The sequence below is a fragment of the Erythrolamprus reginae genome, chromosome Z (genome assembly GCF_031021105.1).
Source record: "Erythrolamprus reginae isolate rEryReg1 chromosome Z, rEryReg1.hap1, whole genome shotgun sequence".
Classification (NCBI taxonomy): Eukaryota; Metazoa; Chordata; class Lepidosauria; order Squamata; family Dipsadidae; genus Erythrolamprus; species Erythrolamprus reginae.
Genome location: NC_091963.1, coordinates 117,202,122 through 117,410,474, shown reverse-complemented (window position 1 = coordinate 117,410,474; position 208,353 = coordinate 117,202,122). Strand labels below are relative to the sequence as shown.

General features: G+C 40.7%; 3 protein-coding genes across 13 annotated transcripts; 2 read left to right on the top strand and 1 right to left on the bottom strand.

The window, feature by feature from the left end:
- Positions 1–729: 729 nt before the first annotated feature.
- HDAC5 (histone deacetylase 5) lies at positions 730–149,471 on the top strand. Of its 10 annotated transcripts, none has more exons than XM_070727695.1 (28): positions 863–1,174; positions 9,037–9,104; positions 9,569–9,778; positions 42,700–42,771; positions 95,112–95,371; positions 102,280–102,421; positions 103,536–103,653; positions 105,422–105,552; positions 107,548–107,679; positions 110,596–110,708; positions 114,550–114,681; positions 119,646–119,868; positions 122,915–123,126; positions 123,562–123,867; positions 128,437–128,602; positions 130,137–130,270; positions 134,317–134,437; positions 135,685–135,734; positions 137,766–137,873; positions 137,981–138,036; positions 138,688–138,775; positions 140,073–140,192; positions 142,450–142,547; positions 143,478–143,596; positions 144,303–144,436; positions 146,488–146,572; positions 148,017–148,170; positions 149,304–149,471. In XM_070727695.1, exons 3-28 carry the CDS (start codon positions 9,757–9,759, stop codon positions 149,341–149,343), a joined length of 3,336 nt encoding a protein of 1,111 aa, XP_070583796.1. In that variant the 5' UTR covers positions 863–1,174; positions 9,037–9,104; positions 9,569–9,756; the 3' UTR covers positions 149,344–149,471. The 10 variants fall into 10 exon arrangements, with proteins under 10 accessions (XP_070583795.1, XP_070583796.1, XP_070583794.1 ...); XM_070727693.1 differs by having other exon boundaries at positions 899–1,174; positions 102,277–102,421; XM_070727694.1 differs by lacking the exon at positions 9,037–9,104 and having other exon boundaries at positions 730–1,174; positions 102,277–102,421.
- Positions 149,472–161,953: 12,482 nt separating this feature from the next.
- G6PC3 (glucose-6-phosphatase catalytic subunit 3) lies at positions 161,954–186,440 on the bottom strand. Of its 2 annotated transcripts, none has more exons than XM_070727701.1 (7): positions 186,398–186,440; positions 178,698–178,928; positions 174,798–174,904; positions 169,683–169,773; positions 167,850–167,968; positions 164,677–164,818; positions 161,954–163,711 (listed from the first exon to the last, which is right to left on the bottom strand). In XM_070727701.1, exons 1-7 carry the CDS (start codon positions 186,412–186,414, stop codon positions 163,351–163,353), a joined length of 1,068 nt encoding a protein of 355 aa, XP_070583802.1. In that variant the 5' UTR covers positions 186,415–186,440; the 3' UTR covers positions 161,954–163,350. The 2 variants fall into 2 exon arrangements, with proteins under 2 accessions (XP_070583802.1, XP_070583803.1); XM_070727702.1 differs by lacking the exon at positions 186,398–186,440 and adding an exon at positions 184,730–184,791.
- Positions 186,441–188,932: 2,492 nt separating this feature from the next.
- On the top strand, positions 188,933–196,612 carry LSM12 (LSM12 homolog). Its single transcript, XM_070767319.1, has 5 exons — positions 188,933–189,190; positions 190,695–190,828; positions 192,718–192,827; positions 194,327–194,453; positions 196,084–196,612. Exons 1-5 carry the CDS (start codon positions 189,070–189,072, stop codon positions 196,174–196,176), a joined length of 585 nt encoding a protein of 194 aa, XP_070623420.1. The 5' UTR covers positions 188,933–189,069; the 3' UTR covers positions 196,177–196,612.
- Positions 196,613–208,353: the final 11,741 nt, after the last annotated feature.

Here is a 208,353-nt window from a genome sequence, read left to right as displayed (position 1 = left end):
TAATAATAGTGCTGTTTTAGTATTCAATTGTCCTCGGCTTGCAACCACAGCGACATTTCTGTTGGTTAAAAAAAGCAGTTGTGAATTTATGATGTTTCTCGCCACAGTTTTTAAGTGAATAAGTAACAACTGCAGTGAATCACTGCAGTAACATAGGTATATGAATCTGACTTGCCCATTAATTTTGCTTCTTGAAGGGTCACAAAAGATGATCATATGACCCTGGGATATGGCAACCATATCAAATACAGGGCAGTTGCAAAGTGCCTCAATTTTGATCGTGTCTCCAAGGGGATGCTGCCACAATCTTATTAAAAGCAAAGTATTAAGTCACTTTTCAGTGCTAATGTAACTTCGAATGGTTTTAAAGTTGAGAACTAGCTGTGCTCAAAACTGAGCTCATATGTTGCAGAACAGTGTTATTCAAACCTTTACATCAGTTTTGCAACCTTAAATGGCAAGATTGACCCGACAGACTAAAGCAAAAGGGAAACAAACCCCATTAAGGGTTTTAATCTGATGCTAATGGTGCACAGTCCACTTTCTGTTGCCTTGAAGCAGCTGTTTCTCTTTTATATGGTTAGAGATCCACCCTGGTCATTCCTGCTATGAAAAGCAGAGATATTCAGACCGTCCTAGTTTTTATCTGAGACCAATCAAATGATATGTTTGGAGACAGCCCTTTTTTTTTTTTGGAGGACAAAAGGGATGGGGGAAACCCACTGTTTCGAGAACTGCTTCTCAGCGGACCCTTTAACTGCAGGCAGACAAGCAGGTACAGATACACCGCCCCTCCCTAAAGCTCGCTCGCTCACGGAGTAAGCAGCAAAACTATTTTTAGAGCAATGGGCGGTCACGTGGTCCCAAATGACGTCACTAAATGTTGTTGTTAGTGTTTGGCGGCGGTAGCGGCGGGGCGAGCAAAGCCAGCTGCAAAGATGGAGGAGAAGAGGAAAAGGAGGAGGCGGTTGTGGTTATGAAGGGTTGCCGCGGCAGGACAGCCGGTTATAGTTTTCTTGCTGGAGAGGGGAGGGGGAGGTCAGGGAGAAATCGATCTAGGGTAGGCCGGGCCCAGTAATTGCAGCTTCCCATCCTGCACGCACATCTGCAAGGAAAAGCAGCCGCAGCAGCAGCAGCAGGAACGCGCCATTTTTTCCTCCCGATCTTCTTCCAGGTAAAGAAAGAGAGCGGGGTGGCTGGAGCGTGTCGGCGGAGAGCTTGGGGTTGGTGCTCCCCATTGCGCGGGATTGCTTGCTTGCTTTCTGTTGCTGCTGCTGTTGTCGCTGCCGCCCCGGCCCGCCGGGTGGCTTGAATGCTGGAGGTTCCGCAGCTGCTCGCCTAAGAAAGGATCTGAAACTGCAGAGCGGCACACGGGGTGGGGGTGGGGGGTGGGGGAGGGGGTGGCGGGATCCGATCCGGGCTGGGTGGGGGTGGGGGGTTCTCCGGTGGGCCTGAGGTTTTTCCTTAAAGACGTGGCTGTCCGATCCAGGTGGAAAGAAAGGGTGCAAACGGAGAGGCTTGAAGCGCGCCCGTCGGAAAACTAACGGGCCGCTTGCGGGGCGATCGTGTTGCCCAACGCGTAGAGCGCCCGGTCCAGGGTGGAGTTGGGGTGTTGCTTCACAAGGACACTCCGCCTTCCGCCCTGTCATTGAAGACGGCGGCTCGCTTCTCTTTGGTGGGGCAGCCCAAAAGGGACCTTTTCTACACCCCCACCCCCTTTCCACAGTGCCGTGGATAAACTCCTGGACTACAACTTCCACCCTTGGGCGAAGGATTTAGCGGAGACTGACTGAGAATGTTGGGCTTTGTAGTCTGGCAAATCAGTCTGAATCCCAGGGTCGGAGAAGAGTAGGAAAAGCCTCGGATGTGGGGGCTGCGCCTATAACAATGGAAGACTTCTAAAGGCTCTAGTGCCATAAATGAGTGAGTTACAAGACAGACAAAAAGATTGGTTTTGAATCTTTTTCGAAACACAGAAACAGCCCTTGTTACTTGCTGTGTTCAGTTCAGTGTTATTCTTCTGAAGAGGTGGATGTTTTTTACTCTATCTCTTCCCATCGTTTTTGTGCATTCTTCCACTAGCTCTTTCTCTCTCTCTCAGTGGTTTTTATTTCCATATTTCAACATTCTTAACTTGGTTCTGGGAATTCTTTTCCAAATCTGTCTTGTGCAGTTTGTATGAGATTGCTAATGCAAGAATTAAAAAAAAAAGACTTTAAGCATCACCTTTTTTTCAAATCTTGTGGCAAACTTATTCTATGCCCCTTCTGTACTTCCCTTGGGGTTTCCTTGTGCAATTTTTCTGACCTTTGAGGCAGTAATATGGACATATAATTCAAAGGTTGATTGTGCAAAGAATAATGTTCCTGCTGATGCCAACATCACATTATATGTTTGTATCATGTAGAAAAACAAAGTAAAGGTAAGAGAAGAAAATAAATTTGGGCAAAAGAACGCTCTAGGTTCCCTGCCATTTTATTTGCATTTTTGTATTTTTTTTTAAACTTCTTTGTACCTTGACAAAGCTTTTCTGCAATCTGGGAACTGTTCCTTCCTATAGCATGCCTTGGAATGTAAATGAGTAAGACTTAATGAATACCATGTTGATAAATTGTGGGAGTATGATTCTGCTGCAGGGCAAAAGCAGGAGTTTTGTGGTATTTTAAAACTAAGATATATTATGACATAAGTTTTGATGACCTAACAGTCATTTGATTAGATATAATATCAAGTTAGTAGAAACAAAATGGGACAAAGGGCAAAACCAAAAAAGGTAAAAAAACAAAATGTTGACAGTGTTAATTAGTAATGTTGAGACATGTGAATGCAAATAGGTTACTGTACATCTTTCCCTCTTGGGATAGAATATTGCAACATTTTATTTGAGCAGTTCAGCTGGCAGTTAATTTATTTTCATGAAATTATGAATACTTTCTCATTGGATAGATGCATGTCACGTTTATGACGGCTACATTTTAAAATTTGTAGGCAAAAACTAAATGCATATTTCACAGAAAACTTGTTTGCCTCTTGAATAAGATATAACAGCTTCTTGTTCTCTCATGCTATGTTCAGAAGAAATAGAAAAGACAGCAATACAAGGGCAATCAATTATATGGACTGCTGAGTTTGCAGGTCTTAGCCCTAAGAACATCTTCCCTAAGACATTTTAAGAACTAAGTCAAATATCCTTGCTCTGCCCATTTTCCTTATAACTGAAAAACATCTTAAAATGGTTCTGAAGTATTAATATGCATAATTGCCTGTAAAAGCAGCCACACTGTCTCTAATCTTCCAAAAATAATATTTGTAAGCTTCATCACCTGATTTTTGAGATCCATGTGATTAAAAATTATCAAATCCTTTTGGGTTTCTTTTTGTTATAGCTATTTATCATTGTGCCTTGTTAGCACAATTGTTTCATATTCTTCTGTATTCCCATCACCTTGCAAGAATTGATTCCAAGGCAATGTGTGCATATGTATGGTTGAATGAAAGAGTTTATATGGGAAATAAGCAGAATTTAATTGCTGAGGCTGAATTTGTATTTGGGCTTGGGAGGGAAAAACCACGGAATTTATTTCCTTCCCTTTTGGGATCTTCATCCCCAGTGGGAAGAATGATGACAAAAACCAACAGTAAAGGGTACAATAGTTGCAGTGGTTTTTAAAGTCGAAGTTTAACCATAGCTGTTCTTTTAATCCATCTCTCAGTTCTAGAGCAACTAATTGGAGCTACACATTGCTGAACAACGTGATTTCACAATTAATGAAAGCAGAGGGGAGATTTAAATGAACAGTCCACATAGTTAACCAAAAGTTGTCTTGTAGCTCCTGGATTCCAGAAAGTTCTCTGTTGAAAAGGTAACAAGAGAAGTAACAGACCAAAAAAAAAAAAAAAAAGCCCACAACAACACTAAACAACCTATGACCTGTTGGGTCAATCTTTTCAGAGATATTTACTTAAAGAGAAAAACAGAATGAACACAGGCAGGCAAAAAAGCAGTGGAGTAGAAGTAGCTTCTGACTTCCTGCTGACTTCCCCATTGCCATGGCTTGTTGGAACCTGGTAGGGAATGCCAGAAGTCATTCCTCCTCCTCCTTAGCTGATCCATGAAACTACTTGATACTTTGCTGGGGGAGGTAGAACAAGAGAGACGTTGATGCCTCCCAGGGTATCTCCAATTGGAGAGTGGCTGAGGTGCAGCATAGGTCAGGAAGGGTGCATGAGTATGCACAAGAGGTGCTACGAGGTGAGGAATGGTCTGTGGAGCTGCGCAAGTGGCCTGTGCAATGCCAGTGCAGAAGGACTGGGAAGGGCTATGGTGGTGATGGAGTTTACACTTCCTGCTGGCTTATCCATTGACTTGTGGGAAGCTGACAAGGAACATTGTAATGACAACCACATAAGTCTGGTTGATCACAGCTGCACTATGGTGCTGAAGGACCCACAACTTTCCTAAATTTAATTCCCAAGAAGTAATAAGTCTCAGCATTCTGAAAGTCAGACCCTTTAAGGTATATTGGTTCAGTTATTGTTGTCCTCCAATGCAATTGGAGGTTACAGACTAGTAAACAGGAGAATTTTAGTGGTATATAGATAGAATGGATAAACTCTTAACACACTTATATGCCCAAATGCCACAAATGCCTTTTGTGTTTCATACAGAGCTTCTTTTTGTCTCCCTGTTTTATAACATAAAAGTGTTGGACACTGACCTCACTTGTTTTCATCAATTTGTCACAAAATACTTTTAACAATTTAGAGGACATTTTGGGGACAAATATAATTGTTCTCTTGGCAGTTTTTGATCATAGAAACTATGTCCTGACTTTTGGTACTTTTAAACATTAGTCATACTTGGATTTTCTCATAGTCTCTGGCATATCATTGTTTTAGTCCACCCTAGCATGATGTTACACTTCTGTTTAGCTGTGCTTTTCAGTGGACTATATGTACTTCATTAGTCTTAAGTATTCATTCAGTAGGTTGTTACGGTTATTGGGCATCATGATTACTAGAATGGGTAATTTGCTAGCCAAGCCTGCAAACAGATTATATTTTACTCAAACATGGATTCGGTACAGTTTTGTTTTGGAATGGGCTGGTGGGTATTAGTTGCCTACAGAATAAATTGGAGAATGTGTGGAAATTGCCTCTGGACTGCTTTTTGGAATCTGGTTTTGGTAGTTTTCTTATATCTACATTGTCAAGTTATGAAGAAACTTCACCTAGGTCAGGGGTCGGCAACCTTAAAAAACTCAAAGACCCATTTGGACTTGTTTCCCAGAGAAAGCAATACACTGGAGCCAGGTTTTGTGGTTCTGTTTTATTTTCTATGAGAAAAATATATATCTTTTTTTCCCTTCTCTCTCTACATCTCTCTCCCTGTCATCTTTATTTCTCTCTTTCCCTCTCCCCATCTCTATCTTTCTCTCTCTCTTCCCCATCTCTCCCTCCCTCTCCCTCCTTCATCTCTCTCCCATCTCTCTTTCTCTCTCCCTCTCCCTCCCTATCTCCCATCTCTCTCTTTCTCCCTCTCTCTCCCTCCCTCTCTTTCCCTGTGTCCTGAGGAATGATTGCCATCCCTGGTGAAGGCTCTCTTCAGGTGACCTTCCTACCTTTCTCACAAATCTCTGTCTGGCTGTGGAGCTCGTGGGGAGACCCTCCTCATGCAAGCACCAAAGCGCAGCAAAGGCCCATGCAGAGCATGGGCAGCTGCTTGATTAAGGAGGGTCTTTGGTTGTGGCTTCTTGTCCTGCCCTAAGGATCTGACCATTGCCTTGCTGTGTCCCATCCTGCCCTCTCTCCCCACAGCTCTTTGGCTGAGTGGAGAGGGCGTGAGCTCCAGCCTGAAGCAGCAGGAAGCGAAGGCTGCGTTACACTCAAATATGGTGTGAGGGCAGCTACATGGCCACTTCTCTCCTGTCCTAAGGATCCGGCCATCATCTTGCCATGGCTCCCCACCCATATGTTAGAGGAGAAGGAGGGGGGAGGAAGGTCACTGGAACAAAGGCAGCCTTCACTTCCTGCCATTTTGAGATGAATCTTACTCCAACCCAGCTTGACCAAAGAACTGTGGGGATGGGACCGGACTATATCCTATGGGCAGGAGAAAATCTGCTTCCAAAGACCATCCTTAAGCGAGCAAACACCCGCCCTCCAAGTGCGCCTTTGCTGCTCACCTGAGGGTCTCCCTGTGCTTGTGCACCCTCCTGGCCCTGCCACAGCCAGACAGGGAGAGAGAGGGAGGGGAGGGTTGCCCGCAGGGAAGCCACCACTGAAGGTGGCTATGTTCCTCAACCAGCACTAGAGAATCAGCCCCATATGCTTCTCCATTCCCGCCATCATCTTTACCTTCTTGGGCCAGGTCAGGGAGGGGAAGATGAGCCCAGCCAGTGATTGGACAAGGAGCCACAGCAGGGGCCCAAAAAAGCTGCATGTGACTCTGGAACCACAGGTGGCAAACCCCTAATCTAGGTGAACTGAGTGATAAATACTTGAGGGTAACGGGTCTCTATGCTTTTATCTAGTAGGTGACTATTAGTAGGTGCATACAAATCCAATTAAACAAACAAATAAATAAATAAATAAATAAATAAATAAATATCTGAAGCACCTGCTGAGAAGGCACTTTGAGCACATTTGTATTCTACTGCCCTTAAAGAGCTAAATAGCATGAGTGTTATGTTTCTGATTGACATATGTAACTTGCCATGCTTTGGGACTTCACAGGACATTTAAGAATATGACTTGTTGGACAGGAAATACCTGGTTCACAATGATGAATGACCATAGGCAAATCTCTGTTACTTTAACCTCTCCCACCCTCCACTGCCATGTGTAATGCAAAGAAAACAGTATTGACTGTTACAAAGCCGCTGAACAGGATTACCAAAAATATCATGTTCTGGAATCGCGAACATATCACGTGAGAAGGAAGTTTTAAGTTTTCAACAAGATGACATTATTTTCCCCCCTAACGTTTAGAATTTAATCCCCAAATTTCTACTTTGATTCCGTTCTTTTTTCAATAAGAAAAAAAGGCCAATTCCTTATAGCAGAAGTCATTGGAAGTTGCTTGAATACTATAAATCAGGTGTCCCCAACCTTTTGGACCTCAGGGACCACTAAATTTATAATTTTATTTGTTTGTTTGTTTGTTTGCTTATTCAATTTTTATGCCGCCCTTCTCCTTAGACTTAGGGCGGCTTACAACATGTTAGCAATAGCACTTTTTAACAGAGCCAGTATATTGCCCCAACAATCCAGGTCCTCATTTTACCCACCTCGGAAGGATGGAAGGCTGATTTTAAATCCCGCAGACCACTAATATGATCTGCCTAATGACTGGCTGGGTGGCCATGGCTAAGTGGCCATGTGACTGGGTGGGTGTGGCCAACTTGATGTTATTCACATCGAGGAGCGCCTTGCTGGACTCTATTTGCCCCTCCCCTCCCAGCCACTCCTCGCCGCCCACTTGGGCTCCTTATGGCTCCAATAGGAAACAGTTGTTGGAGCTAAGCAGCCACTAAGAGAAAAAGTTGGCAAAATAGCTGGCTCTGTTCAAATTGGATCTGCCCAAGAAGGAAGCTCAGCAAAAATACCTCACTGAGGGCTACAGGCATAGGCTTTCCAAGCAGAGGGGAGACCTGCAGAAGTGCAAGGCCAGGGAGCGGCACCTGGAAGTTCAGCAGGCTGAGATGGTCAGCCAGTTCCAGGCCATGATACAGTCCCACTGGAACAAGACCCTCCGGCGCTTTGCCGCCAGCCTTCGGCCAAAGCCCTACATCAGGAGGTTGAAGCAGATTCAAGTTGAAATTTCTGCCCCCGCCCCCGACCTACACAGAAAACACCCAGAGGAGGGAGACTCTGTGCAGCAACACAAGTACAATAAATAAATAAATGAACAAGTGTTAATTGCATGTACCTGTTCCATGGAGGCTCCCTGATTTAGTGCAATATAAAAAATCTGAATAATTTTTCTGCCACCAGTTGATGACTGCTGCTATAAATCAAACTGCCTCCAATAAGTATTAGAAGTAGTGAAGTATAGTACTGCCATTTGTAGCCTTAAGATTTTTTCCAAGCATTCTTAGAAATGGGTAGCACAATTACATTTAAATTTATGTTGCTAAGCAATACAATTGTTAAGTGAGTTTTGCACCATTTTACAACCTTTCTTGCCATAGCTGTTAACTGGAGTTACATCAGTAACATAGTTGATAAGTGAATTTGGGATGGGGGGAAACTCACTTAACTGTCTTAGTAACAGAAATTTGGGCTTAATTGGGGTTCTAAATTGATTGATAGTCTACAATTTGAACCTGAAGTCGGTGCCGGAATATGGCATTTGACACTTTCGCGGAGCCATTTCCATGCCTTTATGTATTAATGTTACATATTACAACAAATTGAATGTTTAATTGGAAAAGTAAGTGAAAGGCTTTGATTTTTCATTTTTCTTGCCACCAATCTTGAAACTGCTACCGTGCTGCCTAAGAGCCTGAAAGGTTGATGACTTGATACGGTTGTAAACTGTACAGAAGAGCACGTAGTTTATTGTAAATAAGCTTAATAGCCAAAACCTTGAGTAATAACATTGGCACGCAGGAATTAAAAGCTCTGTGGTTTAGCCTATCAGGGTAACAGTAGCCTTGATCGTGTCTGCTGCACATGCTGTGCTGTGGGTATCAGTTCATTCATAACTTGAGTTATTTATTGTATACTCCTTGTGTTTATGTATGAGGGAGTAAAGCGGTTTTATCAGTTATTTTGTCTCTGTGGCACGTGTAGGTTTGTCTTTGCAGGCAGTGTCTAAAATACACTTGTAGGAGAAGAGTATAAATTCATACTGCCAGTTTTTTCCCTCTAGGTGTCTGAACCCCATTGTGCTGTGTAAATGGGTAAACGTTCTCTCTGTATTTAATTTATTGAGTCTACAGCTCAGTGTAGAGCTATAACCTGACTTGGGCTCATTATCTTGAGCTGTCTGCTCTGCATTTAATAAAAACAGTTTTTTCTCTTTTGCCTTAGATTCCCTGATTTTATCAAGGACTGTTTTCAGCCGATCAGTGAATCCATGAGAGAAAATTCAAACCGAGGTAAAATAGTCAGATACATAAACATCATCCCTAAAAAATGAACAGACTTGTTGCTACTTAGCCAAAAGTGTTATGATAGAAAAGTGCTGACTGGCAGTGTTGTGTTCATGTTGAAAGGAGCATTTGATAACATGCTATCACTGTTTGTCTGCAAAGATGATGGCGAGCAAGATTATATAAACTATTTTGAAATGGGCTCATTCTATATTGTCTTTGTTAACTTCTTTTGCAGTACAGGTTGATCCTGGCTGGTTGGTCTTTTTCTGCTAAGAAACGGGATATTCATAGAAACATAGAGACATAGAAGATTCACAGCAGAAAAAGACCTCATGGTCCATCTAGTTTGCCCTTATACTATTTCCTTATTTTATCTTAGGATAGATATATGTTTATCCCAGGCATATTTAAATTCAGTTACTGTGGATTTCTTTTAATATTTCTTTCCCCCTTTTTTTTCCTCCAAGGGCTCCCAAGAAAGATTTCATTTTCTCTTCAAGGGATGTCCCCAAGGAATTGGCTAAACAGCATTTGACCTTTCTGACTACCAATCCCCATCTGTAAGTGAAGGCTACCATAGGTCCAGCTCTGAAAACCAAAGCCTTCGCCTCCTTCCTGATTTGTCATCGATCAGCCACTTACTAAGAAGGAAAGCATGAGTTCCAAGAATGAATCAGGTAAGTAAAAAAAAAAACAGGCAAAAATGCTGAAAAATTGGGTAGTTTTCTTGGGTTTTGTCAGGTTGGAACAAATAGATGTAGGGTTATGGGCTGGTGAAGATATGGCTACTTCTGATTCTGTTAATGAATGTCAAAGTTTCACTTGGGAATTTGCATCTCTTTACACTTTGCAGGAATTTAACTGATAATGTATTTAAAATTACCTGTGCTTGTACAGTTGCTACAAACTACCCGTGATAACTTCTGCAATCTCTCCTTGGTTTGTTGTAATTATTAAGGGAAGTTCAAAGTTTTTATCTTTCCAGTGCCATGCTAAGCAGGCTTTTTACTTACTTACACACAGACACAGACACACACACACACACAGAGACACACACACAGAGACACACACACACACACACACACACACACACACACACACACAGACAAGCATTCCAGAAGCAAAGCACAACCCCAATGATTATTTTTTTGGGAATAATTCAAAGCAATCTCTTGTAGTTAAGTCTGAATGATACATATGTGCTAGAAATAAATAAATTAATGGTGAACCAGTAGTAAAGGGTTGATGTGGAGACAGACTCAATGATACTGGAGTATAAGCAGTCCTTGACTTATGACTGCAGCAGGGATCAGACTTTCTGCTGCTAAACAAGATAGTTATTAAGTAAGTCCCTTCTACCTTATGAGTGTTTTTGTCATGTTGTTAAGCAAATCACTATAGTTAAATGAATTACATGGTCTTTAAATTAATGGCTTCCCTCAATGTTTTTGCTTGTTGGAAGCCAGTTGTGAAGGTCACAAACAGTAATCATATGAAACCTGCCCCCCAACCTGCTGATTGCCATGTGATTATGGGTCATGTGATGGTTGTTAGCATGAGTGCCCATCATAAGTAACTTTTTTCAGTGCAGTTTTAATTTCAAATAGTAGATAAATGAATAGTTCTAAGTTGAGGACTACTTGTATGGTGAAGTGTAAAGAAAAGTGTGACTTGTCTGTCTGCCTGACTCCTACTACATTGGTACAGTAAATAGAACAGCGCTACAATTGCATTGCTTTTCATAAAACTCATTGTTAATTTAGTGTCCCCTGGAGATGATGTGGTGACCCATGGCTGGTTGGGAAGTTGTGTTCCTAATAAAGTTGATTGGGGAAGGCTGCCCAACTTCCATGTGCATTTTTAATTTCCTTATCCCTTTTCAATTTTAGATAAAACTGTCCTTTCCCATATTCATTCTTTATACTTTGCTGTTATTATTTATGGAAGAGAATTGGGTCTGATGGTAGAGTGAATTTCTCAAGCTTACACCACTTGTGCATTTGAACATTTTTTGAAATTGTTGGGATGTGTGTAAAACCTCTTTTTCAGAATTGTATGGACAGATTGATATGTAATAAATTGCTCTTTAGGCATCCCATCCTCAGACTGTTTTCTCTTACCAGCACTTTAAACTTAATCTAAAAAAATATTAGTGATCAATCTTCCTGTCCTTTATGAAAAAATATGGTACTTGCTCATTTGGACATACATCTTGATCCCATGTTCTGGGATTTCCAACTATGAAAGTACATTTTGCTACTTTTATATTGATTTTTAAATTAGTTTTGCCTTGCATGTAAATGATTTGAATATTTTAGGAGTGGACATGGACATGTAAAACATTTGATTGACTTATAACTTGTTGAATCTTTCCCAAGAACATTAAAAGTCCTTCCTTCCTTCCTTCCTTCCTTCCTTCCTTCCTTCCTTCCTTCCTTCCTCTTTTTCTCTCTTTTTTCCTCCCTCCCTCCTCCTCCTCTTCTTTCTTTCTTTCTTTCTTTCTTTCTTCTCTCTTTCTTTCTTTCCTTCCCCTACTTTATTATTGTTATAAACAATCTGACGCGACAAATGCGCCTAATATTCCTTCCTCCTCCTATTTTTCCCACCACAACAATCATGTGAAGTGAATGACTGGCCCAAAATTACTCAACCGCTTAAGGTGAGATTTGAGCTCGCGAGGTTTTCTGTTTTCTAGACTAGTGCTTCACTGAGATAGTCTATCCCTTCATGCTTTCTTAGCTCAGTGTGCTCCATTCCAGATGTCCTCTGGAAGTGACAGAGGATAATTTCACAGGACAAGCTAATATTACCTAGCTGTTGATGGCTTTTCTAATTGGAGAAATCAGTCATAATGCATAACAAAGCTTGCTATTTGCTTTTAGTTTCTAGTTCTTGGTTAAACATAAATTGCAATTTATGCCTGTTTAGGAAGAATGAGGAACACTTTTGGACACTGCTTGGAAAGAATTTTGTAGGGTGAGGAATCTACTTAAATTTCATACATTATTCGCAAGTAATTAATATAATGTTCCTGTGGAAAAGGAACAAAAAGGAAGAAGTGTTCTCTCAAAATTTTTATTCAGAAGGGAAGAAAATAGTGCTATTCCTAAAGACTGTATTGTGTTCAAAATCCATTGTGTGAGAATAAAGGAATGCAGCTTTTCTAATAAAATTGCTTTAGTATTTTTTTATGTTCATGCATAATTTTAAATATCCACAAGATTGTTTCCAAATTCAGAAAGCAAGACCAAAAGGTGAGTTTAAATTTTATTACAAAAGTTGCTGTGAGCATTAAGTTATACCCTATTAAGCATGGTTAAATGAAGAATTAGTAGAGAAACATTTGAAAAAAACATAGCAATCATATTTAGAATTCTGCATGCTGTATTTTGAAAAGAATATAAAAGTAAAGATAGTCCAATGATATGTGCTGTAATTAGGGGGATATATCTGTCTCTTTGATGGAGTACCTGGGTTGAATTCTATATAAATGTAATAAGTCATTTAAATATTGCTAACATATTGTAAGCTGCCCTGAGTCTAAGGAGAAGGGCGGCATTAAAAAATTGAATAAATAAAATAAATTTCATTGACTTTCAGGAAAACTGATTTTTATTTCATTGGCATTTTTATTTCAAAATGTCAATGATCATGCTAGTTAGAGATTATTCGAATCAAATACAACTGAAGAAATTTGGCTGAAATTGCTCATCTATTGTCAACCTGATAAGAGGTGTTGTTTTTTTTAACTTGGCAAAATTGCAGAGCAGTTCCTGCTCCTAGATCTTAAATCTTAAGGTATAAAATGTAAATATGATATAAAATATCAAAGCCATAATGGTGTGACCAGAGCTTTGCAGCTTGACCACCTCTGATACAGACTAATATATTAAGCTTTCTTTTGAAAGATAGGGTGCAATATTTGTGTAAGTGGCTGGACAGATTAACATAAGAAATTCAAGTCCCCTTGGCTAGCAAGAAAATGAAGAAAATAAATGAATTCTGGATGATTACAGAATTATCCAGCTTCAAAATACAGTGGTACCTCTATTTAAGAATGCCTCTATTTAAGAACTTTTCTAGATAAGAACTGGGTGGTCAAATTTTTTTTGCCTCTACTTAAGAACCATTTTCTACTTAAGAACTCAAGCCCAGAAAAATTTTCCCAGGAAATTTGAGAGCGGCACGAAGGCCCGGCCAGTTTCCTGCCATTCCCCCTTTAATCCCGGCCATCTGGGCTGCCAGAGGAGCCTTTTGGTGGTGCTTAAGGAGGCTTTGGCAGTCCAGAGCGAACGAAGCATTTTCCTTTCTCTGGGCGCTTGACAGGGAATAAACCTTTGCCAGTGCCCAGAGAAAAGAAATGCTCCCTTCGCTCTGGGCAGCCGAGGAGTCACCACACTGAAGGAAAGGCGCCGGCTACAAAGCGAGTGAGAGGAGAGGGGAGCCCTTCAGCATGGGAAGGAAGAGGCAGCAGGTAGCAACAGCAGCAGACAGTGTATAGGAGGCAGTCTATGGGAGGCAGCCTCGCACCAGGTGTATTGAAGGCGCAAGCTCCTCCTTGCTGCCTCAGAATCACTCTTTTTTTTTTAAGCCTTAAAGTTTTGGATTTTTTTGATTCCCCTCAACTCACCTTCTTCCTTCAGCAGTGACTCTCCTCTTCCTCCCCAAATTCCGAGCTTTTATTTCTTTCCTAATGGGTTTGCACACATTATTTGCTTTTACATTGATTCCTATGGGAAAAATTGCTTCTGCTTAAGAACGTTTCTACTTAAGAACCTGGTCATGGAACGAATTAAGTTCTTAAGTAGAGGTACCACTGTACCTGCTTCATAAGATTGAGGGTTAAGGGCTAAGGCTGAGAAAATGCTTTGTCTGGGGAGAAAGAATATGGAGTTGTCTGTTAGGATAACCCAACATGGGTTAGTAGAACAATTGAAATTAATATAATGAAATTGAACAGTTTCCTAACAGCATCATCCTTGTATAGATTAAGCTAGGGCAGTGATGGCGAACCTATGGCACGGGTACCACAGGTAGCACGCAGAGCCATCTCTTCTGGCACGCGAACTGTTGCCCTAACTTAGCTCCAACGTGTGTGTGTGCCGGCCAGTTAATTTTTGGCTCACACAGAGGCTTTGAGAGGGCGTTTTTGGCTTCCAGAGAGCCTCTGGACAGATGGGGAGAGGGCATTTTTACCCTCCACCGGCTCCAGGGAAGACTTTGGAGCTTGGGGAGGGTGAAACACAAGTCTACTGGGCTCATCAAAAATTGGGAAATGTGCCATTTCTGGCCTCCAGAGGGGCACGGGGGGGGGAGCTGTTTCCGCCCTCCCGAAGCATTGAATTATGGGTGTAGGAACTCGCGCATGTGCGATACTGCATGCACACACTCTTTTGGCACATGAGGGGAAAAATGTCCGCCATTACTTAGCTAGGGTATGATAGAAATGTTCTCCTTATACTACAGTTGGAAAAATACAGAATGAAGTACTGGTAGTGCTAAAATAGGGAAAGAGCTAATTGGGATCTCTGTAGAACATTTAAACTTTACAGAGTAAGGAGAATTTCTGAAAGTTGCTTCTGAATTTAATTATTTTATTTCAATCATGGTTTGAAACATGTTAAGAGCCTGCTCTCCGTTCCCTGGTTACTTTTCTTTTCAACTGTTTTTTCTTCTCTACAATTATTGATTTAATTAATAAAATGTTCCATATAGTTTGCACGTTTACTACATATATCTACCTGTATTTAATATATATTATTACAGAAGTTTTGGACCTCTTTAGAGGCAACTCCTGAAAACTCACTGTTGGGTATAGAGCGTCGCTTATAACTGGGGATAGCTTTAGCTTATTACTGCATTCCAAAATTCAGTTCAAAAGATCCACATTTGGACCATGTGACTTTTGAGACAAGGAGGTTAATGGTAGAAGAGGAGGAATTTCCTAAAATTCTTTACTTCCATTTCCACTCTTATTTCTTGAGAGGAGAGAGGGAGTGTAATGCTAAAAATTGACCATTACTGCTGATTTTCAGCAGTTTGATCTTAATTGCTGGTAACCTACAAGTGATTGCCAGTCCTTTCTTTAAATAACAAGATTTTTTTTGCTGGAAATTATATAGAATACTTTCTGGATTATTTCAGCTTTAGTCACAGATTGCCCTGGACTGTTTTCAGCCCAGTTGTAGATGCCCCTGTTAATTTTACTGTTGATTTCCACATTAACTGCAGAAGACAGTCTTGTATCTTAGTTAAGAATATAAAATATTAAAAACTGTCAGAAACAACAACATATTATGTTGCATTCATGTTTAATTCCTTCAAATGGTGTCCCACAAATTATTTCTTATCATTTTCTTTCTTTTCTCCTCAAAAAATCCCTTCACAAGTTTAATACATGCCAGAAATAGCAACATCTATATTTGGTGGTGGCACAGTGGTTAGAATGCAATATTGCAGGCTAACTCAGCCCATAGCCAGGAGCTCGATCCTGATCATTTCAAGATTGACTCAACCTCCCATCCTTCTGAAGTTGGTAAAATGAAGAACCAGATTGTTGGGGGCAACATGCTGGCATTTGCACTCTGAGAATGCTGTAAAATACAATTGAGTAGTGAATAAATGCTATTGCTATTTATATTTAAACTTAAACCCCCCCCCCAACTTTATTCTTTCCTTTTAATATATCATAGCCTATCACTTCCCTCTGAAAATAAAACAAAAAATCTATTTCATTGATTGCTCACATACCTTTTGTAGATCTCCAGAGCTCAAACTAGGGAATGAGAACAGACCACTCAACCCCTTGGCATCCCTGCAGGCAATGTAGGAATGGTCCCAGAAATGGGTCCTATTTTTAGAGTAGCCACAATTCATTGCAGCTTCTTCAAAAACGGAACCTGCTACTAGGACAGAGAACCTTTTTTTCCTTGGGTGCCAAAAGAGTGTGTCCGCATGCTATCGCACATGCATGAGTGCCCACACCATAATTCAATGCTTAGGGAGAGCGAAAACAGCTTCCCCTGCCCCCTGGAGGCCTTCTGGAGGCCGGAAATGGCCTGTTTCCCAACTTCTAGTGGGCCCAATAAGTTCGTGTTTTGCCCTCCCCAGGCTCCAAAGGCTTCCCTGAAGCCTGGGGAGAGTAAAAATGCCCTCCCCATTCCCCTGGTGGCTCTCTGGAAGCCAAAAACGCTTTCCCAGAACCTCTGTGCAAGCCAAAAATGAGCTGGCTGGCACATACATGCATGTTGGAACTGAACGACGGCAACAGCTTGCGTTCCAGTAGATATGGCTCCGTGTGCCACCTGTGGTACCCGTGTCATAGGTTCACCATCACTGTACTAGGACATTATCATGAACCTAGACAAGCCAAACAATGGAGTGGTCTCTTCCTTTTCCTAAACATGAGCTCCAGAGAGCTACAAAGATAGCGTTGTGAAGACCCAGCAGCTGTGGTCCCCGTCCCCCCGGCCTCATCCCCAAAGCCTGCAGGGAGCCAGTGAGAAGGGTGGGGGGATATGTAGCATCATCCCTACAATCAGTCGTACAGGTGAATGCATCTAAATTTTGTGCATGTAACCATGTGGAAGCTGCAGCAGTTATAATTTTGAAACGAGTCCATAAATAGCTTTGGAGGGAGGGAAGGTCTGTCTTAACTTCATTAGTTGTTAAATATGCTACAAGTCGTCCTTGACTTACAACCATTCATTTAGCAACCATTTGAAGTTTCAACGTCATGGACAAAAATGACTTATGACTGTTTTTCACACAATCATTGCAGCATTCCATGATCATGTGATCAAAATTTGGATGCTTGGCGACTAGTTTATATTTATGATGATTTATTTATTTATTTGTTTGTTTATTAAATTTGTATGCCGCCCCTCTCCGCAGACTAGGGGCGGCTCACAACAGCAACAGAAAAACAGTGTAAGATACAAATTCAATAATTAGAAAGCTAAAAACCCATAACTTAAAAACATTCACAAAACATACCATACATAAACAGTATAGGCCTGGGGAAGATATTTCAATTCCCCCATGCCTGACGACAGAGGTGGGTCTTAAGGAGTTTGCGAAAGGCAAGGAGGGTGGGGACTGTTCTAATCTCCGGGGGGAGCTGGTTCCAGAGGGTCGGGGCCACCACAGAGAAGGCTCTTCCCCTGGGACCCGCCAAACGACATTGTTTGGTCGACGGGACCCGGAGAAGGCCAACTCTGTGGGACCTAATCGGTCGCTCGGATTCATGGGGCAGAAGGCGGTCCCGGAGATATTCTGGTCCGATGCCATGAAGGGCTTTATAGGTCAAGACGAACACTTTGAATTGTGACCGGAAATTGATTGGCAACCAATGCAGACTGCGGAATGTTGGTGTAACATGGGCATACTTTGGGAAGCCCATGATTGCTCTCGCAGCTGCATTCTTAGATTGTTAGGTCCTGGCAGTGTGATGTTCATGTGATCACTTTCTGATAAGCAAGATCAATCAAGTGAAGCTAGATTCACTTAACAACTGTGTTACTCACTTAAGAATTGCAATGATTCACTTAACAACTGTGGCAAGAATTCACTTAACAACTATCTTACTTAGAACAACATAAATTTTGGACTCAGTTATGGTCATAAGTCAAGTCAGTATCAGACTTGCAAGATTCAGTGAAAGAAGTCTTGCCATAAAATAGAATTGGCTCATTTGAGTCCTTCAAGATTGGGCGGCATAGAAGTCAAATAAATAAATTTGGTTTTATCTCCTATCCAATCTATCTGGGAAGGCTGATATCGGCTGTGCTGAAAGTGAAGCTATCTCCAGTCCACCATTGCTTCTCCAGAAGTCCATTTTCAAACAAAATCTTAATTTAAACAATGCATTTATGTTTTCATAAATTGGTGGATAATTTAATTTAGTTAAAGACGAAAGCTCTGCGCAGCTTTTCATGTTAAGGACTAACAGATCTTTGTGGGGACTTCTTTAAAGCTGAACATCTTGATGAGTTGTACTTCAAAAGGTTTCGTGGAAGTCATGCCTACTCCAAAATGTGAGGAAATTGATTGTGGTTCCACCAGAAGCATATGGTTGCGAAAATGCCTGATTAGAAGATGAGATCCAAGTCACAGCATTTCACATTGCTGTCCAACCACAAGCTCATTGATTGATCTGGTGCCAGTCACCCCCCCCACCCACCCCAGTTAATTTCACAAGATTATTGTATAACTAAAATTGGCAAGGACTGTGCTTGACCCTTTCCTTACATTGTAAATATGAAGTTGTAGAGCAAAAGCACTTTGCACATGTTCAGTAGCTCTTTTTTTTTGGTTCTAGTGGTTCTGAGGGCAATCTTCCTGATTAGTTGTAAGTTTTCAGGCTTCAACCTAAGATGAATAATTCAGATTTCTATTTCCCCCCTGTTAATTTTGTATGTTAGGAAAGATGGTAAATGCTGGTTTTTCCTTTGAATCAGTTCTTGATACCCACATTAAAAACCTATCAACAAATATCAAGAAGTGCAAGATGGCAGTTGAATGGTTTCCATAGCAACACCACATTTCTGTCTAGTTCATTCCCAGTCACAAGCAAGCCCTTTTCCCTCTTTACGAAAGCTAGATCAACTGGAATACAGCCTCTTTTGTTGCCGCTGAGCCCTGTGGATTTAACTGGCATGTCTAGATACGTTCAGGTGAAGTGAGGACTTTCTGTCTGCTTGTTTGGGGGTTTTTCTCCCCCTTTCAGTCCTTTTTTTCCTACTACAGTTTTGTATTACACATGGTGGAGGGGAAAAGCTTCCTATTTTCTTGGGGCTTTTTCCTCCTGTGCTTGGAATTTTTTTGCATCCGCTTTCATTGATCCTTGCAATAATGCAAAAATTAAATCTATTGTTGTTATTGTCTGCATTTTAAAAGGCACAAGGGTGTGTGTGTGTGATCCTTATGCTGTGTTGAGTAATACTAACAAGGCCACACTTTTTTCTTAAATACTAAATAATAATAAATAATAAATAATAATAAATAATAAATAATAATAAATAATAAATAATGCTCCAGAGCAGGGGTCCCCAAACTTTTTACACAGGGGGCCAGTTCACTGTCCCTCAGACTGTTGGAGGGCCGGACTATTAAAAAAACGTGTGAACAAATCCCTATGCACACTGCACATACATTATTTAAAGTAAAAAACAAAATGGGAACAAATACAATATTTAATATTTATTCTTCCTCTTTCTCTCTCTCTCCCTTTCTCTCTGTCCTTCTGTCTTTCTAGTTCTCTCTCTTTCTTTCTGTCCTCTCTCTTTCTTTCTCTTCTCTCTTTCTCTCACTCACTCTCTTTATATCTCTCCCTCTTTCTCTCTCCCTCTCTCTGTCTCCTCCTTTCTCTCTCTCTCCCTTTCTATCTCTCCTCTTCCTTTCTCTCTCCCTCTCTATCTTTCCCTCTTTCTCTCCCCCTCTCTCTTTCTTTCTCTCTCTGTTCTCTTTCTCTCACTCACTCTCTTTCTCTCTCCCTCTTTCTCTCTACCTTTCTTTCTCTCTCTCCCTTTCTCTGTCCCTCTTTCTTTCTCTCTGTTTCTCTCTTTCTTTTTCTGTCCCTCTCTTTCTTTTTCTCTGTCCCTCTCTTTCTTTCTCTCTGTCCCTCTTTCTTTCTCTCTGTCCCTCTTTCTTTCTCTCTGTCCCTCTCTTTCTTACTCTCTGTCCCTCTTTCTTTCTCTCTGTCCCTCTCTTTCTTTCTCTCTGTCCCTCTCTTTCTTTCTCTCTGTCCCTCTCTTTCTTTCTCTCTGTCCCTCTCTTTCTTTCTCTCTGTCCCTCTCTTTCTTTCTCTCTGTCCCTCTCTTTCTTACTCTCTGTCCCTCTCTTTCTTTCTCTCTGTCTCTTTCTTTCTCTCTGTCCCTCTCTTTCTTTCTCTCTGTCCCTCTCTTTCTTTCTCTCTGTCCCTCTCTTTCTTTCTCTCTGTCCCTCTTTCTTTCTTTCTGTCCCTCTCTTTCTTTCTCTCTCTTATCTCTGTGTGGGGGGGAGGCGGCTGCTTGAAAACCCCTGACCTCCATCGCCTCCCCCCCACGGCACAAGGCGAGCACACCTCGCCGCTGACACAGGCGGCGGGGACTGCCCTGTCCCCCCTGCGCAAAACTACGCAGCCCCAGATCGCTCGCTTCTCCAGCCAGCAAAGCCGACTGCCCGGCTTTGCTGGCTGATGCAGGAAAGGAAAGCATCACATTTAAAAAGCACGCCACTTTCTGGGACTGCGGCGCCGTGGTGGCCTTCAAGCGCGGCCCTTCGCGGCGCCCCACCACCCGTTCCTGCAGGAAGAGATTGGGCACTTTACCGGGAGGTGGAGGCGGCGTGGGGCCGGACGCTGGGTGCCGGGGAGGGTGAAGGAGTGGACGCGCCTCTCAGCTGCAGAGCGGAACAGGGGTGGAGATCAGCGGCGGAGTCCGGCGTTGGGGGCCTGGGGCCATGCAGGACCGCTCATCCAGGCTTGCCGGTCCACGCGCGCCTGGATGAGCGGTCCCGCATGGCCCCAGCGCCGGACTCCGCCGCTGATCTCCACCCCCGTTCCGCTCTGCAGCTGAGAGGCGCGTCCACTCCTTCGCCCTCCCCGGCACCCAGCCACCTCCACCTCCCGGTAAAGTGCCCGATCTCTTCCTGCAGGAACGGGTGGTGGGGCGCCGCGAAGGGCCGTGCTTGAAGGCCACCACGGCGCCGCAGTCCCAGAAAGTGGCGTGATTTTTAAATGTGACGCTTTCCTTTCCTGCATCAGCCAGCAAAGCCGGGCAGTCGGCTTTGCTGGCTGGAGAAGCGAGCGATCTGGGGCTGCGTAGTTTTGCGCAGGGGGGACAGGGGGACAGGGCAGTCCCCGCCGCCTGTGTCAGCGGCGAGGTGTGCTTGCCTTGTGCCGTGGGGGGGAGGCGATGGAGGTCAGGGGTTTTCAAGCAGCCGCCTCCCCCCCCCACACAAACTTAGCCATGGTGCACTTAGCTGTGACTTTCAGTGGACAGTTTTTCAATTGCCAATCGCCTTTTCATGAATTTCGCGTCCACTCACCGCGGAGGAGGAGGGGAGGAGGAGGTGGAGAGGCAAGGGGGCGGGGAGGAAAGCGGGCCTGCAATTGGCCAATTTCTTTCTCGCCTTTAGGGAGAGGAACTGTTGCTGCTCTGCCATAGGGCAGCAACAGTTTCTCTCCCTAAAGGCGACAAAGGAAGGGGCCAATTGCAGGCCCGCTTTCCTCCCCACCCCCTTGCCTCTCCACCTTCTCCTCGCTGAGCAGCCGACCGCGGTGAGTTGACAGGAGATTCGGGAGCTTATTTTATCGACCAGTAAAATCTCGTGAGCTTGCCACGGGCCGGTTAAAAGGCCTCGTTGGGCCGCATCCGGCCCGCGGGCCGTAGTTTGGGGACCGCTGCTCCAGAGTATGGCGATAGTACATGTTTCTCATCACTACATTGGAAGCTGTTTGGTGACAGGCTTTGCGTACAAGGAGGCCTATTGTCCATGAGGTTTTCAGATAAAAGGGTCATGGAAACAGGAATTGAAAAGTCTGTGCTTAAAATTGTGGAACTTGATGGCAAAATGAATGAACAAAATAATGCAATTTGGCAAGAGCATTGTTATAGGTATTCCTAAGGCAAGAATATTTGAATATTACTGAACTACAACTTGTAGCATCATTCACTAAAGCTTCTGGGAATTGTAGTGCATATACCTGGAATACCTTAGTTACTCTGCTGGAAAGCATAGCTCAAGGCCACAGAATTGTGCCTAGGGAGAAGAACTTGCAAAGAACCTCCCAATGTGTTTGTATATGGAACTTAATTTTTATCATTTTTTTCAGCAGTTCAACCTGTTCCTTTTATTAATGAGTATTGTATTAATGAATATAGGTGGGAGTGGCCTAAGACATATAATAACGTTGTAAAGTATCATTTGATAATTACATTTCAACTTTTTTGTGAATGTTTTAAGACCTTTTGCTGTGAATTGTTTTCAGTGCGTATGTAGGTGGGTGGAAAAGTACTATTAGCATGAATTAAATCCGTACGTTTCTCCCATTGTGGAATAATAAAATTGCTTGTTAAATGTTTTACATTTTTATTTGGTTTCATTTTGCAAAGCAAAATTCCTACCTGTCTTGCCAAAAGCAACATAAGAAATTTATTCTGTACTCAGCATGCCACATATTGTGGATTAGAGTAAGGGACAGATGATGAAAAATGTGGTCCAACAATTAGAGACCTAAACTTTGGAATATTACCTTTTATACTAAAATTCAGCAGTAGAATTTGTAAGCCAGAGCTTATGTCTTCAGTACACTTAGTGTTGACATTTTCCTGTGTAAATAAATTAACAAGATAGCACCAAATTTTCCCCACTCAATTTGATCCAGAATTCAAACTCACTCAGAGGAGTAGAACATACCAGTTAAGAAATATATGGGCAATTTGTGCTTCTTAGCAAAACTCAATATAGTTTAGCACTTCTAAGAGCCACTTTTTCCTTGCTATGTAGATGATCATTTAGGAGAAAAAGAAATGGCTCTCTGAAATAGAAAAACAATTTATTTCAGAATTGCTGGTCAAAATATGAAATATCCACTTCCATTACCAAGGCATCTTGACATGGTAAAATATTTTGGGATGGGAGCAGTAGGACTGTGGTAACTGTGTCTGTTATTTAATTTCTGGTTAATCCCCAGGCTAAATAATTTATATCATTTTTCCTTTTCTTCCTTCAGTAGCATCTCTGTGCAATACAGTGTGGAGCACTTTTCTCAACTCCAAATTTATTGGAGCATTCAAGCAGAGGCCTGAAAAAAGGGCAATTTTTATTCTCTTTCCCCTTCTTGGCTAACTTTGTCTTCCATCTCTTAGGCTACAAAAATATTCTGTAATATTTTTTTTTAAAAATGATGTTTATGAGAAAGAGGAAAAAATTCCCATCAAATTTCATTGTCATCCAATGCTTTTTAAAGGACCAACTATTTTGTCATTTTCTTTGTTCTAGATGAAAATACTCTTATTTCATATTTGAATATCAAAATTCCTTACCAGGCAGAAATAAAAACATTTGAATTTTATTTTGATCATCTGAGTTTGTTTCATATGATTTAATGAAGAATCAGTGGTCCTGAAGGAGGTAGGCTATAATTTTAGGACTCCTGCAGAATAACAAAAAAAATTGTTGCCTAAGTCAATTTCTAACTAATTCTTCCCAATTCTTGGAGATCAAGAACAAACAAAAGTAATATTAAGCTTCCTTAACAGAACTGTGTATAAATTTAAAAAAAGAGCACTTCACAGCATCAGGGGGGTATAAACAAAGCATGTTGTTTGAATTGTTAAGGTAACCATGTTGCTACCAAGGCTGCTTTAGAAGCTTTCCTGGTTGTTACTATGCATGAGTGTGTACGCATGTACAACCAATTCATGCACATTGCTTTAATGATAAAAAAGAGGCACTTCACATGTACTACCCTGCCTGCAAAGTACCTCTTGCATTGATTGTGCACAGCCTTCCCTACTAATTTGTAGAGGAAGAAATGGGGAAAATATTAATATTCTATGGGGCTGATCACTTAATGGGAAGTACTGTACAACTTTGTAGATGGCTTCAAACACCACTAGGTGGTGCTGCTCAAATCTGGATGGCAAGGGCAAGTTACTAGGAGGTTTGGGGAGATTTCTCTATGGGGTATTTTTTTGCCTTTCGTTTCCCCAGACATTTTCATGATTCACCTATTTTTCTTACTGTTTTCTGCACATTCAACTACAGTGTGAGGCAAAAAAAAAACATCTAGTGAAAGGGAGAACAATAATCAGGCTCCTCTACGCTCAAATCATGTCTTTTACTGTGTGCTGCAGATCTTGTGTTACATAAGAAAGGGAGTGCTCCTGGGAGAGACCAGAAAACCCATCTCTTCTAGCATTCTGTCAGATGTGTTGTCCTAACAGATGCTGCTTTAAAGCCTATAGCAGGACTTTATCATTATTCATAGGCAATAATAGGTCTATGTTTCTTTGCTACAATAGTGTTTCTCAACCTGGCTGTTGAATTCTTTAAATTGACACACATCTTAAGGTTGCTTATGTTGAGAAACACTGTTCTAATGTGTTTTCTGCATACTGAAAGGCGGTTTGTATAATATTATTCTCTAGCACTGCCCCCTTTTGATTTTAATCTTTCTTCCCTTATTTGTGGTGTACCTGTTTGGGCAACTTATATCCAAGCTTAAAATTTGCCTTTAAGATTATTTACATGCCTCTAAATTTTGTATGAAACTAAGCTAAAGTTATTTATTGTTGTTAGCCGCCCCGAGTCTACGGAGAGGGGGGGCATACAAATCCAATAAATTATTTATTATTATTATTATTATTATTATTATTATTATTATTATTATTATTATGAATACTGTAACAAAAAAAGCTTTAATCTTCTCAGACAACAAGGTACAAGCATCCACATCATGGAATCTTATAAGACTAAAAGAAAGGCAACCTAACATTGGTCTCAGAGTTTTCATAATTTCTCATCTTAAAGAAAAATAACAATCAAAACATTGGCAGCATGTTTTCTAAAGAATTATGGCAATAGATACTGCATATTGTTTGAAGGAGAAGTAAGAATCAGATGCTTCTTCTTGTTATTTTTGGGGATCTTTTCCCTTCCCCCTTTCTTTTCTTTTTCCTCTCCTCTCCCCATCCCATCCTATATTTATGAAAAATGATATAGGGGTATCTTTACTACTAAGCTCAAAAATTCATTTCATTTTTTCCTTCATTATATTATGTACAGTATAGCTACACTTTACTTGGGGACTTCTATTAATGCTGTATTACTATACAGCTATTACTAATGTGCATCTATAAATCAGGTATGTGGAAAATATATTTGGGAAATATAGGGACAGACTTAACTGCCTAGACCTCCCAAGGCGTTCCCACATCATCTTGTGTTCTGCTTCCTGTTCCTTAGGGTCCTTGGACCTGTTCCGTAACCACCAAGTCCCTGCAGGCCTTTCACCCCACTCCCTTCTCCCGGTCCTCACAGGGCTTGGGCCTCCTTCCCACCCTCTATCACAACCTTACACTTACCTCTTTAATCTCTTCAGAGCTCAGGAGGTCAGGGGAAGGAAGGGGAACAGGCTGTTCCTTTTTCTAGGCCATATTTTGCAATTCCAGAATCCATCTGTTAAGAGTTCCAAGTAACACCTCCAACGAAAGAAAATTCCAAAGCATGAGTTTCCTCAAAGTTCCATTTTATTAGAGATGTCAAATTGGCACATTTGCGAAAACCCGAATCTGAAAGCTTCAATGTTTTCCCCACCCAAAGGAAAGTTCAAGCCTTGCCCAACACCCACAAATCCATCACATGGTCCAATCAATGCAGCATCCCAACTGGAGATGTTTCCTAAACACTCCCCTCCAGGTACTAACTTCAAACAGTCGCTTACTGACCTGTCATATGTTGAGGACTACCTGTAAATGTTTAAATGAAAAAAGAGAAAAGTAGCAATCAAACTGAGATTACCTATACAGATTGCACAGATAAACAAATAGAAAGAACAGGCAATTGAAACTATGCACTCACCTCTTTGCTAAATTTAGGAGATATGGTGAAGTCCTTCTCCCAGAGTACAATAAATGAATGGCAGCTGATCATTCCTCTTATTCATCAGCCAATCGAAATGGAAATAGAAACTCCCATATACCACCTTATTCCAGATGGACAATATAGTGATTGGCATGGTTCTCTATGACAAAGGTTGGCAGTATTTTTCTACAGGGCAGTTTTCCTTCAGGGATTAAATATTGTGAATAATGAGAGTAAATGAAACAAGGTATAATCTCCCCCCCCCCAACACCCAATTATGTTCTCTCCCTCCTATTTTTTTCATAATACCCAAGTTTCTGTTATTGTTATTGTTTGTTTCTTTGGAAAGAGGAAAGGAACATCTTACTAGAGAGAGGAAGCTGTTCTAAGGATCTGTATTTTCCAGAAATCAGTGGTAAATGTGAATTTCTGCCTAACAGTTTCATGTAGGACTCAGTTTCTGAGTCCTTTGTAGAAGTATAAATATAGTTTCTGAATGCCAAACCTCTGTGTAAAACAGCTGCTTTACCACTAAGCTCCATTCCCATCCCATGTAGAAGACCTGTATCCTCAACTATAACAAATATCTTGCCAGTCATTCCAGAACATGCAAATATGCCATCAGTTGGCTGAACTGCGTGGGCAGTTGTTGTTTTTGGAGAGGTACAGCCAAAAAATACTGCAATTGAATAGAAGCCCGTATGAAAATGCATGAGGTTGGAAATCCGATAGAATACCAGAAGAAGGGATGGTAAGCAAAAAGGTGATGGATTGCACAGAGATGGATATACTGTCAAAAAAGATAGAAGGGAAAAAATATTCAGAATATTATAAGATACGGAATTTTTTTTATAATTGGCTAGAGGAAAGAAAGGATAAAAGAAAAGAAATTACATAGAAAGATAATCCAATAAATTAATAAATAAAATTCAAAGATAAATATGCAGATATGTAAAAATGCAAAGCATTACGTTAACAAAAAATAAGGTAAAAATAGAAAATTCTCTGATTAAAATTCTGAAAGAGCAAGGAATGTAAATTCCCAAAATTTATGTTTTATGTTTTTTCCTTTGTTTTGTTTGTCATTGTTATGTTTGTGTATGTATAAAAAGAATAATAAGAAAAATTAAAAAAAAAAAGAAAATGAATGAGGGTTCCCTATTGCTGCCATCTCTAACATATTAATTTACAATTTTGAAATGTATAGATAAATTAGCAAAAGTATAATTAACTTCCCCATTTTAGGTACCCTAGGATTATTGTCCTAGAATTCCCCAGGCAAATTATTGTTGAGAATTCTGGAAGTTTGTCCATTTGTTTAAAGAGCATTTTAGATTGTAACATTAGAGAAATGTTGAAAAATGTGTCTTTGGCGGGATGCTCATCAACTGACTCATTCTTATCTTTTTTCTCAAAACTATTTAGATTTAATTATCTAAGCGGTAAAAGGTGAGTGGAAATTCCTAACATAGTAGAGCAGACAGTATTACTTTAGACTCCTGGTGAAGAAATAATAGTTCTGAATAGTTCTGTGTTCACTTTTTGTAAATAGAAACTTAGCTTACGAGAGAGAGGGAAATTCCTTTCTGAGTCTTTAGAATGCGTGTTGGCTTTACGGGTAGTTTCTAATGCAGTTAAATATTATTAAATATAATCCCTACTGCCATATGGTGTGGTAGACAGGTCCATTCTAGCATTTTATTTTGCTACATGCATAAATTATGCTGTACAGTGATCCCCCGGTTATTGTGTCCCCGACCATTGCGAACAGGGTAATTTGCGATTTTTCAACCCGGAAGTCAAAACACCATCTGCGCATGTGTGCCCTTTTTTTCTATGGGCACGCATGCGTAGATGGGGCCCGGCAGATCAGCTGCTGGGCGGCTTCCCTGGGTCTTCCCCCTCTTGCTGGCGGGAGGGCGAGCAGCGGGCATCAGCAAGGAGTTTCCCCACCGCCCACGCAAACTCCTCGCTGCCGCCCGCCCTTCGCCCGCCCACGCCGTTCATTCTCGCCGCTTTCGAGCTGAGTCCTGAAGCGAATTCGCTCCGGGACTCAGCTCGAAAGCGGCGACAGCCAGCGCGGAGAAGCCGTTCGCTGGCGCTGGCTGTCGGCGCTTTTGAGCTGAGTCCCGGAGCGAATTCGCTCCGGGGCTCAGCTCGAAAGCGGCGACAGCCAGCGCGGAGAAGCCGTTCGCTGGCGTTGGCTGTCGGCGCTTTTGAGCTGAGTCCCGGAGCGAATTCGCTCCGGGACTCAGCTCGAAAGCGCCGACAGCCAGCGCGGCGCGGCTGTTTTAAAATGTCGCCGCCGGCATGGGGGGCTTGCCAGCACCCCCCGGACCCCCAACCCGGGTTTGGGGGGCTGCTAGGAAGCCCCCCATGCCGGCGGCGACATTTTAAAACAGCCGCGCCGCCCCCAATCTTCGGCTCCTTGCTAGCGCTGCGGGAGTAAAAACACCATCTGCACATGCGCAGATGGTGTTTTTACTTCCGCAGCGCTACTTCGCGAAAACCCGCTCATTGCGGGGGGTCCTGGAACGGAACCCTCGCAACGAGCGGGGGATCACTGTATAATATTTCAGATTGCAGAGTTCTTCTTTACATTGACCTCTTTGGTAACTCATACACTTAAACAGTAACATTGTAATTACTTCCTTGTGATTTGGCTGCCATTTATTCAAGATTTGATAAAAATTGTACTGTCCAGATTGCTTTCTTCCTAAAACGATATACTACGGAACACTTGCTTCTCTTTGCCCCAGAATTGCTGAATATAGGAGTTTACTCATGAGCTTATGGTGAGAGACTGAATGATTTCATGGATGCAGTATCGATTCCCATAATTAGCCCTAGTAAAGAAGCCTAACATCATCACCATCTCAATCTGAAGTTGCTCCTTTTTATTCCCATAAGCTTGATTACCTTCTAGTGATTTAGATTGAGAAATCAAAGCAAACCCTGATGAAATTTTGTGACTGTAGCAGCTTATTTTCATCTCTGCCCAACAACATACCGTAGGAAAAAATAGAGTCCCAATAGACGTTGCGTCCAACGACCCTGGCAAAACCTTGGCTCTGTTAGTGTTTGGCTATATGTTACAGGGTGTTGCACATTAATTGTAGTAATTCTGGGATAAAACTCTGGACCATAGAACTAACTTCTATGCTTAGTTAATGGTTCAGTGGACCTTATAAATCCCCAAAGCTAAATTAATTAAGTGAAGTGTTGCTGAGTTAAGAAAGGTTAAGTGTGTTATGGAAATAATCCATTATGTTTACTACACTGCAAAAGGAAGAATAGCCACACTTTTCAATAAATAGATATAAAAAAAGAATATCCAGTTGCCATGCAAAGTTATCTATACATATGTTGAATTGATCCTTCTTTCTCAGGATATAAAAGTAATGTAAACCAACATTCTGGGATTTGTTTGAATGTCAGATTTCTAGTAGGCCATGATATACCTTTTCTCTTTCCTTTGGGATCAAGTGGCCAGTATTATCCTGAACTATTACCTTTATCAGAACAATTTCCTTAAGTTTTTTTAAACTTGATATGCTTCACTACTGTACCTACCATCCCTGTCCTATTGTCTTCTTTTGTTACTTTTTATCATTACTTATCTAATGTTTTATTTGTACAAATTATCACCCTATAATTGTTTGACAAAATAAATAAATATGCATAGAAAGAAAGAAAGAAAGAAAGAAAGAAAGAAAGAAAGAAAGAAAGAAAGAAAGAAATTTATTAACAAACATGAAGGAGTGAAAATAATATTTTTTTGGGAAAGTGCCGCACAATTCAAAGTATGTGTTTTTTTATTGTAGGGCCCCTAGCTGCTTGGTTCCTGTAGTAGGATCTCACCTCTGAATCCTGTTAATCTTAGTTAGGTGGTGATTGATCTTTTTCCATTTATCATCATACTAAAAGATGGATAGGTGGGTAGGATATTGTACAATGAATGGAAGAGTAGGCGTTCTGAAAAAAAAAGCACAATTGCAAATGGAATTTATGAAAGAATGTGCTATTTTTGAACTTGAACCTGATATACAACAAACACATTGAAATTGTTAGCTAAGGGGAATTATTATAACTCAAATAATTTGGGACATAGGTTTATTCATCCAATCAGATTCAGGCTTTAATCATGCTTTGCTAAGATATGGTTTAGGGCACAATTGCTCACAGTTACTATTCTTTCTGTTTTCTGACTTCCCTTATTTCAGGGAAAAAACAGTGAGTTAAGCAACAAAGCATGACCTAATATGTTCTTAGTGTATACATTGTAAAGAAAGTTATTCATTGTGAATCTTTCTACTATGTCCTTTTAGAATTATTGCTTCATGTTAACAATGGAATTATATCTTTCCCCACTCCCCAAATATAATGATGGCCAACTAACTTATAATACAGATCTCAATCAGCACTATTAATTATAGTTGCTAAATGAAGCTTCATTTCCAGGGATAATTTATTTATTTATTTATTATTCAATTGGATTTCCAAGCTGCCATTCTCCTGCCGACTCAGGGCATAATAAAGTCAATACAATACAAAATCTGAGAAATCCAATATAAACCCTAAAAAACAATTTAAAACCTAATTAAAATCCCACATACTATAAAACATTTAACTAACATTCATTCATAATCATTCTTTCATACTATTGGCCGGAGTAAACAAATAGTATTTGTTTAATTTCTACAAAACTATTACTAAACCATTTGTTTAGTTGTTCTTATGAAGAAACATCGTAAGAGCATTTTCCTCTTGCTTTTGAGCTTCTCAATCCTTCTGGTTGGCTAATTTTAGAATACCAAACTAATCAGACATTTGGTATAATTTGGTTTCTTAAATCTTATAATGTGAGATAACTGGGTTTTTGGTATCAATGCAATCAATGATCCTCTTGTTGGATTCTCAGATTAGACCACACAATTCTGTGGAATGATGCCATACCAGAATACATGACAAGGTAGCTAAGAGTTTAATTAGGTATTTATAACAGCAACTCTATACAGCCCAGCTTAGCTTTATAAATATAAACCAGTGGCAGATAATGTTACAAAGCAACTACTGGTCCATCTAGACAAAATAAGAAATAACATCACCAAATACGCAGCTGTTTGGAAAAACGATGTCAGCTAAATTTCTGAATTTTTTGAAGAATGTAAAAACCATAGTGCTTTATAGTTTGCATAAATAAAATTCCAGCCACAAATCTTTGAATATGCAGTGATTTTACATTTATTTTTTCATCTACTCTTTTCATTTTTCTTTGTAAATTGAATATGTTACAGTATAGGTTATCTGAAAAAGAAATAACCCCCTTTATTCCTGAGTGTAACAGGGAAACATCACCAAATACTGTACCTTCTAAAGCAGTGTTTCCCAACCTTGGCAACTTGAAGATATCTGGACTTCAACTCCCAGAATTCCCCAGCCAGCAAATGCTGGCTGGGGAATTCTGGGAGTTGAAGTCCAAATATCTTCAATTTGCCAAGGTTGGGAAACACTGTTCTAAAGAATAAGGTTTATAGAAGCAGATGTGAAGAATTACACAAAACAATGAAGTAGAAAATGAAAATTCCATCCTGAGAGAGCTATTTGTTAGGTGATTGCATTCAGTCTTACTTGCTGGCTTCCTAGAGACTTCTGGCTTGGCAATGAAAGGAAAAAAAAGATTAAAAAATGATCACAATAATATGTATTCATCACAGGGAAAATGTTGCTTGTGCTGGGACAACTATTCTCTTACATCACTCTGTTTTTCTTCTTTTATAAACAATGGGAAGAAATCCTCAATCTTTCTTAAATAAGGTATTAAAGGGAGGGGTGAGCTCTGCTGGTGATATAAACATGCCGACTTACACACATGAGTAAGGAAGGAGAACAAATAGTCCTAGGATAAAAAAGAAATAGGACAAAAACATAAGAAACAAGTTTAGAACAGTGCTGCATTTAATAAAGACAAACAACGCATATTTAAGCTGTATCACACTTTTTTATATTAATTATTTTAAAGTTTTTTTCTGCATATCTGTTTCATTCTTTTGTTTGCTATATTTGGGGACTTTTTGTTTTTCCTTATTTCTGCAATACTTGATGCACTTTTCTTTTTTGAGTGTTGTTGGCATTCGAGCAATTGTTTACTGCATGATAGTTGCAATACATTCATTATGGAAAAACATTGCATCTTCAGTTAGATTTTTTTTAATACGATTGATGGGTAGGAAAATGTAATATTGTACTAACAAAATCTCTCTCTGTGTATGTTAGTGATTTCTAGTTCCCCAAGATAGAGGAATAACAACTAAGATCTGCCTATGTGGTGGTCGGTTGGTTGGTCGGTCTATCTTCCTCGAATACTTGTTTAGATTTTGAAAATAAAGTGCTTAATGAAGATCTGCACACGCATTTATATTTTATTGCATTATCCAGGGCTGACAGGGATTGGTTTGGTAAAAGATGAAAAGCCTTGTGGTGTGTGACTGTCTATCTAAAACTAAAACCAAGGCAGAGTGGGATGAGAGGGATATGTAGTATCTGCTTTCCTTGTATTGTGACACTCTTCTTTGACTTGATCCAAAAGGCGAGATGGGCAAGAAGAAGTGTGTGGATGGATGAAAGGGCTCCAATGGTTTCCCATCCACTCATGTCTACATAAATAACTTCTCTGACGTTGTCTAAAGGACATGAGGTGGAGTGTAGACAGAGGGACCGAGTAGGCTTAAAGTCTATAAATAACACAGGGCTATTTTAAAACTCTGGCTTTTAAATAACATGCTGGTAAATACAGGCCTTGCTCTTGACCTGCCTAGAAATATCCAAATGGCTGCAGGGATAAGCATGCTCTGATCTATTCCTGTAATACGTGGGATAGGGGGTACGAGGAAAGTAATCTAGGGTACATAGGGAAAAGTTATAAACAGATGGTCCTCGACTTAAAACCGTTCATTTAGCAATCGTTCGAAATTACAACAGAAACACTAAAAACATGACTTACAATTAATCTTCCTTCTACCACCGTCACAGCATCCCCAAAGTCATATGATCAAAATTTGAGTGGTTGGCATACATGTATTTATGATGTTTGCAGCATCCCAGGCTCATGTAATCATCATTTGATTTTTCCAGCTGTCTTTTAACAATTAAATGGGGGGAAATCAATTGGAGAAGCTGCAATCATGAACAACTGCAGGATTCACTTAACAATCAGATAAAGCGGATCATAAAATCACCCTCCTTGCTTAGCAATAGAAATTGTGGTTGTAAATTGAGAACTACCTATATACCAAGTCAGGCTATTAATAATACAGGTAGTTTTTGATGTAAAACCACATTTGAACCTCTAAAGTTGTTAAACAAGACAGTTGTTAAGTTAATTTTGTCCCATTTACAGCCTTTCTTGCTACAGTTATTAAGTGAATTACTGCAGTTGCTAAATTAGCATAGTTGCTAAGTGAATCTGGTTTTATTGACTTTGCTTGTCAGTAGTTCACAAATCACAGCCATTATAAATACACGCTAGCTGCCAAGCGCCCCACATTTTGACCAAGGGGATATTATAATGATTATGTGAATAATGGACATAGGTTTCGGTGTCATTATAATTTTGAATAGTCACTAAACAAATAGTTATAAGTTGAGGTTGACCAACCTATATGCATCCTTCTTTTCATTTACTTAATACCCTGTTTCCATCAAATAATAAGCCCAATTGGGCTTTTCAGAGTATGGCAGTACGGCCAAGTGCTTATTTCAGTGTTCAAAAAAGTATAAGACAGGGTCTTATTTTCAGGGAAGCATGGTAGTGGTTCTCCAGTATTTTATAGAGTACTTCCTAGGCCTATCCTTGTGATATAGCGAATTGAATTTAAATCTTTAAGCATCAAAAAGTATGTTTTGTCTCTGAATTGTGATATGTGTCTAGTTTTCTGGGTCATATTAGAAACATAGAAGACTGACGGCAGAAAAAGACCTCACGGTCCATCTAGTCTGCCCTTTTACTATTTCCTGTATTTTATCTTACAATGGATATATGTTTATCCCAGGCATGTTTAAATTCAGTTACTGTGGATTTACCAACCACGTCTGCTGGAAGTTTGTTCCAAGGATCTACTACTCTTTCAGTAAAATAATATTTTCTCATGTTGCCTTTGATCTTTCCCCCAACTAACTTCAGATTGTGTCCCCTTGTTCTTGTGTTCACTTTCCTGTTAAAAACACTTCCCTCCTGAACCCTATTTAACCCTTTAACATATTTAAATGTTTCGATCATGTCCCCCCTTTTCCTTCTGTCTTCCAGACTATACAGATTGAGTTCATTCAGTCTTTCCTGATACGTTTTATACTTAAGACCTTCCACCATTCTTGTAGCCCGTCTTTGGACCCGTTCAATTTTGTCAATATCTTTTTGTAGGTGAGGTCTCCAGAACTGAACACAGTATTCCAAATGTGGTCTCACCAGCGCTCTATATAAGGGGATCACAATCTCCCTCTTCCTGCTTGTTATACCTCTAGCTATGCAGCCAAGCATCCTACTTGCCTTTCCTACCGCCCGACCACACTGCTCACCCATTTTGAGACTGTCAGAAATTGGTTGTATTGGGACCAGAAGAAGTTAGACGTTTCTCTGTCTTGAATTATGCTGTCTCCCCTCATTTTAATTCTCCATCTGGAAAATGGAATTGCAGTGACCTATTTTGCAAAGCCACTTTGCATCTGAAAATGATCCAGCAATCCACTACTACGCATTTAGGCGGTTCTACTGTTCTGCCCTAATGATGGTATGGAGGAACTTAATGTAAAATCTTGTGCATGAACAGGGATAGATTCTTGTACTCCATACTTTGCAGTGAGGGAACCAAAGAAGGAGAAGAATACAGGTAGCTCAGTATATTTAATTGTACTCATAATGGGTGACAGGAGAGTTTGTTTGCTTGTCTTTTTGTTTAGCTGCCCTTAAGCGACTCTAGGCAGTGTACAAAGATTAAAAGACAAAACCACAACATACAGCTCCGGCACCAAAGGATAAAAAATTAATTCCATTCCCCAAAATGCATGCTAATTTACCCTCCTGTAGCAAAGCTAATCTACCCTCCTGTCATCCCCGCTAAGTAAACCAGACCAGAAAATCAATTTCAAAGGAAGACCTGGAACTACTTTTATTGAAATTAGCCATAATAAAAACATCTTACAATTCTGATTGTGCTGTAGCTCTTTCCCAGTGCATCAGAGGTGGTATCCGCCTGAGCAGCTTCTGAATATTGTAATATTGCAAGTGGCTTAAAATTGTTTCTGGGCTCTTTGCCTAGGTAACAATTCTTGCATATTTCTATCAAGATAATTTTCCTTATTCCGATCCAAATATCTGGGAAAACAACCAGGTCTCAGTGCCTTGCAAAAGACTTACAGGGTTGGGGGTCATTTGCATCTCAGGCAGGGGGAAGTTGTTTCATGAGCAAGCTTTGCCTCTTAGAAGGCCCAACTCCAAAGTACAATAAGAGGACATTGTTTGATAAAAGGGCTGCGTAGGAAGTCCTTTTTGCTAGATCTGGTGGGGCAAACAGAGACAATGGAAGAAAAGCAATTCTGCAAATAGACTGGCCCTATGCCATGTAGGCTTTATAGATTTAAATTCAAGGAGAAAAAATTCTACCAAGTTTAGAATACCAACTTTACCCAAAAAAGTCTATGTGAAGAGAAGCAGATGTTGGCTTTAGTCGGGCAACACATCGGCTTGGCTCTGGTCTATGCTTCTACCTCTCAGCTCTTCAGTGTCCCTCTCTATTCTATACTGTAGGATAGGCAAGTCCAGAAAGTAGGTGAAGCTTGAGGAAGAGCTATTTTTAAAAGAGACCTAGGAAAAGATCAACTTGAACCTGTTGATTTAAACTGCAAATCTCAGATCTATTGCCATGTGATCAGATTATAAGGATAACTTTATTTCTTTTTATAATATATGATTTCAATGTCACAAGGAAGTATGTAGATAAATAATATTATTTTATCAGCAACATTAGGTTAGCCCTGCAGCTAATTCAGCATTGTTGGTGCTAAATCACTTACTTTTTTCCTGCCTTTATTACTTTTATAAATAACTGGCTGATAACCTGGCATTGCCCGGGTATTTATTTATCCAATCCTGTACAGTATTAGACAAAATACTATGGGGGAAAGACATTTCTAGCACTCCTAAAGCGTGTGTGTGTGTGTCTGGAACACCTGAAGCAATTTCAAGCAAATTTGGTACACAGATGACTTATTTCCGGAAACAAATATTGTGGGGGTAAGAGAACCTTAGCACCCCTAGGTGTGTGTGTGAGTGAGTGTTTGTGTGTGTGTGTTTGATTGCAATTGCTCACTGTGTCACAGCTGTTACATACACATTCCTAGGGATGGTGTTTGTTTCCAGGTAGTAAGTCATCTGTGTACCAAGTTTGCTTGAAATTGGTTGAGGTATTCCAGTGTTATACTGGAATACACACACACACACACACACACACACACACTTTTAAAATATATATAGAAGATTCTAGGCAGCAAGCATATCTGATACTTCTTCTGCCCTCCTACTTTTCCCCACAACAATAATCCTGTGGGATGGGTTGAACTGAGAGAGAGTGATTAATCCCAGATCACTTAACTAGCTGGGACCAGAACTCACATTCTCCTATTTTCTAACCTGATGTCTTAACTACTAGACCAAACTGGCTTATTGTTTATTGGAGCCCATAAGTCAGATGCATCCCCTTAGTATAGTAAGGGGAAGACTATATGCAGATCTACATAATTATGAAGTTCAGGAATATTGCATTTACTTGTGTGGAAATATTATTTTAAATTAGTATTTTGCTGTAAAAGTTTGTTCATTGCCATTCCTTTATTCTAAGTACAGTGGTACCTCAAGATACGAACTTAATTGGTTCCAGGGGGAGGTTCGTAAGACGAAAGGTTCGTAAGACGAAACATTGTTTCCCATAGGAAACAATGTAAAGTCAATTAATCCGTGCAACAAAAAAAAACCCTGCAAAAAAACGCTGCCGCCCGGCTGTCACCTTTTAAAACAGCCGGACGGCTTCCCTCTCTCTCTCTCCCCTTTCTCCCTCCTCCTCCTCTTCCTCCTCCTCCCGTATTCCGCCTCCCTCCCAGCCTGCTAGGCAGGCCAGTGGTCCTCGTCACGGAGCACAGCCATGTGGGCTCCGCTCTGTTCCCTGCCGGCCCGATTGAGGGGCCGGTGGTCTCCGCCAGGGAGAGCTTCCTGGCTTTCGTTCTTGTTGGATTCGCGAACTTTCATGCCCAGGAAGCTCTCCGAGCTCGGGAAGGAGCCCACGGTCAGTCGGCTGCGGGCGGGAGGAAAGCGAATGCCACGGGGCTGGGCTCGACTTCCCTCTTACCAGCCCAGCAGGCAGCCGCCGCGGAAGGCTCCGTTTTGTTCCCTGGCAGCCACGGAGCCCGGCCCCGTGGGCTTGGTTACATCTTCCGCTGCCAGCCAGGCAGCGCAACAAAGAGAGGCATTCGCTTTCCTCCCGCCGGCCCCTCAATCGGGCCGGCAGGGAACAGAATGGAGCCTTCCGCGGCGGCTGCCTGCTCGGCTAGTAAGGGGGGGAGCCGAGCCCAGCCCCGTGGCATTCGCTTTCCTCCCGCCCGCAGCCGACTGATCGTGGGCGGCTTCCCGATCTCGGAGAGCTTCCTGGGCATGAAAGCTCGCGAATGCAACAAGGACGAAAGCCAGGAAGCTCTCCGAGATCGGGAAGGAGCCCACGGTCAGACGGCTGCGTGCGGGAGGAAAGCGAATGCCTCTCTTTGTTGCGCTTCCGCCAGCATGGCCTGGCTGGCAGCGGAAGATGTAACCGAGCCCACGGGACTGGGCTCGGCTCCCCCTCTTACCAGCCCAGTAGGTAGCCGCCGTGGAAGGCTCCGTTCTGTTCCCTGCCGGCCACAGAGCTCGGCCCCGTGGGCTCAGTTACATCTTCAGCTGCCAGCCAGGCAGCGCAACAAAGAGAGGCATTCGCTTTCCTCCCGCCGGCCCCTCAATCGGGCCGGCAGGGAACAGAATGGAGCCTTCCGCAGCGGCTGCCTGCTGGGCTGGTAAGGGGGTGAGCCGAGCCCAGCCCCGTGGCATTCGCTTTCCTCCCGCCCGCAGCCGACTGATCGTGGGCGGCTTCCCGAGCTCGGAGAGCTTCCTGGGCATGAAAGCTCGCGAATCCAACAAGGACGGAAACCAGGAAGCTCCTTCCCGAGCTCGGAGAGCTTCCTGGTTTTCGTCCTTGTTGGATTTGCAAGCTTTCATGCCCAGGAAGCTCTCCGACAGGCGCGTAGCTCCTCCCATCCATCCAGAAGCCGAAAGTTCTGCCCTTTGTTCACCAGCCTCCACGTTTTTCTTTCGGCTTCGGGCTGGACAGGAGAAGCTAAGCAGCCGGAGACGTTGCCAGCCCAGAAGCAAGAGACGCAGGATCGGGCCGGCGGCAGGCGCAGGGCGAGGCAGCAGGTCTGCATCCTGGGCAGGCGGGCGGGCGGCGGGCGAGGAGGCGCGGCCGAGCGGCGACAGCGGCGGTTCTCCTCACTTCGCCCGGTCCTCTCCTGCCTCCTGCACTGATGTTCCCCGCTGCGTCAGGCGCCGCCAGCCCCAAGTTGGATGCACCCTCGCTGGCCCGCTCGGCCGCGGCTCCTCACCCGCCGCCCGCCCGCCCAGGATGCAGACCTGCTGCCTCGCCCCACGCCCGCCGATCCTGCGCCTCCTGCTTCCCCCCCCCAGCCAAAAATACAAAGGTGGTCTGCCGCCGCCCGCGGAGCAATGGGAAGCTGAAGCCGGCGGCAGTTTCAGACTCCCTTTGCTCCAGGCTGCTCCGCCCTGCCTGTCATGCGGCGGCAGACCGTCTTTGTGTTTTTCGTTGGGGGGAGAGCAGGAGGACCTTCCTGACTCCCTCCCCCAGCGCCGGACCTCCTGCCCTCCCTCCCAGACAAAACCCCAAAGTGGCCTCCCGAACCCGGAAAGAAGCCCCGCCGCCGGCTGTCACCTTTTAAAACAGCCGGGGGGCTTCCCAGCAGCCTCCCGAAGCCGAACGCCAAACCCGAACATCCGGGTTCGGCTTCGGGAGGCTGCTAGGAAGCCCCCCCGGCTGTTTTAAAAGGTGACCGCCGGGCTGGGGGGCTTCCCAGCAACACCCCGAACCCGGAAGTTCGGCAAAAGTTCGGGGTTTGGGAGGTTGCTGGGAAGCCCCCCAGCCCGGCTGTCACCTTTTAAAACAGCCGGGCGGCTTTCCAGGAGCCTCCCGAAGCCGAACGCGGAAGTTCGGGTTTGGCGTTCGGCTTCGGTAGGCTCCTGGAAAGCCGGGCGGCTGTTTTAAAAGGTGACAGCCGGGCTGGGGGGCTTCCCAGCAACCTCCCGAACCCCGAACTTTTGCCGAACTTCCGGGTTCGGGGTTGGGGGGTGCTGGGAAGCCCCCCAGCCCGGCGGTCACCTTTTAAAACAGCCGGGCGGCTTCCCAGGAGCCTCCGAACGCCAAACCCGGAAGTTCGGGTTTGGCGTTCGTAACACGAAAAAAGTTCATAAGAGGCAAATTTTTTCTGAACCCCGGGTTCGTATCACGAGTTGTTCGTAAGACGAGGGGTTCGTATCTTGAGGTACCACTGTACAGTGATACCTCGTCTTACAAACGCCTCATCATACAAACTTTTCAAGATACAAACCTGGGGTTTAAGATTTTTTTGCCTCTTCTTACAAATTATTTTCACCTTACAAACCCATCACCGCTGCTGGGATGCCCCGCCTCCAGACTTCCGTTGCCAGCGAAGCACCCGTTTTTGTGCTGCTGGGATTCCCCTGAGGCTCCCCTCCATGGGAAACACTACCTCCGGACTTCCGTGTTTTTGTGATGCAGCAGGGGAATCCCAGCATCGCAAAAACGGGCACTTCGCTGGCAACGGAAGTCCAGAGGTGGGGTTTCCCAGCAAGGAGAGCCTCAGTGAAATCGCCGCATCGCAAAAACACAGAGGTCTGGAGGTGGGGTTTCGAGGATTTCGGTGTTTTTGCGATGCTGTGATTTCACTGATGCTCCCTTCGTTGGGAAACCCCACCTCCGGACTTCCGTTGCCAGCGAAGCGCTCATTTTTGCGATGCTGGGATTCCCCTGCAGCATCGCAAAAACACAAAAGTCCAGAGGTGGGGTTTCCCATGGAGGGGAGCCTCAGGGTAATCCCAGCAGCGCAAAAACGGGCACTTCGGCTGGCAAAAGGGGTGAATTTTGGGCTTGCACGCATTAATCGCTTTTCCATTGATTCCTATGGGAAACATTGTTTCGTCTTACAAACTTTTCACCTTAAGAACCTCGTCCCGGAACCAATTAAGTTTGTAAGACAAGGTATCACTGTATATTCAGTAAAACATTCAGTTATTTCACAAACTATTTTGAAATATTGCATTAAGAAGGTGAAGAATTAGAAGAAGTTTAATTAACTCTAAAGTTGCACCGTTGCATTCTCGTATGTTCTTTAAAAAGTATACCTCATCTTGTGTGAGATTGTGTTGCAGGATTTAATAGAAATGAAGTAACTGTGAATCTGCAGATGATGCTGAATTCCAAGTCATGTTGTCCCCAGCTAGTATGGTCAATGGTGAGGTATCGTAGGAGTTGTTAATACACAGAGACATATGCTGTGTACCCCTGTTTTTGTGGAAGAGATGCAGGGGTGGGTTCCTACTGGTGCGGTCTTGTGCAGGCGCTCTCATAGTGGCCCACCAATAGCGCAATTTTGGTGCAACGGCTCCGGTGCTGTCTGTGCCAGTCTGTGCACACTACCATATTTAGTTTTCTAATTTTCAGCGAGTTTTTGGCTCTCAGTGCATGCACAGAAGTAAAATCATCCCTCTGAGCATGCACAGAAGTGAAATTGCGCAAGGAGATGTTGTGATGCACACTGTAGGAAAAGGGAAAAGGAACAACGAACCCACCCCTGAAGAGGTGCTAGAGATATAAAGAGTGTGTGTGTGTGTGTTTAGTGTGGTGATGGGGAACAACTTCTTTCTGATGTCTTCTTAACAGCTGTCTCCAATCTGGGTGCCTTGAAGATGGATCCCAGCTTCCAGTATTCCCTAGACTAATGATGGCAAACCTATGGCATGGGTGCCAGAGGTGGCACACAGAACCATATCTGCTGGCACGCGAGCTGTTGCCCTAGCATGTGTGTGCTGGCCAGGTGATTTTTGTTTCACACAGAGGCTCTGGGAGGGTGTTTTTGGCTTCCAGAGAACTTCCTGGGGGATGGGGGAGGGTGTTTTTATTCTTCCCTGGCTCTAGGGAAGTCTTTGCAGCCTTGGGAGGGCAAAACATGAGCCTACTGGGCCCTCCAGAAGTTGGGAAACAGGCCGTTTCCGGCCTTCAAAGGTCTTCGGGGGGCGGGGAGCAGGGGAAGCTGTTTTCGCCCTCTCCAGCATTGAATTATGGGCGGGCACTCGTGCATGCGCAATAGCACGCTCACACACTTGGCACCCGAGGGAAAAAAGGTTCACCATCACGGCCCTAGACAGTTTAGCCATTGCTGAGAATTCTGGAGGTTGATCCACATACTTATAGGACACCTGAATATAAGAACAGAAAACAGAAAATTTGCACCATTTCAGAAAATTCATTGAATGTAGTTAACCATCTCCATATTTATCTGTTGTTCAGCTAATAAAGTCTTTTATCAGAATTAACAAACGATGTTTGCATCAAATAAAATATAAAACATTAAATTCATCTGATTTTTTTCTAGCTAGCACTTTAGGAACAGTAATAATAAAGAATACATGTTAATACACTCAGAATATATAATTTATCCAAGACATGGGCTTTTTGCTTTTAAGGACATAATTGTTGTTATGGTTGGTTGTTGTGGTTTTCCCCCCTCCTTTTTTCTTTTTAGCAGATTGTATTCAGCTTTGCTTTTCTGCAAATATGGAGTTAAGATTATAGCCTTTGGCATCTTACTGCTGTTGTTTCAATGATCTCTGTGCTTGAAAAAGTGTTTTAACCAGCTCAGCAATGTCTGTAGGTGGACTCTGGCATCCAGAATACAGAAAGGGTCATTCCCTTCCCTTTTGTTCTTGTGTCGCCTTCCTTTTCTCAGTTGGCAAGCGATACAGCCTTTCCCTCAGGGAATCTTTTTCCGCTGAACCCGGGTCGAAATCCAGCTTCTGATAGGCAGGCAGCTCCTTTTGCCTGAACCCTCCCTGCTTGGAAGAAAGCTCAGCTGAGTTTATTTATAGCTAGTTCCTCCCTGACATTCTATTTCAGGTCACCCCCAGCAGAAGCCATATCATTTGGTGACTGGGTTGGGAAACAATTGTGTGACTGGAGCAGACTCCTGCATCTTACAAAAATGGGCCCTTTGTAAGAATGGCAAGGAGCTGCTGCTCTATTTTTCAGGAACCTCTTCAAAATAAATTTTATCACTCTAGGGGTATTCTGCTTTTTTTTAGAAACCTCTCCAGCGTTCTAAGAAGATGTTGCTAAATCTGTCCCTTTCAGAGTGAAATAAATCATGGCTAAGATATAAGACGTTTCCTCCTTTTCTATTATCTTTTGCCTCTTGCCTGTTCCTGTATCTTGCAAGTCCTGTCCCTTTCAATCTGGTGTGGATGAAACAATTTTCACCTCTGCTGCTATCTTCTTGAAAGGAGATTTTCACCTGCAAGTATTTTTGTTTTCTCTCTTGACAGCTTTGATTTAGTCTTGGAGATTTCCTCACCACCACACCACACCATTGCCGTGAAACAGTTTTAACTTTTTAAAGGATAGTCTTCTCCAAGAAGGATGGATGCCTGCATGGCTGCAGCTGTTTTAGGAGATTGTTGGATGGTTTGAGTTGACAGTCTAGCATAACCAGAGACACCCTTTTAGTTGGGCAACAGATTGTCAACAAGGCAAACTGAAGTGGAATAACGACAGAGCATAATCGTTCTTTGGCATGCTTCTTGTATCCTCAGTGTGGGGACTGCCAGAGATGTTGCAGACAATTTACGAAACTGAATCATGTTTCTCTTCAGATGGAGTTTCTGGACGTGAGCCACCATTGGAACTCCTGTCACGGGCACAGATCCACGCCATACCTGTGGCAGGTAAGCCTTAACTGTGGAATCTGTCTTTAAAGTAAGGTTAAAAGCAATCTAATATGTAGTTAGTTTTTGGTCTGAATGGCTGGGCTGTTTAGCACATAGAAGGGTGCCCATAAACAGTAGCATCTGAGTTTGCAGCAAAGGGACATGGCATTTCATAAAACTCAGGCCCATATGAGACAGATGGTAGATCAGATGTGCAAATATTGCTTGTTCGTTGAAATAATATATAGAACTCTTCGGTGTGTTGCTATTCTTGGTTATGTTTTCACATTTCCTTGTTGAAAGTAATTAAAGATTGTGATAATGATTTGATTTGAATGAAGCCTGAGCCAAGAATTTAGCCACAGAATATAGGCAACAAATAGTGTTCCAATAATAGGAAGAGTTATGGCTTTTCAACATTGAAAAACTGCAGAAGCCTCTTGTCTCACTAGAAAATTGGATATTTACCTTTTTTAACTAAGTTGACGCCCAGGAATTTTTTTAAAAAAAACATTAGTAGAATTGTGTCTTCCAGTGTTCCACCTCACCATTTGTTTTCATTGTTTTGCTCATTACTGAAACACCACAATTAAAAAAAATCATTTGTGTAGGCTCTTATTATTACATATAGTATTATTAATATTATGTATTCCATGGACAAGCCTTATGGTTAAGTACAAAATGTTGAAAATGTCATGCTCAACAAACAGAATTTGAGGAGAATTTTAAATAGAAGTGGAAATTACTTTGCTGATGCTAGCTAATTGTGGAAGTGGTTTGAATTTATTCTGGTTAATTCATTTCTTTGATTCAGATTTGCAGGATATATAACTTTGATTCCACATCGATTCCAGTATTTTTCACATAAGGCTTGATCAGCAAAGATAGGAAAATAAACGAAAAAGGATGTTCTATTTGTTGAGTTTTTTAAATAGAAGATGCATTTCGATTCAAAATGAAAAAGCATCTGAATCCCGTTTATAACCTTATTTTGGTTCCCCATGTCTTTTCCTCATAAGCTGTACTCTGTCAACTATAAAAGTACTTGTACAAACATGATCTTTTAGAAACATTAATTAATCTGCATACATTATTTATTTTGAATTTTGTCCTATCCTTTTAAATGCATTCACATCACTCACAGATTGAATTCATTTGTTTGAGGAAAAGGACTTCCCATATTTCCTCCCAGTTGTCCTGCAGCAGGCTGAAAAAAAATAAATTTGGTGTAGTGAAACAAGACACAAATCCATTTTGTATTGCAAAACTTGGGATGTCTAAACTATAGCACAGACTGGACTTGGACTAAATTTTATTCTGTAAAGTAATTAGCCCTTGCTTGATCCACTTACCGTATGTTTTTACCCCTTGGAACCCAAGTCTCTACAGTAATCCCTTGCTACTTCGCGGTTCATCTTTTGCGGATTCACTACTTCACGGGTTTTTTAAGGGGGCTTAAATCCATTGAAAATTTTAAATCCATTAAAAATTCATAAAATTCTTCTATAGTACTACTGCATTCTATTAAGGAAACTGGTAGGATATCATATGTAGTTCCATCTGAGAAACATTATTGAATGACTGTTTAACGCAAATGGTGGGTTTTAAAAGTCCAAATATTCCTTAAATACATAAAAAACCTCTTTCCTCTACTTCATGGAAATTCATTTTTCACGGGTGGTCTTGGAACACATTCCCCGCGAAAAACGAGGGATTACTGTACTTAGGAATAAGGTACTTTCTAACCCACCATTATTGGGAGATCCATGAGCAATTCTTATGTAGCTGCCTGCTTTTAAACATAGGCAATGCACCTGACCATCCATGTATTGCATAGGACAAGGAAGAAGTTATTCTACACTTTTGCATGGGAATCTACAGTATTTATTGTTCAATTACTTTCTGTGACAACAAATGTTATCCAATTATGGTGGATTTGTCTATTGGTAAATGTTTACTTGGTTATTTATTTATTAGATGCTATTAAGATCAAAAGGCCTTTTAAAACCAACTTCATTGATAAACAGCGATCATCATTGATGCAACCCAACAATAATAAATATTTAACCAATAGAATGCAATATTTAAAATATAACTGACATAATTATCAGAAACCACAATGAAGAAGGCAATTAAAAAATGGATCTTCAGTGCCTTCTTCTTTGGGGAGATACTGTAGAAAAAAGCCTCTTCCTTAAATTCCCTATTCAACCACCTTTGGTGAACGAAGGTAGATGTGGCAACACAATATTTAAAGTTCAAAATTATTGGAAGTTTTACAACTTCAAATCTTTACTTTGGAACCTATATTAGAAATGTAGTATTAGTGTCATGTGATCTAGATATCTAGTTGGCGCTAACTCATCTTTGAAGGCAAAATTATATGAAATACATAATGGTAAAACTAATCATTGTACATAGATAATTGAGATAATATCTTCCATTGACAAGTCTACTCTATAGCATCAGCTTCTTTAAGCTATAGATTTCAGAGAACCTCCACAATGGGTAGTGCAATCCTAACTAATCAATCGATCGACCAAAAGATTGATCTTATCTAAGATTAGTTGTTAACATTCAGACGTAGAACACTTTTTGTTTGACCTTTTAATTTTTATCAAATTGCCATTCTGTATGATTTCATAAGAAAACATGGGAGAATTGACATCTGCTAGAGATTCTTAAGATGTAATTTGTTAGGATGGAATATTGACTGAGAATACTCATGGATTTTTCCTAGCTCAGTTACATCTATTATTCGAGTTAAAAGAAAATTTCCTTACTCTTGGACAATTTTGTAGGCATTGTAGTAATTTCGTGCATGGTTGTACAGTAAATAATAGAGCAGTAATGGTACAGTATTTAAGGTATTGAACTATGATTAGCCAGGTTCCATCATAGTGATTTTCTTCATTTCCATTGTAGTAATTTTGAGCAATTTTTTTTCCAGCGAGCCTAATCCTCAAGAAGACTGATATTTTTTTGGGGGGGGAGAGGGAGAGAATGCACACTTCACATGCTATCTTGAGATTTTGAAGGAAAGATAGATACAAATCTAACAATTAAAAATATATATGCATAGGTGTTCAAAAATGATGTGCATATTTTTGCATTTACACTTTATATTATTCTGGAATGTACTGATGTAAAATTAATTTTGTTGCAGCCATCATGATCTACATGATCAAGTTCAACAATGGAAAATATTGCCGAGGATGCTTATATAATAATCTTCCTTGGTGATTTCAGGATTGGTCTACACACATGGCAAAATGCAATGGGAATGAGGCAGTAGAATGGACTGTGCCACTTCAGAGTACAGGTGGGAGTTCACATTTCTGAATGCATTTTAAAATCAAATGCAAATCCCAAGCTTTCCTTTTAAGTAGGAAACTTAACAGAATATGAAATAAATGGCCAAGAATTTACCTATGTGATCATTTATTACTTGTAAGATTTATTCTGTGTAGTGTAGCATCCAAAAATGTAACCTCCACCTGCAGTCTGAAAAAAAAAATCACAGGAAATACAATCCTTCAGTGTGATGGCACTCAATGTGAACTGGACTAAAGTCTTGAAATTCATATTGATCTGATAGAATAAGAAATACCAGTACAAACTGAACACTGGAAAGAGGGAATCACAGGTAATTTATATATTTATAGGAGTTTGACAGGACATCTCAGATAAAGGAACAAAACTGAAGCATTTAATAGTAAACATTATTAGTTTATTGTTTCTTTCATATAGCGTTGTTCTGGTCCAAATCAGAACCAGTTCTGAGTTGGTCAAATATAGTCACCGGCACTTTTGTTTGACAATTTATTGAAAGGAGAAAAATAGGTTAGGGGAATGTTTCATTGTTTCTCTAGCATAGCTGTCAATTTTCAAGAAAAGTCAGATAACTTATCATGGTTGTGGTAGATCAAGAATGTTCTATTGGATCTCTCCATTGATGTATAATTTTGGTGTAGTAGCAGTATCTACAGTTATACATCAGTGTTATATTGATGTATTTGGAGCATCTGGTGTATATATTGATGTAATTGGAGTATCTGGTGTATGCAGTGATGTGGAGACAGACATGGCCATTGTGATATTATGAAATTACGATTACCTAGAATAGGAAAGAGTTAAATGGGGCAAATAAACAGCCAAGAAGAAAGGTCAAGTTTTGGTTTTGGCTTACTTTAGTTTAGCTTAGTTAGAAGACTAAACAGGATATATTGGTGGTTTCATTGAAACAGTTGGCAGGCTGTACTGGAAGAAGGTAGGTTGCATAGTTCATTGGAGACAGAATGAAAAAACAGGGCAGCCTTTTTCCAATATGAATAAGAAAAGTTCATGGAGTCCTAAGGGCTACAAGATTTCAAGTTGTATGCCTTAGGTCTAAGACTAGAATGTGATCTGAATGTTGTGGGCTTATCCCAGATGATATCAGGCCCAAACATATGCTAGATATAGGTTTCACTTGGAGCAAATAATAGATTCTATGAAGATGGAATATGCTAGGATCAGTCTTTTGTCCTGATCATATTATTTTTTAGTCTTTATAAGAATCGTTGGTTTTCTTGTCCTCTGCAAGGGTGGAGAATTTGTTATGGTATTCATATTTGGTGAAGCTTGTGTAAATCTTCGCTCTTCTTTTGTCTGAATATTCTCAGCCAGAGGCCATGTTCAAGGTTACCTGCATCTGCCTGGAAAAAAAGGGAAGAAATATTATTTCTGCAGACACTGATACAGATAGAATTGTGACTAGAATTTCTCATATTTATTCTGGGTTGTTTGCCACTTGGGTGTGGTGTAACAAGATGATTGGGGCAATACTCTACAAAGGGACCTATTTAAAATTGTGGGGGTCTGTGGAAGTAGATAAAGCTCTCTATAGAACGCACTACTTGGCTACAGCCAGCAATATGTTTGGCTGGATTTATAAGGTGATTTAAAAAAAAAAAATAAGTTGCATAGCTGAAAAGAATAGAAAGATAGAGGAATAAAAAGGCAAAAAGCAGAACAAAAAAGGAACATGTTAAAAATTATGAAGAAAAATTTGGTGACAGTCTCCTATTCCATTCTTTTTCTCAAACTGTTAATCATTACTTAAATATTTATGCTATGCTTTTGATATGCAATATTAAGCCCCGGGAATTTTTGCTTATGTCTGTTTAAATCATTTCATTTGTTATTTTTAATTAGTTTCTTAACTCTTTTCCTAGCAATCATATGCCAGATGTCTAAATCTGCTTTGCTGTGTAACATGATGTATATCTGGGAGATATTCCTACTTAAATTTGGTTAAATTTGTATTATGACTATATACTGTCATGTTTTGTTTTGTCATGTAACATTATTCATTAGCATTGCTTTCTCAGTCTTGTTACAGTGAATGTTTCACACTGTGGTTGAACAGAGGTGTCAGACTTTTTGAAGGAAGTTGATTATTTCTGAATATACCGAAATGTAGTTGTTTTGGACTCCAACCTTCTGCTTTGGGAAAGATATTAGATAAAATGGTGGGGCTACAGCTACAGAGAAGCCTAAGTAAAATTTATCCTTCCGGATATGTTTAGAATTGGACTTGATTCCAAGAATTGCATTGATTGCTCTTGTAGATGACCTACCTTGGGACCGGGATGGGCAGAGTGCATCTTTCCTGGCGCTATTCGATTTTTCAAACTTTTGTACCATAAACTATGGTGTTCTTCTGGATCAGCCGCAATGACTGAAGTTAGGGAGCCATAATTTATGAAGTTTTATTCAAGCAGGAGATTCGTCAACACCTAAAAATGGACATAGATGATCAATGAAAGCCAACATAGATTGGCTTCTACAGGTCATATCAGACAATCTTGTTGCCTTATATTATAAAGTGACTAAACTTGTGGATTAAGTAATTGTTGTGAATAAAGTATAATTAGATTTCAGTAAGGCATTTGAGATATAGACCACAAGCTACACAGTAACACTTCCACATGAATCTGCAGTTGGCTACCAACCAGGCTTAGTATATAGTCCTCAATAGAGCTACATCTGAATGGAGGGAAGCATGTAGTGAGGCACCTCAAGTTTCTGTCTTGGGCCCATTGATCTTCAACATCATCACAAATGACCTATGGTAGGTGAGATGATTAAAGAGGTTTTCATCAAGTTTGTGGATGACACAAAAACTAGAGGGTGGGAATTGCTGTCACAAGATAGACTCTACTTACATCTTCAGAAAGATATAGATAGATTTAAGCATTGGGCCTTACCTGTCAATATGCAAATCCAAGGTGAGAAAAGTAGTGGCCTGTATTTAAATAGAAAAACCAGATGCAGGGGTACAGGATAGGCAATATTGCCTGTAGGTTCTGATAGATCACATCTTAGGTTTGAATCAGCAAATATGTTGCAGCTACAGAAAAAAGCTAACATAGGCCTGCATCATAGAAGGATAACATCAAGATCATGGGAAATGATAGTATCATTCTACACCACACTGGTGAAACCACATACAGAATACCGTGTCCAATTCTGGTCACCACAATGCAAAAAGGCTGAGGCAAAAAAGAGCAACAAAGATGATAATGGATCTGGCAACTAAATCCCATGATTAATGACTAAAAGAAATTTAAGTGTGTTTTAGCTTAATACAGAGAAGACTGAAGGAAGACAGAATAGCAGTCTTCAAATGCTTGAATGGCTACCAGAGGGAAGAGGGCATCAGTTTATTTTCCATAGCACCTGGGAGTAGAAAAAGAAGCAATGGGTGGAAGCTCGTCAGAGGAAGATCAACCTGGAAATAAGGAGTTTCCTGACATTAAGAACTATTAAGGAGTGGAACAGCTTGCTTCCTGAAGTTGTGGGTACTCAGTCACTGGAGGTTTTCAAGAAAAGATATATGTTGTTATAAGGACTCAAGGTAAGGGTTGAACTAGAAGAAAGCCATATAATTCTATTTCTTCCAGAATTCTGCTTGCAGTCACTAGTTCAGGAGCAGGAGGAGTTGAGCCCATGATTGCTCACGTTACTTAATAACTTCATGAAACCTCTGTTGAGATCATCTGATATGTGGTAAAGCAAACTGTTAATTGGTTAATTGTCTTCATATTAGGAAGTTTAATTTTTAATTCCATTTTTTTCTTAGAGAAAGGGAGGGGAGAGGAGGGGAGGGGAGGAAAAGAGAAAAGATGAGACCTTGAAGAATCCAACCCCCTGATTAGTTTCCATCCATTGTTTCTTGTCCTGTCTCTGATGCTTTGGAAAATATTTTGACCCCCTCCACTTCATGACAGCCTCTCAAATGCTGGAATACTCCTATCATGCACCCCCCCCCCCAGTCCTACATTTCTCGAGACTAAACCCTTTAATCGTTTTAAAGAGATTAGATTAAGAGACAAAAGCATATGAAGAATGGTTAGGGCATTGGGCTTAGCTAGTCTAGAGAAAAGAAGGACAAGAAAAGAAGCAACCTGAAACTCCCTAATAGTGAGGACAATTAACCAGTGAAACAGCTTGCCTTCAGAAGTTATGGGTACTTCACTTTTCTGAAATGGCATAGGACCTCATTCTTGAGCAGGGGGTTGGACTAGAAGAGGTTCTTACTTTGTGTCTAGAGGCTGTTAGGGATTAGAAGAAACAAACCAATCTTAAATTGAATCTCAGTAAGATGGAGGTGCTTTTAAGAGAAAAATAATTTGATTCTATCTCAGCTTCTAAATTTACTCTGGTTGGAGTGGCACTTCCTCTGAAAAAACATGCTTCTCCCTTAGCAGGTTAATTATTATTATAATTGTTTTTGTTTAAAGGATCTACGACTCCAGAAGTATTTTGGTCTCTTATAGTTAACGTTTTTGGGCAGTAGGTAGAGGTCATGGACAAGAAATCTTTTCCCAGATTCAGTTTTTTATGCTTATCAACACACAATTAGACTCACGCCTTATCAACACACAATAATGTTCAGGTAGTTTTCACTTAACTAATCATTCAGTAACTGTTTGAAATTACAACAGGGCTGAACAAATGGCCCTTGAAGCTACAGCCATTGCAGTGCCCCCCCTCCCCACAGTTATGCAATTAGAATCCAGGATTCTTCGGAGAGGGCGGAGGCAGCAGTCAGTATGGGTTGACCCTGTCCGTTAACCAATCAGGACTAAACCCATATTACAAAAGATTGCAGCCTGTCAATCACTCCGCTTTTTTGCTCAGTCCTTAACAAAGGCAGAATGTGTGGTTCAACCTATTGCTGAACCTGCTCTTTCCTTTCTCTATCTTTCTCTTTCTCTTTCTCTATTTACCTACATTTACAGCATGCTCATCCCTTGTTCCTACTATTTCTTTCATCTTTGCCCTTTAGGCCACCTTGCACTTGTAGAAAGCCAAGGGGAAAATAACCGGAGAATGCCCCCTACCCCATTTTTCCTGAAGTAGGAAGAAAGTCCCTCTCCCCTTAAAAAAGAGCCAATTTGCATGCTCCCACTAACAGGAAATTACCCAGAGCAGCTTTCGCAGTAAGGCAATGTGCCTGTGAATAGGAAACTATATCTATTCATAAAGGTGGAACACACTTTATGAATGGAAACTTAGTAACTGGACCGCTCCATTTATAAACAAAAGCATTGCTGGCTGCAACCTATTCATAAGCAAAGCACTGTGGGCTACAGTCATCACAGCTGATTAGATTAAATATCCCAAAACAATGCCACTCAAATCTGCATTCCCCCACCTGACCTCAAGGACAGGGCACGATTTCCCAGCCACAACGAAACAGTTAGAATATCCAAAGATACACACTTGAAGTCTATTGCCCAACAAGCCCAAAAATCTCAACCACAGAGCCCCAAAACTATATAAAGGTCCATCCACTTACCAGACCAAGGGGCCAGCTGATCCAGAACCCAATGCTGTTGTCGCTCTACAGTGTTTGGCTTCTGAAATAAAGCACCCCCTTTCCCAGAAGCTTGTTTCTTGGTTTCTCATTCCATTCCATCTCATCATCCCGGCTAGAAAAGAACAAACTGGGCCTTTTTCCTTTAACAATTTGGCAACCATGGCAGGACTCCTAGATAACCTAGTCTATGAACCGGGCCCAGGTAAGTCACCATCTGGCCAGCAACAGCCCTCTTTCATCTGCGGGTGAACTTTCTGGACACTGCCTGAGTGGTGAGTCTTGTACTCAATGGCTGCTTGGGAAGGAGGTACCACTAAATTTAAATCTTATGGAAAACCCCAGGGGAGTAAAAGGATGTCTGTGTGAGTGAGTGGAAGGGCTCTCCCCTCCCAGTCACAGCTGGATCCTATATCCTCTGTGCCATTCCTAGCCACACCAAGGCCTGTGGTTAGTCCTACTGGACTGTGACCTCTGGACAGCAAGGGGTTTTGGTCAGAGTGTGGGACCCTCTTCAGGAAGCAAGGACTGAACGAATGAAAGGTAAGGAAAAAGTGTCCTTTTGCTGGAATCCCATTAAAATCTCTGAGCAAAGTCCTATCCTAGGCAGACCCTTTTGGTCTGAAAGCCAACAGGAAATAGTGGAAGAAGGGACTCCTACTATTGCTAGAAGAAGCAGAGGTCCTCCCAACCCCCCTTTTTGATCTGAAAACTGATAGCCAGCTTAACTGCACAGGAGACTTGTTGTGATTCAGTCTGAGGCTCCTCAGGGAACGGCTGGAACTCTGCCGGCTCCATGCTCAGAGGGGGAGGACGAGGAACAGGAGGAGGAGGAGGACCAGGCAGACGGGGAAGAGGAATGTCAGGACAAGGAGGAGGGAGAACAGCCTGAGACCCCCGGGGGGGAGCTCTCCCCAGCGAGTAGCCTGGAGTCATTAGATGAGAACGCACAAGCCATCATAGATATGAGGCAGAGAAGGGCAGCACAACGAAGGGGACAATTAGCCAGGTATTTCCATCCCTAATAGGCAACAGCTGGGTTTGGGTGTGGTTCTCCTCAGAAAGGTTGAAAAGGCAGGCCCGCCCTTCCTGTATTGTGGAGAGTTATCTTTTGGGAGTCCTGTGACCTTGCTTCGATCCTTGGCGTCTCTGATTCTGGCTTGTGGCCTCGAAGGCTGAAAACTTGGGAGAGGCGTGGGTTTTATTATCTACAGTGGTGTGTGTGCCAGCAAGAAGCCTGTTGTATTGTCTGGCCATCGTGACTTTTCTGTGAAGCTTCATAGCATTCCAGTTTGTAAGAACAGTTTTTGTTATCTGTGTTTGTTTTCAAAGATATAAAATGACTTTGCTTTTTACCAGCGTGTCTGGCTACTCTTTTTAGTTGGTGTTGACGTCTGGGGGAACCCAGACAGAACAAGACTTAGTGGAGCTGATTGGATCTTTGGGTCCTTCGAGTCCTCCGAGAGGGGTGGCATATAAATCCAATTAACAAATAAATACACAATAGATAAATAAATCTCAGCATCAGAATTAGGAGACAATAGAAAGCTCCAAGGTCGAGGGTCTTGCCAGGATCCCTGTTAGAAAAATTACTCAAAGCCTAGGACCAGAGGAAATTGCTCATCCAGCAGGAATGAGAAAGAAATGACCATGGAAATTATGTCAAGAATGGACTTTGCTCAAAGGTGAGATTGGGAAAGTGATTTGACTTGAAAATAGTACTTCTGAATACCATATTTTAAAGACCTAGATCTATCACCAGAGGGAGCGAGTCAGTCACGATCCCTTGTCAGTACCACTGTTTGTGCTGACAGAACTGGTGTGTCCTTAGTTAGAATTGATGTGGCAGCGCCACAATTTGCCATCTTTGAGTGCCACCCTGTAGGAACAGGGCCCAGTAATATATACTACCTGACAGGAATCCAGGATGCCCCCCCCCCCCGGGCGTAGTTGTGGGCATAGACAAGATTGCCCAGTGAGAATGACTGGAGCTGGCTGGGAACATCTGAGGAGTAGTCTAGGTGCAGCCGCTGCCGCCGCTGCCGATACCAACTGGTACCAGTGGCGGCAACTGCTGAGGCAGCTCTGGCGACTTTCCTTTGAGGAGCAGCAGTGGCAGGAACATTACGTCCATGCCCAGGCCGCCGCCACCACTGTCCTTGAAAAGAAGCCGCCGCAGCCGCCACTGTCCTCAAAGAGAAGCCGCCGCCGGGACCAGCAAACTTAGCACCTGTCTTGCCATAGCCAAAGCAACGCTTTGCTGCTCCCCTGGCAAGGGGACAGAGGCAAGAGGTAAAGAGGTAAGGAGAGAGGGACAATGGGGGGAGGGTAAGGGGTAAAGAGGTAAAGAGGGAGGGAGGGACAATGAGTGTAACATTTTGAATAACAACCAAAAATTTCTGTTTGATATCCGAATTTTTGTTCGGTATTGGGTGCAAAGTTTTAACAAATTTTTTGGCTGTTATCTGAAATGTTCGCTATCCAAGGTGTTCATTAACCGAGGTTCCACTGTACTATGTACAATACATAACACCACTGGTATTGCTGGGCAGGACTTTCAAACTCTACAGATATTGACCGGAATGACTTTAAGGAATCCCAAGCTAGCGCAGACATTCTTCTGCAGCCTAATGATTCAGGACTGAGGCTTGTGGTCCTCCTGTAAACCTGTACCTGGCTGAGGGAGGGGTCAAACCTGGTACATCCTAACCCTCATACCTTCCCCCCCCCCCATGCAATTTAGTAATTTGGAAGAAAGATATTGCCCCCATTTAAGATCAGATTCCCAAGTTCTAATGTGTACCCTCAAATAATACAATCCATAATGGGAAGATATTACCCAGTGCCTTCATTTCTTCCTCACGAAGGATGAGCTTCTAAGGCTATTTGAAAGAAAAACTGAGGAGATTGTGAGGCCGTCAATAATAATAATATCTCCAGGGCAAGTAGACTCCATAACAGTCACCTGGCCATTAAATCCCCCAGATTGGGACTACAACAGTACCAAACACTGGGATAACCTGTTGGCTTCCAGGTCAGATACTGTCTCTGGCTTTTTAAAAAAAAAAGACCTTTCCCATAAGCTTGTTTTTTGCACTTTCATTCCGTTCATCGCGCCAATCACATCATTCCAGCTGGAAAAGAACGAACCAGACCTTTTTCTTCCACCAATGCTAATTTTCTTCCACTACCCCTATATATTGTCTGTCCCCCAGCCGACCTTTGCCTTCTTCCTGCTGCTTCTGAGATATTCCTGACTGAGGTAACTGCTAGTTCTTGGCAAGACCTTGGAAATCCCTAACCTCAATTAGGACTATTAAACATGGACTGTCTGTCCTCTGTGTGGGGTTGTCTTTCAAAAACTACCCCAAATCTACATTTGATCCAAAGTTCTGGCTGATGACTAGAGTGAGATTCTTTAGCAGTGTAGCACCTGTGCTGCTTTATGATATTGGTGACTGATAGGCTTTCAAGCCCAATTCAAATTACTGAGATCAATCTTTAAAACTATATATGACTTGGTGTCCATTCATCTTCAAGATCATCCTGTCTGATTAAACTCCTTTGCACCGTATTCTGATAATCATTTGAATGGCAATGCACATTTTGGGTAGGTTTTTGTGTGTGTGTGTGGTTGAGCTTTTAGTTATTTTCAAAAATCATGCTTTGCATCACTTATGTCCTATATGGTAAGCTGAATTCAAGCTCACCTTATTTAAATAAGCAAACATTAGTCACTGACTTAAGGTAAGATTTCAATAGATCTGTTCTTAGAAAACTGGATATTTGCTCTTGGTATTCTCAGCAAAGAGCAACTGTTTGCTTTTACATTCCAGGCTTTAAATCGTTCTGTCATTCTTTGTATATGCTGATCCTCTCCACAATCCAGATTCTGACCTCAGAAAATTCAGCTTCATGGATGGAATAAGTAGATGCATTATATAACTGTTTTAACTCAATTTCCATAATTCATTCTATATCCTCTGGCAGAATTTCAAAGTATATATCATTTTCCAGCAAGTATTGAAAGAGGGAAGTGATTGAAGGTTGAGATTAGGTGAGTTGAAGCAATGTTAATAGAATCAGTACAGAAAAGAAAACTGAGAAGTCATGTGTACATATTCACATGTGCCTTGTTGCCAAAACACTCGTATCACTCTGGAACTTTCATTGGCCACTTTCTTTATTCTTAAGCCATGGTGGGAAAAAAACAATTTTAAAATAAAATGAAAAATATTATCAATCTAAGGCATTTAGCCCTGTTTCAGAATGACACTCAAGTTTCAAATTACTATTCTGTAACCAATTTGCAATTCATTCATGGAAACACAGAATATATTTAGCCAGCCTTTAAATTGGTTATAAATTTAAACAACAGTAATTGAATAATTAATCATTGCAAAGTCACTAGCTGGATTGGCAATTGTTTTTGTCTTGTTACTGAAAAACCAGGGCTATTTTCATACATTTATATCTTATTGATATATATAGAGATGGCTTATTTTTATTTATTTAGTTTGTCAAACATGTATGAGATAACAGGTATAACATGGACATGAACACAGGAAATGAGTACAAATAAATGGGGACAATAGTAATAATCCTTTCCCTGTTCCTTGTTGACTGATAGTTTTACATACCCATTCTACTTACTTATAAGCAAATTAAATACTTGAGCATGAGGGTTGGAGAAGGGACTTTATAAAAAAAGCATGCCAGTGTCTAAGAATATTGGGTGGATATTTTTAGAGCAAAGGTCTAAGCTGCTTACTGCTGCCAAATAAATGTTAATCCTTGTCAATATTGCACTAGTATTTTGGGCTCACCTTTTATCTGCAATTCTAGCTTTTTGCCAAGGAGAATATAGATATGGGGTAAAAGTACGAATGAAACAATATAATTATGCACTTTGAACTAAACTTTTTAAATTGGTTTTTATTTATTAGCCTACTCTGTGTCCAGTATTAAATTTATTGGAACTATAATTTTGTCTCTTTTTTTCCTAATAGGGTGGAAGCAAAGAGAAAATTGAGGGTATTTGTTATGAAATCTCAAAAATGGAATGAGTAACGTTAGGTCAGGTGGGAGGGGATCACTAATTTTTAAAATAACCTTCCTAGATTTTTTTTTGATACCTTCCAAATATGTTGGACTATATCTTGCATAATCCCAGCTCATGTTTTATGTTAGAAGGCAACAACTTTGATGGATACCTCAGAATTATTGCAGATCCCAAATTTTAACCATCATCAAAAATAGAAGAAAAACAAATTTCTATAATAGTTTATTTCAGGGGAGGGACTATAGTGCAGCCCTAGGCACATGCTTTGCCTATACAGTGATCCCTCGATTTTCGCGATCTCGTTCTTCGCGAAACGCTATATCGTGATTTTTCCACCCGATGACGTCACTCTCTTCCTTCCTTTCTCATCTTCCTTTCTCTCTCTCTTTCTCTATCTTGCTTCTTCCTCTGTCACACTCTCTTCCTCCCTCTCTCATCTCTTTCTTTCCTTCTCTCTCTTTCTCTATCTCTCCCCCTCTTGCTGGCGGGCGGCGGGCGGGCGGGCGCATCAGTGAGGAGCCGGGGTTTCCCCTTAGCGTGGGCGGCGGGGAAACCCCGATCTTCATCTGCTCGCTGCTGCTGCAGGCAGGCAGGCGGCGGACAAGCGGCGGGGGGACAAGCAGCGGGCAGGCAAGCGGCGCACAAGCGGCGGGCGCACAAGCGGCGGGCAGGCAAGCGGCGGGCAGGCAAGCGGCGGACAAGCGGCGAGCGGACAAGCGGCGGGCGCGGCAGCAGCGAGAAGCCGAAGATCGGGGTTTCCCCTTTGCGTGGGCGGCGGGGAAACCCGGATCTTCGGCTCCTCGCTGTTGCGGCGCTGCCGAGCAGATCAGCTGCTGGGCGGCAGAAGGAACCTTCCCTGGGTCTTCCCAGGTGCGGAAGTAAAAACACCATCTGCGCATGCGTGGCCATGGAAAAAAGGGCGCGCATGCGCAGATGGTGTTTTTACTTCCGCACCACTATATTGCGAAAAATCGAGTATCGCGAGGGGTCTTGGAACGTAACCCTCGCGATACTCGAGGGATCACTGTATATGAGTTCCCAGGTTATGTTGGGAGAAACAGACCTTTTTCTAATGCCTGGAGACTGACACCATAGAAAACACAGAAAAAATTCTAGGGTAATCAGTACTAATTTATGTAAGTACCAAAATAGAAGTACAATGAAAAAAGTGATAATTACCTGATAAAAGTCATCCTCTGTAATTACCTGATAAAAGTCAACTACCTCTTGTCTTCCATTGACAAGTCTGGATTGTGGAATCAAAAATGTGCACAAGACAAGTGAAGTATGCATTTAAATTTGAAATTATATAATTAAATCATATAACTTCATTTTGCTACCCGTTTTAAAATTTACTGCTTTTGTCGTTGTTTATATTGCCCTCCAATTCCCCATTTAATAATTTCTCACTGAGAATTTGGTTTGCTTTAGTTATGGTTAAAATATATTTCTCTGTATTTGTGCCTGCGCGTGCAGATTTCATACTTGTTCTTATTTTGGGGTCAATCATAACAGAATTATCTTGACATCAAATTAGATTTTGGGTTTTTTTTAAATACAAACTTTGCTTTGATAGCCTGTCAGAAGCTCAGTTTCAGGTTTTCACATGGATGTCCAGGGGTGGGAAACGATGATATTTTTGTGACTTTTGGAGTTCAATTACCAGAATTTCTGAGCTAACTTGCCTCAAGAATTCTGGGAGTTGGAGTCCATAAATGTCATAAATGGGTCCTGGTTCCCCCACCCTGATCTAGGATTTGAATATATTTTAAAACTTAATTTTAACATTTCAATTAAGTTTAAACTGAAATTAACTGAAATCCATTGTTCTTTCACCTCTACCAACTTTGTCCATTTCTATGCTTTTATCTACCAAGAGTTTCTTCATTCTCATTTTTATTCTGTCTATACGTTCTTGAAGCCAGTTAAAGTTTGCATATGACCATCAGAATCTGTTGAAGTCTGTGGGATAGCAGTGGGTGTATCTGGAGTTAACGTCGGCAGTGATTGAGAGTAATACAAAATTTACATCTAGATTTTAAATTATAAGTTCATTATCTTAGATGTACAGGAATCCAGCTTATTCCTCTTCCTTGAGGCCTTTAGCTTAATTGCAGTTGTAATCAAATTTAACTACGTATTGTATAGCTGCATTAATTTTATCCATTCCTTATTTATAAAGAAGCCACTTAATATAGTTTTGTTGACATCTTGTGTAAGGCTTTTATAAGCATTTTTAATTAAATTTTTAATTTAATTCTTTTAAACCCTCAAGCTTTATTGACTAGAAGTTTTTTCCTCCGGATCTTTGCTTTCTGTCAATATTTTCATTTCCCCCACTCTTTTGTAAGTCACTTGGAGAGTGTGGGTTGACTATTGAACAAGATAGATACATTTTAAAAAGTAAATAAATCATATTAGAGTAGCCTACTTATTAAGATATTTCAATATTATTTACTGAAGCTAAGAGCTTACAAGGGCTTTAAATGAAAAGAGATCATTCTTATTATTACCTACCAGTACCTTGCCAATGTTTAAACTTGGATGCTACTTAACAATCCGAAAATGGTTTTCCTGTGAATAGTGATTGCAATTGGCAGAGCAGTGACATAATTTTTATGAGCTTGGTTTCCCACTATCTTGATGGGTTCATTTTTTTCAAAGCTAAAAAATTTCATATTCCAAATGGTGGAAAATAGGCTACTTTTTTGGTGAGATATAATTGGTGAGGACTATTTATGTTGTTGCAAAAAGAAATTCAAGGACTACATGATACCTATTTATATTTTAATTAGACACAGAAAGAACGTTTCAGCAGTAGGTCCAATTATCTTCCAGTAGGATATGCTAGAGATCTTCATGCAAAACGAAATTTATTGTCAAATGGAAATGTTTCCATTTTGGATATCCTTTATAAAAGAATACAGCTTACAAGACCATATCAATATCATCCTGAAACTTTCCGCATGCAAAGTGGACATATTTGTTTTCTTAACAAAATTCTGTAATTGCGTATTGTTAATGCTGCGTGGGTTATGACAGGGATGCATACCTTAAAAAAAATCTTTGTCATAGATATGTTGACTAGATTTAAGGAGTGGAAATGGGAAATAGACTTTCATGTTCCTTTTCCCATTACTTTTTCTTTGATGCAGTTGTAGTACATTTTAGCAATTTTAAATTTTAGTGCAATCAGGGATAAAACCATTATCCCCAGGGTTTTTTTCCATTTTACCTATTTTCATTGTTAAAATTAGTACAATGCTAATATATTTAAAAGCAACATAGACTAAGTGATATACAGAAATTCAATATTATTTATTATTAATTTGACTTCTATGCCACCCAATCCCGAAGGTCTCAGGGCAGCTTACAAGAAAAAAGTGGATACAAAACAATAAAAAGAAGTCAAATTTAAAATCTAAAAAACTTTAAAACCCTAATTAAAAACCCATAAACTAAGCGATCATAATATATTGAAGATGTATACTTCAATATAGATGCAAACTTCAAGATGCATGCGTATACTTGCTTCTATTTCCACTCCTGACTCCTTATTCAAGCTGTCTGTGCACTGTACTGTGCTAACTAAATCAGATGTAGGTAATCTGTAGGTGAACCCTACTACAATGGACATAATTCCTAGAGAAGTTAGGAATTGTAATTTAGTGACTTTTAAAACTTCAACCTGTGCCTACCTCTTAATTAAACGGAACTGTCATTTTTAAGAGTAGAACATCATACCGAGTGCAAGTATATGTTTAACAAAACTCTATTTTGACTAAGGCAAAGAGAACAGAAGGGAAAAGAAATATGTAATGTTTCAGATTTTTTCTGTGTAATAATTCTTGAGTTGCGCTTGTGTCAGTAAAAAATTACTTAAACTTGCTCACTGTATTGCATTGTTGTTTTGGTTGTACATTTTTTCCCTAGTTAATAGGGAAAGAATATAAAGTTTTGTACTAAAAAGGGTGACATTGGAAAGGAGGAATCCATAGCTCAATAATCTCCCTTATGCTTTCCAAGTAAGGGAAACTCTAGGTTTGCAAATAAATGTCCTGTAGACACGGGAGATTGAATTCTCATCAACTTCAGTCAAAACAATTCAGATTGCTGATGATGGGAAAGAAGTTTGTCAGAAATCCTGGAAAGACCTGCCAGAGTAGAGGAAATTTAAACAAATGATATCACATAAGATATTATGGAGTTGTTTTTGGTGCTGGTCACACACTACTAATCTCAGGTTTACATCATTGTAATGTGTTCTGCATGCGGCTACTTACAGCTTAGTTTAGAAGATAAAGCTGATGCAAATGTGGCAGACAGGTTGTTGAATAGGGAATCTAGTATGAATATGTTCCATTTCTGTTGAAGCAATTGCTAGCTGGCTATTGAGCCAGGTTCAGTATTTTGCTTCTGACTTATAAGGCTCTGCACAATTTGGGTGGGATGCTTGATGGATTATTTTCACCATTACTCTACACATCACTTCAATCACTAAGATTATTAGGAGTGATCCTGATGTATGTACTAGATCCAAGTTGGTAGAGTGCCATCTTGTGGTTACTCTTTGGCAGGCTTTTTCTGTGGTGTTAACTTACATTATGGAGTGTTCCCCCCCCCCCCCCCGGAATGGTTTCGTGCATTATGAAGATTTGCTTTTCAGCCAGACCTTTTTCAATGAATACTGGTTGAAAGGTACTATTTTGTTTTATTTTCCTTCCCTTCTTTACGGTCTTTCCTCTTTTCCTAATTCTGCCCTGCAAATGCCCCTCTAGCTCTGCAAGGACCAAAAATAAGCTTTGAAAATGGCTGCCTGTATATATGGAGGCAGGAAAATAGTCATAGTAGAAATTAAGTATTTCTTTTCCTATTACCACCACTTTCCCCTTATATCTGACTCCATCCCTTTTGTTATAAAAGAAGCAATTTGATTTAGTACTTAAGGCACTATATTAAACATCTAGTTTAATTTCTCTTTGGAGTACTTTCTCTTACAGCTGCAGAAAAAAAGGTTCCGGTGAGCTACTTCTGTAAATACTGCTAGGAAAACTGCAGACACTTGTTTACCTGCAGTCCCTCCTTGTCCCCAGGAGTTGGGACGCACTGAATGGACCATAGCTGACCCTTGTTTTACACTAACTTGCCAGTTAAGCATTTGGGGACATTAATACAGGTATTCCTTATGATAGAACTACAATGGAACCTATCCATTATGATCACATGTTACGATGGCTGTTAAATGAAGTGTAGCAATCCCCCTGTGCTTTCTAATGCAGCCATTAAACCAGTGCTTCTCAAATAATGGGGCAGGACCCTGTGGAGAGGTATGGATTGGTGCCAGGGGTGGGGGTGCGTGACCCTGAGGAAGGTGCTTTTTTTGGCTGCTGGGAACAGAGGTTTTTTGCGCCAAGCAATAACACACAGCACAGAGCAGGAGATATGAAGTGCAGATAACAAACCTTTAAGAGACACCATGGAAAAATATTTAACAGGGATGAAAAGAAAGGAGGAGAGGGACGGGGATCATGAGACAAATGTAAGTCTCCCAAAAGCTAAGACGGGGAAATATGATGAAGTGTATGTAGCACTTGGCTTCATTATGACTATGGTGGGAGACGAGGAAAGACCAAATGTTGGCAGCGGACAGCATGAAGCCAAATAAATTAAGGTGTCACTTAAACACATTACACTAAGCCAGTGGTTCTCAACCTGGGGGTCGGGACCCTTTGGGGGTCGAATAACCATTTCACAAGGGTCGCCTAAGGCCTTGAGAAAAGACAAATTTCCCATGATGTTAGGAACGAAAGCTTCTATTCTGGCACCTTGGAACATATTTTACAATTTGACCAATCAGGCATTTACAGTGGGTGTGTCCCTCTGACCTTCCTGCCAATCAGCTTAAAGCTCTGTTGGGAGAATTGGTGCTAGACTTATGATTGGGGGTCACCTCAATATGAGGGACTATATTAAGGGGTTGCAGTATTAGAAAGATTGAGAACCACTGCATTAAGCGCTGATAAGCCGCTTAAGTTTTTTCAGTGAAAATGTGCTGAATATTGCAACAATCGTCCTGGTGGAGAGTTGGGTGTGTGTGCAAAATGTTTACTTCTTCCTGGTGGGGGGGGGGGGAACGGACAATGAATAATTAAGAAGCACTGCATTAAACAAACATGCAAATCATTAAGTTAAATGGGTAGAATAGCTCGGGCAGGCGGGTCTCAGCCTATGTTAGGCCCTCAAGGGCTTCCCTATCCCCCAAGTCACCCTGTGCTTTTTTCCCTGCCCTTTAGGTCCTCCACAGGCCTTTACCCCTAGCCTTAGGCCTGATTCCCACAATACTAGGCCAAACACCTTCCCCTTGTTTACCCTTTGGAGAGCTTCATTGCATGGTTATATGGCACAATTCGGGAAGAGGTGGTCATATTCACATCTACAAGAATATAGAGGGTCCGCTGGAAACGTGGCAGCTCCTTCTGGAATCATGCCATGTAGCTGAGGGATAAAGTGTCCTGTTCTGCTTTGCTAGGAGAGGCTTGCATCTGCACCATCTTTTGGAAACCCGTGAAAGGCTGTAGATTGCCATTTCCCCCCAGCCAACATGCATTGGGGTGGAGGAAGCGGCAACTGTGAGACAAACCATCCCATTTTGTAGCCTTAACAATGTTATGCAGCACTGCAGAAAGCACAAATCACGTTAAGGCAGCAAAACAGAGCAGTTAGTCCCAGTGACAGGAAGTGGCTGCCATTTTGTCCTGCTCGCTTGTGGATGAGAATAAAATGGCAGCTGCACAACAAACCTCTCTGTCCTGCTGCCTTAACAAGGTTGCACAGCACTGCAGAAAGCTGAAAGAAAGCTTTGAGGCAGCCAAGCAGAGCAGTTTCTCCTTGGGCTTTGTGGGACTTGCTGCCATTTTGCCCCACAAGCTTCTTGTAGGGCAGTGTTTCCCAACCTTGGCAACTTGAATATATTTGGACTTCAACTCCCAGAATTCCCCAGCCAGCATTTGTCAAGGTTGGGAAACACTGTTGTAGAGAATAAAATGAAAGCTGCTAGACAAATGGCTCCGTTTTGCTGCCTTAAGAAGACTACACAGTGCTGTAGAAATCTTCTCAAAGATATAGAAAGCTTCTGCAACACTCTGCAAACCACATTAAGGCAGCAAAATGGAATGGTGTGTCCATGGGCTACGCAGCGTCAAATGACTGAGTGATGAAAATGGCCTGTTTCAGCCTTATAGAAGGCTTCAGAACTCTTGATAAGGTAAGTGAGGAGTGGGAATCCGTTCTAAACCCAGCAGGAAGCCGCTGCGGGAGAAAAATACTTGCAGGAACCGGGAAGGGGGGAGATATGGGAAAGGCAGTTTCTGCGGTGTCTCTGCATTTAGTCATAAGGATGAATGAATATGAGATTGCTTCAGCAGCCATAACTTAGGGGCTAGTTATAAGTAAGTTTTGGGGAAGGCTGCTATAACTTCAAGCAACCATTAAGTGGCTGATTGGAAGTTGAGGACGCACCTGTGTTACAGAAATGAACCATGAGTCTAAGTGCTCTGAACTATATGTTAAGCAAAGATTGGGGTGAGAGGGAAAAGTCTAATTTGTTTACTATTGCACATTAATTACTTTTTTATATAAGCCGTGCTTTTCCCAGTGCTGTCAATTAAGAGCACAGGAAGCTGCTTATGGAGGTCAACGCACATCTCTCTCCGAAAAGATCAATAAGCAAACACTTTCAATTTATGTGAAAGGGAAAGCTAGGAAGAGATGCATTTTCATTACCATTTCTGTGCCTTTATAGACCCATTATCTGGGGCAAACAACATATTAGTCTGAATCCTGGTAAATACTTTGTTCAGTGCATAATGTCCTACAAAAAGGCATGATGTTTGCTGAGCAAAGGATGAGGGAAAAACAGTGAAATTGTGAACTTTTTATTTTTTTTTACTCTGCTTATTTTAATATGTCATATTTCATGATTGGCCTGTAGCCATGGCAGCCAATTTTTCAGAGTAGGTACATTTCAGATATTCACTATTAGCAAAGATTGGATATAGATGTAGAATAGAATAGATAATAGAAATTGGAATAGCAAGAATTCTAATTTCTGTTCTTATTTATCTTTGCCATTAGCATCATGCCACATGCAATGGTAAATTAAAGGAGAAAAACCCCATCATCTAAGGTTCTCATTGAGTTAAACATGGGTTTAAAATAGATGTGTCATTTTTAATATCTAAAATAATAATCTCTGTGGCTCAAAGGGAACAAGCTTATTGATGCCATTATGATATTTGGTTTGATCAAGCCAAAATTTTCAACATCTTTCTGGTTTGGAACTTAGAGATAGCGTAAGGGGCTGCAGGTATTGTAAAATATTTATTTAGTTGGTCTAAAGGAAGTTGGAGAAGTAGTTTGTCTTTTAAAGGACTATATCACTGCCTTAAAACTCTTTATGAATTAAGACACCCTTTTCATCCATTAAAATGCCTAATCACCCCATGCAAATCTAAACCTTGCATTTTAAATATAAATGTAAATAAGATGAAGAATATGTATGTATTGTTCAATTTTCACTAATATCTTTTATTATAAGGGGCATAAAACATACAGAATAATTTCAATAATCTAAACAGTGACATACAATCTTATAACTGGGAGCACCATTGATATATGAGGATATTGCCCGATACTTCTCACACTGCTGCATTTTATACTAGCTGTAGACTCTATGATCTTAAGCCCAATGTATTGCAATAATCCATTTGTGAAGTGATTAATGCACAAGTAGCTGTAGGGCATCCTACTCTAGGAAATTGTGTAGTAGGCATACAAGAGTCCTGACCCCATGTTAGTTAGCAATGGGAAATGCTACTCCTTTTAAGACCAACAATGAAAATGTCCCCAATCACTGGAGTTTAGACATAAAACTGACTGGATGATTTTGGGTCATTTTTCCATGAAAAAATAATAATAATACTCTGCTATCACAAAAATCAGGGGAAAATTCGAGGAGCAGCATTTTAGAAGAATTAAAGATTCCGTCTTCTATTTACTGTTTCCCCCTGAAAATTATGCCCCACCTTTAAAGGTGAAACACTAACCCAGTTGTGAACAGGTACGAAGAGAAGGAACACAGTATCTTATTCCTGCATATTTTAATTACAGAATCTGAGAAAAGCTATGTAAATTCAAAGTGTTGGACAGGTGGTTATATGAAGCAAAAAATAATCTTACTGAAATTAAGTTTAACTCCTGGTGATAAATACAGTTTCTCTGCAGGAACCCAGAATTGTTTTGACATTGGCTTTTACTATTTCCCACTCTAGTTTAAGATTTTAAAAATTCTTGCCAGTTTCACATCTAAGTATTAACCAGATCCAAATTATAGTAGCTTAGTTATCTTTTTAAGATTAGTCACAGTTAGCTAGATGTTGCCGTCTACTGAGATATAAAATAAATCTCCAGCTGCAGCAGTTGGGAAAGAGGCATGGTAATTTTGTAATCGGTACAGTAGTCCCTCGCTATACCGCGCTTCACCTACTGCGGCTTCACTTCATTGCGGGTTTCTGAGGAAGTCGATCGGCAGATTTAAACAGCCCGCCGAACTCGATCGGCAGGTTTTTTAAAAAAATAATAATCTAAAATTGTAAATACTGTATTTAAATACTGTATCTAAAATAAATACTGTGTGGGAAGGGTTTATAAACACTTAAAACAATGAAAACTTACCACACAATTACAATATAAATACTTAAATAAGTACTATCAGTCGATAAATTCCCCATCGCGGATTTCACCTATCGCGGCCAGGTCTGGAACGTAACACCAGCGATAGGTGAGGGACTACTGTACATTAAAATTCTGCCGTTATTATTTTTATAAATAACTCAAAGTGGTGAGCATATCTAATACTCCTTCCGCCTCCTGTTTTCCCCACTAAACAAACCTGTGAGGTGAATTGGGCTGAGAGAAGAAGAATCTTTCAAACTTTTAATACTGTGTTTTGTTAAAAACCCTTCTCTTTTAGAAATTTTTCCCAAGCTTTTTGATGAAACAAAAATGAGATACAGTGTTGAGACTTTTTCTTTTCTGTCAAATATTTGACTCTCCAAATTCTCTGCTCTCTGTTTTCTGGAAGCCAAGATGCATTACAAATGTGGATTGGGAGTGGAATGGAAGGAAATGTTTGAGGGCAAAAAATCAGCAAGCAAAGGTCTATGCTGCCTTTCCTAATTGAAATCACCTCCTCCCTTTCCTGCTTTGCAAAGATGAAGCATGATAGAAGAAAAATGTTGTGCTTCTCTCACCATGACAGGAAGAAAAGGCGAAGTCTTGGTCTCTGACATAGTATACATGTGGGATCAATGTCTGTATGTCTTCCCCTTTTCTTGAGTTTGATTAAATGGCAGAAATGTTTCGAACCATTTGGTAGAATGACAGGTTTGGAGTAAAGCCCATAGATCTATAAATACATTGAGTGTTTGTGGTGACGACAACCATAAACCTCAGCAACTAAACCAGAATTTGGCAAAGACTGTCTGCTGAGGAATTTCTGGGGGGGGGATATAAAATGACAGAAAATAGATTCTGAGCAGGATGGAACTTTACCACACAATCTGGGGTTGCTAATATGGAATCTGTTTTCTCTCTGCTGTTGTAGAGAGGTGCGAAGAAGGATGGAAATATCAAATTTGCACTTGGGTTTAGCACACAGAATGTGTAAATTTCTTCAACAACCCCCCCTCCCCGCAATGATTGTTTTAGAGACAGAACAGTAGAGATGGAAATGCAAAGCAAAATAGGTGCAGAGTGAGAAAACACAACTGAAGAACCTGAGGATGAGAGCAAACATATTATATAAGAATGAGAAAAAGTTTCATTTTGTTAACTCAAGTTGCTTAAGGTCAAAAGCAATTATAACTGTAAGATACAGGGAAAAAATTCAGAACAGAAGATAGTGAAGTGGATTCTTTTAACAACAGCTTTTACAGGCTAGAGCCCAGTTTTGTAATAGGTCTCTGTCTATTTTAGTTTTTGCTAGATACCTCTACCAAACACAGGTATGTTTTGAAGGCTTTCCAGAAGAAAGAAAGAGGAATGAAGCAGTTATATGGACTAGACAGACTGCAGGTAGAGTATTCAAGGAGAGTGTAATGGGAGGGGGTAAAAGAAAACAGAAAACTGTACTTATTTGTGGATTAGTAATAAAGCTTGGAAATTTCTTAGGCATGTACATATTTCATGAGAAAGCCTGAATAATTTAATTTAATAATTTAATTTATTTAACTTTTAAGCCGCCCACCTCCTTGTGGACTCTGGGTGGTGTATAAACAATACAATACAATACAGGATGAGCAGCAATAAACAACATAACAAACAATAAAATATAAACCAGTAAAAACCCCGGAATACAGCATTCATTCAACAACTTTCATATCTCTGGGGCCGAGCTAGTTGTTCAGTGGCCTCCAGGCCTGTTGGCAAGGCCATCTTTTCACAGCCTTTCGGAAGGCCGGAATAAGGGCAAAGGAAGGACCCCCAAGAACAATAGAACACGTTCCTCTTCTAGTAATGTTCTGCTTCTTGGAGGAGGTGGGACATAATGTGATACACATAGCTTTATATTTGTAATATAAGACGGACAGACAGACTATACATTTTCCATCCTTAATGGTTCGACTGTATGAGTAGGAAGAATTTTATTTATGGTAAAATCTAGGAAAGGTATATATTTGTTAGCAGAGCTTACAGTTCCTTGATGCATTTTGCCACCAGTTCAGTTTTGCTAAATGAGAGGTAGTTCTATGAGTCCTCGGAGAGGGGCTCCATACAAATCAAATAAATAAATACATCAAATAAATAAATAATTAATGTGGATTCTGACTGAAGAAAGGCAGGACATTACTTTCTGAGGATGCATGTGTTTATCTTCCTTCTCATTTTTCTCAGCTATTTTATTTGCATCTCACAGAATTCACAGTAATAATTTAGCCAATTCCTCCTCAGAATGCTTCTTCCTAAGCCTTGTGGTCTTGCTGAGTTGAAATTAGAATTCAGATAAAATGAATTCTTCATCCCAACAAAAAATGTTTAGTTGACCAATATTTTGCTTTCTGTATATGTAAATTAATGCATCTTGATTTAATTTTCTTTAATCTACAATTTGATGGATTGTGGGCAAATATCTAAAATTTATCATATGTTTGGAGAAGGGATTTAAAAAACGTAATGTTGAAATGGGTATATAGATAGGAGTTTCTTATTCAAGGATTTATTTTCTATTAAGCTGCATAAAGAGAAAGGGGAAAAAAAGAATGCTGGAAGAAACCTCTTCTCAAATAAATAAACTAACATTTCTTTTCAGCAATATAAAACCACATTAATTCTGTGGTCTTCCTCTCCTTTTGTTTTCATCCCCTTCTGTGGTTCAGCTCTTTGCACAATAGCATTTTATTCAGTCCTGATGTTTGTTTGTGTCTAAATTACATTAATTGGCGGAATTTGAATTAAGAGGCCTTAGGAAATGTAAAAATTGAGAATAGTGATGATCAGGCTATGAACATGGTTTCGCTAGTGGAACATCAGAGCACATAAGCCAGGATATAGATGACAAAATTTTCTTATTTAATTTTAAATGGATCATACTTGGAAGATAATGAAAGCTCACAAGATTCTAGAATTCTTGACTGCATATAACCCCCCCGGTTATGAGTGTTCCTTTAGCACATTGTTTCCCAACCTTGGCAACTTGAAGATATTTGGACTTCAACTCCCAGAATTCCCCAGCCAGCGAATTTTGCAGCACCACCGCAGTTTTTTCCCCTTACAAACAACCGCAGAGGTTATGCAACATGCGTCTTGCATGTTTCTGGCCGAAATAGAGCTTCTGAGGGGCGGAGAGGCTGCAGAGAAGACTGCTTGCTAGATCTTCCCAATGTAAATGTGAAGGTATGACACAATGAGGTATCTCAGTGGTTGGGGACATCTTGGGTGGTCCTAGGCAGGTGGCCTGTTCCATCACTGTGCCCTTCTCCATGGTCTTCCCCACTGTGAAATATCTCATGTGCACTTAACGAGCCTCTCATTTGATTAGTGAATGGATGAGCAAAAGGAGGGAGTGATCCTGTTCAAGGTATGAGATTCACTCCCACAAAATCCTTGGCAGCTCCATCGCATTGGTAACTTGAGGACCACCTGTAATTGTCAACTTTTTACATATTGATCCTGAAAAACTTTTGGTGGTGTTGCAATAATTAACGTAAAAATAAAAGCTGAAAATTGTTGTGCTCTGGGGTTATTTTTGAAATGCACTAGGCCTGTAATGTCGAAACTATGGCATGTGTGCCACAATTGGCTTGCAGAGCCATATCGGTGGGCACGCAAGCTCAGGTCCAGCGAGCATGCACACGCCAACCATTGATTTTCAAGCCTTTAGGGCTCACTGAGAGTCAGGAAACAGCCTGTTTTTAGCCTCTGGAGGGGGTAGGTAAGGTTCATTTTTTGCTCTTTCCAAGCTCCAGAGCTTCCTCCCCACGGAGGTTTCCCAACTTGAAACAAACCATTTCTGGTTTCCAGAGGACCTCCTGGGGCGGTGGGGAATGTTGTTTTCACCCTTCCCAGGCTCCTAGAAAGGCTCTGAAGCCTGGGGAGAGGGAAAACAGGCATGCCATCGTAAATTGGGGGGGGGGGGGCATGGTAGTATGGGTATGGACATGCACACATGCCCCCTTCCCCCCCTTTTAGCACATGAACCAAAAAAGGTTCACCATCACTGCAGTAGGCTCAGTCCCAGTTTGCAAAGAGTTGGGGTGGCCTTTTGTGGGTCCTCCTGCTTTTTCTTGGATATAAAGATGAAATGTGTGTGTGTGTGTGTGTATGTGTATGTGTGTAAAAGAGACCAAGAGCAAGAAGTGTCTTCTAACACACTGCTTGGAAGATGAGTGGCTCACTGGATTTTGTTAAAGACTACAAGCATCTGTTTTGACTGTCTGCCTGCATCACACCCGCACACTCTACAGTACTTGAGTTGGAGGGGTGGGGGAAAGCTGCATTAGTATTCCGGGCATCTTTCTCTTCCCTCTATCCCTTGAATCATCCTTCTCATCCTACGCCACCCCCAACTTCCTGTTTAGATTAAGAACAGGTTGTTCATTCAGCTGTGCAGGGCCTCTCACTCGCATACAAATGATATTGCGTCTACGAAGCAGTTACTCACAACTGCAGAGAGTTCATTCACCAAAGACACCTGCTGCAGTGCTGGAAATGGACAGGATTGACACAAGAGTGGGGAGGCAGAGCGGGAACCAGTTCTAATATGATTGCTTCTATACTGCCTTTCTCCTCCTATCATTTCCTATATTTCAAAAAGATGTTCTGGGTCATTCTTTCAAGGATGAATCTTTAGTATTCCAATATGCAGTTGATCTTACTAGGATACAGATAGCTTCAGGCCCTATATTAAAAATTGCACTATAGAAAGAAGGCCAAAATGCTAGAATATTTAGGATTATGGGGTTTTTTAACCTTAAAACATATCTACATAGTGTCAGTTTGTAATTGTCTTAAATGCCCAGGGCAGATTCATTGTTTGACATCAAATTCTAAGGCAAGTTCAACATCAGTAATTGCAATCTACAGCATAGCAGCCCCAGAGACAATCAGTAGTGTGCAAGGTCCTTGGTCTATCCACCACTTTGTTTTGCTGTAAATTTGAATAAGAAGGCAGCTTGTACCATTTAATGCTAGGGACAAGATTTCATGAGCTTTTTATTACCATAGTGCAGGGTTGGCGAACCTATGGCACGAGTGCCACATGTGGAACACGGAGCCATATCTGCTGGCACACGAGCTGTTGCCCTAGCTCAGTTCCAATGTGCATGTGTGTGCTGGCCAGCTGATTTTTGGCTCACACAGAGGCTCCGGGAGGGCATTTTTGGCTTGTAGAGAGCTTCCGGGGGGAAGGGGGAGAGCATTTTTACCTCTCCCAGCTGCAGGGAAGCCATTGGAGCCTGTGGAGGGCGAAACACGAGCCTACTGGGCCCACCAGAAGTTGGGAAACAGGCCCTTTCCGGTCTCCAGAGGGCCTTGGTGGGGGGAAGCTGTTTTCACTTTGCCCAGGCATTGAATTATGGGTGTAGGCACTTGCGCATGCGCAGTAGTGCACGCACACCCTCTTTCAGCACTCGAGGAAAAAAAGGTTCGCCATCACTGCCATAATGTATTGTTCATGTAGAAGCAGTTTGTGTAGAAGCAGTGATACAAGAGACATTGTATTGATTATAAGCTTGGAACCTACAAAAAAAGTTAACGTTGTAAAGAAAATGCAATTATCCTTATAACATGGGTAGATTCAGTTATTAATTAAATACAAGTTTCCAACATCCTGTTTCTAAAAAAGACAAAAATATTCACCCAACATTCAATGCTATTTGATTAGTCTATTCTATAGTATTTGACTCTTTGACAACACTTCTGTTCCACATAGCTTGTATAGAAGCATCTGGATGATCTGTTGGTTTGGGCATATCTCCATTGCCTCTTACTTTAGCCTGATCTAGTTTAATGCCATATTCTCCACTTGCACTGCTTCGGAGAGTCCAACATGGGTTAATCTACAGCCTATTGGAAGGGACTGAGTTAAAAATTAGCATAAATAACCGGTCCAACCCCCATGTTGCCCTCTCTGGGTCAGTCTAAAAAACTCAGTCATAGTGGAGGGACTCATGAGTTTTTCCTCCTATGACTCTTGTAGTCTGTTGTTTTAGCTTGTACATTTGCTTAACTTTTTACTGTTTTTATTGTTCTATTATAAAGCATATTAAGATATTCACTAACATAAAAATTTTTTCTGTTTGTCTTTCAGAGACTGGACGATGTAGTTCGGCAGTTTGGGCCCCTGGTTCTGCGGAGCTATGCCCACTTCTCTTCGCCCAGGTCGGAGCCTCTTCCCTGCGAGGGTACAGCTCCAAGGACCGGGCGTCGCCCAAGGAACGAGGTCCCCGGCCTGCGCGGCCATACCTCTGTTCGGAGCGACCATCGGGAGCCGGAGACGACGAAAAGAGGACATTTGAATTTCCCGCCAGGGAAGAAAAGCCGCGGCTGGGAAACGAGCCGGCGAGCGGAGCGCCGAGCCAGGAAGCCCGAGAAAAGCATCGCCGTTCGTAACGGCAGCTGTAATGGGCGAGGCCATGACATAAAGGCGCCAAACACAGGGCGCCGCCATTTTGAGGCTTAGCTCCGGGCCGCCATCTTGGAGGATTGACGGACAGCCCGATTACCCAATTATATCGCCCGGATGTCCTGTGTAGCAGGAAGAGGCGGAACATAATAGCGGCGGCCATTTTTACTGACCAAATTGCTCAAACGCAGCTATAATTACCTGTTGGTCTCACGGAGCCTTATAATCATCCTCATGGCCGATCCAGCCCAACAGGGGACAGCTGAGGCCCCGATCACAAAGGCTAAGGAGAAGTCTCACTCTTCCAAGCCCAAGTCTAAATCTTCGCAAACCTCCTCTGCAATGAGAGATGCTGAAAGGCGCATCAAAGCCCTGGAGGAGCAATTGGAGGCACAAAAGCAAGCTGCCATGCCACAAAATGCACCTATAACAGGTACTACCCCCCCGGGGCTCCCGGAGGGCATGGGATCAGCAACTGATCGGGACTGGTCACCGGATAGATTTGGGGGTGCATCCCAGGTGGCAGAGCCAACTAGGCCAGATATTACCAGGCCTTCTTCTTCTTCTTCCCCGGCATGGCACATGGCATCTCAACCAATGCCAACTGCCTCATTCACCCCGACAGCAGCTGGCCTCAGATCCTCCCCAGACACCTGGCAACGCCTGCCACCTGCATTGCAGGACATGATTGCTTCGGCCTATTCCCATGGCATAGTGGCTGGGGCCCAACAACACATGCCCAGTGCCCCCCCTGCTTCACCTCGCCCTTCTCCATCTGTCCAGAGGAATATATGGGCAGCTCCGGCACCCCCATCTCCCACGCACGAATCCTTTCAGGAGGACATGGGCTTTAGGGAGCATGGTTCTGATCCGGATGATGGCCTATCAGAGGATGAGGGTGTACCTCCAGAACCCCCGGCATATACTGGCCTCTTTAGGCCCTCTATTTTTCGTGTGCTCTTGAACAAGGCTAAGTTAACTATCGCCTCAGATGCACCTGGCAAGCCCGCTGACCAGGCAGAGATCACTCAACCGACCTCAAGGGTACTTACTGAAACCCAGAGGGATGCAGACTGTATACCTGCTCCCAAATTGTTCTTGGACAATGTTAAAAGACCCTGGCAATACCCAGCGGGTGCTCTAGGCCCAACAGTCTCAGAAAGGAAATTCTATGCATTCGAACCAGAATTGGAGAATTTACTAGAATTCCCATCTGTCGATGCCCCTGTAGCGGCTCTTGTTTCTAATGCACTAGTGCCATCAGAGGTGGCAGACGGCCTACGACCAGAAGACCGGAGGGCCGAGAGCATAATCAAAAAGGCCCATCAAATGAATGCATGGGCCCTCAAAGCAGCCTCAGCTGCTTCATTTTTTAACCGGGCGTCGGTCCTTTGGCTGCAAGACATGCTCACGAGATTAGGACCGGAAGATGGCCGCTTGAGGCAAGACCTCAACAAGCTATTAGCGGCAGCAGAGTTCTCCGCGGACGCCACTTTATCGGCATCCCGTTTTTCTTCACGGGCTCTAGCAGCAAATCAGTCGGCTCGACGCTTACTCTGGCTCCGGACATGGCAAGCTGACGCCAAGTCCAAATGGCGTCTGGCTTCAGCCCCATTTGATGGTGCTAAATTGTTTGGTGAATCTCTTGACAAGGTCCTCATAGAGGATAAAGACAAGAAGAAGGTATTACCCAGAACCTATAGGAGGCAAGACAGACGGACCACGCCATACTTCAGACGTCCACCCTTTCGGGCAGAGGCCTCCTCCAATGCACCCCAGGTTGGAAGGTCATACACTCAGGGGTCATACTCTCAAACTTCGTACAGAGCAGACAGGGGTGGCTTTGGAGACCGGAATAAACAATTCCAACAATCAAGGAGACCATACAGAGGCTCCAGCAGAGGAGGTTATAGAAGGAACAAATGACTCCATCGAGAACCTTCCTATAGGAGGACGGCTACAACACTTCACCGCCTCTTGGGAAGCCATATCTACAGACTCTTGGGCTCTAAGGACTATAGCTCAAGGTCTCACTTTGGAATTTATTCAGGAACCTCCCTGCAGGTTCCTGCAATGCCCAACAACCCTCAACAACCTCAAGAACAACCTTCTGTATCACGAGATCAACCACCTCCTCCAGATAGGCGCCATCGAAAGGGTACCGTCCCATCAGGAGGGGCGGGGATACTATTCAATCGTGTTCATAGTACCCAAGGCCTCCGGTGGTTGCCGCCTCATTCTAAACTTGAAGCAACTGAACATATACCTCAAATATCGGCGTTTCAAGATGCATTCCCTAAAGACAATATTAGCAGCAATTCGCCAAGGGGATTGGTTAACGTCGATAGACCTCAAAGAGGCCTACCTGCATATCCCAGTACATCAGGATTACAGGAAATACCTTCGGTTTTGCCTCGACAACCAGCATTTCCAGTACAAGGCCATGCCTTTCGGCCTATCATCTGCACCCAGGACATTCACAAAGTTACTGGACATACTCACAGCTCATCTCAGGTCTCGTCCACTACGCCTCATGGCGTATCTGGACGATATCATCATCCTGTCCAAAAGTCCTGGACGGGCTCACCACGACCTAACAGAAATCATGAGGACACTAGAACACCTCGGTTTCTCCATCAATCATCAAAAGAGCCACTTTACACCAACAAGGTACCTACCTCACCTAGGCACCAACATAGACACCACAACCGGCATGGTCTTCCTTTCAGCAGAGCGACAAGCCAAGGTCAAAACCTTGGTCACACAGCTACAACGCAACCGTTCTCCGACTTTAGCCTTCCTCTCTCAACTGTTGGGGGTACTCATATCTTGTATAGACATTCTACCTTGGGCCAGGCTCCATGCCAGGCCTCTGCAATGGTTCCTCATTCCCTTTCAGAGGAACAGAACGAGTCACTCGTCCGCATCAGTGGCAATTTCGCACGAAGTAAGGAAATCACTTCCTTGGTGGAAGTCATCAGCCCTCACGCAGGGATCACCGTTCCTGCCACAACAGGAGATGACCATAACAACGGACGCGAGCCTCTCGGGCTGGGGAGCGCACTCCGAGGTGGGAGTGGCCCAGGGCCTTTGGACCGAAGAGGAGCTCACATGCCCAAACATCAATTACCTGGAGCTCAGAGCCGTTCACCTGGCTCTCAGACATTTCACTGCACAGGTCAGAGGTCAAAATGTATTGATCCTCACAGACAATGTGGCGACAAGGGCGCACATCAACCATCAGGGCGGCACAAGATCGGGCCGCCTGATGAGGGAATCCCAGTCCCTGTTCAAATGGGCGGAGCGTCACCTATCATCCTTGAGGGCGGAACACATATCCGGCATCTCGAATCTTCAAGCAGACTGGCTCAGCCGGACCACCATAAATCCGGCGGAGTGGAGCCTGGGCAACGATCTGTTCATGGAGATCATTCACAAATACGGGACACCACAGGTGGATTTGTTTGCCACCCACCACAACAACCAATTGCCCAGGTTCTTTTCAAGGTTCCCCTCGCCGGGAGCAGAGCAGATCAATGCCCTGTCATGCCAGTGGCCGGAGGGTCTGCTATATGCCTTTCCCCCAGTCTGTCTGATCCCAAGGGTAGTCAACAAACTGCTGCAAGAACAAGCGGAAATCCTCTTGGTGGCCCCATTCTGGCCCAGGAGGCCTTGGTTCGCAGACTTGATGGGTCTTTCAATTTCTCCCCCCTGGCGAATCCCACACCACAAGGTGGTCCTGACACAGGGGTCGATTTACCACCCAGACCCTCAGTGGTGGAGTCTTGCCGTGTGGCACTTGAGGGGGAGAGATTGAGGAGAGAACAACTACCGGACAAAGTAATAAATACTATGCAGGCAGCTCGCCGACCCTCCACGACCCGCATTTATCAGGCCACATGGAGGGCATACTGTTTATTTTGTAGAAACCGTCATCAGGACCCACAGGACCCTTCCGTAATCCAGATCCTAGAATTCTTACAAGCTGGGTTGGACAAAGGACTGTCACCCAACACGCTTCGCAGGCAAACGGCAGCTATAGCCACAATCCTTAAAATGGACTTTTCTCGCCCAATTTCACAACACCCATGGATTCGGGATTTTATCAGGGGGGCATCGAACATCAGACCCCCCACCATTCACAGATTCCCTACATGGGACTTACCTCTGGTCCTGCAGGCCTTGACAGAACCTCCCTTCGAACCTCTAAGAGATATTCCACTTCGTCTCTTATCGTTTAAAACGGCCTTCTTAACAGCAATCACATCAGCGAGGCGAGTATCCGAACTCGCGGCCTTGTCAATCAGACCGGACTTATGCATATTTCATACAAACAATGTAGTCCTGAGGCCTGATCCTACCTTTTTACCAAAAGTAAACACGGTCTTCCACAGGTCACAAGACATCATCCTTCCGGATTTTTGTGCCAAAGGATCACATCCACTGGAACTAAAGTGGCACAAGATTGATGTCCGTCGTGCCATTAAAATATACATAAGACGGACAGGTTCCTTCCGGAAAACAGAGGCCCTGTTTGTTTCCTACTTCCCGGCATCCATGGGGAGTAAAGTATCCTCTAAGACTGTCAGTTGTTGGATACGCTCCTGCATCGCCATAGCATATAAATCAAGGTCAGCACCAATACCTAGAGGTATCACGGCCCACTCTACAAGAAGTGCAGCCACATCAGCGGCCTGGGCGACACAGGCCCCCCTGGAAGATATCTGTAGGGCAGCAACCTGGACTGCCCCCAATACGTTTATCAAGCACTACCGTTTGGACAGTTTCGCTTCAGCTGAAGCGGCCTTTGGACGCAGAGTGTTGCAGAGAGTTTGCACGGAGTCTGCGCCCCTGGTCCAGCCTTCTCCCTCCCTAATGGTTTAAAGCTTGGGTATATCCCATGTTGGACTCTCCGAAGCAGTGCAAGTGGAGAAGAACCGTTGCACTTACCTGAACGGTCTTCTCGCTGCACTGCAAGGAGAGTCCAAACCCACCCGGCTAACGGGCCCAGGGTCACCAGACGATTCATAGTTGAGTTGGATTCTGTTGAATCAGTTGAATAAAGTTTTCTTGTTTTTCTAACACTATGACTTCGTTTTATTATAAGACTGACCCAGAGAGGGCAACATGGGGGTTGGACCGGTTATTTATGCTAATTTTTAACTCAGTCCCTTCCAATAGGCTGTAGATTAACCCATGTTGGACTCTCCTTGCAGTGCAGCGAGAAGACCGTTCAGGTAAGTGCAACGGTTCTTTTGTCAGTATTTCTCCCATATATTATTGTTTTTTATCTGCTTTTGTTCACTTTAATAATGGAGAACAAGGCTTTTTTATGGTACTGGTTTTGATTAGTGAACATGTTCTTCTGTGGCATTCCAAGTATCATCCATATTTATGTGGTTTCTGGAATACCTTCCAACAAGTTGTTGCATATTACGATGAAATATTTCTGAAACAGAATGCAACCCAAAGGACATATGTTTAATATTGCATCAAAACTGTACGACATACTAAATATACATAGGCATATGCTTTCTTCATCCAGTGGTAGGTGCCAAAACCAAGCTGCTGCTGCAGACAGCCGGAAAATATTTTTGTGCCTGCCAGTTTCATTAAGAGATCTATTTGTGTTGAGATGTGATTATGCTCACTTTGAATATGCTTGTATAATTCTTTGGGGTCCAGGCAGTTTTCTGATTTCTATCTTTCTGTGAACTACAGCTATGGAATGAACCCATTAAATTTGATTACTCAATACAGTGAATAATTCCTCTTGTGTATTCATTGTGTCCAAGCCTCCTTTCAGTTTTGTTCTTAGTGCTACTGGTACATTTTTGATGTTGTGTACTACCAATTGTCGATTTTTACTAAAAATATCAAAATATCCAAAAAATATTGGAAGACAGCCAATACCATGAAAGAAATCTTCATATCGGCTTAATCATGGATTTTTTCCTTATGATGGTTCTTATATTTTTTCCTTATGATGGGTCTGTATTATCTGAGTCAAACAGTTGATTATGTCTCAGATATTTTTAGGCCAGAAAGATTCTTTTTTTATTTGATATTACTACTGGTTTGATATAATAAAGAATACCTTTCCCTTTCAGAGTGAGTTCTGAATCTCCAGTGGTGTTGTGTGCGTAGCATAAGATTTCAGAAACGGGGCCTCATTTAGGCTTTGATCTGTGCAATCATTTGGATTATTAAAGTTTCTTACAAAGTATCAGTCTTATAAACAATGGAGACCTGATTAGTGAGTATTGTTTCAATCTAGACTTCAAGATGTCTTACCCTATTCACATCGAACAAGCCTATGAATCATCATAATCTCCAGATACTTATTCCTATACTGTTTTTGAACTGTTTGTGCACTTTTTAGCGGTATGGTAATTAATTAATTAATTAATTAATTAATTAGATTTGTACGCCGCCCCTCTCCAAAGACTCGAAGACTTTCCACATATATGATATTTCTGTCCATAAACTTAGCACCATAGGCTTGCTTCATACTATATCAACTACGTTATTTGGATATACAGTGATCCCCCGGTTATTGCGTCCCCGACCATTGCGAACAGGGTAATTTGCGATTTTTCAACCCGTAAGTCAAAACACCATCTACGCATGTGTGCCCTTTTTTTCTATGGGCACGCATGCGTAGATGGCGCCCGGCAGATCAGATCTCTTGCTGGCATCAGCGAGGAGTTTCCCCACCGCCCACGCAAACTCCTCGCTGCCGCTCACCCGCCCTTCGCCCGCCCACGCCGTTCACTCCCCCTCTTGCTGGCGGGAGGGCGAGAAGCCCTCCCCAGCACCCGCTCGCCCGCCCTTCGCCGCTCGCCTGCCCTTCGCCCTGGCCCGGAGCAGCCGACAGAGGTAGACATTCCAGCCCCCACCTGGTCCCGCCCGATCCTCCTCCCTGAGGCAGCTCGCCCTCCCATGGCCGCTTCCTCCACCCTCCATCGCAAGCCCTCGCCACCGCAGCCAACGTGCGCTGCGATCTTGAAGCCCGGCTCCTTTCGGCCCAGCATCCCGGGCCAAGCAGCTGCCTTCCGTGACTGAGCCTGGCTCGCCCGGAAGATCGTAGCGTGCGTTGGCTGCAGCGGCGGCGACGTTGCTGCCGGCTTGGCTTCCCTCGCCAGCGCAGCCAACGCGCGCTACGCTCTTCCGGGCCAGCCAGGCTCAGCGGATCAAGCCCGGCTCCTCTCGGCCCAGCATCCCGGGCCAAGCGGCTGCCTTCCGTCACTGAGCCTGGCTCGCCCGGAAGATCGTAGCGCGCGTTGGCTGAAGCGGCGAGGGAAGCCAAGCAGGCGCGCCGTTCTCCGCTGACTCCTAAAGCGGGGAAGTTCGCCAGGAGTCAGCGGAGAACGGCGCAACTGTTTTAAAACAATTGGAGCTTTCCAATGAGTCCCGAAGACAAACGTCAAACTTCCGCGTTTGTCTTCGGGACTCATTGGAAAGCCGCGAGGGTGTTTTAAAACATCCCCGCCGACCTGGGGGGCTTGCTAGCACCCCCCCAAACCCGGGTTGGGGGTTCGGGGGGTGCTAGCGAGCCCCCCATGTCGGCGGCCACGTTTTAAAACAGCTGCGCCGCCCCCAATCTTCGGCTCCTCACTAGCGCTGCGGAAGTTAAAAACACCATCTGCACATGCGCGGATGGTGTTTTTACTTCCGCAGCGCTACTTCGCGAAAACCCGCTCGTTGCGGGGGGTCCTGGAACGGAACCCTCGCAACGAGCGGGGGATCACTGTAGTTTTCCCTACTCGTAATTTATATTGTCATTTCCCCCCTTTGCTGATTTGTTTGTTAGGATTAAAATTTCTTTCTGACTTGAGATTACTTATCTCATTTCTTCCTATAAGTCATTATCACAAGCGGTGGCTAATTACCATTGGGAACAAGTAATGATATCATTGCTATGTCCTATAACTGTCAATTGTGAGTGAACAATGAGTGGTGCTCGGTATACCTAAGTATCATTTTGTAGGGACATGTCTCTGTATAAGCATTTCTGTTGTTTCTCATGCCCAAAACAATTTTGATCTTTGATCAGAGATTCAGTCAACATATCAAAATCTAATAAATAATAATAATGATGATGATGATGATGATGATGATGATGATAATAATAATAATAATAATAATAATAATAATATCACAATACTTGTCCTTTGATTACAGATTTGTTACAAATTCACAAATTGTCTTGGCCTGCTTTTGTTTTCATGACACGTAATAAGCCTCAGATTTCTCTTTATGATTTGAAAGCTTTTCCCACTCATGAATGCAAATACATTATATGTGTTAAGGTCAACTAGCCCAGTCATTGTTGGGAAGAACATTATTTTCTGTTCAACCTTTTCTTTATGGCACCAGCTGCTTTTAGGTTCAAAAGAAATCTTTGCTGATATCATTACCATTGGCTTACCACATTGCCAGGAAGTTTCAATTTTGGTAGTGGCCTCAGGCCAACCTTTCTTTAAAAAGTCTGTCTTTAGTCAGCTAACATTAAAGATGGTACTGTTTTCTAATTTTTTTTTTAGTAATGCTGTAGCTGGCCTTCCAGCCTTGGGCTATGATCTTTACACTTTCTTCACTTAAAGAGCTAACAACACATGTTTTCTTTTGTTTGCCCATCCTGCATCCATTATTACTGGACAAATATTCATTTTTGATTCTGACATCACTTTCTGGTCTTTTTTGAGAAAGCCGTGGCCCAAGAAGAAAAATAATTATGTTCCTTTCTATCATTTTGGATTTAACTCTGACCTGGAAAAAAAGGGAAATTTACATTTTGCAGGGAATATAGTAATATTTCTCATAGCGAGGGTAAGATCAATTGTTGGTAAATGCTTGTTCACATGAGTTTTGTGGGATGTTACACTAGGGGTGGGGATGAGGAATTTTTCTGATCACGAGAATTGATGAAAAAAGAAGATGAGTTGGAGTATGAAGAAAAACAAGAGATATAGAACTGACAAAAATACACATATTTATTTATTTATTTTATTTATTTATTTATTGGATTTGTATGCCGCCCCTCTCCGTAGATTCGGGGTGGCTAACAACAGTAATAAAAACAGCATATAACAATCCAATATCCAACATACACTGAATGTTGGGTGGAACATTCCAATATACTTTGATTAATCATTATGCCCAAAGCTGCCACTACAGTGGTACTCAAATAATTGCATACGTGCTCACATTTCAAAACAAATAGTTGAAGAATATCTGCATGATATTTTTTTTAAAAAAGAAAAATGAGTATACAAAGCATTATGTGATACTACAGCACTAGCATTAGTGCTACCCCTCTTAAGATTTTTTTTCCTAAAATTCCTTCTTGGTGTAATTATATATTAGTGAAGACAGGGTACTGTGTGTGTAAAGGAAGAATTCTCACTTTTCTCTTCTTGTCTTAGCTTTTAGTTTTCTATATTTTAATTTGTGATCTGTTTTAATTAGTACATAATTTAATGCTTTTCAAATACAGGCCAAATAGCTTTATATTTTGAACTACAGCAAAGAAGAATTTGAACTGAGACACACTAAGCATACCTGTAAAGCAAAGCCCTTTTCACCTAGGTAAATTTCCAAATATTTGACTTCCCTTTTAACATGCAAAAGTGGGAGGAAAGAAGAGGCAAGGAGGTCATCAAAATGACCATTAGATCAAAAACATTGCAAACCAGGATGTACTATTGCAACATAACAGCTAAGATGACAAGATAGCTAGAATTGATTTTTGCATCAAATTACTGAAATGAGACTGAGTCAATTACGCATTTTGGATGTCACAGTGTCAACATTGTTTCTAGAGCAAGCTAACAGAATATTTTTTTTAGCTGTGTTTTTCAAAAGTTCAGGAACAGAATGACACTAAGCTCTTTTTTTGAATCTGTTTTTTCTTTTATTTTTTAAATGGTTGATCAAATATCTATTTTATTAGCATATATGCTATTTTATTAGCATATAATAAATGCATTCCATTTTTTTACTGCTATCCTAAGACTAAACTTAATTTTCAGAGGACCATGGTTTTTAAATTTGTCAAATTATTTATGATTTGTTTCCACGTGTTGTGAGCCGCCCCGAGTCTTCGGAGAGGGGCGGCATACAAATCTAAGTAATAAATAAATAATAAATAAATAAATCGTGGAACTTACACAGAGTTTATTTGGAGAGCACCAGATTGGAAAATATTGTTCTAGAATTTTCTTAGATTAGCCCTGTAGTTTCAGTCCATCTTGAGCTTTTTGTAGAAGTTCCTCCTTGAGCAAATGTCCTTCATATAAGCAAAATGTGGTTTAGTCTTGAAAGATGCAAAATAGTGTGTTTTCAATCAAATGTTTCTCTGAAAGTTCAATTAAAAAGAGTTGAATAGCGGGCAAATTATTCTTTGGGACCAAAGGCATCATTTTTGCTTCCCAGATTTTGTAAGTCTTTGCCAGCTAGGAACAACTTTAGCGTTGCTCGAAATGAAACGGCTGTCATGAACATTATAAGGTGGAAACGTGAGCAGTCTCTTGACTCATATTTACCAGTTTGTGTTCTTCTGATGTATTGGAAATTGAGTTCTATCATAGTTTGATATCCCTTTTATCCCCTTAGAGAAAAGTTCTATGTTGCATGATTCTGGCTGATCATTGCAATATAATAAAAGGGTCTCCCAACTGAGCATTGATGGCAAGTAAGGGAATCCCACCTTTCATTTTAAAGAGGTGAGAAGGCTGCACATTTTGTGTGGATCCTAGCCAAATGGTCCTTAGTTTGCTTTGATATACAGTAATATCTCGTCTTACGAACCTAATTGGTTCCCGGGGGAGGTTCGTAAGGTGAAAAGTTCATAAGGAAAAATGAATTAATGCGTGCAACGGGAAAACCCCCGCAAAAGAACGCCGCCGCTCAGCTGTTTCAATTGAACCTGGAAGTTCGGCAAAGGTTCGGGTTTGGGTGGCCGCCGAGAAGCCCCGCCGCCCGGCTGTCACCTTTTGAAACAGCCAGGGGGCTTCTCGGTGGCCTCCCAAATGCCGAACCTGGAAGTTCGGGTTTGGTGTTCGGGTTCAGGAGGACGCTGAGAAGCCCCCCGGCTGTTTCAAAAAGCGACAGCCGGGCGGCGGGGCTTCTCAGCGGCCTCCCGAACCCGAACTTTTGCCGAACGTTCGGGTTCGACGTTCGGGAGGCCGCCGAGAAGCCCTGCCGCCCAGCTGTCGTCTTTTGAAACAGCCGGGGGGGGGGGTTCTCGGCGGCCTCCTGAACGCCGAACCTGGAAGTTCGGGTTTGGCGTTTGGGTTCAGGAGAACGCTGGGAAGCCCCCCGGCTGTTTCAAAAGGTGACAGCTGGGCGGCGGGGCTTCTCGGCGGCCACCCAAACCCGAACTTTTGCTGAACTTCTGGGTTCGGCGTTCGGGAGGCCGTCGAGAAGCCCCGCCGCCCGGCTGTCACCTTTTGAAACAGCCGGGGGGGCTTCTCGGCGGCCTCCCGAACGCCAAACCCGGAAGTTCGGGTTTGGCGTTCGGGTTCAGGAGGACGCTGGGAAGCCCCCGGCTGTTTCAAAAAGCAACAGCTGGGCGGCGGGGCCGGGTTCGTAAGACAGAAAACGTTCGTAAGAAGAGGTAAAAAATATCCGAACCCCGGGTTCGTATCTCGGGTTGTTCGTATGGCGAGGGGTCCGTATCATGAGGTACAACTGTACATGTTACTTTTTTACCATTGCTGGCTTCCCTCCCTGTCCAAGGATTATTGCTGCTGAAATGGACGATGCTGCCAATCCATTTTGCACTTCTTGCATTCTCATATCAAGAGATAGCAGGTAAATAAGCATTAAAAACAAAAGGTAGAGGAGGAAGAACAGTAGATGATATTGTGGTCAGTAGAGATGTGTTTAGTACTTTGAATTTGAGTCATTTTGAACTTGAAACATTTAGTTTCAAATGCAAATAAGTTAAACCACCGCTAAAATTAATGGGACAGTATATTTTTGCATTCAAAGAAAATTTGTCTGGTTCAGAACAATGTGATTTGAGTTCAGAATGGTTCCTCTGGGACCTTAAAATACACTTAATAGTGCCAGCTTCTGATTCCAGCCCTGTCCTCATTGCCCAAGAATGTTTCTTATTTGGAATCGAGTGTGAGGTGTTGGTGCAGTTGACTCCATGTGAGGGAATTTATTTCCCCTTCTTGCCTGTCAACTGCCACCTTACCAAAAGTTTCATACACTTTTAGCAATAGGACAAAAAGGTGTACAATGCGTACATACTATTTGTGTTTGTTTATAAGGGCAGAAGTATTTATGTTTTGCACTCTGTCCTTTTTGGCTCAGCCAACCTGAGTTTGGAAGCAACAGTTATTTTGCATTACATGACTGGAATCTTTTGAGGCTAACATTACAAATAGTCCTTGACTTGCAATCATTTGTTTAGCAACTAATTATTAAAAACCAAACAAACACACACATATATACCATGCATAAATTGTATAGGCTTCGGGAAGAATGAATATCTCAATTCCCCCATCCCCCAAGTTTGACGACAGAGGTGGGTTTTGAGGAGCTTACGAAAGGCAAGGAGGGTGGGGGCAATTCTGATCTCTGGGGGGAACTGATTCCAGAGGGTCGGGGCTGCCACAGAGAAGGCTCTTCCCCCACAAACGACATTGGGACCTGGAGAAGGCCAACTCTGTGGGACCTAACTGGTCGCTGGGATTCATGCGGCAGAAGGCAGTCTCATAGATATTCTGGTCCGATGCCATGAAGGGCTTTATAGGTCATAACCAACACTTTGAATTGCGACCGGAAACTGATCGGCAACCAATGCAGACTGGGGAGTGTTGGTGTGACATGGGCATATCTAGGGAAGCCCATGATTGCTCTCGCAGCTGCATTCTGCATGATCTGAAGTTTCCGAAAACTCTTCAAAGGTAGCCCCATGTAGAGAGCGTTACAGTAGTTGAGCCTCGAGATGATGAGGGCATGAGTGACTGTGAGCAGTGACTCCCGGTCCAAATAGGGCCGCAACTGGTGCACCAGGTGAACCTGGGCAAATGCCCCCCTTGCCACAGCTGAAAGATGTTTCTCTAATGTGAGCTCTGGATCAAGGAGGACACCCAAGTTGCGGACCCTCTCTGAGGGGGTCAATGATTCCCCCCCAGGGTGATGGACGAACAGATGGAATTGTCCCTGGGAGGCAAAACCCACAGCCACTCCGTCTTATCAGGGTTGAGTTTGAGTCTGTTGACACCCATCCAGACCCCAACAGCCTCCAGGCACCGGCACCTCACATCCACTGCTTCATTGATTGGACATGGGGTGGAGATGTACTACTGGGTATCATCCGCATACTGATGATACCTCACCCCATGCCCTTGGATGATCTCGCTCAACGATTTTATGTAGATATTAAATAGCAGGAGGGAAAGATAACCGACCCCTGAGGGAGAGACCTAGAGGTCGACCTCTGACCCCTCACTAATACTGACTGCGACCGACCGGAGAGGTAGGAGGAGAACCATTGAAGATCAGTGCCTCCCACTCCCAACCCCTCCAGCCGGCGCAGAAGGATACCATGGTTGATAGTATCGAAAGCCGCTGAGAGGTCAAGAAGCACCAGGACAGAGGATAAACCCCTGTCCCGGGCCCGCCAGAGATCATCCATCAACGCGACCAAAACAGTTTCCGTGCTGTAGCCGGGCCTGAATCCTGACTGCTGAGGGCCTAGATAATCAGCTTCTTCCAAGGACCGCTGGAGCTGGAGCACCACCACCTTCTCAACAACCTTTCCCATAAAGGGAAGGTTGGAGACTGGATGATAGTTGTTAAGAATGGCTGGGTCCAGGAAGGCTTCTTGAGGAAGGGGGCGCACAAGTGCCTCCTTGTAGGGATCCGGAAAGGACCCCCTCCCCAAAGAAGCATTGACAATCTCCTGGACCCAGCTCCGTTTCTCCTCCCTGCTGGCCAAGACCAGCCAGGAGGGACACGGATCCAGTAAACAGGTAGCGGAACTCACAGCTCCAATGGCCTTGTTCACTTCATCAGGTGTCACCAGATCAAACTCTTCCCAGACAGATGGACAAGAATGGGCCCCACTCACCTCGACTGACTCATTGTCAGTCGACTCTGTTATCCAATCGGAGTCGAGGTCCGCCCGGATCCGAGCGATTTTATCAGCGAAAAACATGTTAAAATCCTCGGCACTACTCTCTAAGGGCTCCCCAACTCCCTCCTGGTTAAGAAGGAAGTGGGTCACCCTAAACAGAGCGGCCAGGCGGGATTCTGCTGATGCAATCAAGGCGGCATGATACGCACATCTTACCGCCTTGAGCGCCACTTTGTAAGTCTTAATATGAGCTCTTACAAGTGTTCGATCAGATTCGGACTTACTCTTCCACTATCGCTTCGGTAGACGTCTCTTCTGGCGTTTCAACTCCCGGAGCTCCTTGTTGAACTATGGAACTCTACGGGGTCTAGTGCTGTGGAGAGGTCGCAACGGCGCAATCCGGTCAGGAGCCTCCGCTGCAGCCTCAGCAAGAGACTGCTGAACTGTGGACGAGTGCATCTGGAACAACCCCAAGCGCCCTCTGAAAGCCCTCCGGTTCCGGTACGAGTGGTGAGGAGATGGAGGATGGGGTGGAACCACCTAGTCGGTTCCGCCTCCCTGCGGGGAAGGATTGGAGCCAGGAAGTCAAGCCGCAATAGAAAATGGTCTGACCATGACAAAGGCAACACTTCTAAGCCCCTTAGTCTCAGACCATTGCTCAGTTGCTCAGAGAGGAATACCATGTTGGGTGCATGCCCACTCTCGTGAGTCGGACCCTGTACTACTTGAATCAGGTCCATGGCTGTCATGGTGGCCATGAACTTCTGCGCTAGCCCAGAGGTTTCACTGAGCGATGGTAGGTTAAAGTCCCCCAAGACAATAAGTCTGGGGAACCTCACCGCCAGCCCGGCTACCTCCTCGAGCAGCATAGGCAGGGCTGTTGACACGCAGGTGGGAGGCAGGTACGTGAGTAACAAGCCCACCTGTACCCCTAAGTCCAACTTCACCAGGAGGTACTCACAACCCACAATCTCTGGAGCAACAAGTCTACGCAGGCAAAGGCTCTCCCTGACTATAATAGCCACTCCTCCCCCCCTTCCCTGGGGTTGAGGCTGATGCCAAATCTCAAACCCGGCTGGGCAGATTTCAGAGAGAGGAACTCCTCCCTCTGGGCCCAGCCAGGTTTCAGTAACACAAGCCAGGTCGGCCACCCCCTCCAGGATCAAATCCCGGATGAGGAGAGTTTATTTACCACCGACTTGGCATTGAGTAACAGCAGCCTGAGCCCAGGGCCAGGATTACACTTGTCACCAGCACCCTGGGTTGAGCTCACGGAGCTGGAACAAGGAATTGCTATTAAGCAGCGATCCCTCCTTCCCCTGGAATGGCTGGCTCTGTGGCTCCCACCATATCTGCCTCTCCCCAGCAGCACCAGAATGTTCTGACCCTCTGCCACCCAGAGATAGGTGCCCCCTCCCCTCCTGCCTCTCCAGCGTCAGGTGTGCCAAGAATTTCATTCATGCCATATCCATTCACCTCATACATACCATAGTCCCACCCACCCACCTCATCCCATCCACCACCGCTCCGTCATCTCGGCACCTCTGTCGCTTCGGCACCAATCACTCTCACTTCCTGGTGTCTCACTGACAGGGTCGCTTAGAGGGTCAGTTTGTTCCCCGGGTTGTTCTCCGCTCACTTCCCTCCAGCTCTCTCTCCACCTCAACGTTCAGCGTCTGGGAGCAGCCGCCATCTTCCACTCCCCAGCTGATCACCCAGGCAATTTCTCAGGGCTATTGTCCCTGGCGCCACACAAAGCAACACAACAGCATTCGGTTTTAATCCCCCAAGCACGGAAGGTTGCAAAGCCAGAAGGAGTCAGACAATGTCTGGTCTGGATTGACTCATTTTTGATGATCTTTGCCATTATCTCAGGGGAGCGGTGAATCCTCCATCTCCTCACCACTCATACCGGAACCGGAATGAATAGTGTTCTGGATCTTCCTTGTTTGTATTCCTATACCGCTGAATTCCTATAAGCAAAATCAATGTGGGAAACTAGATCCACTTAACCCACCCTTGATTCATTTAACGTTATTTTGTTTAGCAACCGTGGCAAAAAGTTGTAAAATCACTTAAAACATAAGCTTGTTTAATAGCAAAAATTCTAATCCCATTTGTGGTTGAAAGTCAGGGACTACCTATATTTGAATTATTTAAAAACTTTACAAAATATTGTGAAGCAAGAATATTGGGAAATATCTTTTGCCTTATGTTCTGCTTGTGAGTTTGTGATAGACTGCTGGTATATTAGATGCTGGATTTTGATGGCATTTTGCAAGACTTTCCTTGAGTTCTTAACCTTAATGTCAACCCTCAACATCCTCTCTCCACAATGCTGTCAGCTAACCAACTAATATACGTATTGCTTTTCAAACGTTGCAATACTAAAATGGTACATTAATTTACATTAATGTATCATCAGTAACAATAGATTATTGCTACATAATAATGATTAAATGTTAATCTGTATTATCATAAGACACTGTAGGACAGCAACTACCTACTGTATTGTGCATAAGCAAAATGAGGATTAATGTCCAACCCCAATTTGATGTTTTCACTTTGCCTGCAAAAGATGAGAGAGAGAGAGAAAGAAAGAAAGAAAGAAAGAAAGAACGAAAGAAAGATCTTGCAATGCTGGTCCCTATTCTCCCAGGGTCTGGACCCACAATTTGAAAAATCCTTGGACTAATAACCATGATGTCGAAATTGAAAGTTGGGTGCTTTATTCACTGGCTATAGCTACAAGCTATAGTACTCTTTGTATTGCACAATTTTGTTTATTTACTTGATAAAAGTTTTAAAAATGGCTTCGCTTCAGGTTTATTTATGTATTCATTCATTCATTCATTCATTCATTCATTCATTCATTTATTTATTTATTAGATTTGTATGTTGCCCCTCTGCAGACTCGGGGCGGCTTACTCGTTGGTCACATGTACATTAATATTTTAAGGCATCTGCTTTGGAAATTATTAATCAAAACATATTAGTATTTAGTATGTCTCTACTTTTCAAGAATAAAAACTCTGTTTTTCCTCTATGCCTTTTAAAACTTTGCAGAACTGTTTGTTCCCACTTCTGTTTTGCTCGACAGACAAGAGTCTCAAGAAGCATTAAAAACCTGAGAACAATCAATCAAGAATCTGTAGAGTTCTTTTCTCCCCCTCTCTTCTGTCTTTCTCACCTTTGGGTTAACTGTCCTTCTTTCTTCCTCTCCTTGCTTTCTGTGAACAGCTGTTGTTTAGCTTCATCTATATTTAGTTTCTGACTTTCTTGTTGTCTTTTGTGGCCTTTTTCCCTTGCTGCAACCCTCTTGCTTATAATTACACCAGAATCCCAGAAAAGGATGGTTTGCATTGGACTTAATTTCTTAGCTACTGATGCTACGTCCATGCCTGTCTGTGCAGGGCTGTTCTGTTTTGGGGTGGTAATGGTGATGAGGAGTTCTATAAACATACACATACATATATATGTGTGTACATACATGCATGCATACATACATGCATACATGCATACATATATATGCACATTCACACATAAGACATGCACACGTGACTTAATAAAACAGACCATGCTTTTTTACAACAGCAGTGAAAACAGAGGGTATGTATCTGATGAGTCATCGTAGCCCTTGTTCATTCACAGTGTGCCAAATCGACTGCAAGTGACTCAGATATAGAAGAGTGGGAACAGTAGCAGTAGCAGTGTTACTTTGGAAAGTGTAAAAGAACCTGCATAAGTAGTGCTGAGTTCTACCCAAGTTGCCAATATGTGAGAAATCTGTCTCTGCCTCTCTCCCTCTGCCTCTCTCTATTAAGGCTTGAAAGCTGTGTCTTCTGCTTGAAAAGACCTCCACATGAATCCTATAAGGGCACTTAATATGTCCATTTATTTCTCATTAAAGTTGCAAGAAGGCTGAGAGCCTGTATAGAGATAACATTTCAAGGCTAGTAAGACTACCAGTCCTCAGGCTCAAAATTATCAGTACTGTACATCAGAGTGATGATAAATTTTAAACAAGAGCACATCACGAGATCTTACTTTTGAAAAGCATCTGATTTCTGCAGCTAACATGCTAGATTGACAGATTGACTCCAGATGCAGCAGCCCTTGTTCATTCACATCATCTATCCATCATTTGAGGGATTTAGATGATATTTATTTTGCCCCTATCCAGTAGATTACAGTCATTATTGGTCACAGCTATTTTTGAAAACTGTCCCTTGATTAACCTTACCATGATATTTTTGTTTTATGTCCACCTAAGACTGCTCTTTTTTAAGGAATTCTCTACGCTGATAGAGGTACATATTTTTTATGGCAGTTTTGCAATTACCATACTTTTTGGAGTATTAGACTCCCCCCCATGGGTGAAAATTGTGGCGCATCTTGTACACCGAATGTTTGCCAAAGCCCCCACCCACCCGCTGGCCCCACCTTTAGGTTGTTTTTGGCCTCCACATGTCGCATTTTCAGCTTCTGCATGCTCCATTTTAGACCTGTTCCAGACTTCAGGGATTGCCACAGCACATCGCTGCCTATTGCCGCCTCCGTGTATCATGTTTGTTGCCTCCACACATGACATTTTTGGCTGATTCCAGGTGGGGGGGGAGTGGCAGCATTGATGAGGATCCCGACTGCCTGAAATCAGCTGAATACACAACACATGGAGGCGGTGATACGCTGTGACAATCCTGGGAGCCCAAGATGGGTCTAAAACAGAGCATGTGGAGGCTGAAAATATGTGCGCCGAGACCAAAAACGCGACACATGGAGGCAGCAATGGGCTTGGCAATCCCCGCAGCCTGGAACAGCTGATTGGCGGTATGCCGGGAGGCCAATCCAAATGCCAGTCAGCTGCTTGTGCCGAATCAGGCTGCAATAAATAACATGCTGAAGCTGACAAGGCTGTTTGCTCTTTGCTGCAATGGCATTAGCCAGATGAATACCAATGGATGCTGGTAGGCAGAGGGAGGGGTTTTTTTTTCTTGTTTTCCTCCCCAAAACTGATGTATGTCTTATACTTTGGGGCATCTTATACCCCGAAAAATACGGTATGTTTGTGAGTTTAGGAATCCAATGTTTGGATTGCTAGGGATTGATCTTAGCAACCACTAGGACTTAAGCTAAGGAAAAAGTAATATCCCTTGCAAGCCTTTGAAGGAAAATGCCAAACTTTATTTTTAAATAGGTTTTGTTCTACAGAGTTCCTACAGACACACAAATTTAATTAGTTAGGAATTTCCCTCCTTTCTCTTCAAAGCAACCCCCTCTTAATGTATAAAGATACAGCTCCACTAATCACCCTCCCATCTTTTGCCCTCAAATGGTTCTCATTATAGCCTAATCTAAAAGTGTCAGTGTGTGTGAGTGTTCAAGATGGCAGTAATGACTATGTGATTGAAGCCCTGTCGCTTTGTTATGTGTGTCGCACATATGTAAAAAAGGACAGCTTTGATTGCCTGGGAATAGCTGCCATCTAAATTTCCTCCCTCCCCAAGACCAATCTGTTAATACATCTGGGGTAGGCTACATATTTGCAGAGATAGTGAGTAAGATTTTCTACTGGTGGTGAAGGAGACAGAGCTTGCAAATTGTTTCCTTATAAAAATATAACATAAAACTCTATAAGTAAACATAACCAGTACAAATGAGCAATAGCTGTCTTGCTGCTTTTTGACACAATTTTTTATTTGTAGAGACTTTTTCATAATTAGGAAGTTTCAAAAATAGCAGGCCTTGCTACCATCTTAGTTTGCAGCATATGTGGCCTAGGCCACCAAGGATTTTATTTTACAAGATTTATCTGTGATGAATACTTCTTGTGTCATTTTTCCAGACCTTTGAATCAGGGCCCAAATATGTGTAGAACGGTAACACTGAAAACCAATAATTTGTGTGTCTGCACAGTTTCTTAAACAAACCTCCAAACGTTGGTTAGATGAATATCCCTGAAGATGATTCTTATGTTTGCTTATATACAGTATCATATTTTCACCTGCATTTTCATATTGATTTAGGAGGCCTCATCTTGATTTTAGACTTGGAAAAGACTGAAGATGTGGGAGAATTTGTACCACTCATGTCTAGGCATCTTAAAATGTTGGTGGATAAAAAAAGCCATTACACTGGCAGTGGTTGGCAAAATATCTCAAAAATAAGTAGTGCTAATTGGAAATTGGCATCCATTTATGAATAGATTTATTTGGAACCTTGGAATACTCATCCATTCATTAATTGTGATATATTTCACATGTTAAACTCCTCAATAGATGCCAGATGCCTGAGACTGGCATGATATTTACCACTGGTTTGGATTGTAATATGCTTGGAAGATTCAGAAATTGCTCCATGTCTTGCAAATAATTTTTATTTATTTTATAATAAATAAACTTTTCTTTTGCAGTTGTACTAACACTAGTTGTTAGTGTTCTTCTAGAGTACTGAAAATAAGTACATTTAAATATTTTGTTCGGCTGCCCATCTTCGTGAAAGGAGGTCGGGAAAAATACAAACTCATGTTAAATATGTTCTTCATTAATATCATGTCCCTGTAATGATGACATTGAACTCTTAGGCTGCAGTTAAGGATTTATAAGTTGTCTGATATCTCTTGTTACAAACTAGAGCAAGTTTGTTACAAAACCTAGAGCAAGTAAACTCAATTTACTTGTGGCTTTTATTTCCAAGCCCCTTTGCCTTCCTTGTTTTGAATTTCTGAATCCACAAGTCTGATGTCTGTTTAGCCATGTGCTTAGAGCTCTTCAGTATAATACTCTAAGCCAGTGATGGCAAAAATCTTTTTGGCTTGTATGCTAGCTCAAGCACATATTCCCATATCCATTCCCTCCCCTCCCACATGCACACACCCCTGTGTATGCACACAATCCCCCCCCCCAACTGTTTCCATGCACGCACGCAGGCCTCACTGAAGCTTGGGATGGTGAAAAAACAACCAAACGGGCAAACTGATGTTTGGAAAAATGGATTTCCAGTTTGCCCATTGTGCTGTTTTTCATACTCCAGAGGCTTCCTGAAGCCCGAGAGTGCAAAAAACAGCACAACGGGAAAATTGGAAGTCTGTTTTCTGATTTGCCTGTTGTGCAGTTTTCCGCACTCTGGGGCTTCAGGAAGTGAAGTGAAGTGAAAAGCAAGCACAACAGGCAAACCGGAAGTCAATTTTTCCAAACTTCCGTTTGCCCGTTGGACATATTTTTTTTGCACTCCCTGAAGCAAAGGGCAAAACGGCCTTCCTCAGGGCCGAAAATCTGCTGGCTAGTGCATGCAAGCATGCTGGAGCTGACATAAGGCAACGCCTCATGTGCCCTCTAATATGGCTCCGCATGTCACTTGTGGCACACATGCCATTGGTTCATCCCATCATGGCTCTAAGCAATCTCACAAGGGCTATTAAAAGGATGAAATAAGGGTAGGCAAAAGATAACAAGATCTGCTCTTTAGTAAGAGATATTTTCTTTGGTTATTTAGCAATAGCAGCAAAAATGTCTTTTTCCTCCCACTTTCTAAATTATCTAACCACAGATTCTCAGGTAGTCAAGCAACACAATGTATACAAAATAAGAGGGTTATCGAGATTAATGGGATTTTAACATTTGCAGAAGTACAACAATTTTAAAAGAAGAAAAATAAGATTTTTTAAAATCCTATAATCTAGTAGGGTAGAATTTGGTCACTGAATAGGAAATGATTCTCAGTAGTAGAAAAAGGTGTAAGGCTATTGAATCAATCCTTAAAAACAAAAGAATAGGTAGCTGGCTAAAAATCTGAAATATAATATATTGTTGCAATTCCCATTTCCTATTGTCAGCCACAAACAAACCCAAAATTCTTTCCCAAGTATCCAGATTGTTAATCAACCTTCCATGACATTGGAGCAACCAACAATTTAATGGCAAGATAGACTTCATAAATGATAAATCATGTTTAGCTATTGACATGCATAAAATTATGATAGTATATCTATGACATTTCTCTTCCAACAGTTTTATCTTGCAGGCAGAAGAACTCTACTTGCTGCAAGGCTCTTATTTAAGGATAGATAAACATGCGTATGTAGGCCATGACCTCAACTTTCTTTGTTGCAGATTGTTATACTACAATCATGAACTCTCTTTCTAATCCCCAGCTATGGACTTGAAGCCGGTTCTTCCCATGGTGATGCAGAGTTCTTGCAACAGCCACAGCACCCCAGTGGATTTGCGGATGGATTCCCGGTCTAATGTACCCACTATGGACCCTACTGCCCGTGAGCAGCAGCTGCAGCAGGAACTACTGGCTCTGAAACAGCAACAGCAATTGCAGAAGCAGCTGCTCTTTGCCGAGTTTCAGAAGCAACATGAGCACCTAACGCGGCAGCATGAAGTCCAATTGCAGAAACACCTCAAGGTAATTTGGAGATGAACTCACAAAGCTGTCTCCTTCTGAATCTTACTTTTCGTGTCACACCCAGAATTGCCTATTTGAACTGGCAGCAGTTGTCAAGAACCCTAGCCCAGCGGAAATAATTTCAACAGGATTCTAACTGGAATGGTATGCATACAATACCTTGTTTTGTCACAGGGTAATTTAGGCCAACGATACTAGTACTTGTTGAAACAGCATATTTCCTAGAAAAAAAAATCAATAGTTGAAGCATAGTTTCAGATTTGATGAGGCTACATATAAGCAAGATTGATTATTGATAAAACCCAGATAAAACCCAGACTTAAGAGGCTTGGGGTTCCTCTGATATTATAGCATGTAGCTTCTCCATCTTGCAACCTGAGGCTTTCATTATAGCTGTGGCCTGAATTATCATTTATCTCCTTTATTTTATTTCCTCCCTGATCTTGCAACCATTGGTTACCACATCTAGAAAATAGCCAGTAGATGACAGTTAAAAATAAATAAATCAGAAAACTACCATATTTTTCAGAGTATAAGATACACTCCCCCCCAAAAAAAGTGGGTGAAGATTTATGTGTGTCTTATACATCGAATGTTGCATCTGCTGGGAGTTTGCCATACCTGGGGGAAGAGGGGAGAGAGTTGGTGCAGTGGCGGTGACAGGCAGCAGCAACCCCTGCTGACTGGAACAGCTGATTGGCAGTATTCTGGGAGGCTAATCCAACTGCCAATTGGCTGTGAAGACACCAGTGTTCCCCAACTGAGGCAGCAATGCAGACGTAGGATTCAGTCAGTTCATCCGAACCGCTTATTAAAATTGTGTGCTGTTTGAAATCAGCTGATCCCCTGAAAGGCTGAGCTGGGCACACTCTGCATCCTGTTTCGCTGAGGACGCTCTGCTGCTGCACGCCGCCCCACCACAAAGTGTGCCCTTCCCAGCCTGTGCGGTAGACTGTGAGACCAGAGAAACGGAAGGAGAGAGAGATGGCTTGGCTTCCAGTGGCAGAGAGGGTGGGCAAGAGAAGTGGCTGGGTTGCCGCCGCCTTTCAATGGGGGGGGGTGCGTGGCAAGATGGGGCTCCCCTTGCCATCCCCTTTTCCTCCATCGCTAGGCATGGCATGGATTCCTGCCCTTCATTTACCACTGCCATCGATGCAATTTGGGAGGTGGCAGACTGTTTTATTAGCATGGGCAGGCATTTTGTAAAGATAAATTCTCAGCTTGCTATTGCTAGGAGAATTAGTTTAGTTTAGTTTATTTAGATTTGTATGCCGCCCCTCTCCGAAGACTCGGGACGGCTAACAACAATAAAAAACAATGTAACAAATCTAATATTAAAAAGTAATCTAAAAAAACCCAATTTAAGAGACCAATCATACCAACAAACATACCATATACAAATTCTATAAGCCTAGGGGGAAGGGAGAAAAAATTTTCAATTCCCCCATGCCTGACAACAGAGGTGGGTTTTAAGGAGCTTGCGAAAGGCAAGGAGGGTGGGGGCCGCCACAGAGAAGGCTCTTCTCCTGGGTCCCGCCAAATGACATTGTTTAGTCGACGGGACCCGGAGAAGGCCAACTCTGTGGGACCTAACCGGTCGCTGGGATTCGTGCAGCAGGAGGCGGTCCCGGAGAGGAAGGGCACCCAACTCCCTGGCCAACCGGCTACTTCCTGGCAGCTGTTTATCTGCTTTGGCGTCGGCCATTAAAGATGAGGATTTTGTGGACAGAAGAGCTGTGCTGCAATGGAGAAATGGGCAATGGAGCAACCAGCTTGAGAGAAAGAGGCTTCTTTCTCCTCTTTCCCTGCTCCTCATATTTCTCCGTAATTAGCTAGTGTGGCATGTAGTCTATGATGGCGAACCTATGGAATGTGTGGTACCTATAGCATTCAGTTACCGAAACCTATGTCCCGCCCAGTGGTGGGCTGCAACCGGTATTGGGCCACACGACAGTGTGGTAGCAAAAATCGTGCATGTGCACGTCCGCTTTTGTGCATGAGCTGCAAGCAAAATCTCACACGAGGAAGCTTGTGCGTGAGAGATTTTGCCTATTTTTGGTGCTTTTTTTGCTTTGCACATGTGCGGAAGCAAAAATATAGCTGAAAGTAGGCGAAATCTCATGCAAGCGTTCTTGCATGAGATTTCTCTTGCAGCGCATGCACAGAAGCTGAATCTCGCATCCATGCCCTCGGAGAGCGCACTGGCAGTGCCAAAGACGGGCAGCCCTTCACTGCTTTCGTCCCCCAGGCCAGTGCTTCTTTCCCTGTTTTCTTCTTTGCTCCTTTCCGTTGGTAAATCCTTGCTATAAGTTCCATCTCTTGTTACCCATAATGTTCCAAGAATCAGGGTCCTTTCTGATAGGGGATCCATACTTTAGAGCTCAAATCAGGGAAGAACTATTAATGTTGGGAATGAGATGAGGTATGTTTCAATCAGCATTTTTCTAATTTTGGATTGGCAAGCATGGTGGGTCGTTTCTCCCTTGTTTTATTGTTTTTATTATTTATTTATTATTTATTTATTATTTGGATTTGTATGCCGCCCCTCTCCGAAGACTCGGGGCGGCTCACAGCAAGTAGTACAAATCATAAATAATCCAATCAGTTAAAATATTTAAAGCTTTAAAAACCCCATATACTAACAGACACACACACAAGCATACCATGTATAAATTAAACATGCTTAGGGGGAGATGATTCAATTCCCCCATGCCTGACGGCAAAGGTGGGTTTTGAGGAGCTTACGGAAGGCAGGAAGAGTAGGGGCAGTTCTAATCTCCGGGGGGAGTTGGTTCCAGAGAGCCGGTGCCGCCACAGAGAAGGCTCTTCCTCTGGGGCCCGCCAACCAACATTGTTTAGTTGACGGGACCCGGAGAAGGCCCACTCTGTGGGACCTAATCAGTCGCTGGGATTCGTGCGGCAGGAGGCAGTCTCGGAGATATTCTGGCCCAATGCCATGAAGGGCTTTAAAGGTCATAACCAACACTTTGAATTGTGACCGGAAATTGATCGGCAGCCAATGCAGACTGCGGAGTGATGGTGAAACATGGGCATACCTAGGTAAGCCCATGACTGCTCTCGCAGCTGCGTTCTGCACGATCTGAAGTTTCCGAACACTTTTCAAAGGTAGCCCCATGTAGAGAGCATTACAGTAGTCGAAACTCGAGGTGATGAGGGCATGAGTGACTGTGAGCAATGAGTCCCGGTCCAGATAGGGCCGCAACTGGTGCACCAGGCGAACCTTGGCAAACGCCCCCCCTCGCCACAGCTGAGAGATGGTTTTCTAATGTGAGCTGTGGATCGAGGAGGACGCCCAAGTTGCGAACCCTCTCTGAGGGGGTCAATAATCCCCCCCCAGGGTAATGGACGGACAGATGGGATTGTCCTTGGGAGGCAAAACCCACAGCCACTCCGTCTTATCCTCATGATCAAAATGCAGAGCTCTTTATGAAGGAGAGATCTCTGAGTTCAAAGAAGCAAGCTAGAATTTGAAATTCAATGCAGATGAAAACACTGGTAGAAATAAATCAGCATTTACTTCAGTTACGTTTAATTAGCTATTCTGGATTGTAGTAGGAATTCCTTTCCTTAAGGCACTGTTGAATTTATAAGAGGTAAGACTCAAACATTGTATGGATTCTACCTTTCATTTAGAAGTCCTTAGACGGAATCCAAATGGGGAGAAAAAAACCTGGGTAGTTGAACACTTATTTTTTTCCTAGACCTGATCAAAGAAAGTTATATGCTGTTATTTTCCAATTTGCAGAACCCAGAGATAAAATTTATAGTGGTTTGAATCCTGACATATTCTTTCCTCTCCAAGTGTGACATTGTGTTTCTATTTTGATCAGTCATGAGTGCATCTCCAGACTTCGCTTCAATAGCAATAATTAAAACTACTTGATGATGTTATTTGATGGTGTTCATGTGTTGTATTTTAGTAATCCATATTTTCAAGGACAGGAAGATTCTGTCAGTATGAATCACTCACAATCCACTTCATACTTTTAAAAGCACTTGAGAAAAAGACTATTGTGTTCTTCATTTTAAGAGTTTACAGCCTAACCAAGTTATAACTTATACTGACCTCATTCAGATGTAATTCTGAACTTCAGATTAATACAGAGAGCCCAGGTAAGGCTGGAAAACTTGTATGTCTTTTCAGCTTTCTTCCATTTTGATTGTGAAGAGGCAATTTTTCTTTTCAATATACAGTGATCCCCTGGTTATTGCGTCCCCGACCATTGCGAACAGGGTAATTTGCGATTTTTGAACCTGGAAGTCAAAACACCATCTGCGCATGCGTGCCCTTTTTTCTATGGGCACGCATGCGTAGATGGCGCCGGGCAGATCAGCTGCTGGGCGGCTTCCCTGGGTCTTCCCCCTCTTGCTGGCGGGAGGGCGAAGCCCCCCCCAGCACCCGCTCGCCCGCCCTTCGCCCTTCGCCCTTCGCCTGGGAAGTTCGCCAGGAGTCAGCGGAGAACGGCGCGCCTGTTTTAAAACGATCGGAGCCGGCCGGCTCCGATCGTTTTAAAGCAGGCGCGCCGTTCTCCGCTGACTCCTAAAGCGGGGAAGTTCGCCAGGAGTCAGCGGAGAACGGCGCGCCTGTTTTAAAACGATCGGAGCTTTCCAATGAGTCCCGAAGACAAACGTCAAACTTCCGCGTTTGTCTTCGGGACTCATTGGAAAGCCGCACGGGTGTTTTAAAACGTCGCCGCCGACATGGGGGGCTTGCTAGCACCCCCCCAAACCCGGGTTGGGGGTTTGGGGGGGTGCTAGCGAGCCCCCCATGTCGGCGGCGACGTTTTAAAACACCCGCGCGGCTTTCCAATGAGTCCCGAAGACAAACGCGGAAGTTTGACGTTTGTCTTCGGGACTCATTGGAAAGCCGCGCGGGTGTTTTAAAACGTCGCCGCCGACATGGGGGGCTTGCTAGCACCCCCCAAACCCGGGTTGGGGGTTCGGGGGGGTGCTAGCGAGCCCCCATGTCGGCGGCGACGTTTTAAAACAGCCGCGCCGCCCCCAATCTTCGGCTCCTCGCTAGCGCTGCGGAAGTTAAAAACACCATCTGCACATGCGCAGATGGTGTTTTTACTTCCGCAGTGCTACTTCGCGAAAACCCGCTCGTTGCGGGGGGTCCTGGAACGGAACCCTCGCAACGAGCGGGGGATCACTGTATTTGTTTTTATATTCAAAGTGGTATAAAACATTTCAATTACACTTTATGATTTTGGCTTGTTCAGATAAACTGATGGGTTCATATATGAGACTAAGAAACAAACAATGAGTTACATCCTGCTGAACCATAACCTAATAAACTACATTATCATTATTGATATGTGTATGAATCAAATAAATGAGTTACAACTAATTATAGGCTTGTCAGAAGATGAGAGAATAGATTCATTAAATAGTAACAATTCAGTATTATATCTGAAAATAATGTTGCGTCTAATGATCAGGATTTTTTATATGACCATTTTTATTGCGTTTTACAAACTAGTTTATATAAATGCTATCAGCCAGTATTTAAACCAGTATTTGGTAGTTTTTTATTTTAGCTATTATCCCAGACTTCCATTTTCCACTTTTCATTTACTTAAGGACACCTTTGGATTATTTTTCAATTTCTTATTTGTGTATATATTTATAATATTATATGGCTGCCCATCTTAAGCAATTCTGAGCTGTTCACAAGAAGTCAGAAGTCCTGGAATTTGGCAGTAGTCTCCCATCTAAGTACTATCCAGATCAGAAGTTACTTAAAAAGAGGCCAAATATGACCAAGTGCTTTTATTTCCTAATATCATTCTACATCATATCTTGCCTTCTTGATTTTGCTATTTTTTTCTGAAAGTATTGGTACAGTCAATAAAACCTAGAATGACAGGTAGTCTCCAGGGATAATGTTTATGTCATTCCTAATTCCATCACCCTTTTTGCAGCTTCTTGTAAAATAAATTGAAGTCTGAGAAATAATGTTATTTTGTTATCAAATTGAAGTTTCTGACTTTTAAAGCAATCTTTTAAGAATGCTTTCGGTGTCTGTATTTATTAAACCTAAATTTATTTTTCTGTGGTTACCATAGTACAAATAAATGGTGACAACTGATATCCAGACAAGGAAACAATAGCTTAGGGAATGGAGAGAGGAAGAGCATGGGCTACAGTAGAAATATGTTACATAAGCATAAATACACAATGAAAAATTTACATTGTGGACAACATAGGGATACAGAGCCGAAGATTGATTTTTGCCTAGTAAGAGAGCTAACCACAGAAATAACTGGAAAGAGCATAATTCCTGTTAAAAAAAAGTTATAACACCTGACAGGTCATTAAATAATAGATGAAAACAATACAAAAAGAAGCCACAAACCAATAAGATCGAGAGAAATCTACATTATTACAAAATGCAAATATGCTCTGCAAAAGCAAACAAGGACCTCTTGAAGGACATTGCAGAGCACTAATATTACTATTATTATTATAATTTTTTTTGCATAATCTTTTATTGTATTTCAAATGCTAGAAAAGTAGGAGGCAAGACCTCAGATGATTAGCTGAGTATGTAATAGAAATGGGAATGGAAGTTCCATGGTAGTTTTATTAGTCGAGACTTCTAGATGGCTAAAATCCTGTAGAGAGAACCTCAGTTATAACCTTCCTATCACTCAGGTTTTATAGAGCAACAATTACTGCTAGAGAAAAATTGTTAATTGGCGAAGACAATATTAATTCACATTTTCCAGCTTTGATGCTATAATCTGTGTTTGAAAAATAGTGCACAGTAACCTGTAAATGCATGCCTGGATTTTGTATGTGACATTCATGAACAACGTAAGCTCAAGTACGTTCACAATTGTCTTTGGTGGTGGTGACCATCTCCCTGTTTCTCTTCGCAGCAGCAGCAGGAAATGTTGGCAGCCAAGCGTCAACAAGAACTAGAGCAACAGCGCAAACGAGAACAACAGCGACAAGAAGAGCTGGAGAAGCAGCGTCTGGAGCAGCAGTTACTCATCTTACGCAACAAGGAGAAAAGCAAAGAAAGTAATAAGTTTTAATTGCATTGCACTGCATTTATTGGAATGATTTCCTGTTTATATTTCAAGGACTGGAAGAAGAAATTAGAGAGGAGCTAGAGGATTATATTCTCCTATTCCCCAAATACCATATAGAGAAGCATATTTGAAAAAAAAAAAATCTGCATGGAACTAAACTCACTCAAATAATTAAAATTGTCCTCACAAGTATATTGGCAATATAAAGTAAATAAATAAATGAATGTGGCTTTCAAACCAAAGTTAGATGACTTCTTATGGCACTTCCCTTTAGATTGTAGAGTTTAAATATATATATGTATATATTTTTTTAAAAAATTAAAAATCACAAATTTAATTTTTCATAAATTTGCAATCTTTGGGAATTTTTTGAATAAAGATGAGCAATCATTTTCCCTTTGAAGATTAAATGAAGCAATGTATGGTGAATTGAGCACCATGGTTGTACCTGTAGTCAATCTTGCATATACTCAGGCACATAAATGCATTTCTGTATAGTCATAAAATATACACAATTTTTTTTTCACTCTGGAAGGGCAGATTTGCCACTTTTCTCTAGCATGACTGGGCTTTTGACAACTTACAATTAATTGTGTCAACAGTAACGTGGGGATGGGCTGAATTGAGAGATCTCACTGAGAAACCTCAAGGGACGAACTGGGATTGTATAACATGCTTAAAGACAATAAAATTTCAGGCATTTTTTGGATGTTATACGGTGTCCGACTTGGCTCTTCAATTGATGTTGTAACCTCCACCTCATAATAAATGAATAAAGAATGATTTAAAAATACAGTAAATGTAGCTCTGTGATGGAATTCTTCAGGAATATGTGAAAATGATGTGATAAAAATTCTTGCCAGTGTGCTTAGAAAAAGTGGATCCCCCCCCCCCTTTTGTAAGCTTGATTGATGCTGGGTTTTAAAAATAGGTTGTTAGCCTGGAATACAAGATGAAAAATCTAGTGTCCCTGAACACATTTCACTGGCATACTTGTGAGAATTGAAGGTCACATATTTGCATAGCCCTAGATTAGGGAAGGGAGATAACATCTCAACTTGCCTTTAATGTTTTCTACCAGTGTTTTTCTATAATTTTTAAAGGTGCTATTGCAAGCACTGAAGTGAAGCTGAAACTTCAAGAGTTCCTTCTCAGCAAGTCAAAAGAGCCAACTACAGTGGGTGGCTTGAATCATTCCCTCTCCCAGCATCCCAAATGCTGGTAAGTCTTTCCTTTGTCTCTAGGACAGGGTTTCTCAATCTTGGCAACTTTAAGATGTATGGACCTCAACTCCCAGAATTTCCTAGTCAAGCCCGCTGGCAACAGAATTGTGGGAGTTGAAATCCATATACCTTAAAGTTGCCAAGATTGAGAAACCCTGCTCTAGAATTTTCAACTAAATCTGATTTAGGACAGGCTGTGCATAGAGTTGAGTTTCAGTTCTGGAACAAATACTTCAATCACAAACATGGAAGATCTATCTAGCCAATAGGCAATTGATATTTGCTCATGTATATCCGGCAATAGGAAAAAATAGGAATATGTCTTTCATTTTAAAGGACTCAATTTTCTCTAAATTTAACTGTGTTTCTTGGGTTCTTCTTCAACAAATAATTATATTTACATAATTATATTACGGTGGGAGGTAGTTCATTCATTCATCTCGCTCAAAATAGCGTTTTTCACAGTTCCCTCACCAGTATGCCAGCTTGTGTGTTTCTTCTGTGTATATATGTATATGTCTGTGCATGCAAAAGCAAATTCTATTTTTGGATAATGAATTGTGGGGGAATTGGAAGCGTGAGAGACTTTCTACTTCCTTTTCTGTTCACAACAATAGTACATCTTTGTCTAATTTGTATAGCATCTGGTCAAATCTATTTCTCAATTAAACTAGCAATTTTACTGAAAATATCACTAAGTCCTTTCCAGTCTTACCCAGTTATGCCTGTACTTATTTTCATGCTTCTACTATCAAGTAGCTTTCAGGGTTGTTTTTTTTTTTTTAATTGCTATTTTACAGAAAAGGCCTTAGATTTCAATCTGAATTGGCTGGTTGACAAATGGATACTCCATGTTGCTTGATGAAATGGTATTAATATTGATCAAATAACCAGTTAAATTTTGGGCTGAAGATGTGTATAATTATTCAAAGTCAGTGATTATTCTCTAGCCAAAAGGGGAAATGGAAAACAAAAAGATTACTGTGATCTTCCTTCCAATCTTCATTTTTACTTCATTCTTTACCAAATTAAGAATCAATGTACCATTTTCAACTCATAATTGGTTAATGAGCATTACAGAACACTTTCATCAAAGTTGAATCAAATGATAAAAGAATTTCAGGTTATACATAAAAAATAAGTTGGTTGAAAAAATGAATGATAACTGAATCTATCTGTATTAGAGGCCTTTCACTATTGAGTATACTCTGCTCTGATTGTCCTTTTCATTCAATGAAATTTAAAGAAATGCCAAGTAACAATAAGGTAAAAGTGCAATCCATTATGAATGGACAATGCAAAAGGATATTTTTGGAAGAAGCAGGGGTAGTTCTCCTTTAGCTACCACAAGTGTTATGAGTAAGTTGCTAAGCGCTGTGGTCACTATGTAGAAAATCATTGATTAGCTTGCAATTTACTTCCACTTTCTTTATTATCTCTGTTGCAAAGTGCACAAATGGTGATCTTGATTGTGGAGTGCTGCAACTCATAAATTTGAAGATTGATTAGAAAGCTGTTTGGTTGTTTTTTAAAAAAAACACAGTTGTAAATTTTAATGATTGCTAAATGAAGCAGTTAGTAAGTGGCTGACAATTACTTGTATGCTAATTAGTGTACAACTATATCTTTCTTGATTTAAATCTTGATGACTGGGGTTATTGGTTTTTCTTTGTAAGCTACCCAGAGACACCAAGAGTGAATTGGGCAGCCATATAAATTTTCTTAATAAATAAATGAACCTGGCCTTTTTTTTCTTATATGTGCAGGGGGGCTCATCATACCTCATTGGACCAGAGTTCCCCTCCCCAGACAGGAAGCCCGGGAACACCAGCCTCTTGCAAACTACCTTTACTTGGCACTTATGATAGCAGAGATGACTTTCCACTCCGGAAAACTGGTTAGTAAAAATCAATAGTTGAAGAATAAAAAAGAGACAAGAGGATCAATTTTGCATGGCTTTCTGCACCTTTAATGTACTAGCTTGTAAAGACAATGCTGAGAGAGCAAAGGAGAGCATTGGTGCTGAGAGAGTAAAGGAAAGAAAAAATGATTTAATCTGATGAACTACAAATTAAGAATATTCATTAAAGTGTGTTATAAAATACTGTATTTACAATGTGAAAAACTCAACTTCTGATGAAAAATCAACCTCACGTACCAAATCCTCATTCTGCTAAAATATTATTATGACATGAATTCTAAACTTACAGTAGAGAACTGGATAAACATACTGTGAAGACTGACTTAATAAACAGCCTATTTTTAGATGCAATCAGTGGTCCCTTGCAAGAAATCAGCTGTTTAGATGCTAATTGTGTAACAGCTCAGCTGGTTTTTGCAAAAGCTTTTTTTTAAAATAGTCAAACTAAGTTGGAAAAAACCAGCCCAGCTGCTATGTGATATCAGGAAATTTTAGAAACATAGGAAGGTGCCTTATGCCAAGTCTGACTGTTTGTCTTCCTAACCTAGTGACTGGCAGCATGTACAGTACCTAAAGTTACCTCTTCATCTTTTTGACTGGAGAAGCTACTGACTATCTAATGGCATTCTCCCCATTGTTCTCCCCACTCCCAGTCTGTAGGTATATTTTGTGGTTATTCGAATCTTGCCAAGATCTTTACTTGGTTACAAATTAAAAATATACAGTTTGAAAGAATAAAAATCTTGAAAAGGTGGTGCAAAGAAACTAGCCAATTTCTGTGTTATAGTTTCTAAAATGAAAGATTTGAATAAAATGATAGTCCATTTGTTATTGTGTGATTGAATATATACTTTCAAAGGACATATAGAAATGGTATGTAGCAAAACAATGGAATTTGCAGCTATCAGATGATGCAATAATGGGCACTAAGTTTTCAGAGAGGGAGCTGAACAAATTTATAAATGATCAGCTATCCATGGCTGCTTGTCCTAGTAGCTACCGTATTTTTTGGTATATAAGACACAATGACGGTCAGTGAAGGGCGTTCTGAGCGAAGCTGCCTCAGCTGGGAAGAGGCAGCACCTGCCTGGCTCCTGCCACAGCCGCTCGCCCAAGCTGCTTTTCGGCCTACTGAGAGGGCTCCTCAGTCAACATCCACCAATCTCCTGCGGGGAGGGAATTCTGCAGCTGGTGCCCTCTGCTCTGAACGCCCAATGCCCCATCCATCCCTGGGACTGAGCCTCCAGCCAAGGGCTGCCAAGTAGCCTTGGGGACAGCCGTGACTGCTGCTAACCACTGCCTAACTTCTCCCCATGCAACTTTCAGTGTATAAGATGCATCCAGTTTTTCACACACTTTTTTGAGGTTAAAAAGGTGCATCTTATTCATCGAAAAATACAGTTTTTACTATTTCCTTAATCCCAGAGAGAGGTTAGCAATAGGGGAAGAAAACAACAACTTTCTTTATTTTTTAACTTCCTGGATGCATTCGGATAGCTAGCGGATGGACTAGATGGATCATAAGCTTGATCCAACAGGGCTCTACTTACTGTTTTATAACAATGTAAGAGCTGAATGAAAAAAGTTGTCTGTGTAGAGTATCTTCTAGATTTCACGGAGGGGGAGGGGGAGGGGGGTTATCAGGCAGAGGCGGATAAAGTCCAAATAAGCGTAATCCACCTACACAAGGCTATCAGTCCTGGTCTATCACTTGAAGGATATCTGTGTTGTGGAGGAGAAGGAGAAGGAAGAAAAGAAAAGTCTTCTGCTCAGATTCTTTATTTCTTATTGGAGTCATCCCAAGTCTAAATAGCATGGACTTTGACATTTAGCTCACTCTTTCTTGAAGCAGTACGACTGATCTGGTAAATGAAGCTGCTTCTCCTTGCTACAATTTGCTTCCTTGCCTAAGTCTATTACAGTGAATACTGACCACCTTAGTTTTCATTCTTGCCTGCCTTTTCTTTTCAGCCTCAGAACCCAATTTAAAAGTGCGCTCAAGATTAAAACAGAAGGTGGCAGAGAGAAGAAGCAGTCCTCTGTTGCGGAGGAAGGATGGGACAGTCATCAGCACCTTCAAAAAACGAGCAATTGAAATCACAGGTGAGAGAGAACATTAGCCCAGCTAAGTGCAAGTATCATTTGCTTTTTTATAAAAGGTGGATGAAACATTTAATTCCTCAGTCCTCTCCCCAAGTATGTCAAGAAGGGAGAAAAATGACTGATTAAAAACTAAAAGTATGCTCTGGTATGCTACAAAGCGTTGGATGAAACAGGATACTGGAGGTCAAAACATTTTAATTGAAGAAGAAATTTGGCAAAATAGATGAAACAATAATTTGTTGGAGCCATGTTTTCCTAAAGAATGGAACTACAGTGGTGCCTCTACTTAAGAATGCCTCTACTTAAGAACTTTTGTAGTTAAGAACCAGGTGTTCAAGATTGTTTTGCCTCTTTTTAAAAAACATTTTCTACTTAAGAACCCGAGCCCGGAAAATATTCCCAGGAAATTTGAGAGTGGCACGAAGGCCCGGTCAGTTTCCTCCCATTCCCCCTTTAATTCTGGCCATCTCGGGCTTTTCTGGGCTGCCAGAGGAGCCTTTCGGTGGTGTTTAAGGAGGCTTTGGCAGTCCAGAGCAAATGAAGCATTTTCCTTTCTCTGGGTGCTTGGAGAGGGAATAAACCTCTGCCAGCGCCCAGATAAAAGAAACACTCCCTTCGCTCTGGGCAGCCATGGAGTCACCACAGCAAAGGAAAGGCGACGGCTACAAAGCGAGCGAGCGAGAGGAGAGAGGAACCCTTCAGCATGGGAAGGAACAGGTAGCAGCAGCAGCAGCCTGTGTATGAGAGGCAGTGTATGGGAGAAGCCTCCTCAGGGTGTTTAGAGGCGCGTGTTCCTCCTCGTTGCCTCAAAGTCCCTCTTTTTTTAAAAAAAACCTTAAAGTTTTGGATTTTTTTGATTCCCCTCACCTCACCTTCTTCCTTCCACAGAGACTGTCCTCCTCCTCTTCTTCTTCCTCCTCCTCCCACCCAAATTCCAAGCTTTTATTTCTTTCCTAATGTGTTTGCACGCATTATTTGCTTGTTCATTGATTCCTATGGGAAAAATTGCTTCTACTTAAGAACGTTTCTACTTAAGAACCTGGTCATGGAACAAATTAAGTTCTTAAGTAGAAGTACCACTATATAGAGAGCCTTGTACAATTTTGCCTCACTTTCCTCGCTCTTCTGTTTGAAAGATGGGAGTTTTCTGTTTTAAACTATATTTATTGAGCAGTGATAGCTTAGCTAAGAGCACTCTGCTCAAATTACCTTGTGATGATACGAAACCATGTTTTTCTTTCAAACATGGATTGGTGGTGAAGAAGCTGGAATCAAAGTTGAATTATTTTTTTAGATAATTAAAATAAATTTTGTTTATTTGGCTAGTTCCAGTTTATTTGTCTGCCATTTTATTGTTAGTTATTTATGCATTTTTGCAGGTATATTAGAGATTTTAAAGAGGCTCAAAAATAAATCTGAAGTAAAGTATAAAGTATATTAACCATGGCTAAATTCTCATACATGCATCCAGTCCCTGGACCCCCTGACAAACATGTTATCAAATTCCAACATAACACTAACTAACACTAATTACATTTTATTACATATAAAATTATTGGGTCAGGAGTTTGGATCTGACTAGAAATCTAGTCAAAAGGGATGACAATAATTCAGGCCAGAGAATATGAATGTCATAAGAATTATAGCATTTCTTTTTTAAAAACCTGAAAGAGGAAGAAATGTTTGAATATTTTTAGTTTAATCTTGACCCAATAGTATGATAGCATCACTCTCATTAAAATGATAATTATTCAAAGGCCACTTAAATACATTGCATATTTTGCAGTCTAAGAGGAGGGATGGGTGAACCTAAGAACATATATATAAGGGAGCAGTGATTTCCCTCCCATATTTAGATCTGCTGGCCCGGGTGCCTTGACAGAAAAACATAATTATAATTATATATAACTAAATTCTTTAATTTAAGGAGTTTTTTATTTTAACTGGGAAAAGGGGGTGCGTGGAAGATTGGCATTTAAGCTCACAGCAACCTGAGGCTCCTTCTTGGAAACTAGAGAGTTCCCTTTGATTCACTTCTATATTTATAAAATATATAGAAAGGTGAATTTGAAATATCAAAGATTTAAGCTAGGAGTATTCATGTCTGGTGGAATCATGCCTTGCATCCTTCTCTTTTTTAATCAATTCTGACAAAACAAGGAAATCTAAACATTTTGATTAGGAAATCACAAATAGAGGTAATAGTTTACAGAACCACAAATGGAAGTAATAGTTTCAGGAACCTAACTTAAAAATAGCCGTCAGCAAGCTTCTCAATTATTAGTGAAAAGATCAATTTCCTCACCATTTGAAAACTGTTAAAAAGAGACTAAGAAAATATTCACTCAAATGTATATGCATACAGGGAAAATTGGAAATCATTAAATCATGTCAAGCGTGGGAGAACTGAGACATCTCCCCTTGCCTAATCCTAGTGCATGATATGACTGTATGTATGTTTTTTTTATATTGGGGTTCCTTGCTTTTAGATTTTTAAATGTATAATTGCTATCTTAGATTTTAATTATTAGATTTGTCAGTATATATTGTTTTTTGTCACTGTTGTGAGCCGCCCCGAGTCTGCGGAGAGGGGCGGCATACAAATCTAATAAATAATAATAATAATAATAATAATAATAATAATAATAATAATAATAATAATTAGTCACTGAAATTCTATAGTGGTATCCTTTCATTTCAATAAATCTTATAAAAGAAGTCTGAGGGAATATTGTTTGGAATAATTGCTTTCAGTTGAGACAACTGTTCAGTTAAGAGTCTTGTGAACTAGAAACATGGAGCTAGGGATTTTCTAAATTCGTATGATGAGGGGTTCATATGACGAGGCACCACTGTATCTTAATTCAATGGAGGACTGACATGGTGGTAACCCCCACCCCCAAACTTTTATTGCAGTGTCTTCAATGTGCAACAGTGCTCCTGGATCTGGCCCAAGTTCCCCAAACAGCTCCAACTGCACCATCACAGAAAATGGGCTTACTGGGTCAGTGCCTAATATACATACTGAGGTAAGGATAGTGAAAGTGTGTGGCTGCCTGCTGTGATATGCTGCTTTGTCTCTTTTATTATCTACCTGTATATATTTAGTCCATTATTTGTTGCTTTAAACCAGAGGTCTCCAACCTTGGCAACTTTATAAGACTTGTGGACTTCAACTTCCAGAATTCCTCAAACCAGCTTTGCTTTGTTGGCTAGGGGCTCACCAACTTGGGAGGAGAGGTGTGGCTCCCCTTTACCCTCCTGGTGATCACCCTTCATTTTGCCCCCTCAGGGGTGGGTGGGCGGGAGAGGGTCAGCGGGCTTAGGTCTGAATTCCAACCCTCAGACACTGAGAGTTCGGAGCCGACCGACGAGGTTGCAGTCCCAGCTTCTGATCTCCCCAAAGAAAGGACCGGAATTTCCACCATCCTGTCTCAACTCTGAATACCTATTCTTCCATTCAGAACTGATGGAAATTTCTAGAATGAGAAATGAAACATTTTTTTCTTCTTCCTCCTCATGGAAAAAAAAGTTGGGTTACTTTTTCAAGAAAAAAAGCGCCCTTGAATTTACAGTTCTTTGTATCGTTATATGTATTTGAACCTACAAATTTCAGGCTTTTTTTCAAGTCCACCACATAGAATAACCCTTTCTTTTCAACATGTTTGAAGTAGTTTTATACATTCTAGACAATTTTCTTGAAGTCATATCTACAGTATATTTCATTAAAAGTGATATTTCATTAAAAGTGATTCTATGCTGTATTTTTATCTATCATCCATCTATCCATCTATCTATCTATCTATCTATCTATCTATCTTTCTATCCATCCATCCATTTGATTTTCATGCCTCCCTTCTCCTTAGACTCAGGGTGGCTTACAACATGTTAGCAATAGCACTTTTTAACAGAGCCAGCATATTGCCCCCACAATCCGGGTCCTCATTTTACCCACCTCGAAAGGATGGAAGGCTGAGTTAATCTTGAGCCGGTGATGAGATTTGAACCACTGACCTTCAGATCTACAGTCAGCTTCAGTGGTCTGCAGGACAGCACTCTACCTACTGCACCACCCCGGCTCTTTTTGGACAGTGCCAGGTTTCTGGTAAAAATCTGAAAGTTCCCTGAAGAGAGAATTTTTTTTTTCTGTGAAAAGCAAAGCTAAATATTCTCTTCTGATTTTCACTTATTGTATTTTTCAGAGTATAAGATGTATACTCACTCCCACACACACACACACACACACAAAAAGAGGGTGGAAATATCAGTGTGTCTTATACACCAAATACAGCCCTTTTTTAAAAGCAAAAATTTGCAAAAATTGGGTGTCTGTTTTTCACAAAAATGGGTTGCACAGAGGGTTTGGAAAGCTTGCAGAGTGCTTTTTTGTGAAAAAAACAGGTGATTTGATTTGATTTTTTTTTTATTTTATTTTTTTACAAAAACAGGTTTTTTGCCTTCTCCCAGCCCCTGGAACACTCTGCAGGCTTCCCAAATTCTCTGCATACCCCTTTGAAAAACAAAGCAAAACAGGGCACACAGAAGGTTTGGGAAGCTTGCAGTGTGCTCCTGGGGCCAGGGAGGACAAAAACTACCCCCCCCCCTTACTTACCTCTTTGAAATCTTAGTGCCTCTTATACACTGGTGGGTCTTACAGGCAAAAAATATGGTACATTTATTTTGTTTCTGTGGGGAAAATTCTGTGGGTATTTCTATTATCTCAGTTGCTCAACGCAACCCCCCCCCCCCTTTTGACTTCTGCTGGACTGCGTTGGTCTGCAGTGCAAAAGAGCCTATTATTACTTTCTTTCTATGTGATAGTTCCTTTCCCCAGCAGACTTCTAAAGAGTGTTTTCACACTGTTACAAAAGAAAGCACCACCTGGTGGACAGATCTGCTTTTCAACATTGTAAAGAGCAACATCATTTAAATTTATTCCAAACTCCTGTTTCTCCCTTGAAATACACTTACAATATCATCATCGTCCTCACCATCATCTAGGTCTATTAGGGAGATTTCTTTTTTAAAAATGACGATAAATTTAATTTTATTTATTTTATTTATTTATTTATTCATTTATCCAATACACAAATACATAGGAAGAAAAATAGACATGTAGTAATATATATAAGGGTAAAGTGAACTTAGAGGAGAGGATATATGAAAGAAAGAAAATATATATGACATATGATAAAATATATATGATATATGATAAGTGAGAGAAAGGAAAGACAATTGGACAGGGGACGAAAGGCACACCACTGCACTTATAACAGTTTGAAATAAATAAATAAATAAATACATACATACATACATACATACATACATACATACACACACACGTACATACTTTATTGTCATTGTATGTATATACACAGTATATCCACGCAACAAAATTTGTATGATGCCAAAGACCAATCTCAACATACATAACAATCCGCCACAATTTCCCATTTGAACCATCCAACATCCACATAACAGACCAAGTACTATTGTCCAGCAGTTCACTGATGGTGTCCCCCTAGTAAAGTACAATTATAGTTCTGGGATAAAAACTCTTCATAAAACGTGTGATTCGGGTTTTAATTGTTCTGTATCAAGAAAGGTATATGCAAGAAAGGCTTTCATTCTATCTTACATCAAATTTAAATACACTATAATTTTATCTTTAAAATGACATTTGGGGGAAAGATCAAAAGCAACATGAGAAAATATTATTTTACTGAAAGAGTAGTAGATCCTTGGAACAAACTTCCAGCAGACGTGGTAGATAAATCCACAGTAACTGAATTTAAACATGCCTGGGATAAACATATATCCATCCTAAGATAAAATACAGAAAATAGTATAAGGGCAGACTAGATGGACCATGAGGTCTTTTTCTGCCGTCAGACTTCTATGTTTCTATGTTTCTATGACATCACCATTTACTCCCAGCATATCATTCATTTTACAGTGGTAAAGCAATGAAAAGATTTACAGTGTTAGTGGCAGATAATATGCAACCAGGCTGATTGCAGTAGAGAAGAGGGAAAAGGGTGAGAGATGAGGGAGTCAAAACTATCTTCAATGGATCTTTGATAGTTGTTCAGCCCAGCTGATAAGATACTAAAATTGAATATTAGCAGATAGGTAGTGATCGTATGACAAGTTTATAACACACTTTAGGAACAATTATTCGTATCTGCTGGAATCCCACATCATTATTGCTGAAGTTGTAAAAATAGTCGTATAATTTGATGGGATTTGTTGAGGCAGAATGAAGATATAGACAAAAAAATTTGGAAGAATATAACTTGTGTCCTTTTTCATGTGTTTAGGGAATTAAAAGCAAAAAAGAAAGAAAGCAATAAATACTTCTGTACAAGTTAAGTCTCCCAGCTGCCTTGTATGACAGTATATGACTTATAGATCCAATCCAGTCCAAGTTTAGTTTTGGCACAGATATTAATTTGGTTTCCTTGGTGGGCAAAGCTTCTCTGAAAAGAGTTGGGGAGTATTAATCTTCTTTATTTTATTGATGAGTTTTTGTATTACAACTGTAATTTCTTACTGGGCTAATTTTTATATTGTCAAGCACAAGTAAATCTTCTCTGATTATCAGATAATTGAAGAGGACATACTTATATTAGTCTTACCAATTCTGCCTGGCTAGATGTATTAGACTGCAAATCCCATAATTCCTGGCCAGCATAGCCCCAGATTTCCCTGCTTTTATATCCCAGGATACATCTCTGCTCTGTCTTGCCTTGTTAATAAGGTCACATTAAAGAACTGGGAGAATATTCTTTCTTCTTGCTGTATTTGACATATTCGTATTTATCTCTATTGTCTTATCTACTTTCTAATCCTTCTTTTCTTTTTATATAGATGTTGCCCCAGCACCAAGCTGTTACTGTGGATGGATCAGCTAGCCAACTCAGCCTATACACTTCTCCATCACTGCCCAATATCTCCTTAGGACTCCAGGCAACTGTCACAGTCACAAATTCACACCTCAATGTGAGTATGGCTATCCCTTCACGCAAAACTTTATAGAAATTTATAGATATGGATATAACAATGAAATGAAACAAATGAAATACTGGAATTAAGTAAATGAAAAAAGAGTTTGTCTTAGAATGCTCCCTACAAGTTTCATGTCACACACACACATACACACATTAAGTATGACCATCATAAAAGCATTGCCCTATCCTTGTGAAAAGGAAAAGCTAAAGATGGATGATTGAGTTCAGTTTAAAAGATACCATTTTGCCATACCGTGTATTCATATAGTTTGAAGTTATATACATGGCACTGCAATAGCATGTGATAGCGAGTTTTACACACATGATGTTAAATTAGTTACTGAACAATTTCTCTAAATAACTATTTCTATGTTCACTTAGTGAGTCATATAAGCCATTAATCAGCCATAAACAGTATTGTTATTATCATCTTTTTCTTAGTCTTTATCAATCTTCTGGCCTCCAGTTCTATGCTAAAACACAGCTTTATAATATGAAAAACGTTCAGTACCATGCAGGAAATTTGCTCCAATGTTTTTAAAATTAAAAATGTAAACATAATCAAAATGAAAGCTTAACATATATGAACATTTTAAACATTTATTTAGTCAATTCTCCTTATTTAAAATTACAATTTTGAGACATTAACTTTTAGAAATTTTTAAGACATTTCATTCCAGCTTTTGGGGGCAATGGGTTCCATAATTTGTCCATATCTGTATCAATGCCTTTTCAGTACAATGGAGGGACCCTAATATTTGGTGAGATAGACCACTCACTATATATAATTTCCTTTCCTTTTTCTGCTTTTAGAGCATCACTGGTCTCTGGGTTTTGTTTTCTGACAAGCAGCCGATACCAAGCTGTATCCTATTTATTGCTTCTTTCTGATGACAGGCACCACATTTGGCTCAGGACCTGACCTGTGGCAGTTGTGCCCAGTTGATAGCTTGTCTATTTTCAGTGTCAGAAATTAGAAATAGCTCAGCTGGCAGATTTCATGTTCTACTATTCTCTGCTGTGATTTGTCCAAGTGTAGTAAACGGCTTTATAGCTATGTCTGTGCTCCAGACACACAGACTCAGCTGAAATTAGCAAGTTCTCCAGATCTCTATTAATTAGCCTAGTCTTGAATTTGAATGTAATCACGTGGTAGCTTGTTAATTTGTACTAGGTCACTGTGCCCCAAATATGTCTACTGGATTCTATTATTCTACCATTATATTTCTGAACTCATTTAAATCAGATCTGTTTGGAGGACTTTGGGGAGCCTAAATTAATGATTAAGTAAAAGAAAAAATGTTTCAAATCAACAAAGCTTCTGCAGCTGGAACTTTCCTATTGCTGCTGTTCTTATTCCTAAAATCACTGTAATTACAAATGGTACATATGGAGCTTTACAAAAAATAGAGAGAAGAGATGTCTACCATCGTGAGGTTTTAGTATATAGTAGGCACAAGGCAAATAGCAGAACCAGAAAAGTCAAGTAAGGGGAGATAATGGATCTAATTGCTGTTAGATTGTTGTTGAGAATTAAAATTGGATACCCAGGGATACCTTAACGAGTGTAGGAATACTCAAAGACATTCAGCAACAGTAAGGCTGGTCCTAGAGTCAGAATCAGATGGGTGCAAGAACAAATGCTCTCCGTGACCCTGGTGTGTTGCTCTCTTACGTGAGCCAGCTTTACTGTTTGAAAGCTAAACGAAGCCTTCAATTGAGCAAGGGAGCACTGTGGGGCCAGGCCCTTCAAACCTGTGTTCAGTCTGCCAGAATTCGCTGTGCTGGGCAGGAATGAGGCCCTCTCCCGCTGCTGCATAGGCGTGGAGGACAACTACAAGGAGGAGAACAGTGAGGCTTTACACTGGCTGGCCGGGCAGAAAGCAGGTCAGGTGGTGTTGGCTGGCTGGTTGGGGAGGGGGCAATCATGGCTGCGTAAGTGGCTGCCGCCACCAGCAGATTGAATGCCTCGACTGAAGCTGGAGTTTTCCCTGTGCCAGGGGAAAAATGAGAGGCCCTGCTGTCCCGTAGAGCCCATCACTGCTTGAGTGGGGAGGATGGGGAGAAAAACAGCTGCTCTGGTGGCTCCTCCCCTCTTCCCCAACCGCTGCCGGGAGTTTGAATACCTTGACTGAAGCAGAGATTGCGCGAGCTCTCATACACACAGAGTTTGGAGAGCTCCTCTCCTCTCTCTCTCTCTGTCTTGCTACAGCAGCAGTTGTGGCGCTTCAGTGCTTGGCTGGCGAGGTGCTCAGGTAAGCCAGGGTGGTACATTGAGAGGGAAGTTCCACAACCCTCCCCCCCACCTTGTTTCCTACTCCACCACCTCATTGCCTCCTATGCCACTGCCAGCAGTTTGGATATATCAATTGGAATAATTGAATTTTGGAGTCTAAGTGGATTAAAAATTTATTAAATATACTAAATCAATCAAGAAAAGAAGGCTTAGGATTTGAAGTACCTGAAGATTAATAAGGAACTTTATTTTTTATTTTTTCCCACGACTTTCCTCTTTTTTGGACTACAATACTGTAATAGCAAATTCGAAATGGTTTGGAGACTTTGGTGGTGGTTTGATTTGTGAAAAAACCGCATTTTTCAGAGTATAAGACACACCCTTTCCCCCAAAAAAGAGGGTGAAAATCTGGATGCGCCTTATACTCCAAATGTAGCCCTGCCCATCCTCTTAAATGGAGGTTTCAGAGACTGAAAAAAGCCTCTGAAATGGAGCTTCAGAAAAAAAGCCTGTGGAATGGAAGTTTTAGAAGCAGAAAACAAAGCAAGTTGCTGACCTCACAACCAACGAGCCTGTTGCTAAAATTCACCTCTGGTAACAGCTGATTGGAGATGCTCCACCCGCCAATCAGTTTTTTTCTTATTTTCCTCTCAAAAAACTAAGGCGTGTCTTATACTCCGGTTCATCTGAAAAATGCAGTACTTGTTAGGTGGAAGTTAGTAGGGGATTGAGGAAATATTAGATGATTGTTGTATTTTTGCTGATTATTCTCTTTTGAAGATATTATTGGAAATGACTAGCACTTCAAATTTAAGCAAAGTAGGGAGAAAAAAGACATCTGCATCATCATCATCAGCTGTATCTAGTCCAGCAAGTCAAAGATATTTGGATAGCATGTTGCAGCAAGAAAAAATGAACAGGACAAATACAATGCGAGCAGAATTGAAATTAATGCTCCAAACATTTCAAGAAGCCACAAGAAAATATTTTGAAGACATAAAGGAAAGAATGGGGAAGATGGTTGACAAAATGGAAAAGATGGATGATAAAATGGAGAACATTCAACAGACAATAATGAAAAAATGAACAAAGGATGCAGAAAATAGAAAATAAATCAGAACAAAAAGAAAAGAAAATAGAAGATATGAATGATAGATTTACACAGGCAGACAAAAATCTTGAGAAAGAACAGTAATTATGTTGGAGATGGATAAAGCTGAATACTTCTTGAGATTGTAGAACATCAAGGAAGAAAAAAGAGAAAAACCTTGCAGGGAAAATGGCAGAATTGTTGGCAGATACTATGGAGGGGGACAAGCAAGAGATATTTGCTGGGATGGACAAAATATTTAGAGTATACACAAGGTATGGTTCAAGAAATAAATTACTTAGAGAGGTACATGTGAGATTTGCAAAGAAGGCGCTAAAAACAGAGATACAGTAGTACCCCTAGATACGAGCATAATTCGTTCCAGAAGGGAGCTTGTATCTCGAGCAAACTCGTATCTGGAACAAATAGATTTAGACTTTGTTTTTCCCCTCCGAGATAACCAAAAGCAAGCTTCTTGCGCCACCTAGTGGACGCTCGGCTCGTATCCCGAATTTGAGCTCGGGACTTGAACAGAAATGTGTCTCCCCTCCTGGCTCATATCTTGAAATACTCGCATGTGGAGCAGCTCATATGTAGAGGTACTAATGTACTTCAAAGAGCAAGAAATAACCCATTGAAATATAAAGGATAATAGTCCTGAAACAAGGTCCTAGATGAGTAAGAGACATGAGAAAACAATATCAATTTCTGACCAGACAGCTCCTCTTAATTATGCTAAGTATAAGCTAAGCAGAAGAATTGCTTTAGCAGGCTTTTGAAATATTATACTTTACCCTTTTAGGAGTAAAGGTCTTTCCAGTTCTTTTCTGAGTATGCCTGGCTGCAGGATTTGACAACTGTTATTTGGAAAATTTGGTACCTGAAAGATAAGGAAGGATAGATGGGAAAAGGGTAGGTGAGGCAAATTAAATATTGCAGCAGAAATGCTGGTAAGAGAATTAATGCTGGTCAGCAAAATCTTTCTGGATAAAGGACAAAGCATGAGATTGCCCACTTATACTCCAGATTGCTGCTCCTCATTAATAAACTGCAGAAACAAAAGTTTGTGCAATCAGTTTATGAATTAAGATCTTAGCCTATATGGACATAAAAAGTTTGTTGTGAGCCGCCCCGAGTTCGCGGAGAGGGGCGGCATACAAATCTAAATAATAAATAAATAATAAATAAATAAAATCTGCGGAATCCTCATTTTTTAATAACATTTGGAATGAATTAATTTATAGTTAAAGAGTTCCTTTCTTTGCATCAAGATAATATTCCACTTGGTGGGTTATCATATTTTTTCTGGATTACAAAGGAATAAAGAGAAAAATGCTTGAAAGATGCAAGAACTTATGGCAAAAAGGTTAACAAGGAAATGATATAAGAAAGTTTAAAATGGATAAAAGGGATAGTGATTGTGCATTTTGTATTCAAATACTTTTGAATGCTGTAAAGAAAGAAGCTACTTTGTTTCTTTTTTCTTTCTTTACTTTTGCACTTTTAGCTCTTAATTTCAAATCTTTTTTCCCCTTTCTCTCCCCCCCCCCACTTTATAATTTTATTTTATTGTATCTATCACTTGGACCTAGGATAGCCTAACAGCCCTCTTTGTCTCTCTTTCTTTTAGGCCTCCCCAAATATAACCACACCGCAAGAAGCAGAGCGCCAGACCATCCAATCATTGCGCCAGGGCGGTGCCTTGACAAGCAAGTTCCTCAGCATGTCGTCTATTCCCAGTTGCGTTCTGGGGGTTGCTCTTGAGGGAGAGACCAATAATCACGGGCACGCTTCCTTGCTCCAACATGTCCTGCTTCTGGAACAAGCTCGGCAACAGAATACACTAATTGCTGGTGAGCAGGTCAAGTGTGAGTGTGCTCACAAGGGTTGGGCATGGCATAGAAAATGTAGTGTTCAACCATTGTTGCTTGGAACAGCTGAGAAACAAGGAGAAGTGGAGTAGCAGGGGTAGCACTGCATAGCATTCAATGGAAGTCAGTAACATTTATTTTTTATCCTGTCTTATTTTTTTTTAATAAAATAACTCAAGATGGTGAACATTCCTAATGCGCCTTCATCCTCCTATTTTCTCCACAACAGCAACCCTGTGAGGTGAGTTGGGCTAAGAGAGAATGAGTGGCCCAAATCACGCAGCAGGCTTTCACATACTCAAGGGAAAACAAGAACTTATAGTCTCCTAGTTTTAGAGCCTGGTGCCTTAAGCACTAGACCAGTGATGGAGAACCTATGGCACAGGTGGCATGCAGAGCCATATCTGCTGGCACGCGAGCCGTTGTCCTAGCTCAGCTCCAACGTGCATGTGTGTGCCGGCTAGCTGATTTTGGGCTTGTGTTTTTGGCTTTCAGAGAGCCTCCAGGGGAATGGGGGAGAACATTTTTACTCTCCAGGGAAGCCCTTCGGAGCCTGGGGAGGGTGAAACATGAGCCTACTAGACCCACCAGAAGTTGGGTAACAGGCCGTTTCCAGCCTCCGGGGAGCAGGGGAAGCTGTTTTTGCCCTCCCCAGGCATTGAATTATGGGTGTGGGCACTCGTGTATGCGTGATAGTGCATATGCACACTCTTTCGTCACCCAAGGAAAAAAAGTTTCGCCATCACTGCACTAGACCCAACTGTCATTGTCATGGATCCATTTTGGGCAGTGCTGATAATTAATTAAATGTGTTTCCAGGATGGCTCTGCTTAGTTGTCAGAGGCAGCTCACTTATGAGCCATTTCATTCTTTTTATTGGTTGTTCTAAGAAAAGGCTAGTACATAATTCTTCTGAAACAGAATCATTTTAATGGGCTGCTGGTCAAAATGAGTAATTTCTACTAAACATTGAAATCGGGAATCAAACATTTAAAGTGATTATTTCTGGCAAGAGATCAAAAGTGCACAAAGGGGACAGGAAATGGAGCAAATGTGCTCCTCTAAATACCTGGAATGTATTTCAAAAACAAAGTACTTCAGGTACTTAGCTGATGTTGGCCAATTAGCACCTTAACATAGCAACTCTAATGCAATATCAAGGGCCTGCAGTCTATATAGCCCCATTGTTGTAGGGCTGAGTTCTGGAAAACAAGCAATAACGAAGTTTTTGAAAGTCTAAAAAATAAATTTGTCAGCGGAATCCTTTTTCTGAATCTTGCTACAGTACTATAATTGAAACAGCTTTATCATTGAGCATTAATGATACTATATTTAATGATATTAAAGATCACTGCAGATGGTGATTGAAGCCATGAAATTAAAAGACACTCGAGAGGAAAGCGATGATAAATCTAGACAGTATTTAAAAAGCAGAGACATCACTTTGCCAAGAAAGGTCCATATAGTCAAAGTGGTGATTGACCCAATAGTAATGTATGGCTATGAAAGTTGGACCATAAGGAAGGCTGAGCTCTGAAGTATTGATGCTTTCAAATCGTATTGTTGAAGAAGACCCTTGAGAGCCCCTTGGACTGCAAGGAGATAAAAATGGTCAAAAGGAAACCAACCTTACAGGAAACCAACCCTAAGTGTCCTTTGGAAGGATGGATATTGAAAATGAAGCTCAAATACTTTGGCCCTAAATGAGAAGAACTGATTTGAAAAGACCACAATGTTGGGAAAGATTGAAAGCAAAAGGAGAAGGATGCAGGCAGAGAATGTGATAGTTAGACAATATCATTGATGCATTATCAAGAAGACAGTGTAAAATAGGGAGGCCAGGTATGCTACAAGATTACCAGGAGCCAGACACGACTTGGGAACTAAACAAATGAATGATACTTAATACCGATTCAAGTAATCGGTATTGCAACACTTAAGAGAGGCTGCTTCAAATGCAGTACACAGTTTATCTACTTTATATCATCTAATTTGAATTGTTGAATTCAGAATGATTGACACAATTTAATCCAGAGGTCTTCAAACTTAGCAACTTTAAGACTTGTGGACTTGAAGCCCACAAGTCTTAAAGTTGCCAAGTTTGAAGACCTCTGATTTAGTCTGTCAAGAGTATATCTGTATTTCATGAGGATTGTGTTTAACAGAGAAACCAGAGTCAACCAAATTTTTTTGATTATGGGTTTGTGAAAATTATCAGCCAGTCACATATTTTTAGATAATACATCATATTACACACCAATCACGATAACCACCCTTACTTTCTTCTTATAGAGAGCATTTATCGATTGCCCACATTCTCCCAGGAAGCTGGCATTCTTATCTTCCCTAGTTTTAACCATGAATGTATGTGTGGTAGTGGAATGATCAAAGGCTATTTGTCTTCCTCCCAAATACATGTTAATCTAAGATTAACATTTGTCCTGTTATTTATCCTGTCTTATCCAGCAAGGAAACACTTCACAAATACTGAAATAGCAATAAGGTTTTTGATGTATGGAAGCTTTCATTACAGACCAGATTGCAAAACTGGCTGTAGCATCCAGAAAAGGGGATGAATGTGTGCAACAGCTTTGTGTTTTGAAAACTAGTTTTTATTAATTTGAGGTAATTTGAAAGAAGAATTTGGCACGTTTTTAGACTTTATTTTGGGTATTTGATTGCCAAGAACTATGGCTAAAAGCAAATAACATTCATTTTCCATCTTATTACTTTTTTTCCCTATAGAAGGAGAGCAGTGATAGATAATCTTTCTAATTGCAGCTTTGGTTTAATTTTCCTCTCTTCAAAATCAAGTCTATAGTCACGCAGACAATTTTTGCATTTTTGGGACAAATCAGAATATGAACCTTGTGAAATTGTGGTCATGTTCAAGCTGGTTATTAATATTTCCATTTTTTAAAAAAAGATGAGATTTAGTAGCACGGCTTATGGCTTTTCATTTTTAAATGAAACGTGATGCAATATTTTACAAGTGTCTTCCTAATAAAGCCTGGTCTCTTCATTCCAGTTCCTCTGCATGGCCAATCCCCTCTAGTGACAGGAGAACGCATTCCCTCCAACCTGCGCACTGTAAGCAAGTTGCCTCGACATCGTCCATTGAGCCGCACCCAGTCGTCCCCACTGCCTCAGAGTCCCCAAGCATTGCAACACTTGGTTGTGCAGCAACAGCACCAACATTTCCTGGAGAAGCAGAAACAGCAGCAGATTCAACTGGGAAAGGTAGGCAAAGGAAGTTGTGACTCAAGGAAACATTTGTGTACTCTATTTGGACATGAGTCCATGTTTTCTGGTATTCCAAGCTTAAAAAGTATATGATCAAAAGCAAAAGCTCTTAACCCCCACACCCTGTTCTGTTTGTCATTCAGCATGCTCCAAGCTACCCGGGACTGTTGAAATCTTCCAGCTACCGTGAACCTGTTTAGAACAGGGTAATTGAATAGTGTGTGTATTTTCTTTTCAGTTTCCCTTTATCCCGTAAGCCGCTTAGAGGACGAAAGTTCAAAGAATCAAAGTCACCAGAACAGCGAAACTATGTATTTAGTGTAACTTGCCTCCAACCCACGAGGCTTCCAGGTTCTTGCTTCGACCTCAGAATTACTAGGAAATTAAAATGCAAACAGTTTTTCCTTTTTGATTTTTTTTTCGCTCTTGCAGATAATCACTAAGACTGGTGAGTTGCCACGGCCGCCTACCACACATCCTGAAGAAACAGAAGAGGAATTGACAGAACAACAGGAATCTTTGGGGCTTGGTTTGGGCTTGGGCCAGGGGCCTTTTGTGCTGGATGGGTCAGTAGAAAATGAGGGGACCCAGGATGGCTTGGATGAACAAGAGGAGGACGAGGAAGAAGAAAAGAGGGCAGTCATTGAGCAAGGCTGTTTTCAAATGAAAGATGAAGATGGAGTGAATAGGCTGGAAGAAGATCAGGAGGTTGAGGAGGTGGGAGTTACTTACAGGCAGGTGAGGCCTCCCTTAAAATAATGTATCATTAAAATCTCTACTGAAGTCACAGGAAAGAAATTGTAAAACTCCAAAAGGCTTCTCCTCTTCAAGTCCAGATATAGGGGAGGGGAGGCATTTATGTTCATCTGTTCATTTCCTAAGCAAGATAGCAAAGCATGTACCATGTTTTCCCCAAAATAAGCCCTCCCCTGAAAATAAGCCCTCCCCCCAAAATAAACCCTTCTTCAAAAATAAGCCCTCCCCTCCAAAACTACAATTTCCTTAGGGAGACAGAGTTGGAAATAAGGCCAAGCGCTTTTTCAGGATACAAAAAAAATAATAATAAGGCAGGGTCTTATTTTGGGGAAAACATGAGAGCAAAGAACCTATCTATGAGTTATGAGACTTTGTGCCTTGATGTATACAAAGATGTGAGATCCAAACTTGCTTAGCATAAGATGCATTTTTAGGCATGGCAATTAATTCCTGGACTAGCAAGGAAAACTAATAGCCCTTCCCCCCCTCCTCTTCAATATGAGAAGACTCCAGAGAGGTAGTGAAATTCCATTATCTCACATTTGTGGAAGGTGTCTCCATTTTGGCAACACTCTTGACCAACTTGCATGGAAAAAGAAGGTGGAGAAGAATGGAAATAGGAGAGAAATCATGATTCTAAAAACATGAATAGGCATGAAGGCAGGAAACATATTTGGGTTATTTATGACCCATGCCCCCAAAAATATGGCTGCCTTGCTACTTCTTGATATTTGTAGTGAAGTAGGGAAAAAACCCAGAAGAGTGCAAAAAGAGAGGTATGCCCCATTTGAATGATTAGTCGTATTGCTTAGGCACAAATATCAATTAAAGAAAAGTATAGTATGCTTTTAATAGTAAAAACAAGCTTTTATAAATGGAAAACAATATTGCAGAGAGTAGCAGCAGTCCCACTGAAGATCAAACATATTAATTAATTTATTTATTTATTTAATTATATTTCTATGCTGCCCAACTCCCTAGGGACTCAGGGCGGCTCACAACAAAAATGAACGTGAATCAATATAAAAAGATTTCAATTTAAAATAATTGCAGCCATCCATATATTCATGGGCCAAACTCGCTAGTCATCCCCTCTGAGGTCAATGGCCCCAGGCTTGTCAGAAAAGCCAGGTCTTTATGCCTTTCCAGAAGGCCAATAAGGTGGGGGGTAATGCAGATCTCAGGAGGTAGCTGATTCCAGAGAATTGGCTCTCCTCTGCGGACCTGCCACCCGACACTGTTTAGAAAACAGGACCCGAAGAAGACCAACCCTGTGGGATCTTACGGGTCATTTGCCCTGAGCCATGTATGGCTTCAAAGGTAATAACCAATACCTTGAATTGTGATCGGAGACTGACAGGAAGTCAGTGCAGCTTGCGAAGAATTGATGTAGTGTGATTGTATCTAGGCACACCCACAACAACTTGCGCAGCTGCATTCTGGACCAACTGTAGTCTCAAAGCACTCTTCAGGGGAAACCCCGTGTAGAGTGCATTGCAATAATCCAGCTGTGAGGTGACAAGGGCATGAGTGAGAAGAGCCTTTCGATCCATGTAGGGTCACAATTGGTGCACTAGTCAAACCTGTGCAAAGGTCCCCCTAGCTACGGCTGTCAGGTGGTGATCTAAACTGAGTCTAGGAGGATACCCGAATTGCGAACTAGTTCTGAGTGGGTTAATTTCTCTCCCCCCAGAACCAAGGAAAGACGGTCGACATGGTCCTTTGGAGGTAGTATCCACAGCCACTTGGTCTTGTCAGGGTTAAGTTTGAGCCTGTTGACTCCCATCCAGAGCTTCACCTCGTCCAGGCACTGGCACATCACATTCACTGCTTCACTTAATTGACATGGGATGGAGATATATAGCTGGGTGTCATCAGCATATGGCTAAATCCCGTGTTGTCAAATGATCTCACCCAGTGGTTTCATGTAGTAGGGGACAGAGGACTGAGCCCTGAGATACCCAGCAAAAAAGGGGTCTAGGGGTTGATCTCTTCCCTCCCACCAATACCGACTGTGATCGACCAGAGAGATAGGAGGAGAACCACCGTAATGCAGTGCCTCCTAATCCCAGTTCCCTTAGTCCCCTAGAATTCCCCCATTCATGTTCAGCTTCTTTGCTACTGCCTCTTGAAGAAGACTGGTTCAAAGTAGGGAGAATAATATAGTTATGGAAGAATAGAGAAAGAAGTGCTTCATACCACAAGCAAAGTGTATTATAAAGAACCGTAAGTTGGGAGAGCTAGTTGAATGACTGTATCTCTTGCTTCCCATTCTTCATCCCCATTCATCTGAGATAATGGAGCTTCCAAAAAGGAAAGGAAAGTGACTCATCTCCTGCATTACAGTCACCTTTTCTGTCTCTCTTATCCTTGGTTTCTGAGCATACTTCTGGCTTCTGAACATCATCCTTGTTTATGAGTCATCTGTCTTCCTTTTCGTTCTGTTTATTTAAAAGTTTCATCAATTCCTTACTAGAAAGTGTGTTTGGCAAAGGGATGAAAGTCCTTTCCTCCATACAAAGGGTCAGCAAAGAAATCAGAAGTGATTGAAAGGAGTTCAAAAATAAAGTATGTCACAGGAACACCGGAACACTAAGGGGTAGCTTTGGACTCATCATGCATAATATGGCATGGACACAATTGTTAAAATGGATGCCACGTATTTGGAAAATTATTGATTTGACTTTACTGTAGAATCCTATATTTAATCAGTCAAGCATAGAACACAACACCAGTCAAATGCAGGTTTGATTCATGTTGATCATTTCCCCACATATTCAAGCTCCATTTTCCCCCAGTGTCACCCTGATTACAGAATATAATATAATACTTTGAAAATCTTGGCATTAATATAGAATTTGCAGCCTGTAATAATTGCTGAACATCAATGCCCAACAACCTCACAATATGATCAGTGATGAGAAATTTTGGAGAATCTAAATGAGAGATTACTAATATCTGGGAGGTCAGAAGTATAAACCTGAAAAATTATATGCTCAAAGGTGGTACGTTTTATCCTCTGTTCCTCCAGTGTATAAATTCTGAACCATTGGATTCAAAATGCAAGAAAAATATTTTAACTAGAAAGAATCTCTTGGCCAGATAATCTCTTATGATTATGGAACAGACTGCCTCTGAAGGTAGTCAATCTGTTGTAGAATTTTACACAAAGACTTAATGGCCATTTATTATATTATCTTTGAAGTTTCTGCCATGTTTTAGATTCTGTGAATGACTCTATAGAATGTTCTCAACATAGTACCTACCAGATTTACCAGTTTCCCAGAATTTTCAGCTATCAAAGTAATTGGTCATACTGGCTGGAGATTCTAAAATTCTGCAGATTGAGCATGGCTGCAGTAGGGAATTGGCTGTGTTCATAGGTCATATTTACCCATGGTCAATGGGAGGTTGGTTTGCTTAATCTAACAGCCTAAATTAGTAAACTAGTAAGATGCATAAATATAATTATTTCTTCATGAAATTTATATTGCCATTCAATAAATCCCCACCACCTAGCAAAAAGAAAAAAACAAATTTAAACAAATATATTAACATTGAAGATATTTGTGGGGAGGTGGGTGCTGGGGGGGAGGATTTGTTCTCCCATTGCTACTGGAAGAGAACGTAATGTTTCTTTGCGTGAGTTTCAGAAACAATTGAAGAGGGGAGGGGACGGTTAGATCAGGATAAACAAATATTTCTTTTCACTTCCTATACTTCCTGAAGAGTAATATTTTGTGCTTGCCATTGCCATTGGAATTCAAGGCAGCAGGAAGAGGATCTAGATCAGATTTGGAAGTAAACAAAACACACACACAAACATCATATGCACATTTTCTCTACTACTTTCCTCTTATTCTTCCATCTTATCAGAAGTTTCTTAAGGAAGGGTCAGTGGATCCTTGCTTGAGATCTAAGCTAAAAAAAATTCAAATTAACTTATCAAATTAACATGGCTAAACTCATAAAATTAGTCTACATCCATAGAACTTGCTATAAGGTATGATTGCTACCAGCCATATAGCTGTCTAAAATAAAATTTCTGTTCTATTATTCTGAAATCTAATGTTTTTAACAAAATATATACAGTTTTCCTTGCAGTATGCAAAACAAGTTATTTTGAGACAACTGAGCTGTAAAACTTCATGAATTAACTCTACAAAATCAGCTATTTTTTACATTCTGTAAAGTGTGGTTCAAGCTTAGAAAAGATTACTTTTATTATTGTTGTTATTATTATTATTACTTCCAGGCTTCAGTACTTTCTGGAATGCTTCAGCTGCCCATTTCATAACTCAAAACAGAACATATTCTGAAATATCTCTTTAAAATGTTTCAGAATGATATGCTTTGTTCCATCTTATGTGCTCAGATGAATTATAAATACATGGACAAGTAAAAAAAAACTGTCAATGAGCATTGACTTCTTCATAAATACTATATGTTGGGCTAAATAAGGCAATTTTTTAAAAACTGGTGAAATAGTGAAGTAAATTTTTGATCTGTCTTTTTGTTTCTCTCTGGCTACTATTCCTATGAAATGTACAGGTATTCGCTGATGCGCATCAGCTAAGATCTCTGCAGCTCTATCAAACTCCCCTCAGCATCAGCACTGCACCCCATCAAGCCCTTAGCCGTACTCAGTCTTCACCTGCTAGCACTAGTCTGAAGAACAGTACACCTGAGCCTTTGGTCCATCACCTTTTCACTACAGGTAGGTGAATAACTTATTTTCCTGGACCTTGGAAGATAGGGAGATCATTGTCAAGCTGCTTAGAAAATGCATCTCCGACCCTGGAGATTTCTTTCTCAGATATGCAAGAGATTCTGCAAATGTTCTCTTTTATTTTCACATCCAGTCCCTAGTGTCCAGTAACTAAATATTGTCTCTGCTTTATTCTTTACTTTAGGGCACAACAGGATTGTATATTGAATCTCAATCAGTTTGGTTCATTGAGAGAAGATTGCCAGTTTGATAGTTTTAACTAGACTTCTTTTATTACTGTCTTATTTTACTTGATGAGGATTTAAAACTTAAATAAAATTACGGTAGATGCTAATCAGTATCAAAAGCATGTAGAAACAAATGCTTCTCTAGCAACTTTGTTAAAGTTGCCAGAATATAGGCCAAATGTAACTCATAAGGTAATTGTATTCCAAGCTAGGAACAATGCAATGCTCTTTCCCATACCAGAAATGCAAGCTTTTATGATAAGGGAGGCTTCTGCAAATCTTAATAGCTGGAGAGGTTTATAACTGGAGGGGCAGTCCCTCAAATTATTTTAAAAGGCTTTAAAAATAGCACCTTCGTTAAAAGCCAGTAAATACTTGGAAACCATTGCAAATCATGTGATTACTTCACTTTGCCCAGGTTAGTGGCCTAGCTAATGCAAATGCTTTTTAGATACTTGATTTTTAGATACTTTTAATTAATGCATCTTTTTTTTCAACTTCAGGGTCCTTTGTGGTTTGTTGGTATAGTAGTTAAGGTATCAGTGTAAAAATGGAGAGACCATGAGTTCTGATCCTGCTTTAGGCACAAAGCCAGCTGGGTTACCTTGGGCCAGACACTTTTTGTCAGCCCTAGCAAGATTTCAGAAATGGTTTGCCATTGCTGTTTTATCAGAAAAACTTGATCAGTTAATCCATTCAGTTGCCAGTTAAGTCAACGCTGACTTAAAAGAACAGGAAAAAAGTGGTTTGTTAGTTGCTATATGCCATTTGAATAGGCAGAGTTAATGTGGGGGAAAGATGCAATTTAAATTTTCATTAAATCTCTCTTCTTATATGTTTTATTATTTTGACTTTTGTTGCATTTGGCTGCAGTCTTTGAAGATAGTATGGCCAGGATGGGGTTTCAAGGATAGATTATTTATGCTCATGTATAGAATCTTAAGAATCTCATCAAGCTCACAGGGATTCTTAACAAATAAAAATAATGTGGTAGCCCCAAGTTCCTGCTTCGTTTAGAGAGAATGGCTGATCACTGTGTTAAAAAGAGAGAGAGAGAGAGAGAGAAAAGTCAGGATAGTAGAAGGAATGTTAATTGATACAAAGCAGTCTTAGGAGTTTGCCTTCTACTTAATTGTTGCTTTATAACTCAACATACCTATGATGGAAGTAATTTTGTGACACAATAATGTCTATAGCATGCTGGTAGAATGACAAATATGCCACCTGTCCACAAAAGGCTGGACAAGATTTTGGTTGCTTTTTATTTTCTCCCCTCCTTTCCCACCTTCTCACAGGTATTGTTTATGACACATTCATGCTGAAGCACCAATGTACATGTGGAAACACTAATGTTCACCCAGAACATGCTGGGAGGATCCAAAGTATTTGGTCCAGACTACAAGAGACAGGATTGCTAACCAAGTGCGAGGTAAGAAAACTCAAGGGGAGAACTTTTTTCCCCAGCAGCTGGTAAGACATGTCCAAAGTCATGTTGAGAAAAATAGCTGCAGTGGAGGAAATGATGTTACAGCAGAGGAAGGCCCATCCTGGAATATATAGCCAAGCTTTCTGGCATCATAAAAAACAAATACAAAATAGATGAGTCCACATTTTCAGGCACTTGGTAGAGTTTGTTCTGTTCCTTGAGTCCTAATAAATTTGCTAATCTTTCAATTGCTGCAAGTATGTCCAATTTTGCTGCCTCTTTATTTGTTTTGGAAACCAGCCACACAGAAACGAGGGTTTAAAAAAAGAACAAAGAAAGATATGCAAAGCCTACCTTTCAGTCTCTATTTCAAACACAAAAGAGAACAACAAAAGAAAGTGAAACACTGAAGTCCCTCTGATTACATGTTACTGTACTGCAAGTCCTAACAGCCCTTAGCCAGTTTGCATGGTTTCATGAAGTGCTGGAATTTTTGCTTCAGCAAACTCATAGTAAGACCTCAGATTTCCCTATCATAACTTGTAAATACTTTGAGATTTCATACTCAGGATTTTCTCAGCAAGGTCAGTCCATTCCAGGGGATGTCAGCACTCTTGATACGTAACGTGAAAACGATTAGCCCATTTATAAATTGAAAGCTCATGTTCCTGCATGAAAAACAGTACCATATACATATTTCCTCACTGCTATTCCATTAATTTTAAAGTACTATAGGTTATATTTTTCATGCCAGAACCTGTTGACTCTCTCCCCCCCCCCCCAATTATTATCAATTATGTACTGAACCTTCGTGGGGAAAGCAACTATGCAGTCTTTCGATATTGCTTGATTGATTGATTGATTGATTGATTGAATTTATAGGATACCTTTCTCCTTGCGGACTCAGGGCAGCTTACAACAGTAAAAAAAACATGATAAAATTTTAAAATATCCCAATACATAACTAAGGTTCATAACTAAGAACAAGTAAAAATTTAACCCAATAAAACAGCACACAGTCGTCACTCATACATAATATGGGCCGGAGTGGAAAACCATTGCTCAACGACTCTAGGCCTGCCAACATAAATGTGTTTTAAGCACTTTTTGAAAAATGAGGAGAGAGGGGGTAGTACGAATCTCTGGGGAGAGTTGGTTCCAGAGGGCCGAGGCAGCAATACAGAAGGCTCTCCCCTGTGGTCCCGCCAGCCAGCATTCTTTGGCTGACAGGATCCGAAGGAGGCTGACTCTTTGCGACCTAATCGGTCGCTGGCATGTGTGAGTCCCAAATGCCTTGAATTGCTTTTGGAGGCCAATTGGAAGCCAGTGCAACTTGCAGAATGTTGGATTGATATGGGTGCATCTAGGTACACCCATCATGGCTCGCAAAGCTGCATGCTGAACAAGTTGCAATCTCCAAAGGTTCTTCAAGGGTAGTCCCAAGTAGAGCGCATTGCAGTGATAGAGCCTCGAGATGATGTAGGCATAAGTAACATTAAGGAGACACTTCCTATCCAAATACAGCTGAAACTATCTGCCACATCTGCAAATTTAACTGTGAGGTTGAGCCTTTTGTTCATTTATTTTTTTCCCATGCTTAAAATTAGAAATGGGGTAGGGAAGGATAGTTAAAAATGATTTTAATACCAGGTCATTGAACACTCAGCCAAAAGTGAATAAAATCCAATGATATGAAATGATGGGCCAAAAGTATAAGATTGTTTTAAGTTTAGTACTATTTTTTCCTATCACACATGATCAGCTGTAATATGCCTTGATATAAATCTAATCAGAAAATGAAGGCCTGATGTATTAATTCACATCAGCGTTGTACTAGATGCATAGATATTTAGTAGATCAGAATCATACAAGCCATGATACTTCCCTGTGGTGCTCTGTATGGAAACAAAGGTTAGCTTTTGAAAAAGCAAGATAGGAAGAATGATGACACTTTTATACTTTGGTGTTGGAGAAGACTGCAGTATTTTGTGGACAAGCCAACAAATGGATAATTGAAAAATAAACTTAGGGTTCACACTTGAGATGTAAATGCCCAAGTGGAAGAAAAGGCAAGAAGAGGACAAACATCAGGAAGATGGTTAAATTTGGTTATAGACATAATGAGTCATTGGAAGACCTAAAGGATCAGGTTTGGGACAGAACATCATGGAAAAAATGTAATTACTAAGAGTCAGTGACTTAATTCATTCTAGATATCTATATCTATCTATCTATCTATCTATCTATCTATCTATCTATCTATCTATCTATCTATCTACCTACCTACCTACCTACCTACCTACCTACCTACCTACCTATCGGATTTATATGCCACCCCTCTCCGAGGGCTCAGGGTGGCTTACAACATATAAAAGAAACAATACAAAATTACCTAAATCCAATTATTTTAAACTAAAACTAACAATCTAAAACCCCAATTTATTTATTTTTTAAAAACCCAGTCACTGTCATTCTGACAACCAAACATGCCTTCCATTCATCGGCAGGGGCTGATGTCTAGTGTCCCCCAAGCCTGTCAACACAAGTGGGTCTTCAGACTTTTGAGGAAGGCAAGGAGGGTGGGGGCAGTATGAATCTCTGAGGGGAGCTGATTCTAGAGGGCTGGAGCCCCACAGAGAAGCCTCTTCCCCTAGGCCCCACCAAGCCTCTTCCCCTAGGCCCTGCCAATTAATGTCTAGTAATTACTATAACTGTCAGATAATAATTGGAAAAAATATTTTAAAAATATGAGGCTTCAAACATAGCTGCTACTTTGATATGAATTGACATTGAACTTAGGTACATATATATAGCTGTTTTATTAATTGTAACATTTTTCAGTATTCCTAGCTTCACTCTAAAAGCAGACAAAGGAATTAAACTGTAGGCTCTGTCATATTCTTTGGGGTTTTTTAAAAGGAAGATTTATTCAGAATTAGAATAATAAATAAGCCAGATAAGAGATTAAACTGATTTTAATCAACTGAAAAAAAATCATTTGCTTTCCAGAGGCATATATATTTTATTTCCTGAATTTACCTTTGTTGTTAATTCACAGATTTTTCAAGGAAACTTAGATTCAGCTACTACAAACATCCCCAATCTGGCCACTTCACAGATGCGCTGACTTTAATTCCCAGATTTCTCAATAAGTAGAAATTACATGCAAACTGAGCTATTTTAGGAGTCAATGACCACATATCTTAAAGGTTGGAGAAGCCTTAGTGGCAAGTGAATGCTTTCCTTTCAGATTTCAGATACTGAAATCTGTTGACCTGTGGTAATAAGAGATGAAAATATATTTGCCTGAAACTTTGGCTGCTGGTAGTAAAAAAAAAGTTGTATTTTGGCAAATAGACCAGTTATCTGTCAATGCAAGATAGTGTGAACGATCTTATAGTTGTAGAGAAATATCCCAAACATCATCAAAGTACTTTTCAGGGGAAGATTTCTTGCAAATATTTCAGAGAAAACTTAGTGGGGTAGAGAAGAAATCCAATTACATGTTTACCAATGTTTTTGCCTGAAAGGACCATTACATTGTATATGGATTTTACTCAAAAAAACAATGCCTGGCTAGAATAGAAAGGCAGATTAAAAAGGAACCCTATCTTCTGAAGCCAGAATAAAGAATTCATTTTTCCATAAAATAATTTAATATTGAACAATAGTAATCATTGGTTTTGTCTTTGAAGGTAAGCACTTAACTTATGAATTTTGATTGCAATGTTGATATGGGTCCTCAGCCATTCATAAATACTCAGGAGGGTGAAAAGGGACAGTTGAAGAGTTGTCCACCATTCTTAACCTGAAATGAAATATTGGAAAGATAGACTGGAGAAAAGCTTAGTAGTTGAGCCAAATTTAGATATTTAGCTTGAAAATAATATAATACGAATAAACCTTACTACCAAAGCATAGACACGAGTATAAAATATCTGTGTTGGTAAATGTAACTGAAGGAGAACCTAGTACTAAGTCCATATTTCAACTTTTCTGTCTAATGTCTTCCCCCATTTTTTGTTGTTGTTATTGTTGTTGTTATTTAGAGAATCCGAGGTCGGAAGGCAACATTGGATGAAATACAGGCCGTCCATTCAGAACATCACACATTACTATATGGAACAAGCCCCTTGAACAGGCAAAAACTTGACAACAAGAAATTACTAGGTAGAATGTGTAGCATTTTGCATATATAATTCTATTTTCAAAATGCAGAACGTTTCTCCTTTAGAAATAGCAGAATGTAGAGTATATTGCTGTATCTGCATGTAGGGTAAAGGCAGAAAAGGTATGGTTAAATATGACGAAATGCAATGTGGTAGGCCATCTTTTTAACATAATGTCTGATAAAAGTCTGTCTTTTTAAACTCCTGTATCAGATAGGGAAACTTTTGATGGCAGTGGACTGTATTTTCCAGCAGTGGGAGATGGAATGAGTGAGGCAGTGAGCATTTGCACATAATGGGAAGAGTCTCAATTTTTAGGGCAAGTTAGATAGAATTTAAGGGGAGGGGCTCTTTGATCGATGCCTGTTTAACTATTTTAGAGCTTTTGGCTTTTTCAAAATTATGGGCTATTAAACTGATGAGTTATAACCCACTATGAGCATTTTTAAAAGAAGTAATGGAATGTAAAGTTGCCCAGTTGAATCCTGTACTATAAAGATTATAATTTTGTTCTTTCTATGGCAGTAAAAATAGACACACAAAAAATGTAATGGAAATGAATTTTAATCTTATGTACAATGTAAGTCAGGGGTCCCCAAACCTTTTACACAGGGGGCCAGTTCACTGTCCCTCAGACTGTTGGAGGGCTGGACTGTAAAAAAAACTATGAACAAATCCTTATGCACACTGCACATACCTTATTTTAAAGTAAAAAACAAAATTGGAACGTACTATTTAGAGGGGGGGGGGGGAAAGAAGTCTGAAATTCATATATGTTTATGTTTTGTTTTTAATTTTCTTTTGTTAACACCTGATTGGCTATACAAGGTTTTTTGGCTTATAGAAAAATGTATAAAGAAAGAAAGAAGCATTTTGGCATAATGGTTAATAAGGTAGAAATATAATTGGTGTTGTACTTTTTGAAGGAACGTTAAGGAGGGAATTTAATTAAAAGAAAATGAATGTAACTGGATGACAAAATTAGAAAAAAAACCTTTTGCAACTTTTTTGATGATTGATATTAGTTACTAACAGAATACCGCATTTTATTCATGGAAAATTAGATGGTACACTGTGTTGTCTGAATGCATGTTAAGAGGGGGGAAAATACACCATCACCCCGCGGGCCAGATAAATGGCCTCAGCGGGCCGCATGTGGCCCACGGGCCGTAGTTTGGGGACCACTGATGTAACTGGTATATATGTGGCATGCATACCCCCTTTTCTCTTCTTTGCTTCTCCTCTTAGGTCCCCTTAGTCAGAAGATGTATGCTGTCCTCCCGTGTGGTGGAATCGGGGTGAGTGAAATACGGTTCCCAGTAAAATCAGATGGCAGGAAATGAAAGCCTTCCATATTCCAGCTCAAAGCTTCATTTCTGCTATACAATTCATTTAATTTCTAGGAATAAGGCTTCAAGTCAGTAACAAACAGATGTAGTTTTCATCTGTGACAGAACATGACCCTCCTTGAAAGCCAATAGAGCTTCAATAGGAAACCTGGAGAACAAAAGATTGAGTTTGATATAAAATATTTCTCTACATTATATTTTAATTGCATCTTCTTGATCTTTTCATGTGTCCTTGAATCGTACCGAAACGGCTTTAAAAATCATTCCTTTTGGGTTTGTTGTTTCTTATCTTCATCCTACATTTTATTGAATACCCACAAGAACCCTATATAGCAATTATCTATTGCCTGCAAGCAATAAAGTGATGAATGGGGCCTCAGCTGCATCTCTCATTTATTTCTATTATTTTTTTAAATGGAATATATATCCTGTCTTTTTATCAATACAGCACTCAAGACGGGTGGATTCTACTTACTTTCCCCACTGGTTCACATCACGAGGAAAGTGCACGTTTTGCACAAACAAACTTGCTTCACTCGCTCGTGCGCACCGCTTCCCAGAAATGACCCACTGTGCATGTACAGAATCAAAAAACAAGATGGTGGCATATATGCCGTCATCGAGAAAACTGGCTTGGGGACCTGGCAGGCCTAGGTTGCTGCCAGTTTCAGCAATCCAAGCTGCCATGTTACCACTGGTTCTATAGAACTGATCCGAACCGGGAGGAACCCATCTCTGACTCAAGACAGTTCAAATACAAAAGATAAAATATGAAAATAAAAAGAATGTTAAAACTAGCATAAAATTAAACATCGACATCATTAAATCAGTTTTATTAACAAGCTGGGGCAGCAGTTTAATTGCTGGGTTTGTCAGCCATGCAATGGGATAGACTCCCATCATCGCCCCACCTAAAGTTTGATAGCATGCAAATGCAAGTAGATAAATGGGTACCACTATGGTGGGAAACTAACAGTGCTTTGTGACATCCTGCTGGCAACTGCAGAAATGTCTTCGGACAGGGCTGCCTCAATGACCTTGAAACGGAGAAGAGCATTGCCCCCTATAGTCAGCAAGAACTAACAGAGTAAAATCTGCATAAAAGTTAGCAATTGAGAAATCTGTTGAAAAGGATGTGCCTTTGTCACTTTCCTGAATCCTGTGTGCATTCCATTTTACTTGTAACAATTTTATTTTTATTTTATTTTATGTACAAAATTATAGGCCGCCCTTCTTATTCAAGGTGACTCTTTGCGGCTTGTTTGCATAGGAAGAAAAGCCCCCAAGAACAGCTCTCATTACAGCACCATTTCTATTACCTGTCAAATAACAAATGGTTACTTCCAGTGAAGGACTACCAAAATTTTTACTACCACACTGTGGATGTGGCTTATGAATTTTCTTTCAACATCTTTCAGTGCAAATTGGGTGTTCTAGGATGGAGCTCCATTTTTGCTACCCCACTGTGTCCCCCCCCCAATCCAAGCAGTAGCCCACCCCTGGTTACTTCCCTCATCTCCTAAAGCCTCTCATATAGAGGACAAAATCTCCCACACTGAATGTGAAGTAGTGGTTAAACTGTTGGCCTAGAAATGAGGAAATCACAATTCTTGTACATCATAGGTCTTCAAACTTGGCAACTTTAAGATTTGTGGAGTTCAACTTGCAGAATTCTTCAGCCAGTTATGCTGGCTAGAGAAGTCTGGAAGTCCATAAGTCTTATAAAGTTGCCAAGTTTGGGGACCACTGTTGTACATGTTCAGCCACGGAAACTACTGGATGACTTTGGGCCAATCACCCTTCTAACCCCACCCCTTGCAGTGTTATTGTGGGGAAAAAATAGAAGGAACAAGTATTATGTATGCATTTCTAAACTAAAAGCATGATGGTAATCAAAGATGGAAATGATCGGGCCAACTTGGATGGTTATACGCTTTAGCTTTTGCAACTCCTGTAATCTATGATAAACTTTCATAACAGGTTGACAGTGACACAGTGTGGAACGAGATGCATTCATCCAGTGCAGTCCGCATGGCTGTTGGCTGTTTGCTGGAGCTGTCCTTTAAAGTGGCATCAGGGGAACTTAAGGTAAATTCTCCTTTGAATCCATTGACAAAGGGGTGCATTAAATGTGGTTGTGCTAATCATAATGTAATGAACACATTATTAAAGATGCATGACTTTTTCATCCTTAGAATGGATATGCTGTCATCCGACCTCCAGGTCACCATGCAGAAGAGTCTACTGCCATGTAAGTATATACTATAAAATGAGGGGAAAATATCTACATTTAACTACTGCAAAATATGTAAAAATGTTACATTTTCTAAAATGAATTCTTTTGGGAAAGTGGAATAAGTAAGGATGCATTTTTAAAAAGCTATTTATGTGCCTTGTCCAATGAAATTCCATCTCTTTTTTCTCGAGTAATACTCCACATTTGATCTGTTAATGAAAAACTTGTTTACTTACTTTACTTAGATACCTATACCCCCCAAATATGTATACACAATAGATGTATAAAAGGTGATAAGAATATTATTTTTCATAGTATTCTGTGGTGCCTGCTACTAGAAGTAGCATTTTTTTAAAGGTCAAATAAGAATAGATGCCATCAAACAAGTATTATTGCTTCTTTCATTTAGTGGCAGGAGCATTCCAGGATTTTAGGCAAGGCTTTATCCTAGTATTAACTGGAGAGGTGAGATGCTGAATCTAGTACCTGTTAGAATCACTTAGACAGATGATATACCAATGAGCATATCTTTCATGAAATCTGGATACTTGCTGTAATGAAGAATGTTGGGCTTAGGGAGACCTTATTTTGTTAGAGTATATAAGTTCTTAGGCTGCTTATCTCTCCTGCTCCAATAATGCCATTTTTCCTTTTCATTTTGTTTAGGGGCTTTTGCTTCTTCAACTCTGTTGCCATTACTGCTAAGCTTCTACAACAAAAGCTTGCCATCAATAAAATCCTCATTGTGGATTGGGTAAGGTTTCCCCCCCCCCCCCCTACTCCATTGGTCATTTTACTCCCTTCGGTTAAAGATCTTTGCCATGTTCTAACTGCCGTGCCAAGAAAGATAACTGCCATTCCCTCAATAAGAATTTCCTCCACATCTGATAAGAAGGAAGGAATAGATCCAGAAAGCTTGCTTGTTATTCAAAGCCCACTGTCTGATACTCAAAATCTGAACTCTTGAGCATGAAATTCATAGAAAGTCACAGAAAATAAGAGAAAATATCAGCACTACTGACATTTTACTCAATTTGACAGCAGCAGCAGCAGCAGCCATATTTAAAGGAACAATAAGATTTGTCTTCAGGCTCTTTGTCCAAACTCATGGATTTCTTCTGAAGCTCTTAATACATCAACTTTTAATGTCCTCCTTGGACATTATCTCTACCTTGACTTGAGCCTTATCTTAGGTATGATAGCATCAGCAATTTTTCAGGTTCTATTACTGTATTTTTTGGATTATAAGACACATCAGCATATAAAACACATCTTAGTTTTGAGGGAAGAAAATAGAGGGTAAAATCTGCCTACCAAGCATTAATCTGGCTAGCGTCCTTAGTCTGGTCAGCTTCAGCACATTAGTTTATCTCCTGTTAGGGCTTAAAAAAACCTTATTCTTAGCGAGCAGCAATGAAAATAGCCTGCAAAGACTTCTGGCTGGAAAAAGCCTTGGGAGAGAGTAGCAATGAAAAAGGCGGCAAGAGTGGGTAAGATTGTTAGAACCTCATTAGGGCTGGAAAAAGCCACTATTCGGAGCAAGTAACAATGGAAAAAAAGCCTGCAAGACTTAGGGCTGGGGGGAAAAAAACATTCTTCGGAGAGATTAGCAATGAAAAAGCCTGCAAGGCAGGAAGATCGTTAGCGCTGCACTAGGGCTGAAAACAAAAGCTACATTTAGAGTATATGATGCACCCAAATTTTCAGCCTCTTTTTTTGGGGGGGGGGGAGGTGCGTATTATACTCCAAAAATATAGTATTTTAAGAGCTGAGATGTCACATGTCTGTGTAGCACATTCTTTTGGGAATCTTGGAATCTTGTGTGAGAATATTAATCTCCATGAAATTTTGGCATTCATGTCTGAACTTTTGCAAATTATGTGAAAACACCAACATCTTATGAGATTTGTTGGTTTTACAAAGGTGCATTTTTAAAAATGTAATGTCCACCAATATAACTGAAGAGAGCTGGGAATGTCTTGCTGCCTACATGCACCATGGTGCGCATCCCAAGCTGATTCTTCTACTTAAGTTCTACTTTGTGTTGATAGGATATCCATCATGGCAATGGAACCCAGCAGGCATTCTACAGCGACCCCAGTGTTCTGTACATTTCCCTTCACCGTTACGATAATGGAAATTTCTTTCCAGGCAGTGGAGCTCCTGAAGAGGTATGTGTATTCCTTTATTTTTAAAAATCTGATTTGTAGAAAAAGAGATGCTAAAGGTGGAACCAGAGGTGGGCTGCCAGAGTGGAACGGTGATGTGTGCTCGCCCCCGGGGTTCTGCGTGCTAACGGAGTCCAGAGCAATTATGCCACTGCACCTGTACAGATAGCAAAATTGCACACGGAGATGCAAGTACACCCATGTTTCAGCATGTTTTTTTGTTTCCGTGCATGAGTGGAAGAAAAAAAATGCGCCGAAACACAGACGCACCTATGCCTCCACACCCAATTTTGCTACCTGCACAAATGCAGTAGTATAATTGCGCTGGGCTCCGCTAGCTAGTTGTTGCAGTTGCTAAGTGAAATCTGGTTTGCTAATCTACTTTTGCTTGTCAGAAGATCACAAAAGTGGATCACATGACACTAAATTTGTCATAAATGTGAGTCAGTTGCCAACTGTCAGACTTTTGATCATGTGACCATGGGGATACTGCAACTGTTGTATGAAAAATGGTCATAAGTCACTTTTTTTAGTGATATAACTTTGAACTGTCACTAAATGAACAGTTGTAAGTCAAGAATTATCTGTATTGGAAAAACATTCAAGGCAAGCCCCCTCTGTTCACACTATGTGGTTTTGTAGTAGAGAGAGGAAAAAAACTAAGAGGCTTGTCCAGTACTTTAAATCCAAAAGAAAAAGAACAAAGTCATTGAGTTGTCTCTTTGTTCTGAAGACACCACTTTATGTGGGCAGAACCTTTGTACTCCATGTAAAGCTTGAAAAGGAGAGTGGCTGGTAGTTTTCCACTGACTCTGTTGTATTTCAAGAGCAATATTGATAGTAAACAGTAAGGAAATGCCATGCATTTCCTTACAAGCAAAAAATGGGAATACGGTTCTCAAATTGAACTGGTCACAATATAAACATAATTCATGAAGATGGAGATTTCCAGGAGGGAAGGGGTTTAATTCCAGAGGACTAAGAGGCAACTTGGTCCAGATGTTATATCTGATGGGAAGGTGATGAGAGCCCCTTTTTAATAATTTTCAGAGTGTGTTGTAGATTGGGTTAGTAGAATCTTCAGTCTGGCAAGATTTTGTCTGTATCTGAAACAGTAACTCAACTTGGAAGAATCCCTATGGCGAACCTATGGCACGCATGGCGGAAGTGGCATGCAGAGCCATCTCTCTGGGCATGCCAGCTGTTTCCCATTGCTCTTGTGGGTTCCAGCACACACATGAGTGCTGACCAGTGGGTCTTCGCATGCACGGGAGCACTGGAAACCAGAAGAGCAGCTGCCTGGTACACATGCGCTTGCTGAGAAGTTGAGTTTCTGGTTCTGGTGTGTGCACGCATGCTGGCCAGCTGGTCTTTGCGCGTGTATGTGCACCAGAAACTGGAAGAACAGCAGCCAGTAAATGGAAGCTCGGTTTTCCAGCACATGCATATACGCCAGGGAGCTACTTTTCCGGTTTACAGCACACACACGCTCCTGTTTTGGCATTCGATGCTGAAAGGTTTTGCCAACACTATCCTATGTGTTACTCTTGGTTCGACGCCTGACACATTGGTCTCCAATAATCAGTATCTCTGACGTTGTATAAAACAGTGTGTGAAAGAGAAAGAACACTGGTTATATAAAAGGTAGATATTTTAATATTATGTACCAAACACCCTGTTGTATTTAAGAAAATTACTTACCAAGTGTAATTTGGGAAAGTTTATGTACAAAAATATGTGAATTTATTAAGTTGTGAGTGAACTGCGAATTTTTAAAAAATATGTTGTTATCTTTATTATTTTTTATAAGTAACTCAGAATGTGAACATCTCATTTCTCTTCCTAATTTTTGCACACCATCCAATCCTTGTGAGGTAAATTAGGCTGAGAGAATGTAAAAGTCATCCAACTGACCTCTATACCTAAGGCAGGATTTAGTTTCCTGGTCTTTAGCTTAATGCCTTATCCACTAGACATTTTTAAAAAATGTTTATCTAAAATATGCCATAACTGTTTGATACTTAAATGCTTATAAAGTTTACCCAAGCCAGATTTTTACCAATCTGCCCACCCTCTGCCATACTTAAATATTACTCAGCAATTCTCCTATTCATTGTTACTCACTTGAATCTGGTAATGCATGGCTCCCCTCACTGGGATTTATTCCTACATATCTTTTCTCCCCACACCTTGGCAGTTTACAGCATGGCAAACCCTATGGCTGATAGCTTTTGTAATCCACCATGTTTCTTTCTTCCAGGTTGGTAGCGGGATGGGTGTAGGTTACAATGTAAACATTGCCTGGACTGGTGGAGTGGATCCCCCTATTGGTGATGTGGAATATCTAACAGCCTTCAGGTAGGTTTACTATCCACAGTAAGAATGTATAAAGCTCTGTGGCCCAACCAGGAATGTTTTGATAAGCCCAGAACATTCTGTTTTTCTCCTGGAATATGCCAAGGGGTGGCTTGTCATTTTCAAAGTTTACATGATAACAATAGTGTCCTAATACTGTCAAATGCATTTTTTCCTCTTCTGCTTTGTGGCAATATTCTAGAAAGCAAAAATTTCTTAGGTACTTACTTAATACCTGGGATAGTCCAAGACTTTTCCTAATGAGATGAAAATTAGCTGACTGTCCTTCTCACTTCAACTCTGGCAATGGGATGGTTTTTTTCATTATGTTGCTACATTAGAGCAACCAAGACACGCTGCCCCACAGTTTTCTCCATCTATGTTCTGTTGCCACTTCTTAGCATTTATTGCTTGAGGTGACTGTCTCTGCCTATTGCTATTGCAGATCTCATAGACTTTTGTGGAACATTGGTTTATTCATGTATGTTCATATTATGCTATAAAATTCAGACACAAGATTTGCTTGTTGGTTTTGCAATTAATTCAGGGACACAAGATTTGCTTGTTGGTTTTGCTTCAGCAGACTAACACAGTTCCCACTCTAAAAATTGTTGAGTACAATTAGGAGAAACCTTCTAATAGCCCGTGATTATTCTTAATCTCTGATTTCTGATTTCTAGCATTGAAGGCCAAAAGCCAGGCTAATAATGTACTGTGTAGGTTAAAATTATGAATGATGCCACGTTGAGGAAGGCTTGTCTACAAATATGTAGCCAGTTTAATTAAGTGCATTGGAGAAAGTTGCAAAGACTCAGATGGGAAAGCTGAAATAGCTAGAATTGTCCTAACCCATACATTGCAATTAATCCAGAGTTAATGCTGTCCTGCCTCCTGTACCTAAGAGAAATCTGAGAGCTGTTTTGTGTCCTCCAGGACTGTGGTGATGCCTATAGCCCACGAGTTTTCCCCAGATATGGTCCTTGTTTCTGCTGGCTTCGATGCTGTTGAGGGACACTTGTCCCCGTTGGGTGGATATTCCGTCACAGCCAAATGTGAGTGTAAGGAACGTGGGGCAAGGTCCCTTTATAAATTTAGTTTATAAATAGAGAAAACTTTGCACAGACTAGTTGGGAAAGATATGAATAGATTTCCCAGTTAACTTCCATTATGGAGCTAAAGTAGTTTGCTTTAAAATTCCAGTGTTTCCATAGGTTTCCTAAGCTTAGCAAAAGACATTTGTCAGGTTAGAATTTCAAAACGAGTATGAATATAGGAGGGTGTCTTATTGACAATAATACAACTACCTTTTACAAGTCATAGTTTTCTGACATGCCCTTCCCAGCCTTATTAATTGCAGTGCCAAGAAAAGCTTGTGTACTGTGTTTCTGAGCTCTAGTCTCTCCATGTGTTTAAATGATGCCACAACAGCTGGAGCTGGAGCTCTTTTTATCTAATGATTTTTCCATGGAGATCATTTATTTCTACTTCCTTGATCTTTTGAAGTGTGTATCTCATACAAGCATTATTAAAAACCCAGAACACAGAGTGGCTTGAAGACTATTTAAGCCTACTTTCACATTCCAAGTAGCTTGATTGCTGTCTTCATAAATGTTGAAGATACTGTTTTTCATCACAATAGACATCCATGACTTTTTTTCATCACAATAGACATCCATGACTTTCTTCAATTTCTAGCAAAGAGCAATGTAAAAGCTATCACAGAAATCAATAATTTGTATTTCCTTCTTGATCATGTAGGTTTTGGGCACCTGACCAAACAACTGATGGATCTAGCCGATGGGCGTGTTGTCCTAGCTTTAGAAGGTGGTCATGATCTGACTGCCATCTGTGATGCCTCTGAAGCCTGTGTCTCTGCCTTGCTTGGCCTTGAAGTGAGTACAAGTAACACAGAAAGTGCTGGAAAAGTATCAGTTGAGCTTGGAATGGAAACATCAAAAGATATTTATTTATCTGTACTCTGCTTTATTTTTTTTTACAAATAACTCAAGAGTGGTTAATGTATCCAATGCATCTCTCTATTTAAAGCAAAGGTAGCTAAATATTATTACAAGAAATAGTAATTTAAAAGTATTAAAGTCAAGACAAAAATTAATTGTTAAAGCCTTGCAAAAGGTATCATCTTTATAAATATTCTGAACACAGAGTGGGCTAGTAAGCAAATATCTAATAAGCTCTTAAAAAGGACTATCCTTTAGGAAAGGGTATGTCTTTAAGTAGAAAGCATTCAATTAGTTGACTCATGACATCTTTAATGGTGGTCTGCAGAAAGGTCATCCTGAAATTGATAAAATATATATTTTTGTGTACAGTATAGGAAATGGATCAATGTATGTAAGAAGGCCTCTAATCATGGTTAGAGAAAAAAATGAATGAGTCATGAAAATAGATAGAAGGGAAAATGCAGATCTCTTTTAAATATGCTTGCAGAGTTTATGAGATATAAATATAAAAATATCACATTTCTAGAAGAGTATGGGGGGAAATAGAGACATTAAAGCAAAATAAAAAATATTTTCTTATAATATCCAGTATCCTCTAATAGTCCTCAATTCTAATAAAAATATTTCTTAATTAAGGCAATTTTTTATCCTGTATCCAAGACCAAATCTGGAAGCCTCATGAAGAAGTTAAAAACTACCGGTACTTCATATAATTCAGGTGCAATATGCAAGAGTTCTCTCAAACGTGATTACAACTCAAAAGGGGATAGCAATAACAACAGCACTTAGACTTATATACTGCTTCAATGCTTTTACAGCCCTCTCTAATGTCAACATATTGCCCCTAACAATCTGGGTCCTCATTTTACCCACCTCGAAAGGATGGAAGGCTGAATCAACCTTGAACCTGGTGAGATTTGAACTGATGAATTACAGTATAGCCAGCAGTCAGCAGAAGCAGCTTGCATACTGCACTCACTACCAAAGCTCCTTTTAGTACCCCTGCTTATCAGCTTCTATGTTAATGGCATATCTAAATGATCCAAATTGCTATCCTTCTAAATTGTGGGATCACAGCATTTCCTTGCTATTCTATGCAGACAACCAATTGTGGCATTCTCGGAACACCAATAGACGCAAAAGTCTCTCAAAAGAGCTGTGAGAATTTTCATCCATATTGCAGTAATGAAAATTTAAAAATAAGTTATCAAAAATCAAAAATAATGAAAGATGAAGGAGCATTGATGGCCACAAAATAGAAGCTTTTTCTCGTGACCGATACCATGTCCTTTCCTCTGCAGTATTGAATTGTAAATACAACCACCACCCCCGCCAAAAAACCCCCATTGCCTAAAACGTTTTCCCACAGTGATTCCAGAGAGGTAGAAGTATAGAACATGCCCTTCTACAATTCCCCCTTGATGGAGACATCCAAACCAGATTCATACTTCCTTTGATCAGTAGATATCCTGGTCACCAGAATTCAGCCTATGCCTGGAAGCATTTATAACATGTTTGAAACAATATGGTTTGTTTTAGCTATTTTTCTAGAATCTTATTTAGAATTCTAATACTCTCCTAAGAGTGTTTAGTTTTTCTCTAAATCTGATTATGATTTTTGGCAGCAAAATAATAAAGTCTTGGTGAATACTGTACTATATCCAATACTAGATGCAGAGCACAAGGAGACACGGAAATTGTTACATTTAAGCACATGTACCTTGTTATTAAATATAATCAAACAAATAAAAAAAGTCAATCATACCTAAATAAAAACAATGTTCATAAATTCACAATATTAAATGGATGGAATGGTACACGAAGGCTTTGTGGGAAATTGAGATAGAATTGTCAATTTCCCCAATAATTTTTACATGCACCTTTTTTCTTGGGCTCCCAGCTATTTGAACTATTTATCTTTTCTCATGAATTCTATCCAGACTGGAAATAAAAAAACTAAACTCGAGTTTCTTTGGTTGCAGTTGGAACAATTGAATCAAGCTCTATTGCAACAAAAACCCAATTCAAATGCCATTGCTACATTGGAGAATGTCATTGAAATCCAGAGTGAGTTTTGGGGGCATGCTCTTGGCTTCATGTTGTATTTTTTTAATGAAAAAAAGGGATTTGTTAAAGAAAAGCTTGAACTGGTGATTTATTCTATATCTAGGTTGGGGTTAGGTTTATTGGATTTATATGCCGCCCCTGTGTAATATTAAACAGCACTTATTAATCTGTGTAGCTTTAAGTAAAATGAATTTCAATTCCCAGAGTTCCCCAATCAGCATATTGGTATGAAGAACAGGGGTTGGCAACATGCTTGTAAAAGGCAGGTTGCTCTTTATATTCAACATGGCATTTGCAGTATTCTCAACTAATCTAAAATTAATGTTGCAAAAAAAGTGTTAGTGGTTTAAAATAAAAACCTTGAACATTTTACCATGTGAGGAGTTAGATGCTACCATATAATTCACAGCCATAACATTTAGGGTTTAAACTTGACTTAGTAGCCCCTTAGTAGAACCTCGAGGTGATGAGGGCATGAGTGACTGTGAGCAGTAACTCCCGGTCCAGGTAGGGCCACAACTGGTGCACCAGGCGAACCTGGGCAAACGCCCCCCTCGCCATAGCCGAAAGATGGTTCTCTAATGTTAGCTGTGGATTGAGGAGGATGCCCAAGTTGTGGACCCTCTCTGAGGGGGTCAGTAATTCCCCCCCCCCCGGGTGATGGACGGACAGATGGAATTGTTCTTGGGAGGCAAAACCAACAGCCACTCCATCTTATCAGGGTTGAGTTTGAGTCTGTTGACACCCATCCAGACCCTAACAGTCTCCAGGCACCGGCACATCACTTCCACTGCTTCATTGACTGGACATGGGGTGGAGATGTACAGCTGGATATCATCAGTGTACTGATGATAGCTCACCCCATGCCCCTGGATGATCTCGCCCAGCGGTTTCATGTAGATATTAAATAGCAGGGGGGAGAGAACTGACCCCTGAGGCACCCCACAAGGGAGAGACCAGGAGGTCAACCTCTGACCCCCCCACTAACACCGACTGTGACCGACTGGAGAGGTAGGAGGAGAACCACTGAAGGACAGTGCTTCCCACTCCCAACCCCTCCAGCCGGCGCAGAAGGATACCATGGTCGAAGTTATGCTTTGAGTGAAGTTTAAAGGTCAGAATTAAGATGGGGTGGGTGGGTGGGGGCTTCTTCTGACACAGAGCTGCTGGGGGGAAAATCCCAAAATCAGTGGGTTCACACCCGTATGGCACTCCGGACCACACCGGTATGAACCCATCACTGCCTACCGGGCTTAAGAAAAGCCTGTGCGTGTGCACAGGGGGCAGCGTGTGTGTGTATGCATGCGTTGGGGGGAGGGAAGGGGTGTGGCCATGTTCACGCATGCTAGCACACCCATACACACCCTTGTGGCACGTGAACCAAAAAAGATTCGTCATCCCTGTTCTAGAATTTCTAACCTAGTGCTTGTCAATTGTAACACAGGCAAACATTGGAATTCAGTTAAAGGTTCTGCAGCAATTGTTGGCTGTTCGTTGCTAGAGGCCCAAAAGGGAGAAGCAGAAGAAGCAGAGACTGTCAGTGCAATGGCATCACTGTCAGTGGACACAGAGCAGGGGAAAGCAGACTGTGATGTCCGGTAGGTTCATTTTGGTGTTTTTTTTAATGACTTATCTGCCTAACCATGTTGCTCCAGCATCATGTGTACCACTGTTTCTGGTGGGCAGGAATGACTTCCACACACCCATATCCACTAGGGAGACTGACTGTCTTTTCTTGATTTACATCAACCAACGTTGCTGAGATTGAGAAGCATCGTCTTAGTCTTTATAGTGTGGTGTGTTGGCCCTTCAATTTGTCAGAAATTAGGATGAGTGCAACAATGGTCAAAGCCCATCTGGAAGATGCTGGATTGTCATTGGACCTCGCCTCCACCCAGCACAAAGTCTTTGAATTGGACAGTTCAAAGTGGTAGTAGTAGCCCCTACTACTATGATCAGAACAGCCTTTGCAAATGGTTTAGGTTTAGGTTTATTGGATTTATATGCCGCCCCTCTCCGCAAACTCGGGGCGGCTCACAACAATAATAAAAAACAGTACAGTACACAATACCAAATCCAATGCCCACCCATCCAGTTCCAATTGAAATTAATAATCTCATAAAAAGCAGTATATATAAAAAACAGGCACACAGTCAATCAATCAACAAAACAACATGGGCAAGGGGGAGGTGTTTTAGTTCCCCCATGCCTGATGGCCGAGGTGGGTCTTAAGGAGTTTACGAAAGGCAGGGAGGGTGGGGGCAATCCTAATCTCAGGGGGGAGCTGGTTCCAGAGGGTCGGGGCCCCCACAGAGAAGGCTCTTCCCCTGGGTCCCGCCAGACGACATTGTTTAGTCGACGGGACCCGGAGAAGGCCAACTCTGTGGGACCTAACCGGTCGCTGGGATTCGTGCGGCAGGAGGCGGTCCCGAAGATATTCTGGTCCGGTGCCATGAAGGGCTTTATAGGTCATAACCAACACTTTGAATTGTGACCGGAAACTGATCGGCAGCCAATGCAGACTGCGGAGTGTTGGAGTGATATGGGCATACTTGGAGAAGCCCATAATTGCTCTCGCAGCTGCATTCTGCACGATCTGAAGTTTCCGAACACTTTTCAAATGATTTCATCAACTGCACAAACCAGTAACTGTGTTAACTTCCGGAACAGTGATTGACCATTAATAATCTCCTCTTTTGCCTTCTTTCTTTCTTTTGCCTTCCTCCTGCAGATCGGTCGAAGAGCCAATGGAGGCTGAACCAGTGTTGTGAAGTGCCAAGACTTCAATTTCTGTAGCTGTCACTCTGTGGGTTTAATTGGTCATTTGTGAGTTCGTTAAAACAACAAAACAAAATTATTATTTTTTATCTATTAAAAAGAAAAAAAAAGGAAAAAAAAAGAGTTGCACTGGACAAAATGAGCCTCTGTGTGTGTGCGTGATCGCGTTAGTCTCCAAGCATTTGTTCTCACCAGCATCACCATTTTGTCCTGACTCTTTGGAGATTTGTGAAGGAACTTGGTGAGGGGGCTTTCACATGGATATCTCCATTATTCCTTTTTCAGACATCATTCCCTCCCCCACTCCTCCCTCCATTGGACACTAAACCTGCCTCCTTTTTTTAGGACTGGAAAAGCCGTTTTGCTTCTTGGGGAGAGAAAAAAAAATTCTGTTTCTTTGTCACTCATACATACAGTTGAGAGAAAGTGTCAAAGAAGTGTATTTTCTGAGCAAGGAATTGTTGGATTGACTGATCTTTATTGGTCATCTCCAACTCTTGTAATTCAGTTTCATCTCCTCTTTCCCCTTCCATATTCATATATAGATATGAATATATAATTTTCCCTCCTTCATTTGTTTGGAATGAAAAAGAAATGGATTGCAGTCTGAACAAAGGGACCCACAGCTGCCTCTTGCATTTTAGAATCTAGAACAGAGAGAATTTTCCTATGCAGCACGGAGCCCCAGAGGTTCTACTATCCTAGGCAGGCCATCCATATGACCGGTTTGCATTGAGCCAGACTTGCCCACTTCACCTCTTCCTAAATCTAATCCTAACATTCTTCTCTCCTGGGTTGTTTGTGAAATGAACTGAGGTTGAAAATCCCCCCTCCCCCTCCGGGCTCTGAATTTTCAAAATGCCTTTTTCCCCTGACTTTGCCATTTTTAATATTTTCATTCTCTTTCCTACCCCCCCAAATAGATTCATAAATATTTGGATTTAATGCTACCTTTGTTGCCTAAGTCTCTCTATTCATCTCAGCTCTAAGCTGTTTCTCAATTTGTATAGTTCTGGTTTAAGCTCTAGAAAAAGCTCCCAAGGTGGGGAGAAAGGGGGAAAAAGCGTGCCTTTAAAGTCATTTTTTGTTAATGCCTTAATTTCTCTGTAAGTTCATTTTTACACCATGCCTCCTCAGCCCTATCCCTTTTTCATTGGCCATCTAGTTAACAATTATCCTATATAAAGACAGAAAGGAATCACATATATATCCCCAGCCTCAATGCATGTTTTGGCCCTGATCCTGCACCAGGCGTGTTCAAAGGAACCATGAATATCTCACCAGCCTGGGGATCATTGTGGATGAGCATTAACTCACTTCCAACACAGTGCAGTTCTGTGTGACTGCATAATCACTCAGCTGTGCTTTGATTTGCACATCTGAATTATGTGTCCTGTTTATGCCTGCAGTTCTCAATCTGTCAAGCGATATATGCGTGCAAGCCTATTTACAAGGATGGACCGCCTTAGTTGGATCACTCTGTGTGTCAAAAAATCCTTTTTGTAACAAAAGTTTTGCATATGTGAACTGTTTCATGACCAATGCTTTGACATTCTCTCTTTTCGCTATTTTTCTTCCTCCTCCACTCTGTCATTGTTTGAAAGACTCCTTGTCATTTATTGTAAATAATTTGATTTCTTGTATCACTTGTACAAACTCTGTTTTGATGAAAGTTTGTCCATTCATAAAGAAAAAAACAAAGCAAAAGAAAAAGGAGAGAATTCTTTGCTGTTACTTCACCAGCCAAAAAAAGAGGTGGGAAAGAGAAACAGAGCAATTTTAGCTTTTAAAAGAAAGGGATATAAAGAAAAAAGGTATATAATTTTATTACAGATGTATTATTTAATAGTATTTTTTTAACTCGTACCAACTCTCCTTTCCTTTGGAAAGTTGATAGCAGGGATAATGAAACAAAGGAAAAGATGGGGCTTGATACTGTTTTCACTAACCAGGGCTGTGGGATTTCTAAGCTGTGTGTGGGAGGGGGAGGCACTCGGGAGGGGGTAATTGTGTAGAAGGTAAGGCTGTGATATTTTTAGGTGCACATATGGAAACCTTGCCAGGGTCTATTTTAAGGATTCCTGCATTTGTTTAGGTTTAGTCCTCCCAAACGTTCCATGGTGTGCATGTGTGAGTGATATTTCTTTCCAGATTTTCCTATAATTATTCTTATAGTCATGACGAGTGGAATGTCGTGTCTTGACAGTGCTATGTTCTGTTTTCTTTCCTGTTTTTCCTTCAGTGGCAATGGAGACCACTGTTTCAATACCATCTGATTTATCGAACAGTGCATGCATGAAGATAGCTTCTTTTCATCACCCCATTAGCCAAAAGCTTTCTGCTTAGGGAGAGATATAAGGAGGGTTGGAGACTTCCCCCATCAACTTGGTAATGCACACTTTGTCCCACCAAGATCTACTTGTGGCAGCCTGACCACTGCTAGGTACCGTAATGTGCTATTCCCTCATACCATGTTTTGGATATTTAAAATTACCATGTTCAAACTGGACCACTCAATACAGAAGGCATCAGTGATCCTAAATCATTTAGCTCTTACCATTTCTGAATTTCATTATTATTATTTTTAAAAATTCAATATATACAAGTGTATATTTGGAAGTGAGGAAAAGTAAGGAAAACCAAGTTTGATGGGGAAACGAGAAGCAGTAAATTATATATTTTCTATGAAAGGTACCTAAGTGATGTAAAATATCAGTACCACCTATAGTGTTAATTACAGCAGCTGTTTGGGTATTCTTCAAATGTGTTGAACTTCAGTTTCTATCTTCTGTAGACCAGAGGGGACATCAAACTCAGAGTGGGCTACATTATGTCATCATTTTCAGATGGGCCTGCCTGCCCATGTCTCCCCACCTTACACCAAATGGAAAAGCAGAAAAATAAATGTGGTTGCTAATGATAGAAACCAGAAGACTTGAGTACGACACACCACCCCTCTTCCATCCCTCCATATCATCTCAGTAGTTCAGTAGCATGCATTGTGCAGCCTTCTGCTTACATTACCACAACTAAAGCAAGTGCCTTCGCACACAGTGACACAGTTCACCCATTATAGTAAGTTGTACTCTGTTGCATTTGGTTTTGGTTGAATGCAGTGTATGAACAAGACATTGTGGTGTCTAAAATGTGATTCCAGGTTATAGCAGAGATCGGCAAGTTTTCAAATGCTCAAAAAGTAGCTGTCGTTTTGCATCTGTACTTGTCTATGAACTATGATTGGCAAAATATGGAGTACCCGTTAGGTGTAACTGAATAGTGAAAAACAATATTTTGAATCTGGGACTTTCAGATGTATTGAATTTTAGTTCTCATAATCCTTCAGCCAACATGGCAGAACTGAAATCCGGCATGTTTGGAAGGCACCAGACTGGGGAAGACCATTCTGATAAGAGGGGAATGATTGATGGACTGCTGTAGCTCTTTTCCAATTGTCCAAAGCTATTCATCTTCAGTGCCAGCCATTCCATCCCATAATTTCATATCGGATTCCTTGACTTTGAGAGATTGCACTTACATTCTGTGGGGAAGTTTCTTCAAACTCTAAAATGACATTTTTCTTCTTGAGCAAGGCTGACCCTTTGTCTTTTTTGCTGCCTTCAAAAAGTGGCAAATATTTTGCCTGTGGATTTCATTATAAGTTGAATAAAGTAAATCAGCACAGTCCTAAGCATGTTTACAGAGAATCAAATAGGGTTTATTCACCAGTAAATGTAGACAGGATTGTAACTTAAGTTGCAGTGAAAACAATATATAACCCAATTGGGCATCGTTCCAATTAGTATTTTGAAATTTCAAGGTAGGTCATTGGCTTGACCCAGATAATGATCATAGAAGGTATTTCTATGGTTCTGTAAGTTCTCTGACATGAGAAATTTTGGGCTTCTGAATATTGTTGAATTTCAGCTATAGTTCCAGCTGCCCAACATAATTTAAGACAGAAATCCTATGAATTCTAAGCCTGAAAAAGACCAAAACTGATGGGACATAAAGCATAAACTCTCTGGAACATCTCCTTTCTATTATAGAATGAACTCCTCCTCCTTTAAAATACTGATACTTTTTCCTCTTTGTCCACACAGGAGATGCAGATATTTCCTTTATTTGTACATTCATGTATATATTTTAACAAGTGTTGCTGCATTTGATTTTTGGGTGTTATGTAGTCCTAGAGATTTGCAGCAGGCTGATTGCTGGTTTCTGGCTGCACGCCCACCCCTACGCAAAGGCCTAGAAACTGTCAAGACTCCCATTTGTCTGTGCCATGGGGTAACCCATGAACTTGTGTGTGCATTACCAGGGTTGTTGGAAATAGTCTCTCACCCTAGAATACACTGCAGGCTTTTCAGTGTCCATTAAATCAATTTCTATAAAAATGCAGCTTACATTCAGTGGGCCAAGCTAATTATCAAGTGGCATAGGTATAAAAAATATAGTACTCTCCACTACCATTTTTTCCACTTAACAGATTCATCATAATCGTGATAAATGACATAAAAGCTCTACCACTGCAATTATACAAATCACTCTACCTAAAGTAAAAGAATACAGCTAAATATATCCATGTATTCCATAAAACTTACAATTGAGAAATGGTGGTTCCACTTTTAAGCTTTGTAACATCTCCATTCGTTTCTACCACCTCTTTGTTTAGATGAGGTGGGGACAAGAAAATCTCCATGAACCATTGTTTTCATATTTTTCATCTTGAGGTTTTTTTGGGGAGGGGGATAGATGGGGAGGAGGGAGAAAGAAACAAAGTTCTGGCCAAGAACAGCAACTACTTTTGAAAAGCCATTAGTCCTTAGGACACCAGCATTGAGCAACTTTGTGCTACAGCTCCAATTCCACGAAGTATTAAACTGTCATAGGGATGGTTATCGTTGAGATGAATTAGGACTTTTTTCCGTCTTTTTCCTCCCTTTTAAACAGCCCCCCTCCATCCATGATATGGCAAAATGCCCCACATGTGGACAATATCTGTAGATTTTTTTTTCTTGCTTTCTGTCTCTCTCGCTCTGAATACAATTTTCAGTTGAGTATTTTGTAAGATGTTGCAATGTTTGTCCTTGTGTAAATAAAATTGTTTCTGGCAATCTTCTGTGGTAAAAATGTGTGGAGCTATCTTGCTTCTCCCCCCCTCCCTCCTCCTTTTTTAATGTGTGTATCATCTTTGGTTTTCTGACTTGCTAAAGCACAATGGAAAAGAATTCTAACATGTCTGCAACATCCGGAGCCAGACCAATCCTGTTAAGACTACATTTCTCATTACTTTTTGATCCGTAGTGCACACAACTGAAGGTCAGAAGTTGGGACTATATCAATGTTTTTTTAAACCTGACAAGATGTATGGACTTCAATTCCCAGAATTCCCCCAGCTAGTCTGATGGGTGGTCCTTTAATATCCCCAAAGTACATACAAATTCCAAGTATTTTATTCTTGGCATGTAAAAGTCTTTCCCATGCAACAATAGGAAATCAATGATGGCATTCTGCTATCCCACTCCATGTATGATATTGATGCAATGAGCCTATAATATAAGATCTGGATAATCATGAATTTCTCATTTGTGGCAGCTCTATGAGTGTTTGATGGTTATTATGGTGAAGCCCCAACCTCACAAATAAACATGCAGAGCATTTATTGCCCATTAGTGATTAGAATTTTTCAATGGTGCTATATTTTTGTTCTCTTGGAGAGAGCTTCTTTGGAAGGTGGGTCACAGGATTGTCCACCCTTTCATTACTGGATGAGCACAAACACCTAAGCCTATTTTAGAAGTTACCTATTTGTAAAACACAGGAAAAACCCACCTCTTTCAATACTGCTTTCAGCAGTATACAGCATCGTTTATCAAATGTCTGCTGCCATTCTTTGGTCCACTTCGCCCTTGGGATTTTTTTATCCATGTTAGGTCCACAATGGGTTGAACCACAGTAGAAGAGGTATGAATTTTTGATAATACCCCACTACTCTTTACTGTGTAGGTGATTCTGCCACTTGGTCTGTAATTTGCTTTCTTTGCCAGGCAATAACAACAGTACTTGGTCTTCTGCATTAAACTCCTTTGACTTAAACCCTCACCATGGTGTCCCTTCTGTCCTTCCTTGTCTGTTTCTAAATGTTTCTAGCCAATGTGTCCTAGGGCTTTAAACTTATTCCTCTGCATTAATATATATTCTATTGAATTCTAAAAGCTCTCCAAGTTTTCATCCTAGCCTTAATAATGTCTAAAACTCTTAAAGTAACTCAAATAAGCTAAATCACATGGATGCCTAAGAAATTTCCTACTCAGCAATTCGTTCGCCGTTTCTTAAAGGAACTGGTTCAGGATACCAAATTGCATAATCATCTAGATAATGATCTAGGACAGTGATGGCGAACCTATGGCACCGGTGCCATAGGTGGCATGCAGAGCCATATCTGCTGGCACGCGAGCTGTTGCCCTAGTTCAACTCCAACATGCATATGTGTGCTGGCCAGCTGATTTTTGGCTTGCACAGAGGTTCTGGGAGGGTGTTTTTGGTTTCCAGAGGGCTTCCGGGGGGAGATGGGACAGAGCGTTTTTACCCTCCCCCAGTTGGAGCATGGGGAAGGCGAAACACGAGCCTACTGGGCCCACCAGAAGTTGAGAAACAGGCCATTTCCGGCCTCCAGAGAGCCTCCGGGGCATGGGGGAAGCTGTTTTTGACTTTGGCAGGCACTGAATTATGGGTTTGGGCACACACATGTGCGATAGCATACACGCACACTCTTTCGGCACCTGAGGGGAAAAATGTTCGCCATCACTGATCTAGGATATATTTGTTGCCTGTACTTGGATTGTGGAAGAGGGCTTACAATGTCCATAGCTATTTTTAAAAAAGGAACTGGGATTAAAGGCACTCTTTCCACTGGGAAGTTATTATGTTCCCCTTTTGGTTACAGTAATTGACAAACAGGGCAGGATCTGTATGTCGTATCTTTACAAATGCCTGACTAACAAAATCTAATATTTTGAATGTGTCCTATCTCTACCCAGATGTCCAGACCATCGGTTTTCATAGGCTATTTCCAATATAGCCACACAACATTCCTGAGGGATTATTTGTTTGATTTGTTCCTTGTATACGATAGAGCCTAATCTGGAACAGCAACCCTGATTGTTGGAAACTGGGTGTTGTATCCTGGTTTCCCTCCTTTTCCACTGGTAACCAACAAGTGTTTGGTCTTCCTTTTGTAAAAAGAATTTCCCATTTAGGAGTGTCTATCCCTATGGGTTTATCCTTAGCTTTGCCTGTCTTTCAGAAGGCTTTCTTTTTTTAAGGACAGCTCTCTTATCCTGTTAAATCAGTAGAGTTAGAAAGGCTTCCCTCGCCATTTTTGCTTCCTCTTTGTCTTTGCCATAGACTGGGCTCTTGTATTTACCCTATCTTAGTCTCCTCATTGAATTTTTAAAAAAAATCTGGATCTAACTCCTAGAAAATGTGTTCCAATTAATAGGTTACACAGTAAGTTATAGTTAGGGCCTGGGCCTATACTCTAGCTTTAAACCAATGGGACATCTTAATATGTCCAAACACATTGATAAAGAGGTTCTTTACCCATAGATGCTGCTTTAAAAAAAAAACCAACACTAAATGAGGGCATACTAACACCCCTCTACTCCCAGTATCTACTAAACCTCTAGGTAAAGGTTCTCCTGCATATGTGCTAGTAATTTCTGATTCTAGGGGAGGTGCCCATCTCCATTTTTAAACCGAAGAGCAGCACTGTCCAAAGACATCTCTGTGGTCATATGGCCAGCATGACTAAATGCTGAAAGCGCATAGAGCAGTTACCTTCCCACCAAAGCGGTCCTTATTTTTCTACTTGCATTTTTTTACCTGCTTTCAAACTGCTAGGTTGGCAGAAGGTGGGACAAGCTGAGCTCACTCAATTACGCGGCACTAGGGATTCGAACTGAGGACCTTCTGATCAACAAGTTGAGCATCTTAGCCACCAAAACACTGCATCCCTTTACTAGGCCTTTACTTAAACCCATTAATTTTTGTTGGAATCATTTTCACCAGAAAAATCATCAGGTGTTTACATTACTGTAGACAATTCGCCTGGTGCACCAGTTGCGGCCCTATCTGGACCGGGACTCACTGCTCACAGTCACTCATGCCCTCATCACCTCAAGGTTCGACTACTGTAATGCTCTCTACATGGGGCTACCTTTGAAAAGTATTCGGAAACTTCAGATCGTGCAGAATGCAGCTGCGAGAGCAATCATGGGCTTCCCTAGGTATGCCCATGTTACACCAACTCTCCGCAGTCTGCATTGGTTGCCGATCAATTTCTGGTCACAATTCAAAGTGTTGGTTATGACCTATAAAGCCCTTCATGGCATCGGACCAGAATATCTCTGGGACCACCTTCTGCCGCACGAATCCCTGCGACCGGTTAGGTCCCACAGAGTTGGCCTTCTCCGGGTCCCGTCGACTAAGCAATGTCGTTTGGCAGGACCCAGGAGAAGAGCCTTCTCTGTGGTGGCCCCGGCCCTCTGGAACAAGCTCCCCCCAGATATCAGAGTTGCCCCCACCCTCCTTGCCTTTCGCAAGCTCCTTAAAACCCACCTCTGTCGTCAGACATGGGGGAATTGAATTTCCCTTCCCCCTAGGCTTATAGAATGTATACATGGTATACTTGTATGTATGAGTGGTTCTTTAAATTGGATTTTTAAAGATTATTTTTAATATTAGATTTGTTTACATTGTCTTTTTATATTGTTGTTAGCCGCCCCGAGTCTTCGGAGAGGGGCGGCATACAAATCTAATAAATAAAAATAAAAAAAAATATTTTTTTTTCCCATTTACCTTTATTATAGTGTTTTGATAAATGTCCACTTTTCCTGCAGTTTTAACAACTATGAATCTTTCTAGCTTCCCAATGCCTTCCTTTCATTTGGGCAAGAGCTAAAGCCTTTTTTACACATTTTTTCCTTAATCTTTCCAGCTCTTTATGGTTCCTATTTTCTAAAACAGAAAAAAAAATTCTCCTTTTGTAGCTGCCCAATATCTTCTGACCATTTCGTTTTGGCCAGTTAATGCTGTTAGACTCATTTCTGGGTTGTGTTCCTGCACCCAAAATCTTAGGTAAGTTAGTCAATGCTTGTAAAATTGTCCTAAAATTATCACCTTTTCTTTGTTTCTTTCATCTGGCCCCAACCATTTTCTGTCAATCTTCTCCACAATTCACCTCTGCCTATAGGTTTAAAGAGTTGCAGTTTACCTGAATAAATCACCTCTTTAGTTTTGTAATAATCAATTACTTCCTTAGCTTTTCCATTAAACACAGAGCTAATTTGATCACACAAGAAGTAGCAACCATTTCAAACATAAAATTATGCTAAGAAAAACCCCCACAGTCCTACAATTATTGTATGTTGAAGTCATTTAAAGTACAGCACCATGTTAGGCTGCAATTTGGTACACAATAACCTAGTAATAAGTGCAGTGGAATTTACTTCTGAGGAGACAGGCATAGGGTTGTATTATTAACAGGAAGAATCCAGGAATCTTAATTAACCTAATTATTTTTTATCTATTATTAAATTGCAGCCCACCTTATTTATTTATTTATTTATTTATTAAATTTGTATGCCGCCCCTCTCCGTAGACTCGTGGTTCAAAGCAACCGACTGGTCTACAAACAGTTATAAAATGTATTAAAATTACTAAAAATTCAAACTAAAAAAAACCCTCAAGGATTTGTAGAGGAGAGTGCCATTTTACATGACAAGATATTTCAAAGGGTGGGGCCATGGCAGAAAAGGCTTTTCTCCTGTATCCAGCTGGTGAAATTCCTAAACTTATGGGAGCCAGCATGAGTGGGGTGCTCTAATTCCATTGGAGAAAGGCAGTTCTGCAGATATCCAGGAGCTGTGCTAGAAAGGGTAAAATAACCAACACCTTGAGTTGTACCCAGAGGCAGAGTAGCTCACATAACAGTGGTGCTGCATGTGCCACCCTTAGAGCCTCCAAAACTATATATGCCACTGCATTTTGGACAAATTGTAGCTACTGAATACATTTCAAGGGCAGCCCCATATATAATCCATTGCAACAATCCAAGTGGGTGATGACTAGGGCATGAACACAGTTGCAGAAAAAAACACATGCGTGAAGTCTCTCATTTTATCCAGAATGGTCTGTGAGCTACTTCTAGAAGTCTCACATGCAGATTAAGAATGATTATTTTTGATATTCCTCAATAACCAGTGTCATTTTCTGTACCTGATTTTTACATAGTGGTCAGAAACAGGCTTCCAACATTGACATCCCTCAGTCTCGAAAGACTATGGTATCATGCTCTGGAAAGAGTTCCTAAAATGCCATATGCAAAGCTGGAGTATGAGGCATGGGTAAGTTAGTATGGAGGATAGCCCAAGCAGGAGATCCCCCACTCTCCATATCTCTGAAATGGCAAAGCCAATACGATTGGTTCCAGCTACACCACAGGAGTTATCAGAACGTGGCTGTAAGCCGTCACAAACTGCTTCCGGGATTCTGGCTCCGGATTTTGCCTCAAGGTTTACTCCTGAAGCCTTTTCCAATGATGGATATAGCCACAAGGCAGTGGAGGTTTGAAGTCAATTTCCTTTCTAGAAGATAGTTTTGCTGTTTTATCTATTGCTGGAGCGTAAAGCCCTCTTCCACCTTCAAAACTGTTGACCATCTTCTGTAACCCTGGGAAGGGGTGGCCCTTACGAGGTGCTACCAGGCGGGGCAGCTGGACCAAGGTTTTTTAATGTGGTACCTCTACTTACAAACTTAATTTGTTCCATGACCAGGTTCTTAAGTAGAACAGTTTGTAAGAAGCAATTTTCCCCATAGGAATCAATTTAAAAGCAAATAATGCATGTGATTGGGGAAACCACAGGGAGGGTGGAGGCCGTTTCCTCCCAGGAGATTCCATAGAGAGGCCTCATGGAGGATTCTCCCTGCCTTTTCCGGCCCGGTTTCCTCCCAGAAATGTCCTAGAAAGGCCCCACGGAGGCTTCTCCCTGCCTTTTCCAGTTACAGTTTCGGAGGCTCGGGTTTGTAAGTGGAAAATAGTTCTTGAGAAGAGGTAAAAAAAATCTTGAACACCAGGTTCTTATCTAGAAAAGTTTGTACTCCTCCAATAAGATAGTATAACAGACGATGATCTTCCAAGTATCCATGTAAATTTGGACAACTTCTCCCACAATCAGGACTAGGAATGGAAAAGCAGCCCAACTGCTTGTCAGTGAGAAAAGGCAGGAAACATGCTTATCCTACAAATAATTTAAATTATTTCTAATGTTTTTTTTTACAACATTCATTAGTAGTGGATTCCATCGGTTAGCAATGTATCACGTGACATAGTAGCAGTTCCTCTCTGTCCTTATTCAAAAAGTTCTAAATTGTATCGCTGTGTTCTCTCAGATACAAGAAGTAGATAATACTCACGAGATTCAACTGAACCAATTTTCGGACACAAAAGAGAACAGACTGTAAAACATAATTAGAGAAAATAGGGACAAAATGTTGCAATATTCCTTCTCCCAAAAATGTGTAGAATTATTCCAATATCTAAGAAGCACAGTAACAAAAGGATATGGTTCACAAATGGGGCCAGCCACAAATAACTGCATAATGGAGTGCTTTATTTAGGATGCTAAGCAACTGTGCCTTCTCTTTGAAAATACCACTACTTTGCCATAGACTATTAGGTTGTACAATGAAGTAAGCGTTCTGTGAAGGCTGCATCATAAAATGCTGTGCAATTTCAGAGGGTGTGGTTCTTTCTGCCAACCCTGGGGACTTTTAGACCTGAATATATTGTCCTCCTGTACATGGATGGATAGTAATTGGCTGAGAGCAAATAACCTGCAGCAAGAAGACTGATAAAGGGCTACATAAGTTATCCCGCTTATCACAATAACTTTTAAAAATAAACATACTTAAAAACTGTTCACAAAATAGTGCAAATAAGAGGTGTTCTCACCCCTTTGATAATCAGAAACCTTTTATGTTTGTTTGTTTATGTTTATTTAGATTTGTATGCCGCCCCTCTCCGCAGACTCGGGGCGGCTCACAACAAAGTGAAAAAAACAGTTTACAACAAATCTAAATTTCTACTAAAAACATTTTAAAAACCCCATTTTCTAAACACACATACATACACACATACCATTCATAAATTGTATATGCCCGGGGGAGATGTCTCAGTTCCCCCATGCCTGACGACACAGGTGGGTCTTAAGGAGCTTACGAAAGGCAAGGAGAGTAGGGGCAGTTCTAATCTCCGGGGGGAGTTGGTTCCAGAGGGCCGGGGCCGCCACAGAGAAGGCTCTTCCCCTGGGGCCCGCCAACCGACATTGTTTAATTGACGGGACCCGGAGAAGGCCCACTCTGTGGGACCTAATCGGTCGCTGGGATTCGTGCGGCAGCAGGCGGTCTCGGAGATATTCTGGTCCAGTGCCATGAAGGGCTATAAAGGTCATAACCAACACTTTGAATTGTGACCGGAAGTTGATGGCAACCAATACTATTGTGTGCTCCCTTCATTTTAATGAACATCGGAGAGATGGCGAGTAAAATGCAGCTTCATTTGTGGAAATATCCACCTAATAGAAGTTTATTAAATATACCAAAGTATAAAATAAATTCACACCAGCTACTCTGCACAGAACTAATCATAAACATACACATTATACAGAGTTGAAAAAAAGCAACTTGAACATTTTAATTTACCATAACATCTTTTTAAACATTGCAAATCAGCCATGGGATACCCTGAGATTATATTTCTCCATTATTTGGTGAGCAGGTATGCCCTGATATCAAGTATGCCAGTGCAGTTATCATTTTCAATACCATCTGCTTGATTGTAGTGCAAAACACACATGGTAAGGATACATATCACACTAAGAGGAAAGAAAAGATTCCATTGTGCTTTTCAAAAAGAAGAGATCTCTTTGTCTTTTGCTGATTTGAAAAGCAGAACTAGATGCTAAACTTAAACTATAGGATGGGGGGGATCAACCATGTTTGGATGGTTAGAATGGTTCAACAATGAACTCAAATTATTTTGAAGGGGATGGCTAGGATCTACCAGAAAATGTTGGACAAGCATATCTGAAAACCGTTGTAGCTTTGGATTCCAATATGACGCCCTTCCAATATTTCTGAGATTTTAAGAGATTAATTTTTTTCTGAATAATTGCATACGACTCTACGAATAGTACATATTGTGAGGATCCATGCTCACACAAATCAGGAAAACGTTCCAATTCAACTCCAGAAAGCAGCAGAATATTTGGGAAGAGGATGTTCGACCCTTCGAAGAGCTCTTCCATGATGCTAACTCACAATGAATCAGTCAGCTTTATAAAAATTGAATTTGTTGGGGTAGACTTTTGCTCTAGGAAGAAGTTACCAGTCAAAAACATAGCATATCTCAACATAGCATATCTTGTCTTGATTTCTTTGGGTTATAGAACTGAATAAAGACATGTATCTTTAATGGGGACATTTCTAAATGCATCAAACAATGTCAAACTTCGACACGTGAAACAATTTCACCTCATTTTGGTAAAAAGCTATTTTATGCTGGTCAGTGATAGGACTTTGTCCTCAAGCTGTTGACCAAACTAAGGCAAGACAAAGCACTTAGAATTAGAGGAAGTTGTCATATATAAAACTGAATTATCAAACTACCTAATTCAGTTTTCCATTGATTTTACAGGAGAATTTTTTCTAACCCTCTGTGAAAATATTGGAGACTGAACCAGAGATCTTACGGAGGTGGCCTACAGATTGAATTTTCATGTTAATATTTTATAATATGGGCCACATTACTAAATGTCCAGGACCGCATGTGGCCCATGGACTGCGGGTTGGCCACGGCATCTATATCTTGAAGGAAATACAACATTTCCTTCAATGGAAAAGTCTAAGGGCAAAGAATAAATATTTCAAGGAAAAACTAGCTAATCTATGTGAGATGGTATTCCTGGAGAGGACAGTATTTGGATTGTTCTGGGAATCAGTGAAATTACTATCCAGGGGAAACTAGCATACTTTACAAAATTCAGCCCATACCACAGAGCCACGTCTTGCGGCTGGCCCATTCTACTTAAGAAGTACAGGATGACAAGAGACAGGATGGCACACCATCCCCTCTGAAGCCAACCAAGTCTCTCCAGCTTCAATTGAGTATAGGATGAAGAGTGAAAGGTCAGTCCCAGTCCAAGGACTGTGGCTACATCACGACACAGGGAAGCAAATGGGTATGTGTCCATGCGGATCCACTTGGGATTTTCACACCACTTTGCAGCAAGTTTCGTTGACCTAAAGAAGACAAGAAGATGAAAGAGGCATGTGAAACTTACCTATTTATTTATTTTGTCCAATACACAATGAGGGTTTTAGTGGGTATATATCTATATACAAATAGTAAAATACATGAGGAAGGTTATAGAGGAGATACTCATAGTAAAATATATCTAAGAAATAATAGAAAAGAAGATATAGTAATAGAACATATCAATGAAAGAATAGAAGAAGAGATATAGGAATAGAAGAAAGGTATAGGAGATATAGGAGAGCAATAGGACGGGACGGAAGGCACTCTAGTGCACTTGTACTCGTCCCTTTTTGTAATCAGTTCTATGGGAGGAAAAAGTTGAAATCTAGTAGTTCTAGAATCTCCCTGAATCTCTAAAATTACAAAATGTGGTGTCCATGGGTAAACTGGATTTTTTCTTTTTAGAAGTGAATACCTACAAATGTTTAAATCAACATTTGAGTCATTCCTTTGTTATTTGAATATGCCTGGTATTTGGTGAAAGATCTTTCAAGATGTCAGAATTAAGCAAGGTCTTTAAAAGACCATTAAATGGCTGCAAACTTCACCCACTGGTTATGTGGACGGATAGCTTCCCTTCCTCCTTTTCAAGCCAGGAAAAGGGTTTAAAAGTTCATGGCGGACATGTGCATGAAACAGCCTACAAAACAGAGAGCTTCATGTATTTATAGCATAATCAACACATTGCTTTCGCTTGATGTCTTCGTAATCTTGCCCTCATCTCATGCTTAGGGCATAACTTAAGCCATTTTGTCTTACCCTTTTCTGTCTGCCCAACACCAGCAAATACAGAAAATAGCCACGCTGACCAGCAAGTAGCATCATAGTGTTGCAGGTAGCATGTGCTAGGTTCCACGAAGGATTGCTAGTTAAGAAAGGCTGTTAAGGTATTTTGATAGCCTGTGAAAATAGAGGAGCCCATGCATTCCTGTGCACCGAAGGAACTCACCACTGGAGATCTATGCCAAGAATAATCAATGTCCAATAAATCGCTGTGGCACTTAGCCCAAGGGAGAATGAAGTCATCAGGTAGAAGCGGAATCCTCTGTCCAGTGGAACCCAGGATTGAAATAGCCAACCTAAACTGATCCCTGAAGAGAGATGGTGGAGAAAGGAATTTTCAATATAAACTGCCACCTCTATTGCCTTAATCTTTGGATGTTCTAAAGCAGAGGCCAACAGACTATGATTAGCCAGATCACCAATCAGCATTTGGTGATATGGTAATTATCACCTGGAGAGTAGTGTTAAAAATACAGTTCTACTGCTGCCTTTTCTGTTTGGATTTTGGGTGGAATTTAAGGTTAAAAACTGGAAGTCTTTGCCAAGCAAACCATTCTGATCTTCACTGTCCAATCCTGTCCCATCTCAAAATTGAAAATCTGCTGGAATCACACAAGCAAAATGCAAAAATCTCAGGATAACCTGGTGAGATGTAGATGAAGGAAAAAATTAGTAGATGTCAGGCTTATTGTATTTATTTTGCTTTTTAAATTTGAAACCAGAGGACTATCAAACATACATTCTGAATTGCAAAAATGATAAGCTAAAAAACCTATGTGATGATGATTCTTCTACATGAAAGTCCCTTCTTGATTATCTCAAGCATCTTTTAATATATTATTTCTCAAATTAATATAAGCTGGGGCAGGGAATCATATTATGTCTGTTATGATAAATCAATGGTCCATGAGGAATATTAAATGACCTATTATAAAACCATTCAAGGATTTAACTAAGAGATCCAGATGTGGCCACTCTTAATTTAAGAGATATCTAATTTCTTTACCAAATTCATAATCTCATAAACTATTCTTCAGCCAACTTTCCACTGCAATCTTGTGACCATGTAGTTAGAAATAAATATGCTTTTAGGCCAGGGCAGCAGCAAGGATAATTTTAAAGAAGAAGCTGGTAATATTTTTGATCCGATAAGTTTTCTTGATACTCTTGCCATCCGTAGTTATTTAAGCTCAGTTAGAGCTGAAGGATGCAGACAAAATGGATATGGCATTCTGATCCATTAGTCTAATCACCTGTGGATTTGATATCACTTGGCTGTGAAAGTTGCCAGGAAAAACAATATTCAGGAAGAGGGAATGCATCTTTGATGAAGGGATATTTGCATCCTGCCTTGAATGCAGCAGAGTTAATGTCCCATCCTCAATAAGTTATAGAAACATAGAAACATAGAAACATAGAAACATAGAAGACTGACGGCAGAAAAAGACCTCATGGTCCATCTAGTCTGACCTTATACTATTTTCTGTATTTTATCTTAGGATGGATATACAGTATGTTTATCCCAGGCATGTTTAAATTCAGTTACTGTGGATTTATCTACCACGTCTGCTGGAAGTTTGTTCCAAGGATCTACTATTCTTTCAGTAAAATAATATTTTCTCATGTTGCTTTTGATCTTTCCCCCAACTAACTTCAGATTGTGTCCCCTTGTCCTTGTGTTCACTTTCCTATTAAAAAAACTTCCCTCCTGGACCTTATTTAACCCTTTAATATATTTAAATGTTTTGATCATGTCCCCCCTTTTCCTTCTGTCCTCCAGACTATACAGATTGAGTTCATTAAGTCTTTCCTGATACGTTTTATGCTTAAGACCTTCCACCATTCTTGTAGCCCGTCTTTGGACCCGTTCAATTTTGTCAATATCTTTTTGTAGGTGAGGTCTCCAGAACTGAACACAGTATTCCAAATGTGGTCTCACCAGCGCTCTATATAAGGGGATCACAATCTCCCTCTTCCTGCTTGTTATACCTCTAGCTATGCAGCCAAGCATCCTACTTGCTTTTCCTACCGCCTGACTGCACTGTTCACCCATTTTGAGACTGTCAGAAATCACTACCCCTAAATCCTTTTCTTTTGAAGTATTTGCTAACACAGAACTGCCAATACAATACTCAGATTGAGGATTCCTTTTCCCCAAGTGCATTATTTTACATTGCTTAATGTATTGCTTAATTTGATTATTTTAAATACCCAGTTTCCAAACATTCCTTTGGGAGCAATGCTGTAAGAAAGTAATTGGCTGGCAGTTACAGAGAATACTGGAGGAAATAATAATAATAATAATAATAATAATAATAATAATAATAATAATAATAGTGAAATAATCAATCACATACTCAGCTGCTGCAAAAAGATCGCACAGACTGACTACAAGCATAGACATGATGCTGTGGCACAGATGATCCACTGGAACCTGTGCTGGAACTACCATTTACCAGTGGCAAAGAACTGGTGGGATCATAAACCCAAAAAAGTGGTCAAAAATGAGCAAGCAAAACTACTGTGGGACTTCCAACTTCAGACTGACCGAATTCTGAAGCATAACACACTAGACATCCTGATTGTGGAGAAAAAGAAAGTATGGATCATCGACATCGCAATCCCAGGGGACAGCAGAATTGAGGAGAAGCAGCTTGAGAAATTAGTAAAATAGGAAGATCTAAAAATCGAGCTGCAACAACTCTGGCGTAAGCCAATGAAAGTGGTCCCAGTGGTACTTGGCACGCTGGGTGCAGTGCCAAAGAATCTCAGCGGACATTTGAAAACCATTGGAATTGACAAAATCTCCATCTGTCAATTGCAAAAGGCCGCTTTACTGGGATCAGCAAACATAATTCGCCGCTACATCACGCAGTCCTAGGTGCTTGAGAAGCGCCTGACTGGTGATGAAATACGAAATCCAGCATAGTGATCTCGTTTGCTGTGTTGTACTGACATAATAATAATAATAATAATAATAATAATAATAATAATAATTATTATTATTATTATTATTATTATTATTATTATTATTATTATTATTATTATTTATTAGATTTGTATGCCATCCCTCTCCGAGGAGGGTTTATATGGATTATATGGATCAGTCAGGATTCAGACTTAGATACTGAAGACAAACTATAGTAATGGTCCTACTAGATTACCCATGGAAAGTGGTTTTTGATAGAAATATTCTCAGTGACGTGTGCCTTTATCAATCTTGAAAGCAAATTTCCAAAAGGGTCTTTAAAAACTGGGCTGATATACTGCATTGCCATATACAAGCAAACCAAGAGTCTAGAACAGATAACATACTGCTAACTTTCATGACAAACTTACCTGCCAAAATACCACCAATAACTTGATGGGGGAAATGAGCAAGAATGAAGATACGTGATAGTCCGATTAACAGCAAGAGGATAAAATAAACAGTAAAGGGCACCGCCCTCATGATCCAGCTGTTGAGGTAAAATGGGAGAAGAAAAATGTCACATAAAATAACTCAGCACCTGGCCATGGCCGCCACCTGCAAGGTTGTGTTATGCTGGGCTTCACGTTACGAGCCCTAATTAAGTCAGAAATGTAAATTCAAACACACACGCTGTTATAAAGTAAACAGAAACACAGTTTATCTAAAATAAAACTCAGCAAACTAGCTCACACACAGATAACGGTCCTTGAAAGCTATGAAAGACAAAAAATAAACAGAGCAGATAAGAGCAGCTGTGAGTAGCCAAACCTCTTCGAGTGAATCCACAAGATTTACTTAGCTGTGAAATCCCAAAAAGTCTGTGAAAGTCCAGGAACAAAGCAAACACGACGTATCCTTCTCCAAATGGATAAACTCCCACATGCGCTCTCTGCAACGCTGGTAATTTATCAGCAACTCCATTAGTCTAATTGTCTCAGCTACTGGTGTTCTCCCTTATCTCCGACAATACCTGCGCAGTTGGTCCCTTCTAGCCATGAACCTGCGCATTCTGGCATCTATCTACCGATCCTCCTCCTCTGAGTCCGATGACGCAGTAATGGGGTCATTAACTAATGGGCTGGCTGCATCCATCTCTCTACCTGATTCTTCTTCTTCCCCAGAGTCTGACCTTGGGAAGGAATCCTCACTGTCAGAAGCTGATGGCAGTAAGACAAGTGTCTGGGGACCTGAGGACTCTCCTAAGCCAACATCCAAATTCCCCGTTGCAGGAGCTGGCCCAGAGCCAACCACAGCAGGTTGAATCGGTTGGAACTAACCCTGGCAACATTGAGTGGCTCTGGGTTTGGGGTCCACTGGGAGAACTGCCATCTTTGGTCTTGGATGGGATGGCAGTTCTCCCAAACAGACCCAGTGCGTAATCTAAGCTTTCTCCTGGACTCATGACTCCTACTCAAAGAACAGGTGGTGCTTGTGGCCAGGTGGGCTTTGTGCAACTGCGGGCTATGTGCAAGTTATGCCCTTTCCTGGATCAACAATCCCTATTCTGTCACTCATGCCCTAGTCATTTCCCGTCTTGACTACTGCAATGCGTTCTACATGGGGCTGCCCTTGAAGAGCATCTGGAAGCTCTAGTTGGTACAAAATACAGCCGCCCGCATGGTTTTGTGCAGACCTCAGTGTGCACATGTATCACCTCTCCTTTGAGAGCTGCATTGGCTGCCAATTAGCTTCTGGGTACAATTGGTTGTTACCTTTAAGGCCGTTAATGGGTTGGGATCAGGTTATCTGAGGCCCATCTCTTTCCAGTCACATCTATCCGACTCATCAGAGCAGGGAGATACACCTGGTGGGACCCAGAAGAAGGGCCTTTTCCATGGTGGCTCCCTCTCTCTGCAACATCATCCCCTCAGAGATTAGAATGGCCCCCACTCTAACATTCTTCTGGAAGGGGCTGAAGACCTGATTCTGCCAGTGGGCCTGGGGAACCGAGAGCGGGATGGAGCCCATTATGAGCCACAGTGGCGCAGTAGTTCAAGTGCAGTACTGCAGGCTACTTCTGCTGACTGACTGCGATTTGGCAGTTCAAATCTCACCAGAATCAGGGTTGACTCAGCCTTCCATCCTTCTGAGGTCGATAAAATAAGGACTCAGATTATTGGGGGCAATATGTTGATTTTGTAAAGAGAGGACTATAAAGCAATGTGAAGCGGTATATAAGTGCTATTGTAATTGCTAAATACCTTTTAGAGTTCTGGGCTGTCTGTTTGGCCAGAATGCTTACAATTGGCCACAGGGCTGCACCGGTGATCATACAGTGGCCAGAAGGACTGCCTATAAAAAAAAGTAAAAGAAATAAAATCCCTCTGGTTGCTAATGATCATCCATATAAAAGAGAGAAAAAATAAAGGAAAAGTAATTATGTCACATAGTGTTATTAAATTAATGATCTATGGGTAGTCCTCAAATTACAACCATAACAGAGCCTGCCCATGGCACCGGACCAGATTATCTCAGGGACCGCCTTCTGCTGCACGAATCCCAGTGACCAGTTAGGTCCCACAGAGTGGATCTTCTCCAGGTCCCGTCAACTAATGAATGTCGCTTGGTGGGACCCAGGGGAAGAGCCTTCTCTGTGGCGGCCCCAGCCCTCTGGAACCAACTCCCCCCAAAGATTAGAATTGCCCCCACCCTCCTTGCCTTTCGTAAGCTGCTTAAAACCCACCTCTGCCGCCAGGCATGGGGGAATTGAGATCCTCTTTCCCCCTAGGCCTTTACAATTTTATGCATGGTATGTATGTATGTATGTTTGGTTTTTATATTAATGGGCTTTTAATTATTTCTAACATCAGACTACTATTGTACACTGCTTTATTGTTGCTGTTAGCCGCCCCGAGTCTCCGGAGAGGGGCGGCATACAAATCCAATAGATAAATAAATAAATAAATAACTCATATCATTAAATGGATTGGTCAGATGACCAACCCTACTTTACAATCTTTTTTGCAGCAATTGTTAAGTCAACTGAGGGTTTGCTATGGGTGTGGTTTTAGGGGGAAAAATCAGAAGTACCACATTTTTCTCACTATAAGATGCACCAGACCAATAAAACATACATTAGCTTTAAAGGAGGAAAACAAGAAAAAAAATCTGCCTCTGCCTCTGTCCAGTATTCATCTGGTTAATGTCCTTGCAGCAAACAGCCTGGTCAGTCTGCTGCCCCAGCAAGTGGCTAGTCAGGGCTCTACTCCATTGCGTCCACCACTGGTCAACTGAGCTGAGCTGAGCTGCTACCACCACCAGGGAACATTGGAGCCTTTGCTGCCAATTAGTTGATTGGCAGTTGGATCGGCCTCTTAGAATACTGCCAATCACTATTCTAGGTCTGCTGCTGCCCTCGCTGCTGCCACCACTTGCTGCTGCCGCCATTCACCACTGCTATTTGCTGCCTATCACCGCTGCCGTTTGCAGTGGTGATCGGTGGTGATTGGTGGCGGCAGCAAATAGCAAACAGGGCTGATCAGCAGCATTCCGGAGGCCAATGCAACCACCAATGAGCTGCTCGGCAGTGAAGGTTCCATCATTCCCCAGTGGCGGCAAGCGGCAGCAGCAGTGACAGGCGGCGGCAGTGACATTAAGCCCCCCACCCCGGCCTTGCAATATTCGCTTTATAAGGTGCACAGACATTTCCACCCGGGGAGAAAGTGCGACTTATAGTGCAAAAAATACGGTAAATGTTTTTCATCAAAACCACTGCAAAATATAGTCACGGATTGCAGCACGCAGTTTAGAGTAAAGGACACTGCCCTCATGATCTAACTGTCGAGGTAAAATGGGAGAAGAAAAATGTCACATAAAATAACTCGGCACTAATTATCAATGCCTAATATGGAATAAAAATGCAGCAAATGCTGCTCAAAATAGAATTAAATTTCAGTCCTCAACTTATAACAGTTTTGTCAATGACAACTTGAAGTTATGACAGTCTCAGCTGCACCACCCCTGCAATCACAACTGTTATTTGGGCGCTTGGATACCAGCTTGGATGGATTTATTTATTTATTTATTTATTTATTTATTTATTTATTTATTTGTCCAATACACAAATACATAGGAAGAAAAAAAGACATGTGGTAATATATATAAGGGTAAAAGTGAACTTAGAGGAGAGGATATATGAAAGGAAGAGAATATACAAACTTAATTGGTTCCGGGACAAGGTTCTTAAGGTGAAAAGTTTGTAAGACGAAACAATGTTTCCCATAGGAATCAATGGAAAAGCGATTAATGCGTGCAAGCCCAAAATTCACCCCTTTTGCCAGCCAAAGTGCCCGTTTTTGCGCTGCTGGGATTCTCCTGATGTTCCCCTCCATAGGAAACCTCACCTCTGGACTTCTGTGTTTTTGCAATGCTGCAGGGGAATCCCAGCATAGGAATCCCAGCAGCGCAAAAACAGGTGCTTCGCTGGCAACGGAAGTCCAGAGGCGGGGCATCCCAGCGGCGGCGGCGGGTTTGTAAGGTGAAAATAGTTTGTAAGAAGAGGCAAAAAAATCTTAAACCCCGGGTTTGTATCTCGAAAAGTTTGTATGATGAGGCGTTTGTAAGATGAGGTATCACTGTATATGATAGGTGAAAGAAAGGAAAGACAATTGGACAGGGGATGAAAGGCACACCAGTGCACTTATGTATGCCCCTTACTGGCCTCTTAGGAACCTGGAGAGGTCAATCGTGGAGAGTCTAAGGGAGAAGTGTTGGGGGTTAGGGGTTGACACAATTGAGTCTGGTAATGAGTTCCACACTTCGATAACTTGATTGTTGAAATCATATTTTTTACAGTCAAGTTTGGAGCGGTTCGTATTAAGTTTGAATCTGTTGCGTGCTCTTGTGTTGTTGCGGTTGAAGCTGAAGTAGTCATTGACTGGTAGGACGTTTCCAGCTCTTTGTAGCATCCTGCAGTCACATACAGTATTTGCAATTCGCAAACATTTTTTTTGCTGATTTCCATAAAAAATGGCAAAGAAACCCTCCACTGAGGAAGCTGGATTTGGATAATGACCACATGATTTGCTTAATGACCACACAATTCATTCACTGTCTGTGGTGATTCAGTTAATGAAAACACTAAAATGATCATAAAAATAGATGACTCGCTTTACGACCCCCAAACTTACAACAAAAATTCCAGCCCCAATTCTGATTACAGGCTGAGGGCTACCTGTACTTCATTATTTGGAAAAGTTCAACAAGGTGTTATTTCCTTATAAGAAACAGATTTTTTAAAAAATTATAAAATAGGAGAAAATGAAATTCTGATTTTGGGACTTACCGATTAAATATATTTCCTGTTATACAGTGATACCTTGTCTTACAAACTTAATTGGTTCCAGGACAAGGTTCTTAAGGTGAAAAGTTTGTAAGACGAAACAATGTTCCCCATAGGAATCAATGGAAAAGCGATTAATGTGTGCAAGCCCAAAATTCACCCCTTTTGCCAGCCAAAGCGCCCGTTTTCGCGCTGCTGGGATTCCTGAGGTTCTCCTCCATAGGAAACCCCACCTCTGGACTTCTGTGTTTTTGTGATGCTGCAGAGGAATCCCAGCAGGGGAATCCCAGCATCACAAAAACAAGTGCTTCACTGTCAACGGAAGTCTGGAGGTGGGGTTTCCCATGGAGGGGAGCCTCAGGGTATCCCAGCAGCGCAAAAACGGGTGTGTCGCTGGCAACGGAAGTCCGGAGGCGGGTCATCCCAGTGGCGGTGATGGGTTTGTAAGGTGAAAATAGTTTGTAAGAAGAGGCAAAAAAATCTTAAACCCCGGGTTTGTATCTTGAAAAGTTTGTATGACGAGGCGTTTGTAAGATGAGGTATCACTGTACTTATATGTACTAGCTATTTCTATAAGTAAAAAAGTTTATTTTAAAAAGTTTATTATTTTTATCCTGTTTCACTGAAAAAAGTCAAAAGTTAATGCTTTTCTCCCCCTTGTTTTCCCCCCTCATCCCACAGTTCTTTCCCTTTCTTTTACCTTCTGTAGGTTATTGTCAATTATTGTCAACGATACGGAACATTGATCTTGACTATCTTGACTAAACACTCTGCTCTCTGTTCTGTTTAAGGTAAAGGTTACTTACTCAGCTCTTTCTATTGTTCTATTCAACAGTAAAGTTTAAACTAGCACAATATAATCACACACTCGCCGATATGCTTGACATGATCGGTCTGTATATTAACCAATTATCACATTGTTAAAAGATAGCTATCTTTGGGATAAACTAATCATTGTAACTGTGTGCACAAGAAGATTACTATAAAAATAAACACAGCTGACTGAGAGACTTCTTAGCTCGGGAAGCTTTGCTCAAGAATTACCATATGTTAATGTGTCCATGATTATTACACCTTCCATCCCCCTGGAGTAAACGAAGCTTAGGTAGAGAATTCATTTCAGTAGGGATAAAAGAAAATGGAGTTGTTTTGTATACAAACGCTCTAAACTCTATTACAAAACTTATATTGACTAGGGATTGTGGCAGAGATGTTGGAATGAAAGTTACTTAGAGGGGACTAAGACTTTAATACTGGGAATCTATGGTCCAAATGAAGACAAAATAGCATTATAAATAGCCTATAGGTAAACTATTGAACTTTCCATGGCAACGTTGGTATTTTCTAGGACAGTGATGGCAAACCTTTTTTTCTCGGGGTCCAAAAGCACTTGTGCAGGTGCTATCATGCATGCCCGAGTGCCCAGACCCATAACTCAGTGCCTGGAAATGGCGAAAATGAGCTCCCCCCTCCCGCGGAGGCCCTCTGGAGGCGTGAAAGCCCATTTTCCAACCTCTGGTGGGCCCAGTAGATCCATTTTTCGCCCTCCCCAGGCTCCAGAGGTTTCCCTGAAGCCTTTTCTGGAGGCTGAAAATGCCCTCCCAGAGTCTCCAGACAAGGCAAAAAATCAGCTGGCTGGCACACACATGCACATTGCAGCTGAACTAGGGTAGCAGCTCACGTGCCAGCAGATATGGCTCCGCTTACCACCTGTGGCAGCCATGCCATAGGTTCGCCACCACTGTCCTTGGACAGGTTATTTGGATGACCAAACAATATAAAAATATGTTGTCGTTATTTGCACAAAATGAGTGGCATGAGAAAGCCTTCCCTATTCACACAATAATTGGCATGGTAGGCATAGCCAATCTGGAAACACTGATTGACCCAAAGAAAAACAGGTTTAAATTAAAAGCAAAGTACAAATGATGCATTCAAGAACTTTATAGGACATTATGTCAAGAGTGTGGGTTAGAGGGTAACATCAACTTTCAACACTTATTTTCTTCAATTTCTATTGGACTGGATAACCAACCTGGTCCTGTTTCACAACTAGATGGGAACTGACGGAGAAAAATCTCCTTCTTCTGGGAAAATCCTGATTCAGAGATCCACCAGAAGGGCCGTTCGCCAAACAACAACCTTGGAAATAGGAGGAAGAGGAAATATATATAATGAAGAGCTGGGAAGAACAAATTCAAGACTTCCAAAACGCTAGGAAGTTTAAATTTACTTGCCACTTTGTTTACTACTTGTTTACAATTGATAACTATTATTTTTCTAGTTTTATTGATGATAGATTCATTTGATTTATATACATCTGTTGTGGTTGGCTCTGGCCCAGCTCCTGCCCCAAGGACTGTGGATGTGGGGGAGACATCCACATGCTGCAGGCCTGTTTTGCCCCCCCCCCCCCCGGTGGAATCTGCTGATGAAGGCTCCTCTGACCAAGAAGACATGAGTGAAGGGGATGAGGAGAATGTGGTAGACAGCTCAGAAGGAGATCAATTATCTAGCTCCTCCTTGGATTCAGAACAAGAGTTAATGATACAGCCACGCATGCAGAGAGCGATGCATAGGCAACAACAACCGAGAGATTATTATCAAAGAAAACAAGGCCATCTGTGGTTGGGTGGGGCTGTGGTAATTAGTGAGGCTGCTATGAATAGCAGCCTGTGGGTTTGGCCGTTGTGAAGGATTATTTGATCGTTGTGTTTCATGCCTGCTTTGCTGACTTTGATCTTTGTGTGCTGATTTTCCCCCGCTTTGAAACTAAACCAGAGCAAAGTGTGTTTCACTTTGTGAAAGAAGAAGGACTGTGAATTGCCTCACAGCTGCAAGCTAAGTATCACAGAACTGATAAGGGACTTGTACAAATTACCAATTTGTTTGGAGACAAGTGCTCTTTGCTATACAAAAAGAGTGCTTCGTTTATTTGCATTTTTCGGTATAAAGAACATTGTTTTGAATTTTCAAACGTGTGTGTGTCTGAAATTGTATCTGGGCATTTTTGGGAGGATTTTACCAGAGAGCTCGACAGAACATACATCATTCTTCTAAGAACTCAAGGTGAGATACATTAGATCAGTGTTTCCCAACCTTGGCAACTTGAAGATATTTGGACTTCAACTCGCTGGCTGGGGAATTCTGGGAGTTGAAGTCCAAATATCTTCAAGTTGCCAAGGTTGGGAAACACTGCATTAGATAGTGCACCCTCATCCAATATTTTGCTACAACAATCCAATGAGGAATATTGGACTTAAAGAATGCAACTGGCCTACAGTGATTAAGAGAATTTTCAGAATTGAAGGTGAACTAAAACACCAATTTCACCAGTTCCAGAAAATACTTCAAGCTTGCACCATTCTTACTAAACATTATCTTTTATCAGTGTAAGACTGATTTTGACTCTAATTTTTATCTTATAGCACAAGGATTGTAAGCTTCGCACTTTTGTTAAGGCAGAGCTATCTGCAACCGGACATTGCTTTGTTAATTTCTACTGGACTTCTCACAGAATCAGGTCTTGCACCCATAACTAACAGGTGTCATAAGAATAAAGAGAACAACAGTTTCCAATTGAATCAAAGTCTCCTTCACATGTTAATGCAGAAGAGCTTTATTTGCAAATGTTGGCTAGAGATTTTCACAAGCCAATGAAATACACAGAGTGCACACCAAGGGTGACTCCCGGACAGAATGCAGGCAATGTATCTACACTGCTCTTCAATCCATCTGCAATAATGCATGGGTGAGAGTCAACTCAACCTTTTCTTCCAAGAAAGCCCTATTCATGTATACAGGCAGTCTTTGACTTACAACAGTTCATTTAGTGACTGTTCAGTTACAAGAGCACTGAAAAAGGAGTTAGGACCATTTTTCACACTTATGACCTCTGTAGCATCCCCAGGATCATGGGATCAAAATTCAGATGTTTTGCAACTGGTTCATACTTAGGATCGTTGCTGTGGCCCAAGATCATGAGATCCTCCTTTGCAACTTTTTGACAAACAAAACCAATGGGGGAGCCAGATTCACTTAACAACTGATTGTCAGCTGCAGTGATTCACTTAACAATTAGGGCAACAAAGGATTTAAGATGGGGCAAAACTCACTTAACAAATGTCTCACTTAACAACATAAATTTGGGGCTCAATTGTGGTCATAAGTTGAGGACCACCTATGTACACAATCTATGTATTCCAAGTTCTAAAGACTACTATAGTAGTATAAGCCATCCTCTCCTTGGTCTTAATGGAGCAATTATATAATTCTTTATCCTGGACAGAACAAGAACATTTGTTCCATTAATGAATACTTACAAATTTGTTCTAAGCCTTGAAATTAATTCCTCTGAAAGCAAAACATATTTTGCTACTCCACAGAATTCTATTAAACTTCATTAAATGAACACTAATGGACTGTAAGTTAATAACAAATAAAAGCGCTTCTGGCTGCAATTCAAGTCATCCTATCTAAACACAGTGCAGCATGGGTTGAAAGTAGAAATTCAAAGAGTAAGTTTGAGTGAATTATTTTTTCTGAGTCCAAGTTATTACAAGATTCCCTACATAAAAGGCTTCCAAAGGAAAGGCAGGATATAAGTCTAACAAATAAATCAAATATTCCAATTCTTTTCATGACTGATTTTCGCTCTCCCCACCGTCTAGAATCACTGAATAAGTTCTTTCATCTTGGGGTTGTTTAAGTAATTACTTTAATTTAAAGTCAGTTCTCATATATTTGATGCTTGCTACGTGAATGCCATCTCAGCTACAAAAGCATTCATTTATAAACCATGAAAAGGAGTCCTTCCTCTGTAAATTGGAGGTAGCTCTATAAAATGTCCTCCGTGCAGAACAAAGTTTATGTTCTGTATTTAATTCCTCCTGTAGGTTGGCTCTTCTCTCTGGGTCACAAAAAGCTGGATCTATCCTTCCCCAACTTTCAAAAGCACAGAAGTTTCTGTCTTACTGTAGAATCTGAACTTCCAAAATCCAAATACAGTGTTCCCTCGATTTTTGCGGGGGTTACGTTCCAAGACCTCCCGCGAAAGTCGATTTTCCGCGAAGTAGCGGTGCGGAAATAAAAATACCATTTTTGGCTATGGACAGCCAAAAACTACCCCCACGCACCCTTTTTCAAGGCAGCGCAAGGAGCCGGGCTTGAAATTAGGGCAGGGAGCGACGAAAGTGCGGAGGCCGGCAAAGATTGCTTTGAATGTCGGCTGCCCCCTCCCCCCCAGCGCCTCCGGCCCCCTCGCCGCTACTGCCCGCCCGCCCAATCCACCCCTCTCACCGGCTTTCTTCGGACACGGGTCCTCCTGCAGCAGCGCTGGCAGCTATGGCTTCTCATCCTCCTAATTCGGCCGGTAGCCGCTCTGAGCGCTTTGAGAATGCCTGCCTCGCCCCTCTCACAGTCCCTTAGCTGAGAGCACTTTCGTCCCAGCTATCAGCGAGGGGGCTGCAGGAGAGGTGGGGGCAGGCGTTCTCAAAGAGAGGGAGAGGGAGAAAGAGAGAGAGAGCAAGAGGGGGGAGAGTGGAAGGTAGAGAGAGAGAGAAAAATGATAGAAAAAGGGAGAAAAAAGAGAAATGAGAAAATGATTGAAGCAGAGAATGACAGGAAAGAAAGAGAAAGAGAGAGAGAAGTGACTCTTGGTGATGACGTATGACGTCATCGGGTGGGAAAAACCGTGGTATAGAAAAAAAACCGCGGAGTATTTTTTAATTAATATTTTTTGAAAAACCGTGGTATAGCGTTTCGCGAAGTTTGAACCCGCGAAAATCGAGGGATCACTGTAATACTGCCCTTGTTCCTATGGGTTCTTTCTGGACGCCAAAAATTCAATGGCTAGGTTCCAAACATTCCATACAGTTCACAGGAACAAATCCAGTCTAATACTGGAGTAATTTTTTTACCCTTGCTTTTTCCTCACCATTTAGACGTCAAGTTCAGCCATTCTGAGATTAGCCCCAACCACAGCACCGACAATCCAATCTTCTTATCCAGCAGGAAGTAGGCAAGAGGGAAATAGATTGTGAAGACACATTTGGGATCGCCGAAAAAGGTTACCCAAAGCCAAAAATCCTTCAGTCCAGGCAGAGCACCCTGAAGCAGTTCGGCAAACTGGACACCGCTAGTGTAAAAGATATCCATGTTGGTGGAACTGAAACAGATGAGAAGAATTAAAATGTGTTTCGGGAAAATTCTTGCTGAGCCAAATGCCTTTGCAACAGAAGTTGTTCTGAAGTTTGTTTCTTTGTTTCGTCAAGCATGTATTAGATAACAGATAAATGAAGAAGACAGTAGGACTAGGACAGGGACAGGAGGCACAATGGTGCACTTATGCCCCTTACAAATCATTCATTCATTCATTCATTCATTCATTTATTGGATTAGTTAAACGATTGCGCACTAGAGTGCCTTCCGTCCCCTATCCTATAGTCTCTCCTATATCTCGTATTTCTTCTCTACTATATCCTCTATAACCTTCATTGTGTATTGGACAAAATAAATAAAAATAAAACAATAAAGAAGCAGCACACAATGATGCAAGATAACCCAATCTGGCCACCTTTTAGACTTCTAAGCAATAGCCATTTTGGAGGCCAACACTGTTGGGAAAGGACCTTGTAAATTGATGACAAAACACCAATGGCCATGTTATATCAAAACACCTTGTTGGGAACCTTTCTCCTGCATCCCAGTGCCACAAATTGATACAAGCGAAGCCATGCTTAGGCATAAACCTAAGCATCTCAGTCATCATGCATGCATACCCTGTTAATAAACATCCATTGCCCTTTACCATTCACATACCGTCATTTAAACCTCTCCATTTCTTTTTTTTCTTTTTTCATAGGCCTTGATACAAAATGGGCAACTATATAAATGAATAAAATAATAAATAAATATATATATAATCAGAGAGTTGAGAAAGATCATGTAGGGCAGAAATATGCACTTAATAATCATTTATTATTTCACTTTGGTGGATATGCTGGCATTATAGGACTACCTTTAGGGTAAAAATGTCAAGATGGCAGCTGTGACAATAGGACACAGTGTGACCAAACAAAGCCACTACCTTGGTTGTTTTTTAAAAAAACTATATTCTGTGTTGCTCCTGTTTCGATTATAGAGTTCCAAAACTAACTAAAAAAAATCCCATAGTAATGATACAAGCTTATAGGAAATTATGGACAAATATGAACTAAATCACAGGAGCATGCATAAATTACACAAACAAGAAGGTAAAAGAATTACATCGTGATGCAGAAATAAAACCAGTATGCTAACATATTAAATGGAACCTAAATTAATTATTATGTTTAAAATAATATTTTAAAAACACTTGCATTCTCCTCCCCACCCCCAAGATGTTCAAAGTGGTTAACTAAAGTAACAGATATATCTTTCTTTTGCTTTTAGTTTTTTTAAAACCCAATCAACTGAAATGTAAAATAAGATTATAAGGAATCCACATATAAAACATCTTGCAACAACCAAGAATCTTAAAGGCAGCAAATAGCAATGTGAGAAATAAACCATCCCAGTGAAGGATGGGCATAGAAAAATCCGGTTTATTAAATGCTATGGAGAAGATAATTTTAGTTAGAATACAGAGTGTTTCTTGAGGGCGGCCAAGAATGACATTCCATTCTAAATTTGGGTCTGGAAATCATATAGTGGTCTTTTCTAATTTGGTAGCATGAAGAAGTGTAAATATCCATTATACTCAGTTACTATGGATTTATGGAAGTTGGAAGAAGTACCAGTATCTGTCTAGTAAGCCCCAGGCTGAAAAAGGCTGCATTAGAAATGGAAACAGATACATTGAAATATACTTTGTTAAAGGGAGTCCTAGAATGTGTTCCCCCAGACGTCAACACCAACTAAAAAGAGTATCCAGACACGCTGGTAAAAAGCAAAGTCATTTTGTATCTTTGAAAACAAACACAGATAACAAAAACTGTTCTTACAAACTGGAATGCTATGAAGCTTCACAGAAGAGTCACGACGGCCAGACAATACAACAGGCTTCTTGCTGGCACACACACCACTGTAGATAATAAAACCCACGCCTCCCCCAAGTTTTCAGCCTTCGAGGCCACAAGCCAGAATCAGAGACGCCAAAGATCGAAGCAAGGCCACAGGACTCCCAAAAGATAACTCTCCACAATACAGGAAGGGCGGGCCTGCCTTTTCAACCTTTCTCAGGAGAACCACACCCAAACCCAGCTGTTGCCTATTAGGGATGGAAATACCTGGCTAATTGTCCCCTTCTTTGTGCTGCCCTTCTCTGCCTCATATCTATGATGGCTTGTGCGTTCTCATCTAATGACTCCAGGCTACTCGCTGGGGAGAGCTCCCCCCCGGGGGTCTCAGGCTGTTCTCCCTCCTCCTCGTCCTGACATTCCTCTTCCCCGTCTGCCTGTTCCTCCTCCTCCTCCTGTTCCTCGTCCTCCCCCTCTGAGCATGGAGCCGGCAGAGTTCCAGCCGTTCCCTGAGGAGCCTCAGACTGAATCACAACAGAGTGTATTTCAAATGGTTAGTTCCAGACAATTTATTTGTCACATATTCAATATATTGCAGCACCAATAGTACCAAAAATAATAGGTGACTTGATGCAATCCCAAAACACCTGAAGTACCACTTGGAACACCATTAGCATTGACAAATTCACCATCAGTCTATTACAAAGAGCACTTAAACTTGGAAACAACTTATATCTGACATCAATACCTGCTATCCCACGTCCTTGATAAGGACTCGATCAGTGGACAAAAATGCCAAATCCAATCTAAATATGAGGCTGACTATGCAATGAACCACAATAAACATTATTTCTTTCATTTTATTGTGTTTAATTTATTGTTAAAACAACTCAACTGTCCAGGGAATACAAAATTAAAACAGTTATAACATGCTCATGGATTCAACTGTGGAGTTCAGGAACAGCTAGTTTGTTATGGCCTACCTGAAGGCCATGTAGATCTTGGAGGAAAAACTATTAAAAGTGATATCTTCTGGAATAGTGTTCTCCCCCACCTACCCTGAAACAAGGGAAGAACTGAAAACTCTGTTTAATTCCACCCAAGTCTGAGGTTGATGTATTATTGTTTGTGTAGAACTCTTATTTTGTTTGATTTGTTTTGCTCATAAAATTGTTTTAGTCTGGACTGTTCGTTTGATTTGGCGTTTTATCTGTTTGCAAGGATTTTCCAGTTTTGTACACTACTCATGGTCCCTTATTATACAAATAATTAGTAATAATTACTATTCCAGGGGGTGGAAAAGTGGCAGAGTATATGCATTCTTTCAATAAGATCCATGCAAGCCTGATTGGATTTTATGAGTTCGGCCAAAGAGGGGGATGGAAATGGCTTTGAACAGAAATATTCTTCCACTAAAGATTTCGAATAGGAGAACCTTCAGAAATTTATCTTTATCCTATTTGATTCACCTATGAAAAATGTCTTCTGTTCTTGACCACAGAATAGCAGACCTGGAAAGAGATATTTTCAACAACTACCCTAGCCCTGTGGAACATGTAACACCATATTGTCCCCTACGCAACATTTTGTGGGGCAAGAAAGACCATTATCACCTTGAGGTTTGACTACTGCAATGCTTGCTACATGGGGCTACCTCTGAAGAGCGTTCGGAGACTGCAAGTGGTAGAAAATGCAGCCACGCGAGCAGTCATGGGTATGCCAAGATATGCCCATGTTTCTCAAACACTTCGCGAGCTGCACTAGTTGCCCACTGGTCTCCGAATGCAATTGGTCTCTAAATGCAATTCAAAGTGTTGGTTATGACCTATAAAGCCCCACATGACTTTATAGGTCATAACATATGGGACCGCCTTCTGCCTTATATATCCCAGCAACCAACTAAGTCCCACAGAGTTGGCTTTCTCCAGGTCCCGTCAGTCAGTCAGTGCTGTCTGGTGGGGCCTAGGGGAAGAGCCTTTTCTGTGGCGGCCCCACCCCTCTGGAATCAACTCCCCCCAGAGATTTGCATTGCCCCCACCTTCCCAGTCTTTCGCAAGTCCTGAAAACATATCTCTATTGACAGGCCCGGGGTCACTAAGAACATTTAATATTTATGAATGAAGAATTAGGATGGATGTGGATGTCTGTTTCTTAAATGTGCAGGGGTTTTTAGAGTTAACTTAAATTAGGTTTTTATGTTTTTAGTAGCGAGATTTTTAGTAGATTTAAATATTTAGATATTAGATTTCTTTATGTACTATTTTCTTTGTTGTGACCGGCCCTGAGTCGCAGGAGAAGGGTGCCATAGAAATCTGATCAAATAAATAAATGGTGTAAAGTGAGCATTTAGGGCTCAAGAGTCCTGGCATGGGTTTTGTTAACCCTCATAAATTTTTAGCTGTGGCTCCACAAATGTATTTCTCCAGAACAGAATAAAAATCTTCAAATGTTCCTCTGTCATTTCACTAGTATATTATCACTGATAGCATCCATAAATAGAGATTTCAAGGCTGGAGAATTAGCAGGAGGGAACAGCTTTTGGTATTTTTTTGGTTCTCTTTACAAACAAGATTGAGAAATACTAAGCAAGTGTTTTTCAATCTTGACAACTTTAATGGATTTCAATTCCCAGAATTCTTCAGATATTTGAAATCCAGTATCTTAAAATTGCCAAGGTTCAGAAACACCACTTTAGAGCAAACAAGATGCTCAAAACCAAGCTCAAATATCCATCTCTGCCATTTACTTTATCATTATGATGAATTATCCTAGTTGTCCTTGATGGCTTTAGAATAAAGTTTAGAAAACTCACAATCACTAACTGTAATTTTTGCCAAATAATTTCAGTTTTGAGAAGCTGGGAGGGAAACATAGAATGGCATACATAAAGCCAGTGTTCCCTCTAATTTTTTTGGGGGGTGGGCGGAAAAGTATAGTTTCTACATGTTGTGAGCCGCCCCGAGTCTTCGGAGAGGGGCGGCATACAAATCTAAGTAATAAATAAATAAATAAATAAATAAATAGTGTCTGAGCGGCAGTCCCTTTGGGACTGGGCGGCACAGAAATAATAAATAAATAAATAAATAAATAAATAAATAAATAAATGAATAAAAAACCCACCCTGTTTTGCCTCAGAGAATATCAAAATAAAATACTGTACTGTGTGTCTATAACAGTGAGCTCATAATAGGGCAACTCTATCAATATCAAAATGCCACTTAAATAGTTGAGCTAGTTTCAAACTAGATTTTGATTTTCTTTCTTCCTTACTCCCATTCTTTTTCTTTCTCTTTTCCTTCCTCTCTTTTTTCTATCTGTTCCTCTCTCTTCCTCTCTCTCTCCTTCCCTCTCACTCTTTCCCTCTCGGCTTCTGGGCAGGTTTGGAAAACTCTGAGTTGATGATGATTTTTAAGTGAGCGATTGCTCACTGCTCAGCTTAGAGGGAACTATGCATAAAGCATCACAGTTCAAGGACAACTTTCACACTAGGAACTTCCTGGTTCTTCTGATGCTTTCAGTAAACCATACCAATTAGAAGCCCTAATCTGGCACACTATAAAAGTCTGCATTAGCCCTTCTCCCCAAACTACATCCACGATTTCTTGGAAGAGATTTCTTGAGGACAAAGCAACGTGCAATAACACACGTACAGGTTAAGTGTAACATTCTTCGTTAGGAATACAAAGCACGATACCAGAAAAGGTTCATGTGCTGATTGAACCTATATTTAATACGTTCATATAATCCTCCCTCCCCTCACCAGAGCACAACAATATATACTAAATAAAGTATTGTATTTTAAGCATTATAATATTACAAAGAAATATTAATCAACTATTATTTTTAGCTGTGTTTCTGAATTTCCCAAGGTCGATTTAAAAAGATTTCACTCTTTCTTTTCTTTTCTTTGCGATTTTGTCCGCTTCCACCATTGCTCTTTCGGTTCAATTACTCGTCACCTCTCCGTTACCTGCAATTGCCGGCTTCTGACTGTTCGCGCCATTGAATAACCAAACTACATTTCCCAGAAGTCTTAGAGATACCAACTCATCAGTATCCGGCTTGATTACCGGGTGAACAAAGGGACACTCACCAAGATTCGCGTAATCTTTCAGGTTGCAATAGTTTTATGGATTAGGTGTATTTCTGTGTACGGCAGGTGGCACGGAACTCTTTGCTGCCATATGATCTGATTTTTGCAGCTCCCAAGTTTTAAAATAGACGAGTCTCAGAAAGCCATTATATTAAAATATCATTCATTAAATGACTGGTAGGTTTGTTAGGATATATTTTTTAATGTTAGGAGCCCTTCTCTCCATTTCTTATTATCCATTTTTAATTGTCCCATTCGTCCGTATATGAGTACTGTATATCCTCTATAACCTTCATCTTGTATTTTACTATGTGTATACCCACTAAAACCCTCATTATGTATTGGACAAAATCAATCAATCAATAAATAATAGGCTCATTCACTCTCTCACACACACCACCTACAAAGTTGAAACCCCACCCACCCCCAAACGCATTCAAAAGTATCAGGAGATATTGAAGAATTTCTCTAAGGTAAAAAAAAATCAGTCCTGTCCTGTACTTTGCTTGGAGATATATAACATATTCCACACCTCCATCCCAGATAGACCTACATTCAGAGACCAACAACAGCCAAACCTCCTACAACTGACACCATCCTATGGGATTCACAAACCCTGGTGATCACAGAAAAGGAAGTGCAAGATCTATTTCACAGACAAGCATGGAAAAGTACCAGATCTAGAGAAGATTAGAGTACGTTAGAGTACAACAGATTAGTAATTTGTTGAACATTTGAATGAAGATAGAGGCTAATTGATCAGCACAGACATTTAAGCAAGGAGAAGATAACACCTTCTTGCTTAAAAGTCTCTGCTGATCAATTGGCCTCTATCTTCATTCAAATATTCAACAAATTACTAATTTGTTGTACTCTAATTTATTCTAATTACATTAGAGATATGCCAAGTTCTTTCTAGCTTTAAATGCTATAGAGCACTGCACACCAAGACAACTAGACACAAACCATTTTTCCCAAACGTCATCACTCTGCTAAACAAATAATTCCCTCACCACTGTCAAATTATTCACTAAGGCTGCATTACTATTACTATTACTCTTCTCATTGTTCTCATCACCCATCTCCTCCCACTTATGACTGTATGACTGTAACTTGTTTGTATCCTTACTATTTATATTAATATTGTTTCCTGATTGCTTATTTGTACTCTATAACAATCATTAAATGTTTTATTTCACAATTCTTGACAAATGTATCTTTTCTTTTTATGTACACTGACAGCATATGCACTTAAGACAAATTCCTTGTGTGTCCAATCACATTTGACAAAGAAAGAAAGAAAGAGAGAAAGAAAGAAAGAAAGAAAAGTCCAGAAAAGTGTTAATACAAAATTATACAGAATATAAAGAAATGAATATTTCTTTCTCTCTGCAAATTTCAGGAGAGCCAAAATGAAGTATTTCTTCAAACAGTATTTAAATAGTCATCTATCTCACAAAAAGTTCATTAATCATTATTAAAAAATACAAAAGAATTATTACTATAAAAATATTTAAAACACAAGGCACAGGAGAGGGTATTTACCACAATGATGGAGCCATATTGCTAATTCTTTGGGATCCCAGTCTGGTGAAATGGCCAGGTTTTGAGGGACTTCCAGAACATTAATAGGGATGGAGGTAATATCATTTTTGGGTGCTTGGGAATGTAGCTAAACATATGTAGCTAAAAAAGTCAGTCCTAGAAGATGTACTAATAATTTGGAAGATTTCAAAAAGGAAATCTGACAAATTTAAAGTTGACAAAAATTTGGAAACCACATCACCATCTGCCTCTAAATAATATACCAAACAATAATTTGGCTAATTGCATTTTAAAACTAACATCTCATGTGACTTCAAATTGTACAGTTATTCTGTTTCGGCATGTTGTGCAAACCCAGAAAATTGATGCTGACCTCATATAAACTTCTAACTTGCGTTTATTCTGCTTCTTCAATAGCTAATTTCAATGGGATTTCCAAGGACTTGTTTTAAGAAATACAGTATATATCTGCTGGGCATTGTAAAACTTGAATTATGTTAATCAGAGATAGCTATGTAATTGCATGAAAAATTTGTTTGAATTCTTTTTCTTTCACCTTTGAAAGGCTGACCACGGATGCCTACTTTGCATCAATTTTCTTTAATCAGGGCTACCATATTTGAACTACAAAAATCTGGCTAACAATTAGCTAGCAGAAAATATAGAAATAGAATAACATTATAAGAGACATTGAGGGTCTTCTAGTTCAATTTTTTGCCCAAGCATGGGACCCTATACCATTCTGAACATATGACTCCCAGTCTCTTCTTTAAAAGCTCCAGTAAGTTATAGGAAATATATTCCATCCAATATTGCCACCTACAGGTAGTTTTCAACATACAACCATTTATTTAGTGACTGAAATTATAACTGTGGACAAATGATTTACAATTGGTCCTACCACTTACAGCCATTGCAGTGTCCATGTGGTTACATGATCCAAATTTGGCAATTGGAATAAATTTTTGATGGTACAGACTCTCGGGGTAATGTGGTCATCATTTGCTATTTTTCCAGTCTGACAAAGTCATTGGAGGGAAGTGGATTTGCTTAATGACTGAATGTTTTATTTAAAAATTGTGGTGATTCACTAAATAACCATAGCAAAAAAAGTTATAAAATTGGATGAGACTTAAGTAATTAAGTAATTGTACTGTTAAGTAACAACTGCCTTGCTTAGCAATGAAAGTTCAATTCCCAATTGTGATTTTAAGTAGAGGACTACCTGCAGTGGTGTTCCAAACTGTTAGATGTCAATATACGGGAGTCTCACTTTTATGAAAAGCCAGAAAATCAGTTTTAATGTATGCTGCTTAATCTTATTTGTCCAAAACAGTGATTCCGTTCTCAGAAAAATTAGTCACTTATTATCCATATTTCTCCCAATTCTGTGTATGTTTTGATGGTTTTCTGTTGTTTTGTTTAGGGCTGCAAGTACTGTAGCAATCTATTTTAACCATATGCATGTCAGGATAGTGACTATCTATTGAATTGCAACTGATATGTTAAAATAAATGCCTGCGAAGGCTACAGTGATGTAGAGTTGAAAGACTTAAAGACATTGGAGATTCAGATCCACCTTTAGAGACCGGTTAATTTGGGGGTCAGGGACCATTTCGCAATCCAATACGATTGGCAATCGGGAAATGTCGGAAAGTCTGCCGCGGTCACCATTTTAAGCTCCTGGAGGAATGACAAGTTATTAAACTAATTGAATGGTCCTAATTTTTTCATCTGTACTAAATGGGAGTCCGATTTATTTGCCACCAAACAGCATTGCATCCTTAGGGGCGATGCACCGACCGTCCTCACTTCAGACTTTGCAGCTCGCAGTAGGCAGTTTTACTGCAGGTTAAACTTAAAACTCTCGAACACGTCATCTGCGGGTTTAAGAACTGAAATGCAAGCGTGCTTGCTCAGGAGCATCTACTAAGCCAGGGGCGGGCAAAGTTGGCTCTTCTATGGCATGTGGACTTCAACTCCCAGATTTCCTGAGCTAGCATGATTGACTCAGGAATTCTGGGAGTTGAAGTCCACAAGTCATAGCGAGTCAAGTTTGCCTCAGTCCAATTTCTCTCGGTTCAGCGGACTTAACATCGTAGCCGCGATATGCATCCCGCTCGTAGTTAATGTGCGTGTGTGTGTGTATCTATAAAGGCCTACACAGGCTCTCTATATATGGCCTTTTATTGAAAGCAAGTTAAATCAAAACTTAATCCGGTTTACGTCAGGGAAAATCTACATAAGCCGGCTGAGGACCCGCCCTTTCTCTGGCGCTCTGCCCCCTTTTAACCGGCCCCGTGGTGTTCTTTCTAAGGATTGGTTGGGGATGCTCGCCCCGCCCCTAGGAAGGAACCGCCGAAGAGGCAGCCAACCGCCTTTCGGTTTGCTGGGTGACGTCACGCGCGTGCGTGCGGGAGGGGCTGACATATAGGCGGGGCGCCGTCGCCTTGGCCACTCGTTCTTTTTTTTTCCGCCTAGGCTGAGAGTAGCCAGGTGGCTAAAAAGGGGGGGAGGGGGAGAGACGAGCGCATCGGGCCCGGTTTGGCGCGCCGGGATCGATTTCGCCTCTCCCGTTCCCCGCGCCATTCCTTCTGCCACCTCAGCGAAGGTTGCAGAAGCGCAGCGGGGGCGCGAAGGGTGCCGCCGCTGCGGCCTGGGCCTGAAACAAGATGGCGGCCCCGGGCGAGTACTTCAGTGTGGGCAGCCAGGTGTCGTGCCGGACTTGCCAGGAGCAGCGGCTGCAAGGCGAGGTGGTGGCGTTTGATTACCCCAGCAAGATGTTGGCGCTCAGTATCCTGCATTGGGAAGGGAGGGAAGGGCAGGGCGAAGGGAGGCCGTGGCTGGGCCTGCGAGGGGAGCTGCATGGGAGAAGGGCACGTGAGCTGGCTCCATCAGCTCGGTCCCCTTCGGCGGATGAGAGGAAGTGCCTGAGGTGTGCGGTGACAGGTTAGGAAAGGCTGGGGCTGTTGCTGGCGTGACTTCTACATCAGACTCCTAGGAGCGAGGTTTTTGGGAAGGGGGCCTAATTTTGAAAGAGGGGACTCGACTCTATCTGGGTTATCTGGGTATTAAGGGCTATTTGGGTATTATTTGAGCCAGGTAAGTTACTATATTGTATATGGTATCGGAGGCACAGCTGAACCTCTACAGGAAGGAGGGTGAAGAGGAGCCATTAAGTTAACTAGGTTAAGGAAGGGAAGGAAACTCAGTACTGATAGATGGATCAGAGGTGAAAACTCAAGCCCAGAAAGTGCTTTCTGATATTGTAATAGGAATGGGAAAAAAATTCGGAGGAAAAAAAATGAGGAAGAGAAATAGAAAGTGATGCAGAAATTTGTTGATGTGTATCACTTGATTTCTCAGTATTTGATGACTAATCTGAGTGTATGAATCTTGGAAAAGTATTTATGCAAGTCAATCCATGTAATTCTTCATTTTCTGTTTGTTTATGTAATTACTTTCAATGTATGTGTGTAATGTAAATCTTTCCAGGTTTACATTAATATTTGGTTTGGGATTTCTTATATGAACTGAAAAAAGATTTGCAGCAAAAGGAAGGTCTTCAGTAGTTATTTCTTGTAACTGCTATAGATCTTCACTGACTACATTTAGGCTTAAATTGAAGAACTCAGAAATTAATTAATGATAAGATGTGATTAGACTATTTTGATGTAATGTGCAGACATAGCTGTTAAAAACCTAATAATGCAGAATCCTATCTGACATTTTTCTTGATTTAAGAAAAAATACCCATAGCTGATATAATAGCGCAAACCTATTTTCTTGATTAGAATGTCATAGTGAACATTGGTTCAGGAGACTGAAACTCCATATCTTTTCTTCCAAGGGCAATTCATTTCAACTTCTAAGGTTTGAAAGGGTGAACTACTGTAAATAAATTCCTAGTAAAAAGAGTATTCATGGTGGTGCAAGGTAACAGCACAAGATGCTGTTGCAGTCTTGTGATAAATGTTCCAAGAAACACTTCATTTTGAAATTATTGACATGAAATTAGTATGCTAGGTGATTTGACATGGATTTTGTGTTCCTTTGCAGCTCCTTTACAAAGAGACTAACAAAGTTGGGTAAGGTTGGTTTACAGTATGAATTAGCACCTGTTGCTGGATATTTTAAGAGAACCAATCTTGTATTGTTCATTTGTTCGCAGTTTTTTTCAGGAGGCAATCCTGATTACATTGGATGTACTATAAAGATAAAATCTTCCTTCGTGGAAATGTATCATTCTCTGAATTTCTATACAACGTTTGTATGTTCCTTAATGTTTTTCCCCCAGAATGCCCCTCCTCAAGTGGTAAACCTAACCATGCAGATATCTTGCTAATAAATTTACAGTATGTATCAGAAATTAACATAATTAATGACCATGCGGAAACACCCCCACCTTTAGCTTCACTCAATGTTAGCAAGGTAAGAATCTTTTCTGAATGTGTTGAAAATTCAGTATAAACTTCACAGAATAAAATGTTTTTTGTTTAATTCCAATTGACTTTTAAACTGCATCTTCTTGTTTTTAACCATTATATTTTCAGTAACAACAATATCGTTTGGAAGTTAACATTTTTCATAGTAATAAATTGGTCTAGAATAGAAATATACTAGAAATATGAGTCCCACAGGATTTGGCGGCATAGAAGTCAAATAAATTAAATATCCAAAGCACCTGAGGACAGGACAAGAAGCAATGGGTGGAAACTAATCAGGGAGAAAAGCAACTTAAAACTAAGGATAAATTTCCTGACAATTAATCAGTGGAACAACTTTCCTCACAACGTTTGTTTCCTCACAATGTTTGTTTCCTCACAATGTTTGTGAATGCTCCAACACTTAAGAAGAGATTGGATAACCATTTGTCTGAAGTGGTGTAGGGTTTCCTGCCTAAACAGGGTTGGACTAGAAGATCTCCAAAGTCCCTTCCAGCTCTGTTATTCCATTCTATTTCCTAATCCAGGAATTCTCAAACCTTAGCATGGCTTCTTACAAACAATGTATTAGTTTATACAATCCTTCTGATGGATCAAATTATTGTTTTGACCTAGCCAAGAAATATTGTAGTATGTGTTCAATATTCTCTTGACTTTATCAGCATTAGTGGTCAACTGTGGCTTTTCTCTTAACGCACCACAAAAATACATACATTTTGAAAGGCTGTAAGTTAAAACATCTTTTCCTTTTCCCATAGATGCTCTGTCTTTTGATTGCCTGAACTTGGGAGTATATAGATAAATGTTGTAGATGGGTACTAGTGGTATTTTTTTAGAAGTAATGGGAGAAATCTATTGTTCAGACGACCCTATTTTCTACATATCTCATGTGGCATTTGGAAGGCTGAATAATACACATATGAGTTTATGTACTAAGTGTCAAGTAATTTGACATTGCACTGGAAATACAAGTGTACATCAATATTTACAATTGTGCCAATTGGGTATCACAGCTTGCAAAACCTATCACTATTATGACAAAGTATAGAAAGATAGGAAATGCTACTTTTTAGAGTTTTGATTTGTAGTGCAATTTTGCTAAAGAGAAGACAACTTTATTTGGCCAAATGTGATAAGGAATTTGTCTTCAGTGCAGAATCTCTCAAAGTACCTGCAAAGTAAAATAATAATAATACCTATAAGGCAGGGTAGTAGAGAAAATAAGAAGGATGATGATGATGATATACAATATACCGGTAGTTGGATATACTTGGACATTTGATAATATTGTGAGGATTAGATTATCACAGTAATGGCACAAGGGAAAAATGGATTTGCTTATAAAAATATAGTTCTCATATACCTGTTGGATATATTCCCAATTAAGTGACTTCTTCTGTCAAAACCTTCACTGGCATTTGTTAATTAAGAGATTATGGAGGTTTGTTTGTGTTGTTTGGTAGCCACATTTTAGTTCATGCCAAGGAAATAAAACAAATGGATTTAATTAACTAACTTTCTTTCCCACAAATAAAGCTGCAGGTGGAGCATTTTGTACATTTCTTCTAGACTAGCATTTCTCAAACTTGGCTTTTATGATATATGGACGTCAACTCCCAGAATTCCTGGATTTGGATATTAGATTGGACTGCTATATGTCAGCTGTATCTCACTTCCCTCTATTCCCTTTAATATTCTTAAAACTACCCTATTGCTTCCACATTTAAAATTGCCTTGTATTTGGAGAGTTTTTCACTTAGTTAAAAAACTTAAGTTTATGAGATGGGATTTGTCCCATCTCTATCATCCAAGAAGCCCACAAGTTGAATTCCATTTGAAGACTAAAGTTACTACATCTCTCATGCATCTTTACAGCTTGCAAGCAAAGCACGGATGGAGAAGGAAGAAAAGATGAGCCAAGCATATGCAATTAGTGCTGGGGTCTCCTTGGAAGGACAGCAGTTATTTCAAACTATACACAAGACGTAAGTAACACGAACTTATATAGATATAATGGTTTTAGTAAGCAATACTACTAGAGTACATTTATCCCTCCCAAGTGCTGGATCCCAACAAGGCAAATGGACATTAATTTGTTTTTTATTTTGCTTAAAAATCAGGAGCCTGCAAATAAAATTGATTCCCCCACCCTCACTTTTTATGATTAAAATTGAATATGTTAGGTCAATTATTCTAACCCCAGATAATTTAGATTGTTATGGCTGTTTGGTATAAAATGTTGTATGATTATTTGCTGGTGAACCTATGTTCCTAGTATGAGTTTTATTTCGTGAATGTTTTACTTTCTCATTTTCATCTAGCAAATATGTTTTATGCAAGTTATCTCATTTTTAAAAATCCCACTGAATATTTTAATTACTTTTTGAGATGCAACAGTATTTTTAGAGGGTTTAAATTCAGTAATGAAAATAAAAAATACATTGAAACTAGTTTATTGTGAAGAGTGTAGAGTTGTTCATTAAAAGAACCAATTTACAGCAGGGGTGAAATGCCCCCAGTTCGCTCGTGCCTGTCAGCTGTCGGAGAGCCGGTCATGAAGGGAGCACAAGGCTCTGCCCACCTGCCCAGATGCTGTCATTTGGGTTCTATTACCCTCTGTGAATGCACAAAATACTTTACGCAATACCACATAGCATTCAAATATCATAGAAAGCCATGAATGTGGTTTATTTCATTTTGATCTAGCATTACGTGTAGGGTAGTTCTTTGTAGTTTATGATTTATGTATTAGACATATCTACCAATGTAATCATATTTTATAATAAAAAACATAATTCAGCATTATGTGAACCTACACAATTATAAAGTTCAGCACGTATAGTATTTAGATAATTAAGAGTATCATGTTAAATGAGTGTTGTGGACTGATTAAAATAAAATCTAACTGACTCTTGTAAGTTTGTATATTCCCAGAGCAAATTCATAGCATGAAAAGCTAATACAGGTAGTCCTCAACTTATGACCACAATTGAGCCCAAAATTTCATTTGCTGAACAAAACAGTTGTTAAGTGAATTGTGCCCCATTTCACAATCTTTTTGCCACGGTTGTTGAGTGAATGAGTGCAATTGATCAGAGAATCTTGAGTTTCCCCATTGACTTTGCTTATCGGAAGCCAGCTGGGAAGGTTACAGATTATGCTCACATAACCCCAGGACCCTAAGCTGTCAGTTGCTAGGGACTAATTTTGATCACATAACCATGGGATCCTACTTTGGTCATAAGTGTGAAAAATGGTCATAAGTCACTTTTTTCAGTGCTGTTGTAATTTTGAACAGTCACTAAATGAATGGTTGTAAGTCGAGGACTACCTCTTTAGGAATGTTCTTATTCTTAGGCAAAAAAGAGTCATTGGACAATTGGTGACAAGAACAAATAGCTTTATCCTGTTCCCTTTTTCCATTGGAAATTCCCATGAATTTTCATTAGTGAAAGCTATAAATTTTTCTCTTTGCTTTCTCCAGTATTAAAGATTGTAAATGGCAAGAGAAAAATATAATTGTGATGGAAGAAGTTGTCATTGCCCCTCCATATCAAGTGGAAAATTGTAAAGGCAAAGAGGGGAGTGCCCTAAGTCATGTACGCAAAATAGTAAGTATACAAAGATCAGAGAGATATTAGGGAAAAAAGAAAACAAGGTTCAAAAAATAGCTGCACAAGCAAGTTTGACCTTGATCATGCAGATTCAAAAGTGAACTTAAATTGAATTCACATATCTTGCTTATCCAGTAAACTGTTTTTATTTTAGAATATATGTTAACCCAGGCACTATAACTCATAAATATTAGCTTCTACTCTGTAAGCTCAGACAATTGTGCTTGTTCCGTAATGATGCTTCAGTAGACTATGGTGATGCAATGTATTAATGTAGCTTTCATATTGTCAGACTCAGGCCCAGAGATGAAACATTGAGTCTAATATTTTATTTCCTTGCACCAAATAGGTAGATTCTTGCTAAACTAAAGCTATAACTTTTTAAGATACAAGATATATCCAGGGAGAGTCTAGATTACCTTAAACCTCTTTAGCCCCTTCCACTTTCAGTCTAGGATTATGCAGTCTTGAGCTGGATTTCCCTCTGGGAATTTTCCAAGTTAGCAAAATCTCTCTCCCCCCGCCCCCCCAAGTATGCTGCTGCAGGTACGGATTCCATCACCTGTATGCTTCAAGCAATACAGAGAGTCATTGATGACTAGTGTTTTAACAAATTTTCAGCATTGGAAAGGGTGGTTTATAAGGCACCTCTAGCTATTATAAAATATTATAAAATGTTTCTCATGCACATATCTTAGCGATCATATGACCATGTTTGGGGCATTTGGTAACTAGCTCATGTTTATGACAGGTTACAGTGTCCCATGCTCGCATGACCACAGTTTGTATCATTATTTTGCCAGTTTATGGCAGGGAAAAAATACCCATTCGGGAGAATGGATTCCATCTTAGAGATGCATGACTCATTTAACAACCGCTGTTAAAAAAAATGGTAAAATTTGATTTGATGATGTCAATGACTCAACTTATGACCACAACTTATGATTGAAATTCCAGTTTCAGTTGTGGTTGTAAGTCAAGGACTACCTGTAACTTTAAAAAAAAAAATCTGATCAAATAAGAGGCAAGCTAAAATTCAGATGTTTAAAGTGTTGGTTGCATTTGTAGTATAGAATGGAATTTCAAAGTCCTACAATAGTAGGACTATATGAAATGTCTGTGTGTCATGTTTCAGGTTTTATATAAAAACGTTCTGTATGTCAGAGAATGTAATACCAACATGCAATCCCTTGATAACAGTTTCCTAAATATTCTTTAATATTTGTAATGGAACACAGACATGTAATGTGTTTTTTTCTATTTTCTTTCTTTAAAAAATATTGATTTCTTTTATTTTTCATAAGTCACCCTCAGTTTCAAACTGTGCTGTAAACTAAGGGTCCCCAAGGTCTGTGGCCCTTTGCCGGGAACTGGACCATGGAAATATTTGCATGGCACAATGTGTCAATATGCACAGGCTCAAAAAACTTCCTGTCCCCTCCCCTCCTCCTCTGCCGCCATGGTTTCCTCCAGTCTGCTGAGCTGAAAAGGTTTGGGAATGCTGTTTTAAACCATCTTGTTGTAATCAGCACTTACAGCCTCATGAACCACTACTTTCATGAACGTGCCAGTAGTTCCACTGTCTAAAAAATGAATGCTAACTTCCTTGCCTCCTTCCTCCATTCAGGTCGAGAAACATTTTAGAGATGTTGAAAGCCAAAAGCTGATGCAGCGTTCACCAGTCCAGCCGTCACAGAAGGAAAGCGCCCTCTCATCCTGAGTCCCGCCTGCCCTTCCTGGTTGTGACAGAGTGCTCCTGCGGGGGGTGGGGGTGGGGGGGAAACCCTTCGAACACGCAGCAGCAGATGACAAAGACCTTCTTCAAAAGAGGTCAGGGGAGGGCAGGGGGGTTCCACTTCTATGTCGTGGCTACCCTGTAATGATGGGACCCACAGCTTCTGAACTTTAGACTTCAAAGACAAAAACAGAGAATAATTTAAAAACTCATTCATTACTTGACTAACAGACTCTTTACTTTTTGCCCACCAGATTTCCCCCCCCCCCTCTCTAGAACAGTCAGCTGTCTCTTGTATTTGAGGTTTTTCTCCCTCCCACATTTTTCTGCTTTACTGAAATCAATTCCATGCCACCCCCCTGCTCCTGCTTTAATGCTAGGAGAATTCAGTTCCCTAGTTTATCACATTACAAACCGAAAAGAATAGAGGAAACAGAAGATAACAAGCTGACTGTAGTAATGTAATTGGAACTTTTCTGTGACTGGCGATCTCATTTTGGTTTTTGTTTGCACAAGGCAAGGCTTGAATTAGCCTTATTTTTCTTATCTCAAAATATATATATAATATATATATATATATAGATAGATAGATATAAAATACCCTTTAAATATTTTTCTGCTGCTCGCAGTATTCAAAATTGGGATCATGGCAGAAAAAAAAATCTCTTATGCTTGTTAACGATCAAGCTTTCTGCAGTTGTCATTTTTAAGTATAATTCAGAAGATCAGATGTCTGCTGAAGCGATTCAGAACGCATACTTAGGGCAAAGGCGTTTGGTCTTACTGTAAATTTTTCCTTGTGCATTATGTTACGTTGCCACAAATCAGCTCTTTTAATGCCACTGGATTAGAACTGTTAACCAAGACTACAGATCATAGTAGTGGTATCATTCTATCCTCAAAAGGCATGAAAACTAGATCTCACAGCTTCCTCTTGCTCACATGCTGTTCTGCTGACGACAGCAAAGCACCCAAGAATTTCCTGTAGGTCGAGGTTGCTTGGGTGTAATATAGGAGGAACGATTTGTGTATTGCCCATAGTGACCCCATTGGGGCTGGGCAGGAGCGTGAAGATTTGGGCTTGAATTCACATGTGATTGTCCTTAGTCCTTCATTGGCCTTTTGTCAATTGGCAGGAGAATAAAACTGCCTCAGTGGGATTTTCCTCTGCAGCATAGTAAAAATATATTTCCAATGCCGTAAGCTGTGTCCATGGCATTTGCAGAGGGGCAAAGAGAAATAAATAATGCGTGTCTTGTGTTGCAAGTGATGCAACCTATATACTTTGTAAGACATCATGATGCAGGTATATCATATGTATGTCACATGACACCTGTTTTGACATCATGACTTACTGTGGATAGTTCTGGCTATATCATTGTTGAGAGGTTACTTCAGCTTCTTTGTTTGTTTGTAGATGATGATCAGGCACAGTAGCTGTAGTTCCAGGGAGCCAAGTATGATTCTTTGAATTGAAATAATCTCTGTTCTGGCAGAGCTGCAGGGTCACTTGGGGACAATGTCCAAAAAGTATTATTTCTGTCCATAAGTCTATATACTTCTGTTGGCTAAATGGTTGAAATGGTCAGCATTTGTATGATTTACTTCTCCTGGACTTGCTGCTTGCAGGGTCATTCATAAGAATCCTTGGTTTGGAAATAAATATTTTGAAGATACATAGGATACAAAGATAATATAGGACGGGAAGGTGCTGTTGGGTTGGGTGATTTTTTTTTTTTTGCTATGATCTCTTCCTTCCTCTTCCCCTTTTTGTTATTTTTAAACGAAAGGATAAAAATTTAAATAATTCAAGCCCTGCCTTTCAGAATGGAGGGATTTTTTTTAGCATTGTCTAGCAAAACCAATAAAAATCCAGAATTTTTTTAACCATCAAGCATTTGTGTTGGTAGGTTTGTGTCTAAGCGTGCAGGCAGAGGATGTGGTGTCTGTGTGAGTGTGTGTGTTCTACAGAGAATTAGAAAACAACATACCATATTGTTTGCTGAAATTGGAGGACACATGAGGACACACAGTTGCACATTATGTGCAAATTGGCATGCCAACTTGTGCACTCTCATATTTTGTTGAGAGCCTATTTTACATATTCCTACATTAGTTTTATATTTCTATGAAAGATAAATGGCTGGATATTTTTTGAAAAATGTGTGAGTTAGTATTTTTAATGTTTGCAAGACCGCAACTTTAATATGGATGGAAAGCAGAAAAGAAAAGCTTTGTGACACAAAAACTAAGCCCTATACATTTGTTCTCTAGAACAGGCACTATAATATGGTAGAGTTGTTCTCTGCACATCATATAGGTGACTTTCTATGTTGACAAAGTACTTCAAGACATTCTAGTTAGAAATTAGAATTAAGTGGCTACATAGCTAGCTCAAAAATTGTTCATGAATAGTTCGTTATTAAACTGATTGTAAAGTGGCAGAATTCAACTTTTGTTAGCCACTTGAGTGAAGAGTTGTAGAGAGTGCTAACTGACATTACAGATGACACCAAAAACAGTCACAAGGCAAAATGCTTTTGATTGGCCAGAGGAAGCAGACTAGATTAAAATGAGAGAAATACGCACTTCTTAGAAAATAAATGCAAAGTGGAATAGCTGATCAAGTAATGATACTTAACTGCAAAGTGAAGAGGAATCAATGCTATAATAATGACTGCAAAGCAATGTGTTTCTACATTGTATCAGAAATAATTCCAAATCTTAACAGGTAATTGTTTCATTTTACTCTGACTGGATTTCACCTGAGTACTATGTCTAATTGTCAGCATCCTATTTTAAGGAATCAGAGAAATTGGAATATATTTACAGAAGGGCATTTGTAATCAAGGAAAGACTTAATGAACTCAATCTGTATTGTCTGGAGCAGTGATTTTCAACCTTTTTTGAGCTGCGGCACATTTTTTACATATACAAAATAATGGGGCACCTTGAGCGGGGGGGGTGGCGGGGCGGGGAGGGGCTAAAAAAAGTTTGGACAAAAAAAATTATCTCTCTCTCTCCCTTTCACTCTATTTCTCTCCCTATTTCTCTCCCTTCCTTCCTCTCTCTCTCCATCCCTCTTTCTCCCTTCGTTCCTTCCTCTTTTTTGCTCTCTTTCTATCTCTCTCTCCTTCCCTGCCTCTCTTTCTCTTTCTCTCTTGCTTTCTTTCTCTCTCTCTCGCTTTCACTCTCTTTTTCTCTCTCTTGCTGAGCTTCACGGCACACCTGACCATGTCGCGCGGCACACTAGTGTGCTGCGGCACACTGGTTGAAAAACACTGGTCTGGAGGACAGAAGGAAAAGGGACGTGATCGAAACATTTAAATATATTAAAGGGTTAAATAAGGTCCAGGAGGGAAGTGTTTTTAATAGGAAAGTGAACACAAGAACAAGGGGACACAATCTGAAGTTAGTTGGGGGAAAGATCAAAAGCAACATGAGAAAATATTTTACTGAAAGAGTAGTAGATCCTTGGAACAAACTTCCACCAGACGTGGTAGATAAATCCACAATAACTGAATTTAAACATGCCTGGGATAAACATATATCCATCCTAAGATAAAATACAGAAAATAGTATAAGGGCAGACTAGATGGATCATGAGGTCTTTTTCTGCTGTCAGTCTTCTATGTTTCTATCATATTTAGAAAGTAAGTCTAAGAAAATAAGTTGAAATGTTTGCCCCAAGAAAGATGGAAGCAATAAAATAGCCCTCTACAACTGAAAGGATGCCACCCAGAAAAAGGTCAAGACCTGATTTCTGTTATTGTAGAGAAGAGGACACTATGTAATGGAATTACCTTACAGGAAGCACATTCCAACCATTTTTTGTTGTTAAATACCAGCAGTTAAAGAGTGGAGTGAATTATGCAGAATAGCAGTGTGTTCCATTGGGGGCTAGGCAAATGCTTTCCTGGGAAGTTTTAATTTGGATTCCTGTGTAAAGCAGGGCCTGTATTCAATTGCCTCACTGGTTTCTTCCAGCTCAGATTCTGTATTGGGGACTACACATGTAGTGCATAATAGTTTATTTCCTTTCCAGTCTTTACACTGCTTTTTGACTGACGGACCATCAATACATTTTTAAAATAATATTAGCAAAACACTCATGTAAATAACTTGTGCCTTGTCTAGGGAATATAGTTGGTTTTAGCTCTCCAAATGTGAACTTGGTTCAGTTTAACTTTTATAAAAAAGATGTTCTAACTGGGGAAAAACAATAGCCTGATTTAATTGTAAAATAATGGGATTGTCCTACCTTCCCTTGGCTCTCCTGCTATACTGATTTTGGCATCCTGTTTGGCTAATGTATTGCATACAGATCTGGAAGAATGTGTCAACAGAAAAAATACACAAATGCAGGGTTTAATTTCTAATGTTGCAATGTTAATTGAAATGGTATATACATTGTAAACAGGGAAGTAATAACAAAATTGTTAACCATATGCAAAATTGAACTAAGTAAGAAATGCCCAATAGTTTATAAGGCAACCATAAGCCAGAGACTTGATTGTTCATGGTAGGTACTCAAGGTGTTATTTGCGTTCTCCCAGTCTGAAAGAACAAGAATACTAGATAATCATACACACATGTCCAAAGCTTTTGAGAGTAGGCAACACATATTTTTAGATTTTTATAATACCCAGAAATCTGATATCTTTTACAGATAACAATTGAGACCTATCCTTGAGTGGTTAAAAGGAAGGTTGCGGACAAGTCTAACACCTAAACAACCCTAAATACAGTTTATCAGCCATTAAGATATAATTTCATAGTTAAGAACTAAGATTTGCAGTATAAAAATGAAAGTTAAATTTAAATTAATTTTAAATTGTGTACTGTATAGTTAGAAGTGGCTGTTTAGTCGTAAAAAAACAAGATAAAGAGAAGACAAGACAATACCACCATTAAAAATGTTTAAAGCAATTTTAACATGATTGAATCGATTATTTCCCCCCCATGGTAAACTGTTTATGGTATTTTCCCAAACTATGGTAACCTTTTCAGTAGGGCCTGAAAAGCAACATTTTTCATAGTCTGATAGATTGCAGTCCTTTTTGGTTTTTTCCTTTGTGAATTAAATATATTTTCCCCCTGAACTTTAACATAAAATGGCAGACATAAACTCACCATTTCAAAATAAATAGAGGTTGGGATGGTGTAACATCTGAACTGAACTGAGCCAAAATGTGTCTTGCAAGTCAGCTTGTTTATTACTTCCCTCTTTCTAATAACAATCGCTTCCCAATTCTTAAGAACATTTTTGTCCTTGCTTTGTAATGGCTTCTGGATAGCTCCTTTAAAATCAGGCTTTCTACACTAGCAAAGCAAAATGAAAGATTAATAATATGTAAAATAAAACACGGAATAATAAAGCAACATGTAATTAGGACTTTTAAGTGGCCAGGTTGAGTTGCTGAATAGAATGGGAATTGTCAGTTTGCCTTGGATCATGACTTCTCACAAGACAAGACTACTGGACAAAGCTGAAATACCAATGTTAGAGGAGGAAGATATTTCAGTAGACTGAAAAGAAGATATAGAGAATAAATAGAGCAGCCTGGAATAAGCCAATTTTGTTGGAATGGTTAAGATGCTGCCCTAAAAAATAAGAATTAAGTTCCAAACTTCTAATAGTCATGAAAGCCCTGCTGGATTACTAGGCTGCTCACTATCAGCCCTTTCTAACTCAGGGTGGTTGGTGGTTGTGCCAAAAATAGGTGGTAGGAGTGTTAGATGTGTTTTGTTGTCTTGAATCATATATAACAACTGATGATAAAAATGAGTGGTTTGTACCAAAAGAGCCACCATTGCAAATCTGAGTGTAAGGAACTTCTCACAGTGACAAATACAAGGAAGGCCTTGAAAAAAGTAGAGATTTAGTGGATGGATTAAGTGCAAGACAAGTCTAGAGTCAGAGCAAGGATTGTATTTCAATTTTAACAGCACAGTACAGTACAACTTTTGATATGTATTGAGGGACAATCCAGAAGCTGTTGTGGTTTTCTTGGGGTTGGTTAACAGAAAAATACTGAAGCAAAGGGGCTGTTTTAGAACCCAGGACATTTCGGTTGTCAATTACAATTCACAATTTTAGATAGCCATCAGTTTGTAATGGTACTGCTTTTGAGTTGTAATATTTATTCCTGAATTTGTTATACCAAGATAGTGAAGCCAGTCTAATCAAAATTTTGCCATGTATGAGGGTGCCTAAAATTACTACCTGTTGCAGCTTGGTTCCTGCTGTCATATCCTTTTTTATGGGATGATGGTAGAATTACTGTAACCTGACTTTCCTGGAATTCAGATGTTATTTCTACTTAATTCCTACAATATGACCTGTAGATAACAGCTAAATGTCACAGAAATGCAAGTATGCACACTTTTCTTTTATTAAACAATGGCTTTTTGGCCAAATATTCTGCATACTTCTGTAACATGTTTAGCCAAACAAATGATTGGATCTCTTGCTGGGGCCTAAAGACAGGGAACAAAATATCCAAGTTATCTTGAGCAATATATCAATATCCTAATATTTAAGTTTGGTTCAAGTGTAGCTACAAACAACTGTTATGAAGCATCTGAGCACACTAAAAATAATCCAAAACCAGACTCAGATATGATGATGTTTTTGGGAAAAACTTGGATTTTTGTCTTGAGTCCTATGACAACCTCCCACTAAAACCCCTGCTGAATAGTGAAGTTGTAAGTCTTCCTAAATATTAACAGGGAGGGGCATTCTGAACTTGAGAGCCCATCTGTTCCAGAGAGAGAGGGTTGCCACCACAGTTCAAGTTCCTGAATTTTAAGAGTTGGACACTTACATTTCTTTCCTGCTGGCACTTTTGGGCTGAGCAGTTTCAGCCAGAAAATATGGTCCCAAAGATAGCAAGGATCTTAGATTTATAGATGACACTTATTTATAATAATACAGGTAATTAGTTAACAATACAGGAATATTAATAAAACCCCTTTCAGACTTAACATATATATAGCTTTGCTGAGTACAAGATGTGACGTTGGCCTGGTGTTCCTTCTTCCTAAATATGGTCGGCTAAGTTACTTCTCACTTTATCTTAAAATGGTCTCATTCCCACATTTCCTATCTGTAAACAAATCCATAAAGCCTTGTCATTTGAGTCCTGATGTCAGCAAAAGCCCATTAAGGTTTACCAGAGATGACAACATATCTACTTTTACCTTGATCATCTTCTAAACCAACTTTATATTCCTTTTTCTTTTAGCAATCTTGAACTTCAATTCTTCAAACAGTGCCCTAAAACTTGATTTCATTTTTTTGACCTTACAAAATTCTTCAAATTTTTAATAACCCTCTTTTGTAAATCCAACATAAAAAGATTATCCAGATCACTCTCTTTGTTTATTATTTCTTTTAATTCCTAAGGCATCAGCTGCTTTTTTTGTATGTGCAGCCTAGCGTCTTTTTCCATATCATTCTTGCAGTTTGACATTTTAAAATCCATTTTCAAATCTATCTCAGTCTTATCTGGTAAAACTTACTGCTTTTCTGTAGCATCATTTAAACACAGCGTACCTATAAAGGCAAGTGTTTTAAGAGTTAATTTTTAGATCTATTTTAAAAATACCCTTCAATATATTGAATGTTAAAATATGCTGTTACATTCTGTATTAATATAGTCAAATAGTCAATAGTCAAATATAAGTGATCTTCTCCTTTAACAGTAATTTTTATTTCCGTCCAGTTCTCTCTACTCTCCAATCTTCAAACTCCCATGCTATCATGTTTTTAAAGATTCAAATGAAAAGTATTTTCCCATAAGAAGGACCCCTATAATTGATTCCAAATCTTATTTCAATTTTTGATCCTTAGACTATTCTGGGAAAAAAATGTCTTTACATTTGTATTTAAAAGTTACTTTGCTAAGAATTCAAGGAAATGTATTTTTTTAAAAAAATGTTGATCTGCAGATTCCTAAAGCTGAAAAGTAATGAACAAGGAAAGTCTGAAAGGGAATAGAAAGGGAAATATATGAATCCAATGTCCTTATAAGCCAGCGGTCCCCAAACTACGGCCCGGGGGCTGGATGCGGCCCGCTGAGGCAATTTATCCGGCCCGCGGCAGCCCACAAGATTTTATCAATAGATATAATAAGCTCCCGAATCTCCTGTCAACTCACCGCGGTCTGCTGCTGAGCGAGGAGGTGGTACAGAGGCAAGAGGCGGGGAGGATAGGAGGGAGATAGAGAGAGAGGGAGAGAAAGAGGGAGAGATACAAAGAGGGAGAGAGAAAGAGAATGAGTGAGAGAAAGAAAGAAAGAGAAAGAGAGAGGGACAGAGAAAGAAAGAGAGAAAGAGGGAGAGATAGAGAGGAAGAGAGAAAGGGGGATAGATGGAAAGACAGAGAGAGAAAAGAGAAAAATGAGAAAATGATGGAGAGAAAACGAGGGAGAGGAAAATGAAACAAATGAGAGAGAAGGAAGAAAAGAGAGAGGGAAGAGAGAAATGGAGAGGAAGGAGGGAGGGAAGGAAGGAAGGAGAAATGGAGGGAGTTTGTTGATTTAAGTTTAAATTTACTTGTTAATAAAGAAGTATAAATTACTTTATTACTTCATTATTTAATTACTTATTTATTTTAAATATTGTATTTGTTCCCATTTTGTTTTTTACTTTAAATAAGATTTGTGCAGTGTGCATAGGGATTTGTTCATAGGTTTTTTTTTATAGTCCGGCCCTCCAACAGTCTGAGGGACAGTAAACTAGCCCCCTGTGTAAAAAGTTTGGGGACCCCTGTTATAAGCACTGACTGTGGGTTGAGCAAGACAATTCTTTTATCTCACACAGCTCTAAAGTTGCTGGAGGCCTTTGTCTTGCAGGTCTCCTCAGGAGGAGCAACTGTATAAGGAGCACTGGTGAGGTACCTTGTCTGCAGAGGTGGGCTGCTAAGGTGACCGGTGACATGTGCTCGCCCTCGTGGCTCTAAGTGCTAGCGGAGTCCAGCCCAATTATGCTTATTGCACCTGGGCAGGTAGCGAAATTGCACACGGATACGCAACGATTTAACTGCATGTCTGTGCATGATTTCGCTACTTGCCCAGGTGCAGTAGCATAATTGCCCTAGACTCCGCTAGCACTCAGAGCCATTGGGGTGAACACACGTCACCGGTCCACCTTAGCAGCCCACCTCTGCTTATCTGGGGGGGGGGGGGAGAGAGAGAAATACAAAGCAGCTTGTCTATTCCCTGGTTGTCCATTCCACCAGGATTGTTGGATCTGTTTTCAGCAAAGAAGTTTTCAGTTTTCCATTTCTTCTGGAAAAGTCTTGCAGAGAGGTTTCCTCTGATCTAAATGTTGACCTAAGCACGGTGCCCCCCCCCCCTCAGTGTCTAATTCTGGGATATTCTGTCTCTTAAAATCTCTGCACAAGGTAGTCTCACCTACCTGTTACTAGGAGGTGGGGAAATTAAGAGGATGGTGGTATGTTCACCACCTCGAGTTATTTATAAAAATAATAAAGGTGGTTTACAAAAAATAAAAATAAAAGTCATAAAGTAGGAGAAGCAATCTCCTCTGAAAGTCATCAAACATCCTGGAAATTATTTTGGGTTCTTGCCTCAATCCACAGTCCAATGAAGAAGCAAAGCTTTTTATATTTAAAGTTGTCAGTGCAAATACTGGAATGAAGTAAGAATAAATTTCTCTTAAAAAAGTTAGAACATATAGCCTAGGATAGATGATGATTTTTCCAGTTTGGTGCCATGGAATTCATTCATGGCTTATCGATATGATCAATTTACTGTATGTTTACTGTATGTTCTAAAGAAATATTTCCTCAGATAACAAATCAGTTGTAAGCAATAATTTTGTGTGACCCAATTTCATCATTGTCTTGATACTCATTGATTGGTGGGCAATCACTCCATTTCCATATTAATCTATGCACTATATATTAATACATATTAATACTTACTTTGGCAGGAGAAATTATTTTTTAATGCTTGTTTTGTATAGACTCAAAATCAAAGGGAATGTGAAAACAAGTGTTTCTGTCCAAATAGCTTGCTGGCCTCTGTTTGTAGCAGATATATTAATGTATCCATGTGGGAAACTGAACTAACACCCTGTTTGTAGATACAGCCTGCATATAATTGACATCTTTCCTTACCCTACAGGGGAGAGGCAGGGGAATCCATACAACAAATCTTTATGTCTTTTTTGCTCTGATGAATGGCCCTTCTTATTTCCTTACCCAATGACAAGGAGACTGACATAATACTGGCACTGTAGTGCATCCTCTTGTCTAATACCACAGAATTCATAAAATGTGTCCATTCTGAATGGCGACAGTTTTGACAATAGATCACCCCTTCTTGTTAGGATTCATTAAACTTACATTCCTGGAATGTCTTCCAAGAACATTGAATGTTGCCCAAAGAGAAGTCAATTATATACAGCAGTTAAAAATTAGCAGCATTGTGTTATGGTCTTTCCCCTCACCTCCGTTTCTTTATCGAAAATTTAACATGTATGTTTGTTTGTTTGTTTATTTATTTATTTATTATATTTATATGCTGCTCAATCCAAAAGGACTCTGAGTGGCTAACTATCAGAATAAATACAACAACAATAAAAACAGTTAAAATTTAATAATAAAAATCAATAAAACAATAATATAAAAAACGTACATACAGTAATACCTCGTCTTACGAACACCTCTTCATGTGAACCTTTCGAGATACGAACCCGATGTTTAAGATTTGTTTGCCTCTTCTTAAGAACCATTTTCACCTTACGAACCCGAGCCCGGGTGCGTGGGCTCTCTTACTGCGCGTGGGCTCTCTTAATGCCGCAGGGATTCCCCTGCCTTGTGACTGCCACCACCGGGATTTCCCATTTGCTTGCTGCCCTCGCTGGGATTCCCCACCTCCTTTTGATTGCACCTGCAGTCCCGAGGTGGGGAACACCGGAGCTGACCCTCTGGAACCAACTCCCCCCAGATATCAGAGTTGCCCCCACCCTCCTTGCCTTTCGTAAGCTCCTTAAAACCCACCTCTGTCGTCAGGCATGGGGGAACTGAGATATTTTTTCCCCCCTAGGCTTATAAAATTTATGCATGGTATGTGTGTATGTATGATTGGTTTCTTAAATTGGGGTTTTTTACATTACTTTTAATATTAGATTTGTTCATATTGTGTTTTTACTGTTGTTAGCCGCCCCGAGTCTACGGAGAGGGGCGGCAAACAAATCTAATAAATAAATAAATAAATTTCCCTGCCCCTTTCCCCTCTAGCCCTCCGCTTCCTCTGCTCCATGCAGTTGCCCCATCCCGCTGCCAAAATCCCCTCTAGCCTACCGCTTCCTTTGCCCCATCTCACTGTCAAAATCACCCCTGCAAAAGCTTTCTACGCCGCCCCAAATCACTCCCAAAGTCTTCCAAAATCACCTCCTTTCAAAATGCCTCGTTTTTCCTTGCTGCCTTTTTTCACTCCATTTGGCTTCGTTAGGACCTCGATTTGGGGTGGCATAGTAAGCGGCTGGAGGGGTGATTTTTGGAGTGATTTGGGGAAATGGAAACATTTGGAGGGGTGATTTTTGGAGTGATTTGGGACGGCGTGGGAAGGTTTTGGAGGGGTGACTTGGACCGATTTGGGGCAGCTTAAGAAGTGTTTGAAGGTGATTTTTGGAGTGATTTGGGGTGGCACAGGAAGCGTTTGAAGGGGTCATTTTTGGAGTGTAGGAAGGTTTTGGAAGGGTGATTTTAGGAATGATTTGGGGCAACATAGGAAGGTTTTGGAGGGGGGATTTTGGGAGCAATTTGGGGTGGCATAGGAAGCATTTGAAGGGGTCATTTTGGAGGCGATTTGGGGTGGCCTAGGAAGTGTCTGGAGGGGGGATTTTGGGAGTAATTTGGGGCGGCATAAGAAACTTGGAAGGGTGATTTTGGGAGCGATGTGGGGTGGCATAGGGAGCGTCTGGAGGGGTGATTTTGGGAACGATTTGGGGCGGCGTAGGAAGCATCTGGTGTTAGCCTTCGTTAGGACCTCCATACTTCGCTTCTTCTCGCTGTCTGTCTCCATCCCCTTATGCCTTCACTTTGTCCACCCACCACTTTTTTTTTAAGCCTTAAAGTTTGGATTTTCCTAATGAGTTTGCATGCATTATTTGCTTTTACATTGATTC

What these genes read in the sequence shown, in the direction of transcription:
- LSM12 (XM_070767319.1), top strand. Translation starts at nt 189,070, where the DNA reads ATGGCGGCCCCGGGCGAGTACTTCAGTGTGGGCAGCCAGGTGTCGTGC. An exon ending in CTTCACTCAATGTTAGCAAG is followed by an intron (nt 190,829 to 192,717) that starts GTAAGAATCTTT and finishes GCATCTTTACAG; the next exon opens with CTTGCAAGCAAAGCACGGAT. An exon ending in TAAGTCATGTACGCAAAATA is followed by an intron (nt 194,454 to 196,083) that starts GTAAGTATACAA and finishes TCCTCCATTCAG; the next exon opens with GTCGAGAAACATTTTAGAGA.
- G6PC3 (XM_070727701.1), bottom strand. An exon ending in CTGAACTTGACGTCTAAATG is followed by an intron (nt 174,905 to 178,697) that starts GTGAGGAAAAAG and finishes CCTATTTCCAAG; the next exon opens with GTTGTTGTTTGGCGAACGGC. An exon ending in CTTGGCATAGATCTCCAGTG is followed by an intron (nt 163,712 to 164,676) that starts GTGAGTTCCTTC and finishes TGTCTTCTTTAG; the next exon opens with GTCAACGAAACTTGCTGCAA.
- HDAC5 (XM_070727691.1), top strand. Translation starts at nt 42,621, where the DNA reads ATGCTTCTTGTATCCTCAGTGTGGGGACTGCCAGAGATGTTGCAGACA. An exon ending in CCACGCCATACCTGTGGCAG is followed by an intron (nt 42,772 to 95,111) that starts GTAAGCCTTAAC and finishes TCTAATCCCCAG; the next exon opens with CTATGGACTTGAAGCCGGTT. An exon ending in CCATCACCTTTTCACTACAG is followed by an intron (nt 128,603 to 130,136) that starts GTAGGTGAATAA and finishes ACCTTCTCACAG; the next exon opens with GTATTGTTTATGACACATTC.